At 39.0% G+C, this 288,358-nt stretch overlaps 3 protein-coding genes and 1 long non-coding RNA gene across 4 annotated transcripts in view; 1 reads left to right on the plus strand and 3 right to left on the minus strand.

Moving 5' to 3' along the window:
- SLC25A21 (solute carrier family 25 member 21) overlaps positions 1-7,675 on the minus strand; it is a gene marked incomplete at both ends in the record, with an annotated part of 266,466 nt that extends 258,791 nt beyond the window's left edge. Inside the window, one exon of the mRNA XM_080619849.1 lies at positions 7,609-7,675. Within this exon, the coding sequence (XP_080475975.1) occupies positions 7,609-7,675 (67 nt within the window). The remainder of the gene's footprint in view (positions 1-7,608) is intronic.
- Positions 7,676-8,892: 1,217 nt separating this feature from the next.
- LOC308222231 lies at positions 8,893-11,862 on the minus strand. Its single transcript, XR_013957096.1, has 3 exons — positions 11,531-11,862; positions 11,153-11,281; positions 8,893-9,389 (listed from the first exon to the last, which is right to left on the minus strand). It is a non-coding gene; the product is annotated as an uncharacterized lncRNA (long non-coding RNA).
- Positions 11,863-41,356: 29,494 nt separating this feature from the next.
- MIPOL1 (mirror-image polydactyly 1) lies at positions 41,357-204,838 on the plus strand (the record flags this gene model as incomplete). The annotated part of the gene is made up of 13 exons (XM_080618211.1): positions 41,357-41,375; positions 41,617-41,722; positions 43,046-43,125; positions 60,195-60,381; positions 62,963-63,098; positions 64,053-64,158; positions 76,456-76,585; positions 82,167-82,200; positions 82,460-82,630; positions 106,287-106,394; positions 150,364-150,458; positions 184,772-185,002; positions 204,772-204,838. 13 exons carry the CDS (start codon positions 41,357-41,359, stop codon positions 204,836-204,838), a joined length of 1,470 nt encoding a protein of 489 aa, XP_080474337.1.
- A 25,354-nt stretch (positions 204,839-230,192) lies between these two features.
- Positions 230,193-234,641, minus strand: FOXA1 (forkhead box A1; the record flags this gene model as incomplete). Its single annotated transcript, XM_080618849.1, has 3 exons — positions 230,193-230,233; positions 230,723-231,950; positions 234,570-234,641. The coding sequence occupies 3 exons, from the start codon at positions 234,639-234,641 to the stop codon at positions 230,193-230,195; spliced, it is 1,341 nt and encodes a 446-aa protein (XP_080474975.1).
- Between the last annotated feature and the right edge of the window lie 53,717 nt (positions 234,642-288,358).

The following is a 288,358-nucleotide window of genomic DNA, read 5'->3' on the forward strand; positions in this document are numbered from 1 at the left end:
GTACATATACGAAATCAGAATTCATTATCTGTTTTTATCTAAGATTTGCTTTCACATATTATCATCAAAAATTATATAAGCTAATCTCACCTGCAACAGCTTCAACATGCTTTTTCATTCATTCTCCAACCACATTTATCATCTTATTGTAGTACTACACTGCCATCTTGTGGGTAATACAGAAAATCAGGATAAGTAATTTTATTAGTCCTTAGTTTCTGAAGTTTGGGGTTGGTTGTTTAGTCAATTTTTATTTTATTTGGGGGCTTTTATGTTTGGCTTTTATGTTTGGTGTTTTTTTTGGCGTTTTCTTTTTTTGGGGGGGAAGTTTGATTTTGTTTGTTTGTTTGTTTTTGGGGTTTTGTTGTTTTTTTGTTTGTTTGTTTGTGGTTTTTTGGTTGTTTTTTTTGTTTGGGTTTTGTTGTTGGTTTTTTTTTTTTTAACCACAAACTTGTTACACTAAAAACAGAAAATGTATAACATTACTCAAGCCCCTTAGGTTTACCGTATACATAAAATCTTAAGGATAAGTGTCTTATTGCACGCCCATGAAATATTCTGTGCACCAGAAGTTTTGTCCCCGTTGGCTAACATGCCAGAATAAATAAAACTCAGCCAACTACTTGCTTTTCCCAGTGTTTCTCTTGGAACAAAGACATAATGGGACTGATGAGTTTGCTGCAGGATGCTCTAACCAACAGTGAGTATCAGAGCAGGACACCACCACAGAAAGTGGCAATTTCTGAGTTCAGACTGAAAAAATCTTGATGCCAAGGTCCCAGTTTCTACAGAAAGTACTAAGCGTAAACCAGGTGTCACGACATGTTATGAAAAGTCTTGGTTTTTTTTGGTTTTTGTCAATATTATATAAACACGTAAGAATTACTTCGCATCTTAACCCTCATATAAAAGCTACAACATTTTAAAAAAACACATAGCTTGAAACACATTTAAGAGTTCCAAATGGGTGTTCATAACTTTTTAGTATGCTGCAACGACCTGATCCAGTTCACCTTAAACACTGCATACAGAGGTTTTCAATTGTTTCATTTAAACTAAAACTTTATTGTAAAAATATCATTTCTTCAAATTACTAAACTGAAAATTTAGAGGAATTTTGCTAGTTGCCAGCTTTTCATATTCATCACAGCATCTGAAAACCTGTAAGGAATTCATTACTTTACACTAAAATTAAACAAGGTTTTCTTAGGCAACCTCGCAGTCCTTTTATTTAGGGAAGACATATAAGAAGCAAACAGTCCAATTTGTCTTTCAGATTAAGTGGTGAATTTTCACCATTATCAGCTGGTAGAAAAGGGGAGGCTCAGAGACTGGAAACTGTTATTTACAGAACTCAAGTTTGACGTGCTGTAGTAGGTGGGAAGATACTCTTAATTTCCACAGAGGAATGTTCACAAGGTAACTGCAACTGGTTAATTACATGGCATTCTGCATACCCCCAGCTAGCTGCTGGCTGCACTGGTCTGCAGCATGGAGGTACATTCTCATGGGATGAAAAATATCATTTTATCTTGTTTTTAAGTACCCAGGAGACCAAAGGCAGCAATTTGACCATGATGACCTCACACTAGCATCAGTTTTTGTTAGCTTCCTTAGTGACTGTTCCTTATCACAGTAACCCACTGAAGTCAAAGTGTCCCAAATACCGTACTCCCTTTCTGAACTGTTTAACAATGAAAGCAATAGTGGTTGCATAGACCTTGAAAAGGTATTTTACATTTTCTTTTTCGCACATTTCATTAAACACACCACAGAGGGGATGGCTGTCTGCGCAAAGACATTCAAATCTTTCCCAGTCTTAACTTCCTGACAGTTACTATGTCCTCCCCATCCCTGGGAACACACTTGAGAAGGTTCAGGATATCCAATGCCTCAGTTTACACACAATCTACTTTTGGTCTTCTTTGGTCTCTTTGGTCTCTCACCTAACGTTCTCCTGACCACACTGCCAACCAAGCAACTCCCCTCCAAAGCTCTAAGTACAACACCAGGTAGCACACTATCAATTTCTCAACCTAGCAGAGAAAATAGGCTTCACTGGCACAAACAAGTTCAAAGCCCTTGGAGTACCTGAACTTGTAGGATGTTTCCTTGAAACTAATACTATTTAACTGCTTCTCATCCTTCACTTTTTAATCTAAACAGTTTTTGTTGATCCAAAATGCCAAATACAGGCAGCGAAAGAGAGTGAGCATATACTGTTGTCTTAGGTAATATTTCAGCCTTAAGAGACTTCAGAAAGAGGAAGATTTAAGCACTTTAAAATATTATGGTTTCAAGTCAAGATAGCTGGCTATTTAGCTAGTTGAAATTACTTAGGAGCAGTAAGTGAGTAATTTAGTAACATGTCATGAAACAATAAACACTGTAATGTCAATTGCACGGCTTAAAAAGCAAGAAAAAAAAGCACTTAATATAGGACACTCATCCTAACTTAAATTCCCAGAAAAATGGCAGCAAAATAATCAAAACAAATCAGCTAAACACCTGGGGGAGGGAGAATGAATCAATTCTCCTTCTGTTTAAAGTGCTTCCGCTATATGGAGTATTGTGTACAGTTCTGGTGTTCTCAACATGAAAAGGACATGGAACTGTTGAAACAAGTCCAGAGGAGGGCCACAAGGATGATCAGGGGACTGGAGCACCTCCCGTATGGAGACAGGCTGAGAAAGTTGGGGCTGTTCAGCCTGGAGAAGAGAAGGCTGCGTGGAGACCTCATAGCAGCCTTCCAGTATCTGAAGGGGGGCTATAGGGATGCTGGGGAGGGACTATTCATCAGGGACTGTAGTGACAGGACAAGGGGTAACGGGTTCAAACTAAACGGGAAGTTTAGCTTGGGTATAAGGAAGAAATTCTTTACTGTAAGGGTGGTGAGGCACTGGAATGGGTTGCCCAGGGAGGCTGTGAATGCTCCATCCTTGGCGGTGTTCAAGGCCAGGTTGGATGAAGCCTTGGGTGTCATGGTTTAGTGTGAGGTGTCCCTGCCCATGGCAGGGGGGTTGGAACTAGATGATCTGAAGGTCCTTTCCAACCCTAACTATTCTATGATTCTATTCTATGTATCACACTCCTCTCATTCACAGGGACCAAATAACCTGAAGTGTTTCACAGAGTATACTGGCTACCATACACTGTAATGATATTTGTCTGCCTAATGCCTCTAGTGATGGCAATTCCAAACACTGTTTTTAATACTGTATTTGCATCTGACAGCCTTACTCTATTGGCTTACCTGCTTATCGATGTGGTTTAAAGGAGTTGCTGCTATGCAGGATATTGAACTTCGCTTATTCCTGAATTAAAACACCTTTCAAAAGAAAAGGTTTGGACTTTCAAAGGAGCTTAAGATAATTAGACTCTCAAATCCTATTAGATTTCAATGAAGCTGGAAACCTAACTCTTAAAAAAAAAAAAAAATTGAAGCCAAGAGGTCCAGAAAGGAGGTAGAAACCCTGCGTTTTCATGAAAACATGAAGAAAAAGAGGAAAAAGTCCACCTCTGGTTATCTTAATTTTTTTAAAGCTCTTTTTATTCTATCTCTCCCATATATGAGAGAGCCAATAGACCATGTTCATGTATTAAATGGAACTAGAAAAAAAGAAACGCTTAATTACAGTGGAAAAATACTTAAAGATGAGTTCAGTATTAAAGATTTGAAAAAGTCATATAGATATGTTAAATAAACTCTTCAAAATTTTAATCTCAAAATTAAAAATATTTATATATTTATTTTCACATGTATGGAAGAAAGAGGTGATCATACAAACTAAATAGAAATGAAATTATGTTACCTGTGATTTCAGCTAACTGTCGCCATCTGCAGCCTTTGTTTCCTACTTACAGAAAAACAAGAACACACTTATACCAAGCAGCAGCACCCTAGAAGTTTTCGGGTAGCTATATTCAGCTACTTCCCTTCACTCAGGCAGGGGTTATCCATGCAATTGTTTTGATTACATTTGCACTTCATCATTCAAACTGACTCAAGACTCTGTTGTAACACAAGGATGTCTCAGCAAATCAACCTGGGTATCACACAACGTACTTTGCAATATTCAGTTCCTCTCCATGAGGACAGAAATGTCCATTGCCTTTGTATGCAACAATTCCTGCCTTTTCCACACAGGCAGACAAACCAAGGTTTTTTTAAGTCCTTGGGAATTAGCGAAACAATTCTTCCTGTAACTTGAACCCTGCATTGACTGAACTTCTCAACTACCCTTTTAAAGAATTGCTGTAACTCTAAGGAAATCAATTAGAGATTCTCAAGTTGTTCTTTCCACAGTGATTCTTAGTTTAAATTTTATTTTCTGTTTACTTTCTCCTATAAATTCCACACATGCCTTGGTTTACTAATTAACCACTAGAGAAAAGGAGTATGCCTGCAATTCACTGTACTAGAAGGGATGAAACTTACTAACAAAGTGCCACAATTACATTTCAGTCTTGTTCTTCAGTATTGTCGCGCACCCAGGCAAGCAAAAAAAACCAAGTATTCTCAATCATGCTATTAACTTCCATTCAGAAATCTGAAAAATGCGAGCAAACTGAATGCCAGCAGAAAGAACATAAGCCAAGATCAAGTAAGACTTCGATGAGATTTAAGATTGAGTACATGTTCAGGAAGCAGAGCTTTCAATATGAAGTCAAATTATGCACCACGTGGAAGCAGATGGACCTCTTGCCGCAGACATGAAGTATGCACAAGGTCCTGTCATGCTTGAGATTTACCATTCAATTACAGCAGAGAGCCATTCAAGTTTATCTTTCCCTTAGAAATTGTATGTTTAAATGTTTTCCTTTGTTGTAAAGGAATACTTTAATTTCTCTTTCCTTCAGCACGCCAGTATCCTCCATTTTATCGGTCCTGTAGACTAGAGGTCATGCTTGATTTCTTTCTTTCTCCTTCCCCTGTCTTTATTAAGTCCATGAACAAGTCCTGTCATCTTCCATAAAGCTTAAAAAATCCCTTTCTTCCTGTTCTGACAGCTCTGGCTTATCTCTAATCATTTTGCACTTGACCTAGCAGAATCACTTATCAGATCCTTTTGCATCAGACATGCAGATGCTAAATAACCTCTCATTTTAGCTACACAGACAATATTTCTTACCTTTTAATAACACACATTCTGCTGTGCAGCTCATTCCTCTACTACCTTGCTACTTTCCTATCATTGTTTTGTCAGAGAAACCAACTTTCTGCATCTTCCTTACAAACGCCTTCATACATTCCTTGTGCTTAACTGTATGAGTTAAGATGATCAGAACTTCTTAAAAATCTAAATATTAGTTCACCACAATTTCTTATTTTTTTTATCTTCTAAATAATAGGCTCTGGTACAGGCAGCAAAGCCACTCAAGGATATCTGGGACATTCACATGACGCCAGTAAATATAACAAAGCACTATGTCCTTCTGCAGAGGCAGCCAAAAGCAATACAGGTTGTCTAAAGTGATACTGGGAAACTAAGGTCTGTCAATCAAAGCCCACACTAGGATGAAATACAACACTCAAGTACACTCTCAACAACTCATTTCTCCATCCTTTTCTTCATGTTTCCACCTTTTCTATGTTGGATCCACACTTGCCTGAGAAATTTAACCTTTAGACTGTAGATCTCAAAGCTACGGATTTCCTCTTCTATCTTCTCAACAAATCACCAAGAAAACCACCACTGAGGTTTCAGCATCTGCGAAGCAAGTTTTCAAGCTTGAGCCATTTCCCTTTAATCCCACTTTAAGTCAGACATTCACTAATCCATCTAGTACAGTGTTAGTGTTGTTCAGACTTAAAGAACAATCCTTCCTGGTTTATTTCAAAACCAATAAGTAGGAATTTCTGTACAGATTTAAGGTTGGTTAGTGATGGAGCTAAGGAACCTGCCTGAAACAAGACTACGCAAAAAGATGCAAGCATCTTATGCCTCTGCACCAGATTCAACAGACATCCCACATTATACCTTAAAAAAGTGCTAGGCACAGATCAGTTGTCTTCTTAAACTGAAAATTCTTTCACCTTAACATCTATGCCTACCAGATCAGCAAATAGTTTTCATGCTGTCTTTTCCCTACACCACCAAACACACTTTTCTCAATTCTAGCCCTTCTGTAAAACTTTGCCCTTTATCTAAGACAGTATTCTTTCCAGTGTGTTATCAAAACTGTCTGTCCTTCTAAGAAGAAAGCCTGTAAACAGTCTACTGCCAGAGAATGGAAAGATACTAAGTTAGATCAATCTGAATCATCAAGGCACAGGCCCACTGCTATGGGCAGATAAATATGTCATCTTGCAAAACATCTGGCAGCAAAACAACTCATTATCCCTTCATGTATGAAAGGCCTTCAACGGGCTAGTACAGATTAAAGCCTCCCTTTCTCTCCTAAGGGAAGGGGGTGGTACCAAGCATAATCTAAAAAAGCTTTAGAGTTTCCACAGCTGCAGGAGCTAAACATAGTCATACAATACACTGCAAGGGACAGGACAGCACATCTCTGCTTCTGCTGTGAAACCTCTGTATCAAAGCAGAATGCTGAAAACAAAGGACATGCAGTCATGAGCATGAAAGGGAAGCACTCAAATATATGTTGGTGGCAGGAATATATAAAAGTGGAATTAGGAGCAGCAGGGGAACTAGAGGGAACAGAACACGCAGCATTATGGCCATGCAGGACTCACCCACAGGAGAATTTTGCTTGCACACATTACACTGAAGCATTACATAAGACACAGCACATTACTGTGCAGCTTTCCTGTCATGTAAAACATGGCAAACAGCATTTGGACCCCAAAAGAGACACTAAAGAACACATAAGAACACATGGCATAGCTGAAATGCTCACAGGATTTACATACGTACACTGGAAGAGCAGGATATTTTGTAAATGTTGCCTGCACTGCAAGCTGACTTAAATGTTTCAGATACAGGAAGCAAACAAAAAATTGACTAGTAATACTTTCATTGCTAAACAGATGCATACCGTTTTGACACTTATAGTTCCAAATACAAATAACGTGATGAATCAGTAAAAAAGTTTTAAAACACAGAAACGCGTTTCCACTGTAGCCCTGCGTGGGTTCCTCCACAAGACAGCAGCGGGGAGCGCACAGGGGACACATCCGAAACAGAGAAGGCGCCAGAGGCTGCTGGGGCAGCTCCGAGCATGCTCCGAGTAAGGAAACTGGCACCCATCGAAGGGGACACCGCTCACTGTTACCGTTGGAGGGGGCCCGCCTGCCCCCATTATCATCCGAGGGGCTGTACCGTGTGTTTAACGGAGATACACCGCAGGCCCGGGAAGGGTCCCCTCACCCCCGCGGGGTGCCGAGCACCATCACACCAGCTACCGCCGCGTCGCACCCGCCCCCAGGACCCCCGGGGCACATCGGGGGTCCGCCCGCCCGCGCCGCTCGGCGGAGGAGGTGCTGCAACTGAACCAGGCCGTTTCACGCCGCTGCTCCTGAGCTTCAGGAGAGCGCGGGGGGGCGGGCGGCGGCGGGCGGCGGCGGGACCGCCTTCACCTCAGCTTGGCGGAGCGCCGGCTAGGGCCGGGCAGACCCTCCCCGCCCAGGGGGAACGCACCGCTTACCCGCCGAGCCTCCGGCGACGACTTGGTGAGAGGCCTCCTGCAGAAAGCTCCCGGGTTTCCGAGCCATCCCCGCTGGCTCGCTGGTGCCGCAGCGAGAAACAACCAGCGCCTGGAGAACGGCTGCAGAGCTGGGGCCGGCTCCGTGCTGGGCGGGTGGGAGAAGAGCAGGGGGGGAGGCGGGAGCCGCGGTTATCTGCGGGGAAAGGGGGGGCAGCGGCAATGCCGGGCGGGGCGGGAGCGCGGGTCAGGCCTCCACATGCGGTCGCGCAGCGGCCTTTAGCCGCCGGCGGGCATAGGGCAGCCCCGGGCTCGCAGCTTGCTGGTGATGACGGCAGAGATAGGGCTCTGGGATCGCTTCTAGCCGGGAAACCGATAGCCTGCCTCTCTCGGGCAGAGCTGGGACGGGAGACAGGCTCTGGCGGCCTCTCCGTGAGCTTATGGGGGAAGGCCTGTCACCTCCTCAGGTTTGTGCCGTGTACTTCTGGCTTTGCGGTTGGTGCCATACAGCGCACACTTGAAGTCCTACTCCCCACTGCTGCCTGGACCCAGCTAACACCCGCAGCTCCTCTGGCACTCTTTCTAGGAAGGGTCGGTGGTACCACTTTGTCTCAGTGGCTCTCTTTCTGTGCTTTTAAAACCTTCAGGCTTTGGTTCCAACTCTTTGGTGTTCAAAGGACACAGATATTTTGTCCTTTGGAGAGTGGCTGTTGCATGTGTTATGCAGATCTGTTGGCCCATTTTAGTAAACGAAACAGTGCCGGGGAATGGGCTTGAGTGCTGGCACACAGTCAGTGTCATTGCTAACAGTCTCCAGCATTGTTTCCACCAAGGCCACACCGTACTTTTCCACAAGGTTCGAGGGTTTAGTTGGGGACAGCATGGGCACATCCCCAGAGGCAGCATCATTAGAGGGGAAGACAGTTCAAGCCATATGAATACAGAACACACAAGGACATTTATTGTCAGAGCCAGAGAATGGGCACAGATCCTTTGTGTTTACTAGTACAGACAGTCTTTTTGACTTAGAGCCAGATTCAAAATGGCACTCAGGTTAATAAACTACAACTTAAGCACTTAATCAACAACTGAATACCTAAATGTTTATGTGGATTTGGAACCTGTAAAAGTTGGAAACAGATGCAGTGTTGTATGTGGTGTTTTATTTTCCCTGCTGTATCACTGACCTTGTTGTACTAGTCAAACTCCTGGGCTTGCTGTAAAGACTTTCCTTGTCTCCACTTCTCTTGCCCCTAACTTTGAATAGCACTGTGGTTTCTTGTACTCTTCTCTGTTTCCTCCTTTTGCATGTAGGCCACAGCCTCTGGCACTGCTGACTTTTCTTGCCTCAAGGGAAGGCTTGTCCACTCTGAGCTCAACCTTTGCTTCTTTGCTAGCAATCAGGGGTACAAGCTCAATTACATTGTTTTGAGGGAGAAAACAAAACTATGGTTGATCTCAAGGGCATGTTTATTAGAGTTAAGAAGATGGATTTAAGGAAATGCCTCTTGAATAAGGTGCTACAATGTCTGTTTAAGCAGTCACATGGATAATTTGGGTTTAATTTTTTTTCTTTCTTGTCAATGGCCCTACAGTGTTAACACAGACAAGAATATTCATTTTGAATGAGAAATCCTTCACAGTATTTTCAAAGCAATTCTGAATTCTGTGTGTGATCTTGAGCATCTTGAAGTGGAAATAGGGAGCTAGATTTACTGGCATCTCTTCAAATGAGCAGGAAAAGAAAGGTAGTTTTTACATCCTTATTTTTCAACTTCTTTCCCCTAAAAGAAGAGACAGACTGTTGTTACCTTACAAGGGCATCAGTTTATGCTAAGTACAAAGCATAAATTGTAACTAGGTGCATTTATGCATCCTGCAGCACAGCTACCAAAGGCAAATGTTGGTACCTAGTTCTTTCTCTATTCCTTAAGAAGCATATTGTTACATGTTTCATATGTCTGAACAGTGCATTTATGCTGCGTTTTCCATGTCTGAGATAGGTATTTAACTGCAGTCTGCTGTCTAGATACATTTTAGTTTAGTAAGATAGATGCTAATTTAAAACCTTTGTGATAGTGACTTTAAGATAAAATCTTAGGCACAGTGAATCCTAGGCACACCAGAGGCATTGTGCTAAAATCGGGATTTCATGAGTGTGTGTCTAGGAATAGACTCAAAGAGAATAGAGTCAAAGAGAATATGTGCTGGTTTTCCTTGCCCTCCGGTTGTGAAAAAGTACCTTTAAAGTACAAGAGAAATATGCATTTTGGTTTTTAATAATACCATGTTTTCCTCAAGGAGAAGAGTTGAGGAAGTAGTCCACTGGAAAGAAAGGCACATATTTACTATAAAAGTGAAAATGGACATGCCTAAAGTTCATAGACAGGGAAAAAATAGTTTTCCAGCATTTGGTGGATGGAGTTTGCATAACCAAAGAGATTAATTAGTAAATGAGAAAATATATGTAAATAAAAGGGGAAATATATTTTAGATTGGGATTAAAATGCCATTATTTATTTAATGGAGGCAGAAAGCAGTGCAGTTTGTTTGATAGTATTGTGAAAAACAGAGTTCTCAGATCACAGCTCCCTGGATTGGATATATGGAAATACAAAGGTTATTGTTTGACTGAGGGAAAGGATCTGGAAATACATTAAGCAAAATCATGAAAACCTATCAGAAACAAGAAGATTCAACTCATTTAACCATCCTCCTTATTAACTAGGAAAGAACTTTTTTTTTTTTCTACCAGCAAAATCCCAATGCTTTTCACATGAGGAACATTTTGAGCAGGAAAGATCCTTCAACAGGCTACAAGTGGGCTTTGTGTGCAAGGTTCTGAAACTGCAATGTTTTCATCCCCCTCACAGACTTGTCTGGGAATCATTTCTCAGACCTTTCCAAAACATGTTTTCCTGTTTTGAGAACAGATTGCAGGCGCCGTAGTATTTGGAAGCCAAAACTTTGTAAAAGTATCTTTAGGAAAGTATTTTCATGAAGTTGTAATACTGTTCTGATATGTTGGTTTATGGAGTGTCTGCAAGTATTTTGTGACAGTTCAGCAACAAATGTTGCTAACTGAATAAAGATTCCAAGCTTGAAAGAAAATGTAGCCTCTAGTAACTTAGAACAAAGATTAGAGAAAACCACCTTTATTTCTGCTTCACCAGAAATGTATGAGAACACAGGAAATATACAGAGAAGTGTTGATAAAGTGTTAAAAGACCAAGACCCAATTGCAGAAAGGTATAACATTCGGTTATGTAATTTGCATGCATCAGCAAATAAACAGTAACTTGAATTCTTTGATCTGTGCAAGAGCAAAGTGGGGATTGCTGTGGGAATACAGAGTAACTCCCTTAAATGAATAAATTTTAAGTGTGCTGACCTTTAATTAATTAAAATCTCAACTTCGGTGTTTCATTAACATTTGCCTTAGTTCCCCTGGTTTGGCTCTTTTAGACTACTGCTCAATAAATACAGCAGGATCATCAAGTCTCCAGTGTTCTGTATCATCAAAAAGCAGATGCTGAAACATCACTACCTTTTTGTTCCAGAGATGCAGGTCTCTCCATGCATCTAGTGTTGAAGTGTGCTTGCCTCAGTAGTTCAACAGTAAAGAGAATTTGGAATTGATCAGAAGGTGCAGAAACTGGTTGGTCAGATTTGTTTCCTGCAGAAGATGTCATTGCAACAAAAGGGAAGTTTATGTTAAAAAAAAAGATTGTTCAGAGTGCATAGAATTTACATAGAATTGTGTTTACACAACAGCAGAACACCTGCTCCTTAAAAAAGTAAACTCTGCTATTATTAGGAGACTATTAAGTTTGTCTCACAATACTGAAACCCCGAAGCTATTCACCTCAACACAAGTAATTCTCCTGCTGGAAGTCTTTCTTTTTATGTGACATACTTCCCTTACCCTCTGTCTGCTCCCCCGCGAAGGGCCCTCTTCCCGGTGTGCAGGTTTCCTAAAGCACTTCTAGGCTTAGTCTCATTTCCATATGGCCTCTTCCCAAACCACTGCATGTGCGCCACGACATACGCCTCCTTAACGGCCCTGGCAGGATTTGTGTCTCCCTTTGAGATTACTGTCTCCCCTCGTGGGGAATGCCGTTCCGTGCCAGCCTGGGCAGCACCCCAGTGCTAGCCCCCGAAAAGGAAACAACTTCTCCCGGTGCGAAGGAAGCGCGGCCGCAAACCAGCTCCGAGCTCCCGCACTCCGCACTCCCCGTTCCCCGGTGCCGCCCTCGCCGCCGCGGTCGGCCTCTCTCAGCTTCTCCCGCCCGCTGGGCGGTGCTACCCCACGCGCCACGCATACCGGCCGCGCCGCCCCGGAGCAGCGCCGCCCCGGAGCAGAGCCCCCCCGTCGCTGAGCGCTCCCGCCCATCCTCGCGCTCCGGCCGCAGGGTCCGCCCGCTCTTGGGCTTTGTTGTGGAGGCGGCGGCGCAGGGCCGCCCGCGCGCCGGCAGTGGGGGAGGAGCGCGCAGGTAACGGGGTGGCGGGGCCCTTCCCGCGGTGGCCGCGGCTGCTTCGGGGCGCTCGAGTTTGAATTTGCCCCGTCCCTTGCGGCGCGGTTTGGCGGCCGCGCTCGCAGGTGTCGCTGTGCCCTCACCGTTTCCCCGTAGGCAAGAGGCCCTGCCCGGTCTTCGCCGCCTGGGCCGGGCTGTGGCTCCACGTAGGGGCTGCCAGACCCTTGGTTGCGTTCCTGCTACAACCCCGTGCCCTGCGGCCGCCGGGCAACCCCAGCTTTCCCGACCTACGGGCCGCTGTGCAGCGGGAGAGGCGGGGAAGCACGTTTTCCGTGCGGGGATGAGCGTTTTGTAGTATCAGGGTCGGTCAGGTCAGCCGGGAGGGCAGGGGCAGACCGTCTGCCGCCTCCCCGGAGCGGGGGCAGCGCTGGAAAGGTTGCCTGGAAAACTCGAGGTGAAACCTGGCCCGAACAGAACTCAGGAGGTGGGTGCTGGGTCTTCTGTGTTGTGTGGTAGCTCTGGTTTTATTTTTAAGTAGACAAACTGTAGTCGTTCATGTCAAGGTCTTTCAGGTGTATGAGGTGTGTGAGACTGAGCTGCCTATAGTAGTGAGGTACCATCAGCATGATGGCTACAAGCTCTTCTGCCCATCAGCGATTCAGGGATCAGCACTGACTTCAGGCTCTTAAAAGTGATGATATTGTCTTGCCCCTCCAGCTAAGGAAAAGTTACTGCAGTTCTAGTTGCAGTAAGGAAAGTGAACGGAGGGACTGGAAGGTAAAGTTATGTAAAGGGTTTGAGAAAGTAGGGACAGCTGCTGGTGCAAGTGTTGGGGAAGGAGGTAGAGTTTTGAAACTATGCAGTCACTGTTGCATCTGATCACTGATGGGAGTGACACCATTATGAGAGAGATTATGGCCCTCCTAGGACTTGGTATATCTGCCTGTGGAGAGGACATATGGTAGCAGAATGTCTGTTTTTCCCTCCTGGCCATTTCTTCACTAGTCTTAGATGTTTTGTCTGTTTTCCTTCTAAATACTTCAACTGATGACTCTCAGGTCAAACTAGTAGATCTTGTAGTCAGGAAAATTACGTACTGTCTTAGATTTAGTAAATGATACCTTATTGTTGACGTTTGTATATACCCTTTGTTTGGAGCTATAACAGGTTTTCATATAGTGATACCGCAAGTTCTTTAGAACCTGATTGCTATTAGTTTGTAATTGTCAGGCTTCCTGTTTCTCTTGCAGTAAGACAAACCCAAGTGCATTGTGTTACTGGCAGAAATAGGAGTACAGTGCTCATGCCCACATATAGATTTTTTTGCAGTTTGTGATGGTTTTAGTTTTTGAGTGTGCCTAGGTTAATAAAAACATAAGGAAGTTTTCAGAGCTTGCAGGAAGGATTTGGGGGAGGAGAGAAAATATGGGTTTGGTAATTCTATGTGGAAGGAGTCATTAAATTATTCACTAGAATTGAAAGCAAGAAGATACACCTGAGCTGAGGGTGAAGGGGGAGAGAGTCCTGCCTATTTATCACAGTGTAAAATCAGTCATGAAAACCTGGGGCATATCCTAGGGGATTTTTTTTGCTACCTAATCTTTGTTTTGAAACTTAAAAATAAAAAACAACAAAACTTTTAAAACAACCAACCAAACCTTCTGGGCTGAAGTCTATTAACAGATTTAACTACAGGGTAATGTTGCAACTGGCAGATATTTCTGAAAGTACAATTGCTGGCTATTGTCTTTTCCTTTTAAAGGAAAATGGTTTTGAAGGGGTATAGAAACAGTACCAAACCTTTATTTGTAGAACAGATACAGCTATGGAAAGAACTGATGCGTATACTAATTTGTTAAAATGAATTCTGCTGCTTTGAGCCATTAGTTTTTTAAAGTGATACTAGGATGATCAGCCTGCTCCCTGCTAGCCTCATGATGCAGAAACTAACAGCAGGCTTCTGTTTTCTATGGTGGTTCTTGATGTGGCCTTTCATCTTTTAAGGACAGGTTAAAATGCAAACTGGCAGTTTCTGCAGAGTGGTGGCTTTTGTTATATTAAAGAATTTGAAATTAGTTTATATGTATATTGGATTTGTGTGTCAAAGTTTTAGTAGCTGGAAGGCTACCAGAGTGGCTTCTGTGAGAACCTGCTAGAAGCCTGCCCTGTATCTGATAGAATCAATGTCAGCCAGCTCCAAGACAGACCCTCTGCTGGCCAAGGCTGACCTCATCAATAAAAATGGTATTGCCTCAGTGATAATGTATTTAAGAAGGGGAAAATAAAACTACTGCACAACAACCTACAGCTGGAGAGAGCAGTGAGACAATGTGAGAGCCAACTCTGCAGACACCAAGGTCAGTGAAAAAGGAAGGAGAGAAGATGCACCAGAGCAGAAATTCCCCTGCAGCCTGTGGTGAAGACCAGAGTGTGTTCCCTTGCAGCCCATGGTGGTCCATGCTAGAGCAGATATCCGCCTGCAGCCCATGGAGGACCACGTACCAGAGCAGGTGAATGCCCAAAGGAGGCTGTGACCCTGTGGAAAGCTCATGCTGGAGCAGGCTCCTGGCAGGACCTGTGGCCCTATGAGGAGGAGCCCACACTGGAGCAGGTTTGCTGGCAGGGCTTGTGACCCCACAGGGACCCACACTGGAGCAGTCTCTTTCTGAAGGACTGCACCCATGGCAGGGACCCACAATGGAGCAGTTCATGAAGAACTGCAGCCCATGGGAAGGATCCATAGAATCATAGAATAGTTAAGGTTGGAAGGGACCTTAAGATCATCTAGTTCCAACCCCCCTGCCATGGGCAGGGACACCTCACACTAAACCATGCCACCCAAGGCCTCATCCAACCTGGCCTTGAACACTGCCAAGGATGGAGCATTCACAACCTCCCTGGGCAACCCATTCCAGTGCCTCATCACCCTAACAGTAAAGAATTTCTTCCTTAGATCCAATCTAAACTTCCGCTGTTTAAGTTTGAACCCATTACCCCTTGTCCTGTCACTACAGTCCCTGATGAATAGTCCATCCCCAGCATCCTTGGAGGCCCCCTTCGGAGAAGTTTGTAGAGGACTGTCTCCTGTGGGAGGGACCCTGTGCCAGAGCAAGGGAAGAGCATGAGGCATCCTCCCCTGAGGAGGAAGGAGCAGCAGAGACAACATGTGATGAGCTGACCCCAGCTTCCATTCCCTGTCCTGCACCACTGGAGGGGGGGAGGTAGAGAAAATTAGGAGTACAGTTAAGCCCAGAAAGAATGGAGGGGTGGGAGGAAAGGTGTTTTTAAGTTTTGGTTTTATTTCTCATTACCCTTCTCTGATTTGATTGGTAATATATTAAACTAATTTTCCCCAGTTGATGATGTTTTGCCCATGACAATAGTTGCTGAGTGATCTCTCCCTGTCCTTATCTGAACCTTTGCACCTTTTGTTATATTTTTGTTGCCTGTACAGTTGAGGAGGGGAGTTGATAGAGCAGAGTTGGGCACATGGCATTCAGCCAGGATCAATCCACCACATTATGAAATATTGCTTGGTTTGTTTTTTTGTTTTCATAGTATCAGTGAATCGGATTATAACTTTGTGTAATGTTTGTGGGTGTTAGTTACAATTCTCTCAAATGAAATTTCTTGAGTCTTTCTGTATGAAGTGTGAAACAGGCATTGCTCATCTGTCTCACATATCAGTAACAGAGGCATAACCTCTTAGACTGAATGCCATTGTAATGCAGTGTATGTGGTTTAGGGTTTTCCTTTGTATGTTATTGAACATCTACATGTAAAAGTGGCTTGTTGTATTATTCACTGTGCACCATTACACTTGTCAGCCTTGTCAAAGGTGATGTCAGATTTCATGCTTTTGAGAGGAATTAAAGCTCAGTGCTTCAGTTACTTGTTTTGAAAGCAGATCTTGTTTTTGAAAGCTAGAATTGTAGAACCTATGACCTGTGGTTAACTTTATGTTAGCTACCAGAATATGTGTAAAGCTTGTTTTCTTTTTCCAGGAGTTTTTTGGGTGAGGTATCTGTTGGGAGGCTATTTGTGCGTATGCTGTGAGTTTGCTGCGATATACGTATGCCAAATGATTTGCAGGGATGCTTCTGTGGATTATGGAGTAGAGAAGGCTATGGATAGCTGAGTAGGGTCCATGAGTGACTCTACAGGCTGTTTTCCATTATTGTTGCTGAAATGGAGGACTGTTTCCTCTGGGATATTCTGGAAAATTGTGTTGAAAAAGGTGTGCAAGTCTGTTGACAGCTATATGTGTAGCTAAAATTATCATCAATAGGTTACTCTCAGTTTTAGTAGGGAATGAAGTATACAAGACTGATTTATATAATCTTTTCTTTATAAGAAAGAAGACGAGACAGCATCTAGGGTATCATTTTGCTCAGTATCACTTGCTAGAGTAGCAAACGAAGGAACTGATCCAACTTCCATTTAAGTGAACAGCAGAACTTCCATCGATCACAGCAGCATGGGATTGTGCTGTGGGTTTAGAAGAAATAATTGGTAATGAGTTCAGCTTCTGGAGGGCATTAATTTTTGCACCATAAAATCCATAGTAAATTGAGTTAAGGAGATCCACATAACATGCTGGCAGACAAATGGTATCCTTTCTGTCCTTTAGTGTAAATCTGTTGAAGACAGAATTTGATCTTTAAGTTATATGCATATATAGTTATATGCATATATATATATTACAATAGTAATGTTCCAGCTAGCTATGCACTAATTTAAATGTTAAGTGTGAAATAAATTAGAAAAATCTAATCTGCTTCAGTAACATAGTATTGGGACAAAGAAGGATTAAAATGCTTCGTTAGTGATTAGCTCTTTGGAGGGAGGGGGTAGCAGTTCCCATCAGGATTTGTGGCATGAGAGCAGGGTTTTGTGTGAATCAGAACTGTTCTGAAAATACTGTATGATGCTTTACTGTGCGAGAACTTAACATGGAATCAAAGATTGCTGTACTTGAAGCAAACAGACTGATTTTTTTTTTTTTTAATGGTGTTTTTTAAATGTACAGATCTAGTAATTTAGGTTGTACTTGACCTTATAAATGAAAACATCCACTTGCAAAGAGAGTACTTAGTGCTCAAGAATTGCTTCCTCATTGTGTCTGTATATGTAGAGCACTTGGTGGGACCAGAACTAGAAATGGTCATTAGTTGCCAATTTAACAAATGAATGGTATTAAGCTTAGATTGGCATGGGGAAAGATAATAGGGCTTTCTAAGGCATGGCAGTTGATATGAAAAGTATTAAAATATTTCCTTTTTGCAGAGCATTTACACAATTAAAAATATTATTGTCCAGTTTTCAGTTTTTAATGCACAAAATTAAATATGTGTAAGTCTTTGTATTGGGAACATTGGGTTTGTATTGGGAACATTTGGGTTTTTTAGATGTCCTTGGGTTGTTTCCTTAGGGAGTAATCAGCTCTGCTTTAGCTTTCTTTCATTACACTGTTTTCAAATGTATGTATTTAACTTGCTCTCTTTGGTAATACTAATGTATCCAAAGGTGAGGAAGTAGAACCATTCTTAGTGCTTACGTATTACGTCTGAGAGTGCAAACTGATATTTTATTTCCTATGTATTTGTTGAGGTTTTTTCCTATGTATTATAGGTTTATCTTAATTTTACAAGCTTAACAGACTGCCAAAAAGACAAGCCTAGTTACAGAGAAAAATGGTAATTCGGCTTGCAGCTGAGTGTAGTTAGAGAACTGAGAATACTAACTGAGCATAATCAGAAAATTATTCTAAGACATTCCAGTGGCCACTGTGACTGAAAGAAATTATGCAAAAATAACTGTTTTCTGTTTTTAAGCAGTCATTTCTCTCAATAATGGTAAGATACATAATCATATATTTCTTTAAAACAGCTAGTCCTGTTTCAGAGAGATTGGATGGTAAAATGTGAAGAAGATAGATGTCTAATGCAGTGACTTGTCTGAATATTATCATTTCTGCTTGTTGTAGTTGCCTAAATAAATACCCATCCTCTAATAAAATTATTAGTATTTATATAATAAAGTTATTGGTATCAGTGTAATAGCTTAAAGCTATTAGTATTACTTTTAGAAAGGCACACTTTGGTTTTCTCAAACACAGTTCTTAATTTCAAGTTTCTTTGATTTACAGTTGGACTTGCTTTAAGATTCTGATTCTCAGTGTGTTGTACTTGTGGTTCACATTCAAGTACATAAAATTTCAGGTTTTATAGGATTTTGAAACAGGTGCTCTGCAGGTGAGAATATGTTAGCTTGGTTATGTAAATTTTTAGATACAAGCATGAGAAACAAAGCAGTGTTCTTCATATTTATTTTTTTTTTTAATAGTGCATTTGTATGTGTGTACATATACAGGCAGTTTTTCCGTTTTCTTTTATGGTAGAATATTAGGTAGTGGTTTTCTTTGTCTGAAGTTTGACATCAGCACCATATGACCAATTTGTTCCTTGGTGCCTTCCTTGTAATGAGGAAAAAAAAAAAAGAACAAAACTGTGGAACATCCACCACAATTTTAAGACTTGTTGAATGTTTTGTAGCTCCTCTTGTAGAGCTACAAAAATGTATTCAAGTTTTTAATTCCTTTATTACAAATATTACTAGGTGATACAGCTGGTAATCATAGACATTCTTAGTTGCTCAGGGTAATCGAAGTGGGACAATCAAATACTCAGAAACCAATGTAAATCTGTTTTTACAGATGCTAGTTGATTTTTTCCCCTTTTTCCTTCTTCCACCCCCCCACTAATTTTCAGGATGCCATAAGCTTGCTGGCAGTGTAAACAGCTTAAGATAGAATAAAAAAAGAGTCTTGAAGTAGTTAAATATCTCAGTTCCCATGATCTATATCTGAAGAAAAACAAACAGTATTTAATTAAGTCTGTATTCTTGGATCTGTTTGTAATGGTATTTATTTTCATTAGACCACAGGAATTTTGAAGTTAAACTTTTCTCTTTGCACCTGACTGTGTATGATGAAAAAGGATATAGTTCCACACCTATATCCTTCTCCAGTGTAGCCTGCATTGATGTCATTGTTCCTTAAAGAGACATCAGCAACACCATGGTCCCGCTCAGTTACGTTTTAAAATGCATTTTGATTAATATTTTAACAAGTGGAAAGTCACCCTCGAGGTTTTAATTTTGCTTTTTCTTCATATTAAAAGAAAGAAGGCAATATTCAGTTCTCATTCTGTGTGTTACACAACTTCATCATAGGAGATTTTGTCCATTAGTATCTTCAACTGCTGTTTTAGGGTACAAGCTAAAGTGGGAAAACTGAGCCCTAGGAGAAACTGCATGAATTCTGTGGTGTCCTTGTTCGCCATTTCTCCCTGACATATAAGATCTATGGTGCCTGAGCTTTATTACCTCTTGCTCCCTTGCTGCCTTCTTGCTGTGACCTTCTTGTTAGTTGTTTCCAGGTGTGGCTTAATTGTAAGATAATAATAATTATCTTATGTATAGGTACAGTGTGAGGGGTGTGGGTATTTCTGTGATTCTTTTACCCTCAACATATAGTTCTTTTGCCTCTTACAGTACTGAGCCCCTCTTAGCTGCCTTCAACATAGGGTTGAGTGTGGGCCAGGGTGTTTAAAGAAAACAGGTGAGGAGGATTTGTAGAGTTCGCTGTCCTTTTCCTAAACTGCCCTTTTTTTCCTTGCACCAGGTCTTAAGTTAGCTGTTGATCTTGCTTCACATGCCTTGGAGAACAGAATTGGAGTGACTGGTCAGCCATTTGTTGGCCCTTGCTAACTAGTTGTGATTGCTGCTTGGGCAGGCTCTATCCAATTTCTCAGCTGTTGCTCCATGAAACAGCTCTTACTCTGTTGTTTGCCATGGTAAGCTTGTTCAGAAGGAGCTCAGGTAACTACCTGAACTGCTGCTGAAATGCTGCTTTCTGTTCTGGGCTCAGCAGGCTTGGCTGGTGGGCACAAAGGGTCTTGGGCAGAAAAAGGTACTGCGCTTTTTCACTACTGAACATGAATTGGAGGGAGAGTGGGCTTACTAAAACAAGGATTAAGTGGCTCAATTTGAGAAATGCTGCATATGACTGACAACAGCAACCAAATTAGCCTTTAGACATACTGTATATGCTACATATATGTCTGTACTGCATGAGCTGCAGTTGGACAGTGCAGAAATACCCTTGATGAAAACTGATGTCAGTCTTCTACTGAAATGTTTTTTGCTTCTGTACGTTTGAGGTATCCCCTTTTTTTTTTTAAGGAAAAGACCACCTCTGATGCCTTAAATTATGCAAATATTATGCAAGTAATATTCAGTAATTTTTCTGTCTTATCTGGTTTTGATTATTTGCTTACTTTAAGACAGAACAATAAAGGTTTACATTGGGAGCATATAATCATGTTGCTTCTTGTAGAAAAATGGTGATTCTTTAGAACAGTTTTTGAGATACGTTTTACAAGTATTAAAGGATAATAAAGATTTCTTATACATACAGCTCTTTCCGTCTAGCATGTGTGAGTGCATGTGTTTGGTTGACTGTTTTCTTCTGAAACAATAGTGTTTTCTTAATATCCCAATCTCATTAACAGAGATGTGAAATAGCTGTTGAGATTTTAGTTTTTTGTGCACCAGTTCTTCCTGTGGCCGTGCAGGATCACAAGCCAGTAGATGGAGCCCTGTGCCAACAGCCAGCCTTGAACAGGCCGATGAGAGTCCGGTAGCGTCTCCATCCCGAGAGCCGGGCACCAGATGCTTCTTGAGCACAGATCTGCAATGTTATATGTAATAAATGAACATAGCTTTAAAGGTAAATGTCTATTAGCTGTGCAAGTCAAGGCAGCGACCGTGTCCTGAGATGCTTAGGGACAGTTTTGCAGTGTTTACGGGAGCAGGTGATCGAGTGAAATACCCTGAGCTGTTCTAGAGTGCTCTGAGTGCTCACCTGGGACACCACAGGTTTTCCTTTTTTAGTTAATTTCCAAGTCAACTGCTTGTCATTAGGCAAATCTTGGTTGAAAGCATTGAAAATGGAGCCTGTGGGAAAAGAAAGTTTCTTAAGAAACCTACAAAGCAGAAGAATTTACTTTTCAAAATTTAAATTTTAGGATTTTGTTTTGTGTTTTTGTCTCTCTCTAAGGCTAACTCCTGATCCTTTTAAAACTATAGTTTGGGTATTGAAATTTGTTGAATAGTGCAGTTCACAAATTTGAAAGTAGCAGCAGCTAATCTCACCTATTCCCTGTTTTGCATGGTGTGTGTCCACACCCTCAGCCTGGTGCTGTGTTACACAGTTCAAATAACTGATACAGTTGACTTGGTTTGTTGATGCCTGTGTTGGGCTGCTCATAAAACTGTGAAGACTGTGCAAGTTGCAAACAGCTTCCTTTAGAAATACGTTTACCTGATGCAGTTTTGTATGTAGACAAGTTACTCTAGTATAAGAACAGTTCCTAAATAGCCAGGTGCTAATTTATTTGAAAATGTGAGATGCAGTTCTTAATTTTAAGGGGAGAAAGGACGCTAATGTTTAGAGATAATAAAAGCAAGTTTTTATGTTTGTTGGGGGGTGGAGGGGGTGTTGTGTTTGTGCCAATAGTATGGACCTGAAAAATCTGACGGATTAGGATTATTCTGTGATTGTAACAGATGCACAGTTTGTGTAACATTTACCTTGCATTTATTATTTGAAATTCTAGATGACTTAATGTTTACATTTTAAAACAATGGGAAGGGTGTAGGTCCCTGGTGTTCTTGCTCTAACATTTCTTTGCAGTAACACTCCTATACAGTACCTTATATCCCAAAAGAAAAATGAAGTAATTGTCAAAGCCTGCAGATTTTTTGATGACTATATGAATACTGAGCTAAATTGCAATCTGAAATAATCCTTGGAAATGTGTTTCTGCCTGCTGTTTATTATGCATGTGAAACCAGCATTCAGATGGTAGGGAATTGGGTTAAAAGATTGTGAAAGCATTTGTCAAAAATAAATGGTTGAGTTAGAATTCTGCTGGAATGGTATAATTTGTTTTGCTTTGTGTGTTTTAATGGTTAGTAGTCACTTCTGCTTATGGTTTACGAAAATGAAACTAAGTGTTTTCTTTAACACAGCACATAGCAAACTGTAGTACGGCACTTCAGTCATTCAAACCCAAGTATTTGTTGGACTTTGGAAAGGAAGCTCTAGAAGCTATTCCAGTTTGTTGCTGTTTCAGTACATTTATAAAACCAAAACCAAACCACAACTACTAATATCCTTGCACTTTGGAGGGAGAAAAGGAAGAGTCATGTAGTGGGTTGACCTTGTCCTGCAACTAAGCGCCTGCACAGCTTCTCATTCACCACCACCCACAGCAGGACATGGGGAGAGAAGGATGAGCGGAAGTGAGAAAACTCATGGTTCAAGAGAAAGATTAATAAGCAAATGCAAAAAAACCCACAAAACTCCACAACACAAACCAACAAAAACAAACAAAACACAACAACAACAACAAAACCCAACCCAAAACCAGCAAAAAACACAAACTAAAAGCAATCAAGCAGATAGAACCACGGAACATCTCCCACCCGCAAACATATCAATGCCCAGCTGATCTCTAAGCAATAGCTGCTTCTGAAGACAAACCACATGCCTCCTTCTTGCTTTACCTCAGTTCCTATTGGTAAGCATAAAGTTACATGGTATGGAATAACCCTTTAGCCAATGTGTTTCAGCTTTATCCCCTCCCAACTTCTTGTCCACCCTGAGGCTATCCTCTGAAGTGACAAAGTTGGTGGGAAGCAAAAGCCTTGATGCTATGCAAGCACCGTTAGCAGTAATCAAAGCATGGGTGTATTATCACCACTGTTTTAGTCAAACGCCTAAAACACAGTACCATGTAGGCTGTTATGAATGAAGTTAACTATATCCAACCAGACCCACTACAAGTTGTAACATATTTTTCAATGGTAAAATACTCTGGAATGTGCTACGAAAAGCATTCTGTGAATTTATCAAAACATGTATTGATGTTAGAAGCTTAACTGCATGTACATCTTAAATTTTTGAGGAACATAAATTTATATAAATATCTATTACAGTGTCAATTTTTAATTTTTATTTTAATAATTTGGAAGAAATTTGGCTTCTATGCAGCAGTTGGTCACTACAGTGACTTTTGACATGCAAATGAAGTTTCAGCATGTGGGTTTGCCATTAAAATGTATCTTAAGCTATCCTTTTTTGAGAATGAACATACCTTTTTATTTTGAGGCATTGTTAGAGTAGTCATGTTTTTGTGTTCTTTGAATTTTTATTTAGCTACTAACAGAAGCAGTGATATTAGCACAGAAAGGAAGCTGTAGAGGAATATAAATATTTGATGTGTTTACAAAAATAGCTTTTTTTGCCCTTCAAGAGAATGGTTACAAAGTTTTAGCTCATGTTCTTAGAGGAACATTGTATTTGGAGAGGAGGAGGCTTTTTCAGGAAAAGTTTGATGGTAAAGCTTTCAGCTACAGGATAGAGCTGAAAAGACAAAATGTCCAGAAAATGACATTCCAATGAATGTTTGCCCTTAGAAGCAAAAGAGGAGCTTAATAATCTTGTATGAAGCATGAAATAACTGGCAGAGTCAACAGGGTGGGTTTATTGGTCATTAAAAAGCTGGGGTTAAAAAAACAAGCCTTCATTAAACTTGGCCTTAAAATGTTTTTAAAAAACAACATGCAGAAGCAGGAAGCCTTGCACCTGCCAGTCCATAGAGAACATCATGAAAAGATGACTGATAACAGATGTTTTTCTGTGCTTGATGCATCAGTTGAATTTGGCAGTTGCCCTGGAGAAAGTGGAGACCACCTCTGTGCATGTTCAGCATTCCTTATGTATCAGCACCTGATTCTTTTGATTTTATGTAGTGCCTGAAGCATTTAGCAGGGAAGCAGAATACAGGTTGAATAGCAGAGGTTGTAGTGAGGTCTGATGTTTTGACCCAGGGAAGGTGATAGAAGTGTAGAGCTAGGAATTTCGAAAAGCTTCGGGAATAATCAGGGATTCTAGGCTCTGGTTCCATTTCTCTTGATCCAAAAGATCTCAGGCAGTAACTGAAACAAATTTATTTATAATATTGATCAGCTATAACTGATTGAAAAAGATCTGTTGTCTTCTGAGGATTGTGTGGTTTCTGACTGCAAATGAAGAGGAGATGGGACACCTAGACAACTTCAGTCTTACAAGCAAAGCTATTTTGACTGAGGTCCTTGAACTTTTTATAGCTTAAATTTGCATCTTAGCAGCAGGCCTGTGCAAAGCTTTAATATTCTGAGTTTAACATTCGTTCAGACACATAAGCTCGCTAGCTCTAATGCAATGCATCTTTCAGAATGCTAATTCTCTGTTCTGGCAGTGCATGCTTGCAATCTGGCCCATGCCTAGATACAGGTTTCCTGCTGGGCTAATTACTAGTCGTGGTGGTACTCTTGTAAAGCAGTAAGGGAAATTAGCAAGGCAAATTGGTCTAATACTGACATTTATGAGCTAAACTATATGGACTGTTCTGTTTTTAGAAATGTGTAGTATGAAATTTTACTTGAACATAAATTAACCAACTAAGGGGGAAGTTCACCCAGTAGCTAAAATATCTTAAATGGTGTGCATCTGTGATACATAGCCTTTTCAGAGATTTGAGTTACTGTGGTGATGGTTTGATTTTCATTCCCTTTTAGAAGCGGATTGCACAAGCTGGGCAGTTGTGCTGGCTTCCCTGTTCAGGTTTGTAAATGCAGTGTGGTTCAAACTGATGTTATTGCTCTTTATCCACCTATGAGCAGTTTTGCCTGCTCCCTGTATCTAAGGCATACATTCCAGGTGGATGTCACTAAATCCCTTTTTCTTTATGATATGGTAAAGAACCTCACTAATTCCCACAGGAACTGTTTACAATCTGATAAAGGAAAGATACTCCGATTTGAGCCTAGACCTTCGCAAGGATTTTGATGCTTGTACGTTTTTTAAAATAGCACAAATTGCCTTCCAGAATTTTTTATCGGATTTTATGTTGTTTATACAAGTGTGTGTATGTGTGCATATATATTTAGATAAGATGTGAGAGAAATTCTTCACTGTGACAATGGTGAGTTACTGTAACAGGTTGCCCATCCCTGGCAGTGTTCAAGGCCAGGCTGGATGGCGATTGGAGCAAGCTGGTCTAGTGGAAGGTGTCCCTGCGCAAGGCAGCGGGGTTGGAACAAGATTCTCTTTAAGGTCTCTTCCAAACCAAACCATTCCTTGATGCTATCATGTATTTAAAATAATGTATTTGGATCTTTAAGGATTTTCCCAGATTAAAACTAGAGTTTGTGTCTTCTAATCTATTGCTACCTATCTGTTTCAGTACTGTTTCTCTGTAGGACTTCTGTTAATTTTTTCTTGATTTTTAAAAAGCTATTGAATAATGCCTGTACCTATTTTTTATAAAATCTGCTGGTAATATGAAAAAGATACTACTAATTTTTTTCCTGACTCAAGAATGTATTTAGTTGCTTTGATAACAGATAAATAATTTGGTATTTCTATATATGGAACTCTATATATGAACTGGGCTCAGTTAAGCTGCTTTAATCACTTATTGCTCATATCTTACAATTTTGTAGTTAATTTGGGAAGTAAAAGTAATAATTTTTGTTGTAGGCTTTTGTGGACTGGATGTCAATTAATCAGAAGTACAGTGTCAGCATGAATTAGTTAGGCAAGTAGACCAATTAGCTATTCCATTATTTTATTGAAATGGCAAGAGTTTGAGAAGATCTTGTGTTTTAATAGATTAGCTAGAATTCATTGGAAAAAGTCGTAGTATGTTTAAGGTAATGGAAAAAAAATTGCTTTCAGTACATCCTACAGAGATCCTGTTTAAAACAGATGACAGTCTGTCACATTCAGTAGCACATCAGTCATCAGATTTATTCTAATTCCTTAAGCTGAACATTTCATTCAAGCTTGTAGATTGTCTTGTCAAGCGACCAAAAACCTCATAGCTTTTCTGTCAAGCATAGCATTGCACCAGCAGTTCACAAATAAATGCTAAGCTGAAAAAAAAATGTTTATTTTCCTTAACCTTATTCAGTTAACTACAGTGTTCTTTCATCTTATTTTCTCCACATGCGTTTATCACAAGGTATTCAAGGGGCTGCTTCCTAAACATGCCTCATCCTGACCAGAGCCACTTCAGACCAAGGGCTACTCATTTTGGGATGTGTTGTTTTTACTTGTACTAGTCTACAAGACTACTACGTAGACCACCATGGTTATGAGATCACAAAGGCACCGTGATCAGCTTCATTTGCCGCAGACGTGAAGGAATCCTGCTGCCAGTGGACACATGGCACTGGTGTGGCCAGTCTGTCTTTGCGTGGAGCAGCCGATCTTGTGGACTTCTGCTTGCCCTGTATGAAAAGTGGCAATTTTGCTATCAGCCTATATAGTTTGCCATTCTTTGTATTTATTCATCAAAGACTCTTTGAGATATTTTTTCATGTGTTACTGTGTGTATTTGTGTACATGTAGCGTGGCTGTATTGGGCTCCTTGCTTTTGTTTCGTATCTGCATATCGGAAAAAAGAAATTTTTCTTGGGTTTTTTGTTGTTTTTTTTTTTTAATTTTTTTTCCCTGACCTTCTCTAATTCTGAGCCTTTTGTTTTCCTCAAAAGAAAGTTTCTGTGTTAACCATAGCACTTCCATACAAAGTATACTTGAGCCTGCGTGGTACTGAGGACTTGACACGCAGTTGACTTTCTTTGAAGTCAACGTACGTATGTCTGAGGTAGTAGAACATTGGGGATGTCAAAGTGATGTTAATTAATTGTGCTAAGAAAATAAAGTATTTTGTTAGGTTGGTGCATTTGCATAATTTATATTTAAGCCCCCAAAATTGCTTGGTAAAAGTGATTTTTTTTATGAACCACTGAAAAGCTTATGTTCAGGTTAGACTAATCTCTATATTAAACTGCTAAAGCTATGGCATTCAATGTAAAGTTGTGACTGCCCTTTAATAGAAAAGAGGCTTTCTGGGTTGTCTTCTACAGCTATTAAAAAAAAAAAAAAATAAGCTGTGTGTTATTAATTATCCAGAACCACCAATTTCTGAACTCTACTTTCTACTTCTAATTCTTCACTGTAACTTGTAGTTTCTTCTAATGTGTGTTTTTCTGTCATTTACATGCAGGACTACATTTTCCTTCCTAATCTGGTATTTTTCTTTGTTACGAAATATTTTTATTTCTTTATACTGGTTTTCTTTTGGTCTGCTAAATGGCCGATCTATTCTTTGAGCAGGCTTATTCCTTGAACAGATATTCTGTAAGACACATCGTACATGTCTAAAAAGGAGCTTGGGGTTGAAGCCCTAGATAAAATTAAAGCCTAGGTATATAAAAAAGAAAGATTTTTTAAATGTCAAGATAATGAAAAGTCAGAAAATAAATTATACCTATTATTAATTTTGAATTGTATTCAAACATAGAAATATGTAGCATAGACAAAAACTGGTTACAGAGAGATAAAATTCAATTTTACACTAGGATAATTGTTTTATGTATTTTACATTTATTTATAAGATCAGATAAAGGCTTGGAATTTTCAATGTAAATCACAGTATGGTCCTTATGAATGCCAAGGTCAGTAAATGGAAACCCCTTCACTTGCAAAACACATTGCCACTGTGTGAAGTACCAAGTGAATAAAATGAAACTGATAAGCACCTTCTTTACTTGCACTATATTATTAGAACTTTTTGAGTATTTTTGATTTTCAGTTGAGTGAATAGGTATTAACACTCTCAGCATCCTCCCATGTATTATCTGTAGCCAAATTAATATGTCATTGTTAAAAAGAGATTAATGCATGGAACTGTTGCTGCAATAACGTTGAGAAATTAGAATGTCCCCATTCAGATGGCCTTGGTTGTGCTGGAGATGTAGTTGATGGGATCCAAATGCTGTGTAGACAATTGATCCCTTGATTTGAGAAAACATTTCTTTAATAAATTGCTTCTATCAGGAGCATCTTCTTTCAGGAAGGCTTATTTTATCCAGAATTGGATTTCTGGTGAGTCTTGAAGGAAATTTAGCTGGTTTTCAGATTTGGCAGGACAATAAAATGGATTCTAGGTCCTCCCAGACAATTGATGCTGTTGATGATTTTACCCTGTAAGGAGGTGGATTAGTCTCAGGTACCTCAGGTGACTGTCTATGTCAGTCTGAACTAAAGAAAATTATCTAAGTAAACGAATTGCAAGGTGAAATTTGATACATGTAGTTATCAACTGAAATGACTGCTGCTCATTTTGCCATAAATAAACAAATAAGGTTTAGCATTCAGTGACAGGTTATTCCATGTGTAGTGTGTTGGAGCTTCTGAGTCCTAGGGTGATAAGAAATAGACTTCTTGACATAGCATCCACTTCACGAAAAATGCTGCTAAAACGAACAGGTATTCTGTCAAGCTGGGCAGTTTTCAAAAGTTCTGGGTTCCAAACATGTCTTAATCAGCTGCCTTTATTACTCAGAAACAGTTTTACATCTGTTGTTTCTTACAGACTTCAGGTTTTCTGGGGTTCTGTCAAAGTACCAGTGTCACTGAGGTCAGTAATTTGCTACAGTTACGTGAGTTAGATCCGAGAGTAGTGGCAATGAACAGCCCTAGGGTGCTGATCAGGTGTCACTGAACAGCTGTTCTAGATAAGCGCTGGGATTACAAATGGCCTTTTGCTTTCTTCAGAAGTTGTTGTTTCTAAGCTTGTAACTTGTTCCACTTCATCAGAGGAAGGGCCACTGTGACAGGGTAGAATCTGCTTTAGTTTGTCAGGTAGGCTTCAAGGTAAAAGGGTTTGCGTAACAAATGTGTTAACAAGCACGAAGTTCTAGTATAGCATTTGATAAGCTTCTGCATAGGCAGTAGCTCAGCAGCTTTCATTTGCTAGGCTGGTGATTGGATTGCTGAGGTCTGCCTCTCATTATCAGGCTTTCTTTCCAAATGGTAAATATTGATTAGACAGCAGAAGGGCAGGTATGGAAATGCAGCTCCCTGTGAAAATACATTCACCTTCCATTTTTTGATAAAATGAGATTTCTTACAATTTCATAATGAGGCCATTTCTGATGCAATACAACTGTGAAAGGGCACTACTAGTACACCCAGTCCACTAATTTGTTCATGGCACCCCAGCAATGTAAGATGGAGCACCCACTAAGGATTCCTTTGTCATAATTTTTATGGACTAGGGTTCAATGAATGCATCAAGAGACTCTCATATACCAGGATGTGTGGTCAACCAGTTAAGGATGTTTAAGTTAGTTTTTTTGCACTGCAGTAGCATGATATAAATATGCCTGGGGGCAAACTTCAGCTTCTTGCTTTATGGACTCAGAATTTGATCATAGCAAGAATAAACACAGATGTGGGGTGTAACACTTTCTCACACTGTACTGAAGGTGACTGCTGTGCAGGTGTACAAGGTAACTCTAATTAACAGTTTCCCCTTGAAATGTAATTTTGTTCCTCCTCTTCACTATCCAGTGGTAGACTAATATTTGTCTCCAGAATGTTTTTCTAGGATCTGAAATGGAATTACAGTGTCTGAAGGTTACTAAATATTAGGCAAAAATTATAATTCTCTTCATAGTTTAAAAGTATCTTTCATATTTCAAAAACCCTCCTGGATGTAAAATTCTTTTGGCAAACATTCAGTGTCTTGCATTTATGAGAGAAAACTTACTAATAATAGTGTATGCTGCTATGACACTGAAGTTCCCCTCGTTATATCTGCCCAGTAGCTTGTTTTCTACTTGGTGTAATATACTTCCTAATTTATCTTAAAAGTTAGTCCTCTTACAGAGCCCTCAGTCAAATCAGATACTTTATTGAGAACCCATTTAATATTAAATATTGCAATTTCTTTCCAGTAATAAAGCCACTCAGTTCATTAGAAAGATCAGCTCTTATGAGTCCCACGTGTAATACAAACAGCCCAGTGATGGATGGTTTTGTTTGTGGTTTTTTTTAACTGTAACCCTGTGTAATAAAATTCTATGTAAAATTGTCACTGTTTACTAATACAGGAATGTGATACTGTAAATGAAAGAAAAATTTTGTTCCAATTGCAATAGAAATTAATTCAGAGTAGTGTTAAACCCCAGTTATAAAGAAGTTCATAAAAATTAACTATTATCCAAAATGTTTGAAACAAAGCCATATCTCATCTGATTTAAAAAAATTGTGATTGGAGCATGAGTTTGCTATTTGTAGGGTCTCTGGACTTCTCAAATGTCTTGAGAAACAGGGTTTTAGGGACATGTCTATTAATGGATGTCTGAGAGTAGGTGTGTTTTTCAGCCCATCCTGAAAGCACTGGGGAAAAGACTTTTAAGTCTTATGTTAAGTTTTGGTTGGGGTTTTTGGGGTTTGTTTTTAATTTTTTTTTTGGTGGTGTTGGGTTTTTGGGTTTTGGGTTTTTTTGTATTTTCGATAAAAACACCAAATGACCTTACACCTCAGTGAAGTTCAGTGTGATGAGTAAAATAAACTCACTTAACCCTTTCCAGGCAGGAACAACATGTTATAATAAATGAAGTTATGGCAAAAACTGCAACCTTTTCCCAAACCAGTCTGCTCAGCAGATGCACAGTCCAGCTGAAGAGCTGAGTACAGTGAAATACTTTTGATAAGAAGTAAACAAAAGAGTGCTGTGACTTACTGGCATAAGACTTTTACAAACGGAAATAATTGATTAGATGTTGTGTCTTGAAAGTCTGGAAATTAAAAGAATATTGAAGACTACTTCAAAAGCAGTGTCAAAATAGCATTACTTTGCCAGGAAAATTATTCCATTTTTTACTTTGAAGATTTTTTTATGTTGAAGACATGATTTGCTTCTGACATCAAGGAGTCATAAACACACAACATTTAAAACATAGTTGCTTTTATTCATGTGTTTTAAGAAATATTATGAAAGACTGTCTCCTTTCCTCCCAGTATGACTGTGAAATAGGAAGCTATTTAGGACTTTTTCTAGTACTATGATAAGCACAGAAGCCATTGTAGTGCATGTATCTTAACTTTGTCAGGTGCTTCTTCAACATGAAATGGGATATGAAACTCTGGACTCTACAGTCTTGCAGCCTCACAATATCTGAGAATGTCTTCAGAGTTGTTCTGAGTATTTGAACTATTGGTCAGGATTTTCCATTTTTTAATTTTGTGTTTTATCTATACTTCTGTAACTATAAAGTCTTGACTTTTTATTTTTATTTTTTATGGATGCCAAGAAGTGCAACTCGAAATGCCCGGAATCTCTGACAAACAAGCCTCAAACTGTTCAGCACAATTATGTGCAAGAGAAAGCAGTTATCAGAATAAGCCTGGTTTTCAGAAGTGCTAAAGAAGGATTTTTCTTCCTTCATCTAGCAAGTGGATTTAGAGCTCCTTTGCTTCACCCAGGAATAACTGCTGTGGGGCCAAGATTTAGCTGCTGTCTCAGCTCTCTGCAACATTACATAGTTTCTTCTTTTCACCTCTGGTGTCAAATGTTTTGTCAATGAAAACAATAATGTAGCTTGATGAATCAAGGGATAATGAATGCAAGATACCTGAATTTATGATGAGGTTGTGAGAAAGAAGAGAATATCCATCTGTTCCTTTTCACAGAAAGGTGAAGAGAATAATCTTGCTGAAACTGGCTAGATAATCCTAGGTCTTGATTTATTCCAGGATTTTTTTTTTATTTGTTTGTGTGGAAAGAATCTTACTTTAAGGCTCAGAACCTCTAAGAAGAACTTTTTCTGTCAGTTGGGCAATCCTCAACTTGTATGACTCTCTTTGTAGCTTATGTTCTCGGTGGAATTCTTTAAGGCTTCTTCACTGTAAATTACTTTGATGGTTTTGCCTGAATAATGTGCTTACTGAGGGTTTAAAATGACCTTTTTTCAAAACCCAGTACAGAAATGTTTGTTATAAGCCTGTCCATCTTCTTTATTCCCTGTGATGTTTATCTCATTCCCTATAATGATGTGTATATTATTATAAATTATGACAAGATTGAGGCATGAGAATGATCTATGTGTTCAAATTCATATTTCAAAAAACAAGCTGGACTCTCATTGGTTGAACAAGAACAGAAATGGCAGCTTTTGTTATGGGTCATCTGACAGTTCTGCCTGTGCTTGTATTTGTCCTACACCTCTCTTCAGAAGGCATTTTTCTTTGACTTCTCCATTGTTTGTAATGTCAACATTTTAGAGGGAGATTCCCCCCTGCCCCCCAGTAGGCATTTCCTTCCTACTAGGTGAAGATTTTTTTTTTTTTTTTTTTAAGTTTCAGCTGAGAGAAGGTTTTGGATCTTTTCCAAACTAGGGTTAAAAGGAGACATGAATTGTTTTCCCTGATGTAAATAAAAATATTGCAGCAGTTTGGTTTGGAAGCTGGTATATGGTCATGTTTTGCATTGCTTTCATAAATTTGCCAGGGAGAATGATCCACCGTCAGAAATGTCCATGATAATGTGACTGATGATTTAAATGCCTTTAACTTCAGCTAGTGCTGAAGTTTTTTGTTGGGTTTTTTTTTGCTGGTTGGTAGTAGTTTCTCTAACCATCTGCCTGACACTGATTTGGAGTCAATGGCAACTCCCCTTTAATCTTGTACTTTCCTTTGTTGGTGCAAGAACAGGTAACAGTGCAATAACTTCACGGTGCTAAATGTTTGCAGGTTTAGCCTCTATGATTTTTAGCTCCCAGTTAAATTCTGGACACTGTCAACATACTTAAATTTTACTGACTCGTCTCCGATTCTCATTAGGTTCTGGCCCACCTCAGAATATATGGTTTTTCTCTGATGTTCCAAGACCATTTCTGGATGTGTAGCTTGCTATTTTTTATTGTTCCGGCCTTCAGGTTTCTTTGACGTTGCAGTAAATTTCAGGGAAGGATTAAGTTTTTAAAAACACTAGACTGCTAATCATACCTAAAAAAAGCAATAACACATGATAGGCCATGTCATATATCATACATTTTAAGCATGTTGTAAAGCACAGCCAATACATAGGTACTGAAAATCCTCTAAAATGTTGTTAGAGTATAACATGCATAGAATCGTAGAATTTTTTAGATTGGAAAAGACCTTTAAGATCATCGAGTCCAACCGTAAACCTAACACTGCCAGTTCCACTGCTTAACCATGTCTCTGTGTGCCACATCTGCGCATCTTTTAAGTACCTCCAAGGATGGTGACTCAACTACTTCCCTGGGCAGCCTGTTCCAATGTTTGATAACCCTTTTGGTGAAGAATTTTTTCCTAATAGCCAATCTAAACCTCCCCTGGAGCAACTTGAAGCCATTTTCTCCCATCCTATTGCTTGTTACTTGAGAGACGAGACTGACACTCACCTCACTGTAGCCTCCTTTCAGGTAGTTGTAGAAAGCAGTAAGGTCTCCCCTGAGCTTTCTCTTCTCCACACTAAACAACCCCAGTTCTCTCAGCCACTCCTCACAGGACTTGTACTCTAGACCCTTCACCAGCTTTGCTCTTGTTTGGACACATGTCCTGAGGTGTGCTGTTCTCTGGAACTCCCATTACTTCTCACTTGAAAGGATAAAGTTACTACTCATAGTGAAGGCCCTACATATTGGATCTAGTTGCTAGATTAAAAAAAATTAAATCAGAAGTTGTGGAGAAACTCTGTGTTTATTGAGTCACAATGTATGTCTGTGTTTGCAACTGAGCAACACTGTTCCAGTACTTTCATTGCTGTGCAAGTGTAGTTTAGGCAGCAATTATGCTTGTAGTTAAAGGATAGCTTTCTCTTCAACTAGTCATCTAAGAAAATTACAGCTTAGTTAATTCGCTTGTAAGGAACAAATGTGGCTGATGCGGAGTCAGTGTTTTATTTCTCTGCACTTTTTAGCTTGTAAAATTTCAGGTGATGTGAATCTCTTCAGCGGCTGAAGTGTACACTGTTGAATTTGAGTGAATAAATAATCTGGGGTAGAACCAGTGCACTGAATATGTTGGTTTATGACAGCAGCAGAGGTGCATTTGTGTTTTCATACCATTCAAAACAGTCTGACAGATGCATAGCTGGTGCAGCTGTATTTCCCTTGAGAGACTGACAGGCCCCTCTCAGTCCCCATGCAAAGGACTGGGTCTTGAAAGGTTGGCATGCTTCTGACAGGCCTCTGCGTGTTCAGTGCTCGTGATAGTTCTTGGTTGGGCTCCAATATCCACAATGTAGCCTTTATGCTTTTTATTTCTTGGTGCGTTTGCTGTCAGGAAAAATTGTGCTATTTGAATGTTCTTGAAGGAATGCAATTTGGCTGGATAAATGGAGTTCTCTGCTTTAGTGTGGTTTGTTGCCTCCTTTCCTTCACAAAGTCCCTGTTCAATCTTCTTTCTTTCTGTGAAGGCAGCTGAACAATTAAATTGTAATGCTTTTGACAAGAGAAATACAATTTCTGCTTAATACTATTACTTGTGCTAGTGGTTTATGAATCTGGCACTAAGTTATCACTTCTCATTTTTATGGGCCTTTAATGTTCTGTGACTTTTTTTGCTTTTATGCTAAAATCTAGGCTAGCAACTTATTTCTGTGATAAATTATTATTTGTGGATTTAGGAATTTCAGGATGTTGAATATACTATACAATGAATTTTGCAAGCATGAACACTGTAGACTCAAATGTTTCTTGAATAATTTCCATAGTTAGCTTTTTTCTTTAGTCACAGTGACTTTTTCTTAAATTTGAGAGGGGCATGGATGTTGTGCGGCTTGAGACAAATGCTTTCAGAAAGTCAGGTGAAATATCTGTATCACTGGTCCAGTTTTGGTTTACTGAAGGATGATGTGCAAACCAGCATTTGACATTTGGCCTCATGCCACATCATCCAGTCATGTAGTAAACTGGAACAAATGGGGTGCTCAGGACAAGTAGTGCTTAAAATGCTGCACAGATGCTGCTGTTGCAGTTTTCTCCCTGCTGGCATTCTGCCTGTCTGCCGCATTGGTCATCCTTGGTTGTGCCTCATTGCTGTTTCGTTCCTTTTTTTTTTTTTTTCCCTACTCTCCTACCCTCTAAAGCAGAAAGTAACCCAGAATTTAGTTTATTGTAGAAATACTAGTTCTAGTTTTTTTGTTTTATTTCGAACTTTAGTATACTAAAATAGGAGACAGGAACTGACCTCTCAATATCAACTAGTTCAGACCTCTGCTCAGTATGGGGCCATCTCCAAAGTTAGATCAGTTAGGTTGCTGTATCCGTATGAGTTTTGAGCTTCTTCAGAAATGGAGATTCTCTAACCTCTCTGAACAACTTGTTCCTTCTTCACTGTGAAAAATCTCTTATCCATAATTCTTAGAGTTTTCTGTGTTGCAACTTGTCTCCAAGAGAAGAATCTGTCTTCTCTGTATTTGCCTACAAGACATCTAAAACCCAATAAAATCCCTTTTTAGTCTTCTGTCATTAAAACCAACTAGCTCTTTCAAATTCTTCTTAAGTCATGTGCTGCAAATCTCTAATCTTCTTCATGGCACTCTGCTGGACATGCTTCAGGATATCCATGAGAAGGTCAGACTGTATACAGCACTTCAGATGTGGTCTCACAAGTGCCAGGTAAAGCAAATTAATCACTTCCCTTTTTCTGCTGGCTGTGAGCTTGTCAACAGAGGTAACATGCAGGTAGCCTTCACTGCCATGTAGTGCTGATTGTATTAAAATACTCTATTACCTATTCTTTTGACTCTAGATAAGACAACAGCTAGTTTAAAATATACATGTTTATCCTTAAAGGCTATGGAAATCATGATCTGGTTGTAAATTGTTTAGAAATGGACATCTGGCTGCCTATAATGATACATAACCTGGAATCAGCTAGATTGGAAAACACCATTAAGATCATCAAGTCCAACTATTAACCCAGGACTGCCAAGTCCACCACTAAACCGTGTCACTAAGGACCTCATCATTTGAACAATTCCAGGCACAGTGATTCCACTACTGTCCTGGGCAGCAGGTTCCAATATCTGATCACCCTTTCGCTGAAGAAATTTTTTGTAATATCCAGTCTAAACCTCCCCTGGCACAGCTTGAGGCCATTTCCTCTTGTCCTGTCGCTTGTTACCTGGGAGAAGAGACCGTCCACCTCTTTTCTCCATCCTCCTCTCAGATAGTTGTAGAGAACAATAGGGTCCCCCCTTGAGCCTTGTGTTCTCCAGACTAAACAACCCCAGTTCCCTCAGCCATTCCTCATAATGATATAACTGAGCTACAAGACTAGTGAAGTGTTTACAACAAACCTGAAAGATGGCTAGATGAATTGGCTGTTCCACACTTGAACAGAGCATATTATAGTTTTATTATTAGAGTGAAAATAATGTTAATGGAGGTGTTGCAGAAGAAAGCTGCTTCACAAAATGCACACCAAGGTGAGAAAAGCTGGGAAAAAAAGAGAACACAGTCTTTGACAAGATCCTCTGCAGTTTTCTTTACCTTTCAAAGAGGTGGTGGGCAAGGGGATAAGAAAAAGGAATGTATTGTCAAAATAGACAAAGGCAAAGCTAAGGAGAAAGGAAAGAAATGGAGAACAAATGGCAGCTAAAAGCTGAGAAAGAAGTGAACAGAGCAGGCTGAAGGTTGTTTAATAAATAAAATACAATGGTTAATGGGAGGGACAGAATATAATGGAGGGGAGAAGTGATACAGGGCTGTTAGTGATCTAATATGCACATAAAAAATTTCCTAGTACGTGTAAAGAGAAAATTGAAGACACTGAACTGGTAGCAGAACTAAGGGAGTAAAAAATAAGAGGAAAGTGCATGTCATTTATCCAATTAAATTTAATTCAGGAATAGGTAAAACCTATTGTAAGCCAGTTGAAACTGCATTTTTATGCCTTCTCTCTTGCCTTTTTCAAAAGCATGACATAGAATGAGCATTCTTTGACTTAGTGAATGCCATTGTTAAAAGCATCAGATGCAAATTCTGTAATGAGAGTGTGAAGAAGCTGCCAGAGTAAAAATACCTGAGCCCTGGTTCTCTGTGTCTTTTCTGATTTATGTTAGTTAGTTGAAATCAACTGCAAATGCCTCATCTCCTTTTGGGCCTAGAATCAGTAGGGGAGGGAAGTCAGGGATTATTAGATGTCTCTCCCTTTGGGAAGATGTTTTTGTCAAGCTTCTAGATAATGCAGTTACTTCCATAAACCAAAATCTTGAAGTCTTTGTAGCAGCAGTGCTGGAGTTTAAAATTTGAAGTACTACTCATGCTGCATTCATCCGCTTATTGGGTTAATCCACTTACCAATGTTTTATATTCTTTTGAAAAGAAACAATATATTTTGCATGAGCTATTTGTATTTAAAATCATATAAAAGTAGAAGAATACAATAAAATAAGTACCTCTGTAATCAAATATTAAAGTGTGTTTCATTTCACAACTTTCAAGAATCTAACAGATGGGTGTTATTCTATATTTGACAAATATGTGAAGTGGTTATTTCAGTTATTCTTTGATTGGTATTTTTATAACTGCCCAAAGCTAATTTTAACTTAGATCGTCTTAGATTTCTGATTTATCATAAAGTTTCTTAAAGAAGAAATGTGACTCTTTTGTGGAGGAGTGTATCATTGCATCAAAACTTGGCATCCATATGGGGTAAGACAATTGTCTGTTTGTTCCCTAGGGAAATACTTGTAGAAGATAACTGGTTTCTATGTGGTGTACCCTGCTAAATTAAGTTTTTTAGTTTAGCTTGCCCTGAGGAAAAACGTTTCAGGATATTTTAGGAGATCCTGGTAATCTAATTAATCTTAGGAAAATAATACTAAAATTTGTTATTTCCCTATCCGTAAAGTATATGGTGTTCCCTCCCTTACCTAGCTTCATCCGTGTGCTGTCAATGGTGACTGTCAACTGCACCATTAAAAGGGACAAAGTCTGGCTTGGTGGTGGGAGCTGGTTTCTTGTTCCAACAGAAGCAGGGAAGTTGGGGTAGCCATCCTTGTGGAAAAGGTCTCCCAAGACCTGAGGGCTTTGTGTGAAGAAGAGGTGAATTTGATTGATGCTGGCAAGTGTTTCCTTCTTGTTGCAGCGGCTAAAGCCATGATTCAGCAGTTGTCTTCAAAACCTGTCAAGGCAAGACAAAGCAACAGAGGTTTGCAGTTATTTGGGCTCTATATTGAAGGGTCTCAGCACCCTTTTGGATTCTGAACATCAACAGATGTTTGAAAGTTGGTGTTAATAGTGGAGTACTCCTTGTATAATATATATTCTCCTGACACTGTGGGGGAATTTTTGTCTGAAAGTGGAAATACCATGACAGCTGTAATAAAAGCAGTTCAGAACTGCACAAGTAAAGCACTGTATGCTTCCCACCTTGCAGATGTATGTTATTTTTGTATACCTCTTCTTTTTGTTGAATACTATTAGGTGTTTGTGTTGATGAGTAAGTGGAACTGGCACTGGAATGCAATTCTTTTCAATAAGCCATTATTTTGTTTAGTTTTGTTTTCTCCTAAAATCCATTCATATTTCAAGGTATTTGAAGGCAAAATACTTTGATATATTTGATATATACTTGTAGTATATATCCCTGAATGAGTGAGAAAGTTAGCACTATATGAAAAAGTGAAGGCAGTGCAGTGAGCTTAGTTTTCCATTTTTATCTGTCATAGATGTAAATAATTCAAATGTGCAAGCATGGAACGAAGTTGACAGTTTCAAACTGTGACTGCATGAATCTCATAGGATAAAGTTAAAATTTCTTGTGTACTTCAGTTTGACATTCTGTAGAAAAAGGTTGCTTTTGCTGAAGTATAAACCGATTAAAAGTTAATGCTGTTTTTCACTGGGCACCCATGCTAAACTAGAATGTTCATGTATTTTGTGTGTATGCTTATGTAATTCAGCATCCACTAATTTCTTTGGGAAATACTTCTGCAAATCAGCACTCCATATATGAAGAGTTAAGATCATATCATCTGTTGTTTAAGGTAGGGATAAGGACAGACATTATTATTATTTCATAATAGATTCTTAATCCTTTGTTCTGTGAAGTGTTGACATTTTCATTAGAGTTAAAATATGTTGCATGTTTACAGAAAGCCTGAAATCTCCATATGTGGTCCTATCTATTTTAATTGTTTGAATCATTAGAACATCTAAATTTTTGCTAAGGGTATGCGAATGTACCATTGAATATGTTTTTTAAGCTTTTTTCCAGTTTAATGTCTGAATCCAAATTCATAAAGAGTTGGAAAAATGAGATGTCTGAGCTATAGGATTCACAGGGATTTTATATGAAGCCTATTTAATCAGGATAACACTGTTATTAATATTCATAAAGTCAGCTGGAACACAAATGACAGGCAATGGAGCCTAAAATTTTTTACTTGTGAATTTATTAAAAGCAGCTTAAAAAATTAATGGAATTTAAGTAAAGTTGACAAAAATGAAAATCTTATGTTAGCAGAAAAAAATCTTTATTGGAACTTTCTCTAAGACCATCTTGCATTGATATCTTTGACAGATTTCTTTGGTACTTAAAGAAGAAAGATGCATGAATGGTCATTTAAAAGGATTTAAATACATTGGCACATTAATTTTTACATGAATAATAAGTAGTTTCCAAAAGCAATTAACTTGCAGTGTACAAGATTTGAATAGAAAAATAGGACTGTGACATGAAAGGGCAAAGCAAATGTGCTGTACATTTTAAACTTTAAATAATATGACTTCTTAAAATAATTTATTTCATTTCCACAGTAGGTAAAGAAACAGTGAAGGTATTTGTATACCACTTGGGTTTGTTTTGAAATACACAGAGATCTGGAAAAAAGAAATATTTTTATGTCAAAATGCTATTGGTAAAGAATATTTTCAGGTTTTTACAGTGATCAGGTGCTTTTGAATCAAGCTTTCTTACAGGCAGTTTATCAGTGTGGAAAATAGTCATATACTGACCACAGCATGTGATTTTCTCCCATGCTTCTATATGCAGCACTGGGAAGTGTTTGTTATTTCTGTAGAGGGTTAAATAGGTACATCTGGGGTTTCTTTCATTAGTAGGAACATACTGGATAATTTATATTCATATTTGTAGGTGGTTTGTGCTTTAATGTTTAGTGTGAACTTTATGTGATTATTGCGTATTCTACAGATAAGGGCAAATGTATTTTATTTTATTTTTAGCTTTGTGTGTAGTTCAAGCAGTAGTCTTAACACTAACACAGGTTGAATAAATAGTAAATAAGGAAATTAACTCCTCTAGATTTAAAATTAACTCTAAGGTTTGGGTTACAATTTCATTTTCTTCTTGTCAATTTTGTCTCAGTCTACCAGTGTATTTTATTTTAATCTCTAGCCTTAATTTCTTTTGATTACTAGATCGATTGATTATTGACATAGTTTTCAAATGAAGGTAGAGCTTTAAAATAATTGTATTTAATTTTTCTGATGATTCATCCTGGTAAAACCTTCATGGCCAGGCTCTGATTGTTGTTGATGAGGCAAAGTTTAAGTCTGTCTGAATAATTATGGTTCAATAAGTTTTGGTTCTAAAAATATCTTATGTTTAAATGTACCTACTGTAAAAGTACATTTTGAATGATATCTAAGTGTTGTGCATAAATTAGATACCTATTGCAGCATTTGTGGTCAAAAAATGCAATTTACATGCTTAGTATGTGGAATAGTTTGTTGTTCTGTTTACTGACTTTTTTTTTTTTTTTTTTTTTAAATACTATGGGAAGATTACTGCAAACCTAAGGGAGCCCCAGAAAGTTTCTCTTTTTGACTTTGATCGTTAGGTTGTTTTAATCTGATATCAACAATGTTTCTATTTTCTGTATATGTAAATCAGAAAATTCCATTAATTAGCAGAACATATTTCACCTATGAAGACAAAGTCTGTAAAATAAGCCTCTTGACAGAATTCTGTCTCCAATCATTCCTGTGCCATAGTCTATTACTGCCAGGAGAGGGCAGCATTTTCCCACGTGAGATACATGCCCTGCTTAGACTGTCAATGTTTCCTGTAATTACTCCCAGTATATTTGTTGCTTGCTTATGAATTAACTTGCATTTATGGAACTAAATCATTCCAATCATTTAATTACACCTGAGGAGCTGAACTATAATTGCTTGCTTCCAACTAGGATCTGATATGGCTTGAGCAGTATTAATTTGGTGTTTACTTTTCTGAGTGCTAAAAGCATTAAAATGATTGTGCAATGGGATTACATTTTACTAATTGCTGGCATTCATTAGCTGGGTAAATGGCGAGGAAGTATGACTGTATATTGTGGAGGGATAAAATTATGGTTTTAAATAGTATATTACTAGGCACATTAAGGCCCTAAGACATGTTTTAAAATACTCCAGAGGTTATTAAATACCATATTTTCTTCATGTCTTGCTATATGAATATCTTATTAAAATACTTCAATTATTATGAACCTTTTTGTGCAATATGTAGGGAAATGGCTTCATTGACAGAAACCTATTTCTTGATATTAATAACCTTCTATATTTTCAGCTAATCCAAAAGTAAATGAGGAACTTAGGAAAAGATTGCCAACTCCAAATCAACACAGTTACACAGAATTGAGAAAGAAACGTACAGCTTCATTTGAGGGATTCTTGTAAGGAACTCAGAGTTCTGCGATATGAGGTGAAGTTGTTATTTTTTTTTTGTTAAGACCTAAGGACGTCAAATCATACATATTTGGTTTTTATCGTGCACATTTATAGTTAACAGCCCATATGAGCTAAATATGTATTTCTTGAATGCTTAATATGTTAGGGTTGAATCTTAAGTGCTTGCACAATTATACTTTTGTTTTGTTTTGCTTTTTAGAGTCTCAAAGGTAAAAATGAAAACATGTGCCTTTTTGGTGTTGTATAGAACAAGAATTTCTTTTGCTTCATTATTCATTAGAACATATGTCTTGGTATAATATGCTTGAATGTTAAAGTGTGTACTTAATTCAATTATTTTTTTTTTTAACCTTTACATTTATCAGCACAACTCTAGGTATTTTCATGATCTAGCCACTGCCTCTTCAAGGCACATATTGTATCTTTTAAGTAAATGTAGAAAAAATACAGCAGTGAAAACATACAAAATAAGCATAACTATGTAGTTAAAGATGAAAAATTGTCCTTCATACAATACATTTTAAAACAGGTATTTGAGTAAATAATAAAATTTGTGGTAAACTTACTATATTAGTAATTACAAATTGACTTAGATTTCCTTGAGATATAGAATATAGTTCAATTTTTAATGTATAAGAGAGCATATGTTTTAAACTGAAAGTGCTACCTGATGAGCATAACATTTTACTGTACATCTTATTTTTGAGTATTGAGGGTTGTTTCTTGAACATCTTTGATTACATGAAATATTGCAGCTGTGTGATTAGCTGTATGGTCTGAAGCAATATGTATGCAAATATTAGGATTGATTATTTAGTGTTTAGAAAAACCTGCAAATTCAGAGTTGGAGTGGTCATGGACTGCTTTACCTGTATTTTATCTATGAAATTAAAGCAGGAGAAAGAATGCCATAATAGTGCATACAACCATCTGTAATAATTACCAAAGCAAGCAGTCTCGTTGCCCCTAGTGGGACCACTCAGTGTGATTTGGGCTGTGCTCAGTAGCATGCACTTCCAAGACCAGACTGTAGAACAAGAAGACAAACTAATAGATTTTTCAAGGAAGATGTTATATGCAACAGAAAGCTGAACCAAACCATTATAAAAATTGTATAGCTATGTGGACGAAAAATATTTTACTGAGAAATAAGATTTAGTACTGACTGTTAAAGTATACAGTTTATTGTCATGCTATATATATATTTTTAAATCATTTGTCTTGCAAATTTTCTGTCAAACAAAGGCAAAAGTATAGGTGTGTTATATTGTTTCAAGTTTATGTATCTAGAGTTTGCTTTATTTTAGCTCTGAAACCTTTAAGCAAAAACTGGACTCAGTGCCAGATCAAACAAGTTCAGAAGAACAAATGGAGAACTGGTCAAACGGTAAGGACTTCTAAGATATTAATAGGGAACCTCAGGTGTTCTACCAGTGCTAGGCAGTGACTGGAATGTATTTGTTCTTGCCGATACATGACTGACTTTGAAAGAAAAGAGAAAAAACTACCATACACTGCATCTTAAGTATTTGGGATAACAGGAGAGCAGCTACAGGAACGTAAATCATCAGCTTTATTTTTATTTTCTAGGTTGTTGAATTTTTTTATAACTTTGAGAAATCTTAAATTAATTTAAATTCTTATTCTGTACATTGCACTTTCCAATCTTTTTTTCTTTAACGGGTTAACAACAAATCCAAAGTCTGTTTTAAAGTAACTTTCTTGCTATTTACGCCTTGCTAGAATATGATTAAGCCATCTAATAATTTTAATGAGCTTCTCATTATTACTTCAGCTGAATATAGACAGTAAGGTAGGCTTGTTGGTAAAGGGGGCCTTGGTTAACTTGGAATTTCCGTGGTTCATGGAGTTTTCATCTCTATCAGGATGGAAGAGTCTATTTTGTATTTTGATGACCAAAATTTTGCTCTCGGATACATTTTTCTCTGTTTCATGGCAGAAACTTTAAAAAAAACCAAAAGCACTGACTTTGAGAGCACATTATGTGACTGACTGATTTTACAGAAGGGAAGATAGAAAGTAGCTTGTGGCTAGATAATAATATGTAGGCTGAAGGAGAACAACACCAGGAAGCAGACTTTCAGCAGTGGGTTTTTTTTTTCAGTAAGTGGCTATTTGTAGGTTTAAAAACAAACAAACAAAAAAAAGGAATAGGTGTGTCAATGTCAAATATGCCTCCCGTATTAGAGTCTGATAGCATCTTATATATTTCCTTGTTTCGAATTTTATACTGTGTTCTTTCTTAAAACATAATAAATGTTAATATTCTCATGAAAACTGTACTTGAGAAGAAAGAAAAACCACTCTGTCTTGGAGATGATGCATTTCCTACATATGTAAAGGAATTTCTGTCTATATTACCGTTTATAATGAAGTACTTGTAGACCCCTTTTCACGGAATTTTGAGCTATTACTCAGTGAAGTTAAAAATGTTTTTGAGTCTTATACTCTGAAAGTAAAAATAGTCATGGTGGAGTAACTTAGTGGAGAATTGTATTCTCTCAATTTATACTTTTAAAATGTGTAATGGCTTAATCATATTCAGTATTTTTAGACCTTTAGGGGTCAGCATACCCTCAGAATGGTTCAAAAGGTTAACTTTTCCAAAGTAGGATAGTGAATACCATAAACTGATTCTCTGTGAAATATTTTCTGTCTAATTGCAAGAAATGGCCTTCTGCTGCTGCTCACAGATATTTTAAAAAAGGGGTAGATACTGACTTTTGAGTGTATTATTTTTCTGATGCATGAGGTTAATATTGTGCTGTTTAGAAAGCTATTTCTTCCAAGCTAACACATATTTGTCTATCCAATAATAGTTGTTATATGGGCAAAATGAAGATTGATACACTTTTTTTAGATCAGTTATTGATGGGTCACAAAATTCTTTATGCTTTTATTCCTAGGGAAGTTAAAAAAGGGGATTATGGATAAATCTCATGTCATCATAGTGGTTTGGATGAGACTTCTTTTCCTTTTCCTTAGAATTTTATTTGGATATTAGCATTTAAATTGTATTTTCTTATCATAAAGATAATAGATAAATTGCTGCAACATAATATTCAGTATGTGCCCTTGGTAGACATTCTGGTGCATGTTCTCATTGAACTACATTGAACTAAATCAAAGTAACTTTTAGTCTTCCGTTTAAATGTCTATATTGAAGCATGTACCACTTTGTGTTCCACTTGCTTTGTCATCCATATTATCTTCCCTTTTTGCAGTTGGTACTGTACTGTATCTAGTTGTTCCTCACTTGGAAGTTTAAAAGCTGTTTTTAGAATAACTCTATAATGACTTATTGATTATTTTTTTTTGTAGCATACTGAATTATTGGAGATTAAATTATTTGTCAAAAAGTAAGCATGGTAAAGCATGTTTGAGATTAAGTTCAGCTGACTAGATGAAAATTCAGTCTAGCAATGAGAATTAAAAAACAAACAAACCAAACAAACCAACCAAAAAAGCCAGCAAAAAATGTTAGGTGCAGAGAAGTGGTACGTTTATGTCAGTTATGTGGGATAATATGTAACCTGTTAAAAGTTGTTATGAAAGAGTATAGTTGTCTAAAAAGAGTATATCTGAAGTGTTTGATACTTGAAATTTTCTTTTAACTTTCTGTGTTGTTTGGAATGTCATATGCCTGTGTGGGTTGAAGACATTTGTCTCTGGTCTGGTATTTTAGGAAGAGTTAAAGAACATTCTATTTGCAAGGCTAGTTATTTTGGGTTTGTACCTAATTTAAATGTGCTGTTTATCTCCACAGCACCTACTTTTTAATAGGAGGATAGAGACTTTTAATTTCTTTCTAAGAATGCCTGAGAGAATGTATCAGGAGCATGGGCAGCAGGCCAGTGAAGTTTCTGTAATTTCCAAATGAAAAATATTCAGGATCCAAGCTAGAAAGTCTAGGAAGGTAGTCCAATATAAAAATAAACTTGTATTGGCAAATGAGTGCATATCTTTGCATTGCAGTGGTGGTGTGGGGGAAGAACATTGTACCTGGGTGAAGTTGATACTTAAGCAGGGTTTACATGCATGATAAGAACTACACAGACATTAATACTGCAAAACCACAAGAGGGAATCTGAAATTAGGTGCCTTTCATACCTGTATATACATTCAGGACTCAATATGTCAATTTTCCAAAAGAGCTGGCAGGATAGGGAAGTGGTGAGTGTTGCAAATACTGGAGTTCAATTTGTGTATCATTTGACTCGTATCATGTACTGTGTTTGAATGGGTGCAGCGGTACTTCTGCATTGCATAGTCTTTCATTATTGTAATGTTTTTCCTTGTGTCATTTTTTTTGAGCATCTATTATATTCAAGGACAGGGCAGAAATTAGGTAAAGTCTTAGAATATCAATGACTGTTAGGTCTATTTTGACAACAAAATTATAATTTTACTGATTCCAAAATGAAAAGCATTGTATAATTATTATTTGGACTGTCCTAAAGCAAGATAATAGTTTATTTTTAATGGCAAAGTGGTTTGTTCCTTAGAAGGTGGTTATTACATTTTTTTCAAGTATAGAAATAAGGAAATACTTATTTCTAAAACATTAAAGCATGTATTAAAATGTAAGTCAATGAGCCAATCTTACCTGTAAGAACTTGATGTCAGATCTTAGTTACGATCTATAGAGACACTGTCACTGTAACTTGCCTTTGAAAGAATGTGCACCTTGTAAAAATACTTTTAAATTGCTTGTCTACAAGCAGAAGAGACTCGACTGAAACAGAACAGCAGAATCAGCTTGTGCAGGGAAATCTGAAAAGTGTTTTATCTTGTAGTGAGCTGTTGCTTTACAGTCTTGCTCGCATCAGGAAAAATAGAAAAGGAAACAGATATGAATGAACAAGTTATATACATAAAGCTGCTCAGGCACTTGTGCATGTGATAAGCTTATGTGTAGACAGTTGTCTTAATTGCATTGTGTCTTTCTGCATGCATTGGTCTTGCATGAATGCATGGTGCTTACTGTTGAGAATCTGGCCATAGCTTTCCTTGTATTGTCATGGTCATGACCATGTGGCAGCATATTGCTTACACAAATATTTTAGTTCTTATGTCATGTAGTCAATAATATTCAGGAACTAAAACCTCTCTAGAAATATTTTTACATTTACTTACTCCCTTATCAGCCATCCCTTCTGCTTTCATGGTAATTGAGGCAATGTGCAGGCAATGAGACATATGCACAGGTTAAGTAAAATGCATCATCTTCTCTTGCTAACTTCCTAGAAATGAAACTACTGTTCTTCACCATGTATTTTTACACTATCTTATTAAAAGCAGTGGTTTTTTGTAGTTCTGTGATGATTTTAATGTACTTTGCAGGTTTGGTTTTGTAGTAGTAATTACAAGGCTTTTTGTGTGGAATTACTGTTGTGTAACTTTAACACATGCAGTAACACACATACGTACAGAAAGATGAAAGGGTAAAGGAGGCTTTGAGAGTAATGCAGTGTTATAAATATTTTTCATCTGATGCTTTAGTTGGGTCGAAAAGCAACTGATTGTAAAGTTTCTGCTTCCCCTTTCACCAGAATTCATCAATTACAGGTGTAAACTCTCTAAATCTGAAGCCCTTCCTCCAAGGCTGCAGTAAAGGCAAAATGAACCATACTTGTCATATTGAAGTCTCTCTTCTTTTACATGCCTCAACAAGAGATACTGTGAGGCTGTTCGTTCTCTCTTTCCCTTTTCTGCAATACAGAGTGCTGTTTACCTGGAAAAGAAAGCAGATGTGGATGTTGCATGGATGTGTATGCAGAAGAATCATGATATGCAGAGAGGCAGAGTCCTCTCCATCCATGTGGCTCAATTCATTAGTGTCTCCCACGTATGCTGTGCTTGCAGCCTCAAACTCAGAGTGTCTTAGCTGTCAGACATACCCTTGCAAAGTGGCAAGGGTAGTTGCAGGTTTCTCTGCACAGTACAGGAGGCAGAAGAGAGGTTGAATGGTCTCACATGAGTCAAACATAAGAAGAATGGCTGTCTTCGTTTTCTCCATCCCATTTCTTTCCTTGTACATTTTGAATGGCTAAATACAGTGCATTTCTGGCTGGGCCACAGGCAGCCTCATCAGAAGCACAATTAGGTATCCAGTATCTGCGTGACATTGGAGTGTTGCGAATATGATTTTGTTAGACCCTTCATGGTATACTGAAAATGTGTAGTGCCTTATCTGCACTGAGTACTGCAAGCACTAACAATGGGGAGAATGTACACCTTGAAGTATTGCACGTTGAATTGCTGAAGCGTTTAAAGTATGAGTGCTGCTAACTTCAGTATGTCTTGAAATGTGCTTCAAGGAGAGCAACGCTTATTACCATGATAATTTTAATGTAGTGCTTCAGAAGACCTAGCACAAGTGCAAGAGGAATTTAGTTACTTTCTTCTTTAGAAACCTTCGTTGCTTCTGTTATAATAACAAATGGAATGAAGCTTAAGTTCAGAACAAAGACATAACAAAATTTATTAAGAAAATATTCTCCAGGAAGTGCATTGGAGTCTCTTATCTGAAAGTTCAGTAGCATCTTTAGTAGACCATTTACTCAGAGTAAAGGGTGTGTGGGCAAGGTGTCTTAGTGGCACTTTATGCAATGACCTTTATTTTATGTTGGACACTTAAAATTACAATATTTTTCTTCACTTCTAAAGCTGTATTTTCCTGGGATTTTGTTTAGAACTCTAATTCAGCAAAGGCTTAGTTGTTTGTTTTGGTAGAGGAGGTTGAATACATTTGGATAAGAGAATTTTCACTATAATTAATGGGCATCAGGAAACATCACCCTGCCTAGATAAAACGGAGTTCTGGATCATTAAGATTTAGATAATGGAAGGGGTTATATGTGAAAGCAATTGTCTGGTATGACAATAACAACAGAAAAATGGCGTGGGAGCGTTTACTTTGTTTTTAGCTGGTTTAGAAAACATAAACACAGCATGCTTGGTAAAACTCTAGCAGACACTATGTTTGGAAATTATGTAATGACTCCATATAGGCTGTAATGATATCCTGAAACCCTGTATTTAAACTAACCTGAATTACAATGAGAGATAAACAGAATATTTACCCATCCCTTATGAGCTGCTGCTGATATGTAAATTTATTCTTCTACTTTGCACAAATATACTTTTGAGCTACTGCTTAAACACTTCAAGGTCCTTAGCCAAACAGTTTTAATGATGCCTCCAGTATTATGAAAGTGTGACATTTGATGAATGCCTTGTATAGTTGTGATATCGGGGAAAGTGTAAACAAAAAACACACATCAAGTCATCGTGCAACACCTAGATAATTTATAATTTTACTGTTTATATCCATCTTGACATTTTTTATCTGCCAAAGGCAGGTTTCATTTGGAATCTTAATCTGAGATTTATTTGGTGGATCTGGAAATCATAGCTAGAGTTCCCACAGGAAATGGTCCATCTACCAACAGATTAAATGGCAGTCCTGCAGTTGTTAAGGGAGCTCTGCATTTAACACACATGCATACTCATTCAGTCAGCACTGTGGAGAAAAATTAAAGTAGTAACCCAGGTTTAGGAACAATGTAGCTAAAAAGTCCCATATTTGCTGAATGACAAAGGGTTATATAGCAGCATTTCATTTTATTATTCGTGCTTGAATTTCGTGTTTGCTTTGTTGAGTCTGCTGACGAATACTAATAAATGCCTGCAACAATCCAGACGAGAGATGCCTGGCAACAAAGCTATGCGGTGGACCTCCCTGATCTTCTCCAGTTCACAACCTGACCTTTTGAAAAATTGGCTGGGCTAAGCTGCAGAATTTGGGTGTAATGGTTATTGTTAACTCCAGCTTTAGGATTTATTAATTTGTGTGATCAAGACTTACCTATACTTCAAAGTTTCAAAAGACCAAACGCAATCATCCATCCATTAGAACGAACGTGTTTCAGTGAATCCCACTTAGTATCTGCCTAGAAATTTTGCTGTTTTGATTTATTCACAATATAAAAATATTTTTTCAAGTGTGAGACCAATCTAATGAAAATCTAGTATCTTCTCAGACACTAATATTTTAAAATAACAATATGTTAATGAATTGCAAATGGAGAGTGGAATGCCAAAGGAAATGTCTGATATTTACACATTAATAAATGCATCACGATTAACTGCAGTGAATTCCAAAATAATGATTGTCTGCATGTTTTAAAGACTTATTTTAAGACTATTTTAAATATTCACCATTTTGTACACATTTTGTTTAGATGCAAAATAGGAGGGCAAAAGACTTAGTGAGAGAGATAAGTGAGGGAAACATCATTACTAAAGTTGTCTGAATCCTTGGAGTAATGTAAAAAATTGCCTTTGCCAGAATAACTCCAACTGTTCTTAATCTCCTTCTAAATTTATTTCTTTATGAAGGGTGTTGCCAGGATTCCACACAAGTACAGGTGAATAAAGAAGCATTCAAAGTAACACAGATGTCCCCCGCTTGAATTGCTAACACAGAATGAATTCACTGTTCTATTTAGATTCCTTTAAGGAATAAAAAAAAAAACCCATTAGACTTCCGAGTTTCATCTGTATTTTAGCACACAAAATATTTTCAAGCCTCTTTTGTGTGTGTGTGTGTGTGTGTATGTGTCATGTGATGTAGAGCAAACTAAGACATTAATGCACAACATAGCTTAGGCTGTTCTTACTTCATTTGCAGAGAACTCTATCAATAAAATTCCAAAAAGAACACACTGTTCTCTTTGATCATGACTTTGGACAACTTAGATGCTTAGCTGTAGCCAGAGATCAAGCATTTGAATTGTATTATTCTGTTAACCTGACTTCTGCAACAGTTGTGATTGCTTTGAAGTTCTCTATATTAGAATGATAGTATGGGAAAAAAAAATAAAAAATAGCCATGTAATTTCTTCTGACCACTACTGAAATTGCAGGAAGTTTGTGTATACTGTACACTGCATGTCTGTCTCCTAATATAGAAATACTGTAGTCTGTCATGTGAATGAACATTATCATCAAGGAATGTAGAAGGATAACAATTTAGTTACTTGAAATTTCTCTTAATTTTTTGATTGTGTCAATGTTATTTTATCATTCGTAAGTAAAAATGGCAATTTTTTTTTTCTTGAAGTCCAATTAAAATGAGTTGCTAAAGCCACTCTCAATAGGAAAGAGAATTTGAGGCCTCTGAGACAGGAGCAGGGCCACCAGTAACGTAGCACAAGCTCCAAGATCCAGCATGGATGATACAGTGCTGTGGACTTCTGCAGTTTTACTTTTTCCATGGCTCAGTGACTTTGATCCAGTTATTTCATGCTGGTTTAAAATGACTGTCATAGTGCTTGTGCATCCCTTATAAAATATCTGAGAGAGTTTCCAGAAAATGTTTTCAAGGCTTATTTCAGTGAACCTCTCTCATTTGTTTCTTTAATAAGAGCAGATATTTGATCTCACTGTAAAATCCAGGACCTTTCTGAGTAAGAGTTACTTAAAAGTAAGTTGATAGTCCTTATTCCTCTGATTTGACCTATGGTGCTCTCAGCAGAGCCCACAGTTACGTATCATTGGGGCACTAAGTATACAATGCATCTACAATTCCTCCTCTTTACTGCCAAGGGCTTGGCCGGTTGTATGTGGCATTTTGGCTGGGCAGAGCACTGAGAAATAAAAGGAATTAGCTTTGTATTGCAAAACTACTCTAAGTTCAGTCTTCACTTGTTATCAGGTTGCTGTGACTGCCATTCTGCTGTGCTACAGAAATGATTCAGTGAAATCTTAGAACCTACTGAAAAATCATCTTAAGCTTTGCCCAGTTTTCTTTAAACATTAGAAAAAGTGTGTCATGAAGAGACAACCTTTTGCTGTTAGTTGCAGTTTACTGGTACTCAGTATACTATGCTGCCCTGAAGGGGCCTAAACAATTGCTAATGTAAATAAATCTGTAGTAAGTCCAAAGGTAAGTAAAACTGCACTTTTTCTTGTTTGTTTGTTTTGGAGAAAATGTATATTGATCTTGTACTTTTGTACTGAGCTTTTGTAATTGTTTTCCGGAAGCAGGAATTACATTTTTTCTTGAAAATTAAGTACAGCATCTTTTCTTGGGATTAACTCTGAAACTTACTTGCAGATTGTGAGAAAGATAAAATAGTGAGGAAAACTAAAAATGAAAAAGAAAGAAAAAGCACCACTTGACCCCTTGAGATATGGATGTAAATCATGTATGTTGCATCTGTATCAACTCAAATACAAATGAAAAGGGAATAACAGGCATTCTGAAAATGCCTAAAACCTAAACCAACTCTTTTCTTTCCACTTACGCCAGGCAATAGGATCATATTTCTTCCACCAGCCTCATTTTCTTTCTTAGCATATTCATGCTCAGGAAATCCTTTAATTTTGGTTTCCCATTCATTTTCAGGATTTGTGCTTTTTAATCATTCAGTAAGGAGTGAACTGTTGAGTAATCTGAGTCTTTCACAGTCATTCTGTTCGGTAGAAGTTCCAGTAGTTATACAGCCATGTGAATGAATGTTTGTCATTGACAAAAAGGCTGACTCATCATTTTCTGCTCATGAAGGAATATTCAGCTATAGTACTAATTTCATTTACATAGCTAGAAAGATTATTTGCTATCAAGTTCAAGTTTTGTTAGCTATATATAATAAATAGTAACTAAATAATTCTAAGAATTCAAATCCAGTGGCAGTAGATCTTATGAACTTTAAAGAATTCTATAATCCATATATAGGCTCTTATATAGGCAATGTAGCAGGTAGGGGCAAATTAAAGTATTTTTAGACTGTAGTAAGTATGCCCTTTTATTCTAGTGGGAATAAGTCTGGTGTAGGGGCAGGGTGGCTGTTTGTTTGCATAGTTTTGTTGGATAGTGAATATTCCCTCTTGGTATTTGAAATTAAAAGGTTTTGGTATTGTAAAACATGAAAAAAAAAACCACCATAGAAATTGAAGCTATATTGTTGTTTAGACTGAGAAGAAAAAATACATGATTAACAGTAAATTAGAGCTTGTCAATAACTGAATTTTGGGGGCTTTTAGTAATTGAGGTTGCAGTTAATTCCTCAAATGTAGCACAACGTTTTGTTCTACATTTTTCCAAATTTTCTTAATCTGACAATGTCACGTAGGAAGAGTAAGCTACTGAGTTTGCAGTCAGCTTTGCTCATGCTCCCAGAGTGGCTCGTTCTCTTCCTTCCTGGTTTTGCACTTTTTCCTATTCTGCCTCTTAATGCCATCCCTCTAGGGGTTCATTCGCGCAGTCTTTTGCAGACAGATGAAAACATGCTTTGTCTGTGCTATAGACCAGCTTAAAACTAATACTAGGAAGCTATAGGTAGCAAGTGGTAAGTACTATTACACTTTAAGCTGGTTTGGAGCACCAGCAGCTGCCAATGTCCCCATACTTAGCTGCAGGCAGATCAGCAGCCAACCATGTATTCTGCAGTGCTGCATGCATGTTCCATTGGATTTTTGTTTGTTTGTTTGTTTTCCTGTATTGTTATTCTGCAGAGATCCCCTACAAACCTCTGAGTTATCAGTGCAACTTGACTAGTGGGGTGCAGAAAGACTGCAAACAGGCGGATGGAGGTACCCACCCAGCTTCTGCTTGGATGATGGGACTGCTGAATATTCTGAGTGGTGTAACAAGGGAAGCTACTGCCTCCATAACCTCCCAGATGAATTTGCACCTTCTGTGCACTTACATCTTCAACCTTTCTTTCTATATTATCAGTGTCTGTACAGGATTATTTGGTGCTGCACTTCTAAGAAGCTATGAAAAATAGGGCTGCATGCAAAATGTGTTAGGTTCAATGTTTTTACTTGACTTTCTAACCACTCCCAGCTTAACAACATTGAACGCTGTTCCGCCTTTACAATTGCAAACTATGTCAGCATTATCTTCCCCTTATGTCCCTCACAATCAATTCCCAGCTTTAATTCTAGTGTCTTTATATTCCTTCTTCCTAACATTTGCTTTTCTTTCCCTCAATATGAACAAGCTATTCATTCAAGATAAATACATACAGAAGATCAGCTGTTCAGCTTCTCCTTATAGTGAAATATTAATCTGGGCTACTGAACTTGTTTTATTTTATATGGAAAATAAGTTGTTTAGTATATTCAAGAATCAGAATCAGTGGTGGGGATACCACTTAATGAAAACTACAGCATTTTTTCCCAAGCTTGCAAGGCTGTTTTAGACTTTCTCTGATGCTCCTTGTGCAGCCTGATTATTGCAAATGCTACTTACTCCCCGGTGTGTCTCTGCAGCATTGGTAATTAATGCACAATACAATTTGCAGGAGGCAGGAGGAAAAGCACTAAAGTACATTGATTAATATTGCCACTTATTTTAACAGCAAGACAAGTTACCATGTACCAAAGCCTAAATTATTTGAGTGGATGCTATATAAAGAATAAAGGGGTTTTAAAAATAAAAATGCCCATTGATCTAACCGTGTTCAAAATGTCTTCCCCAAATCATTCTACTGACAGATTTAGCATGTTGACAAAAAAAAAGTATGCATTATAGCTTCATTAAACGAGCACAAACCTCTAACCTTAATGCCCTTGGGCAGAGTGTTTCCAATTGTGAATGGAGGCTGCTGTCATCTTCTCTGTTACAAAGCCAGTAGGGGAAAAAACCAGATCCTCTGTGTTCCATCTAACATTTCTGGGAATGCTGCTTACAGGCTTGCTGTGATGCTGCTTGGTCTTACCTATGTGCTTGAGGGAATTGAATCTGATGAAAAGGTGTGCTGCAAATGTGAGTTGCTTAAAGAAGTAGTGTTAGCATTAGTAAATGCCAACACAGGTTTAGTCCCATTCTAAATTATTTCTTTTCCATCTGCTGTAATTTAAGCCAGGGGCATAAAAATCCGTATCTTGACATGGCCTAAGGATTTAGATCAGCTGCTAATGCAGATGGTTTCCTCATCATGCGAACATGTTTACTTCATTCTGGTAAAAAAATAAATAAATAGATATCTGTCTGCTGACTTAATCTGTCATCTAGAGAGCTTTGCTGCTTTTGGGAGCTCATGTTCAGGACGTTATACAAAGGCTGCTGTGGCTCATCTGAACCTCTGTAACCCTCTACTGCTCTTCTGCATAAGCACCATTGATACTGTTGGGATGACCTACGATTGATATTATTGGAATGAGCATATCTGTGAATATATGGCTCTGGAGGGATGATCAATGTCATGGGAACTCAGATGTTATATTTGATCTTGTCCGTAAGAGGGAAGGGCATGGAGGAGGATTGGGAGAAGCAGATGAGGCATTCTTCAGACAACTGGAAGAAACCTTGTGTTCCCTGGTCCTCCTTGGGACCTAAAACAATGCTGTAAATCTGCTGCAGGGACAACAGCAGGACACAAGTGATCTAGGAGATTGCTGGAGGCCACTGATGACAATTTCCTTACACAAATGATTGAGGTGCCAACACGGAAAGGTGCTCTTCTGGACCTGATGCTTAGAAACAAGGAAGAACTGGTTGTTGATATCAAGCTAGGGGGGCAGCCTTGGCTGGACTTAGCATGTGGTGGTAGAGTTCAGGATCCTGAGAGGAGGAAGCTGGACAAAAAGCAGGACCTCAGCTGTGGACTGCAGAAAAACAGATTTTGGCCTCCTCAGATATCTGCTTGGAAGAATCCCACAGGATACAGTACTGGAGAGAAGAGAGATCCAAGAGAGATGATTGATATTAAAAAATAGTCTATTCTGATAAGCAGGAAAGAAAATAGGATATTATTTTCCTTGTCTTTGGTAATGCTTTTGACTCTGTATCCCATGATATCCTAATGCAGAAGCAAAATATGGGTTAAATAACTAAACTGTGAGGTTGGTTGAAAACTAGCTGAATGTCATCAGGCCCAGATGGTGTTTATTGGTAGCACAAAGTCCAGTAGGAGGCAAGTGATGTACTCCTAGAGTTAAAAATGGATTTGGTGTCATTCAGTGTCTTCATTAATAATCTGGATGATGGAGCAGAGTATAACCTCAGCAAGTTTGCTGATGATACAAAACTGTGAGGAGTAGTTGATATACCAGAGATTATGCTGCCATTCAGAGGGACTTCAGCAGGCTGGAGAATTGAGCAGAGAAGAACCTCATGAATTTTAGCAAGAGGAAATGTGAAGCCCTGCATCTGGCCAGAAATAATCCCATGTAAGTGTACAAGCTGGACACCAACTGGTTAGCTCTGCAGGAAGGGATTGGGATCCTGGTGGACAGCAAGTTGAGTATAAACCAATGTGCCCTCATTGCAAGGATGACCAATAGCATCCTGGGCTGCATTAGGAAGAGAGTTGCCAGCACATCAAGAGAGGTGATCCATCCTCTATGCTCAGCACTGGTGAGGTCACATCTAAAGTGCCAAGTCCAATTCTGAGCTCTCTAGTACAAAAAAGAGATGGTCTTACTGGAGCAAGTCCAGCAGAGTCACAAAGGGACTGGAGCATCTTATGCATGAGGAGAGGCTGAGACTGAGCCTTGAGAAGGGAAGGCTCAAAGGAGTGCGTCTTATCAGTATGAATAATACCTGATGGAAGGGAATGAAGAAGTCAGACTCATTTTGATAATACGCATTAACAGGAGCAGAGTCAATAAGCACAAATTAAAATGCATGAAATTCAATCTGGTGTCCTGGGTTCAGCAGCAGCAGTCACTTTTTCTCCTTCTTCGTAGCTGGTGCAGTGCTGTGGTTTTGACTTTCGGGCTGGGAATTATACTGATAAAGCCGATGTTTTCAGTTGCTGGTCAGAATGTTTACCCTGACCAAGGACTTTGTGAGTCTCATGCTCTGCGTGGGAGGAGGGGAAGCCGGGAGGAAGCAGGGACAGGACACCTGACCCAAACTAGCCAAAGAGGTATTCCATACCACAGCACGTCATGCCTAGAGGATGTAACTGGGAACTTCCCGGAAGGGATGCTCTCTGCTCTGTCGGGCTTGTTTTTCAGCGGATGGTATTGTATTCTCTTCCCTTGTTATTTCCCTTATCATTATTATTATTGGTGGTAGCAGTAGTGATTTGTGTTATACCTTAGTTACTGGACTGTTCTTATCTCAGCCTGTGGGAGTTAGGTTCTTTCGATTCTCCTCCCCATCCCTCCAGGGGGGGTGTGGAGAGTAGAAACTGCGTGGCTGACTTGCTGACTGGCTTAAACCACTGCCCGGAACACTATCCTGGGCCTTGAGAAACAGATTTTGTGGCAACACGGCACCCCAGAGAGAATTGAGTCAGACAATGGGACTCATTTCCGGCATAACCTTGTAGACACTTGGGCCAAACAGCATGGCATTGAGTGGGTATATCACATCCCCTACCATGCACCAGCCTCTGGGAAAATCGAACGGTATAATGGGCTGTTAAAAACTACACTGAGAGCAATGGGTGGGGGAACTTTCAAGCATTGGGATACACACTTACCAAAGGCCACCTGGTTGGTCAACACCAGAGGATCTGCCAACAGGGCTGGCCCAGCCCAGTCAGAACTTTTAAATATTGTAGAGGGGGGCAAAGTTCCTGTGGTATAAATATGGGGAGGCCTGGCAGATTAATTATTTCACACTCTCACCAACCCGCCAAGGTGTTTTCCCAGTTACATCCCCTGGGCATGACGTGCTGTGGTATGGAATACCTCTTTGGCTAGTTTGGGTCAGGTGTCCTGTCCCTGCTTCCTCCCAGCTTCCCCTCCTCCCTGGCAGAGCATGAGACTCACAAAGTCCTTGGTCAGGGTAAACATTCTGACCAGCAACTGAAAACATCGGCTTTATCAGTATAATTCCCAGCCCGAAAGTCAAAACCACAGCGCTGCACCAGCTACTAAGAAGAACTGACTGCTGCTGCTGAACCCAGGACATCTGGATACAAGGAAACAGTTTTGTACTGTGAGAGTGATCAAACACTGGCCTAGTCTTCCTCTGTTTCAGAAGCCAGCTGGGCATAGTGCTGGGCAACCTTCTCTAAGTAACCTTGATTGAGATGCAAGGCTGGACTAGATGATCTCCAGTGGTTCCTTCAAACTGCAATGACTGTGAGAACTCTTTTTTTAAGTCCTGGCATTAAAAGCAGCAAATTCACAAAACAGTAACTGTGGAAAGGAGAAAAACTTACTGATTTGATTACTTGCATGCCCAAAGGATAGAATCCCTTTTGTGATTTGTCCCAGTGTAACCGTGGTAGCTAGTGTCATCTAATTTTTTTACCATTCTGGAGTGAGAAGGTTTTTGCTTCAGCTTTCATATAGTGTGGCCAACGGAGGGTATGGTAATGCTAAACAAGGAACAAAGGTTCGTGTCACTGATTACTGCAACAGATACGTTGTGCTTGAATTCTTCCACAGAATGCAACAGACTACCTGAGGCACTTCAAATGGCTCACAGAAAATGCTGATGCCCTAGAGAAAAAGGGAAGGAAAAGTTATTATGGCAAGCGAAGCATTACACTTCCCCTTCGGTGTGTGTGAGCATAATCTGCAACTAAATGTATACAGGTAACTGCAGCTGAAATAGGAGAAGTGGTCAAGATGAGGTGTGATAGGAAGTTTTTATAACTCAAATGGGAAATGCATCTCAACCAAGCGTATGCCTCCGTATAAAAAGTTTCTCAACTAATGAAATTCAGACTAAGTTTGTTTTCAGGTAGTAGTAACTGGAGAGGATTCTGAACTTTGTCCTGACATGTTACCACCCCCAAGCTGGGGCAGGTTCTACATATACTTTAGTATAAATAGTGAATTTTTTCATGCCTGTTACTTTAGAGATCCTTGCTATTTACTGTAAGGAGGAGCAAGAAACTGAATCCAGCTTTAAAATGTAGCAGCACTTAAAGGGAAATTTCTTCTCAAAAACCTGCAAGATTTTAAGTCAGTGAAAAGCAGACATTTGCTCAAAGAAGCCAGGTTGCTGTGGGCTGTTCAGTTTCTGCATTAACTGTGAAATGATCTGAGGAACACATTTCCATCACAGGAGTGAAAATAGTGTTAGGTTATACTTGTTAAGGAATGTTTTATTAAGTTATTGTTCCCACGTGTTTAATACTGCTCAGACATAAAATTTCTGGTACACTGTTCCTCTTTCAGAAAAATCAGTGGTTATGTGTGGTTATCAGTTAAAGGTATGGTGAGATTGGATTCAGGTGGATTTATGTGAAGTAGATAAGGAGAATACAGATGAGCAGCAGGTACAACTTTTTCTTCAAGGTAGTACACAGCTTTGTATGAGAACTTGTTCAACTGACTCCAGCCAATCCACAAGTCATCTCTCTGTACCCTCAGAATGTTTTCTTTGCCATTGGCTCTGTCTTTTCTTTTTCAAGGAAAGAGTAATCTATTGAACATATTTTAGAGACAGTCTTCAATATTTTTGACTTGGAATCTGTGCTTTTATATCTTAAATGCAGCATGATACCCTGATACTGACTGATTGATGTGTATTTTCAGGCTATTTGTAGATAATTGCAACTGTGTAGTCAGTTTCTTATTATTTCTGAGGAGGAAGTAATAAGTTGGATCAGAGGATGTATACCACATAATTTAAGCAAAATGTTTGGAAATACTAACTTTATTAAATGAGCAAAAGCTCCAGTGTTTGCTCTCTATTAATGAAAAAATGAAGAATATATGCACTTTTTCCCATTTGCAGCTTTTTTAGGCTTATTTCTCCTCATTTTTTAATATAGTTCTATAATTAATACTTACTTGTTCTTACTTTCTGAAAGAACATTCATGGTATGTAGACATTTCTTTCATTTAAATACCTTGATATCAGAAATATGTCCTAAAAATATCTAGTAGCCAAGCTCAAGAGAACTACCACACTCAACACTTTAATCAGATAATTTTCCCTTTGGCACAATTTGTGCTTTACATTCTTCAAGTTCTTTAGTTGTATGATCCTGTACCTTACACTCTGCAGGAGTGAATAATGAAGCCTTAAATTTGTTGTTGCTAATTACAGCTTGGTGATACTCCTTTTGTTGCCAAAATGGATTTGAAAAAGACCTCAATATAACTAAGAGTCTAGTTCACAACCTGCAAATTTGCCTGTCTACACCAGAAATTCATCATGTTTTATTAGGGTAGAGATTATTTTTGCAAAGGATAGGTAGATAATTTCCTAGGGTCAGCATTATTTTAAGCAGTCATTTAAGAAGAAGAGGAAAGGGTGATGAATTTTTGATGTTTCCAGGAGAAAAATCTAGTAAATAGGTCGTAACTCCTACATCCAGCTCTACAGTTGACACAAGGTAACACAGCTCTCGTTACTTAGTGTGATGAGGAAACTGTGATTCTGAAATTGGAGTACTTTCTTCTTTTTGCTGTTTTCAGATGAGAAATCTCAAGTTTGTACTTCTATGTCCAAACAAAAAAAAAATAATAAAAAAATAATTATTTGCTTCTATTTCCAATCAGAAACACACATCCTGGAAGAGAAAGAAGATGACTTATGCGCTGAGTTTCAGTTTCATCTGAATTCTCAAAAAAACTCAGAATTTTTCATCCAAGCAGAAGCTGAAGCCCTGAAAATTTCAGATCTGCCAGTAACCAGTCAAAGAGGAGGCACCCCATATGACTGTAATCCCAGTCTTGAAGAATCAAGGTAAACCCAAATATCATTAAATAGAGTTTTTCTAGATTCAAATTATAGATAATATACATACAGATTTTTTTTATAAAAATAGGGAAGCTTATTTCTCAACTAAGAATCAGTAAGTCAGCTTTTACTTGGACTTACCTTATTTACCCTTCTTTCCTTGTGTAATGCAGCAGTTCACCACTGTATTCTTTATCACTGTTTGAAAATATGATCATGGCAATGGCTTATGTGACACACTGTATTTCAGTGATTGTGATCTCTCCAGAGAATTTTGAAAATGGATATTGAAAAAAGAAAAAGAAAATATTATCTAAAAATCTAGTAGTATATGTGGTTTTACACAATAAGCACAGTGTACCCTAAGTATAATAAGGGACTAGGAAGTAGGAATGAGGCAGGGTAGGAAGCAGGAATAAAGCAAGGTGAAGTGCGATGAAGTTGAGGAGCTGTAATAGATTGTAGACAGCCTATAATAGGAATCTGAAGGACAAATATGGTTGAAAAGTGCAGTATAAACTAGATATTTGCTTCTATCATTAATTTGGTCATTTATTGTCATTAATTTCAATACTGAGCTACCGGCCCTCTACTACAGTCTTAAAAAATATATACACTCTTATGTGGCGTAATATATGAAGTTATACTCATCTGACTAGAGAACGTGCTACTAGTTTTGAGTGACTTAAGCATTCTGAAGCCCAAGTCTTAACTGAGAGTGACAGAGTTGCTTCTGAAAATGAGATCAAGGCTGCAAAGCCTGATAATGTACTTTTGAAATATATACTCTAATTCTTCACCTGTCACGTTCTACATGTGGTTTTGTTATCTTTAGTATGATCTAGTGGTGATCCATTGGGCCAAGGTCAGTCCATAGTACTTTTCCATCTGTCTTGTTGCCCTTTTTTGCATTAGGGCCTGAGATTTGCTGCTAGAGAAATGCATCCTGCACTAGAAGCCACATATAATCCTGAGTGCTTAAGTACAGCCCAGCACAGAGTCAGACAAAGGTTGTTGCTTCTACCCTTCACCAGTGTCACTCACACTGGCAATCAAGCTGGTCTTGAACACTGAGATTAACCCTCTACAGTTAGCATGTTGAACCATCCCATCTGTAAATATGTAGCATGTAGGATCCTAAAGCTATTGGCCAAAACTTCATTGTGGTAGATGCTATATATAAGTTGCACAAAATCTGTCCTCCAAATAGATGTCTATTAGTATACAAGGTAAGAAAATATCTTAGTGTAGAATGACCCAGGAAATGTTGAGTCAATGCTGATTTGCATTGTAGATGATGGTCTTAGTGTACCATCAATGTGACTTGTCAAGTTTTCTTTTAGAAGAAAACATTTGAGGAATTGGGGTAAGATTATGAGGTATATTCAAACTTGTTCACGGGAAGTACAACCTGAACATGGAAAATGCACAAAAAAAGTTTCAGGTTTGTAATGTCTGGGTAATAGTATCCCGACACATATATCACTTGCAGTCTGAAACAATACTAAATGAAATTTGCTAGGCAGAGCAAAAATGAAATAGGCTTTGAAGGGTCTTGAAAATGAAGACAAAGAGTTTAAGCACTCTTCTAACTCATATATAATGTAATACACTAAAGTAATGTTTTGATGCAGATCTCCATGCTGTCTGTATTTGATGTGCTTTAGGTTACGCCATAGTTTGCCTGCAGAGCACAGATCTTAACTTCTTTGAGCCATAGAGAAAATAAATCCAATGGAAGCAGTGAAGAAAGGGATGGCTGAGTACAAACAATTGTCTACCTGAGGGAATGGCTCTTTGGAGCACCAGATAGCATTAGTTTTCTTTCTAAGATGTGAATTATGCATAATGAAAGTAATGTATAAATAGTTCAGAAGATACAGCTTTTCTGTGGCAGCTTATGACTTATGACTCACTGGCTAGGAAGTATGTCAACAGAAAATGCTTAAGGGAAGCAAATGTTAAAAACATTTGCTAATCCTCTTTTCTAATCCTTTCACCTACTGATTTTACTGCCATTTTACAAGTGATATCTGAGTTAACTGTATCAATGGATAGCCAAGAAGTTTTATAGAATTCTTACCTTGAAATAGAATTTTTTAGCCATCACCATATTTTTACAGATTTCTTCAAGATAAACTCCTATACCTTGTATTTGGGATATTATCATTTCATTAAATGTGGAATTGGCCATCCTATTGAAGAATTTGTTTTGTTTTAACCAGAGCACTGGCTTGATCCCTAAACATTTTATTACTTTGTTGCTCTGTATTAAGCACAGGTTTTTAATATTTGCTTACATTTAGCATTTTCTGTTTATAGGCTTCATATCCAACATATTCGTCTATTTATGAATTTGTATGGTAATATATTTATTTACTATTCCAGATAAACAGATTTTTCTCAGAATTATGTATTTAAGAAGTGATAGAAGGACATCCCTTTTACTGTCTATTTATTATATTTGCAATGGTTAACAAGTTTTGATAATTTATTTATGTGTATTTTGTTTTGGAGGAGGGAGGAGCTGGTTTTGCATTATTTTTCTTTCTTTCTTTCTTTTTTTTTTTTCCCCTCCAAAACACAGCAGCGTAGAAAGAAGGGCTAACAGGATGCTCCCTGAATTTGTATCCTCATGGAATAATGCTGCTGATTTAGGTGGAAAAACAGAAACTGCATTCCTTTTGAAAGAATTGGACTCTCTGAGGGCAAAAAATAAAAAGGTACAATTGAGATATTCAGATCACAGTATTTGCTCTTTTATGGTTGTCTTACAAAACATACATTTTAAACTGTTCCTAATTTAGTTTTGTTATTTATTTTAGTGCACCAATCAATAGTTTTCCTGTCATTTTGGATGCTTAGTATGTGTTTAACAGATGCTTCCCTGGAAATAAGAAAATCTTTCATCCAACTCTTTGACCTTTTTAATCAGTGATATGGGTTCTTGCAGCAGCATAGATGAAAACCAAGGAGGACCAAAAACAAGGCCAGGATTTCATGAATAGAGTCTGGAGCTTGTGGTTCAGATGATGAATGTGCCCTGATAACCTCCTTTTTGTTGAGGAGAAGAAAATCCCATTCTACTTGCACACTGCATTGTTTTTAGCGTTAGTAGTGGTGGCATGTGCCTAAATAACAGAAACGTCTATAGTCTTTCCATGAAGTGTCATGGAATATTCAATGGCAAGCTCAGATATCTATCCAAGAACAGATTTAGCAAATTTGCAGTAAAAAGAAGAGCCTCAACATGTGAAATAACTGTTTTCTATCTAGTGAGGCACGTGAAAAATTGTGCTTTTACACCACAGTCTCTTCAGGCTGTGATGTCAGTACTCAGTATATTGATTGGAAATAGGCTATTTATGCAGATACCATCTGCATTATATTCCATTTAATTCTGAACTTCCTTAGCAAGCTGGTGATACCTGAAGAAGAGAACCCCAAGTAAAAATACTGGTACGTACATTGCTGCTTGTCTTGTGCAGCAAGATAGGGCAGATGATAAAAAATACTTTTAATATTTGTCCTTAAATAATTGATTTAACTTCTGTTGTATTGCTTAGTGTTTGTATTTCGGGGGCGAGAATCTATTATTTAAAAATTTGGTGTGGTTAAAAGAGCTAGTTGACTGTTTCAGCCAGGTAAGAATCTTACTGTCCATTTGTTGAATTCAGCTTGAAGATAAGCTTTCTGAAAAGGACAAGGAGCTGAAGACAATAAAACTGGACTTAGAACTGCAAGAGAGAGCTACAGAAGCTAAGATTGCAGAAAAGATTGCAGGTACAGTAGGCAAGCGTTTAACAGATGGCTGTATGGGTCATACAGTACCCATGGTTGTTATATGACGTGGCCTGGTGAATGTTGGCTTTATTTGCTAAGGGAGGGAAGATTTGACTTTTTTTTTTATGTATGGCTGTTTAGAGTTGCTTAGAAAATAGGTGGCTTTAACATCCTGGTACTGGTATTAGCAGGAGCTTTACCTGTATTCATACTGATTTGGGCATTAAATGCATTGTTAACACCATGTCAATCCAATCACAAAAAGGTTGTTTGTTTTGTTGGAAGGTCCTGAACAAACAAGGGGAAATAATGATTACCAGTGCCTCTACCTTTCAACCAGCAGTTCAAATACCACTTATTGTTTTAGCTCCTTCAGAGCAATACTACCCCCTCCCCATGCATGGAGATAGTCACACATTCACCTCAACTAGAGACCTGCACTTTTCTTGAAAAAATCTCTTCTTTTGGTAGTTATAATGAATTTTTGTCTGGTGATGGTATGTGTCCAGTGAGTGAAGTTTATATAAATTCTCAAAATTAATGGGGTTTTAAGTTTATACTCAAGAGTGAATGTATGCTTATATTTGTTGTTATTTGTTCTTTGGGTAGACATACAAGAATGGAGACAATTTGTATTCTGCAGTTTTGGAAATTTCTGAAGTAATGAAGCTGAGTATTTTTATTATTGAAAAGTGTGTGTACTACATACTCAGTGGAAGAAAATTATCTCTGAGTTTTTTCTCAAAGTGTTTCAAATAAATTATTGGGAGTGCTTTTAGAAATATATCGTATCATAATGTTCATAAAGTGTAAGCTAGGTAAAATTGTGTCGTTATAGACCATGCGCACTTCGCAGAATATTAATAGTCCTAATACCTGTCCCCAAAATACCGGTACTGAATGGAGGAGTAACTATCTTCAGGAATATGAAGCAGAAAATAAACTCTTCAGCTGAAAAAAACAGATGGCTGAATTTCTACTTAATGTCAAACCCTTGAGAATACAGTCTGGGTATATTATAGATGGAAGAGAGTTCCTAGATTTTCTGTGATGGAGAAATGGTAAATCTATGCATATTATGAAACAAATTGAAATACAGGCATAATCTTATTCCATTTTACATAAACTGTTTGCTTTATTTTCAAAAGGAAAAAAATCTGCACTGGTTATCAGTTATATCCAACAGCTGAAAGCTAATTCAAATTGTTTGTGTTGAATCCCAAGGTCTTTGTTTATTCCTGGATATTTAAACAGTGTTTTACCTTTGTACTTTATCAAAGAGAATATTTTTCCATTATTAGGTGTTTGTTGCTCATTAAAACCTGGGAAGAAATGTGTGTCAAAAGGTGTGTCAAAAACATGTTTAGTTTAATTTTTATGGATACAGTTGAAATATTTGTTAATAAATTGTTTTTTCCTACACTAGAGTATAAACTTTCTAATTATGTCCTAAGCAGAATATTCTCTTAAGATAGTATGGCATGAATATGGATATAATAATTAACATAGTTAAACCATTTTGACAGGAAGAATAAACCAAATTTTAATGAGAGCTACAATGTGCAATAATGATAAACTTTAAGAAATACCTTTTTTTTCCTCCTTTTATAAGTTCACGAAGTATGAAATCATTTAAATGCTGAGAGAGAGGGGAAGAGGCTCCTTACTACTTAAGCTGTTTGCTAAAAGGAAGCATTGTTAATATTTCATTGGGGTTTTGCTTCCTGTCTTACAGTTTTAAGAACATTACTAAGTTTGGATGAATGTTTTTAAATCAGTGATGATGTGAACCAAACTGAATTTGTGGAGGTCTGTGTGTGTGTCTCTCATAAAAGCCTTAGGAAGAGTTCCAGTGGACAAGTAGAACCTAATAAAGAAGACTCAGTGGGTTTAAGGAACATTTTCCCCTTGTGTTATGTCCTTTGACGAAAGGAGAACACATGCTGCTCTGATTTCATGCTGCTAGTTAATGTTTAATTACTGCAGTGTATAACACATGTTAGAGTGAAACTTGTAAATATGGGTGTTTGCATTTTTATTATTACTTAGTACTGACTTTATGACAAGAAAATGACTCCACAAATTATATTGTAAAAAAAAAAAATAAAATTTGAAAGGAGCACCATAAAAATGTTATCTACTTTGAGGAACATTACAATTCTATTTTAAAATGTAACCCTCTAATTGATGGGTTTTACTTAAACAAGTCTTAGGTAAAGAACAGAAAAGCTGAAAACAAAAGCCATTTTAAAATGAAGCTACAACAGTCTTCAGAAACAAATAACCCAAAGTTTGTCACTTTGCGATTTTTACTTTGCTCAAAGGAAGAAGTCAAGAGAAAAAGTGTAAGTTTGTGAAATGCTTCATGAGGGAATAAGAAAAAGTTATACATGATGAAAGAGAAAGTTTAATATCGTGTGCAGTAAATAGCCTATTTTCAAAAGGGGATTATTTTTAAATTTCGCTAGCCTGGAAAATCAATTTCCCAGAAAATAAAATTTCCTTGGATCCCTATCTGTGTCAGGTAGCTTATGGCTAAGGAAAATTAGAAAATTCATGGTATTGGTTGCAGGCCTTTAAGCGTTAGAGACTATTGTTTCTGGTGGCCATAGCTGCCACAGATTCCTGCTGTTTCTTTATTATTCTTCTGTTGGATTTCCTTTCATTATAAGCCAATATCAGAAGGTACCATTAATTTTCCTCCCCATCATGAAGAGAAGAAATACGGAGGTGGAGGCAACATCAGGAATATCAAGGGAAGAGCAAATGATAAAAGAACTGGGACTAGGATAATGTAAGGAAATAAGAGAACACCACATGAGAACTGCATGTGAAGAATAGACAAATCTTGAAATGTGGGACTGTGGACCTTTCTTACGTTGAACAGAAAAGGAAATGGACGCACTTTGTGGGAGAGGAACTAACAGAGAGAACAGATCTCATTTTGGATGGACATAATAAGTGAGTTCATTTTTTCCTAGCAGAAAAATTATACAGGGGCTTTATAGGAACTTTCAAAGGAAAGAGCTGGATGAATGCAAGTGAGAATTGCAGAGCATAGTGGTAGTTTTTCTAGACTGGAAAAAAATAATGTCTTCTCGCAGTAACTCGCACCATTACTGCAACAAGACAGACCATAGTTGGCATTAGAGCCTCAACTCTTGGAACGTTTTTACTGCTATTATAGTGGTATATATTAGGACTAAGAATAATTCTGAAGGAAAATATAATAAAAAATATTTCTCCTTAGAGCTTTCTGTAACAAGGGCTATTTTAATTTGAGTTTTGTTTGTTTGTTTGCTTGTGTTTTTTGTTTTGTTTGGGTTTTTGTTGAGGGGGGGATGTTTGGTTGGGGGTGTTTTTTTCAATACCTAATAGTAATGTTACCAAAATTTAATACATTTTAAATCTGAGTCAACTCGGCAGCAAGAAGTGAATTGAGTCCAGGCCTGCTGGTTCTGTTAGGTGTTGCACACCATCTTTAATGCCTGAAAGCTGTATTAGTGTTCTGCAGATGCTCTCTAAAAACCAGAGTAATTATAGGAAATACAGTGTGGAAAAAGGGGAAAGGAGACTTCTAATACTGTGTAAGTTATACAGCTTTCAGTCTCTTGGAAACTACAGCAATATACCTACAATTAAGTCCTTTTTTCAGGTCTGTTTTTACAAAAATGCTGAGAATTTAGATATATGGTAATTGGGAACTCTTGAATATGGCACAGAAATGTTCATGAATTTTATTTGAAGTTTCCTAAATGAACCTGAAAAATAATTACTGAATGCATATGCAATAGTTTTAATAGCACAAGTGAAAACAAATATCCAAGTGGCTATTAGCTTAGAGTTAGTTTGATTTAATATCCCATAAAGTAAGAGGAAGTAAGTAATCTTGCCAGTATGGGTGGCAATAACTTCCAGCACAGGGGAAAAAGTATTTTCCATTTCTTCAAAGCTCACTTTAGAGGCTCTTTTTAGATGTTATTTTTCTTTCTTGCATGTCATCCATTAAAGATTAGCTGTGGAAGGTTGGAGCATGGAGAGATTATGAATGACAGAACAACTCCTGCAGAATAATAATCAGTTTTTGGTATTTAATGCTGTTTGACTTTTGCAGACACATTTCTTATTAACCTTTGGTACAAACAGAAATCCAGGTTCCTGATATCTCATGGAGAAGGCAAATTCAAGATCCTCTTCCAATTAAACTGAAATAAGGCCAATATTGGGCTTTAGCCAAAAGAACTCAGTAGTTCCCAACCCTTGTGTTTATAAACCAAAATATGAATGATATTTTACAGTTTAAGTAGGTAATGCATATACTTCCTAACTCAGTTTTCTGTGCATAATTCATTTGTGCATATAGTCTATATAGTTCTGAGGGAGGGTGTTCTATTAATGCTTCATTGTGCAAAACTGTTTCCTGGGTATTTTTTGCAAAATATTTCCTGGTAAATAACAGAATTTTGAAAATAGCATTAGGATTTGAATCCTCTGTATTGAAAGGTAGACAATCCATCTAAAGGACAAAAACAACCCCCAAGATGGGGGTGCTGTGACTGAGAACATACTGGCTTAATTTTTAACGGTTTAGCTTGAACCAGTGCAATTTTGCCTTCAGATTGTCAGAATTGTTGATTGTCAAAAAGTTGTGTGAAGCGCTCTGAAGTAAAGTATACAATGAGCTTGTATAGGTTAAAATGTAAATTACTAAGCTATTTATGAGTGGAGCTTGTATGTAAAAAACAAGCCAGTATCTTCTACATATTTTTATGATTAGTCTGGCCCTTCTGTCTTCCCCACTACAGTGCTAGAGGAACATAAAGAATTGGGGTTTATTCAGGAATCGAAATGCCTGCAAATAACCTATTTCTTAACCTGTCGAACTGTAACTCACAAACTATAGTACAATATTTATATTTTTCCTCCTAAAGTAAATATTCAGGCATCAGTAATTATTCGCTAAAAAAAATTCTAACAGCATTATGGTTTGAATTTTGAAGTCAGCTGTGTTTAGTGTGTTAGAAACAGAGGCTTAAGTATTGTACAGGGATTGGTTTTCACAAGAACTGCTTTGAGGTCTATGTATAGTAGTCTCTCCTATTCTTTCCCACTTTGTGGGGTTTTTTTTAATTGAATTGGGATCTGAGTACACAAAGAAAACCCTATGCAGAGCTGCCACTAAGCAACTTTAGCCTTTTATTAAGAACACCCTGTTTATAGCATTGGAAATGTAGGAGCAGATGAATGCTATGCACTAAATAGATCCAACAAACACAAAGCAATAAAGAAGTCAGTGTGTTCTATCAGTGTTTGTTCAGATTGTTTTATCTATGAAGTCACATTTAGGTGTAAATGACTTGTAGTCTATAACTCCTTGTATAGACCGGTGAAAACTCTTAAGTAGTTTTCCTATGATCTTCTTATCACTATTTTGCTTTTATTTTTCAGTTATAGGTCATAACTGAAAGTAAATGAATGGTAGCTTTCAAATAAGGAGCTAGGAACTTAAGTTATCTGTTTTGTAATAGAACATTTCAGCACTATTTTTAAGCCAACAGTCAGCCCTGGAGCTCACAGTGGTTTGCCATTAACTTGAGTGAGAACTGCATAAGGGCCTTAGGCTTTGAACATTTCTAGGGATTATCTGCATTTTGTAACATGTATGCACAGAGACCAATTAATGACACATTTTAAAGGCTTTCATAGCAATGTACTAAATCTTTTTTTTTTGTTCATTTGACTAAGTTTGACTTCTTATTTAAGAATTGTGAGCATAGTCATTAAATCCAGGAGAAAGAAGTCTCAGAGGAATTTGATTTCTAATATGACTGGCTAACAAATACATACATGTATGTATTTCTGCAAGGAGAACAAGCATATATTCATATGATTAAATACAATTTAAAAATAATGAAAATCTGGAAATGGCAAGGATAGTTTCTAAGTACTACTGTGATTAGGCAGACACAGATCTAGCAATGGTGGACAGGAATGGGAGAACTGCTGAAAATCGAAAGGCAAGTAGCCATTGCACCTCTTTTCCCAATATACTTCCCTAATTCCTAACATCCATGTAGCTGCTACTCAGAAATCCAAAGTGAAAACACAGAATCCCTAAAAAGCTTCAGTTAAACCACTCTGTAGGATAAATTCCAGCTGACAGTTTTATCATGGAAACAACTGAGGAGGATAAACAAAAAGATCATTACAGGAATCTTGAATTCTAAGTATGACTTGGCCAAGCAAGTTCTTTCATGTTTCTACTTTTCCTTCAGAATAATACACACCTCCAAAAGGCAGAAAACAGAAAATATTCTTTGCCTCATTATTCTCATAAGGTCAAAATTCACTTCTATGTTAGAGCTAAATATCTGTATGAAACTGAAGTTAAATCACACATCAAAAGTATTTTTATTATTATTCAGTCAGTTCTCGAGTATATGAGATTTTTGTAAGAATGTATTATCTCATTTGTATTTCCTGTTGCTGTAATGGTGTAAGTAGTAAAATTACTTTGAATGTACCAGAATCAATGCCAAAGAAAATACCAAGTCATTCATTGTTCAGCAAACACTGATCTTAAATACTAAATTTTAAACTGCAAAACCTTGACCTTCTGCAGCAATACATTGTTATTAACTGAAAAACTTTCTCACCATGTCTTTTTCTTGGAAGCAACTGATGACTGCAACTAGTGGTTGTAACAAAAACAGTTAGCAAAATTTTAATCGTACAATTTCCTTACATGACTTTTTTCCACGTAGTCCAAAATCAAAAACAGTGTTTCATGACATTTATTAATTTCAAACACCTTGCAAAGTCCAAAATATTGTTATTATTTCAGTAAAACTGATTTATCTTGAAAGCTAATTATTAGTGTTACATATACTATATCTTCTGAGATAGCAGTGTGGGTAATGACCTCATCTTTTCCTTATAAGGTCTGGTCTGTATTCTGGATTTTACATTTTTTAATGAGTAACATGGAGTAATTTCAGCTGCCATAGTTGTTTTCAGTCATAACTATTACTTCTTTCTTGCCTCTGCTATTCAGTTTTTTTATGTGCACAGATGACCTCTAGGAAATCAGCAAACAGACTTTTTTCCTGGGAACTGTGCTTTCCTCCCTTCCCCCAAAGTTCTGTTTGGAAAATCATGAGCTGCTGTTTAAACTAGAATAATTTCCAATGCACCTTCTCACTACCTCTATATTTAAAGGTAGTTTAAAAAGTATAAAAGATAGGTTTGCCAAAAGAATCAGGTTCAACTAGGAAAATATGTACACTGCTTTGACTCAGTAAACTCATAGTCAGTATGGTTCATCTTCTTCATATTTACTTTTGCCCATATTAGAAAACAATTAGCTTACTAAACAAATTTGAGTATTTGGGAAGAAAGAATCTACTTTGAGTCTCTCTCATTTGACTAAGAATTACATGATATTTGATAAGCTTGTTTAAAAATGGACATATCCAAATATTATTGTAAACATCCATTGATTTGTTTTACCTGCAATATAAGTATTTTACTTAGTTGGCTTACATAGTAGCTAATAATATTTGTTAATGTAATTTAACTGCTGTGAACCTTTACTGAACAAATATTGAAATTTATACAAGTCAAAGAAAGAGAATCTCTAATGACTTTTGTAAAAGCTTCCATTTAATAGTTAAGGAGAAAAGTTTATATGACATACCAGATGCAATTAACAGTAGATTTTACATTTAATAAAAAGAAAGAAGCATATGTATTTGCTTTATTCATTCCATCATAATTTGCATTAGAGCTGTGGGTGTTTAATGAGCAAATTCCAGCTAAAATGCTATATTGATTTTCTAAGTGAACTTTGTAATAGCTATCTACCTTACAAAAGCTCTCTGTTTACAATTGTTTTCTTTACTAAAAACTAAAAATGTTTTAGAATTGATGAGTTTAGCGTAATGATTCTTTTAAAATAAAGAGCTGTTTTAGAGTATGCAGGGGTTTTAGAAGAAAGATGTTATCAAGTTATTCCAAAGCAAATAAAATTTATGCAACTAAATAGTAATGTCATATATTTTATATATTAGAATGTTTGCAAGCACTGGAAAATAATCTTTTTTTTTTCTTAATTTAGCACTATGAGATTTAAATATTGTAACTCTTGAATGTCATTATATGTATATTAGTAAATGAAACAATTCATTTTAGTTTAATACTTAACTATTCATTTTTCATTTTTATGTGTAATTTTCTTGCTTGAAACATGAGTTCTGTAAGAATTTATGTTTCTTGTTGGTCAGGTCTCAAGATAAACAGGATAGGGTTGTTTGGTGCACTATTGGAAGGTCTCCAAGAAAAACCTCATGGTGTCGACCAGAGCAGTTGGTGACTAAGTAGCTGGATCACTTTTTTAACTGCATCAGACATCAAGTCAGTGTGCCAGCATGGGGCTAGTATTTTGGTGGATATGCCATATCTTGAATGGGAATTAGCAGCCTGACTCTCAGTTTTTGCCTGGCATTTTTAAGGAGTATAAGAATGATAATCTGGATTAGTCTTTTTAGTATGGAAGATTTTTGTGTCACACTCTTCGATAGACTTTTCATTGGACAACTTACATTTCACATACTTTCCTAAATATGACACAAAATGTTTTGGTTTGCCACTCCATTGCAACCCAATGGTATATGTATTTCAGTGGCTTGTTTGAAGAATCCTGTGATCCTTACAGTCTAGAAGTTTTACTTGTGACTCATCCATAGCTTAATCTGACTGGTGAATGTTATTGTTAACAACATCATGCTTTGGCCTACCTGCAACTGTGTACCTATTATAATATTCCATATAATATTAAAAACCATAAAATTTGTAAAACATTAAATAGAGCCAGAAATGTGTAGGCATCGGCTAACAGAAGTGTCTAACCTACATTTAGCAGAAGATTTGGCTGTTAAAGGCATCAGGTGAGTTAGCTGTGTGTAAATCATTAAAATGAGTTATCTGAAGACATTAAGTATTTTTTAAAATAGTGATTTCTTGTGGTCATTGTCAGTATTGCTACATGGTATAAACCACCATGTAACTAAGTACATATATTTGTGAGGTTTTTTTCTGTTTAAAATCTTAGTTTGCTACACAGGCATCTTAAATGATTTTCTAACTCTCCTTGATCTGTGTTACTATGAAAAATTAAATTGCAGTCCTACTTTTAGGAAATAGAAGCAAAAGCCAAACACTTGTAATTGGCGTGGAACTACTATAATTTTTTTTTTTTATGTAGCTGGTGGATCTGGTCGTTGAATATTTACTCCAATGCCTTAATTTAGTTGAAGGGCAAGAAAATAACAGGAAAGAGTTGCTCAATTGAAGTTGCTTTTCCATAGCGAATAGTTAAAAGACAGTGTTTTGTAATAGACGTTTGGGTGGGGGAAGGGTTTACTGTTCAAGGCAATTAGCTTCTGGACTGCTATCAGGATGAGAAGATTTGAGATAAGCTGAATGTTTAAGTAACTTAAAAAATCTGGTTTCCTGTATATTCATACTGTTATATATACGTTAGTTTGGTTTAAGGACAAAGAAGCAATTATCTGGTTTTTAAAAACCTGTATGGTCATTATTACCACTGGTTATAGTTACACAGAGAGGCAATTAGATATGCTAAAACACAGTACCTCTAAGTGTACTTGTATGCTCAAGATGCATTGTAGCAGTCAGCAAGTTGTGGTTTTCCATGCTGAGGTAGGGATGTTACAAGGTCTGACAGAAGAAGGGATGCACTCAGAGACCAGAAAGAAGCTAACTAATCTGGAAACTAATTAACCCTAGAGGAGTAATAAGTGCCAAATCTTCAGTTATTTTAGACAGTTTTCTGTTCGTTCCAGCAGTTGTTTTCATTATGAAAATTGCATAATGTTTCCACTTGCAGCTTTATGGGAAGTGTTCTCTGTGCAGTGTCTCTGGCATGACGTTAGATAAATTGACATAACGTTAGATAAACTGACATAATTGACTGGAAAAACTGTGATAAAAAATATATATTAAGGCACAGGTAGGTAATAATTACTATACAGAATTAAACTGCTTGTGTATTCCAGATCCAAAACAGGGTATAGCAGTTGCATTGCAACTTACCTAGGCAGTCAACACTGAGGCACTGATTTCCCTGCCATCATAGATCTCAGCAACCTAAAGTGGAGGTCTGGTGAGCCCACCTCATACTATTTGTTCTTTTTCTTGCTGAGCCGCCTATCTTTGCAGATACTGGACTTGACCTCTGCAAGTGCTGCAAACTTATGCCTGTGCGCATGCAGCTTTGCAGCTGCTTTACTCATGCCTTAGTTTCTCCATTCTACATCAAGCAAAGATTTCTTGTTGCAAACAGGGTAAATGGATCTTCAAGAAAAGACACTATTCTTGTGGAACAAGTAAATACTCAAATAAGAGAGAATTAAATCAGTGTTTGTTAAATTTTGTGTATATTTCAAGATTTATGCTTCTTATAATGAATTTGTTTGTTTGTTGGGCTTTTTTTTTGTTGTTGTTGTTTTGATGGGTTATAACTGGTTACAGCTCTGGCCTGATGATTAGGTTTGCAGCTCTTCTGCAGATTTTTGTGAGAGGAGGGACTGAACTTCCAGAAGTAACATTCAGTCTTTTCCTATCTTCTTTTGTCTGTCTGCTGTTATCATGCAGTCTTTTGCTAGACCTGCAAAAAATGTTTCTTTACGCCTGAGGAACACTTTTCTCCCCAGCTTGAGGACAAGAGGATTGCTTTCCTACTTTGAACATCTTCCTAATTCATCTCTTCGGAGATGAATGTTCATCTCAGTCATCTTATGCCCCTGTGTTATCTGAGCTCCTTATGAACTGTACAGAAATTTATCACTTTGTGTGTTTCAGTTGGGAAGATTGGATTTTGGGTTGGTTTATTCTTCAGTCAGTACTGCTAAAATGTATTGTGTGCCAGCAATATAGCTGCTACCAAAATGTACTACTATGCTTCTATTATTCTGTTCTGTGAAGAACCATAAAGTGGTTTATATTATATCACTCTATTCAGTTTTCATACAATAATGTACAAAGGTGAAATAAGAATAAATTAACATATAAAGGCAACAAAGTTGATGTCAATTGAGGTAAGAATGGAGGGGTAAAAGCTTTAGGCTAATGTGAAGAGGGAGGAAGCCTTTCTTTGTGCTCTTAATGACTTAAGGAATGGTTCAGAGAGGGGCAGAGAGCTCTGAAGCAGTTAAGGAAGCCCAAAAGCAATGACTTAATACAGAAAGTGCTTGAGAAACAAATGCCAACATTCAAAAGAGACTGTAGTATGGTCTTAGGAGACTGTGAATAAACATCAGCTTGGCATACTCGAAGAGGAGCATGGAGAATTCTGGAAGCTACAGATCTCAGTTAAGTTTTTTGGAGGTGCCTGTGACAATTGGTCTTCGAGTGACAGCAGTCTTACTATGGCGTCCTGAAAGTCCCTAGCTATTTTGATTGCAGAGTTTGATGATGACTGAGAGGAGAGATTTGCAGTATTGCAGAGGGAAATTATGAAAGTATGAATAAAGATTTTAGTGTAGTCAGGGTAGAGGTAAAGATTCTGGCAATGTGCCAGAGATGGTGTTAGACATATTGACAGGGGAAAGGCAGGGAGAATACGTAAGCTCGGGATGAGGAATGACTTGAAAGTGTTAGTTTGCTCCCAAGGATAGACAGTAAATCTTAGTTTATTGGCACCTAATACTCCAAGGTCCATGTATACCGTAACAGATAATATAACAGTATATTACACAATAAAGAAAAGACTTGCCAGAGAAGGAGAGATGCCAGCTGTGCCACTGTTGTGATACCAGAGACAGAGTGTGAAAATATTAGAATTTTTCATATTTAATATCAGTATGCCACACTGATAGGAAGCAGTGTGATGGTAGAAGTAGTTTTAATGGATCATTACTTTTAACTCTGTGTCCTAGAAGAAACCTACTAGTGTCTCATAATTCTGAGCTTTAACAATTACTGTTCCATTAAGCAAGTATTCAGAATGCAAAGCAAATCTCTTCATTGCCCTGTTTAATTATACAGGGGTGAATGTGAAAACACATAACTTTATTTCATTCCTGAAAGTATTCATTTTAGCAATCAAAAGCAATTTAATGTTGTGTCTGAAGAGTAATCTAGACCTTATCCAGAGTAATCCAAGGTCAGTGGAGAAATGTTGATTTTAGGAGATGCTGGCAAAGGCCCATGTAAGTGCATCTAATAGTGTCTTTCCCTGTCAAACTTGTTTGTTAAACATACTGGTTACTTCTGCAGCTCTAGTGGAAGAAGTTTATTCCGCTCAACGGGAACGTGACAAGGCTGTCATGGCAAGGCTTAGGTTAGCCAATGAAGAGAGAGATGAAGCATTTCTACGAGTCCAGCATTTAGAAGAGTGTCTCAAAGAGTAAGTATACATTTCCTGCCCTGTGCAAAAAGTTATTGTGCCAGTCTGTGACTGTCATAAATTGTTTGACAGTGATTATATGGGAAAATTTTGCACAAACTAGCATATGAGGCTAGTGCTAGTCATACTGTCTACAGATTAATTTGTTAGTCATGCTATGAGACCATATTTTTCTCTGGAGACTGAGAGATAAGTGAATAATTTTCGTCACAAAAATTAAAAATATAATTGAAAACTTTGGCATTGATTTATTCAGGCATAAATAAGACAAATGCGACATTTCATAGGGATCTTTTGACAGAATACCAGAATGTCAGTCAGAAGTTGCAATGTATAGGAAATCAATAAAGCCTTTAAGCCCACTAGACATTTCCTTCAGTAAAATTTCTACTAATGAAGGGGGTGATGTAGTAAAAATGTATGGATTTTTTTCCTTCAGTTTAAGGGAAGTTTGTAAGGCAATAAGGATATAATTAATACTTCACAGAGTTTTATGTATGCCATGTTAACACAGCAACAATAGTCAATTTCATGTTAAACAAAACTGTTAAGTCAGGAAAAGATCAAGAACAATGTTTCTTACTTTAGGATATAGGCAGCTTTGAAACTACAGTTTGCCTCTCCATGTAATTTTTCTCCATCCAAGTTGTGGTCATCTTGGTTACCATCTATGGTAGTCCTTCAAAGTCTAAAGTGGCTGAGAAATTCCTCCTATCTTTCTGCCAAAAGATATACAAAGCAGATAGAGAAGTTTTTCATGGTAGGAGACTGTATAGGTGCAGTTGTTAGTTAACTAATTGGCAGGCAATTATGTTTTAAATAATTGATTCTGCTAAGAACACTCTTTCCTCTTTATGGCAGAAAACCAGTCATCATCTTTGGACTACTTTAGTAGGTAAGGCCAGAGAATGTTATCTAAATAAATTTCAATAATCTGCGCATAGTTTGTGCGCTATTACTCTGTGAAAATTACAAGTTGCTAGAGTTTGTCACAGCCTGTAAATATGACTCAACGGCAGGATTAGAAGATTCCATTCCCTCATTAATTAGTGCAGTTTGTTAGAGTAAATGTCTCTACAGAGCCCATTATGGGCGTATGTGCATCTGAAATCTTGCTCTGTACAGCAATATCTGAGGAAATTACAAACGTGCTTGAAATTCCTGTAAGAGGCATCATAACTGTGAGCCTTACTCCAGTCTTCCCAATTTCTTCTGTCACTCTTCTAATTCTGTGTGCTCCAAGAGTAAAGAAAGCAAGAAAGTTTTGTATGGCCCCAAACATCAAATGAAGCTGTGTGGAAGCTGTTAGCATAAGTTCAAGATCTTAATTATTAATTAATTATTCTGATTTACGGACCTAGCCAATGACTTTTGGTTTTCTGGAAGAAATCACAGGTTATTCAGTGTGTGAGAGGTGCATTGTTGCCTGTTCTGCTGTGGAATCTATAGACATACATGTGGCGAGTCTTGACACACAAATCACTTGTTTACCCCTCAATCGCTTCTGTCTGCTCTACTCCTGTACTGGAAGACCAACTCAGTTCTAAGCAGAAGGATGAGAAAAGAGAAGAAACTCAGTTTCTCTGAGGACATGCATTCTACCTTCCCCAAAGGAGCATCATTGCAGAAGGCACTGAGTACCCTGGCAATGACAAAGAAAGTACTTGCTCCAAGGATAGGGTCAACAATTCCCCTGGCAGGCATGATAGCTATTATATTTTATTGCTGTCATCTACAGAATAGCAATTGTTGCTGTCATCCACTTGGGTGCTCTTTCCAATGCTTTAGAGAGAGGACTTAGGTTGGGGAACGACCTGTTAGAGAGCAGTGTAGGGGAGAGGGAACTGGGGGTCCTAGTGGACGGCAGGATGACCATGAGCCAACACTGTGCCCTTGTGGCCAAGAAGGCCAATGGCATCCTGGGGTGTATTAGAAGGGGGGTGGTCAGTAGGTCGAGAGAGGTCCTCCTTCCCCTCTACTCTGCCCTGGTGAGACCGCATCTGGAATATTGTGTCCAGTTCTGGGCCCCTCAGTTCAAGAAGGACAGGGACCTGCTGGAGAGAGTCCAGCGCAGGGCAACTAAGATGATTAAGGGAGTGGAGCATCTCCCTTTATGAAGAAAGGCTGAGGGAGCTGGGTCTCCATAGTTTGGAGGAGACTGAGGGGTGACCTTATTAGTGTATATAAATATATAAAGGGGGAGTGTCACGAGGATGGAGCCAGGCTCTTCTCAGTGGCAAACAGTGATAGGACAAGGGGTAATGGATACAAACTGGAACACAAGAGGTTCCACTTAAACTTGAGAAGAAACTTCTTCTCAGTGAGGATGATGGAACACTGGAACAGGCTGCCCAGGGGGGTTGTGGAGTCTCCTTCTCTGGAGACATTCAAAACCCGCCTGAACACATTCCTGTGTAACCTTATCTAGGTGTTCCTGCTCTGGCAGGGATATTGGACTAGGTGATCTTTTGAGGTCCCTTCCAATCTCTAGCATACTGTGATACTGTGATACTTGCCAATTCACAATCTCAGAATTGGCATAGGTGATTTCCCTGTGGAGAACACAAACACAGCAGGTAAAAAATACAATGGACTAGCCAGGACACTACACCTGGGACAAAAACAATTTAATTCAAAGGTTGTCCCTGCCAGACTGCATGCATACTATTCCAGTATTTTCCAGGGTTTCCCATTCTGTATTACAAAGACCGACTGTGGCAATGGCAGGTCATTGGGAAGAGTCATGCCCAGGAAATGACATTTCTTGTTGTCATTACTGGTTTGTGGGGCAGATGGGAGGGATTTATTCTTTTTTTTTATATTATTTATCTTTTTTTTTCAGAAAGTTCTTTGCTGTTTTTGAAATTTTGGGGCATTATAGAGCCAAGAAGGCAGGATTGCCTCCATCATGGTCAGCTGCTTTTCTTCTTGTCTACTTGTTCCAAGTTTACAGGATGCTTATTCATGTAGCTGTATACCTTGCTAACAAGAAATGGTTGAGTGAAGCCAAGATTTCTGCTAGAACACCAGCCTGGCTCCAGCACTCAGGCTTTTCTGAACATTGGGCATCTTTAGTAACTGCAGTAATATCTCAGCTGAGGTGACAAGACATGCATTTCTGTATCTGCCTGGATGTCTGCCATTTTGCACTGGGAGGAGAAAGCCAAGACTGTGACAAAGAGTCAAATTGAGGTGCTACATTCTCGGAAGCGGTCAATCCCATGAGGAGATTACTTTTCTCAGCCTCTTTGTTCTAAATAGTTTATTACTGTGGCTGAATGGAATTTTCTTTGAGTTCACCTTACCACTCCACTAATCCTCTGGAAGGAATAAAGGTGGTGGGTTTATTTTATTTAATTTTGGAGTTTCTTCTGGAATCTTGAAACTTTTCCAACTACCACCCTTAATACTTTCTGCTGGTGGTTAAAAAGATCAGGTTCTCTGTCTCGGATGTGAAGCACATAGAGTTGGGGTTTTTTAAAAACATTGGCTACTTATGCTTCACTCATCAAGTTCTAGAGCACAGGTCACTCCTTCCATCTGCTTTGCACTTATTCTAATCAGAGATCTTTACAAGAAGGCAGTATTGAACAGCCTGCCAACCTTTATCAAATGCTTTAGTGCTTTCTTTAAATTAGCAGCTGGAGCAATTCTGTTCTCTTTAACAGTAACAATCAAAATTCTTTCAGTTCTGTTGGCCCTAGGTGTTATGTTAGCAGAATACGTGTAGAAATGGGGGGCAAAGGAATTCTTGTTTACTACTGTTTAACATCATGAGATCTAAGGGTTGCTTTTTGCACAGGGAGAGGCAGCAGGGCAAACATAGTTCTGGATGCTGCTGCTTAAAAAATATCATCAGCTAACGAGGTGTATGTATACCAACAGACAGACCCCTTCTGGCAGTAATATGCTGAAGGGCTATACGTACGGTAAAAGTTCCTGTTCTTTTTCCCAACCCCAATCTCCCTAGGGCGTTTTGCTTATGCAGCCTGCTGGTCAGCTGGGTGATTTTGTTGACCCACACTTTTAGAAGGGTAGAAGTCCTCCGGAGAGGCCAGGTCAGTCCTGCCAATTTAGTTTGACAAATACCATTCCTTTCATTGTGAATACAAACTAGCTGGAGATCCATTTTTAAGTCCCACATGAAGTGGCACTTAGAGCAATGTAAAAACCTAAAGCAGGAACAAACTCTATCAAGGAGCCAAGTCAAGGAGCCAGTTCTGAGAATTTGGTCTTATATTTTTTATTTTATGATTTGTGTTGTTTTATGAATACAAGTCAACCCCAGCAAAGGTTAGCTTTTATTTTGTTTAATTCTGCTTCTACTGTATATGTTGGAGTACTTACTGCTTATGAATTCCATATAAATATACCAGCTGTTGTACACTGGTAGTACATTCTGAACTATTTATTTTTTATTTAAAGAATTAATTCCTGTACTGGTTGATTTACTATGCCTTATGTTGTATTATCTGAAAACTAATGCTTTAAAGTAAAAGGTGCTAGTGTGCTGTCAAGTCCTCTACGATGTTTGCTAGCGAAAATCTTGGCTTCAGAGCAGCACCTGTCATAGCACTGTTGAAAAAGTGTGTGTTGCTGTTTAGTAGATATTTAGTGGTACTACATCTGTCTTTTAAAATATCGCATGCTAGTGACAGAACTAATTTTAGTAGGAATCACCATTAAGTAACTAGCAGTGGAGCAGTAAGGTAATTTTAATATGCTCATTTTTCCAGTAAAGAGATCTCTTCCATTTTAAAATATGCATAAGTGTTTTAAATAACGTGCTGTCCATATAACTAACGTTGGGTAAAATAAAATGCATACTATCTCATTTGTTAGATTTTTGTGCTATTACTCACTGCTTTTACATAGCCAGTGTTCAGTGCTGTATGACTGAATTCATATCATCTTTGTATTTGACAGGTCAATATATGTTCTGTTGAAATAGAAAGAGAGGAAAGTGCAGAGGGAAGGGGGTTGTTCTAGAATTAAATAAGGACCTTGCAGAGAATTGGCTTAGCTTGCTATTTTATGCAAGATATAAAATAAAAATACATCTAAGGAAACTTCAACTCGGTTTTTTTCTGCATTTTGGAAGAGAAGGGTGGAAAAAAGAATTACTCTAAAATGAAACAAACAAACAAAAAAAAAAAAACCACACCTCACCACAGAACTCTCCACAAAAGTCCTGTCCTGTTTTATTTGGGGTGCAGTAAAAACAACAAAAATACAAAGTGAGGTAAAAGTTGTAAGCCCAGAAATAAATACAATAAAAGCATCAGTCATTTCTATCACTGGGGAACTTTCTTCATCTAAGCACATATGAACAATTGATCCTTGTAGTCATATATAGCAGTAAACATTAATAACTTAACAGTCTGAAGTCAGTGCTGAAGATACGGAGCATTATTGAAAGATGGAGTCGAGCAGGTGGCACTTTAATATGTTCAGTGTCATGGTTGACTCTAAAGACTAGTAGAATGAAATTACTTGAGGTTCTAAAGATTTAAAAAGCGAACTCATTTTGCTGCACTAAGGAAATGCTACTGATCAGGCTTTCTGTGTCCCTTTTTTCTAGGCTAGAAAATATTAACCCTGAAGAAAATGACATGGTAAGCCATTCTCTGAGGAGATTTCTTGATGTCAGTCTTATATCTTAGAGGCTTAAGTTCAATTGAGTGGGTTTCAAGAACTAAGATGTGGGAAAAAGAAGAATTGACACACTAATAATGTACATCTTTGCTGCAATATGAAAATTCAATAACTTCACTCAGTCAATTTACAATTCACATGTGCCTATTAATTAAAACCCTATATTAAATAAAATATATTAAAACTTCATGTCTGACTAACATATAATGCTGTTGGTAGACATTACAGGAATTACTGAACAGAATAAACAATGCAGACACAGGAATAGATATACTGAAGAATGGAGCTATAATTCTGAATCGAATACACAGGACCAAAGAACGTAAAAAGAAAATAATAGCTGAGGAAATGAATGCAGTAATAGAACAACGGGATGCTGCTTTGTATCAAGTAAGTCTCTACAAGTATATAATCACTCAATACCACTTTTTTTTTTTTTTTTTTTTGACTTTTCTCTATTGAAAATCTCAAAGAGAGCCCTTGTGGTAAAGGGCTTATTAATGATTCACCTGAGCACTAGCTGTCTCCTGTTTTTTAAAGCAAAATTATTTTCAGTGTATTGACCAACCTAAAAAGCTATTAAAGGCTTAGTTTTGCTGTATGCTGTGTTGGTATAATGCACTGGATAACAGTTAGCTTGGTCTCAAGGATCTGTAAAGAGTTAAAAGTGGCAGAAATATACATTAAAGGAAGATAATTAGTAAAGCATGTAACAATGCAAGCAATTCATCTATCTGTTGCTTTACATTCAGAGATAAAAACTGCATGTGGTGCTTGACTCTCACAGTCTTTACACTTCTGCTACGTGACTTAAAAGAACCTGAGGTCCTTTTTCTGCTCAGATGAATCATTCCCTGCCATTTCCTATTTTCACAGAACAATATTGTCTTCATTCTCTTCACCATGCAGTCTCCTTGCTTTTACCGTATCATGGAAAAGTTTTTCTGCTGTGTTTCCCCACACACATGCAAAGTTTTTATTCTTGGATTTTAACCTAGACGTAACTCAATAGACCAGGCTGTAGGGAGGAGCAGTGCAACTAGGGGAGATGTCTCCTGGGGAAATGCAAGGATTTAGACTGGATGAAACTCCTGATGTATTAATCCCAGGCAAGAAATGTCATCTGACTCTTCCAATATTGAAAATTTAGATTTTTTATGTGAGTTACTAAAGTTCACTCACATGTAACTAATTTCTGTTAGATTTAAAGTCAGGTTTGTGATCTTGGATGCTATTGATAATGTAGATTAAATTCATATTGTATTGGAAAGTCTCCTATTGTATTGGAAAGTCTCTTCTACACACCCTGTGATTTTCACGTTATTGCAGTTGTTGTTCTTGCATTCTGCCTTACTTTAACCTTGAAAGCCCCAACTGCCTGGTGCTTAAAATATGTTGTGTCTCTATCCAGTATGTACTACAAAGGCTGTTAATGTTGGAAGATGTTAATGGTGGGACTTCACTTTTTCAGTCTACTTTCTTTTGCTTTTGTAATAATGATGAGCAGCATAACTACTGGGGAACATCCAACAGTCCTGCCAAGAGTTTATGTTCTTTCTTCTTTACACAGGGCGTTTGAAAATTAAGCAGTTTATAATAGAAAAACTTTCAGCAAGAGAGAAGGATCTTTTAGTACTTGTATTTTTATTTTGTCAGGTTTTGCTTGTTTGCAGAGTGGACTTTCAGGCACACTTGGATGATAAAACTTTTGTGAATGTCAGAAGAATGTTGTTGTAGGGCATTTTAATATGCATTTTCATTGAATTGATTTTTAAGCAGCCTGTTTAAGGAGGTATTTTTCCCAAGTAATCAGCTTGGGAATTATTAAAGATAATTATTTTATATAGTAATGGCTCAAGTGCTGCAACTAGCAAAGTCATCTTTAGGCCTGTCAGCAAAAAGCACAGGTAATGTTAAGTAGATAGTGCAGCTAAAAAAATAAATGAATAAAATAATAAATCCTCACTGAATGAAAGTTTAAATATTTTGTGTTAAGCTGTACTACTGTGATACTGTTTGCAATTAATATCATTGGTCATGTTTTTTGTTTTCGCATCTTTGATGCTTTTATGGCTGTAACTCTTGAATCTAGAAAATAGGTCCTTGTAATTGAAGCTACCATTTCAACCTGCATTTCTCACTTGATGATTCCTTGGGAATTCATACCGTACTTGAATTATTAGTAGTCTTTTGTTAACATTGCAATATTACAGTTCTAACAGCAAGAACAATAGGAGAGGGATTCCTACATTAGACCACAAAGGGACTAGATATAATTTAGGGGATGTATATGCTTAGCATAACAAATGCAAATTATTGGAATTTAGATCTGAGGTTGCCTCAGACATTCATAACATCTGCAGGTTAAAATCTTTCTTTTTGGTGGAGGTGACTTCAGGTATGAGGGAGGGATTGATGAGAACAGGCTAAGACAAAGCAGAAATAGAGTAAACCATTAGCATGCTGTGGCTATCTGGAAAAGGTAAGTAAGAAACAATAGTAAGAATTTGCCGAGTAAGAAACAATAACACAAAAGCCCCTCACTACTTGAACACATTTCTTCAATTTTATTCAAGGAATAGGTTACATTCCTAGAGAACAGACACTATAAACTGTACATTTCCTATAACCAGGTAAACCCAAATGACTTCCAGCTAGTCTTTGAAAGTGTTTTGGTTTGGAGGCTTTTGGTTGGTTTTTCTGTTGGGTTTTTTTTTTGGGGTTTTTTTTTTTTTTTTGGTTTTGGAATACTTTTTCTGGTAGTTATACTGTTGAATTATATTTAATGGGGCTGCTTTGCAGCATACTTGACAATAGCTACTTGTGATTCTTCTGTTTGAATTTTACTTGAATAATTTTTTTTATTCTTCAAAAAATTAAGAACACTGTCCATTTCAGGGAAAGGTCATGAAAATGTTGGGGTTTTTTTTAAGCTGTAACACCAAAGAGCCTCTGCATATGTTTTTGAGATTTCAAATGTGAAAGTTACTTCTTACTGGGAAGCAGATAGAGGCACTTCTATAACTGTACTGAGCTGTGCATGTGTATGTAATCTTAGATCATTCACTAGATTGCTTAGCAAATATGCAAACTACTTTTTGTATGTGTGAAAACAAATAAAATGGTATAAACTCAAATATTTGATACTACTTTTAGTATGTATTTTCAAGTGAATAAAAACCAAACAACTAAAGCGTGGCTAAACATTGACATCCATCTTCTCCTGTACCAACCCCCTTAAAAAAACAAACTCAACTGTTTGGTTGTATTTGCTAAGATATGTTTGTTAGTTAACAGATACTGTGTTATACTGGGGAGCTTGAGCCTGTTTTATGACTGATCCTCTGAAAGGAAAATGGAAAAAGATGCTGGCTGTCATGAGAACTAAAACATCAGTCTGTAATATTCAATTTTGTCTTAACCCATTCAAGGATAAAATCAGTTGTTCCGTTTGTTGTACTACAGTTCTGCCTTTCTTAAATTTTTTTTCTTGTAGTGACAGACATTTAATGAAGATTACATGTGGCATAGTTACATTGTGTGATCTTCAGAAAATACTTTTAAAGAAGCAGTTTCCAGCAGGAGGCAATACAGTGCAATGTCTCAACCACCTATTAACCACATCACACCTTCTGGACAGGAATGTTAATATGATTACAGCGTTGGCAGCTGAAACTGAGGTCTTGAATAAGTCATTACAATTGCTTTTCTTTTGTTTTAGAGAAGGGGACCTATTAATTGGTACAGCTTGACGGAAGTAATTTTTTTGAAGCTAAATAAGAGATGGCTTATACTCCAGGAGACTGTGTTTGATATGTTTTCAGTCCTAACTTTAATACTGTAAATGGTTTGTGTTTGGGGGAGGAAGAGTGGTTTTATTTTCTCTTGGGGGGGGGGGATATTTTTGCTTGTTTGTTGTGGCTCTGTTTTGGTGGGGTTGGTTTTTTGGGTTTTTTTGGGTTTTTTTTTTTGGTTGTTAATTTTTTTTTTATTTTAATTGGGAACAGTCAGTTTTATACAGAGTTTTATATGTTAATAGTGTAAAATTTGTTGTTAAGGAAAAACAGTGGTTTCATGGCTGGCAAAGTACCATCTGTAATGCACTGATCTTGAAGCAATAACATAACTGGCAAGCAAACCTGGTTTTACAGCTTTGAATAGTTTGATCACATCCTGCTGTGCAGGAACATGCTTATGACTGTTCATGTAAAAAGTTGGCATGCACCCAGCTGCTCATCTGAAGCAAGTTTTAAGTACCTTTCTCCATTTTGAGGCACTGTTTGGCAGCAGGCAGTGCTTTATCATCATTAAAAACCCATCATTATCAGTTTCGACTAATGACTAATAACTGATAAATGTCTGTGCTTACAACAAGCCAGCTTCTGGCTAACTTTTTTTTTTTATGCTTTGCTCCAGCAGTTTTCCTCCTTTTACACCAAATAAGGTGTAAAGCTCTGTGTTATCGGTGATTCACAGAGCATTAAGGCATTCTCAGCACACGAGTGAACAGGTCTTACTGAACTAATAAACCCAAGAGCCGTATGAAGCGTAAAAACAACAAAAGCACATGTAAATAGAAAAAAGTTACTTACAGATCTTGAGCCCTGAACTGGGGAATACTCAGGTGATGGGTTACAGTGTCTCATGACTCTCTTATCTTAGGATAGACGTGATCCCTTCACAACCCAAACCACAGTTTGGGATGTTATTTTTCATAATTTGAATTAGCAGTTCAGTTTTAAACTCTGTGTTTTGGTACTCCTTGACCTTCCTGATTAAGGTTACCAATCGAGTTTTTGGTTGGCAGGAGCACATTTGGTAGTATTCTCCTAGGTGTTCTGCCAGCATGCTTCCCCTACTACCTTTTCCATTTTGTCACTGATATTTGGGAACGGAGAAGAAAAGATAGGACACTCTATTTGCAGTTGTTTGTAAACCACACAGCTGCTATAGGGTACTGATTGTTTTGGTCATGGGATTATTTGAAGAAAGAAGTGCAGGTAAAGGGGATGTTTATTATAGTCTGAGGATCCAAGGACCATGCTGCTTCACTTTTATGGTGGGTTTCATTTGGGCAGGCAAGAGCAAGTTCCTGATACCCTCATTTGCAGTGCTTTTCTCTGGGAGGTAGCAGATGAATGGGTATGGGGAAATTACTTGCCAGCAGGATTGTTAAAGAGAGAGAGGTGAGCTTTCTGCAAGATGCTCCTTTTGTCCAGTAAATTTAGTGCAAGCCTTGAGAGAAAGCAACAGGGATAAGGAATAAAATATAGAATAGATTAAAAGTATAAATAAATTGTGATTTAAAATTTAAAGTCACACTAAGACTGCAGGGAGAAAAGAAACATGAATCAAAAAAATGGCTGTTGGTTTTATTGGTATTCACATCTGTGACCTCAGGTAAACCTCATAGGCATCTCTTCTTTGGAGGTAATGCTAAGTAAAAGGTATCCTGGAGAAAGATCACAAAAAAACAAGTTATACAAGCAATTGCGATTAGCAGTATTGGTTTTCCATTTGATTTTTTTGCACTGGAATGGCGCTTTATAATGCCACATTTCATTTCCTGTGTACCTAAATAAAGGTAATCCTTTGAAAGTTTTAATAAATCAGTGGTTTAGGAAGTCCGTGTTGTACTGAACATAATTAAATCCATGTTTTCTTCACTGCTTCTCAGAATAACCCAAGTGAATCTCACTGTTTACAGAATTTTCAAAGCTCCAGACCCAGTGACTGCTGTAGTTGGGAGGCATGGAATAAAACTGTTGGGAATGATGCTGAAGAGCATCGAGAATCTTTTGCATCTCACAGAAGGGCAGGTTCTTCCCTACTTGCCTCCTTACTTATTTTAAAAGCAAACCCAGCTTGAAAAATTATAATTCTTTAGTGTCTGGGATGATTAGGTATGCTCTGACTTTCTACCTTGGATATATCGGAGCATGAATATTTTCTAGTGGAATAGTTAAGTATTTGGCTACTTTCAGATGTGTGAAGTAATTTTTTCTCCTGAGGTAGAAATTTTAGTCCACTGGAGACTAAAATAGAGAGGAAACTGGCCAAACAAAATCCTCTTGATGTCTTGTGTTGAGTTTTATGGTTTGTGTAGGATGTTCCCTAGAAGAGTAACACCTGTTTAACCATATGGTGCCATGTTATCCTTGATTACTGTATGTAACTCAGTTCTCAAGACACTGAGAAAGCTGAGGACAGGCGAGATGTTCAAACAGGCTGATAGGAGAAGATTTGGGGACATTATAAATATGTATCTGCAGTGTCAGATCATCTTTTGATGTAGCAGAGGTGGTGATTTCTTTGTGGCAAGTATCGGTTAGTAGGGCATGAAACTCCCTTTGATTTCATTCGAGTCAGAATTTCACTAGCGAAACTAAGAACTTTGAAACTTATTCCTCAATTTGACTTCAGGTTTTGGATGCACAAGGTCTTGTAGGTTTTGAGTTAATGCTTCTCACAGCTGGGAGTGCAGGTCAGCTGATAGGTCATTAGTGGAAGCGAGAGGAGGATCTGAAGGGAATTACCCCAAGGAGCTCTTATACTGAACTTCTGTACTTAGTCCATGAATGCTAAGTATGAATAAATATGTACATGTTATTGCAATGTTTCCTTGAAGAGAGGGATTACGGTTGGTCTTTTTGAACTTCTGAAGCAAATTTTTAATTGCGACCACATTTCTTCGTTTTACTGTTATAACGTTTTGGCTGAATGATGCCCTGAGACACATCATTGTTTGCATTGTTAAATCACCTGTTGTTCCTCTGCAAACAATGTGTTGTGCAGAATTCAGGAAATACATGTCTGCATAGTATTTGAGGGCATAATCCAGCTTTGTGTCTTTAATTGTAAACTTTAATGAATTTCCAGTCAAATATGCATCTTCTCTTCAGTACCTAGAAACTCCTCACCTCTTCAAAAATGATAGTAAATTTGCATGCCAGCTTGTTTGATTAATTGCTATTTGACTCATCTATCATGGTGCTAAGCTCTAGGTTCACACAGCTTAGACTTCCAAACCAATTTCTAGAATTAATTTAAATATTTAATGTCAAAACCCTAGGATGAAAGAGAGGAAAAATGCTTTGTATGCTTATTGATCGCCTGTTTTAGTAGCAACAACTGTAGAGGAAATTTCCAATATGACACAAGCAGAATTTAAATAGTATTCCCTCTGAAGAGGAGACTGGATCACTGTGCATGAAATAAGTTCTATAGGTACCAGAACTATTGTAGAGGTACCTGAAGTAAGTTTTCTGTGGTACTTAACACTTCACAGTTTCAAGTTAGGTATTGAGTGTTAAACTGGATTTCAGTTTGTTTACCTGTTGGATGAAATGTTTCTGATTTTCTTTAATTTGACAAAAAAAAGAAAAAGAATTTCCAAGAAATCTTTTTTGCAAACATTCACTGTTATTTTGCATAGCTGGATGATTTGGCACAAAAATTCATTAGATAGGTGACAAGATTTTTGTTGTTTCATATTTAATGTAGTGTCTGACAGGGTTAATATGTCTAACTTGAGGGTTCATTCTACTTGCTTTTACCTACTTACTGCTTCTTGAATGTTCAGAGTTGCAACTTTGTGGTCGATTATATCTGTATTAGCAAGAAGTGTGAACAAATAGGAATTGATCTGAGGTATGAAATAGTTCTCAGCATCTGACACCCAAACTAAGATGTTTCAGGGGTCTGTGAGTGTTGCATTTTGTGGGATTTTGTTTGTTTCTTACATTGGAATATGGTAGTCGAGTCCTGTAAACTGAATACTCATTTGTGTCAATATGCACCAGGTGCATTCCTGGAGTGTATCTCTGAGTTTGCTTTCATCAAAAAAGAATCCAATTCGTGCTCTCAGATAGCACTCCAAAGTGCAACAAAGCATAAGAGACAGGTGAGATAAATTACAAAGTGCTCCCCAAGCCCCCAGTGCAAAATAGTGTGCAAATTGTTTCTTCAGTGAAAATTTCTGAGTAATTGAGAATTTTAGATAAAAGTTCAAAGCTTCATTATGTGTAAGTATAGAAATAATAATAAAAAAAAATTAATCCAATAATAATTTAAAAATTAGTTATGTTATAGCTCTGCAAGTGTATTAGATGAAATTAAGGATAAAAATGAGATGGTGGCTTAAAGAAGTAGAATCAGATTTATTAGAAAAAAAAAAAAAAAGAAACAGCTAAGGGGAAGTGCAAGCTATCAGTGATTTTGGAGAAAGCATTCCAGTACATTTGTATTCAACCTTTTTTACTTTGAAAATTATTAAACTACTTTATATGCAGACTTTTCAGGTGAAGATTTTGGACCTGTCCACAAGAAGTAGATAAACTTGGTTCCCCCAAGGAAAAAAATGTTTCAATCTAGTAGCACAGATAACAAAAAATGTTACACAGTATGTAAAGTTTAGATTTAATTGGGCAGTGGAGATATGTTAAAAGAATAGTAGCCAAACTATATTGCTGATGGTGCCACTACCATAACATTAGTAGTTGACTAAGAATATTGTGGGACATGGAGCTAAAATGAATTAATAGAACTGCTTTTTGTTGACTTCCCCCATGCCCCTTTCCCACATCCCCCAGAGTCCCTAAAGTGAAATATTGACCTCTCTTCTAGCCTTGCAGTACCCTTCACAGTCATTTGATTCAACATGTGTGTTAAGTGGTGAAGAGAGGTGGCAAGTAAAGAAGTTTAGGTCTGGCAGTAACAGGATATAAGGGAAAAGTAATGATGATAAGCTGATTACTTATATTCAGCAGAGCGGTAGATGGTTGTAACTGAAGTGTAGGACGTAATAAATATTTTTATTACTTCAATTTCTTTCTAGCTTTGAATTGGTTTCAAATGAACTGGTAACAGTTACAACGGCAGCAATTTTCTCTTTTGCTTTGGTCTGGACATTGTGAATTTGTTTTTTTTCACCTATGAAGCCATTATTCAATATGAAGTCATCAGGCTTGATGAAGCTATTTTCATATTGTAGTCTAAAGTGCTGCTCTGGCAAAAAAAGAATTGGAATAAGAAAATCTATCAATATTCTCCTTAGGAAAGATTTCACAGTAGCATTAACTTATTCTATGTCTCACTCACCAAGTATGCCTACATTTGTTTGTTGTTTGGCTTTACTGTTCCATGCTTTAGATGGTGAGTATCTAGGATTTACCGTCTTTTCCATGTTCTGTTTATTCGCTGCTAATTATTTTTCAAGCTGAGTTGCTTGAGAACAAAAAAAATTTAGCTTCCATTACCCTCTATTCCAAATGAAGGGCAGGCTTTCCTATTGAGTGTGGTCTGCATATGATAGTAAGATGCTCTTGTCAGGAAACTTGTTAATGCTTTCTGGTGTTCATGTTTTGTTGTCAGTCTTTTAGTAGTGTTTTTAATGTGTTGTTGAGTATGCTTTGGGTATACACAAAATCAGCACAAAATATCATATTCTGATTTATAGTTTACTATTGTATTGAAAATACTTTATAAAATGACACAATTCAAATATGTGGAAATACTTAAAGACCCTTAAGTAGCTGTGATGGTGTAAAAGGTATCATACTTTTAGGTGTAACAAAAAAAAATAACCGTGGATGAAGAACAGTTTTAAATCATAAAAGTATGACAACTTGTTTCAGTTCTGGAGTTATCAGAAATACAGAACAAGTGACTAACTATAGGATATTTCATTGGTGTAATGTACTGATGCTTTTGATGTATACTTTGTATTGTTGATAACTCAGAAGTGATAACTATCTTTTGAGAGTAAGGGGATTTTTAACATTACCTCTAGTTAATAAGTTAGTAGCTATAAACATGTAAATCTAAGTATATTAGTCATAGTTCTGCTGCAGTTACTGGTCATCTTTCAGTTATGCTAAGTTTCTTATTTCTTAATTAGCTGTAACATGTTTCCCTGCTATCTGCAGAAGTATTACCAATGTTTAGATAATGTTGTAAAAAGAGAGTAAAGCTTTCTGTATCAGAAGAATGACTATGAACACTTCGCTTCTAGTTGTCCCATGAGATGACTTGTCACCAATAGGTAAGATTTCCTTTCAAGTCATATTAGTAATCATGTTGTAATCATGATGAGGAATTTCATACCTCTGTGAAATTGTTTTACAGATCACAGCAATGTTAGAAAATAATAGATTTCACTTGGTTTTGACTGAAAGGTCTCTGCTGGGTTGTGTTCAGGACAGGAGTGAGCACCAGCTGTCTCTATGAGTTTACCCTCCATCTTCTGTAACTTTGAGACAGAGTATTCTTTCTCAATTTGCAAGCATTTTTTCAGTCTCATTACTTGGCGGGGGGGGGGGGGGGGGCTCCTGTTCACAATCCAAATGTTAGGTCTTTAAAGAAATCTCAGTCTGCAAAACTAGTCTTGAAAATCTTACTGTGAAAATGAAAGCATCCAGCGCCAGCCTCCCAGAAGAAACAGCAAAATCTGTGTTAATCCCTTGTGCTGAATAGTCATATCAGCATGCTTTCTACTGTAGGGCTAGCCAGCAGCTGTGTGTCTCATTACATGTTCTCTTTATGTCGTATGTGTTGTCTACTATGGTATCCAAACACTTCTCAGCAGTAGTCATGCATTTTACCCATTTTGTTTATTTTGGCAGGAAGGCCCATCACTCTGCTTTTAGAAGTTGTCACAGCATTCTTTTTCTTTGTGTTTTTCTTAATTTTTTTCTGCTTAGGGTGTCCTAGCCTTTGCAGATGAGGGATGGAATTGCCAGGAAGCTTTGAGTTGGATGAAGACAATGTTGGTAATATGTTCCAATATGCTTTTTGGTAGCATATTGGAAAGCTTTTATGTGGCTGTTAAATAAAAAGCTGTATGGTCAATTCTCTTGAAAAGTGTGCATATATTTTGGTAGCTAGTCACATTCATCCTTGTAAAATGCTTCAGTGAAGCTAAAATTAAGTTCTGTTACAGAGGTAAAATCTTCAGATTCAACCACTGCTTAATATTTGAAAAGTCTTATTCATATACTAAAATCATACAGTCGGTTGTCAGTATTACTGAAGCCGAGCAGCACGTGATTTCTAAATGTGTGCATTTGCTTTAGTCTTTTGCAGAGCTTTTGTTTACTTTCTTGAACATTTCTTTATGGGATGTCTTTGTCTTCTATGTGTGATTCATTTTAAACATGTGCAAAGCTGATTAATATCTTGAATTTAAAAAAAATTTCTTAATCACTTTTCAGTGCTTAAGAGCAAATTCAAAAAGGAGTCTGAAATATAAATTTATAATTCAGAATATAAAACCTTTTACCTAGATCTCTGTATTGGGGAGAACAAAATTGATTCTACAGTAACATTTGAAGTTTTATAATTACTTAGTCCATTTTTACACTTATTCACAGCCTGTTAAAGCACTGATGTTAATACTGCTTTCAAATAGTTGTGATTTTAGTATTGAAGTTTCCTGAAAAAGTTTGTTGCTTCCATAGGGAAAGACAAATACTACTGATTCAGGTCACTTTTTCAAAAAGTGTTTCTCATCCTGACATACCTGCAGAGTTCTCACCTACCTTGTTAGCTGTTTTGGGGGGAGTGGGGGGAGGGTGTTTGATTTTTTTGTTTGGTTGGTTTATTTTGGTTTGATCTCTAGTTTCAAGTAGCTTTTATCACACATTAAAGAAGCCTGGGAGAGCACATTCCACAGCAAGAAATTGAAGAACTGCCTCTTAAGCAAATGATGACTCAATTGAGGGTACAGTATTTATCAGGGCAAACAGATAGTGAGTACTACTAGGAACACTTACGATCCTGTGATATCTGAAAAAGAGGTTTAAAACTGTGACATCTATACAGTGATCCATGATACTGTTTTCTTGAATAATGTGATGATATTTAAAAATGGACCAGAAATATTCCTGTCCTTTTGTGCAGTAAATGCCAACTTAAAGTTTAGGCAATACTCTTGTTTGTATATGGATTTTAAGAAAATCCGTTGAAGATTATTTGAAAACCGGCTCATTAGTACAGCTCAGACTGTACCGTTTACCAGATTTTGTTTTCTTGTCAACTGATATTGGTTGTGTTCAATTAAACAAGGTTACACTTCCTAAAAACATAACCTCTGTCACCAGCTGAGTGCCTTGCATATCTGAGAATCAATTCCTAATTTCTAGGTCTAGTTGGAAGATCATGCTGTGAATGTTTCTCTAAAATTTCTCCTTTTCATACACCTTTCACAACTTCACTACCTCCATTCTACTGTATCTATTTTTTGAGTACCAACACTGTGGATTATTAACAAGGGATGGGGGAAAAGCTTTAAACAAAAGCAATTGTCAGCTATCTGTCATGGTGTGTTATGTCAGATGTTTGACAAGCTGCTTCTTGGCCACAGGCCATCTAGTTCTAATGGAACTGACTGCTCTTCTGAGGAGCCAACAAAACATGACCATGGGAAGCAATAGCTCTGTATCATTTGGACAAGTCAATAAAGCAAAGGTTTAGAGTGTAGTAATCCCAGTTCTGACATGATCTCGTCACTTGATTAAGCTTCTTAAACTTTCTGTGCTAATTTCCCATCCCATAAAACAAGACATTCCTATTTACTAACTTCATTTAAGTGTTGGAAAAAGTAATTAGCCAATGTTTATCAAGAGTTATAACATCCCCGAACCTAAGTAAAAAGAGTTATTGAGAAGAATCACATAATAAAGAGAATATTCATTGGAATTAGATGAATCAAAAATGTAGACAAAAATGAGACAGTGTAGTGGAATGGACCTCAAAGGTTAAGATGAGGATTGAGATAGTATGTATACATTCTGACATGCAAAAGAAAAGAAGAAAGATGTTGTATTTGGAGGAGAGCCACTAAAGAAACTGGAGAGGGAAGACGTGTTTACTCCTTTCAGGAATGAAGGAGGAGAAGTAAAAGAGTAAAATCACTAATAAAAAATAAAGTTTGTGACTTTCTGAAATTTGTATTTGTTCCTTTTATTAGGAATTCATAGTCCTTTCACAGTCTTCCTCATTAGAGATATTCAAAAATCATCTAAACGTGGTTCTAGGCACCTGGATTTTTGTAGCCCTCCTTGAGGAAGAGGACTGGGAAAGACAACCTCCAGAGATCCCTTCCAATCTCAAACATTCTGTGATTATATTTCCATGTTAGAATGTGCATAGGATCTACAAATCTTGAGGAAGAAATGTGATTGGTTTTTGAGCCCATGTGATAAAGACGCGGCTGGCTGCTGAGGAATCTGTCCCTATCTTACTGAAGACAAAAACTCAGTGGTATATTAGGTTATCTGGACTTGCTAAGTATTGCGACTACAGTAGCCCATTTCAAAATATTACAGCTTGGTGTGCCAACAAATCACACAGTAGTTAGAGCTGGAGTTTAGAATGACCAAAGCTGCCTTGCAATATTGTGTGTAAATGACTATGTGGGAGTTGCATTGATTTGGAAAATGAATACTAAGACCATAAGTAAAAGAAGATCAGAATAATATCTTAATATTCAGCTGCCCTGACTGGGTTCTTTCGGAACTTTTTTGCAGTACTTACTACTCAAACAGGATGGAAATTGTTTCAGGCAGTCAGTAGGGTATTTCAGTTCTGGTTCCCTTGTAAGTAGTTTACTAAAACATGCCCTGCCTAAATGGCAGATTTATTCTAAGACAACTTTGCTGTTGTGTAATTTTATTCTTTAAATGTTTTTAAAGTTATTGACGTTACTTATTCTGAATTATTTTTTCCTATGCAGAAATCTCTACTCTGAAATCATCTCTTGAATCTGTATGGTGGTATTGTTGCCATGCACTAAAAGTAAAACTGATCCTATTTTAAAGTTATTATTGTACTTACAGACCCTTAGAATTTAGCTTATGAAGATATACTTTTTTTTTTTTGCTTTGCTTTTAAAAGAGAGTTTTGACTCTTGAATGATCATTTCCTCTTATGATAAAATTTTAATTAGTATTCTCCATTTGCTGAATTACTTGAGAGTAATTTCCATCGCTTTTGAATATAGCACACTGACATGCAAGCTATATGAAGTTCATTGTAGTGTGCCAATTTCTAGTGTTTCAACAAGTCTGCGGGGGGGTGTGTGTGTGTGTAAGCAGGCATACTAACCTTGCATACTACTCATCAGCTTACATGCTTAGTTTATACATTATTTATTAGACTTATAGGCATGAAATTAAAAAATTTAATTAATAATGTGACTTGCATGTAAAACAGAAGTCACTTATATTTGTCAGGCAATTAGGAAAAGAGCCACCAACACTCTTAGGTTAGTTGAATGCATTTTTGCTTAATTTGAGACCTAGTACAGCCTCATGAATAAATGTTTGACTCCAGGTTACTGGGTTTGTATTCTGATTAGAAATTACTGTAAAGAATGGATCAGAGGTGAGGTAAGATTTGTAACTTATATGCTATGGATGCAGGAAACTGAAGGCAACCCAGTTTTGTGGGTTCAGCAGCTCCTGCTGTTAAGTTTCCCCTGCAGATCACGAGTCTGTCAGCAGCCCCTGTTAGCAGAGCCGTGGTAGCCTAGTGGCACAGCCAGTACAGGAACCTTGCCAAATGACCTGTGAATCACATATAGCTCAAGAGCATCATGTTTTCCTTTCTCTTTTTCTCCTTGCGCATTTTTTATAGTGAGTGTCATTGATTAGGAAGGTCTGTGTGAGCCTGAGTTCTTTGAGAAGTAGCTCAAGCTCATCTTGATCTTTGAAATGTTTGAAATCTCTTGATCTTTGAAATGATCTTTGAAATGGTCTTTGAAATCACTGGAAGGAAGTGTAAGAATATATAGAGAATGGAGTTGGGTGAGAGTGTGTCAGAGGGCTACTCAGTGCTGTTGAATAGCTGAATATGTAAGGATGATTAACATGAAGAGTGGAAATAGTTAAACTTTTAATCTGAATTTTCTGAATGTCTTTCTGTGCACTTGCATTCCTTTAAGTGTTCAAATGAAAATAAATGAAAGCCTGTTTTGCTGCATTTTGAAGTGCTCAGAAGTAGAAAGGGAAAGGAATGGTAGGAGGAAACCGAGTCATGTATACAGCATATTATCTGCCTTAATACTGCAGGCTGTAACTGGCTCATAGTGACAAGGAAGACAAAAATGTTTCATTTTTACTTTGTAACATTTCTTTTTGTGGCTTCAGATGAAGTAAGATGCCGTTGCACTGCTGCTGTGAGGAAAAAGGTGTTTACATTTAAGTGCTTCTCTTACTAATAGAATATAACATTTTAAAGATGCATATGTTTCTGAGGCCTGAGCTCTGCAAAAACACTTCTCTTTCTTAAAATCCCAGTAGTTGTAAGCTGCTGGGCATTGTATAAATAATCATTTAAACACATTTGTTGATGATTTGCCAAAACTTTAAAGAGAAGCATTTTCTTTCAGAGGTTAGAAAACCTTAATTCAAAATTATAATTTAATGGAAAAATCTTTCTAGTTATTATTATGTAGAAACTCATTTATTTTATTATTTCTTTTAAAATCATTATTTTAGAAGAAAAAGGATAAAATGTATTTATATAAATGTAAGTGCTTCCAAACATCTGCAGTTCAAAGTACATAATTCACAGTGACACCAAAGGTTGATTTGTGTTTTGACTGGATGACTTTGGTATTATTTTTGTCTGCAAAGGAAAGAGTGGTGCAGCATCCAAGTGGCGCAAGATGTTTGCCTCTCCAGAAATCGTGATGAATTTGGGACAAGGGGCAGATTGTTCAAAAAAAAAAAATATATATATATATATTGAGGGGAGGAGGAGAGACGAGCTGTTGAACTGAGAACACTTGCATTCCATTTCAGCTGGGAGCTGCTCTGAGGTTCAGATCATTATAAATAAAGTAAGAAAAAGTGAACAAAATAATAAACTCAGAAAAGAATCAGCTAAATTGTTTTTGTTTGCTTCACATGATTGTTTATTATATTTATATTTTTAGGTCATCACCTGTAGAAACATAACAGGTGAAAAAGTATCCATGTTTCTTTGCCCTTTTCATGTTTGGTGTCCAGAATAATAATTTGTACTTCCATTGTTCATTGCAGCTGAATATATGTTAACTAATTTCAGAATGTCTCTGCAATTTATAACTTCTGAAAGTATTATGCTGTGCAGTAGTAGGATCATGGTATCCAATAAGGTCATCTTTTAGTGGTATTGTGCATTTTGTGTTAAGATATGGTGTGTCATTTACTTCACTGATGAGCATTTTGTTTAAAATGCATAAAAAGGCAAAAATACATTCTGGAAAACAGTACATCTGCCATTCAGATCAACTTCTACTCTTCCAGAATTTGGATGACATAAACCATTTTCCCAAGTTATTCAGTAGGAGCTAGGTTATCTTTATTTTTCACTATTCAGTAGTTGAGATACTAGTTTTGTAAAAATGAATGATTTGAGGTTACTCAAAGAATGACTATGAAAGGTGTTGGCAAAAGCAGTTTTAATATTAATTTATAAAAGTGTGACTTAACAGAATTTGGTGGCAAGCTTCACTCTTTATTACATGGATGAAGCATACAAAGGAAAGTCAAGGTAAAATCAAGGTAAAGATGATTGATTCAAAGATTGAAGACACATAGGGAAAGGGGGACCCTCCTGTTGAGTCACACGGTTCAGAATAAACCCCTTTGATTTCTAAACTCCTACTGGAGCCTATGTGTGGCTAGGTCTCAGTCTCTCTCAGCTCTTAGTCTCAGACTCGGTCAATGGATTAGGGCTAAATGATTACAAGTGTACCAATTCAGCACAAGACCAGCAAGGTCTTCATGCATAGAAGTACACAGAATGTGATAGAGTACTTGCTTTTTGAAGTAAAGTTTCTGATAAAGAATCAAGTAATTAGTCACTGTTTGACCCATGGTAAGTGACTAAGCACTCACTTTATACTTTTGTCTGACTTGGGGAAAAATACGTTACCTTAAATTTAATGACAGAATGAAGCTATCTGTGAGAGGCTTTGGGTATGAACAAGATCTGTTATTAAACTACAGAGACTTTACAAGACTGACTGGGTGAGATCACATTAGACCAAAGATCCACCTGCCTCACCACCCTGACCCCACTCAGCCAATAGTCTAGGCTCCAGGAAGTGTATGAGAACAGGGCAAGCATGTTGCAGTACTTCCATCTACATATTGTCCCTTTTTTCAAGCAATATCATCTTGTGCGTTTACGCCAGTGCTGGTTCTTAAGATTATAAGCATTGCAGATTTTGACAATGACTTCAGATGAACATTTTCATAAAGTGTGCACTATTTGGATGAGACAATTAAATGTAATTCAGAATTCAGGAAAGAATTTTGTGCAGAATTTTAATATAATCATAGAATCATAGAGTAGTTAGGGTTGGAAAGGACCTCAAGATCATCTGGTTCCAACCCCCCTGCCATGGGCAGGGACGCCTCACACTAAACCATGACACCTAAGGCTCTGTCCAGCCTGACCTTGAACACCACCAAGGATGGAGCATTCACAACTTCCCTGGGCAACCCATTCCAGTGCCTCACCACCCTAACAGTAAAGAACTTCTTCGTTCTATCCAATCTAAACTGCCCTTGTTAAGTTTTAACTCATTATCTCTTGTTCTGTCACTACAGTCCCTAATGAATAGTCCATCCTCAGCATCCCTATAGCCCCCCTTCAGATACTGGAAGGCTGCTATGAGGTCTTCATGCAGCCTTCTCTTCTCCAGGCTGAACAGCCCCAACTTTCTCAGCCTGTCTTCATACAGGAGGTGCTCCAGTCCCCTGATCATCCTTGTGGCCCTCCTCCGGACTTGTTCCAACAGTTCCATGTCCTTTTTATGTTGAGGACACCAGAACTGCACACAATACTGCAAGTGAGGTCTCACGAGAGCAGAGTAGAGGGGCAGAATCACCTCCTTCCACCTGCTGGTCACGCTGCTTTTGATGCAGCCCAGGATACGGTTGGCTTTCTGGGCTGCAAGCGCACACTGAAGCCGGCTCATGTTCATTTTCTCATCGACCAACACCCCCAAGTCCTTCTCCGCAGGGCTGCTCTGAATCTCTTCTCTGCCCAACCTGTAGCTGTGCCTGGGATTGCTCCGACCCAGGTGTAGGACCTTGCACTTGGCATGGTTAAACTTCATGAGGTTGGCATCAGTCCACCTCACAAGCATGTCGAGGTCCCTCTGGATGGCATTCCTTCCCTTCAGCATATCAACTGAACCACACAGCTTGGTGTCATTGGCAAACTTGCTGAGGGCGCACTCAATCCCGCTGTCCATGTCACTGACAAAGATGTTGAACAAGACCGGTCCCAACACCGATCCTTGAGGGACACCACTTGTTACTGATCTCCAGCTGAACATTGAGCCATTGACCACAACTCTTTGCGTGCAGCCATCCAGCCAGTTCTTTATCCACCAAATGGTCCATCTATCAAATTGATGTCTCCCCAATTTAGAGACAAGGACGTCAGGTGGGACAGTGTCGAATGCTTTGCACAAGTCCAGGTAGATGATGTCAACTGCTCTACCCCTGTCCATCAGTTCCGTAGCCCCATCATAGAAGGCCACCAAATTGGTCAGGCAGGATTTCCCCTTAGTGAAGCCATGCTGGCTGTCACCAACCGTCTCCTTGTTTTTCATGTGCCTTAGCATGCCTTCCAGGAGAATCTGCTCCACGATTTTGCCAGGCACAGAGGTGGGACTGACTGGTCTGTAATTCCCTGGGTCATCCATTTTCCCCTTCTTGAAAATGAGGATTATGTTACCCTTTTTCCAGTGGTGGGGAACTTCACCTGACTGCCATGGATTTTGCCTCATCTTAGTCCTAGTACATTTATTTCATTAGACTTTGACCCTCATACCTCTATTAACAGAGACAAGTCAATTCCTCTTTTTTACCCTAGCATGTAAGTTGCATGATGCATTGATCCCTCCCACGCCTTCTCTCCCCCCCAACCCCCAGCATATTGCTATAAGTTCAGAAGGGGTTAGTTTGTATTCCTCTTAATGAAAGATGATAAAAAACTTAGTACTCTGTATAGTAAATTTAAAAGCAAATATAGATGTATCAGGATTAAATAGCCACCCAGACTACATATGTAGTGAGGTTTACTTTTTTTGTTGTACTCAGCTTTAGCTGTTGCTTCCTTAGGCAAGGAGTGTCACAGCACCCTTTTTTTGAGTCTAATATGCACTGAAATGCAAAATGCACCTGACATTACTATCTTTTCAGTGAAATGAGAGCAAGGGACCCCAGTGTAGCAAAATATTTATGTCTCTTTGAAAGCATGTGAACATTCTGATTGACATAAGTAGCACAGAGTTACATATGCTTCTGCATGAGGGCTCTGGGAATGGGTGTTTTCTTCATATAAACAACCTGCACAGGGACCAAATGGGTGTTGCTCTGCTCAATGTTAATGCTTTGCTGTATTCCATCTTTGTCTCTGCTAATGTTATTTCTCCAGTGGCTTGTACTCTGGTGTGATGTTTGTACCTTTTACCTTCAGAACACCTCACTGAAGAATCATGTCAGTAACGGTCAAAAAATAACAATTGATCCGTGTAGGCATGGCAGGCACTGTAACGCCATATTCGCATGTTATAGGTACAAGATGAAGAAGATAATGATGAAAAGCTGGCAGCATGTTAAAGATGATTTGTTTATACAAGTGCTGAAGTTATGTTTGATATGTTAATGCAACCTCATTTTCTAGTAAAGGCCAAACACTATTAAGTGGTTATCTGCATTGATTTTTCTATCTTCTGAAATACTCAATTCATTGTAAATCATCTTTACTCTTTTTGAGTACCTGGAACTAGGACCATCTTTTAACAATCTCTTTCTGGGTGAGCCTCGAGGACTTTGCTCATGTTGTTCTCCTTATCCACTTCTTGACCTCTCTGTCAGTATCCCGTTTAGCAGGTTTTTGCAATTTTTTGAGATTTCCCTCAACAATCTCGCCTGAATAGTTACTGAAAGGGGTCAGCAGCCACTGCAGGTTGAACCCATGCCTCTCACAAATATCCTCATTCTGCTGAATCATGTTAGCCATTGCTTGTTGGTAGCATAATGATCTAAATTAGAAGATGGGAGAGAAGAACAGGTGTACTTGCTGTCCATCTTTTCTTTCCTGATTCTCTTAGCCTTTTGGTATGTGCCCTGCTTTGCTTTTCATTTTATGTCTTAGCTGCTAGTGATGTGTCCTGTGCTGCATACAAGGGTATTTGTTTTGAAAGACTGAGTGCATTTAGAAAAGCATAGCCATGTGGAAATATGGTTAAAGAGAAGATTTGAGTGCCCATTGCTGGGAATGGATAACGTTGAGGTGAAAACTGTACAGCTGGGCACTGATGGTTGCTCAAGGAACAGTTGGCGTAGGCTTAAAGAGGTTCACCTTGTGATATGAGGGTTTGAAAAAAGAGAGGAAACCTTTTTCTGATTGGGTTTGGGGGTTTTTGTATTTTCTGTATTGCCTCTTCTGGCTGCAGAACTCTGCACAAAGTATGAATGTGATGAAGCTAATTCTTGGTGAATTGTTTGTGTCATCATAAAATGACATATTACTATTTGTGAGGCTTTAATATCTTTTGCTCAGCAAAGTCTTTAGCGTTCTGATCAAGGCATATTCTCTGACATCCATCTATGTTGCTCTTATACTCCTTGATGTATACAAAATATCTGAGGTAAAGAAGTAGTTTTCTCAGTTAACAGCCTCTGTTTAACTAACTAACTAAGTAACTAACTGTCTTTCAGAATGTTTTAAATTCACGGGAACTTCCATTTAAGTGGACAGTTACACCTCAGATCAGATGTGTAGACAACCTATGTTGCACAAAATATTTTGTCTCTAAATTTAAGAGGACTCTGAAGGTTTCCCAAGTATGAGTTTACACAAGTTTGGAATAACAGGATTTAGACATTCTCATTTAGAATGTTTAAAATTAAACACTTCCTTTAGCTTTTAGCTTTCTTAAAAGGATACAGCCAACATTTCCTTTCTGCCAGTGCTGAATTGGACGATGCCTTCTCTTCACTGTGCTCCAAAAAGTATTTTTATATATGTTTTTAGAAGGAAATCCAGTTTCTTACTTGCAGCTGTTGGTATTTTAGAGTCCTGGAGTGAACCAGTAAAAACACATGTTCTTTTAAAGAACATCTATTTTTACTGGACCTTTCTAACAACCAATGACACAGAATTCAAAAAATGTTGGCTCAGATGCATAGAAGGGATGCATTGTTTTAAACTCTATTTTTAAAACTTTTCTTTACAGCATTACACAGAAATTTCCTATGCTCTTTTTCTTGTGAAAAAGAGTGCATGCTTTTAGAATGCTATTTTAATGTTTTAAAAGTAGTTCAGGTATCAAAGTGTTGTAGAGTATAAAATTTTCTGGACAGCTAGGAATAAATACATTCTGATTGATAACTCAGAACATCTTCTGTTAATACATTATTTCCAAAATGTTAAGACACTTAGGTTCAGAGGTCAAATTAGATCACCATTTTTGTCAATGATACCCTCAAAATGGATTCAAGTTGTATGCTGACTGAATATGCCTAGTTGTTGGGTTGGGTTGGGTTGATTTTGATTGGGTCGGGTTGTTTGGTTTTTTTTTTCAAGTATCAACATTCTTGTGGTAATGAAATTAAAGATTGCTTACAAAATGGTATAAAAGTAATCTTGTCAAGGTTGACTTGATAGGAAGGTCCATCTCTTTTCTGTTACTTGTGCTGCATCTTTATCATACATGCTCTATATATGCTGCATGATACTAGAGTCCCACTGCTAGTCGTGTAGCTAGGTTTTGTTCTTAGCGTATTTTCACTTCCTTTTTGGAATCAAGAGAATAGCATGAATATAAATTAATATTTTAAAAATAGATTGAGGTTTTTGCCTATTTAGTAATATTTACTGTAAGAAACCTGTGTTGTTATCAAGTTGGGAATTCCAAAGCACTGTTTTGAAGAGTGTTGGCGAAGCAGAAAAATGGGAGGCGTACTGATCTTACATGACGTAATCTGTAAAGTATCGAAATAACACCTGAAGTAACAATTTAATTTTTTAATGGTGTTTAGATCATGTATGCTACAGAAAAAACAAAAGCTGTTAGAAAAAAAAATGCATAATCTGGGTTTAGTTCTTCAACAGTTTTATTAGAACCTTCATGTCTGCAGACATAATTTGCATACTTGACATGGAAAAAGAATTACAGCTGTCATTCTGTGATTTGTGATTTTTTGGTGTGTGTGAGTTAAACATAGACATTACATGTCTCAAGTCTGTAAAAATATTTGCAATCAAATGTATCTTAACATTTTTTCTGTGTTTTGCTATTTTAATGGAAAGTGTGTTTTTCTCTTTTTCTTGCAATAAAAATGAAACTCTGCATCAAGAAACTTTATAACAGACTCTGAAAGAATGCGCTAGGCCAGAGAGATTTGCTGCCTTTAATATAAGTAATCCTATTAGAAATGAGCCCAGACTTCTAACAGAAGTAATGAAATACAACAATAGATATGTGAATTGAGGTTTTTTTAATGGTGCTGTTGAACACCTACACTTATTTAAAACTTATTCAAATATAGGATTGAATCATTCTGGTTTATATACAGTGCTGTATACCTGATATGCAGTACATGGCTAAGGACTTATTTTGTGTCTAAGAAGTATATGTATTGGTATGTCTTTAAGGTTTCTGTTTTGAGATCCTGTAGTACTCCATATTTTACTTAGACCTCAGTTATAATTTTTGCAGTCCCACAGCTCTCTATTTCACAGTTTTCCATTTTTGGGGTTTTTTTTGTTTGGTTTTTGGTTTTGCTTGACATGAGCCATGCTTTGTTATCCCACGTACTGAATTGCTCAGTAATAGGTTGTATACACATGTATGGGAAGCTTAGTTCTGTGTTATCCAGTCACCAAAATAGCACAAGAGAATGATGGTTTCACAGCAATGCTTTTGAGACAGCAATGCTTACATGGGCATTACATGATGATTCTCATTCCTTTTTTGCTAGTGTTTTCAGAAAGTATTTATTAAAATCCTTTTTATGAATTTATTTTCTTTTATTCTAACAGTCTATCAGCTTTGGGTTTTGGTAGTGATATCCAAACTACTTGCTTGTATTATACCATTGTAAAGAGTGTTCCTGCTAATATTCTGGCTCTCCCTATTTCTAACAGTTGTTCCTTTGCACCTTCCTGGTACTTTCCTTGGTTTGTTTTGGTTTGTTTGGGGTTTTTTTCCCAGTTTTCTTCTCTTTTTTTTTTTTTTTTTTTTTTTTTTTTGTGAATAGTGGGATTTTAATAAGATAATGATCTGTCTGCTGACAACTAATTACTCTTTCAAACCAAGATAACTGGGCAAGACCTCTTACACTTACCATAAAAAATGCTGAAGTACACTTTAGCTCACAATTTGCAGATCTTTAATCTTTAAAATAGATGTTCAGCGGACAACAGTAAGTATCCGTGTGTATGCATACAGCAGCAAATGTTGAATTTTTTATTCTTTGTCATTAAATTAAATATTTAAACAAAACAATCTTAAAACTTGTTTTCTTTCAAGATGTGGTGTGTGCTTGGAAATTAGAGTAATCTGTTAGCATGAAAAATACAAGTATAAAAATTACATGTATATTTTCTAATAAAAGGCTGGGTCTTGGATTTTGGAAGAAGTTCTTTGCTTTTCTAAACATATGTATTGCTTCCTTTATATCTAACTACTTAATATATAAAAGCCAAAATCTAGCCTTACATTGGCATAACTAGGAGCAGAAATTCAACCTCACATTTTTAAGACCTTTTAAAATATTCCGCAAAATGTCTTTATTTGATACTAAACTTAGGGGAGTTTTTTTGGCATACAGTTTGACCAGGAAGAAACTGAATAATGATGCACATTTAAAAAAACTTACCTGTAGTACTGGTCTGGAACTGTGACTTACTTTTGTCTAATGCTTTCACTACTGCAGAAATGGTGATGTGGTTATTTGCATTAATTCATTTGGGTTGTTGAAAAAAATATGCCCACACTCCTCTACTTAATGGGATTCTTTCCTCGTTGCAGTGCAAACGGCTGGAGCAGGAGCTTCATCATCTGAAAGAGCAGAACCAGACTTCAGCAAACAACACGAGACATCTGACTGCTGAAAACAATCAAGAACGTGCTCTGAAGGTAAATCTCCATTTCTTCTTGCAGGCAAATTAAGGTTGTAAGCCCCTGGTGCCAGCTTTCTGGGCTGCATATATCAGTTGTGTACATTTCGGCAGAAGTGAGCTATGGTGTTTGCCAACAACCCCTTCTTTAAACACAGATACAGCACCCTTCTGCTATGGTTTTATTTTATTTTGTGTATGAAAACAATAAGGAAAAATAACATATCCTCCAAGTTATTGGGCCAGTAATTAATGCTAAATTCTTGAGGGTCTGTCCTTGCAATATTGCATTTTATAATGTGAAGAAAACTGCAACTATCTGCCTCACGGTACCTTTAAAACTAATATTTTAAAGCATGGCTGTTTGATCTGCTCCCAGCAGTGTGTGCTATATTAATAACATTGTTGACCAATACTACTAGTGACCACATAGTTGATACTACTATTTGCAAAAGGGTAGCTGCTTGGAATTGGGAGGAGGAATAATAAGTCTTGTCAATAAGAATAAAAATGAGCAGAGAGGCGGGAGAGGGACAGTAGAAAGTGGCGAGTTATTGCTGCTTTGAGTAGGGGAAATTGCAATGTCAGTGGAATGGATAGCTACATAACCAGCAATCTTTACCGCTAGCCAGAATAAGAGACTCTGCCAGGTAAGATGTACAAGCATCACGCACACATATTCAACCACTGTATTCTTTAAAATCTCTTTTATGGGTAGTGGAGAGACTACAAATACAGAAGTTACTCTGTTGATACTGTGTCATTGTTTTAAAACTGTATTTGACTTAGGCAGTAAGATTCAAACCTATCTCATTTATAAGCAGATCTTCCTCTGCTTCCTTTTTCTTTTTTTTTTTTTTTTATATTCTGGAAACACCATTATTCATGTAACAGCTTTACCAATGCAAAGTTAGGAATAAAGGTAAATCCTTGTGTAGTTTGAAATTTCTTCAGTTCGAAAAAAAAGAAAAAAGTAAAATGAGTAAATGGAGAGAGGCTGTGTGCCATACAAATGCTGTATATTCCATGGGTTTATAATTGCCATCAGGATCTACGGTAAATACTACAAAATCAGGTGTGCAACACTGAAAGCGTTCCATCCTCAGATTACTACAAATAGAGATGTAAACATTCCATCCTCAGATTACTAGAAATAGAGATTGTAAACATTCAGGGCTGTTTCTGACCACAATAACAGCATTGTCTTGAATCTGGTGTCACTAAAATTTAGTGCTTGCTGAGCATGCTGCTTATTGAACATAGTATTGTTTTTCATTAATTGTATGCTGATTTTTTTTTCTGTCATTGAAAATATTATGCACAGAGTCCTTCTGTTACAAAACAGAAATGTCTTACTGAAACTACAGTTTTTACATTTAATATTGCCTGACATAATGCTTACAGAATAATTATATTTTCAGAGCAAGTAGTGACTTAACAGTTCAGAGTGTTACTAGGATTTCCTTCTAAGCCTGATATTGCTCTCCCAGCACCTAATCTTTAAAGAATTTAATTTCTAGCTGTTACAGGCATTTTTTGACTTTTCAAAGTTAGAGGTTAATTGGTTGTAGTCTTTTAGAGATGAGAGTCAGGGGAGGAAAAAGGAATTCTTTTCCATTTTTGATATAGTTGAACTTTTTTTTATACTATTCGTCTGTAGAGTTTGTCTCAATTCATGTTACCATTGCCTACAGTGAGGACAGGTCCATCAGAGTCCTTTTAAAAGGCTGATGGGTCAGGTTGAATTCTTGACCTTGAAAAATTTAAAATTCCCCTGTGAAATATTGGCAACAGTAGTTAGCTTTGATATACAAGGCATGAGCACTCATCCTGACCTAAGCACTCATGTAAATGAAAAGCTTATCACTCCTTTTTAGTGTAGCTACAGCCTAGAAAATATGGGGAGGCTGGTAGGGATGAAAGTTGTGTCAGCAGCTCCCTTAGAAATGAGTTTGACTGGTGCTCTGGGCCTGGCTGCAGCTGGCTGGGATGGCTCCTGCTGTTCAACAGTGGAAGAGCTCCCTGCCAGAGAAATATCCATCTGGAGCCCCCTGACAGGTAACACCATGTAGGATCTTGGCACACACCTCCCTTGTGAAACCCTCTTGTTATTAGCTTCCACCTCCTGCCTCTTGTATGCACTTAGTACCTACTGTAAGCACTACATGCAGAGTGCCCGTACAGACCCAAGAATCCCTTTCTGTCTCCTCTCCACTGTGCATCACCCTCTGGACTTCCAACTGCTTTTAGAGAAATAGGACAGGCCATTTGCCTCTCTGATGTAGGGTTAAATACCAACACAACTGTTTTTATTTTCATCATGAGCTAGAGAACTACATTTACTTTACCCTCCTCCATGTGCAAACTGAGAGCTGCGTTGTCAACTACAACTCAGATGTAAACACTGTCCTGCAGAAGGATTACAGGTATCCCTTCTGTACCTGTCCAGGACAGTTTCAATTAAGAAAGTTGAGGGGTTACAATTTTTATTTTTCCTTACTATCTTAAATTTATTTAATATTGTCTGATTTAGTTTGGCAAAATATGTATTCTGGTGATAGGTGGCAAATGAGGAATTTGATCTGCTTTAGAGTAACAGAAGTGTAAACATCAGATATAGCACAAGGATGCTTGCAATCTTAACTGGATAAAAGAGCAGTCATCAGGATTAGCTAGATTAAGGATGGCATAAAATTTTGTGATAAAAATGAAATCAGTACCTCTATAGGGTCTTGAAATACTTAACAACAAAATGGGTATTTCTAAAATCATCTTACAGTAGGCAATTGCTCAGAAGGACAAAAGCGTAAAACCAGTCCACAAGAAACTTATTTCCTTCCACTGATGGTGTAGAAAAACTGCAAGATTTCAGCCTTATTTTAGTTATATTAGCTCACAGGGCTGCTGCCACCCTTGAGGTAGCAGCCGCTCGTAGAGTGAGACAAAGCAGCAGAAGGACAGATTGTAGCTGTGGGAGAGGTGTATTGGCAGCAAACTGGTCAGGTCCAGGATATAGAAATCACAAAGATGATGTAAGCACTCTTTCATACTTTTGATTTTACACTTTTAGATGCCATGTCACACCTGAGGGTCATATGACAAATAAAATGTATGACACGTAAGACATGCTGTATAGACCTGTACTGTGCCATTGCATCTTGTTGTGCAATGTAACATCTGCATGTCTGTTGTAAAATAGCTCTTCTTAACTAATCTGTCATACATATTAGTAGTAAGTGACTTAAAATTTCCATTTTTTTTTCCCATATTTAATATATTTATTGCATAGAACATTCTTCATAGCGATATGGGCCACTCAGTCCCACAATGCCAAACTGGTACACCTAATTTTTATAATATTCTTATTGGTCATAGGGGATTGTATTAATTGAACAGAAAGGCCAATTTCAAATCTCCCCTCCAGGCAATGCCCACAACTGCACAGAGGTCATTCAGAGAAGCATGTGGGCCCCTATTTCCATAGTTAAAGTAAAATAATCCTCTTCTTTGTGAAACCATTTAAAAAAAATCTCTTATAATATTTCAGATTGAATTATAGCTAAATCTTTTAGGGATAATTGCTTCCTAAGGGCCTATACATCTGCGCTCTTAGTACATTTTCATAAAGTAAGATCTGCAAAGTGCTCTGCAGTTCTAATGTGTCAGAGTCTATATGTAAGATTATTCATTTGTGCTTGGCCTTCATAATTAACATTTGGTCTCTGCTGATTCTGATAAATGTATTCCCACAATACATTGAAATAGCTGATTCAATTAAACATAGAAAAGTTGAAGAACTGCTATTTTTACATTAGTATTCAAATATTGTCGTGGTTCATTTTACTGTTGTTAGCTTTGTACTGTCTAGTTTTGAAATGCGGATTTTAATATATTTTCCTAAAGAAAAAGAAAGATTTTTGCCAGGCGTGTCCTCTTTACTCAGTTGGAGAAGTATAGGAAGTGTCTTGTGAAACAAATAATGTTAAAATTCATGAAAAATTCTTAACTGGATTTGAATGAAACAAGGAGAGATGTCTTTTTCTTGATAGGCGTGATATTTTTAATTAGGTGGCACGTTCTTCATAATGCAGCTATTAATCTGCTGTAAAGACCAGAGAGACTCACTAATTTTACTTCCCAGCCAAACACTCCAAATGGAGAAGAGGGCTTTTTCATGGTGAGACACAAATCAGTTGCCCTTTATTGACGAAATGAGTTTACGCCATCCAAGTATGATGTCATTAGAACTTGTAAAGGTTATTAATCTCCTTCAGAGCTGTTAAGATGTTAATCTTTGGTTATGATTGGCTTGTCTTGTTATGGTTTTCTGTCTAATCAATCTTTTTAGTTGTGATTTTCTGTAGAAATAATCCTACATACTTCTATGGTTTTATGAAGAAAATCATAAATTTAGAATCAGAAGCAAGAAAGTGATCTGAAGGAGCTGTAAGAAATTCATCAACAGTAGTGTTGTAAAGCAATTGTAGGTGATGTCATCTGCTTCCTGCTGACGCGTAACAGTTGCGTCAAGGGCAAGGAGTCCACCATGCATAGCAGTTTGTTAGTTGTTCCAGTGATCATACCTGTGAAAAAGCCACTCTAAAAGACTTAAGTATTCCTTGATGCCTGTCCTAAATTGTGTTAAGCTTTGTTTTGATTCCCAGAGTTTCCCAGATTCTTAAAGTAGCAACCATTTGTTATTTGATAAAAGATGCTTTAAAATGTTATGCTTACTTCGGAGTTGTTGGTTGGGGTTTTTTTCAGTGGAGCAACTCAGCAATATTCATATGTTGGACAATCATGCCACAATGTTTTCATTTCACTCTCCAGTAGTAACCCTAAAGCATTATGTGCCCTCATTTAAATGCCTGGGCAATGTTAGACACAAATTTGCTACCCTGTCAGTAAAACTTGTTATAAAACACAAGAGATCACTGTTAATTTTTAAAGTGGAAGTTTGCTGCAATTTGAATACTTGAACTGCTTTTAAGTACATAGTGGAAATGGAAATAAAAGACCTGTTAAAGCTTGGAACATGCTGCTGAAAATCTGGATGTGGATAAGAATGCACAAACATTTTTCTTCAGTTGCTACTTCCTAGACACTATCGGGCACAGTAGATGCAGTTGCAATCTTAATTGCATTGAACAGAGCCTTTGCTTGTGCTGCGCCCAAAAACACTTAATCACAAGGTCTTAAAAGGTGTCACTACAGTTAGACCCAAGTCTGTTCAGGTCTTATCCATGCTAGAAACATGATTAGTCGCTTTATGGCTGGTGTTATTAAATAGTATCATACACCTCAGAGGATATCAGTGTAAGCCTGTGTGTTGTGCCATAAATGAACAGTAAAATGAGGCCATGTGCAAATCCAGACATAATTCTGTCCATGTTCCACTTCAATCTTAATTTTCTGCATGCATTTCTGTTTTAAGTTGTAGTGTCTCCAAAAGCCTTTGCTACAGACTTCTGACAGCCTGCCCAGTTATCTCTATGTGTGGAGAGGGAGAGTGACCAATATTTACCCTTAGTTCCAGTGGAAAAAATGTGAGCACTGGTCAAGTGGTCTTTAAAGCAGTCATTTGAAGTTTCTTTGAACCCAGTTATTCCTTTGAGCCAGATGTCATAACCTGGTCCTCTGGTCAGTTCAGGTCCAGGGATCCTCAGCCAGGGATTTCTCTTTCATTTGCTGTCTTACATATAGGAGTGTAATGGTTCGCTTACATGTATCCTGTATAGGCAATAAGTGTCTAATTTAGCACAGGTATTTGGCCATGAGTCAAAAAGCTGAGTTCAGCAAGTTGATCTGTTAGTATTACTTTCAGTAGCCAGTTTTGTTAATTGTTTTTGGGTTTGCTTTTTTTTGTTTTTTGTAGCCATCCAGGCTGGTAGGCTTTATTTAGTTATGCAGGTTTTGACAAAGTAGTTGTTCACAAGTGATGGCTACGTTCTTAATGATGGTCTCCTCCTATCTGGTAATTAATGTTTTAGCACTGATAGATATTTAGTATTCATTGACCAAAAATATCTTAATTTGTATAGGGAGTTAAAAGTTAAAATAATTGCTTAAATGTGCCATAATCAAATAATAAAATGTTTTCACCTGAAAGAAAACACAGGCAATAGTTTATGAGATGAAACTTTCGCCCTTCACTGAGAGTGAAGTTGGCCAGAGTCCCTTGAGAAACACAGGTGTCCAGAGAGTGATAAATCTGATTTACAAGTAAGGAGTTGAAGAGAAATGATGTTTGGTAACATTAGTACTTGTGTGATTTTCAGTGGTCAGCTTGTGGTGTCATTAAGGGTGGTTTGTACTACTCTTGGTTCACTAAAGCACTACTGCAAGCCAGAATTTTTCAGAACTCATTCAAGCCTCTCATTGTTTTCAAATTGAAGGAAACAAACAGATGTACCCAAGTTCTTGTCTTTGCTTCCTTGGTTACATTAGCTATGCCACCTTCCTGTATCGGTAAGGCTGTCCTTTCACTGACAGCGCTGTCTGTCGTGGCAGCCCTGTGTGTATAGTGTTCTAGACATAGTAGCTGCTCAGGATTTCTGGGACTGTTCAAAAGAAAGAAGACCAAGTAGTGGTGTGTGTTACTTAATTCTGAAAGACTTGAGGTTACAGTGTTTCAAAGTAAAGTAATATGTAGATGAGAATGGACATTTATTGGCAGAACAACATTTGTCCTGAAAATGATCCTGAGAAGAGTTTTATCTGTCTAATCAATTATGAGTGTCTAGAGAACTGTATCTCTTCAGGAATTTTAGCATGCTTCATGTTACCTGTAAACAGCTGCACAAGAATGGCACTGAATGTGTCTTGGTAGACTGAACAAACAGAATCTTGGCTTAAAGAGGTTGTTCACCTTGCCTGAGGAGTGTTAAGTCTTCCTTCTCTCCTATTAACAGATGCTGAACATCTCTTAACAAAAGCAGATATATTTATTGAACTTTGATTCAGTTCTAAGCTTTAAGGAATTTATTACTCATTCACGCTTTGTGTTTGATGTCAGCTTTCATCTGCTTTGCTAGAAATTCCTTGGAGGTCTGTTGCTTTTTATTTACAGCCTTCAAATTTCTCTTGGCACCAGATTACTCTTGACAATCTTAAACATCAACAAAGTGTGTATACTGTAAACGTCCCCTTGTCTTTGGGGATGATGTGGTCATTCAAACTTTGGCTGAGTCTTTTAGTTTTGGTTTGCATTTTATAGGTGGAAACTGTCTTCCCATGAGGTCAGTCGGTGTTACTACTTCTGACTAGCAGAAGTATTTTTTTTGATGAATGCAGCAGGTTTCAAGTTATTCTTAATCTGGATTGTCGTTCTCCCAGTCATCTAGGCTGCTTCCTCATCCTCACTTTTGGTATGTAAAGAATCATCTCTTTCATAGTAGTAGGCTTCTGTGACTATGAACTTCCTCTTGATAAGGCTCTCTCATGCACTTTCATGCACCTGGTTTTCCTTCTAACAGAATAGATTCCACTGTATGGTTGATTCATTTGATAGCCGTCTGGGTGACTTCCTGGAAGTTCCTTTCTTGCCAAGTGATGCAGCTGCTTGGCCTTCCATTTTCAAGGATGCTTTGTTTCAATTGTAAATGTTCTGCAGCATTTTTAGGTTTTTGTCTATACTCACTCAAAGGACCTCAAAACTGGAATAGTTTATGGCCCTGAGGCAGATCTGATATTTGTATTCTAGAAATAGATATCTGGAAATAAACAAATGTTCTGAAGTTTTAGAAAACAGAACTAACTATGCAAAACTATATAACCTATTCTAAAATACACTGAAATTCATCAATATCTTGTAAATTAGAATCACAGAATCTGATACGTAAGCCAAACATGCTATAGAAACCACAGTCATGTTAGGAAAGCTACTTATATGGAAAGGTGTGTTCTTATAAAAACAAAAAACTCTATTTAACTGTAATCGTAAGCTTTGTTGTCACCTCCAATAGTATAGTTTATCACCCCAGTCATGGGTTCATTTTTCCTTCCTTCTGCCCAATAACACGTCTATAGTACTACTATGAACCTTTGTAAAGTCTGAGGAGGTGTCGTATTGCTGCACTTCTAACAGCTATTAAAAAAAAAAAAAAAACCAAACTACAAACAAAGCAACAATCTTTACTTTCCCACTGGTATGGACCTTCATTTCAGGATTACATGAATGAGGAGCGAAGGGCATATGTTAACCTAATTGTAAAACAATCATGAAACCTAATGTATCAGACTTACTGTAAGAAAAGTAGACTCTCTCCTTCACTTGCCACTTTCTGGTACTGTAAAACATATTTCCAAGATTAAGAGATTAATCTTCAAGAGATTCTAAATCTGAAGCAATTTTGTACATAAAGTACTGTTTCCTGCAGTGTTCAAAGAAGCTCTTACCCTTAGTTTCTCTTAATATAGTCCCTAATCTTCACTGGCGTATTTTTCAAAATATCTATCAGCATCATATGATAATAAAACAAAGGAAGTACTAAAATATTTAGCCAAGCTAATTTTTAACTTTCTCAGAGGTACCAAGTATTTAATGATGCTGGAGACAAGATATCAGATTTAATAAATAAAGAGGAGGAATGACATTGTTATATATTGTTTTTGTTTCAGATTTATTGTTTCTTTCTCCATATGAAATCTGTTGTTCATACATGCAGAAAGTGTGGTAAATCTTAATTTTCAAACATTTCTTCAGTGTTGAACTGTACACCATTCACATTTTATGCTGCACAGGAAATGATCCTCTTTTATTTGAGCAGCAACTGTAAAGAAAATCTTGAGTCTGAGTGCACGATGACATGTCAGTTACTTGTCCTACAATAAAATGTATAAAAGGTAGTAACCTAAGCTTTTGTGCAAAAGGCAAGCTTACAGGGTCATTAAATAGCAAAGGTCTTGCTCTGACCCATCCATGACCTCCTTATCTGAAACGCCTCTCAGAATTGATAGAATCTACTTTAGACCTTGGGTACAGGAAACGAGGGTTAGGATAAAGGATCAATATAAATATTTCAGAATTTTAGGTATCTACTAAAAAGGAATCTTTGGTCTTTGTATGTTTAAGTTTGTACAAATTTCTCTTTAAAAATGGAGAACCCTTTCCTGATATTTTGCGTGCAAGTGATCAGCTGAAGTAGTAGAAAGGGGACAAATGGCAAAGACACTGAAATATTAGATCTTAGTATGCTTGTAAGGCTGCAGGTTAGCTTTGATTCAAAAGCCTCAAGATGCTACATGTTTGCTCTTACTTATCTTTTTACTGTAATCTGAAAGTCTCTCCTGTTCTGTTCACAGATGAGAAACTTTGAGGTATAGAATGAGATGAAGTCAAAAGAGCCCATGACCAGGAACTGCAGCTTGGTGCTTAGCCATCATTTACTGACTCATTTTGCCTGTCCTTTTTATTTTCTATCTATTTATTTGACCTGGTGCAGAGGTGCATTTTTGTTGTTAGGACACTTTTATATCACTGAGAGGCTTTGAAAATCCCTTTCTTGTCCCCATATATAAAAGCAAATTCCTGATTTGAATTCCATGTGTGTGGCCACACAGAGATGTAAGGGAAACGTGGACTTTGCTGTTCACCTACTCAGGTTGCTAAGGGGAAGAGATGTGCTCGTTGTGTGCAGCAGGTCTGTATTTCTGCTCTAGCAGTATACAGATCATTAGGAGAATGCTTGAAGAGCAGAAGGAACAAATGGACTTGGATTTATTTTGATATTTTTATTTTTCTTATATAAAAGTGGATTTATGAAGTAAAATATTCCCCACCTGTCTTCCAGTAGATCTTCCTAGCTTTTCTTATGAGATTATGGACTGGCAGCTGGACTTTGGCTTTTCCCTCAAGTAAGCTTTAGAGAAGTTGTATGTTAAGGGGTCATGCAGTAAATTTGAGATTCACTAATTCTGAGTTTCCAGACCTTAACCATAAAAACATCTGTGTGGGCACACTATTCAGAAAGTATATTATCTTTACTGATTAACACAAGCACATGTAGACGTATAAAATTCATTTGCCTTGTTTTTTATTACTTGAAGACCTGAAACGTATAAAGTAAGCTTCACATCAGCAGAAGTATCTCAATGCATTAGGATTTCAACTGGACATATATTAGGTTTATCTTCATATTTAGAAACACTGCATGCATAGCTTTCTCATGTAGCTGAATCAAAATTACTTATTACACTTGCACAAAAAATGAATTATTCACTGAAAACACCCAAAGAAGGTCTGATTTCTGCCATGAAATATGTTTGCAATTAAAACTTCAATATCTTATGCCTCCAAAATTCAGTCAACTCTTCTGTTACTTCCAAAATTCAGCCTGCCTTAGTTTTAAGGTAAATATATCCTACAAAGAAAAAGCAATAAAAAGGTGAAATTAGAAAAGAGTTGTCTTTAAGCTTTGGATAGGAAGCTGAAGTAATAAATACTATTGTATAACAGTAAATGAGTGTATATCACATTGCCTGAATGTGTTATTAATGTGTATTGGTGATTGTGTTAGGCTGCTAAGCAGCCAACTTTGCAATTTAAAATTAGACTCAAATACCCAAATGTCATTTTGTAGTTCGATTCAATATATAAATAAACCTTTTGAGGCTTCATTTTCTGATTTGTGTTGGTTAATAGTGGATTTTTCATCTCCAGAACTGATTTTCCACTGAAGAGCAGGTGTCATCTTTCACAGTTTTACTAGGCATATTCAGATTTCACACAGTTTCATAAATTTGTTGTTTCTTTCTGGATCACAGTCAAGATGATTATTTCAATGTTTGTTTCTTTCCTAAAGAAATACCTGCTATGCTGGAGGGGTTGTTAAGATGGTGGTGGTGTGACTTGCACATAGAGTTCCTTCTTTACAAATACACTGGCCACACATTTTGAAAATTTGAGAGAACTTATTTCTATTTAAAGTTGTTTTGTTTTGTTGTTGTTGGTTGGTTGGGGTTTTTGTGTTGGTTTTGGTTTGGTGAGGGTTTTTTTAGACCTGTTTCTGTGCACATATGTAGCATTCACTGCTGGAGAGCAGTCCAGACAACGTTACTAGTTATAGGATCTAAATTTTGAGAAGAAATGAAACCTTTCTTACTTTGATCTTGAAGCTTTTGAGTTGCACATGCACTTAAATTCTAATGAGACTAGGTCCCACATCTGTGAGGCCTTAGGCTGTTAAACACACATTTTGGCTGTTTTGACACTATTCTGTGATCAGAGAGAATTCTGATCAAATTTGTTTTTACAAATATCTTATAGATCTTACATAATACAATGAGAAGTACATTGATGGTTTGCTGGCTCTTTCAGAAGAGCTTAGGCTGGAAGACATTTTAACAGGAAAAGATGTTTGATGTCCACATTAAAACAATCTATTTTCCTTTTCAGTGAAAACATTGTACCCCTTCAAAAACCTCTCCACCCAAAATCTCAGAGCACCTCTACTTTAACCATGCTTCTTACTGAGTTCTTTGGGGGGGAAAAATTAAAAATCATAAAATACCTCATTGCTCTGATACTTTAATTCTTCATCCCATCTTCTGGAAGGATGAAACTATTTAGTAGTAGTTTCTAGTTTAAAAATAGAACTGTTTTCTCCACTGTTAGTAACTGAGTAAATGTTTTGAATACACTGCTCAGTGTCAACTAGCTGCATTTTGAAGAGACACAGATTTCAAACTTTTTCCTTGCATGTAGCTACAGGAGTGACATAGTATATCAACACTGAACATTATTTTTCCTTATTGTGTTAGACATTTAATCATTTAAGACTATCACATAAAATGAATTGGTTTAAGTTAGTATCTGCTCCTATTTCGTACAGTTGAGCAGTAATTGTCTTAGATGTTGGAGGAGAGACTGGGAAGAGAGTGACTGAAACCTTGGAAATGCTGCTGATAGCTTCTTCCGTTTGGAATTGCTATACAACAGTAGCAACAAAAAAACTCATTTTCCAAACTAGATAAAATAAAATCTGTTTATCTGGCCTATTAAATCTGTGTGCCAAGTTTCAAGCAGATGCAGTTTTAAGCTCTGTAGATGCTAAATCCTGAAACATTTGGTCTATAAACAAAATGCTGACATCAAATACAGCTTTGCTGCTAGACACAGTAATGGTGTGTATATGCTGCATTCACACAAAATAGGGAGATGATTGCTTTTTTGTATGTTGCTTAGGGGTTTTTTTCTTATGTTAGAGTATTAAAACAGATATTAAATTTTATCATTAATGCAGTGCATGGTCTCTCTTCAAATCCCCTTAATTACAGATTGACTCCAAGGATTACACAGCATGGATTTTAATTTTAACTGAAACAAAAAGAAAAGCTGCTTAAAAAATATTCTTGCTGAGTGACTTGTTGGACCACAAAACAATTTTTAACATCTTTTGGCAAGTGTTGTCAAATTTAAAATACTAGAACAGAGCTAAGTGCACCTTGAAACCCAATTGTATCATGTCTACTTCCCAAATAAAATGTTTTATTAACTTTGTCCTCACAAAAGAATGTCTGCTTCTTGTATTTTTGTTTTTTCAGTTATTCTTTTGGAGAAAAAGACCCACAGTCTTGCTGTGATGTATTTATGTTTGAAGAAAGTGACATCAGATTTCATATTGCCTTTCTTTGGTAATTTGAGAAAAATTACCAAGCAGAGTTGATGCTGTAGCAGCAACGGCATATTTCACACCCTTGCATTGTTTCCCTTCTGACCCCTATCTTTAGGACTTTAGAGCTCCACACTGAAAACTTTATTCCAGCCTGAAACTTAGAATAGCAGGTCTGGGTCCAGAAACAACATTTTCACAAAGTGGGGCCTAATCCAGTAAGCCTCACTCAGGAAGCTACTTCTGTGAGTACCTATTATTCATCCGAGTAAAACTTTATGGATCAGTTTATAGTCTGTTTCTTAGGGGGTTGGGGGGAATCCCCATTTCTTAAAATATAAAATCAATTTCCCAATTCATTTCATTAAGTAAAAATAAATTTTCAGAGTTAAAGCTTTATTAGTATTTTTTTTACAGTTTTACTGTGTATCTCCTGCCAGTTCTTTAGGACACACAGGAGGAAGAGGGGGAGGAAAGTTGCCCTCCACAGCTGCATCAAATAGTAAATGCCCACAGCTGAGTGTCTGCAACTTCTGTTGAAGTTAGATGCAGCTGAAAGTGCCCCTTATGTCTCAAAATGTGGATACAAGTTTCTTGCTTCGAAAATCAGCTCCTTTTGTGGCTAAGTAATAACTTCAAATACAAAAGGCTGGAGGAATGAGAAATTAGCTTTTGGCCGGGAGGTCACTGTAGTGCTGAGGGATAAATCTATCATTGCTGTTTAATGGTAGGTAGTGGTTTAATAAAGTTCCCCTAACTCTGTTAGCTTAAAACATACTTTCTGAGACTTCTTAGATCTGCAGGTAAATAACATCATTATTGCTGCATATTTGTATGGGGTGAAATTTTTGCATTTAAAAAGGGTTATTTCAACAAGCATTTCTCTACTCTTTTTTTAAGCTGTCTCTGGATTGTTGCTGTTAGAATGTTCGATGGTTTTATCTGCTAGTGTGCTAGTGCACTTTTTTTAATTGATCAGATAAACCTTATTGCTCTATATTATAGCCAATCATAAACCCCTCCTATTTTAAAAGAAAACTATTTCTAATGCAAGTCAATGAACAAGCTAATTTATACATAGTATTGTGCAGACTAATTTGTCTATTATAGTTTTAACTGCATATGATTTTCTAGTTGTGTGCTTAATGCAGAGGCCAGGAATAATAACAAATGAGGCAAAATAGTGACTGCGGTTGCTCCTTACAGATTTCTTGCTGTCTTAAGATATGTAGGTTAATAAGAGTGCTTGTGTGTTATTTCTTTTAAGTATGTGGTAGGTAATGCACAGCACCCTCAGTAACACTGGCTGGTGATAGGAGTTTGATGCTTTATATTCATTGCAGTTGTGTTCTCTTGGCTATATTCAGTAAAGCTTTAGATGTATTACTGGTTCAATTTTTTAAAGTATAAAAAAAAAATGGTTCATCATTTTTGTCAAATACAAGATAAATGGCCTAAAGGAAATTACAATGACTGATTTTTAATGTAAAGTTCAATTTTGTAAGTCATCTCTTGAGGCCAGTTTTGTCAGATTGTAAACTGTTTTGAATGCCCACTGAAGTTAACAGGGATGAGGAGGCTCGAGGCTGTTCAGATGGATCCTTTGATGAATAATACTGTCCCTTTACCACACCTGACAAAATCTGGAAAAAAGAAAAATCCTGCTTGTGTCTTAACACAAATAAATGAGTGCATGAGCGCTATCTATCTTCTGAATAAAATATAGATTTGTGTTTGTGTTTGTTTATGTTGGAGTACAGGACACACTGTAAGTCTGGTGTCTGGTTTTTGAAACCGGGGTGTGTAAGTGTCTACATCAAAAAGAAAATCTTTCTGGAATCTAAAGGCTGAGGCTGACAGGAAAAAAATCATCCTTTACAATAAGTAAGACTTGATTTTGACATATGTTACCTTTTCAGCAATGTTGTATATTTGCAATACGTCTGTTCTTGGTATAGGTGTGAGGGTCATGCTGCTTTGAATATAAAATTTCATGATCTTTTGCTAGATTTTGAACCAGTTTTGCACTTTGGGAAGAAGAGTGTTGCTGGGGCTGTTAGTTTCAGTTCTGGTGTAACCATATCTGTTCAGTTTACTACTTTATCAGAATTAAATCATAGCTTTATTTCATTTTTGTTAATATGTTAATTTCTCACCCCCCTGCTCCGCACACATCACCTGCAAAAGTGAAAAGTGACTATGTAATTTCTGGGGATTTATTCTGCTTTTGCTTTCCATACTTTTTTTCTCTAGCTAGTCAGTACTTCATGGCTGTTAAACAGGATGTACTCTTTCCTGGAACAGCTAATTTACAAGTGAGTACTTTTTCAGTTTTGTACGTATTCTTGCACAATAATTAAAACCCCAAGGTTTACTCTTTTGGTTTGGGGGATTTGTGGTTTTTCTTTTTTTCTTTCTTTTTTTAATGTTTTGGGGGTTTTGGTTTTGTTTTTTATCTTTTTTTTTTTTTGGGGTGGGGGTTGTTTTTTTGGTTTGGGTTTTTTTTTAACTTATCCTCTTATCCACTGGATTAAATCTCTTGTTTAGTTATTGCAAAATCCCCTCGCTGTCTTTTTAGTTGAACCTGAATCACGAAAACAGGGTGTCTGCATTACATTTGAGGAAGGAAACGTTCAACTAGAAACATGGTGCTCTCAGGTAAATCAGGGGAAACTGAAAATAAAATAATTAGAAATAGAATGGCTTTTTATTTTATGTGCCTGATTTGGAGTTGGCTACATCTAAAAAGGAATGAAAAAATGATCTCTTTGCTTGAGATTTGCCAAACAATGCTATAAGCTCCAAGTTATTTTGAGGTGGTGAAAGGTGAAACATTTGACATGTTCTTTTTGGGCAATGCTTTAAAAAAGGAGAGGGCGGGAAAGAGGCGTTGCCACATCAGAGTTAAGGGTGTTTGTGGTTGTCCATGACAGCGGCTGCAGTTTTAAAACACCTGTGTTTACTTTCCAGCTTTTCTCAATTGGCCTGAAAGTGGCCTAAGAATGGCACAGGCGGACCTGCAGTATGGCTGTGCTGCCTTTGCAACTCACACACACACAAAAAAAAAAAAGAAAAAAAAAAAAGAAAAAAAAAAAAAAACAGAAAAAGAAAAAAAAATAAAGTAAAAAAAGAGCTAAATCTCTTGTTATGCAGCTAATCATTAACAGCACTTTTGTGCCTAGCTGAAAACATTTTGAACTTTTCTAAATTTCATAGTCTATCAAATAGCACCTGTATTTTTTTTCCTAACCTATTAAGCTAAATTTTTATCTTTGCTATTTCATTTTCTAAGAAAAATAAAATCAACTTGGTGTTGGGTTTGAAGAAAAAGTGGTATTTTTGTTGCAAAGTGAAATTTCATTCCAACATTTGGAAATAAGTGCACCAATGCTACAGTTAAAAAGCAAAACAAATTAAGAAAAAAAGAAAACTAGGCACAGCCCTCCCTCTGCCACCCTCCCAGAAAAAAGGCAAAAAAAGAGAAACCCATAACTCTTTTCTGTGTAGAGTTTTGCTTCATAAACTCCTAGTATTTGATGTGTACTTTCTGTAACATGATAGCTTATGTTTTATTATGTAAATATCTTGTCCTGCAGTCGGTTTTAGAGTTAAGTTAGGTGTAAAACAGACATCTCTTGAAAAATGAGTAATGGAGATAGATAGAACGGGGGGGGGGGGGGGGGGGAGGTTGTTGGGGTTTTTTTTGTTGTTTTTTTTAAAAAGACAGGCTGAGAGATCACATTTTTTCAGTGCTTGGTTAGAAATTGTAAGGTAATTTGTGGGCCAGTATTTAAGATAGTCATCTGATGAGGCATATTTTGTTACTACCGCTGCAAATTTATTTATTATTAGCTTTAGAATTTGTTAACATCTTACAAACTTTTTAGCTTTTTAAGAAAACCTCAGCTGCTTTTTCTAGTATTTTTTTAATTGATGTAACATCTCTTCTACCTTCTGCTCCAGATAATATGGATGACATTCCTGTTTATAAAAGTATGTCTGCTTCATAATTATGTTTGTTTTTTCTTTATGGATCACTCAGTATTTCAGGTTTTGTTTTCTGGAAGGAGGAGAACAAGCAAAAGAAAATATAGCAGTGATACAAGAGCACAGGTGATTTCTCCCTTAGACTGATCTGCTTTTAGAACTGTGAGTTTAATAGGCAGATTTATGGTCAGTATATGGGAATGAACTACATGAAACCCCTTAACCAAGATGCATAGTCTAACTGGAGCACAATTATTTTAATACTAATGGGCTAACATAATGACTCAACAGAGCAAACTGAGACATGCCAATCCCCTCCATACTGGGCACCTCTTAATAAACTGAGAAACTGTACCAGAATAATCTGCCTTTGTGATACACAGCAGAGCAGCCCCCTTTTCACAACATTTGCAAGGGGTAGGAAAAGCAGCACGGGTTCATGCTGTGATGAAGCTGCCTTCTGCAGAACACAGCGCACTCTCAACCGACTGTAAAGGAAAGGTGCTCAGAAAATACAGGGGGTTTTAACATTCCCCTTTTTCAGTGATTCAGCTAGAAAACCTGAAGGTTATTCATCAAATAATCTTTGAACACAGAGAAGAGCTTGTGAACTAGATCCTCACCTGCGTATCAATGCAGTAGTGTCACTGAAATCCACATAGAAATACTCTTTCCTATCAGTAAAAGACATAAGCCAGTACCTCAGATAAGAAATGGAGGGCACAAGAGATCTAAAGAGTTCGCAGAATTTATTCCAGGGGCCTGTAAAGGTAATTAAATGATATATCTGAAAGACAGGGAAGTTGTCACATTTATTAAATTACCAGGTGTAGATGTGTTTTAAGAGCAAGCTGGATAATGTCAGTATATGAAAGGCGAAGAAAAAGCTTTGTGAATGTAACTTGCTGAAGGCAACACTGAGCTTGTGGTAAGAAAGAGGTAAACCAGTAGCTAACATTCAAAATATGTCTAAGTGATTTGGATGCCTGCCTCTCAAGAGTTTTAATCATTTTTAGGTATCTAAACCACTGAAAGTTTTTTTGAATCCCGCTAAGTACCTGCTTTAAGCTGCTTCAGCACCTCCAAAAATCTGACCATCTGTTCACTTTTTGACCACTATTGAAATTTCTCCCTGCTCCCTGTAAAATCTGATGGTTACATAAGAGCAAAAGTAGAGATGGCAGTTTCCTAAGAGTTAAAACTTGTGACCTTAAAAGTGGAATTGCCTCTGTGAAATATGTTTATTCAGTTTGTGCTTGTGACCATCTTGTAAGTCAGTCTAGCTGTCCACTTGGGGATTTTTAGCATTAAAATATCTGTGAAATACCAGTGAGTCTTTTCAAATTCTTTACAGATGTAAGACACAATCAGCCAACTATCGAAGAAAAAGCATAATTATGTGAGCTGTAGACTAGTTGTCCTGTTAGAGATGTGTATACAAATAGGTACAGTTGTTCATGTGGTTGCTTAGACCAGCCATGGTTTGGCTGTTTCTGGTCTAGGCTGTGTAGCAGTGTTAGGGTGGTACTGAATCCAACACATGATACCTAGCATCTCATCTGGGAATAGTTTTGTACGCAGACTCTCAAGAAAAGCTCATGAGGCCGTTTGTAGTGAGTGTGCAAAGCAGCTTTTGGGGATCCCTCCTAAATTTACCAGATTCTGCACTTTTCCTGTTCCTGCAGTGGAATCACAAAAATATTGAAGGAATTTTTCTCTCTTAAGAAAATACAGTCAAAAGAAGACAAATACAGACCTTGCTATGATTTAAATATCATGGATTTTCCTCTCTTCAGATTAGTCAAAGACTGTGTGCTAGCAAGACTGCTTGTACCATCTTGCTTTTAGTCCCTTTACTCCTTTCTAATCCAGGGATAAGGAAACATCTTAAAGGTAGGATACATTTTTGTGAGCCTCAGCACCACCTCTGTGTTTCTAGGGGATATCGCATCCTCAGAAGAGTGTACACGTCAGGCAGTAGTGCATCTAGTTCTGTATGGACCACATGGTGTTGTCTCACCTGGTCGTATTCAAGGTGTCATCCAAGGGAAGCCAGACAGTTTATTTAGCTTGTTTCTAAACTATGTCAATATCTGAGATTGCAAAACAATTCTTATTTATAAGCATCATGCAGTGGGGTGAATTTGGTTTCTCCATTCAGTATTTGATTTGGGAAAGTTTCATTCTTGACCACATGATATCAGTACTGTCAAAATGATGAACCAAAAACAGTCAGTAGAGTGAGCTGGAGGTATTGTAGTAGAAAGTTATAATAGATATAGGTAGAATCCATTCATTTCATGAGGTCATTGAAAGGAATATGAGGTTGTTATTATGAGGAAAGGTGGTAGGAAGAAAGTAAGAAAGAGAGGGTGAAGATCAGTATCGAACTAATACACTAATGATACTACTTCATTATTGGTACAGATCTTACTTGATTTTCATACTGTTTTTTAAAGAGATCCTTTTGCCAAAGGAATTACAAACGTTTTAATGTTTTTGCTTCTTTTTCTTTTTTTTTTTTAATAAATCAAAATACTGCATATAGTAGCAGACCTACAAATTCAAAATCTGTCAAGAGTAGTACAGCCATGATGAAGAGCTTCAATCAGTTCTCTCTTTTGCTCTTTTTGTGCTACATTTAAAGTGATGACATTAAGCCTTGAAGGGGTTTTAACTTATCAAATTAAAGTCTATGCCTTTCATTAGTTTTTAATGGCATGAACACTAACTGATCTCTGGCAGTTTTGGGGAGAATAATGAAGATTAAAAGAGATGGTGCTTGAATTAAGTTGTTGATGAAAAGATATTGGCACAAAAAATGCGTCTCATAGTTTTAAACTTATTCACCTTTGTGGTCAAAGATTCCTTCAGTGGCATTTATGACTTGGAAAAAAAAAAGAATTATTTTATTTTTAACAGTGTCAGTGAGTCTTATTTTCAGATAGAATCATTTCACTTATTTCTCTTTAGAAGAATTATCTGTTTAATATATCAATATTAAAACTTTTTTACATATATGTCATTTTTACAAGTGCTTCGAAACAGAAATATTTAAAAAATCCTAAAAATTAAAAAAAAAAAAAAAACAAAACCACAAAAAAAAACCACCACAGAAATTTGACACATAAAAGAAAATGAAAAAAAAAAAAAAAATATTTTCATATTTTGTTCTGGTCCTTCCACCTTTTGACCTACCACTGAAAAGTACATCAAGCTTTGCATTTTTCTCTTCCATGTTTCCATACAAGTTATTACTTCTCTGTTCTCACATTTTAAAGTGTACCTTCAATATTGCACATCTTTCTTCTGTTCTCCATTCTCAAATATGTTTTCTTTTGTCTTCCCTCATTGTTTTCCTAACTTATCCTTCCTTTTTTCCAGCCTGGATGTTTGTTTCTTTCTCATCTGTCTCAGCCACTCAGTAGGCCAACAAGAGCCTGAATACCCCCCAAGACCTTTGTCCTGTGCTAAGAGCTGTACCTAAGATACTGGTATTTTCGCGTATGTTGGCTTTAGTTGTTCTGTGAAGCAGAAAGATTACTTCAGGTCCCCACTAATCAAATGGAAAATGGATGACATGAGCAAGATGTGAAAAGCTCATTGGTAGCCCCTGGAGAAGTATTGCATTCAAAGTTGACAAATTGCAGGGGATTTAAAGAGTGCATGATAGGGCAAGCAAATGATCTTGCTTTCAGCAAAGTTATTCATCAGAACATTTGCCCTGTCAGGAAGGCAGGTTATTTAGACAATAATTATGAGTATTGTATATGTGCACAGTTGTACAGTGTTATCTGCTATACACGCAAAAAGCTGAGTAGCCGGTTAATCAAGAGTTAACCTCAGTTCCAGCATTTCTGAAGTGAGCATCTTCATTTGCTTCCCTTTCCCCTGAAACAGTATGTTAACATTTTTCATTACAGGATCATGTGTGCTTTATTTCACAGCATTCCTGCTCCACACAGTATCCAGAGAACAGCCAATCAATATATCTTTTTATCTTCTTTGTTCATTATATGTGCCAATCCCTTGTTTACTGGATACTGTTCAAACCTTCCTCTGAAAACAGAATTTTGAGTAACCATCATGGGGATTTTCTATAGTATTCAATGTTATAAGAACAACAGGTTTAATAAACAATGATTATGTGTATTCTTGCAGGAGTGTTTATGCTTTATGAGGAAAACAAGGCATGAAGAAAATAGAGTCAAAAGTACCCATAAAATTTTACTGCCTATTTGAGACATACAAGACTTTACATTTTAGAATATCTGTCATTCATAAATTCCTAGCATTTAAGGCCAAGACCAGAAGATAGTTTATGTAATTTAATTGCTCTTTGAAATATCGCAGATCATTGACTTCATCAATTGTCCCTGTATTGAGCCCAAAAATTTGTTTAAATGTGCTTTCTAGAAGGGTAATCAGGTCTGATGTAAAAATTTCAAGAGGTGGAGTTCCCTTTCATATTTTGTTCTAGTGATTCAAATTACCCTTACTCAACTAGATAAAAAATTGTTTCACATCCTGTATTTTCTGTCCATTTATTGAAGGACAATGAGAATCAGGAGCAAAACAAAACTATTCCATTCCTGATACTTGATTTACCTTGTTCAGAGTTAGCACGTGTATCTCTGTAGACCTTTTCCAAGTAACTATATCCTCAGGGGTTTTTATAATCTGAACAGAATAAGCTGTTTGACTAAATGCATTTTTTTCTAGTGCTTCCATTACCAGTATGGCTCTTTTCTGCATCTTCTCTGGGTTTTTAACATCCTTCTGTTTCAGAATGTGGACAGCAATGCATATGCATTTTTATACCTTTGTTTCTCGGTGTCATATGTAAAATAATGCCATAATTGCTTTGTGGAGATACTATTTTACTGTGCAATACAAAAATTACACCAAAAAAATGCATTTTCACAGTTCTTCCACAGCATTATACTGTTACCTTGTACTGAAGTCCCAAGTCAGTGCTTTTCAGAATATGGTTACTCTTTCTGTAAGTGTAGCCTGTGTTCGCTGTTCTTAGGCAGAGTTTTGCATTTGGTCTTGTTAAAATAAACACAATTTGAATACACCTAGATGCCAAGTGGCCCAGAACATTGTTTCACCATTGTTATTTACTTAGTGTGTGTTCATGAACATTACTAGCCATGTCTACCTGGTTCCGAGTGATTGAAGGAACCATTTAGTAAGAATATGCCTAGTACTGATACCTGTGCGATTTTACTAGTATTCTGGTATTACTCAGTAACAATTGTCTCTTGGAACATGGAGTTTTGGTGAGTTTTTTAACTGTTAGCCCATTCTGAATCTATTTAAAGTTTTTGGTGTGTAGTGATATTTTATCAGATTGTTGTGTCTGACAAGTCAAAACCTAACAAATCTGTACAACATCCACTTCTAATCTCATCAAAGAAGGAAATCAGATTTGTTTGGCAAGACCTTTTTACACAAAAACATGTTGACTGGGAGTAATTATATTCTTTCATTAAAATCTGAATTAATTGAATCCAGTCTTTCACTTATTTGGCCTAGATTTTTAATATTGGCACATTATTAGTGCTTCTCCAGTCTTTGGGAATGTCCTAGTATTTTAAGATTGATTAACAGGTTTCTTCTCTAACAACCCTGCAACACCTAAAGTGAAAATTGTCTGAATCTGCTAAAGTAAAACTTATCTGTCCTTGATTTCTAATAAACTTATTAATTCTACATAAACTAAGGATATCATCCTGGTTTTTCCAAAGGCAGACCAACTTATATACTGAACAATCCTGGGGCTTTTTTGTGTTACAGTTTATGGTATAGCTACTCCAGATTTGGAATGGGCTTACACATTCACTGTTCATCTCATAGTGATAAATCCTTATTATCTGTAGTCCTGCCACTGATGCGTTTCTTAACATGATGCCTTTAGCTACTGTTATCAATTGGCATTGCTTCAGAACGTCTACCTTTTAGGATGTGTTTGTACTTGTTTCCTCTGTAGTTTTGTGGCTTTTTATCATATGTTTGCTTTATTTACTTTCTACCCTGAAAAAAGTGTTCTGCTTTTGCTTGGTTGTGAGGTCAGATATGTTTTTATAGCCAACCTTAAAGGACTCCCTTATTTTCTACCAGTGTGTCTTCTATCCTTTTTTTCTCCCAGTTTTGGAAGGAGTTTGTATACTTGAGTGTTCCTGTGCATGTAAAGATGCTGGTTTTTCTTCCCTATGAGGAATTCAGTTGGTTTCTTATCACTTATCTCCAAGTACTTGTTAACCTCCAGTACTGTGATTGACATCTCTTGTGTTATAATGAGATTGTTTACTTCATGCTTGTAAATAATATATGGTTTTTGAAAGTGTATAAGAGTAGTTTAAAATTATCCACAAGACTCCTAGCATATGTCCTAAAATGAAGTTCCCTATAGCATCATTTTCCTTTCCAGAGATTAAAGATACATGCTGAAAAAAAGCTTTTCCTGTGCCCTTGTTAATTTGCTGACCAGCAAGTCTTTCTTAGGTTATGTTAGTTACCATATTGACCTCTGCATATTCAAGAGCTGTGGTCCTGTGTTACTGGTCTCTCTAAAAGGAATAAGTGCATGGATTTGGATTTTTTTAAGGTATCCTGTTCTCTTACTGCCTCTTTTATCCTTCCTGTTAATCGGAGATTTTAATATGCCAGTTGTCCACCAGGTTTTAGTAGTGTTGGTTACATAAAATAAACAATTGAAGAGATTCTTTTCATTATATTCTGTGCCACATTTGTTCAACTTGCTCGTTAGGTGCTGAATTTGAGCATGTACCTCATTTGCCTTCCAAATAACCTCCCCTTGTGTTGCTGATTTAATATCCTGGCTGCTCCAGCTAGTTTCCAACTGAGAAGATTAGCCTCCTACTTGTGTGGTGTAGGCCATCCTGTTCATACAGTCCCTTCTTTCACTGATATGCTGTTTCACAGATCAAAATCTGCTTCTTTTCGGTCAGTTATGGACAACAGGCAGAAAATGCAGTAAAGAAACTTTCTCACTTCTGATAACTAGCTACTTACATTTGCATTTTTCTCTTAGCTGTTTTTAGTGCAGTTGAAGCCTTCAGTAATTTCATCTGAGGTCTGATATGGAGGCATTATATAGCATTTATGTTCTGTCTCCCATTGACTTCAGTTGCAGTTGTGAGTGCACGGTACTTCTGCAGATTAGACATGAGGGATTTATCTTGCACAGTCAGAAAAAGGATAATATACTATGAATCCTTCTGAAAACTTTCATGATAAAGTGCCTTGACCAAAGGACAGATAGATTCCACTACTGCTGAGCAGCATTCAGCTCTGTTAAATATGAAGTGTATCTGCTTTCTTACTGCAGTCCCATTCCAACAACTGCAACAAAAGAAACAGGAATAAACAGGTAACAGGCTCTATCACTGGACAGGGATGATTCATGACCAGGTGTGGTCCACCCCGAGCAACAGTTAGAAAGAAGTTTGGGAAAAAAATCATCATGCAGTTAAAAGTAGCATCATGATGCATGTGTACTTGTAACCTTACCTGTGGTGTTTCCTAATATCTCTGTACTTGACTTCCTGATATTATGAATGTCCTGCCAAGGAAGGGGTTTACTCACCCTGCTTTAGCTGCCACCTGTCAGGGCTCCATTTATAGTCAATACAAGGCAGCTGTTCTTCCCTAAAGATAAATGCAGAAGATAGGTGAAAAGTACTTTGGAAGTGCCTACTTTACTTAAACTTTAGATGGCTCAAGGTAGGGGAGAGAAATGGCATCGTTTCTCTGAGTGTATAATTATTCACATAGGTCTGTGTGGAAAAGGTGCACTTACAGATGGGTTTAGGTGTGTTTTAGCCGTATACATCCATATATGTGTATATATACACAGTGTTAACATGTAGCTGTACATAGTACTGTGTCTCTTTTCTACTTATAGTACTTCAAAATAAATCTTAGATTAAGCCTCACGTGTGTTAAAGTTGCATTTTTGAACTGAACTAGTGAATTTGGACCAAGTCTTAATTTGCTTTATTAGTCACTGATGAGAGTTAGTAGTCCTGTCCCCAAGATCATCTCAGTAAAAGTGTGCTATATGTATGGCAATGATATGGAGGTGACTTATCCTCTTGGTAAAGAGCAGCTCCCTCCACTTCCAATGAGCTAAGAACTTCTCAAGATGTGGTGTGTTTAATAGGCTTCTGACGAAAGCTTGGTAATGCATTGAACAGTGAGAGGTTGTCCAACTTCCGTCCTTCATTGTTTATAATGAAAAAGAGTAAAGATGTGTTCCCTGCAAATCCAGGGGTATGTTTATTTTTTCCCTTAATCAGTTGCTAATGATACCTACTTTTCTAAGATACATGTTTAGGAGATTAGGCTAACCTTGAAACAGATCCCTTGGCATTGTCCTCCCCTTTTTTGTATGCAAAACTACGAAGTGTAAAGCCATTACATACTTTCTTAACAAAATTTTCTTCATAAATTTAAATTCCTAAAATGCGTGTTGGCTTAGGAAATTTTTCTAGCCAATATTGCTGATTTAATCTTTGGTCCTTAGTAGTGTAACTTATTTTCTTCTTGTGGAATAATGACTGCAAAGTGTGTATGCTACGATTATGCTGTAGGAAAGATTATTAATGGTTAGTTTAAATTATTGTGGAGATTTTTACAAACTTTTGGAAAGTTACATTTTTTTATAGTAGTATTGTTCAGTGTAGTAATAGTGAAATAGCAACATATTTTATTAACAAATATACTTTGGATTTCTCAATCAATATTTACTTACTGTGTTTCTATACTGAGCTGTGAAGTTTTTTATAGATGCCAGCAGTTGGATTCATTGTTTGTAGCAAGAAATACTTCAACCTAAATGCTAAATTACAATAATTATTATTATATTTGTAGCTACTAGGAAGCAACTATTCCTGACCATAGTTTTCAAAAATATAGTATAAGGAGAGTTACAAAAAAAATCCTTAAAAATAATATGTCTGTAAAATAAAGATTTTTGAAGAGAGTAGGATAAGCTAGTAACTCAGTCAAAGGTTACCCACAGTTGAAGGAACATTGCTGATTACAGATCTCTGAGGTAGCAGTTGATCTAGGAGAGATAGAAAATTTGTTTTATTTAAAGCAGAGAAACCGGCAATGCAACTGCACTCTGGTTGATGTAAAAAGTATGACTTTTGTGGAAGGTTGTATACCACATAAATGCTGGATAAAATTCTCAGTCTTCTTCAGAATACCACAGTGCAGTAAATTAAAAAGAAATCTAAGTTTTATAATATGTTGTATTTTAAATCTGCTTCACACCGTGAAGCCTCAGCAGACAGTCTAGTATTAAATAATACTGCTTTGACTGTAGAAGTATCATTTTCTTGAAGCCTGAAAGCTTAATTAATCTTTGTAGGAAATAAGTTCATTAATTCTTGCCAACAGTGACAAGTTGTTACTGACTAGGACAGAAAGAAGCCCCTTACCCCTACAGAACTTATAATGACAACTCCAGTGAACTGTACATATTCTTATGACATAATTTTGACAGTTGCAGTTCATGCTTAATTATTTACATTTCATAAATTATTAATGACTCTTTGCTAGATGATTTTATTTGATGTTTTGAAAAAACATGGCCTATTGATGGCATCTCCATTCAGCTGCTGTTAATTTATCCCTAAGAGCTGGTATGAATTAGAACTTTCTTTCCCCTCAAGAGGTGCAGCATACCAGGATTTCCATCTTTAAGAAATGGTGGGGCTTCAGTGTATCATCACAAACCATGAACTGGCTGCCAACTTCACTGAAAAACAGTGGGGTTTGGGGCTAAACTTGCACATTCTTTAATTTTGGGAATATGCTGTTTTGGAGTATTTGATTTTAGCATATGAGTTATTCATTTTATTAACTCTGACAATTGAATTAAATTTAGAGAATATGTTTTGTAGAAAACAGGTTCATTTTACCAGCTGCCAGAGTTCTGGGCAAAGGGCAAACCAATGTTGTTATAAATAAAACAGTGATAATTTATAGACTTTAATATAAAAATCAAAAGTCAGTCATATTATGAAATACAGAAAAAACATGATTTGAGGAAACAAATCTTGATTTCTCAATATTTAACGTTCCTTCTCAAAAGTTTTTCCTGCTGCTTTGACTTCTAGCAGTAGTAGTGGTGGATATTAAAATAGTAGCCCATTTCACCTAAGGCTGTTGATCATTTAGTCATTCGAAACACCTTTTTCTAAACAGTGTCTCTAGGATGTAGTTCCTCCCTCCAAGGGGAGTGGTCTTTAGTTAGATTATGTAAATAAAGAAATTCATTCATTATCACTGCATTGCTAATTCCCTGCCTTAACCTGGAGAACCAGGAATCACACTGTGGTTTTCCTACATGCAGCAAACATGAGAAGCCACTGTTCCTGTGTTTGCTGGAGTTTCTTGGGGGAATTGAATGAATGTAGATTCAAATCAGTGGGGGATTTGTTTGTCAAATTTTGCAAATCAGGCTGCAGAAAATGGAGTTTTACAAGCCCTGGTCAGCAGTCTAAGATATCAAACTTGCTTCAGTTTTCAATATAATGTTCATACCGACTCTTTCAATCTTAATTTTGATTGATTACTTACCAGCAGAATTTTAGACTGAAATCTTTCCTTTGTCCTCTTTATCCCTTGCTCACCTTTTCATTCTTTCCATGTCAATTATTAACATTGTGACGTTACTTGTTGCTGCAGTAACTTTGTTTCAATGCAGCTGTTGCCAGGCGAATTTTCTTCAGCGCTTGATTGTTATATACACAAAGATTTTATTAGATATCAGAAAAGTTTTGCTTCGGGCAGCAGTCCTCAACTTTATATTCTTATGAAACTGGCCTGTGCTTTCTCTAGATGTTTTATATGAAAACAAAATACAAGGGAAAATGCACTCTTTTTTTTCCAGGTTATGTATGGTAGGTTTTGTTAGGAAGATAGATACCAGGATATTGAAACATATTGGATTAAATCCCCAGGGACAGATTTGCTGTGGCCCTGGTGCAGTAAAGGTTCACAAGGGGCTCAGCAGACAGAATGTGTCCGATTCATTTGTTAATTCAGGGTTTTTTTAGGTCTGCTTTTTTGGCTGGGAAGTGTTGCTGTAATTAGATGGTAAGTCTGGTGAAGCCACGTGTTACTAGACTGTGACTGTTGCAAGACACAAGACCAAAGTCCAGGTGCTTTCAGCTCTCTGACAGCATGCCAGTGGCCACACAGTACACACCCTAGGGTGCTTTTCTGCACTTAAGAGTAGGGGCTGGTGGTTAATTCTGCAGAGACACACTTTGAGTTGTGACTAATTCACAGGTTTGAACTGGTCATCCTAACTGCAGGATTTAGGCAGCAGAGGCCCTTGCCACATATACGCAGTTTGAAAGTTTCTTCAAGTATGCCTTGGCTGAGGTGAAACAACCTTTACTGTCATTTTCTGTTTGAGGCTTCAAGTTCCTGCTTGATTTGTGGTAGTTTCTGCCATGGAAACCCATGCAGAACATTGGCTCTGAAGAATTTCCTGATTTCTATCCCAAATTTAGTTAGTATCTTTCCACATTAGATACAAACCTTTCTTCAGATCTCTTCCTAACGCAGAGGAGCTCTGTACTGCTCCTTGCTCAAATTAGTTCCTCGTTGGCACAGTATAAATGTTAACTCCCCAATGGTAGTCCAAGGCAGAGTGAGACCAAAACTAAATCACTTTCCTCTCTCCCCAAGTCCCCCTTCTACCCCCTCCCCCCAACTCAGTCATGGATGAAAAAAAGGCAAAAAGCCAAGTTTCACCTTTCGGGGAAAAACCCAGTGTGACAGCCTGAAAACACTGCAAGGGTAGAGAGGAGCAGCTGGAGAAATTAAGAAAGAATGAAAAGCAAATGAAAAGTGGTTGCTTAAAACCATTCATTCTCCTTCCTTTTTCCCGTCGTTTTTAGCACTCTTCTGAAAGCAGAAAACTGACATCTAGGTGCGAGTTCTCTGTGTTTTTTAATAGCATGCTGCAGATTCCTGTTAATAGATATGAGGATGTGTATACAAGGATCCGTGTGATTTTTCCTGCTATAATGGGTGGGTTTTTGTTTTGTTTGGGTTTTTTTGAGTCTGAAGTGGGAACAGAGAAGTACATTCTTTTGCTTTATTATGAAACATAAAATGATAAATCCTGCTGTGTACCTTTCTTAAAACATAGGATGCCATGAGATTATGATACATTCTTACCCATCCCTGTTGTTGAAACTTTGGCTAGTTGATTTTTTTGCATGTCCCTTAAAATGTTGGTAGTTCCTGTTAATTGCCTCAGTACCTACTGATGAGCCCAGAACTGATTGTCAAGCTTCCCTACTTAAAGCTCAGAGAACAAGCTGCTTATGATGACCCAACAGAGATATAAAGGAGGTCTGTGAAAGGGAGAGTATTCAACCAGCTTTAATCCTTGTTTTCAGTAAGGCAGTGTCTTTAAGTGCAGACTAATTAGCGAATAGACATGGTTGTAGATTCTTGTAGACATGTCTTTTGTTGGCTTGAAATGAACTGAGCAGCTAATAAAAATAGTTTAAAATCTCTGCTTTCTTTACTTTTAATGCACTCTAATAGGTATGGAGATGAGAAAACATAAATCAGAGCAGGTGCAAAAGTAAATATAAGTCATCCGACTACCTATTTTGGTATATTCCATTTAGATATTAGCAGTTACACTTGTGGTTCCTATTCATGGAAGTCTGGCCCTGTGCTTTTCAAACAACTATTCATTTTATAACCTCTGACATATGTCAGTACTAAAAAAGCATGCCTTTTTTTTTTCCTGTTACAGTAACGTATTATGCAAGCATTACTTTGCATTTAAATAGTATGTTAAAGTCATCAATCACAAAGTGATCGATCAAGATAAACAGTTGTCCCATTTTAGCACCAGGGAAACTGAATTCTAAGAAGTGAAGTGAATTTCCTTAAGAATTGATGGCATGCCTGAGACTAGAACCTAACTTTCTAGAGGGATGGTTCCCATCTTTAATCGTTTGTTTACAATATTTTCTTATATGTTGTGTAATAAAATTTCAAGCAATTAGGAATAACCATCTGTACATCCTGAAAAGTCATTTATGGTAAAGTTGAATGCAAGGAAACGCATATGGGGAAACTGAGTTAACGATGAAAGACAGGTAGTCATAGTTACCTGAAAGAGAAAGCATTCCTTAAAGATCAGCAAGATATTTGAAATGTAGTAAGAAGGTAAAAAAAATTAATAAAAAAAAAAAATAAAATTGTGGGGTTTTTTTCTGGTTGTATTTCCTCTATTATTTGCATATGACTTGACCTTGACACAATGAAGATGGGAAGCAGACAACTTACTTTTATACTATTTTCTAAATTAACCATAAATTCCAGTGATATTCAATAACAGTACCTTAGTTATTGAAGTACATAACCTTTTTGCTGCCTTTATCACCTGTATTATCGATAGGAGATAATTACTGCAAAGCAGCTGGCTGTTGGTTTTAGAGAGCATCAATTGTTCTCCTGTCCCAGCTGTTGGCTAATAAGGACAGTCAACACATCTGTTTCAACAGCTGGTAATTAACAAAAGCCTAATTGCTGCAACTCTTTTAACAACAAATCTATGAAAGAGTAGGGATGTGGAGGAATATTATTTACTCTGTGCTCTGCACTTTCTGTGACCAGTTTCTTTTTTCTCTTTCTTTTTCTACTTTGAACACCACTGCCTTTGTCTGGCACATTGAATGGCAGGAGAACACAATATGGTAATCCAGAGCTTAAGTTTTTCAGATCTTTGTTGGTGTTTCTTATTGCAACATTTCTTTGCTAAGTTGCAAGATAAAATGGATCAAAAGCATTTTGTGAAGTTTCATACAACAGCTACAATCCACAGCAGTATGCCAATGCAATAGGGCTGCCAATCCAGCAGCCTCCAAAAGAAAGTAATGGGTTTCCCTATTTGTGTATGAGTTTAGCTGCCCTGCATCCTTTCCCAAAAAAATGGTGTCATCATTCTGAAAGTGGTGGGGTTTTAAAGAATTTTATTACTGCTGTTCGTATCCTTTGCAAAATTTGTTGCACAGTGTTTTTTCTTTCTCTGATGAAACCTGCATACATTGGTCAGTTTAAAGTAAATGCCAGGTGACACCTTGAGCTGCACAAATATCTCACCATTTTATCATTACAGAATTGGCAAGGGTTCTGCACAATGCTTGGCTAAATAGCTGCATTTATAATATCAGTCAGCAAACACAGAGTCAAAGACATTTCTCTTAATTAGACTTATTTTATGTGTTATCCTTGTGTACGGCGCACATATAATTGGAATACTCATCATTAAAGAGAGAGAATGCAGAGAATATACAAATATGAGGAAATGTTAATCCCATTGAAGTCAACAGTGAACTTCTGTTGGCTTTAATAGGTCAGGATTTTCCCTGCAAAACCAAATTTTCTTAAAAACTGGAGACGAATTTGGCATTCATTATGTTACGCATGAAAAGAAAGTGTTCAAGTATTAATGGAACTATTGCCTGAAGTATTATGCAAGTCAGGCATGTATTGCGGATTGTGTGAATGACTGAGTCAATAAAAATTTCTAAGAAATAGCATTTAAAGGTGGCGATAAACTGATCATGAAAAAAATGTGATTCTTTGCTAAGTCAAGATCACTTGATTAAACTTGTCTTACTAATATTTCAGCTGGCAAATATTTCTGTACACCGAGTTCTTAATTGTCTGCTGGGTATGTTGAAAGGTATATAAGAAATTCTACCCAAGTGCTTGCCATCGACAGAATACAGATTGCATAATTAAAAATATTCTGGCAAGACAAGTTTGGTTCAGCAGGTGTTCAAGTGAAGAAACGTGCAGTGAAAAAGTATAAGATATGCTTTGAACTAATGAAAACAAAAGTATTGACTAAATTTCTAACTGTAAGGTAGTAACGTAGAGACATGTTTGGTGTCTGGGTTTATCAGGGCATGATTTTTGTACACAACAGTCTTTGGTGATTGAAATGGTTTCTTTTGTCTTGCTCAAAAAAGAGAAAAGAAATACACCTGCGTTCGATTATACTGTGGAAAATTGCTGGAGCATTTGGTAGTTGACAAAAATATTTGTCTTTCCAGTGGGTTATTTTGTTTTATTTTGCAAGTTATGATGTTAAAGTAAATGACTGTGGATAACATATCACTCTGCTCATTCACTTCCCTTCCTCTTCCTTCCTCTGAAGATTACAAGAATTATCAGATATGCATGCAAATACCTTTTTTTCCAGTTGAAATGTAGTTGAGTCTGAGTTGCAACAGAAATTTAGACATGTTCTGCAACTGCGCACCAAAACTTAGATAGGAAGTGAAAAGAATGTTTTTGCCTACAATGAAGAATCTAATCAAACAGGTCTGGGGAAATGTGATTACCTACCTCATATAAAATATAGTGAATAGACTTTTGCAGAAAGGACCAGAAATCTTTTAGTATCAGAACGTCCTTTTGGGACCTGAGTGAAGATAACTCATATCAATAGATCTCATCAAAAAGTATAGCCTCCATAACAACCCATGGAGGTATCCATCAGCTGCTGATTCTATAGGAAGGTGCCATCTATTGAATCTTCTGTACTTTTTCCATCAGATAAGATGGTTCTTATAAATACTTAAATGTATCTTCTCATAAACATGTCTATTTGCTTTTCTTTAATTTTAAATTCTCTGTCTGAGTTCTACTTGTATGGAAAACATTGCAATAAGATTGTGGAGAAACCAAGATTCAGAGTTGCTCTGGTCAAAGTCAGCACAAGCTATTCAGACTCAGTATGATTGATCCCTTTTACACATCAAGAATTACACAGATTGAAAGTGAAACTGTTTAAAATTGCCTGTTGAGGATCCTCTCATCACAGGAGACATGATAGTAGCTGGTTCACAGTGTCTTTGAAATTCACAGTCACCCCAGCTGCATAAGTGGCTCAAGGTAGTGAAGCTTGTAGCCCAGCCTCAGGAGCAGGCACTTTTTCCTAAGGAAAAAAGTGCTACATACAACATTAATCCAACTGGAGAAAGAACCTAAATTTTCTTGCTATGTTGTCTGATCAGAACTTCAGATATCAAAAGAAAAGTAATACTAACAGACTTGCCAGATTCAAAGTTGTTTTGAGCATTTCTTGATAGTTAAGGTCTGCACATGTCAGTGTGGGGCATATACTCATGGATTTATTCTTCTTCCTATTTTTCTTGCTAGCAGATACATTTATTCAGTAATGATTTATTCTTTTCTGAAGTGCAACAGTTGCTGTTGAACTCAGCACTTTGATTCTGAATTCCTGTGTGTACAAACATATCAGATAAATTTGAGTGTGTATACCTATCAGTAATTCATTTTACATAAGGTGAAGACCACAACGTGAAATACCAAATATTAACTCCAGCTCTTCCCTGCCTTTGCTTCCAAACCCTGGAAGAGTTATGGACTGAAGCCATTCCACTGAAGTCACTGGGACAATTAATTTTTATAATCCTATGGCTTTTATAAAAGGTTTGTAGTTTAATCCTGATAGTGGGATTAGACATTGCTGCCTTCTGCAGAAGTACTGTCTGTCAAGAGGTAACAGTCATTCTGTTTCTTTGCATGAAAGGTTATAATTTGGAGTGTATTATCACTTAGCATCAATTATAAGCTTTGAAGCGTAAATTGTTAACTCCTTTTTGCTCAAATTACTGCCTTGCATGTTTTTTTTTCTGCATGAAAGATCTCATATTTTCTTCTGAAAAAGAGACTTATGAAATGTTGCAGTGTCTCAGCTGGAGTGGTGTTACACTGAAATCAGGGGTGAGGAACTGTAATAGCGTCTCATAACAGAGAAGCCAAAGGGTAAACAAGTCCAAACATCAGTGGAAGGGCATGGCCAATGGCTGGTCAGAGATTAAAGCAAAGGACTTGACTGTAAGGGGGAGCCTGTAATAGAGCTTGAGTAGTAAAGTAAGGTTAGAAAGATTTACCCAGGCAAGAATTGCTTCTGCATCACTGGAGTGGAGCTGTGGGTGACACCTGTTGAGCAGTCAAGAGTGTGTCCACAGCCTACTGGGAGTGAGAGAAGAAAATTTTCAGTGAAACTCATATACGTTCGGTTTGTCAATCTTGGTCAAGTTTATTAAGCTTTTGTTAGTTAACAAGACCAATTATCTGTATCTACTATAGTAACTAAAATAGGATCAGGGCATGGGCTTGCACATTGACATGAGACTATCTATGCTTTTTGTTAGAAAGCTTCCTGGCAGGGTTTTGACCCACTTTCCTGAGCAATGCCTTTGAACAATACTGTGAACCAGGGCCTGTTCCCCTTTGACGATCCAGTATTAGTAGCTGTTCCTTTTAGGGGTGGACAGAAAAGAGCTTTGGAGATGGTAACACAAGGCAGGTCATGCCAGTAGATCTCAAGACCAAACCATGGTTTCTGGATGGTTCTTTTTAGCAATAGAGGTGATTGCTGTGGTCAGTTTGGGGTCTGTTAGTGGAGTCTGAAAATGTACCAGCCGGAGAGTCCTGAAAGCACACACAGTTTCTGGCTGCAGCACAGATAAAACATATCTGGCTGTAACATGAACTTTCTTCTGTTCTTCTGCCAATTCAGTTCCACCCCAAACTGGATAGGACACTTTTGGGGCTGAGGGGAACGTTGCTTTTATTGAATAGGGTCTTTGTTATCGCAAAGCTTCTGAGACAACATTACAACACTACCTTTTGGATCCTGTGCTGACGACTTGCTGTTTGTGGCAGATACTGACTCGATATCCTAAGTGTCCAAAGTCGGTTGCATGGACAACAGGTTTACCGTGGGTGCTGACATTTGAATCTTTCCCAGACTAATCTGCCACTAGGTCTCAGGTACTACCTGGAAGGCTTCGTCAGCTAACTCCAGCCTACACAGTTGTTTCCTTCTTGATTCGCTCGAAGAAGATTGCCAGTAAAGTTTGTTATATAGTGTAATAGTCTTCGTGGTGCGTGTGAAGCAATTCACGTCTCTGAGTTTAGGGAAACATGTTACTAAAGCAGACCAGAGAGGGTTTTTCTTCCTTGTTTTAAGATTGTATTTGATAATCTGGTCTGCCTTTGAAGGGAGAAAATCCCTTTTTAGTCTAGTTACCTATGCAGCTGTAAAAGGGGACATAAGAAGGCTTCCTCAGATAAATAGTATACACACCATGCATAAAACAATGTGCTTTATTTTCCCTTCAAATAAGACAGATTTCTCTGTATTGCTGATGTCTTCCCATTGTTTATTTGAACTTGCATCTTTCCAACTGATTTTTAGATCAGAAACAAAATGTCTGATGTTACCAAGGCCAAACCTGAATTACAGAACATGGAGAAATGTGACCTTTCCATATGCCCACAACTCTAAGCAGCCTTTAATCTGAGACATGAAGGGATTAACTTACTTTTGTTGTTTTCATATAGTTTCTAGAGCCATAGGTACTATACAGAAATAACTGTTCTGAATGGCTTTTTGCTCCTCTGTTAAAACAATGTCTTCTTGATTGTTTTATTTTTATTTTCTTTTCACAGTGTGCATCATGGTTTCGTAGAGAGACAAATATCTACCTGTCTGTATATGGAGACCTAAATACTTGCTACTTAAAATTGCACTTCCAGCTTGTGTTCTTGATAAAATACCTCCTACAAAAAGGTCACCGTCTCTACACATGACATTTGGTTATGTGCAAAGCTCAATCCAGCTATGAATGTCTTTTGGAGATGTCATCCTTGAAAGTTTTCTGGAGTCTTTTTGTTGTCACTAAGGTTATACCTTACCTGAAATAAGCTTTGTGGTATCTTCAGGTAGTTATCCATATGCACATTGTAGGCATGTACTATGGTATCTCTAGGGTTTTTAGCAAACAAATGAAAATCATAAATAAAACCTTGACCCTGGGAAGTCAGTTAGTTTTGGGTCAACCTCACAGGGGCAGAATTCCAAATTAATCTTTCTCACTCCATGAATCATTCTTTATAATAAAATGATTCCATGTATTAGTCTCACACAATCATCACATGCCTTGCATTGTCCTTTGAATAGCTAATTTTTTCTGCAATTTCAATATAGTGTATATTCCTTGGAAGAAGTATAGGATGTTACAAAATAGTACTGCAGATGATGAACAAACTTTGATCAACATCATATTTATGGTTAGATGAGCAAATTCTTAATTCTCACTGAAAGATATCGTGAGCGTTTCATACAGACACTTTCTTGCATATTGTGATAATGGACTGAATCTGCCTGTAATATGTGTTCATTTGGGCACATCATTAGGTGAAGGAGTGACCTGCTTGTCAAATACTGCTGGTACAGCGCATGCTTCCCAGTGTGATGTGACCATGCAGTACAAGAATGAGACTTTCACATCTTGGACATAGTGGTTCAACCAGTATTGCTTTAAGTTAATTAGTTGATATTAGGTTTGTTCTTATTGTAATAAAATGAACCAGGTCTGGGCAAAAATACTATTGGAACCTTTCATTTTTTTTTTTTAACAGAGCAATAAAAAGTTATTTGTTGATTTTCTTTTTTCCCTGATTGTACAATTTGCATAATATTTGTTGTGGCCAGTTGCTGTCATCCCAGTCACAACAGAACCTCTCAGAAATGAGGGATCATACAAGCAATATTCATATGTTATGATCATGTATTCTTAATGGGGAATTTGTGTTGTGATGAAGACAAGAATCTGGATCCCAGATAGCAGGTTCATTGAGAAGCTCCCTAAAAATATTAAATTAGGAATAGTGTAAAGATTGAGTTGGGAAAGGGGGCATCAGGTAGACTTGCAGTACAACATTTCTTAAAAATGACAGTTCCATTTTGGAATAGAAGGGAGATTATGGGGTTACTATTTGTAATTCCAGTAAGAGAAAATATTAAAATATTAGTTGTAAAGTAACTGAAAAAGATGCACTTATACATACTGAAAAGCCAGTGTTGATGCACTCACATCATAGGTGAAAAACCTGATTTCAGCTCCATGATCCAAGTTGGGCACCCTCAAACATTTTGATGGCTGAGTTGTGGAGTTAGTCTCCTTTCCCATGATGCATCCTCTGTCTGGATTTGCTTTTCACATACTAGCAGTTTGATAAAAAATTATTTGTGCCAGTTTTCATAAACCAATGGAAATCACCAGAAACTTGGGTAATTCACAAGACTTCAGAGCAGAGAAGTATTCTTGCTGGTGGGATTCTGCTGTTTCCAGATTGAGTTAACACAAAGACTGGAACTCAACATCAGGTTTATGCATCAAAAAAAAATATAACTAATTACGTGGCTGGAGAGGAGTTCTCTCTCCTGTCAGAAATTCTGCCTGACATTCCTCAGAAATATTTCCATCTAAACCAATGCATCTTCGCAAGGCGTTATTGTCCTAGTGAAACAATGCTTTTTATTAAAAAAAAAAAAAAGAAAGTTTCAGAAAAATTTCATTAACTGATATTTATTCTGACCAACAATAGTATTAGATTGTATAGTAAAATCTTATTATGGTTAATTGTTTGATCCTGATGCAAACTTATAAAGGTCATGTTTGCTGTTGAGATCCCATTCCTTTGTGCTCAGAGGGAATGTCAAAATGGGTGTGGTTGTGGTGTGTTGGGGGAAGCTGTGGCTTAAAAGCTGTTAGCATTCCCACCACCTTCAGTTACCCTGAAATTCACACCCACAAACAACCCATAGCCGGTTCTGCAGGGTAGTTTTTCTAGCTATACTGATCTTCTACAGCAGCTTAGGTCCATCAGGAATAAGTAATATAGTTCCTTGATTTACTCTAAGTTAAGATAGGCTTACTAAAAACTATTTCTGTTAGAAAACTATGTGAAAATTGAGAAACAATTTTTCATGAATTTCTAATGATTTCAGTTAGTATTCCAAACTTTTCAATTTAAGTTTATCTCCCAGAGGTGTTATTTGGTCAATATTAGAAACTACTTTTCAAATTTCAAAAATTCAACATGAAGCTTTAATTTTACAGTTTAAATTTGGATTTATTATTGTTAATGATGTCTTTCATAATTTGTTGATAATTTGTAACATCTACTATAGTATAGTTCTAATTTTCACTTTTCATTTTTAAAATCATCAAGAGTAGCTGGCACTTAAATGTAAGTTGAAACACTTTATCTAATTTTCTAGGTCAACGTGTCCCCTGTTTGCATTGTCATGAAAGTTTGACACGTTAGCACTGTGATTTACAAAACAAGGAGATCACTTAGTGTGTTTAATATTACCGTGCTGGGCATTTTCAGTCCCCTCGTGTTAGCTGGTGTCTTTTTCTTGACCCTGAAAACCTCTGATCCCCTAATTAATAAGACAAGGGCTTATGTTCTTTTCTAGATCAAAGCATCACCTGCTTTTATTGGTGGTGGAACAGTTTGATATGTTGACACTCTGATACAGAAAATAAGATGAGCTGTTGTAATCTACACTAAGTAGCAGCTGCTAATGTAAAAATAACAGAATGGTTAGAAGCTGGATGTCATAATGTGTCACAACATGACCCACTCCATCATGTGGTACATGCTTCTCTTAGTGACATGATGTGTAAAATGTAAAAGCAGTAAAAATAGTGTAAGATAAAAATATTTCTTCAATAGTTTTAAAACATTTTTTCCAAAGGGTTTTCTGTTTGGGTTTGGTTTTTCTTTTGGTTTTGGTTTTGGTTTTGGTTTTTTTTTTTTCGGTTTTTTTTTTGTTTTGGTTTGGTTTGGTTTGGTTTGGTTTTGGTTGGTTTTTTTTCTTGCTTATTCATTCTAATTCAGCATGAAAGACACCTTTGTTTCACCCTACTAGTCTCCTGCTGCCTTGGAAAGACACCTGACCTCTTGCTGTCCACCTGACCTGCTAATATCAACAGAAACATACTTCTGCCCCATAAGAAATGGGGCAATTCCCAGTTGTACATTTGCGGCTAGATTCCATTTCAGACTCCAGATAAAATAGAACCGAAGGAGCAGAAAGACATCTTACTGCCATCTCTGCACATTATACAGCTCTAATGAGTATAAATGAGTTCATAAACTGCAGAAATTACCTTTGAGGCTCTCCGGAATTGCCATCCAGCTCTTTTCTAATCCATAGGAATATCCTGGATCAGTAGCAGAAAAAGCTGTTGATAGCAACTACGACTGAGTTAAGGGATACTTGCATGTTTACAAGCATCTCAGTCAAGGTGGTGGAAAATAGTTTGGGTGGAAAGGATATCAGTTCTAATTGGATGGGTTATAATTGCAGTAAGATTAAAGTAAGAATAACTCTTATTAACTCTTAGAGTTTACTTATAAAGCAAGAAAGTTACATCTTAGAAAACAGATACAAAGACAAATGAAAATTGCCAGAGGTTAAGCTAAATTGGCCTTTGGAAAGGAAATTAAGACAAGCAATAGTGTAACGACTGAAATGAGAACAAGGAAAGAGGAAATTTGCCATCTCTCTGAGAATGGCATGGAGATCAAGGATAATCCGGATCTGTGTGACTTTTTTTTTTTTCTCTCAGCACTGGGCCATATTGATGTCAACTACAAGGACAGGGGTTAAGAAAAGTGAATGTATGGAAATGGAGTACATCCTAGCTGTTCAACACATTACTGTGTTCAGATTGGGATGATGGAAGGTTTCTATACCCAGTTCTGAAAGAGCTTATACCTGAAATTACAAGAATGACAGTGAAGTTCTTTAATAAATCCTGTGAGGCTGTGTACAGTGTAATATGACAGGGAATTAGCAGAGGCAGCATCTATATTTAGAAGGGCAAAGAAACAGAATTCTGACAATTGTAGACCAGTTAGTCTTTATTGTGAGGCTTTGGAGTAAATCTGGGAGAAAAATGATTTTGAAGCTTGGCTCCATCAACAGTGGATTGAAGTACAACTTTCACCCAAGTAAGATCATGCAAGAATTCTTCTTTAGTATGATAACTGGTTATTTAGACAAGGAAACTTGTTAAATATAAGTTAACACATAAGCTTCATGTGGTGCCATATGGAAAATTATTCATTACAGGGGAGAATGTATATATTGTTATTTTACAAGCATGCACAAGCTTAATGTGGGAAATTCTGCTTGCTGCTGACTGGGTTTACCTAGCATCTCTTGTTTGGAAGGATGGGCATGTTGAGCTCATGTCTGTCTGCAAAATTTCATGTACCCATGAAGGAGATGAGGGATTAGTCAAAGGCAATAAGGAACTAGTTAGCAGGAAGGCAACAGCAAACAGCTTTGAAAGGAGAAACGTTAAGGTCCAAGGATTTCACTAGTGGAATTTCACTCCAATTTCTCACCAGTTGGTGCTGAACCAGTTTTCTTTAATGCTGTCATTGAGAACCTTTGGCATAAAGAGCAGCAGTGTACCAACAAAATTGTTTGATGATGCAGAGCTGGGAGATAGTATTAATACAAAGTGGAGACATTATTCAAATAAAGTAAGTTCAAGCTATCTTGTAGAAAGATTGAAATGGCCTCAAGTACTGGAAAAATAAAAGCAGTGGGGTGGAATTCAGTGGTACCAAGTGTAAGGTATCATTGTTCCAGTATGAATAAGAATTTCCACTGTTAGCTGGGTAATACCAGTGGGCAGGAGAACAAACATGTGTCAGAGGGTGACCATGAGCAAAAGGGATGCAAGAATGTATCACATAATACATTTCCACCAGAGTTAGGGCATACTGCTAGCAGAGTACTGATGAGAGATGCATTTGAATTGATCAGGAGAATACAGAGCTTGCTTACTGAGAGGTAACACAAAAGGTTGTTTGTTTAGCCTATGTAAGGAGGGAAAAATATATGCTTTCTATAAGTATATGCAGGTAGAAATATATACGCTTTCTATAAATGCATGAGAGAAAAAGTCAGTAAAAAGATAGATATGAAGATTTATTATTCAAGTTCATTATTTTTTTTTTCCTTCTGTTGGATGTTGAAGAGCATTATAAAAGCCATCTGCCACCCACAGGGAACCTGGCAGCACAGGATGATGTGTGTTCTTACCTTTCAATTTAGATTAGAGTTGAGGATGCTCATGTTTGCCCTAGAGGAATCAGAAAAAGATAAAAATTAGGTTTACTCTCTGTTTTCCTTTGCCCAAGTCTTGTATTTTTCCATTCTTTGGCTTCAGAAAGCATACAGCATTGTTCATTTAGATATTTTGAAACAAAAGCAATAACAAAAGGATCAGTAATGATATTTTCTTAGTCAAGATCAGGCTGGTTTAGGTTTGATAGATAGCAATTGGCAAAATTTAAATTTTTGGCAAGTTTGCTCAAATGCAAAATGGGATAGGTGTAGGAACAAGAATTCTCTTTTTTGGGGGGGGGAGGGGGGAAGGAAAGCAGAGGATCTTGTGGGCAAAATAAAATTGGAAGAAAGACCATATCCCAGGGATCAGTGATCAGTTTAACCTTTTCTGGGTTAAACAGGAACTTCACTGAGGGTGACCCCAATACCAAAGTGATGACCAACCTCACCTTTACATTGACATTTTTAGGGAAAACTACCAGAGGCACCTGAGTGTAATTCTTTCTTCTCTTGTTGCACCTTCCTTACTCTACCTTCCAAAAAAAATTCAATCAAAACTTACCCATTTCTGTGAAGAGTTTTGATTTCCAGAGCTTGACGCTTTCCAAAGGAATAATATTTTATTACAAAGGTCCCAAGCAGCTATTATTATTACTAGAGGTGAGCTCATGTAGGATTTTTGCCATTTGCGTTATGGATAGATTTCAATGTACGTTAGAGGAGTCTTCCAAATGTTTTATAGTGGTGAAGGCATCATTATTTTAGTTAGCAATTTAACTTTGTGTGAGGCACTATTTTGCTTTCCCTCTTCTAGTGATAGAAGACATCTCTCTTTTGAGAGGATATTTGAGTCATTCCTTTGTATTTACTTCTCTTCAGGTCTGTGAATGATGGGGTGTTCCGTTGCGTGGCTGCACTCTGTGCACAAAAAAATCTTGTGCTTGAATTTTTATTGGTCTCATGCAGCTCCCTAGAATCAACCCCACTACATGCTACTGAGGAGGTTAGCAAATGCCTTCTTTTCTTCCCTTCACTTTTTGTAGCTATTTTGAGGGTTTGTTTGCTTGCTTTATCCAAAGCACCTGATTCAGCTGTTATTTTTACTGGTGCAAACCCAGTCAAATCAGTGCCGTTTTCTCTGAAAAACTGAGATAAATAAGAGTCTTCAGACTCTAGTGACTTTTGTCCTGAAAAGCAAGTGGAACATTAGTTCTATATTTTATGATAGTTCTCCAAAGAGACTAGCTGTTAATCTCTCCATGAGTAGGTGTGTCAGCTGCAAACATTTCCTTCCAGTCTACCATTTCAATCACACTTCACAGTACACTGAAAATTGGCAAGGATGTTAATTATTGGCCTCTAGAACAAACCACCTACTTTGATTCAAGCCTGTTTTCCAGTTTTTAAGAATGTTGTTTCACCTACAGAACAGTATAATTACAGAAAATAGCTTGGTTTGGCTAACATCCTTGTGTTCTGTGAGTTCTGCTTGCAAGGCAGCAAGCAGCACCAGACAAGAGGCTCACCTGCAGAGGATTTTAACCTCTTGTTGGCAGGAGTTAGGGCTTGCCAGCATCCAGTACATTGTTTTCAGTATCAGAAGCTCTAAACTACTGTCACTCAGAGGTTAAACATTAACACTTTCTGCTTTTGAAGCTGAAGGAACTCTCCATACAGTAAGAAAGTTTGGTTTATTCTCTAGTGAACTTCCTATAAAAATTTTATGAATGTCCTTTGCAGGAGCAGTTACAGTGGTAGGTTCTGTACGCAGGGCAATGCAAAACCCTGCGTGCAACATGACACACTGAACGGCACAGTGCAGAGATTGGTTGTGTATCTGCATTTGTGCAATGTGGTGTTTAATAAAATTTGCCAGGAGTCAGCCATGTATCCAGAACATGATTAATCAACCAGCAGAATAAATTGCCCATAGATGGCTGGGAGTTGACAGTAAACAGTAAAGCACCTGCCTTGAAGACTTAAAGTCTTAGTAGACAAACAGGAAACAGAAGCAAGTGGGAGCCCTGTTTTAGGAGGGAGATTTTGAGGCATACAGACAGGGTTGTTCATGATTATACAGGGAATTTGGCAGAACTAGAGGCTGAACTCTCTGCATTTCCCTTCATGCATTCATAGCTCATGTAACAAGCCTTTAATTTACCAAGAAACTTTTCCACAGCGCTATCCTGAAGAGTTGGCAGAATCTGCAGTCAGCATTTCTCACACATGTACCTTTTGGTTTGGAGCTCTCAAATTTGTACAATTAATAGCTTACACCATGAATTAAAAACATTGGAAGCAGCCCAATGCTCAGGCTCATGTGTCAAAGAATTGCTGTGCAAGCCCGGTCTTATTTGTTGTTACAACAATTAATCATCCACTGATTTCAAAATAATTTATATGGTACCTGGGCCCTCAAGGGATTCCTGCAGTGCTACTGAAACTGGACTTTGAAAATTACTGGTGATTAACCTATAGGGGCCTATTAAATATACATGAGTACTTACTTCTCCTACCTCCTTTTTAACCATAAGGTCCTGTTGGGGCTGGCTACCTTCCTGACTTACAAGCCACATGCTGCAATCTCCATAATGGCTGTAAGTCACAAGCCCTTCACAGCGTGATGTGAATAAACAACGGGAGTGGAAATATCCGGGAGGGTTCGCAGGTGGGAGATGACAGTGGTTGCTCACAGATTCCCTCACTGCACTATAATCCAGATGCTGGGTAAGAATGCACCCAGATCCCAAAATGAGCCAATGGTGCCAGTCTTGTCAGCCCCCTTTGCCTCATTGCCTACCACCACTCAGTGTGCCGGTTATCCAGCAGCTGTCCTGCTGGTAACATCAGCCAGTGGCTCTCACCAAAAGAGCCATGCTGAATAGCTGGAAAGCCATGTGCAGACCAAGAGTCACACACTGGTTGTTTGGGGCCAAGTGTCTTGCTTCACTCGCTACATGTTGCTCAATAGTTTTGCACTATAGGAACATATCAGTATAAAATATGTTTGTTGATAAACACTTGGCTGAACAGAAGTCTAACCTTAGCCATTTAAAAAGTTTACCATACACATGGGGGAAACCATTCAAAGCATCGTTCTGCTGAGAGGAAAAAAAAACCCAACAAACTAGAAAAAATTGCAGTGCTAGAACAAGAAAGGTTTTTTCATAAGAGTTAAATAGGCAGTGTTGTAAAACAGTATAGCTTTAATAACTTTATAATAGAGCATGGCTCAAATGAATGCATAAAAGATTGTTAAGTTTTCAAAGCAATATGGATATTCTGACTAAATTGTTTATAATTTTTTTACCACTTAACAGGCAGAATTGATAGCCCTGCAACAAGAAAAAGAGGCTGCTCTTCAACAGTGCAAAAAATTAGAAGAAGAAATCCAGACATTGCGTGTTTATTACAGGTAAAATAATTAATACTAATATAAATCAGTGACTCATAGGGGAAATTTTCTGTACTGTGTCTGACTCTGAGTGAGGAAATGGCCTTATCAAATAGGTATTTGTTGGAAATGTGAATACATCAATGAATCAAGGCTTGCATTTCTGCTTTACTGCTCACCAACCGTTTCTTTGAAATAGAAGTCCCTTTCTTACAGCCTAAAGTTTCTATTAGTTTCTGCTAAGGGAAGGGGAATGTTGCTGGCAGTCAATTCTCACAAAAATGAAAGACCTGTGTTATAGCAATGTTTTTTGCTTAAAAACATGAGGACGAAAGAACCAGTTGACGGCAGTTTTTGTTTCTTCCCTCTTTGCTGCACTTACATAACTTAGTCAACATATATTTTAAAATAATAAAATCTGTAATTCTAGAAGACTGATTTCTTTTTCAACACCAATATAATATATGTGTTTCAATTCCTTATGTTCTGTAGCGGTATGGAGAATGAGAGAAATTGCCCTTCTCTCATTAATTTAGGTGGGCTGCAGTGAACATTTGCATGGATCAGTGGGTTTTAGTCCCTAAGGAAAAGCCCTGTGTGGTCCAGTGAAGGAGTTAGGTTGTTTTCTGGAGTGATGTTGGGTTACAGCTCTCATTTCATGCTGACCTCCTGTGTGAGAGGGGATACAGAGCTGCCAGCAGGTTAAAGGCAGGAGAATTGGCATCAGCACAGCAGAAACTTGTGAATCTGAAGTCTGAATGTCTGTGATGAGGGATGTGGGCTGCAGAGGTAAATAATAAATGTAGTGTGAATATTATGTTCATTGGAAATAAAGAGGACTAGTTAGTTATGACTAAAAAGCATCTACAGCAGCAGAACTGTATGTTTTCAGTGTTTCAGCATTTACAAGTGAAAAAATAGTCAGGTTTCTAGAGGTTTTTCGAGTTTCCCCTTCTCATTAAGTTTATTAAAACCTTGGAGGGAAGTTTCAAAAACAACTTTTGTTCCTAAATCTCATAGGCATTTATTTAAGGCCTGTTAATAGTGAATAGAAACCCCAAGCAATTTGTGATTATTGCTTTTAATAAACTTGGTCAGCATTTAGTGTGTACACAAATTATGGTATGATTTACCAAGCTAGAAAAAAAATTATTATAGTGCCCATATTACTCATTTAAATGGGTTTTGTAGAATCATTTAAAAACTGAAATGCAATTTTGTATTGGTATTTCAGAAATTAAGAGTTTGCTTGTGTTGTCTCTGCACATTGCAGGAGATTCTTCATTGACTTAAGAGTCATATTTTTGACACAGCGTATCAAGTTTTCACTAATACATAACATTTAACAACTGGAGTAGGCAGCAGTTGCAGTTTGCTCATGTAAATGCTTTAGATCTCAAAAATGTTAGCAATCATGACTTGCAGGAACCATCATTAGAATGTACCATGTTATTAACTTAAGGCCTTTAATTTGAAAAGGCTAAATTTCACTGTAAGCTTGATGATGGCATTTGCAAGATTTAGCCATAATGTGTGGAAATGTTCACTTGAGTATCCGCTGGGGCAAGAACTGTTGTATCACTGCTAAGTTATACAAGTTACATACTAATTCAGAACATCGCAACTGAAAGACTTTTATCTCCTGCTTCACTGTCCTTAGAGAATTTTTTTTTTTCTAATGCATTCTGAAGTGGACGCAGAGAGTCACAGATCAACTGAGGTTGGCAGGGACCTCTGGAGGTCATTTTGTCCAATCCCCCACTCAAGGAGTGCCACCTAGTTGCCCCAGACCACATCCAGTTGAGTTTTCAATATCTCCATGGACAGAGACTCCACAGCCTCCCTGTATAGAGACACTGAGCATACAGAGACATGGCTAGGAAAGCCAAAGGCCACCTGGAGTTGAACTTGGTGAAGGATTTTAGGGGCGACAAAAACGACTCCTAGTAGCACTAGTAGCCTAGTAGCTATTTTAGAAGCACTAAGTGCCTAGTAGCAATGTTTGCGGTTTCAAGCATATCTTTTGCCTTGGTTAGAAATTAATTAGACCATTATGAGGACTATTATGAACTTCTTAACATTTTGATCACGGTTTTCCTTATGCTACATGAGCATCTGCAGTGTCTGACATCCGATAGTGTGGCAGTACTTTGAACACATGCCAAATGAGACAGATAAAGAAAAGAATATACATCATTTTTTCATAAAGCTTTGGGGGCTGTATCAGACCAAGGGTGCGATGGGCACAATAATCATGAATGACAAAGCAGAGAGTGCATTTCCCAGGCCATCCCAAATAAGTGAAAATTTACTCTGTTTTGTATGTTCAAGCTAGTTAAGGAATGCTTGCGTAGATGTCTATTGGGTCTTTTTATTTCTGTTTAGTGTTTCCCATGCCATAGTAATCTAGAGTAAGCACTGAGAATGTTTTTCTGGCAGCCTAGTTTGGAGCGAGGTGAAAGTTTGGTGCTTTGATCCATATGAGATAGCTAGATGATTTGCTGTTCAAGACTACATTTCCCTGGACTTATTTCTCTTTTGGACCTTAGGGCTCCCCAGTGAGCAAAATGTAGGCTTCCACACATGCTCCACTCCTCATCTGTAGAACTGCAGTGAGACACCTTACTATGCAGGGTGCACACTTCCTTCAGCTACTGTTCTCTTATGTTTGCCAGCTTCTCACAGCTTCTGTCATCTCTGTGGTGCCAGCATAACAGCAGGTTGGGAATTTTGGCTTCATTTGGTGCCTTCCCCTCCTTCTGCTCTTAGGTCTTCCTTGGCCTTAGAAAAAGCATTTTCTCATATTTTTCTTCTTTGTTTCCTTGTTTTAACTAAGATTTGTACATCATCGTTTAACTTGGGAGAAACAAATTTAAGGAAAAAAAAACACAACACAAAACCAAATGCTAGAGGCCAATGTTGAAGTGTGCAAGGGATACCTAAAGCCAAGCCTTTTTACACAGCCACTTTTTAGGGGTTTGGTTATAAAAGTAACGAATGTGTGCATATATTCACAATTTTTGAATGCATATGTGTATATAACATTGAAATGTACATTTTTATACTGATATGTCTTTCAGTAACACTAGTATAATCCAGAATAAGCCAAATAGCGTTTTAGTATGCAAAATCAGGGAAGGGATGTTTAGGTCCAGAATATCTGTATGTGTGAACATGCAAATGTATGTATGCACAGGCATGCTCAAAGGAGAGAAACAAGTGGAGACCTTTAGGAAAAAAAAACAAATCTCTTTTTTTTTTCTCTAGGAGAAAAATTCCTGGTATGTGTGTAGAATACTGCATCCAGTTTTGGGTCCCCAGTAAAAGTAATCTATAGATGGGAGTGAGTTTGACACCAGTATGGTCAGGAAGTTTAAGCATTTGCACTGTAAAGACAAATTGAGGGTACTGTTTTTGTTCAGCCTGGGAAAAGGAAAAATATCTTTATTTGGTGGCTTCAGGGAGACCTAACAGCAGCCTGACAAGGTCTATGAGGAGGTTATCAAGGACAGGTTCTTCACAGTGTTGCATGACAAGGGGGTGAGAGACAACAGGCTTCCATTTAACGGTTCCATTAAACAGTTTCAGGCTGGTTAGAAGAGGAAATTTTTTCACCATGAGAGATGCCCATCACTGGAACAGGTTGCCCAGAGGGTTTTGCCATCTCCATCTTTGGAGATTTCCAGTGCATGACTTGATAAAGTCATAAGTAACCTGGGCTGATCTTATAGTTGATATCCCTTTGAGAGGGAGCTTGATTGGACTAGAGACCTCCAGTGATCACTTCCAACCTATACAAATCACTTCCAGCTCTATAGTTCTGTGATATGGTAGCTTCTGCTGTTTGAAGCTCTTCAATTTTTTTTCTCCAACTGTGAAAGAAGGTTGTGTTGTAAACCATATTTCTTTGCAGATGAAGTAGAAAGTGAATCCTAGATGAAACTGGAGTTTCATGGAAGGCCTGAAATACCCAAACCAAAATTAAAAAGAGCTTTTTGGGAATAAATGACGGAACATTGGTTCCCATCTGGATATTGACTTTCTGGAAAGAAAGCACGTCCCAGAACATTTCTAGCCTTCTTTAGAAGGAAAGAGAAGTGAAAAGGAGGAAAAAGAAAAGGAGGAAGAATCTAGTTCAGATACAGAAGGGGAGGAAATTGGCTCCAAATACAGTTGGCCAAGTTCTCTGCTTCTGTTTGTTCTTTTTATGTTGTTTCTGTCTCATGCCTCAACAGGAAAATGGTATTTTCTAGATCGTAACCCCAAAATACACATCAGAAATGAAAATTTGCATAACAGTTAAGAACAGTATAGAGTTTCTAGCTTACTAATATATTTGTTTCATTATAGTACTCTTTAAGCTAGGGATTAATGCAAATCATAGATCCTTGGTGACAAAAGAAGGCTATATCCAAATAATCACTTTTCATAGAATCATAGAATAGTTAGGGTTGGAAAGGACCTTAAGATCATCCAGTTCCAACTCCCCTGCCATGGGCAAGGACACCTCACACTAAACTATGCCACCCAAGGCCTCATCCAACCTGGCCTTGAACACCGCCAAGGATGGAGCATTCACAACCTCCCTGGGCAACCCATTCCAGTGCCTCACCACCCTTACATTAAAGAACTTCCTCCTTATATCCAATCTAAACTTCCGCTGTTTAAGTTTTAACCCATTACCCCTTGTCCTGTCACTACAGTCCCTGATGAAGAGTCCCTCCCCAGCATCCCTGTAGGCCCCCTTCAGATACTGGAAGGCTGCTATGAGGTCTCCACGCAGCCTTCTCTTCTCCAGGCTGAACAGCCCCAACTTTCTCAGCCTGTCTTCATACGGGAGGTGCTCCAGTCCCCTGATCCTCCTCGTGGCCCTCCTCTGGACTTGTTCCAACAGTTCCATGTCCTTTTTATGTTGAGGACACCAGAACTGCACACAATACTCCAAGTGAGGTCTCACGAGAGCAGAGTAGAGGGGCAGGATCACCTCCTTTGACCTGCTGGTCACACTTCTTTTGATGCAGCCCAGGATACGGTTGGCTTTCTGGGCTGCGAGCACATACTGCTGGCTCATGTTCATTTTGTCATCTTCATAGTTCACTTTTGAACTATGTGGAAGTGTTAATCCCACTACCTCTTTCTCATACAGCTCTTTTGTTTGAACATCATCACAAGTTTTTTATTTGTATATTTTTTTATATGGGCTGATTTTTATAATCAGTTTCCTTCTATTTCAGTAATGCTTCAGAAGTGTACTTCTACATGTTTAAATGCTGACACAGAGATATGCTATTGCATGCTCCTTTTTTTTCACGTATTAGCTAAAACATCACCGCTGTGTATAAGTATTTATCTATATAGGGTAATATATACATTTTTTTCCAAATTACTTTTTTTTTCATGTCTGCAGTATTTCAGTGAAGGGGCACCAGGAGTTTTCACAGGAAAATAATTTGAACAAATTTTAAGTAGTACAGTAAAAGGCACACCTCTTAACATATCAATCTCATTACAAAGAAAGATAAGACAGCAAAATAAAAATGCAGGACTATCCCTATTTAAAAGTATGGTTTTGGTAGGTTTCATGTTGGAGTCAGATGCAGCGATGCTCGATTCAGTAAAATTGTTTACTCTCCAGCTGTATAAGATATGTACATCTGCATTAGTTCACACACCTTTGAATGAAGCTGCTGAGGATAAGACTTGGTTTGTCCAGGTTTCGCATGCTTTTCATAAGTTTTAGTAGTTATTTCACTGACAATTTCAGAGGCTCCTCTGCTATTTAATCAAGTGCTCTAAAAGCCATCTATTTGCTAAGTCTGATGTTCGTGGCAGAGGAGGAACAGTGAAAACTTGTTGCAATGCTCCATAGTCTCTGTACATGGATATGTAATGGTGTAATTCTTGCTGTTTCTTTCCTCTCATTCCAGTTTCAAGGGCTATTACATTAAAAACTATAAATTATTTCTACCTAACATGTCAGTATTCATCCTCTTGTATTCTATTCGATTTGCAGCCACTGCAGTAGCAAGTCAGAATACAACTGGCTAAATACTCAGTCTTTTGTTCTCTGATTGACCCCTGCTCAACCATTTCAGCCTGTTTCTTCTCCGGTCTGTCAGTCTTTTTCAAAGATTTCTTCAGTCCAGATTTCTCACAGGGGGACATGATGTGTAGCAGAAGATTGGTCTGCTCTAACATCCAGCCTCCCAGTCTAAATGAACTGGAACCCATTTACAGTGCCAGCCTCACTAGCACAGACCACTAGAACAACTGCTAGCACAGAGTGGTGAGCTCAGCACTTCATCTAAGGCAACAGCAGAACACCCTGAGCACCTGTCCCAGCAGTTTACCTCAGAGAACTGGTCTTTTCATGGCAGTTTTTTTATTTCACTTTTTCCGTTATGGCCATAGACTCATTTTCCTGCTCTTACCATCCTGTCTGCTCACTACTATTCTGGCAGTTGCTGCCGTTGTTCCAGTATTAGTTGCTTTAGATGTAACTTGGTATAATTACAGTCATTAAGAATGACCGGATAATGATATCACTGTAAACCTACTGTCGTTTTTGCAGAACAATTTTAGGGAGATCGGGGAGGAGATAGCAGTTTGGGGAGATGGCAGTTGTGTTTGAAGTATTCTCTGCCCTTGCAGCAGTGAATTCTATTTAATCTTTGACTTTCAGACACCTGACATCAAACATAAATCTTGAGCTATTAATTTTCCCCCTTCCAAGAACAGGAGAGATTCTATTACACCAAAGAGATGAGGTGCTTGAATCCATAATACAGTGGCAGACTGTATGCTATACCTTCTTGTGAAGGAACCTAAGCTACTCCAATTTGGTATGGCCAAACATACAGAAAACAATGGCTCTGTAAGGAAACACTAACTTTTTTTGTCTTTCATTACTATAAAAACCTCAGGTACTATCCAAGCTGTATTTCTTAGCTTCTCTATATATAAAGTCCCACTGATTTTTGTGAGAGACTTGGCCATGCAATGAACAGATTTAGCTATTGTTCGTGGTTTGGTTTGGTTTTTTTAATGTGTATGCTTTCATCTTGTTTATTGAACTGAGTGCTGAAACTGGTCAAAAATGAGGGGGTATGTTGTCTAAATCAGATTGGTCAAAACGACACCTTCTCTGAGCAACCCATGGAGGTTTCGGTGAATTTCAGTCAATTTCTGAGGGCAAGGAGAGCCAACATCCTGGTAATTTGAACCTGGGATTTAGAATCTGCAAGTTCAAGCTTCTCCTCTGTTATCATGCCACTTTCCAGTGAGGTGCTGCAGCCCTGAAAGAACTGGGATCTTAGGCTGGTATGTCTTTCTCTCTTTGCTGTTCTATAAGCAGTTTCCCACCAGTAAGCCCCTCTGTCTTCTTTCTCTTTGTCTCCTTATTGCTTGTGCAATTGCAGATCTTGTTAGCATTACAGGAGATAGAAGTCCAGGGTTTGGAGGTTGTTTCATGAATGGGATCAGACATCTGAAGGGGGACGACAGATCAGTAAGCTGCTCTGCTTTGGCAAAGCAGCTGCATGAAGTTTTACTGGCACTACTGAGACAGCTGTATTTTGCAGTGTCTTGGTGCAGGTGAGTGGTTGAGGCAGAGCCCTACCTTGTTATCCCTGTTATCCTTATATATTTCACACTTTATTGGATTTATTATCCTCTTCCACCTGCCCTGTTCCCAGACTTTTTCTCTAGCCTGGAACTGATTATTTGTCTCTCCTGCATTTGCTCTGCTTTCTAGCAATAATAAAGTCAGAGAGACTGTCTTTATAAATCAGTGGATAGGGAACTTCCTTGGGAGTCTGGCAGACTAGACTTGTATCTGTACTCCAATTAGTATTTGACCATTTGCACAGAAGAGGGATGATAGGGGCAGACCCCAGTATATACCATAGTCATAGTGTTTACAGTGCCCGTTTGGCAGGCAGTGAAAAGGCAAAGCAGTATCTGAACCTGCTGGGGCTGTGTAGGCTATCTCTTTTTTCCCTCTCAGTGGAATATCTTAGCCATCAGAGTGTTCTCTGGGCTTCGTCTGTCTCTCATTCATTTAAAGACACACACAAAAATTGCTTTGAATGTTTCTCTTTTTGCTCTGACATGATTTTGAAAATTTTACCCATCTCACTGGGAAAAAAAAAAAAAAGTAGCATGGAAAAATAATTTCCTACTTGGCTTATGATTTATAAAAGCTTTGAGGAAGAGGAAGCGCTGAACTGTCAGAAATCCCAGACACCTGATGGAATAACAACCCACCCCATGCCATCCCTGCAACCAGCACAGAGGTGAATGTGGTACACTCAGATTGCCTTGTGCTGCTGTTGACTCAGGCATGGATTGGTCTGACCTACGTTTTATGAAATCTTTGTGCTTAATGATTCCAAGGGCTGGCTCTTGGCCTTCAGAGGTGCCTTGCCAATAGGAAATGCTAAGCAGCAGATCTGAGGAAGAACCTGGAGAGCATGAATATGGGCCGAAGTGTTTAAGATGCTCTGTGATGCAGTTTTAATTTGTACCATGTACTATGCTAACTCTGCTACTGTTTCCATTACTCGGTATGTTATACTGGCAAAATTTCTCAAGTTTTTAAGATTAGTTGAGAACCAACCAGTCGCTTGTGCTAAGCACATTAAAGCTAGAAGCCCTCTGCAACTCCTTATACTGTATTTCATCAGATTGAGCAGATGTCTCTTCTACGTATTTGCTATCATGGGGTAACTTGAACTAAAGCAATGCTTACCATGTCGGTTTTGCTGTGATGGACCTTTTCAAATGAGTTTCTGCTCTTCTCTAAGAGCAGGAATTTGCTTGACAGAAAGGAATTTGTTGCCATCGGATGCTGATATGGTCTCACGACTCTCTGTACACGGCTGTGCTAGTCTTCTGTTAGCAGCTCTCCTTCGCCTGGCTGATTCTTTCCCCTTCTCTTTTACCTCTGTTCTCTGTGGTTTTCCTTTATGACTTCCTTCATTTCTCAGTGAGCTGAAAAGTCTAGGAAGTGTGATTCTGTTTTGTGCTTTTTGGAACAAGTATGTAGCTAGAGGTTTCTAGGAAATTTGTTAAATCCTAATAAAATGGAGGTATTGGAAGGAAGGTTTAAGTCTCTGGAAGAACTACCAGCAAGCAACTGACTGACTGCTACTGATAGGTTGAAGTAATGCAAAGTATTCTACTCCTGTAGAAATACTTGTAAAAATTAGGACATTGAGATCAGTAGAGTTAATATCTATTCTGTATAATGTAAGGATACTCAAAAGAAACATTGGAAGAATCTATGAGGAGGATATATAAGATTATGAAATCTATGATCTGGAAAAAAAGGGTATATGGCCAGAGCCTACATAATCTGTTCTGCCATTGAAATGCTGGATGAATATAGATGAACCACATCACTAAACTCTGCTTCAGCTACGTTATTGATATAAACTGAATAAGATGTTTTACTATTTTGCCTAGAACCTTTAGAGATCTATGACTATGAAAATTATGTACTCCTACTTTGAAGTGAGGGAAGGAAAACAGATACAGGATAAGCAGCAGCCCTCTTTAAAGCAAGTTAAGAAAATACAGGAAAACTGTGTGTGAAATAAGCTGCTTGAAAGAAAAATTTTTGCATGAGAAGTTTGAAAGAAAATCTAGAACTGCAAAAAAAAAAAAAAAAAAACTTTGGCCTGCCCTATAAATATTGTATAAAAGAGAAATTCTTTTGTTATGGACATGGTATTTAGAAATAAAGTAGTGATTGCCAGGAGGATTTAAAATGCCTTTTTTTTGTTGTGGTGGTTTTTTTCACAAGACATTTTTATGTTAAAATGTCAGTTCAGTAATTTTAAAAAATGTTCATTTTGCTGTGTTTGAGTTCATTTCTTTTCAGCTGAGGAACTGAAACAAAACAGCATTTCAAGTTGAAATGCCAAGGTGAACGGAAAATTTTCACTTAGAAATTTGCCACAGGAAGCCAACATATTTGTTTTGCGTTGGAACCTACATCTCCCAAATAAAAAAAAATAATAATTGTTTGGTGAGAAGACTTTCCACATGAGCAATTTTCAGCCAGTCCTAGAGAAAACATTATTTTTCTTACTCTGAACTTAACCCTGCTCACAGTGGAGTCAATGGAAAACTTCAGTTAGGAAGCATATAGGAATTCATGTGGCAGCAGAAGGCCTCTGCCTGTCACGGAACACAAGCCAGAAGACTATCTACCTGTTGTGTTTGCAAAGAGAGAAGCTGAGAGGAAGGTATTTTCTTTATTTAGTTGCTTTTTTAAGTTGCAGCTTGTAGTAAATTGCTACATGTATGTCATGCTGGTGCCTTTTGCTGGAAAAAATTCTGGTTTTATATTCTGTCCACAAGCTGCTTTTCTAACTAATGTGGTAGAGGTCTTGTGTTTTGGAAGCTGAAGGGTTTTAACGTTGTGTCCAGCATTGCATAACTAGGTGTTATTCATCTGGTATAGGTAATTCTTCCAGGATAGGTGTGAAGGCTGTCATTTCTAGAGGGACTAGGGACCAACTTGGAAGCTTTAGCCACAGTTTTCCAGTGAAAAAATGGACCTCCTGGGATTTGCACTATTCTGAGTCTTTCAAATATTTGAGTAAAATGTAACATATTAGTAATGGTTTGCTTTTATAAGCTGCAACTCTTATGGTCATGATAGGAAGAAGTAGCACAGAGCAACTTGGTTTTTTTTCCTACCACCACAAAGAAAGCATGTAAGCAGTGGTACAGAGCTCCTGTCTCACCAGCAGAGCTTTTCTGGCTGAGAGTTTGGAAGGAAAAGCCACAGAAGGAGAGGGAAGGAGTTACAGTGATTGAATAATCAGTTGTAGATGTTCTTTGACAGCCAAGTGAGTTTAGAACAGCTCTTTCCCTACCTCAGCCACTTCATGATTTGGTTTTGTCTTTTTTCTTTTCTTAATCTGTGCTGCATAGTGATACAGATTAGAGCATGGCCACCCATTAATGTTTTCCTGAGCAACACAGAAGTGCTGTGTTTATTTCTTTCTTTTACCTTCTTCACACTGCTAGCTAGCCACACTTTGTATGAAGGCTATGGTATGAAGAGAATTGAAAAATACAGTATTGCTGTGTGTGACAGTGGAACCTTTTTCTGGCAACTGGTGACTAGTGTCCTAAGTGAGTAAAAGGGCCAAGAATCAGATCTCAGAAGGAAGAGAACCCTGCAAGTCCTGTAATCTCAGGGTTGAACCCACTGAGATTGCTTACGATTGGACCAAATAATGTCATGGTCTGCCATACAGAATCCACCACTGTGTCTCTCCTGTCATCAAAAAAGCTATTTTTAATGCAGGTTTTGCCACTTTCTTGAGACTGCTGGTTTCATTTTTGAAATAAAGGTCTTAGCTCTGACAATTTAAATATTTTTTCTTCCTGCTTGGTATAGTTGTTGCTTCCAAGCTTTCAGGGTTAATAGCATGTGTCTGTGTCATCTGTAGACATCAGGATGAAAACAGTGATGACCACACAGTAAGCTTTGAGATGCCCAAATTATTGCAAGAGTTAGAGTAGGAAACAAGGCAATTATGTAAAATTTGTTCATAAACATTAATATTATAAAAACTGCAACTGCAAGGGATTTGTATAAGTGCTGGCCAAACTACACTAGTACACGCAAACAGTATCTGCCCAACAGTCAATAGCCTAAACTATAAATACAGTAGATGATTTGGGATTTGTTTGCTTGTCTTCTGCATCTGGGAAAAAAAAAAAAAAGTAGGAAAATAGTGGAGAAAAAAGAGATTTCTCATTTGTCTTTTATGTTATTTTGTGGGTTTCATTTATTATATATTTATTTCCTGCTTGCAGCAGGAAAAAAAGACCTTTTTTTTATCTGTTCTAAAATAACATAGTAAGTAAAAAGTAGAAACAAAGTGAAGTCATAGTTGGATATTACTGTTACAAGATAAGAGATGACAATGGTATCTTTTTAGGGTATCTGTTATCTGTGGTGTCATTAAATCTAATGATGTGCTAAATAATAAAAACAGCCTTATCGCATCACAAGGCCTTGAATTGTCTCAAAGTTGCCATGCCTGTGGGTTCCCTTTGGCTTTCAAAAAGGGTTTAGAGTCAGAAGAAGCTACAGTTCAGAGTGCATTTATGCAATCAAAGCTCTTTAGACAGATGGCTGCTAGCACTCAAAAATGATTAAAATATGTTCCAAGCAACATCAGTCTGTGGGCTTGGGGACCCAACCTTTCATTAGTCAATAAAGGGTCTTGAGTTCTTGAAAATGAAATCTTTAAAAGCTAATAAGGCTGCTGGTTTGCTCTGAGCTATTTCTTCGGATTTGCAGTTGTGGATTGGACTTGGGCCAGTATCTGCCCAATAATACGAGGCTTTAAGAAAAAAAAAATCTGGTTACAAGAGGCCTCCCAGCAGATCTGCCTGTTCAACAGTGTGGCCAAAATTTTTAGTCTCAGATAAGTTTAGGCACCTAAGTCTTTACTTAAGGAGCTGGGAAGGGATCTGCAAGTGCCGCTTTGAAAAAACCAGTCACTTGGTGCAGCATAGTTTAACTATAGGCACCAAACTTGATCATTTTGACCTGTACTGTTTTATTTTTAAATCCTTATGTGTTGACCAAGGAGCATCTATAGAATACTTGCAGGATACCATAACCAAGATTATTAAGCAAGCTTTCCAGAGCTTCTAGAAGTCAGTAATATTACTTACAGTGTTCCTGAGTGTTGTCAGTGCTTGCCAAGCCATAGTATATATTGATGCTGCAGTGTAGTTTGATTTATTCTCATCTGCACCCGGCTTGCAACTGAGGGCTTGTGCTGATGTGGAGTGTAACCTCTGCATCCGTATGTGAGGGCAGCAGTAATAAAGGTCTGTTTAATAAGATATTAACAAGTTCAAGCCTTCTGTTTCTTTTTCTTTCTCTCACAGAGGAAATACTGGTCTCACAAGTTGTAAAAATATGAACATGACATGTTCTTGCCCCATAGATTCTTCCACACAAGTCTCAAAATCTGAAGTTAGGTAATTTGTCTCCAAAATGCCTCAAGATTTAGCCTGCTGCTATAGAATGTGTTTTAAAATACATCAGACTTGTGACCAACAGAAACAAAGCAAGTCCTGGTGATCCCATTAGCTCAATGTGATCCCATTAGCCAAATTGTTCAGGCTGTCTTCTTTCACCTTGGGAACAGCTCTCAGATTCCTTTTGTCAGGACTTGATGGGGCCAGCGATTGAAGTTCTTCCCCCACACACACCATAGCTACTTGGAGAATGTCATACTCCATTTCTTTTTCCTGGAGTTTCCTTATGAATACTTGCCTGTGCTTCAGCTTAAACAGCTAGTGAGTTTCAATCATCATAAACATAGGCAAGATGTTACCTTGTTTTGATAATATAAATCAGATTCTAATTTCTGATTATTTTGGTGAGCTATTTCCCTTTTTTTTTTTTTTTTTGCTGTAAAATATGTGGTTTGTGTGTCCCAAAGTTTTTTGTCCACCATCAGTCCTCTAATCTACTCTGCTCTTGCAAATGACTTCTGAACATAGGTTTTTAACCTCTGTTCAGATTCCTGTGAACTAATTTTTTTCCTCAGACAAAATGAAGAACTTGTTTTCCCCAGAGTAGCATTACAACACAAAAGTTTACATTAAAAGCTCAGAATGTAGTAAGAATGCCTGTTTCTCTTAGTGTCTCCATTTCTGACATTCCTTATGAACAGATATATTTACCTTGGTCTCAACAGTTCTCCCAGTGATTTAAGTGTGCTCTGAAGTGGTCCTATTACTTTATCTCTATTACTGTTCTGCCTTCCAAAGTTTGAGGAGTTGACCTAATCATCTAAATGAGTCAGAACTTCAGAGTAAGGAGATCCACAAAGCCTTCATCAAAGTGTTATGACTTTAAGGCTTGATAGATCATGAAGAACTAGCACTAGGAAAGGAAAATATAACGAGCAGATTCACAGTGTCTTGAGAGCAGACAAATTTCTCTCCTTGGAAATTATGCTTGCTTTATATCTCCAGAGGGACCAGACTTCATATTAATCACCTTTCCCTCTATTCCAGGGAATCACATAAACCCTTTTATTAAGCAAGCCTGCATCCTACATAACCTGTATCACTTCTTTTTTGGATTATTTTCCTGAGCTCTACAGACGCTCCATTTCCAACAGTGCCGTGTAACAACAAAGTGCTGCTGAATGGTCCATCCATACACTCAGGCCTGAGGTTTCCAGAATGCTGAGCAGGACTTCAGGAGTGACATGATTCTGGAGATGTGGTTGATTTTATATATGCTGCTAAAGTACTTGAGGGGCTCCTCCTTTGAGTATTCTGATTTGCCATTGTTTTCATTTGGAGTTCCAAGTCCCACAAACTTGTAAACACCAAGTCCTATAGGTCTTTGCTGAGGAATGGAAATGGACTCTTTTGGAATATTTGGGGGGTTTTTGCCTCTTGATTCCCCTAGCTGTAAGATGTGAATAGTGCTACTCATGCAATTTTTGGAAGATACATTCATTTAGGTTTTCATTATTGGATTCTGCTAAATGTTAAGTGGAGTAAACCTAAATTTACCACAGTAGCTATTGTACTGCAGCTGTCCTTCTGAATGCAAGTACAGAACTGCCTTTTCCAGATGAACCATACCCTGTGAGTGCCCCGTTAATATATTTAATGTTTAATGACCAACTGTTTCTGCTGCTTCCTCTAAATTACTGTGAAGTTACTATTCCAAGGAGAGAAAGTAGCTTTTTATTCTGGAGAAGACTGTGGCATTCATCACTATAAGTGAGAATGTAATCTCAAACAGTTCATAATATTTCCTCTGCTAAAAGGCAGCAAGAATTTGGAAGCCTTTAAAATAAGGGTGAGGCTGGAAGAGAGAAAAAAAACTATCCGCTTTCCAGGTAGGCGAGTCCAGTTGTTGTGTTAATTCAGGTTTGTGGGTGGTCGGTTGGGTTTTTTTTTTCTCTGGTCAAGTCAATGAAAATATATATAACTTTAGTGTAGAATTGGTGCAGAGTTCCTTTTTTTCTGTTTGTAACAGTACAGCTCTTTGTGATTGGAGGGAAAAACACAAACTGGTTTAGCAAAGGAGGTTTTGAGCCTGCCAAAGTTGGTAGAGGTGAATTTGGATAGCCATTTAGTGTGGGACAGCTAGACGGGAACAGAGAAGAATGTAAAATGAGTAGATTGCTACAGATGTATGCTTGCCAGGGCAAAGCAGGTAAACTGGTTGTGAGTTTAAAGACCCTGAGTTTGGTGACTTATGTAAAGACATGCCTTTAAAAAAAAATCCAAGGTGCTGGTGTAATGATCCTTCTTTTGAACATTAAGCTGGAGGAAGGTTACAAGAATGTCGAACACTTAAAAATTATTTTTACTCAGCTAATGCTTCCATAATGGACGTTAATACTGTTGACATTACTCGTGAATTGAATGCAAGCAATTTAGACAATAGATAGTATCAGGTGCTAATAGATCAAATGTAATTACTCTTGATGAAATAATTTTACACAGTTTAGCAAAATTGTTTCAATTATTCACTGTAAAATAAAACATTGAGTAAAAGTGAAAATACTAAGCTTTCTCCTCTAGGGGCATTATATGCATTTCTGAGTCATATTTTTTTCTTCATAGCAACCTTTCCTCTACAACAGCTTCCAGTGCAAGTTATTACAATTCTTTTTGCATAAGATAGGTCATGTCAAGTTCAGCTGTAGGTGGGGCCACTGTGGTAGATTGGGGGACAGTCTTAATAGATCCGTTTCATTAATTAAGTCATGCATTTTTTTATTAACAAAACCTGTATGTCAGGTTCAGCCAGCTGGGAGCCATTCTTATGGTTGTTATCTTTGTCAGGAGGAATATTGTGAAAATAAGGAATTCCTGTACACGCTTTAACTCCTGATTAAACAGAGGAATGACATCCGCTCACCTGCTGTCCATGAAAAAATAACTTAGGGGCATATCATAGGCTAGATTCGTAGGTTCTGATCTTACATATCTCATGAAGGTAAAAACTGTATATTGCATTCAAAATTTTCTCTGAAGGATTTGTCTTGTACCTGTCCCATGGTCACTGAGGTAAGCAACGTTAAGGCCAAAATTTCAAACATCTAGATTATTTATTGCTTCTTTTTACTCTTGAAGGAACATTTTCTTCTTGTCTCTTTTTGGGGGGTGTATAAAGCAATATTTTCTTGCATTCTGTCTCTTCTGGTAGTCCATTTCCAGAGATCAGAAGGAAGCAGTAAGATTTCTGGGAAGTATTTAGTTGTACTAAACTCACAAAATATCTACCTGATGACCACAGCCTTTAGCTTCTTGATACAATTCAAGGCATTCTTTACTAGGCTTTCTCCTGGTCCTCAGCAGGAAATGCCTCTGCTGTCATTCAAGAAGACTGAACTGGGAGAAGGAAGAAGTACTGAGAATTTGTCCTTCACCCAAAGAAGTGGGCAGGATGGGCAACAAGGTTCATATTATCTGGTTTATCTTTCCTTTGCTTCTGAGCTAGGCAGGACCTTAATGTTGTCCAGGCTTATATAACATCACATTCTGTTTGTTTGGACTTCCATCCTAAGATCTTAAGTGGAGATACAGAAATACTTATTCTTCCGTTTAGCAATTCTTTCCAACTGTGGTTACCAAAAGACTCATATATTGTTGCACTACTACAGTTGTTAGAGTAGAACAAGGACTATTGTGATGCAAGAATTTAGTTCTACCTCTTGAGCAATGTTACTGCTCCTATCAGAGGAGAGTATAATATCTGTTGAATGTGTATAAGCACAGTAGGCAGTATTCACACTATAATAATTATCTTGTCCTGTTCAGAAAATAAATAACGAATTTAACAGCATTGAATTCGGTGTTGCTAGGTTTCACAAGAGCTTTCACACTCATCAGTTTCCTTGTCAGGTCCTGAGAAAGTAATTCATTCTGTGGTTCAGTGTAACCAATACATTTCCTGCTACAGTATTTCACTTTTACCTGCTGGTTATGGAGAAATGATATGCTGGGAAAAAGAAAAAGCTGCAGTTTTCTTGTGAAATTAAGTTTAAAATGTTGGTATCCTCTTCACCCAGACTAAATTAAAGTGCACAGCTATATTGTTCTTTTACAGGTGTTCTTTCAGTAGCCCAATGGTCAAAACTCATGAGGACAAAGGAAGAGAGAGGTGAGGGAAGTTGATTTAAAAGTTTTAGGATACAGAAATCAATTCAGTGTCTGTTTGCAGCCTCTTTTCAATCTCTGTCCTTTAGAGCTCTCTCTTCACCGATTTTTCTCCAGCCTCCACCAGTCTAATCTCTCACTTTACAAGATGGTATGCAAGTTGTGTGATTCAGCTTCCAGCTGATGGCCCCTTTTGTCTGGGAGGAAGCCAAGAACATCATTTCAGGTAGCAAGGATCTTGGTGCTCACAGCATCTTGATGAAGCACAGCAGGCTGCTGTTACTGCTCACATCCCATGGTGGCAATGGTGGCTGAACCTGCAATGGGGAGGCAGAAACTGCCTCTCTGTGAGAAACTGTTGTGTTTTTTTTCCTACGATTCCCAAGCCTGTATCTGTCTGCTGAGGCTAACCAAGCTGGTGTGCATTGCCAACACATGCACACTGTTAATTAGCTTTTTTGTGTCGTTCCATGAATAATAATTTGCACTGAGACCTGAACCAAGATCAGGGCCTCAGGTTTCCATATGTGGCACATGTACATAATAAGAATCAATCCTGGGCCCTCAAAGCTTAGAATTTAAAGATGACAAAAAGTGAGGGAAAGGCACTTCACTCCCGGTTTCAGCATGGCAGGCTAAGGTTTGCACGTTGTGACTTGCTCGGTACCACACAGAATACATGAAATAGAAGAGGGAATTCAAGACAGATCCCCAATCCACTAAATCATTCCCCCAGCATGCGTCCTTGTTTCACGTTAAGGAGAATGGCCCAGACAAGTCTGCCCAGTTGCTTCAGTAAGCATGGGTACAATAGGGAAGCAGACTTCCCCTATATTAAATTTCCCAGGCGCTCCCTTTATCATTTAAGCCATCATTTTAACTGCCTGGTTTCATAGTGCTTAACTGTCCAAGGAGCTGTATGATTTATATGAATAAGGGTTTGGCAGCAGCAGCTAAGTAAGACATGGCTTACTGAGTAGCAATACATTGCCATCGTGTCATTTACGTGGCTTTCAGGAGGTGACTTTCTAAGTGTGTATCTGCATAGCAATCCCCAACCCAACTGCATTTTTGCATGGGAGAAGCCATGATAGCTTTAAAGTAGACACTGCGGGTCTGTACTGGTCTGGAGGAAGGTTTTCAGACTGCGGCACATCCAATCCTCCTAGTGACTCACCAGCCATTGCAAAGTGGCACGTGGGCACGTGTTGCTGTGCGCAGTACTAAGAAAGTGAGGAAACCATGTGCTAGGCGCACTCACCTGGAGTTCATCAGTGTACCTCACTTCTTGGCACATTAGTGACCAGAGCTGGGCATGTGCTGAAGCACAGGACACCTTGTTTGCTTTTGGTCAGAGTTGCTTAATATTTTTCAGCAATGCGTTTGAGAAAGATCAGGCAAAACTGTTCAAATATTCTCTGTTTTATTTTCCTGGGGCACTGGGGGAAGTATCCTCAAATTAAATTAAAAAAAAAAAAAAAAAAAAGGTATATTTTAATTTCTAAAAAAAAAAGTAATTTGAATATTTTTAACCAGCTGAATCATTCAGCAGGAAAGTAATGACAAGAGGGCAGAGTCCCCATGTGATTCTCCTTCCCAGGTCAGTCACACTTGAGGGTTTCTAGCTTTAGGGCTACTCAGCTCATCCATGAGATCATCCCTCTCTCAAATTCCATATGTATTTGGTTATTCTGTCTTTGAAACACGTTTCCATTCTTTGTATTTCTTCTAATTGCCTTCTCCTGGAAAGACTCTTCTCTTCCATCTACTCAGCTGGATGTTCCTGGCCATGTTGGAAGGCAGGGCTGGCTTCCAGCCCTGGGTCCAAGATAGCTTCATCTCTTGCTTTTCTGGTTCAGTGGGGGAGTTAAGCCAAGTGACCACAATAGCGAATCAGGACAGCCATAAAATTCACGATCATGTCTGATTTATAAAGATAACATTGTATTAAGTACAAGATACTTTCTGAGGTTATTAGTAACAGGCTTTCTTCAGCCGGTCATTCCTGAATGATGCCATGCGCTTTACTGCTTGATTGATTTATATGCCTTTATGATTTTAATTAATACTGTTTTCATCAGAGCCAATTACTAGTAATTGGAAAACTCCAGGCTGTTCAGCTTATCTGTTCCAGTGTTTGGGAATTATTCCCGTGATCTTTATTTTTGAAATCTATTAAATGGCATCAAGAGCACTAAAAAGGCCATTTAAACACTGGGGGGGGAAAAATAATGCTTATACTTCTGGGAAAACATTTATGGTGATTCACATTTTGGAAACTGAAACACTATCAATGTTTTATTCCTAGATTATCTTCCAAGAAAAAGCTTGGATCCACTGCTCAATCAGTTTCTTCAAAATACTTAGGCTCATACTGACGTTGGATCATGCAGAGAAGGCTGGAAGACTGTGCTGGGAGAGGGGGTCTGGAGACTCCACTGTCTTCCGTCCTGTGACATTAGTACAGGGGCATGGAGTAAGCCTAAATCTCTAAGAAGACGTTCAGAGCCAACCTGGCTGTAGCAGAGGGATACACACAGTAGGTTTTAAGGGGTCAGGATAAAAATGTTTCTCTATTTAGTGATCTAGACAGACTGCTTTGCACAAAAAAATAGAAAGTGGAAAAACTCATTAGCTGACAATATACCCAGTTGAAGATGGGAATATTCACTGTATGGGAACAAAAAGTCTCTGGATCTCAGCTAACTATTTTAGAGTTGTGTTTTACCCCTGGTGAAGAGAGGCTAAAAAATCCTATACACCACCTTGATGTGAGAGCTAAGAATTTTACAGAAACTGAAGCCTTGTAAGCAAATCTCAAATGTGCACTTGTATAACAGGTTTTGACTGAGTCTGGCACAGTATTTACTACAGCATAAAGGGCTGGGTTCCTTGATGTGTATTTCTAGTTGGCATTTTATCAAGGAAATAAACTTTGATTTTTCTTTATTTTGTGACACGTGGATTGAAGTTACATTTTCTCTGTTCAAAGCCTTGATTTAAGAGCATTATATCATTAAATTAAGTGCTTTTGCATAAGACTAAAATTGTAACTGAACGAATTATTTATGCGGAGAGAAGCAAGATAAAGTTTCTTTCAAGAGTTCTTTAACATATCAGATTGATAAGAGTCAAAACACCTTTACTGCCATTAAATATTTACCAAGACTTGGCTTTTGGAAGAGGGGCAGTTCAGTGCAGTGTGTTTGGCTCCATGCAATGCTATTGATTAGCTATCAGAAGGACATAGTTAATGGGTAACCAGAGGTATTACAGAGTGCTCCACATTCTTGTCAAGTCTTTTCTCTGAAGATGACCTAAAATAAAGTCAGTTACAACTGGTGTTCACCCTGCGACAGATTGCACAAGCACACCTACGGTATGAACAAAAGGTTCACAAGAATCAGTTGACCAGGGCTTAAGCAATCCTTTCTAGTAGTTGTTGTCGTCGCTGTTGGACTTTAGAACTGCACATGTTTACATTTAATTAGAAAGAACACACAGTCTACATCACACAGTAGCTATCAGTATCGAATCAGAATTGATTTCCGCTCTCTTTCTCAAATGACTGTTTCCTTCAGACTAATTAAAAAAAGGCATATAACAAAATGACTCATATAAATTTTAAGGCAAAGTAAACACTATTCCCTGGAGACAAAAATAAAAGTCAATAGCACATAGTCATTACATTGAGTTTGTTTTCAGATGATTCTGATGCCTGCATTATGATATGTATGAGTACTATCAGATTTATTTTCTATAGATGTATATATGGACATAAATATGAAATACCCCTTTGCTCTGGATGGGCACTTCACTGATTGTTTCAGTTTTCAGGGTCAGGGTTTTTATTTGTTTCGTCTGAGTTGTTGAAGTTATCTAATACAAGAGGTGATTCATTAGTATTACCACTTTTTGAAGAAAGATTTTGCTCGTTTCAAATAAAATTGGCGATGTGTAGGTCATTCATGCAAAATGGAAGTCAGAAGCCATTATTCTTACCAGTTAGAAGCTGCAAACTAAAGGCACAGACCAAATTGGCGTTAACTGCGTGCATAATTTCTAACAAAGAAATCTCTATTAGATTTTGTTAGTTTTGCAGGCAAATCTAAATTCAAACCATGGTGACAAGAGGCTTCATTTAAGACTCATAGCAGAAATGCCTGACTCTTGAATGTGTGCATTTTTTGTCAAGAAAGATTTCCATGATTGGCATTTCGGAGAGTAAAGGTACAAGCCAGCAATTTACTGTGTACTGTCAAGTCTGTGCGAGCTGAAGAGGTGGCAGTCCAGCCCAGTTTGGTATGTAGGTGTGTGGAGCTGTAGGAGCTGATCCTGAAATGCCTGCTCAGAAGGCCTGATGTTCATGTATGCCACAATACCATGGTTTCCAAGTAAGAGATGGTGTTCACAATTGGCAAGGATCATCAAAAAGAGGAAAAAAAGTAACACATACTGCATCTCTTTGCTACCTGGTTTAGTTGATATACTAGCTCTCTATTATTTTAGCATGCAACCGGAATTTAGCTTTGAGGAAAAAGACGCGCTGTTCTTAAAACTGATGTTGCCAAAACCATACCCAAAGTATAAAAAATAAACCGCTTGTGACCTTTAGGACAGGATCCTCTGTCTTTTTTCCACCAAGCTGTGTTTCTGCAAATCCCTGACATAGGCAGTTTCCCTGCTGGCCTGAAGCCAGTCATTGGCTCTACACCACCCACGTACACACCCCTTCAGTGATCCATGTCAGCTGGGTGCCCTCCAGCAGCCAGGGGAGAGGCACAGGGGCCACTCGTTCAGCCTGGGGACTGGGAAGGTGAAAATACCTCTTGTCTTTGAGCCAGCTGTGCCCCTTCTCCCTGTGTGCTGCCCACAGCTGGGCCGGGATCTGTTCTGCTGCTACTATGATGCTTGCGCTTCCCAGGGAAAGTGACCGGAGTTTTGTGATACACAGTGGAATGTGGAATTGCTAGCACCATTTTAAACATCCTTTATATTCAAATACTGAGGTCACCCTTGATGACTTGATGCCAGTTTTGTCTTCTATTAATAGATAAGGTTCCTCCCGTATTTACAGTGTTACCTAAAAAATCTATTACTGTAGGGAATAACTACAGTATTACAAATACAAAGTTGTTTTGTTAACTAAAGCCATTGGCAAATATATAAGAATGGCCGAAGCATATGAATTGACAATAAGGAACAGATACAAGATAGCAAAATTCTTTCTTCTAACTTCTATAAAGTAAAAACTATACAAAATAAAATTATTTTTTGAATTTCATCCTTCAAGGCTGGAAAGTTGCACTCTGTGAATGCTTAAGGTAGAATATGCTAATACACCTAATTCACTGCCAAAACGTGACACGAGCATTTTATGGCAATCTTGGCTCTAGGAATAATGTAGTATAGTAAAACTGTGAAGTGTATCCACAATAGCTGCTACTGTATTGAAAACACAGTTCCCTAATTTGTGGAAGAAATTTGGAAGCCAGTGAATCTGTCTTGCAATTAACAGGGTACATTGTGGAACCGTGAAAATGTGTAATTAATGTTAACCTGTATCAAGTGTACAATTTACATAGTCTCTTCTGTAAACTCAGATGCACTATATCTGAGAGATAATGTATGTGTGAAAAAAAGATAATGCTGTCATCTTCTAGACTCTAATTAATCAGAAATGACAGAGACCCCAGCTCTAGGTGCATCATGTGCTCAGGAAATTCAGGCGCATTTCTTAGCTACAAGCTATTAACCATGGGTCTGTGGATCTAGCTGCGGAGGACAGTACCACACTGCAAAAGTCTCAAAACCACTTTCTTCTACTCATCAGTTTCACGTATGTTTTGCTCTGTTTCAACCAAACATTATTAATCCAGCAGCTATCTTTGTGGTGGTCATGGATCTTTTGATGGTGTAGTGAATGTGAAGAATGACAGGTAGTGCTCAATGTCGTGTGTGTATCACCATCACATGAGGCTGTGCTATCTGAGCAATTTGCCCAGTGGCTGCATGAAGTGAACTGGAGACATTTGATTACTGTGCAACTCCTTAAATGAAGGGCTTGTAACAGAGGTATCATTTCTAATAATTTCTTGTTGAGAGCATGTCTCAGCAGTCCTTCAACTTCAAGGAAGGCTGAGGTGATTAAATCACATGTCCCATGCCCTTACTACCTCACCCAAGCTAGTCACAGGGAAATGGTGTGGGCACTGCAGTGGTCCTGGAGAATGAAAGTGAGGCCCAAAAAGAAATGTTTGCTGCTTGGCATCATCAGAAAACCATCTGGGTTTAGTTTTATGCTAACTTCAGACTGTGCTGCATCTAATTTAGCTCTTTCAAAAGTGATGATTCTCTTTTTAGTAGTGAAGCTCAGAGCACCTTGCAAAGGCAGTATTGTGATTGCTGTTTTTTAAAGATCATAGAATCATAGAATAGTTTGGGTTGGAAGGGATCTTCGAAGGTCATCTAGTCCAACCTGCGTGCAATGAGCAGGGACATCTTCAACTAGATCAGATTGTCCGGAACCACATCCAGCCTAGCCTTGAATGTCTCAAGGGGTGGCACATACACCACTTCTCTGGGTAACCTGTTCCAGTATTTTACCACCCTTACTGTAAAAAATTACTTCTTCATGTCCAGCCTGAATCTCCCCTCATTTAGTTTAAAACCATCACCCTTCATAAGATGAGGAGACTGAGGCCCAAGGAGGAAAAAATGTGTTTGCTAGTGGTCTTGTCCTGGGTTCAGCAGTAGCAGTCAGTTTTTCTCCTTTTTAGTAGCTGTTGCAGCACTGTGTTTTTGACTTTCAGCCTCGGAACAAAGCTGATAACAGTGATGTTTAGACTGACCAAAGACTTTGTGAGTCTCATGCTCTGCCAGGGAGGAGGAGGGGCCGGGAGGAAGCAGGGACAGGACGCCTGACCCAAACTAGCCAAAGAGGTATTCCATACCACAGCACGTCATGCCCAGGGATGTAACTGGGAGCTACCCGGAAGGGCACGTCCTCTTTTCGGTCGGGCTCTTTTCCGGCGAGCGGTATCATATTTTCTTCCCTTGTTATTTCTCTTATCATTATTATTATTGGTGGCAGCAGTAGTGATTTGTGTTATACCTGAGTTACTGGACTGTTCTTATCTCAACCCGTGGGAGTTACATTCTTTCGATTCTCCTCCCCATCCCTCTGGGGAGTGGGGGGGGGGAAGTAGACTGCGTGGTTCTAATTTACAGCCGGGGCTTAAACCACGACAGTTCTTTTTGGCGCCCAACGTGGGGCCCGAAGGGTTGAGATAACGACAGATCTGACCGGAGTGTGTCTAATCGTATTTGTGATAAGCATTCAGTGTTTTAGATTAATAGTCACTCGTCACAATGCTGATTTATTGGCTCTCAAAGTTGTTGTTTTTGATCTCACAGTCTCAATATGCCGTAGGTTACTTAGAGCCGGTATTTGCTGTGTTGGTGTTTTTCAAGTGTGGGGCTTGGGCTAAGGTTGTTGTCTCGTTGTATTTTGTAGCAATGACTTGTAATACAATAGAAGGATTGATCATGAAACTGATCTGGCTTGTGTTCCCAGTGTGGTCACCACCTTTATACTTTGGGAGGTATATAATACAAATGCTTAGCAACTATACAGCTTTTTTCTCCTTCCTGGGTGGTCAACCTATGAAGGAGACATTCTTTTACCCTCCCAGTGCCCCTCCCAGACCGTTTACAGCATCGTTTGAGAGTTTTGAAATTTTTGAGTGGCCTTTTAATATTGTTGAGACCTGTTTGCTGATTGTGATGGGGGTCACCATGTTGGCACGCATACAGAGTGTGTTTTGTCCACAACCATTACGTCTGATCTCAAGAGTTAAGCAGAGTCGGGTTTGGGTCTTGTCTGGGGTTAGACGACAAAATAGGGGGACCGAGAGATTTTCCCCAAGGCTGGACAGCCATGAGTGGCAAGGTGTGTGGGATAGTATGGGCAAGTACCTAGGTCAGTGGGCCCCTCCAGTGTTTTGGAATTTCACCACCGAACAACTGCAAAATCCAGAAGAATTAGTAAAACACTTAAATGAGGTGTGCTGTCATCCTGGTCATACCAGAGAGGGACAAATCATGTCAACGTGCTGGGGCTTGGCCTATGCTTACCGGGCCTTGTTCAACGCTATCCAGCACCTTCAAAAGGGAAAAAATGTCCCTGGATCTGAGAGCGAAGCAACAGACAGCGCAGCTTCTCCAGCTCCGAGCACAGCAGCTACACCACCCCCAGCGACAAGTACAGCCGCTACTCAAACTTCAACTGCAACAGACAGCGAAGCTACCCCAGCTCCAACCACAGCAGCTACACCACCCCCAGCAACAAGTACTGTTGCTACTCAAACCACAGTGATGACTGCAGCTAAACCAGAGGACCAATTCGTACCAATATCGATTGCCCCTCTACGCAAGAGAAAAAGCAAAAAAGAGGCAAGAAGGGTGAAGCGAGATGAAGAAACAATGTATTCACCACTCAGGACAGCATCTGGTCAGGAGTCATCATCACATGACGAAGAAGAAGAAGAGGTGACTTCTCGACCTCGGACCTCAACCGAGCTACGGAATATGCGAAAAGATTTTACCCGTCAACCAGGGGAGCACATCATCACCTGGTTGCTGCGATGCTGGGACAATGGGGCCGATGGTCACGAACTAGGAGGTACGGAAGCCAAGCAGCTGGGATCACTTGCTAGAGAAGGGGGAATTGACAAAGCAATTGCAAGAGAGAAAAAGTCCCTCAGTCTTTGGAGGCGGCTCTTGGCAGCTGTGAAAGAAAGGTTTCCATACAAGGACGATGTTACGAGTCGTTCGGCCAAGTGGACTACTTTAGACAAAGGCATCCAGTCTCTGAGGGAATCAGCCATCGTAGAGATGATTTATCACATCAAACCGAATAACGGAGATATACCCATAGACCCAGATGAAGTCGAATGTACACGACCCATGTGGCGAAAACTTACACGGAATGCACCGTCATCATATGCCCATTCATTGGCAACAGTAACCTGGGGTGACATAGTAACACCAACAGTGGATGAAATGATTCATAAACTCCGAGAGTTCGAAGACAATCTCACCCCTTCCATCATCTCAGCTGTGGAAAAACTGTCCCAGGATGTCAAACAATTGAGGGACGATCTATCTGATTTATCCAGCTCCTCACGTGTACCAACACAGGTCTCAGCTGTTAACAAAAGACGTCCTATTGTTCGAGACAGAAGATATAGAAGGCAAACACCACGGGCCACCCTATGGTTTTACCTGCGGGATCATGGAGAAGACATGACGAAGTGGGATGGAAAACCTACTTCAGCTTTGGAGGAACGGGTGCATGAATTGAAAATAGGAACAAGGGTCAAGACTAATCATCCCATGAGAGCTGCGGCTTCAGTCTCTGGTGAGCAGGTTCCCAGATGGAGCGGAAGAGCTGATTTTACTCCAGCTCCTATGATAACGAAGAATAATCCCTTTCAATACGACTTAGGTGTCCAACGTTGTGATGACTGTTAGAGGGACCCTGCCTCCAGCCAGGTGGAGGTAGGGGATAATCGGATTTACTGGACTGTGTGGGTCAGATGGCCTGGCACATCAGTCCCACAGAAGTATAAAGCTCTCGTAGATACCGGTGCACAGTGTACCCTGATGCCGTCAAGCTGTCAAGGGGTGGAACCCATCTATATCTCTGGAGTGACAGGAGGTTCCCAAGAGTTGACTGTACTGGAGGCTGAGATCAGCCTGACTGGAAGGAAATGGCAAAAGCACCCCATTGTGACTGGTCCAGAGGCTCCATGCATCCTCGGCATAGATTACCTCAGGAGAGGGTACTTCAAAGACCCAAAAGGGTACCGATGGGCTTTTGGTATTGCTGCTTTGGAGACTGAGGAAAATGAGCAGCTGTCCACCTTGCCTGGTCTCTCAGAGGATCCTTCTGTTGTGGGGTTGCTGAAGGTCGAAGAACAACAAGTGCCAATCGCGACCGCAACAGTGCACCGGCAGCAATATCGCACCAATCGAGACTCCCTGATTCCCATCCATAAGCTGATCCGTAGTCTGGAGAGTCAGGGAGTGATCAGCAGGACCCGCTCACCCTTTAATAGCCCCATATGGCCAGTGCGAAAGTCTAACGGAGAGTGGAGACTAACAGTAGACTATCGTGGCCTGAATGAAGTCACACCACCATTGAGTGCTGCCGTACCGGACATGCTAGACCTTCAGTATGAACTGGAGTCAAAGGCAGCCAAGTGGTATGCCACGATTGATATTGCCAATGCATTCTTCTAAATTCCTTTGGCAGCAGAGTGTAGGCCACAGTTTGCTTTTACTTGGAGGGGCGTCCAGTACACTTGGAACCGACTGCCCCAGGGGTGGAAACACAGCCCTACCATTTGCCATGGGCTGATCCAGAATGCACTGGAACAGGGGCAAGCTCCAGAACACCTGCAGTACATTGATGACATTATTGTGTGGGGTGATACAGCGGAAGAAGTCTTTGAGAAAGGGAGGGAAATAATCCAAATCCTGCTGAAAGCTGGTTTTGCCATAAAACGGAGTAAGGTCAAGGGACCTGCACAGGAGATTCAGTTTTTGGGAATAAAATGGCAAGATGAACGATTTTAAATGGGGCCCTGAGCAACAACAAGCCTTTGAGCAAATTAAACGTGAGATAGTTCATGCAGTAGCCCTTGGACCAGTCCGGAACGGGCCAGATGTAAAAAATGTACTGTACACCGCAGCCGGGGAGAATGGTCCTACCTGGAGCCTCTGGCAGAAAGCTCCAGGGGAGACTCGAGGTCGACCCCTCGGCTTTTGGAGTCGGGGATACAAAGGATCTGAGGCCAGCTATACCCCAACTGAGAAAGAGATACTGGCAGCCTATGAAGGGGTTCGAGCTGCTTCGGAGGTGATTGGCACTGAAGCACAGCTCCTCCTGGCACCCCGGTTGCCCGTTCTGGGCTGGATGTTCAAAGGCAGGGTCTCCTCTACACATCATGCAACCGATGCGACATGGAGTAAATGGGCTGCACTAATTACACAACGAGCTCGAATAGGAAATCCCAGTCGTCCAGGCATTCTAGAAGTCATCATGGACTGGCCAGAGGGCAAAGATTTTGGAATGTCACCAGAGGAGGAGGTGATGCGTGCTGAAGAGGCCCCACCATATAATAAACTGTCAGAAAGTGAAAGGCAGTATGCCTTGTTTACTGATGGGTCCTGTCGTATTGTGGGAAAGCATCGGAGATGGAAGGCAGCTGTATGGAGTCCTCAAAGACAAGTTGCAGAAACTGCTGAAGGGGAGGGTGAATCGAGTCAGTTTGCCGAGGTGAAAGCCATCCAGCTGGCCTTGGACATTGCTGAACGAGAAAAGTGGCCAGTACTTTATCTCTATACTGACTCATGGATGGTGGCAAATGCCCTGTGGGGGTGGTTGCAGCAATGGAAGCAGAGCAACTGGCAACGCAGAGGTAAACCCATCTGGGCTGCTGCACTGTGGCAAGATATCGCTGCCCGGGTGCAGAACCTGGTGGTGAAGGTACGCCATGTAGACGCCCATGTACCCAAGAGTCGGGCCACTGAGGAACACCAGAACAACCAACAAGTGGATAAAGCTGCTAAGATTGAAGTGGCTCAGATGGACTTAGATTGGCAACATAAAGGTGAATTATTTTTGGCTCGGTGGGCCCATGACACTTCAGGCCATCAGGGCAGAGATGCAACATACAGATGGGCCCGTGATCGAGGGGTGGACTTAACAATGGACACTATTGCCCAGGTTATTCATGAGTGTGAAACATGTGCTGCAATTAAACAAGCCAAACGGTTAAAGCCTCTTTGGTATGGAGGACGATGGCTGAAGTACAAATATGGGGAGGCCTGGCAGATTGATTATATCACACTCCCACCAACCCGCCACGGCAAGCGCCATGTGCTTACCATGGTGGAAGCAACCACCAGATGGCTGGAAACATACGCTGTGCCCCATGCCACTGCCCGGAACACTATCCTGGGCCTTGAGAACCAGATTTTGTGGCGACATGGCACCCCAGAAAGAATTGAATCAGACAATGGGACTCATTTCCGGAATAACCTTATAGACACTTGGGCCAAAGAGCATGGCATTGAGTGGGTATATCACATCCCCTACCATGCACCAGCCTCTGGGAAAATCGAACGGTACAATGGGCTGTTAAAAACTACACTGAGAGCAATGGGCGGGGGAACTTTCAAGCATTGGGGTACACACTTACCAAAGGCCACCTGGTTGGTCAACACCAGAGGATCTGCCAACAGGGCTGGCCCAGCCCAGTCGGAACTTTTACATATTGTAGAGGGGGACAAAGTTCCTGTGGTGCACATGAAGAATTTGCTGGGGAAGACAGTCTGGGTTATTCCTGCTTCAGGTAAAGGCAAACCCACTCGTGGGATTGCTTTTGCTCAGGGACCTGGATATACTTGGTGGGTAATGCGGGAAGATGGGGAAGTCCGATGCGTACCTCAAGGGGATTTGATTTTAGGGGAAAACAGACAATGAACTCAATTGTACGCTGTTGCCTGCTATAGCCATCAACTAGAAGTCTGCAGGGCACCAGCGACTGGCCCTGACTTCCCTCCGACCATCATCCCAACAGAGAATGAACTTTGATAGAACCGGATGAGTTCTACAGTGAAGGAACGATCAGCATCAGCAGACAACGATCCAACACTGCACACAGCCTCTCCTGCCCTGAAAGACTGTTACAAGAGATGGAGCCCAACATCATGAACCGAACGGACTCAGTAGCTTTATAGGAATTGGTCCGTGCACTAAGATAACAGTGCACTGAAATGAGAGTGAGGGTATATGGAAAATGTGGGATCTGAGCATGACGTGAATGGTATGGAATAAGGGGTGGATACTGTCCTGGGTTCAGCAGTAGCAGTCAGTTTTTCTCCTTTTTAGTAGCTGTTGCAGCACTGTGTTTTTGACTTTCAGCCTCGGAACAAAGCTGATAACAGTGATGTTTAGACTGACCAAAGACTTTGTGAGTCTCATGCTCTGCCAGGGAGGAGGAGGGGCCGGGAGGAAGCAGGGACAGGACGCCTGACCCAAACTAGCCAAAGAGGTATTCCATACCACAGCACGTCATGCCCAGGGATGTAACTGGGAGCTACCCGGAAGGGCACGTCCTCTTTTCGGTCGGGCTCTTTTCCGGCGAGCGGTATCATATTTTCTTCCCTTGTTATTTCTCTTATCATTATTATTATTGGTGGCAGCAGTAGTGATTTGTGTTATACCTGAGTTACTGGACTGTTCTTATCTCAACCCGTGGGAGTTACATTCTTTCGATTCTCCTCCCCATCCCTCTGGGGAGTGGGGGTGGGGGAAGTAGACTGCGTGGTTCTAATTTACAGCCGGGGCTTAAACCACGACAGTTCTTTAAATTGTCCTTGAAAAATTGAAGTTCTAAGATGGATGATAGTCAGTTCAGTCTTTTACTGTAGATAATGAGCCTGTGCTTGAATCATCTTGTGTCCAAACTGTACAGGTTGCAGGTTTCTTTACATCGTTTCAGGAGAGAGGGCTGAAATTCAACTTGCTGCTCACTGTGGATCCATATTCACAGATAATTAAGTTTGAACAGTATGGGCATGCATGATCAGTGCTAATCTGTCAAGATGTTATCCTGTAAAATCTTGATGTTATATCACCAACCACCACAGAGAAGAAAGTCTGTGGTGAGCTCCGTTCATCAAGTTTGATTGGATCTGGTGAGAAAATATAAAATAAAGAGAATGCCTGAGCTCATCCTAGACTAAGAATGTGTGGGTACACCAGACACAAGAAAGTGACACTGATGGACTGTACAGTGCAAAGAACATACTCTGAATTATGTGCAACCTGCATTACTGTTATAGCATAGTCTGTGGCCTGTGCACCACAGAGTCTAACACAGCTACTGCCTTCGGTTACATTAGTGAGAGATGTTTAGGTGGTTGTATTGAAGAGAAAGCACAGTCCTCTTAACTTGTGTAATTGCAGACAAAGGAAGGCTAGTAAAATATTTGTCTATGGTAGGGCAATGCCATCTAGTTACCAGTCTACCAGCTGTCAGGCTCCTGACTCACATATAATGCAAACTTGACCATTTTATATCCTCCACTTTACAGCAAAATGTCAAAGTCCTTCTAGGTCTTGTGGGCTTTTTTTATATCATCTTATTGCATTGTTTCCCAAGAGGACCGTTGAGGTAGTATTTTCAAGGTATCAGTGGTGCCTGGCCCTTGAGTGCATTCAGTGGTATGAAGGGACCCTCTTCAAAGCCATCCTGAGTGCAGGCTGAGGTCTAAGAGGTCTTCAGAACTTGAGTGTCAGAAACATTTGCGGTGAAAGCCAAGGTCAGACCTACATGCCTTTGGGAACATTGGATATGTTTATCACTGGGGTGGCGGAGGAGGGAGGGGATGGATAAGGAATGTTTGGTTTTTGCTGGGTGATTGGTTTTTTTTTCTGCCTTTAGGTGGAAGTTTTCTCTATTTTGTTCAGAATTGCTTCAGGTGTAAAGTAAGTTCCTACCCTAGAGCAAAAATATGCCTGGCAAGAGAGAAGTGTTATAAGAGTAGCACTTCATGCAGTTGGTTTTCAGCCAAAGTCAAGTCCCTCTGGGAACAGTTACAACTGGTAAAATTTTTTAGCAGGCTTGAAGCTACTCTGAATTTAGGGTCTGAGGAAACCTCTTGGTATCTGCAGGATAGCAGGAGTTACATGAGTGTCATCATCACATGTAATTTTTCCTTCTGCCTGGATAAAGTTAAGGTGGGCCCTTGAATGTCTTAGACCCAAGCTGGAGCAAGAAAGGGGCCATGCTGCCATAGTAAAGCAAAGGCTTACTATAAAGAACATATGAATTATTTAAATCAAGGAAATGTTTAAATGCTTCTGTGACCCATTCTTCAAGCCTAGAAGCCCCATTTATTTTTTATTTATAGCATCAATAGAATCATAGAAAGGAGTCTTTGACAAAATAATTTTGGGAATTAATGAGGGAATTTCAAATAAGTATCAAAAGGGACTAAATAAAAGTGTTTTAGCAAAGCACATATTGATGGAAATCTGGTGATTGCATGCTCTTTTTAAAAAAAAAAAGAAAAAGAAAAAGCTTTAAAGATCTATCAGCCACAGTACCTTTATCTGGAGGAATCACACTGCCTCAAAATATATGTGTCAGAATCTATTGATCATTCAGATGCAATCATAATTGGTTAAAACATGTAATAGTGTATTTTGTACTGTATTGTTCATGGCCAGACTTTGGGAAGGAGCCTATTTGTAGCCACACAGAGCCAGTGTTTTAGAATCTGAATAAACTGCTATATTTTTCATATGTTCTGGGGGAAAAAAAAAAAAAAAACCACAACAACAACAACAACAACAACAACAAAAAAAAAAAAAAAAAAAAAAAAAAAAAAAAACACCAAAAAACAAACTCTCAACCGGTGCAAACAACTTAGAATATTTAGGCTTTCCTCTTTTTTTCTTTATTTTTAACCAGGGACCCACACTGAACACTGGACAGTTTAGCTTCTCAAATGTCTTTTTTTTTTCCCTTTTAATCGTGTGCCAGGTGGTTAAGAAGCGGGCAGCAGTGGTATTTTGGTAGCCTGCTTTCTGCATTATTTGCATACCTTTGTATTTCTCCATGGTGATCAATGCTGAGCCATAGCGGAACTTCAGTCAGTAAAATTTATGTGCAACTGTTAAAGTAATTTTATTTTTAATGAGCCTGTTCCAGGGGTGTTAATATCCCTTTATAAATATTTATGTTTTCAATACGTCTTCATTTAATTGAAAAGGTTCTTCACAATATTTTCAGACAACCACAGGTAGTAGGCATAATGACACATCAACACTCTGACCTTTTAGCTTCTGGATTTCTATTAGTTAATCCACATTTTGCTTGTCCATGTATATTACATTTTAGTTTGTATATGATTTTCCTATATGGGCTGTTGGAATAAAGGGTGTTTTCCATACAAACACCTTAATAAACTGGAAAGGAAGAAAAAAATGCTATTGCATACTAGGAGCTGTCATATAGACTGTCTTGAGTATAGTAATCAGTGTGCACTGCTATTAGAAGTCCACATTGAAATGTTTGATATTTGCATGGTCATCAGTCGGAAGGATGATCTTAAGGCATATTCATCAATACAGCAACAGCTTTTGATATTCATAAAGTTGATTTGAAATTACTTTGACTATTTATCTAAGAACACTGCTCATTATGATTTCCTGTTGACATCACTTTTGTTATCTCTTAATGAATTTCTTCTAGTACCCATGTCATTTTCCATTGTGTGAAATGCACCAAAGAATTATGGCTATGAAGAGGTGGGAAGCAATTGTTGCTGATTCCATGGAAAGCTTGCTAGTGCAGGCTTCTTCCCTAGTAATCAGTTGTTAACGTGATTTCTACCATTGCGCCATAATAACTCAAGCAGTTGCCTACCTACTGATTCCTGGAGAAATAACCCCACAGTCAACAGGCATTGTTGAGACTATTTTTACGTAATGGACCATCTACTTTATTCTTTTTTCAGCTTCTTCTCAGTATTTATAGGTAACCTGTCAATATCCTTCTTTATGTTTATTTTCCATAGCATTATTAGCAGATCCAGGCATTTTTGCATTTTAGCATTTTTATTCATTATATTGAAAAATCTGCAATTTTGCAAATAAACCCCCTGTAGCTGCTGAGTCTGCTTGCTAAAAGAGAGTTCTGTGTAACAGGAGTTAATAACACGTCAATGATTTACACAGATTAATTCAACTTCATGTAAATCACACAAGCAACTTTTGCTGTAGCTCAAAGGTGATGAAGAAGATGCCACAGCTAAAAAATACTGCCTTTTAAGTTTTTGTTGAATAGGCTTTTGACCTTTTAAAATTCTGATGGTTGTTACATACTTCTAGAAGAGCCTTGTGGAAACTTGATGTTCTTTTTGTTCTCTGTCACTTTTGAAATGAAACTTGGTATTAGTGAATGTGGGTCCATAGATGATAATACTAAAAATATCAGTTAAACTGAGTGTAGTATTCTTGCAGCTCGGCCTTAGATAGAAACTTAATAACATGTATGGCTTCTTTTTCCCAGCTTATCCAAATCTTTGCCTGAAGGAATGAGTCTGCAGGACCAGCTTAACTGCACTTTCAGTACTTCTGAAGGTGGACTGCAAGGCAGAGCCGATGTTGTGACCCTCACCTATTGCCAGATTGAAGATCTGGCAACTCAGCTGCAGCAAGCTCGGTCAGAGCAAAAGGACACAGAGCTGAAGCTCCAGAAGGCGCTGGAGTCTTCACAGGAGGCTAATGAAAAAGTTCAGAAGTAAGTCACTTGACTTCTTTCAGGGAAAAATTGCAGTTGTAAACCAATGAAACATTTCTTCTGGTATTTTTTCTATGACTGAAAGTGTGTTGGTACTCTGAAAAGATCCCTTAAAATGATTCCTTATTTGACAGCCATTCAGCTCATTACTTATTCATTGTGAAGCCAGTCATTTTAACAGTTTTAAAGCATTACACAAGTCAGTGTGCCTGTCATTACTGTTATGGAAACTGCTTTCTACATGTGCAAGGCACAGACAAAGTGCTTCTGTCTCCTATGAGTGGTTTTTACTGTCTTTTACCCTATGCCAATCCTATGGCAACAGTATTTGCCTTTATAATTGCATGGTAGGATATTAAGGTTCTCATTTTCACTCTGTTACACATCTGGCAGGTTTCATGCCACCGTAAATACTGATAGGGTTGTTTAGGGGTGGATTGAAAATCTCACTGAAACCAACAGGAAGTCTCTGAGTCAGTGAACAGAGATTGTATTCTTTACCATCATAAGATTTCCTGTTAAAAGGTTACTGAACTCCAAAACCTGAAGTTCATCTCTACTGAAGTCCTTATTGTCATGTTTGTTATTACTAGCATATTAGCCTTTGGAATTCTGATTGCTGGGACAGACAAATGTGTAACCAGAGCCTCTTTACAGTCTGGCACTTCTCATCTTTGCATCACATTGATCAGTTGCAAAATACCTCTCTCTCACACCCTTCCATGGTGGTTGATGCTGAAGTGATGCAAATTATCCTATCTGTCCATATTTGTCTTCAACTTTAATGTCTACATCATATTTCCAGAGTAGCCAGAAACTGGCTTATAATATATTGCAAAGACTTAACATGAGTTCTGTTTAAAAAAATGCATTCAGAGTTCACCTATTAAACTAACAAATTAGATTTTTATATTTTCATTTTTTTGTAACTACATAAAATATAGTTCAGATATATATATGAAAACACATATTTTCAGTTATCTCTTTAAAACCTCCAGTGTTTGTTTGAGAATCATTCAAATCTCTCTCCTAAACACTTAGATATATTTGAAATTTCAGCAGGTGCATGCTTGATAAAAATTAACCTATAAAAATAATTACAGCATGTTAATTTTGGCTGAACCTTTCTGTACGTTGTTTAGTGTTGTTATTTAATTTCATTTTATTTATAAACATTTACTAACCATAGATGTTTAAGTAAAGGTTGATTTGGTTTTGTGTTTTCTTAGTGAAACAGTCTTGTTTAATCCTGTGTAACCAGGGTGGCCAGAGTAGAAGTGCAGCCACAACCTGAATTAAAGTGGTGGTGATGCACTGCTATACTGAAAAGAATTTATACAATTTAACATGCTCAACTACTGGGAGAATTTTGGTCAGGTTAGTTCTCATTATTGCTGAGATCAGACCACTGAGCCTACAGCGAAATTAAACAATTGGGTGAAGTCTTTTGATGACAATAGCATGCCCTTTTTACCAAGAAACTGTGGAAATGCTCTGTGCGTCTTCCCAGCACCCGGAGTCATCCACCCCCATCTTATAATTCAACCTGCAAACAGATTAAGCAGCTGAGTTTGTGGAAAGTGTGTTTACTTTGAGCTAAGAACCCTTGTGTGACACTATAGAGATTCCTCTGACACCTCTGGGAGAGCTACACAGACAGTTCGTACTCATCAGCAGGGAAACCAGGCTGAGAATTCCCCATTTCTTTGTAACCTCAACTGCTTCATACAAATCAGTGTTTGGCAATTAGGCAGGAACTCATTTGTTAGCTTTGCTTTTTATTTCAAAGATGTAGGATGTTCTACATTTCAAAAAGGAACTGACAATGTATAAACCTGTCAACAGAAAACTTTCTTGGTATTAATTACAGTAGTATTAATTATTAGAACTGTCTTAAGAAGATGCTTATTGTAATTTAAAATATGACATTACAATTCAATCCTAAATAGGGTTCTGAAACATCTGTTTTCTTGACTTCCTCTACATGCTCACCTAAAATTGAATTCTGACATATGAGAGAAGTATTTTAACAGCTATATAAAGTAGTCTCTTGATATTATTCAGTAAAATATCTGAATAATGTAATAGTTTTTAACTGTAGCAACAGTTAAAAATCAGAACAGAAAAAAATAATTCTAAGCTTCATTAAGAAACAACATAATTAGAACAATTAGTGTTGGAAAAGGATGTACTATATATCTCCATACCATGTGATTTACTGGTGTTCACTATGCCTTTGCTAATCTGTTCTCTGGCAACACTAAAGAATTTTTTTTGCACTCTTAAAAACTTCATTGTTTGCATTCAGCATCATATGCTGAGCTTGAAATACGGATGCATTGCCCTTGTGTCAGCCATTTGTGTACCCACCTCCAATTGTTGCTTTCTAAACATGAGATCCAAGTCAGAATAGCAATCCTGTGTTTTGCATCAAGACACAAAACATCTAAAAAATTTCTGGATCCTATCCCACATGAAACAGCAGCTGTGAACCAGAAGGGGGATATATTGGAATCCGCTTATAGTGAACTTGGATATAGTAAAAGTCTGTTTATTCTGAAGAAGGGTGAACATCTCAAATCAGCTCACTGCAGTGTGAGATATAAATTGCAACTATGTGCTCTTGCCTGTGAAGGTGCTTCACCACCCTAGCAGGGGTGGTGATATGAAACACAAAATATTGGTGCTCAGAGAGCGACCACACAGATTTAGCAGCATTTGTTTGAATCTGTTTTGATTTTGAAACATTATCAAGATGTACATTAGACTTTTAAGAGAGCCCGATTGCTTTATAAAGCAAATACCCATTTTAACTGTGTGGTATATGTAAATAAATACATGTATGTGCACAAATAACACAGTATATATTTATTCAATAGGAAATGTTGATGACCAGCATGATAATATTTTAACCTATACTCTGTAGAATGGCTATAACTACAATTTTTTATGTTTAATCAATGTTTTTAATTCATAGTTACAAACAAAGAATTAGGACAGTGGCACAGAATTCACCAGGAGTGTTGGCACAGTGCCACAGGCCCCGTGCAAATTTGTCCTGCTGGAGAAGCCAGGAACCAGCTGGTGCAGCCCCAGCAGGGAAATGGGACTGACCTGGAGAAGGTGGCTGGAAAAGCCTCTGAATTAATTAATGCCTCTGCCAGCAGAGGAAGCAAGACATTTTAAAACTGTCCTTCCTGCTGGAACCTCTGGGATTGAGAAGTGGCTACTGATGTCAGCAAGATCAGAGGAGGTTATAATGTAATACCAAATCAATATTAGCCAATTATCAGTAAAGGTTGAGGCCACTTTTGATGTGTTTTTTTTTTCCAGAAAATGTTCTATTTTTCTGCAACACCTTTGCAGTTGGAGTGAAATTTAATGAAATTTGTCTGTTGAGGGCTTCTATTTTTTTCTCACAATTTAATGATTCTAGCTCAGTAAAGCATAGCTGTCTGTGTGTGAGCACAGTCACACTTGCATGCTCACATAGCTGTGTAAGGTGGCAGGAGAGGGTGTACATGTAGAATTTCTATGTAATCTTCTACAAGTAAATACAAATCCACAAAGTAATAGTGCAATGCTAAAATATACAGGTATGGAAACAAGCATAAATGTTGAGAAACATGCTGCTTGGGCACTTTGTTGAGGTAGTTCTGACTATGAATAAAGCTAATATTAAAATGATGTGTAACAGACATTATTACGTCATTTATCCGTAACTGTTTATTAGAGAGACCTTTTGATTTGGGATTTTTCTTTTAAGGAGGAGGTTAGCAGAGTTACAGATTTGGATAAAATATTTCGATGGATTGAATACATAAGAAAACTAAGCAATCTTCTGAATAAACAGATAGTTTTATCAAAGGAAATTACTATCTGTCATAAAAGAAATACTACCCTTAATGACATTTGCTTTACCTCTTCAGGTATGATTTTTTTGGCCATGTAACGTTCATTGTTACTGGAACACACCCTTTTTTTGAGTAGTCCTGGATTTCCCTCAAGCATTTCTGAACATGCTTTCTCTCCTTGTGTAGTTGTTCATTTAGTTTCTTATCTGATGCTGATAAAAAAGTCAATCGATAACATAACAAAAATAAACAGTTCTTCCCAGCATTTGACACAGTTGCAAATAATACAAAAAACTGAAATAAAGAAGAAGCAAGCATTTATTGAGTGGTTAGAGTCCCCCTCTTCTGCAAGTAAAAACTAATCTGCCTTCCAACTACAGGAGCTGCATGCATTTCACATCAATGTCCAAGACGTTCTCCAGTGCTGGCTGGAGGGTCTAATCTTTCCCAGAGTGATCTGAGCAGTGCAGTTCAAGAACAAGAATGAATATTTGAATAATCACACCACAATGTGAGGTGACCCTCCGACAGGGTACTGACCAGGGACACATATGGATTTTGGGAAGACGCTCTGATGCTCTTTTTTAACACAGCTGTGAGAAGAATGTGACTAAGACCCAGTAGTCTTTCTGGAGTATAGCTGGCACAGGAAACCATGAGGAGAAGAGAATTTAACACATGGGTGTAAGAGAGTCCGCTTCATTGATGGGATCTGAGGAGAATGTCTAATGACTGGAAGAATCGAACTTGGCAATGGAAACACAAAGCTCTTTTCATCAATTCAAACGCAGACTCTAAAGCTGCAGATGGTTACCTCCAGCCTTGCCTATTCAGTGCGGGGTTGTATAAAATGGCACTTTGGTGAATACTAATAGATCAAAACAAAGATTTAATAACATAAAGATGTGGTGTTCATTTTTAAATAAGGATACAGGTCAGTGTCTCAGAAAAGAGTGAAATAAGTGTCTTTATGTATGGGTCTAAAGTCTCTGGAGATTTTAAACTGCAGACATGATATCTTTAGTGAGCAGATTGTACTCAGTACAGTGCAGCTATGCAGGGAACCTGCTAAAACCAGGATTTCTGAATTATTATACTAATTGAGACCATTTGCAACATGCAAATGTTGTTAACTAGTTATTTCCCTCTTAAAATCATATCTCCATATATTTAGTTGAAGTATACATTGTAGCTTGTATGCGTTCAGTCAGTCATTGTAGATAAGAATGGAGCTAGTTAATTAGAAATTGGAGGCAGAAGCACTGCACAAAAGAAACAAGCTGTACATTCACCAGGACTTAAAGCTATTTGTTTTGGAGGAACCACCACATGTTAGAGAAATCAGTTGGCTTTATTTTAAATTTTAGAGATACATTTCTTGAATTTTAATCTTTCAAAACAATAAATGGCATTTGATTTCTTACTTTATTAAAATGTTATGTTTAGAATTTCAGACTTCCCTAATAAAACCAGATTGCTTTTTTTTTTTTTTTTTACACTTACAAATCTGTATTCTGCTGAATGTCAGATCAACACTTTAACTGCTGCAGGCTAGAAATACAGCTTCATAGGTATTAATAGTTTCACTGATTTCTGTCATTAAATAATTTAGCAGATACCAAAAGTGATTTTGCTATTAATGAAAACCACTATGTGCCTGCTGCTGTGAAATTGAATAGTTGGTAATCTTTTAATATCAAATGGGGAATAATTTAATAGATGCTAGCATTTTGAAATGTAAAATAAGTTCTGGTGACTTGTTGACGAATGTAGATGGAGAGCTAGTTTCTTAGTTACAGCAAATTGGCTTAGCTCTATCACACTGAGTTGCACTCATTTGTCCCAGTTTAGGATATGACCTATAGTTTACTGAGAAACATATGCTGGTGGGTACATTCAAAAGATGGGCGAGTGAGGGCAAAGTGCTAAAAATCTTTTACTTACTACAGCAAGCTGCAGAAGTCAATAGTTACAACAGTTTGTATGGAAGGAAATGGGGAGCTGAGGAAGACAACTCTTGTAGCAGTCTAAGATACTGATGAAAATTAGCAATAGTTCTGGACTTTCAGAATTGGATCAAAAGTTATTAAAGAAGATTCAACATGGAAAAAACTGCTTGATGAGGACTGATACGTTGGCTGTCTCGTGCAATGATTAAAAGCAGATTATAAACTCCATGGGGCCCATAAGAGATACACAGTCTCCACAGGCAGGGTTTTATGGTGTTTAGGAAACCCACACTAGCCAGATGGAAGATTCCCAGACACGCAAAACTACCACATACCCCAAAGAATTCTGCAGAGTGCAGCAGAGCTGATGCAAAATTTCTTTGGCATGCAAGACATGAATAGGAACATGAGAAAGCCTGAAACATAAAATCTAGTAACAAGCACATCATATTAGATACAAAAATATTACCATTAACTAGAGCAGCAATAACAGGCAGTGTGAATTTATTGGATTTAGGAGCAGGAGGCTTGGAAGTAGTCTGCTTTAGGAATTCAATGAGGAATTAAGACTAATTGAAATGAGTGAAGAAAGTCATGTGTGATCTAACTGAAAGCAGTACATAGTAGGGTCAGAATTTATTTAAATACTTGGAATTCTGCACTAACGCCAGTGACTCCTCTCAGAAAAATTCCCCTCAGACTGCAGTAATATGCATTATGAAATGACGAATTAAAAAGTCTTGTAGAGATTCCTGTTTGTTGTAATAAAAGAATTGAGTAAGCCAGTGAGGTTATGTGGAGTCTCAGAGAAATTCAACATGTAGAGTGAAATCAATTTTCTGGGTCTGGAGGAAATAAAATATTGAACTAGTATTCAAGTCTAAGGTGAGCTGAACTAATTCGGTCACTGGTGGCATATTCTCTGGACTATTGTAGATATACCATGTTTCTGTATCACTAGACAGATCTTGTGTTCCTTGGTAAGACTAACGTATTATTCATGCCATATAAAAGGAAATATTTCACTTTTGCAAAGCTGTAATGAAATGTATTTTCTGCATTGGATGATGCTTCACTTACCAATTTTTGAATTACATTACATGCAGTCCAGGTAAAATTTGCAGGTTGTGATGGAGGGAGTACCTGATGACTTAGTACCACTAATGCTGATAATTTCTCAGTCCTAAGCAGACTTGGTCTTGGGTTAGCATGAGCAGAAAAATTCTGACAGAAAAAATATGAAACAATTGACATTTTGTCTTTTCTGCCTGGGCTCCTTGGAGACCCAAATGGAGAAGCACGTGCTGAACCAGAGTGACGTACACTGGTTGCGCCAAGATCTGCACAGAGCAGTATGACCTCAGATGTTTTCTCTCAAAGCTCCCTTGGCATCTGTCCCACATCCCTCCGGCCCCCCAGTTTTCTAAGTGGTTGTTTGGGAGCAGGGATACTCCTCCAGGGTGTGACAGAATGGAGCTGAGTTTCCTTCTCCATCTGAGGAGATCCTGTCCAGATCTCCTGTATATCAGGGATCAGATTTGATCTAGATGCTCTCTTTCTTGCCTTGAAGTAGTACCACATAGAAGAAAATAATGCAGACTTCTTGGATCGGAGAGCAGTGAGTAGGCTGCTCACCTCTGAGATGCAAGACCTGGTTCTGACACTTTCCTTAAGGACTTTTTCTCAGTTTTATCCAGTGCCTGTTGAACATAAATGCGGAGCCAGTATCAGAACACTTATCTCCTCTTTTCCAGGAGAGTATCCTTGATAACCACCTACAGAATCACACATTGAGGCCTAATAACATTTCAGATGTTTCTTCTGTAGAGATTTGTAGCTTTGGAAAGAGAAGTAAAGAAGACTTTTCAGCCCTGGAGTGTATTATTCTCCTGAGAAGTGGCAGGTGTGGGCTAAAACCAACCTTTCCTTAGCTCTAGCTGATAGTCAGTATAATTTTTATACTTCTTTTAAAAAGGAGGAGTGGTAGCACTACTGTTATCTTTGTCACCTTAAAAGAGACAAGTGGCCTCAGGTTATTTTTAGAGAAGGGCAGCTTGAGAACCTCTGAACACCTTGGAGCAAAACACTTTAAACAAGGGCCTGAGATTAAAAAAAAAAAAAAAAAAAAAGTAAAAATAAATCAACAACATGAAACTCCCTATTTGGTGACTTTAGGAGCACATTTCTTAATCTAGTTGTTGTAGATCCCATCCCAAGGTGCTGCCATCCTCTCTGTACAGACTGGAGGAGGATTGTGCTGGTCCAGACCACATGTGAAGCTGCAGATCCTGTTCTCAATGTTAAGAGTCCTGAAAGACAGATTCGGTGATGTTCAGAATAGCAACAGCTGATACCCTTTGTAGTACTGATGATTCACACTATCTTTTGATGTCTTCTTTTCATATGAAGATGGCCTTTAATAGGGCAGTTTGTGGTATCAGTGCCAGAAGTCTCATACAGTTGTGTGATTTGTCAGAGCAGATATGGGATATTCTTCTCATAGATGTTTTGGGTGTCATAATTTATAATGAGATCTTTAGCATCTGATGGTTTATGATCAATGCCAAGATTATATTCAGTGGTGTACTTATCAGAATGAGGACAAAAAATGCCAGCCAAAAGGAATGACAGATAAGCCTTTCCAGTATTCCTTGCACAGCTAAGATATCCATTGACTGCAGGCAGTTTCACATGGAGGAAGAATGCAAAACTGAGCATACAATCTAAGTCAAGTATTTATTTTCTTTGTGCAGCTATGGTTTACATTTACTTAACCTCTGTAAATTGTGGATTGCAGTGCAGATATTGTTTTCTTAAAGTATGGGTAGTTACAATATAAACACAAATATTTATCATCATTTGAATATTTATCATCTCAGCCTTTCACGAAAATATAAGCAATGCTGAAACTTAGTTCTCTCAAACACTAAAATGTATTCTATGAAAGTCAAATGTTTTCAGAGTCAACATAATCACAACATCCCAGTTTTTGACCTGTGTGTTCATTTACAGTTTGCTTATAGCTGCTTCACAGAGATGGAAGTTTGTAGATTACAACATGGTTTTATTGATTTATCAGTAGCAAAATACACTAAGTATACTCAGTAAACTGGATTGGCTAGCTCTTGGGCTTGTATTGTATAATATCAGCTTGTCGTGGAATACTTCAGAACAAAATCAGAATGTTGGCATAGTTAACATCAATGGTGTAAACCAGACTTGCAAAGACTAATATTTAGTAAGACCAATAACACAAACAAATCAGATTTTGAAGTTGTTTGCCCAATAGGAAGAAGCATGCTGACACAGTATTTGTAAGCTTATAGTTAACCATTCTATGACAAATTATTAAATAACTTTGAACAGCAGATTGAGTGCTCCTTGAAGAACAGCAAGAAAACTTTTTCTCAGACTTGTTTTTTTTTCTGAGATGATAAAATGTGTGTCACAGCAAATAATCATTTACTTTAATATTTTATATCCAAATAAAATAAGTCCATGGCATTTATGTTGCCGTTACTAAATAGTATTTGGTTTGTTTGCAGGAGTCATTTATTTGTGGCTTGGCTGAAGGAATAAAAATAAAGTTGCGGTTCTTTCTGTTAATACTCACACTGTTTCTTAACATATGCAAAAGATTGAATACTGTAAATGTATGTGCAGATGCTCAAAAAGAAATCCCAGACATTCTGAAGCTTCTGAATTACGTATAATCTTTTAGAGAACTGCTGGAACAGTTCTTTACAGCAACAAATTGAAATAACTGCCTGGACCAGCAAGGTATTTAATTCTAAGCAAACTTGAAATCATTTAAATTTTTCCATTGTTTAAAATTAAGTGTACCTTTACTGAAGCAGGGGATAGTTCTCCAAGGAAAAAATTACAGTTCATGTTTCTGATCTAGTACTGGGTCATTAACTAATAGCCACATATTTTCCATAAGGCTTTTCATTTTTTTTAACAAGATTTTGTAGAAAGGCAGCATCAGTTGTATGAGAGCCAACAATAGCTTTAACCCCAACATTGCCACTGCTGTTTATTGGCAAGTTGCTCAGCTTTCCTCTTCTACATTTTTGCTGTATGTGATATGGGTATAAGTAAACACTAAGCTGTTGGAAACACTGAGTTGTTAGAAGGCATGAATCTTTAGGATTAAATTTTATCATTTCAGCTTCACATTATGGAATTTTTGCCCATAGAAAGTGTCAGAATTCAGCTTTTAAATGGAAGACACTACAACTATTAGAGATGTGTATAATGAAATTATTGTATTTAGCATTTAATTCTGTGCCTCATAATATATCTACTTCTATCAACTCAATGTTTGATAAGATACTCATAAATTATTTGAAGGTTGTAACAAATGCACATCTACATGTGGTAAAAGGGATCCTAAGTGGTGAACTCAAAACACAAAAGACATTTCACACATTTCCAATTTTAAACACTGGGATATTTTACTCCATGCTATTGAGGAATTTTGTGAATCTTGATGTAAAGCCAAATTTTTATACTGTCATCAGCAGAAATTAAGAAGGTTTTTTTCCCACAATCAGTTCCATTCATATCACCACCTGACAGATTTGCCACCAAGGCCCAAGTCTGCAAGCTCACCAGTTCAGAAGAATTAAAGCTGTCCTCAAAATGAGCTGAAGGTCCTCCAGAGTCGGTCTTGTTCAGGAATTTACTCACCTCCCAGAAGAAGGAGAAGTTTGTTCCCAGTTGGATGTCAGGAACATTGAGCAAAATAGGCCTAGAAGTCCAGTGAAAAAAAAAATATGTGACCTGTCTAACAATGTGAATTGTCTTGCTAGAATGGTGCAGAAGGCAGTTGGAGACAGTCTGTCTGGAGGTACTGGAGAGAGGTTACTGAAGCTTAAAAGTGGGAAGACTTGTTTTCATCTTAATGGCCTTAAATGGCTGATAACTGAGTAAAAAGCCTATGAAGTATTTTAAGGAGCATTATGCATGTGTAGGAAACACTTTGGTCTGTGATGCTGTCTCAACTGGTATTTTAAAACCCCTTTTTTGTGTGTAAAAAGGCAGTTAGGCATCTTTTCTGTTTTTATCCCTGCATAGGGGACCATGTTGCAACATCAATAATAATAGACCAGCTTCATGTTGATAGCATCTATATATAATGTATTACAGACATTAAAAGGAGAAAAGGATATTTTGTCCATGAACTTTTGTTAATCTATTACTGAGAGAAGACTGCTCTTAGATTTTCTAGAAATATTTTTCAGAAGTATGGTTGAGTTGCCCTGAAACGAGAAGTCTGTGGGCACCACTGGATTACACCGAAAGGGTGGGGAGTTCACTTACCAGTCTGAGACCGTTATGAAGGACTTATCACAAGTGGGATCTTAATTAAATGCTTTTCTCTTACATCCAAACCCATTTCCATTGTTACTTGATCTCTCAGTGATGTAGAAGTCACTCCAGGTTGGGCAGTATCACATCAGTTATGCCAGGAAGGCAAATCTATCTAAATACATCAAACCTATGTAGAAACCATTATTTTTAATGTAAAGCGGAGGAAATTGATGATGGTTTATCAGAAGGAATTTTCTCTCCACAAGCTCCAGATTACTCTTGGTCATGAAGGTGGAACCACCTCAGGGAGGTGGAACATAACTGAGAGCTGCCTTGAGCCGCCAAGTCTGCATCAGATTTCACAAAATATTTGTGGAATCAAGAAAAAAGTTCTTTTTATCTTTATTGTTTATAATATCAAGAGGAGTATGCCAGAGTTGTGCTTTAATGCGATATATACTTGGCAATCAGCCTGAGTAATATATCAGCCTGTGGAAAAGGACCTGAGGGTCCTGGTAGACAATGAGTGAACAGTGATGCTGAGTTACATCAATAAAGGCGTCACCAGCAGAGATAAAGATGACATTATTCCACTCTACTCAGCGCTTGTCAGGCCACATCAGGAATACTGTGTTCAGTTTCAGTCCCTACTATTCAAAAAAGATGTGGTCAGGCTGGAGAGGGCCCAGAGAAGAGCCACAAAGGTGATCAAAGGACTGGGAAGCCTGTCATGTGATGAAAGGCTGAGAGAGGTGGGTTTGTTCAGTCTTGAGAAAAGAAGGCTGAGGGGAGTCCTTATCACCATGTTCCAGTATTTAAAGGGTGGCTACAAAGAAGATGGAGACTCCCTTTCCACAAGGAGTCACATGGAAAAGACAAGGGGTAACAGGTACTAGTTGCTCCCAGGGAGATTCTGATTGGACACTAGAGGAAAATTTTTCACAATGAGAACAATCAGCCATTTGAATAATCTCCCCAGGGAAGCAGTGGATTCCCAAGTGTTCGATATTTCCAGTATTCAGCTGGATGGGGTGCTGGGACATCTTGTCTAGACTGTACTGTTGCCAAGAAAGGTTGGCCTAGATGATCTTTGATGTTCCTTCCAACTTTCTGTGATCCTATGAGTCTATAATTTGCAACTTTACAAACACATTATAAACAGGACTTCACCAGAGCATGCCCAGAAGAGGTGAGACTAGCTTGAAATAGGCATCTGAGAGGTTCAGACCTGGTCTTACGAGGAAAGTTTTTTGAAACATGCAGAAGGGGGTAATGTGGTGGTTTCAGGCTGATCACAGAATCACAGATCTATAGGATCACAGGTTCTACAGGATGGCAAAATACTTTCTGTAAGGAAGATATATTAGCATAAGATAAAACTGCTAGCTTTACCTGAACAGATGACAGAGACTTCCAGGAAGTATTTGTCAAAAAAAAATCCAGGATGCCCTTGCCTATTCATATCTGCATGAACTTTGTAGAAATGCTGTCACTGCAAGAAGTAGAATAGAGTAGGCTTCAATGTCAAGATTTCTCCTAAAAGATACCAGCTGTGATGCCAAATGCATGAAAACAGTAATTGTCAGTGAGAAAAGTAATTGAAGGTTATGGAAGGAGGTACAGGAAAGGTTTTTCTTGCACAAATAGAAATAGTAAACTTTGCATAAAATTGGCATATAAACTGTCAGACTCAAGCTGGAGTAATTAGGTGGAATTCTGTGATCTGATTAAATAATCTGATGTGTATACTTTGACCTTAAATATACCAATATATCCTTTATTTCAGTTCTTGTTAATTTTTTAAATCTGATATCAGCCACATGCTCAGATGTGAATGGTCCATCCAATTGTAAGAGCCTGATCTGTATCATAAGCATGTTGTAGATCTCAATGTACTGAAATACAGATGAGGTTACAGCATAGTTGCTTAAGGGTTTATTTTTCTTGTTCATAAGCTCATTTATTTTAGGCGATCTGTGTATGCTGTCCTGAGAAAGCATTTGAAAACAAAGGAATGCTACCTTTCACAAGGTAGCATTAAATCCAGCATAGATGCAGAGTCCTGATCTTGTATTGTCCTGTGCTGTGCAACAATCTACATCAATAAAGTAGGGTGAACTGCCGTCAAAATAGCCCAACTGTGTTTACCACTCACTTTTCCTGCTGCTAGTGATGGCACAAGGTGAATAGTAATGGTGAGCTAGCTCATAATCTTCCAAACAGAAGGTAGAGAGCAAACAATTTGACAAGATTAGTTATTGTGGACCACAGATAAAGGCTTAATATTTTAGCCAAGGCCTGCGTGAGCCAGGTTTATTTTGAAATATGTCTGCTGTCAGGAGCCCAACTGGCTGTATTTACTTCTAAGTTTAATCATATACAGAATTACTCTTTTGGGCTGAGAAGATGCTGAAAGGGATTTAATAGGAATGATTGTTTTGTGACAGTGCTTTTCAGAGACAGAATAGTATGCTCTGCCAAATATAAGGCCTGTAAGTTTAATGAAACATACTTTTTGGAGTGACATTACAAACAGTGTTGGGCAGGCAGGAATTGACGGCAGTGGCTGGAGTGACTAGATTCAACACTGTGGTCTACCGCAGTTTAGAGCTCACTGATGCTGCTAAATCAGTCTCTAAGACTTGTGTTTTAAGACCAGAAAGGACTATTATTACCAGTCAGTCCAGCCACCTGTCTAACCAAATTTTACTCTGCAATTCCTGCATCAGGCTCCAAGCCACTGCTGAACTCCACCATGCCATTTAGAAAGACACCCAGTCTCCCATCCAAAAGATGCAGAGGGAACTCTGTTCAGCAGAGAGAGGCAGCCTAGTGCACCTGAACCCCATGTAGCCTTTACCACTATTGTGATTTATGAAGGAATTGTCACAGATTGGTGCATGACCATTAAATACAACTGGTAATGCTTTTTAGTGAGTAGATTGAAAATCATTATTGTTCAAAAGACAGACTTTTGAGATGGTAAAAATACCTGAACTGAGGAATAATTAAAGATTCACTGAGCCACCCAGAGGTAATAGGGTGATGCCTCTGTAGAGTGGTAGATAGGCCACGCACTGCAAGGTCATACTTTTACATTCCAGGCTTCAATCCAGTGAATATTTAAGCATTTTATTCAGTCAGAACAGCTTCAACATTTGAAACTCAGAACAAGCCACCCCAGCACCATTGTTAGCACAGTGTTACTCCCTTGAGAGGGAAGCAGCTGGGATCCAGTTCCCTCCTGCAGATAATAAAGCTGAACCAGTTTCCTCCAGCCTATTGACTCAGTGATCCTACCCAAATGACTGGTTTGTGAATGAGACTAGTATCACAGCAGCCTCTCATCTCTGTGTCATTTATTTTCTCGACTTTTACAGAAAATACCTGAAAATGAGTACTCCATTTAGGATTTGATATTATATATGAAAGAGGAAGACTGAAGGAGAGGAGAAGGAAAGCAAAGAAATTTTTTATTCTTAGATTAATTTAAGGGGATTTGTTTGCATGACCACTCACCAGTCATTCACTGAGTTCTACTGCTAAACTGCTTGTAATGCTTTTGTCCAATGCATTTTGTTTACCTAATATATTTTCACATGTGTGGTTTTTAAAGGGAATTAGTGTTAGCAAAACACATTCCACAAAAAGTCAGGAATCATGCAAGTAAGGCCATCTTCATAGCCTGAGCCTAATCTTATCTACTGGAAAGATAACCAAGAGTTATAGTTTAGGTTCATAAGCCTTTATATAGCATTTCAAAATCCAGGAGGGTTTTGTTTTTATCACTTAATTCCTTCGTCTGCAGGTGGAAGCTATTGTTTTCTGCTAGTCTATATATTGCTTTGCAGATTAGAACATAGGCTACTTGAAGTATGCCCTTTTCTTTCAGCTTGGTATCCATTTTGGCTATTTCTAGGGCATGATGCCCTGGAAGAGCACTCTGTGGCTGTTTAACTCTGTCATATTCAGAATTGTGGATAAAGGCTACTGCTTTCCTTCTGGGGTGAGTTCCTTTGGCCAGAGATGGAGCAGTATGGAGGATGTACTGATCTTTGTGGATTTACGGAGTTGCATAGTTTTTACTGATCCCAAACTACAAGTTTGTCTAGTTTCAAGCTAGACTTCTTCAGCAGAATACATGAAAGGGGAGAGCAAGCCTATAATGCACTTAAGAGTCAGCAGTTGAGATCCATAGATAATGTTTTTGCAACTATATGGCCAGCTTCTGGGCTCCCAGAACACAGTAAGATTTTTAAGTCTGCTTTATGGAAACTGGTCCTAAAAACAAAATTCTTTATTCTCAGGGGAATAAAGCTCTGTAAGACTTTGCTAAAAATCAAAACAGGTTGTCTAACAGTTCAGGAGCTGTGTAAGAACACTCCATATAACATCATCCACTCCACACAGGCACTTTTTCAGATGTGCATAGGTGATAAGAGAACACAGTTTGAAATTAACTGGAAGAGGAGTTGAGAATGGTTGGGAGTTTGTCCTGGGGAAGACACACCTAACAATGTCCTTGTTTAGGGAGTCTTCCTCTAAACATGAGGACCTTCTTAAAACTTAGTAACACTTTTAAAAGTACATATTCAAACTTGTAATATAATAGCAAGCTCCTCAATAAAATCTTTTTATTTCTGTATTAAAACACATTCACCTGCTTAATTCCAAGTTTGCATTGAGCAAGCAGTAAGACACTGCAATTCAAAACTCTTCAGAATGATGCATCTTGTGCTAATTTAAAAGTAATGATGGACCAGATGTCTCTTTCCGACTTTGTAGTTGGGGTTTTTTTTATTATTTTTCCATTTCATGGAAGCACTGAGATGACCATTACAGAAGAAAGGAATGTAGATAAAGAATATTTCTAGCTCTCATCTTTTTGCTTTCCATGGATGCAACTTCCATCTATCCTGAAAAACACAGGGCTTTTTGACCTCAGGTATGTTCAAGTCAGTATAAATAAAACTGAAGTTGTACCTATCTATCTGAATACATAGTTCCTGTATTTCATATGTCATTTTGCACTCATTTTGCATGCAGACATACAGTAATTGTGCAGAGAATGCTGCAGGGGTGTTTGCTAAGAGAATTTACTTATTAAGGGACAGATTTTCTAGAACTATTTAAGTACCAAGAAATAGTGATGGTCACTTACTGGAGTCTTCCAAAATCTCCGAGCAAGTAATTGAAATCTGTGAGAATGAGGAATGAGACCTTAAGAGGCTTTGTTGAACATTCCCGAAGGTGCCTCTCTGTCCCTGCACATTTGGACCTCCAGCACTGAAGCAGAGATGCCCACCATATCATTCTTCTCTCTGACCTAAAATACAAACCCAAATACTTTCTTCTTGAATTACTTGTTTGGTTGCTTCATAAGATCAAATTCAGTGATTGTCCATGCTTACATCTCAGGAGATGATACTGCCATATTGCACATTTAATTTATATTATTAGGACTGTTCCCTTCACAAGCAAAAAGACAAATGTAATTTGTCAAATTTGTGTCTTAGGATAGAGTCAAACATAGTCAGCACTGCTTTCAGTTAAGTAAAGTATGGTGAGATTATGCTGGCAAATATATCATGATTGCACAAAGTAATAAAAGTTGCTTTCTTCAGATCAGTGTCTTCTGTATTTTGAATAGAACTCTGAGAACACTAAGACTTTTAGAGTAGTTCCCAGCACCTCCCATTTGTCTATTTAGATATTGAAGTTCCCTTTGATCTTGAGGTATAAGACTATTCCTTCAGTTTACCAGAGATTAAAATGCCTAGCCTCCAAAGGGTCTGCCTTAACATCTCACCATGCTGGATAGAGCCTTATCAACAAGGGGCACCCCTGGCAGGTAGTACCTCTTTGACACAAATGGCCTTGTTAGCTGCCTTTTATTACTCACAAACTAAAATGTAGCTTAGTGTGAGTCAGGATGGCAAAATTGGGCCACTGGTGAACAGTCTTGGATTATCATTCCAAAAAGGCCCTTGAGGCCCGTAAGCAGAGTTATTAACCACTGATACAGCACATAGCATTATTTTGTAGGCTTAAGTGGGATATCAGAGGCATATTGGGTCTTGTGTCTATGTAGGGGTGAATTTTGCCCTCTGTTATTTTATCTTATAAATAACTGATACAGTCTCTCTTTTGCATTATTGTTTAAATCTGTTTCAAAAGTATAGTTTCTTAATCCCCTGCTGCTTTTTTTCTTTCTTTCTTCTAATAAAGAATAAATAAATTTGCAAATCCACACATGGCTGAAACAAAAGGTAAATAATCCTTGCACGGTTTGTATTTGGTGTGGAATACCTCATTTTGATGATTTCAGTCATCATTCATTTGAAAAGCAGAAGCTATGATTGTTAAGCCTCATTACTTTCAATGAAGCCTGGCAGTTTCAAGGTTAAACAGAAGACAGCTACTTTCATCCCAGTGGTATTTCTCTTCAAACATGGGCAGCTCTTTGCTAACTTGTTTTGCTCTGGCATGCAGTGTCATTGCTTGGTCACAGAGTGGTGCACATCTAAGCCAAATTGCTGGACAGTGTAAGCAGTGACCTCCAACCTATTGTCTCCCCAAAAGAAACCTAAATTATTGAAGTAATTTTCCCCCCACTTGTATAAGCCACACAGTACTTGTTTTGAACTGAACAATGGTTTAAATAAGCCATGATCTCAGATTTTACTATTTTTCTGCTATCTTCCAGAAAACAATTTGCAGCCCAAACCTTTTGTTTGGCCAGACAGTTTGAAATGTTTCTCCTGTGCTTTATGTCTCTGAAGCACATTACAGGGGGTGCTAGTGTGAGAGAGACCTCCAGTGATAGTTAAAGTAGCAGAGGAAGCTGCAATGCTTCAGAAGATACATGCTGTTAAAAGTGAGGATTGATCTGCCATTGCTATCTGAAATCTCACATGAACTAACCGATTTAACAGGGAAACTTCTCAGTAAGAGAGGCTGAGGAAGCTATGACCTATCAGTAAACACTGATTTAAAAACAACAATTTATCCACTGTGAGAAAACTTTCAGGAGCAAATAACTTGTGAAAGCCCTAACTTTCTACCTGTGTAGACTGACTGTACTGAGTTATGACTGGATGCTGCCTCCATAAAGATAAAGAAGCGCAGTAGAGGTACATTACAAAATCAGGAAAAATGCACTAGTTGGTTAAAAAGGGAAAGCAGTACTCAGAAAACTGAAGGGAGAGGAGTAACCAAGCAGTACTTTTTCACCTGTGCTTTCACTCCTTTAGAGTCCCTGTGGACAGCTTGAACCAGATGAACTTTTCACATACATTTCCTGGTGTCTGATAATTACATTAGGGTGGTGAATTCTTAATCTCATTTCAGGAATTAAGTCACCTGGTGAGTACAATGAAAGGTGTAGCTTCGTGGTGCTTGGTGGTTCCTGGAAAACAAGTGTTTCAATACGTACCATGCGCGTTAGTCATGACTTGTGGCAATAAATCCAAGACATGTTAACTAGTTTTCCTACACTGAACTTACTAATGCATCCATGAGATAAAATGAATTTTTCAGGTTTGATAAAGCTGTTACTTTTATTTCCTATCTGCATTCCGCATGTTGTGTAATGTATTAGGGAGAAAAAGAAAATAAAGACTGTCTTTTCAGATAAAAAAAAAAGGTCAACTTTGCAACAGTGCATACAACTATTTGAACCTGCACCTCTTTTTATCCATTATGGAAGTTGTGTATATAATATGCTGGACACGGTTCTCGACTTGTTCTGCTACACACAGTGTCTGCTTTTATATCATTAGTTTATTTGTAGGACAGCTTTCACTGAAGGATTCCATGAAATACCGATTAATTGAAGGAATACCTTGAATGCATGATTATTGGAGTGCTGAAGATAAATGTGTGCAAATGGAGAACTCTGCACAAATTTAGCCCACTGCATTCACCTACATATTTTAACAAAAGAAAAGAATTAATTAAGCCAGTGAGATGCTGGACATGCTTATAATCTCTGCCTTAAAACTGAGAGGATTAGGCAGCTCTCTGTTCTAGTTACTTAGACATTTTTTCTGTAGTTGTGTTGACATAATAATCATATTGGCCACCTTCAAAATGTCATCCTCCACATCCTCAGAAACTTGGCTCGTTGAGTATTTTGAAAAGTTTTTTACATAAAACACATAGGGGTTTAGGCATAAATTTATAAACTGGACAATAAAAGTATCTGCTGGATAATGGGCAAGGTACTTTTTAAGGGAAAACAACAGCTAAGTGTTACATTTAATGAGAGCCATGGACCACTCATATTTTAAAAATTGCAAGAATTGAATGTCCTGCTTACACCAAAGTGTATAGGTGCCACAGGATTGCTGCACAGGGTTTTGCATTGATGCCTTAAAGGGACCTCAGATACTACATATACCACAAAAGAAGAGTGAATTGATATATATCACTGCCTGCAAATGGGCTGGGTTGTAGTTTAAAAAGTTTTCCGTAAGTTGTCTGCATTTTCCCTTAATGTCTGTCTTTTACAGTAGTGCTTTGTTTCTGAGCATGACCACCACCAGGACAGCTTGGTTCAGTGCAAACACTGTCTCTTTCAGCCAGAACATTCCTAACGTTAGCTTCCTTTTTTTTTTCTCTCCTCTCCCTCTCCCCTGCCCCCTCTCAGGTTGGAAAGGCTGGTGGACGTCCTGAGGAAGAAGGTTGGAGCAGGGACCATTAGGACCGTGATCTGATTGAAAGCTCTAGTCTAAGGAAGCATTCACATCTGGTGACCAGGCTGCTTCATTCAGCACTGTGTAAACACTAAAGCCTTAACTTAGCAAACAGTTGTTAGAAGTGGGACACTCCAGCGACATTCCAAGCTGAGATAAAATCAAATCATAAATGTTTAACTACTTTGCTGCTGAGTTCTGTGATTTGTTGAAATGTTTCACTGCAAACATGTATTTGTTTTTAAGCAGATGCATTGTGGCACTGTGTACTGTGAAAAATGATGTAGATGCTTGTTTTAAGAGTCTGTCCTCTCGGTGTTACTAGACTATAGTCTGCTGCAAGGCACAGCTTGATCACGTTTTCAAATACTGCAGGCTTCAGGTGCAAAATCTTGCAAAACAGTTTCAAAATTTAAATCTCATGTCATCTGTGGGACTGCAAACAGTCCAGTATTTGTATGTTAAATATATTAATTCATAAAGTAGGTTCACATTCGAGAACTATCTGTGACTAGTGTATTGGAGATTTTTTCCATCTTAGTCAGCCCACTGAATTGCAGGTAGTGACTGTGGCTGCAACTAATGGAAGGATACATGTATAGCTTTATACAGTAGTTGTATAGCTACTGTTAGTACATGGCATTTTCAGTGTACATTAGAAAGAAATGTGCAGTTAGGTTTCACTAGAGGTACAGCTTCGTAAATCCCAACAGGAAAGACTTGTGACATTGTAAAGTATCTTAGACAGTGGAGGAGGTTTCCCGTATTGTTAATAGCCAATCGTCTGTCCTTTCCTTTGAGGTAAAAGCTCTCAGATGTTCAGAAACCACCTTATAGAGTTAAAATTTGCCTTTTCAGTGTAAGTGGGTGGGTTCATCACCCCCTTCCTACAAGACTTTTTGTCTGCTGCTTCTAGACCTCTGATTGTTCTGTAGTGCAGCAATACCATCCAGGCTGGGTTTGAGGCCAGCTTGCCAATCCTCTGCTGTATGTACTCCTGAAGTGTCCTAGGACTGAACTCAAAGGTGGAAGGATAGACTCCTACGGCAAGGGGCAAAGTTGTGAAGAGGAAAAATTGGGGTACACAGATGTTATATTCCTCTTGCCTACTCTGCTTTGTGTTTAATGTTATGCTGTCTTCCCTCTTAGTGTTTCCTTGTACAGGTGTCATGATAGCGCAGTCTAGCTGAAGAAAATTAAATTTTAATTTTAGACAGGGGAAGACATTTCAATGACTGTTTTTCCTTTCAAGCACTTCCATGTTAAACCTTCATCGTCTGCAGACCTAAACTCCTCCTAGTTTCATTCAACCAAACCTAATCACTTGCGGGGAGATAAGTAGCATTCCTACAAGCCAAATTTACCCATGTCACCTCCACAAACTTCTGAAGTGCTCCTTTTTGACCTGTGGTCAATCCTAAGATAGCCAGGGAGTCTGGAGTCTCTCCCCTCCACCTATTGAGTGGGAAGAAAGTTTAATGCTTCCATAGCAGAGGACTGTCACTGCTCAGCTCCCAGCCCCTTCACCATCTCCTATGTGCTGCTCTCCAGCGCTTGGGCCACTTAATTGCTTTTTCCTGCTATCCTCATTGAGCTTTAGTACACCAAGTAAAAGACATGATCTCCTGAGCTGTCACTGCTGTTGTACCATTTCTGCTCTAGGGAAGTGGTGAAGAAAGAATAAAGATAGAGATATAAGGACTACCATACTGTGCTAGACCAAAGTTCCAACTAGCCTAAAGACTGCCTTTGGCAATAAGCAGTAGAAGATGCCTAGGAAAGGCTATAAAGTCAGGCCAGCACTAGTGACCTTTCTCCCAGATGGTGTCCCAGCAGTTTGTTATTTAGGAGATTTCTGAACCAAAAGTGGTATCTTTGTATTTAGCAGCATTTTTTCATGACCTGTTTTTGAATCCATTTAAACTTTTAGTATCTTCTTGTTCCTGTCACAAGGACTTATGCAGTTAATGATGCATTGAGTGAATAATTATTTCCTTTTCTGTGTTATGAACCAGCTTTATTCATTTGTTATCACCTAGTTTTTGTAGTAAACAGTAAGCAACCATTTGTTAATATTGTTTTCATGTCCCTTGTGATTTTGCATAGTTGGCATAGTTGGCATCCTCCTCCCAGCATATCTTTTCCAGAGAGATTCCCTAGTCTCCTGTAAAGGATGCGTGTCATGTTTCTAATTGGCCTCGTCATGCTAATCTATTTCTTTTCCAGTTCTGCAGTGTTTTTACTGAGACAACCAGATTTGTGCCTGATATTCAAGATACAGACAAGTCATGACTTGAACAGTTATCACAATGATGTTGTCTGTTTTATTCTCTATGCTACTTGTAATAATTTGTAGCATTGGATTTCCTTTATGACGGATGGTTTCTTGGGATTAATATTTCTGTAATAATAAAAACAATTCTAGATCTCATTCTCAGTTGTAATATTCAGTTCAGTGTTCATCATAGGGTGTATGAAGACAGAAGTGTTTTCTGAATGCATAACTTTGCATTTATGGGTGCTGAATGTCATCTATTGTTTTATCATGCATTCCCTGGTGACCATGAACTCCTACTCCGTACCTTTTCACACCTTATTTTTATTACTTACAGTAACATAGTATCATCAGCATTTCCATGCTGAATATGGTGACATAAAATACCACCATATCCAAATTAACTCCCTTTTCAAGGTGATTTCTTAGTTAAGTTGAACAACATGGGCTCTGGGACAAAAACCCTATAGGACAATAAGGTAACTTTCCTTCACTGTGAAAATGATACATTTATTCTTACCCATTCTTTTAATCTAACTTAGAACTACTTATTTTTCAATATAAAGATCTTCCTTCTTACTCCATGGCAGCTTTGATGAGGAAGCTTTTTTGGTACTTTGGAAATGCAAGTTTACTAAATCAGGGCTTGTTATCCATGCACGAATGTGCTAAGTTCCTCCCTCTGCTATGAGTATCAAGAGCTCCTCACCTTCCCCCAAGTCTTTCCACCTCTGAGCAAATCATTTTGTGAGTGCAGGCTTCATACAGCAAGACTGTTTGACCTCCAGCTTCTTGTGCCCACTGGCTTTGTTTGGAAAAGTAGGATTGGACAGGCAAAAGCCATCTAGCAGACTTGATGTCAGATGCATCTGGCTGTGGGTAATACATGATTCTGTAAAATTGGGCAGTAATCTTGCCTCATCATTTTCCTTTTGTTACATTGTACCTAAGGTGAAAAAATGTTTCCTAACTCTGTCTTGTATAAAGTAGCCTCAGTGGGCTTTTAGTTAGGGGTTTTTATCATCCTGTAGGTAAATTACTTTGAATCAATTATATTAGGTGTAAATTTTAAAATTCAGCAAGAAATGTTTGTCTTATTTGAAAAGGACCTTGGGAATTTTACTGTGCTGAGAGGCAAAGATTCAGAAACAGTTGCGTTATCACTCTTTCTTGCTAACAACCTGGTGTGTGGTCTTTGGCAAATCCCTTAGTGACAGTCATAAAAGGTATGCAGCCCCTAAAGAGGTGCCTAGGCTCCTCGAGGGAGTTTGCAAAAGCATCTGTGTGGCCAATGTCAAAACACTTTTGCTTCTTCACCAGCTGAAGTGAACACAGGTCTGGTAATGCAGGCCCAGACTTTAGTGCCCTCAGGTGAATTTCTGGCACTGCTGAACCCAGTCTGAGTTCTGTCTTTCAGTGTAACAAGAGCACGAATCTGGTCTGGCGAGTAGAAATAAGTGGTAATGATAACACAGGTTAATTGGCTTTTATTATATTGTTTATTAATTATGAACTGATTGATGTCTGCATAGTGCTCTGAAAGTGAAAAGAAGCCTACCCCTATACAGCAGACAAATGCAATTGTCACTTCTGTCCTAATTTATGAGAGAAAGGTGAGATTGCATCTGATTAGTTACTAGGAGTAGCAGTTCATTTGCCTCCTGATGGAATAACAGTTCATGATGAAAGGTGGCTTACCATAGGCAATGCTTATGGTGATGGTAGTAATTACTGGTCAGATTAGTGTTCCTGCTGTCTTGAAGAGCACTGAGATACTCAGAAACATCTTTTCCCTGTGAGATATTGTGTGCTTCTCTTGATGATCCTGCAGCACGTTATGCATTGGAAGCCATTTCTGGTATATGCCAGGGTAAAATATGTAAATAGCATCATGTTGGCTCGGGATAAGAGTGTTATTAATGCTTTTCAGCACTGTAATTATATTCATAGTAAGCCTTCCCTAAGCCCTCACTAATTAACAATATTGTGACAAATCAACTTTAACAGAAAAGAACTGTGGACCTGTAGTCTTTTATTACTGCTTTTCATTCGGCCTACAGCCCAAAATTGGTGGCATGGTTTTCTGTACTGGTGCTGGGAAAACTGCTGATATTTGAAAAGTTCAGAGCCAGCTCAGTCTTGTCAGTGGAATCCTGTAGATGAAGTTGTTTTGATTCCTTTTTAAAGATATTCACAAGAACGTAAGAATTCATTATTTAATTGTTAATGTAGGGGAATATTAGAACTGCTTAAATTAGAACTTATAAATAAACCATCATATTGAAATATTTTACTAATGTCAATATTTTGTCATAGGTGCATTTATTTATTCCAAATAACAGGACATTTTACAAGATACCTTAATTTTCAAATTGAATGGCTTTATAAATATTCTTATCAGATGATCAAGAGTTGTAACATCTTTAATCCATGTACACAAATAAACTTCTTACCTAAATGTCCGGATTTCTCTGTGCCTCTATTTTCTTCATTTAGACAGTTAGGAAGACAGTAAGGTTTGTTGGGTTTTTTTGTTGTTGGGGTCTTTTTTTTTCTTTCTTTTTAATTTGTGCTCCAGAATATTTTTCTCCCATGCAAAAATAAACTATGAGGCACATGAAATCACTGACTGGCAGTTTCTCTGATACTGTGCTTGCTGTGATTGCAGCGTTACATATACTAACTCTTATTGCTGTACCGTTTCACATCAGGTCTGCAGAACTGGACTTTTCTCTGTTTGTTCTTCTCATGCATTGGTAAATAAAATGTATTCAGAAGTCCAAAAAACCAAAGTAGTGTTCTCATATTAGGTTGATTATAAGTCAGCTGTTGAGCTTCAGCGGTCTAAACATTTCATTCTTCAGTTTTGTTGGGAGCACACGTGTTCTGGGAGGCTTTTAAACAAATACTTGAAATGGTTGAAAGATTTACATTGCTAGTGCCTAGCTAAATATGTAGTCTTTAGAAAAGACATGGTTTATCTTGGCACCATTTGAAAAACTCAGATATTTTAAACATTTGTTAAGTTCAAGCTTGCACATTTGAACTAAAAGTTTGCATTCCAAAATTGCATCTCAGGTTACCTGACTCTCTCTTTTGTATTTTTTAATCCCTTTATTAAAATAGTCTGCAAAAGGAGTTGGGTTTGGAGTGTGGGGTTTTATTGTTAATTGTAAAATATTGTCATTAATTTAATCAATTTTGAGGTAACATTTACTTGGTAACTATATTCAACTGAACATCTCAAATGCAAAGCCAGAAGTGTTTTCAGAATTTAGGACTTCTCTAAATTCTGGTAGCCAAGACTTTGTTGTAAAATCAATCAAATACAGAAAGAGTGGCCAAATCCTGCAGTACTTCACTCTTAGTCATACTATGTACTGTGATGAGTAAGCACTAACCCTGATGGCTAGTGCAGAGCCAGGCAATAAAGAAAACAGGTTGAAAATATGTATGAGCTGTTAAAATAGAATAGCTGTAGGTAAAGGAAAAGCTGTCTTTGACCTTTAGTTGGTTTTCTTTTCCTTCCCTTGGCAGAAGGGAGGGGCAGGGGCAATCTTTAATCAAATTAAAAAAAAAAAAACAAAAAACCAGCAAACAAAAACAAACAAAATTAAAAAAAAAAGAAGAAAAGAAAAAGAAAAAAAAAGAAAAACTTATCTTTTCATAAGCTTTTACCTGCAACTCAAAACTTGAAAAGTTTTGAGTTGCAGGTTACTAAAGTTGCAAGTACTGAAACTTGAAAAGTTGAGAATGTATAAATTGAAACCACCATACTTTGTTTAAAACCTGCAAGAACCCATTAGAATTCTATACCTGATAGAATTGGTTACAACTGCTTCCCAGTGGCCCTGTTAAGGCAAGGTTATGAGAACCCTTGCTGAATATATTACATGCATTTGCACTGTATTTCACATAAAAATGAAAAAGGTAATGGTTTCCAAAAAAATTCAAAGTATCAAAACCGTAGTATATTTGTTCATGAACTAAGTATTAGCAAAACTCATTTCAGAACCAAATATAAAAAAGAAAAAAAAATCAAAATATTAAGGTTCAAAAATGAAAAACTACTTTGGTACTACTATAGTTCACTATCTGAAGTCTCAGAACTTTGTTCATAGTATTTGACTTTCACTGATGTAATGTTTTGTGATCAAAGAGATAGATAAACTCTTTTCAAAAATCAGTCTATGAGAAATGAGGCTACTGGCGTCTAAGTTGATACAGGTATCAATTTAGAAGTAATATATGTAAGTGAGAATCAGCTTTTCAAAAAGTTAATTTCTTCACTTGGATATTTACCTTATTCAGAGAGCGAACACAACTTAGACGCAGCCTCTGTGAAACTGTTCTATACTAGAAATACAATAATACAGTAGGAAGTCTTCATCAACACATGCTCATAGCACTAATATCACCCCTTTTGGTGCTTCAACAGGCTATATAAAATTATCAGCTTTGTTTCTTCCACTTTATATAGGGAAAATTTTCTCTCTCACCCTTAACATTCTACCAGTGCATGAAGAATATCAATATTACAGATACGGCTACTAAGCATTAATAACCGTTTGTTACTAATGGTTACTAAGCATTAGTGGTAGAATTAAGCAAGAGAGGGAGATACACAAATGGATAAAGATCAGGAATGTGATCAGCTGTGGCATTTGTTATAACAGTTAGTTTTAAAAAGACAGTGCAGAAAATAAAACGCTTCAAGCTATGACTGTGGTATGGCAGACAACTCTGCCACTCAACCATATTATCACTGTTGTAATACACTGGTAGTGCCCTACTGCTCTCACCCATAGTCCAAAAATGAGGGCTCCGTATCCACAGTATAAGGTACAGATATGGAGCTATGAGGCTCAGAAAAAAACATATCAAATATTTTTAGCCTAGGGTTACAAGATCAAATCAGAAAAATGAGAAAGACTCATAACTTTGAACAGTTACGTCTTCATAACTTTATTGAACTTCATAACTGTTCATTGAACATAGTCTTCATCCCATTAGACAAGGAAGGCACAAATCAGGACACCTGGACTGCCCTGTTGTTGCTGAAGCAGTATAACAGAAAAAGTGCAAGATAGAAAAAGGATTTGGGTGAAATCCAAAAACGCATGAGTGTAGAAGCTTTGCCTGCTTCAGACGTAGAAAAGGAGGAAAAGTTGTTGCAATGACTGACAGAAATACTTTGCTTTGCTTACACTTACACATCTCGAAAACTTCATAGAAGTCAAAGCAAGATGCAGGTGTTGTAATATTTGAAAGGAGGTGTCTCACTAAGGTTAAAGTTGGTTTGTGAGCATAAGGCTAGGAAATCTGTTGAAATTTGGTTTCGTTCAGTTTTTTCAATAAACTCTTTTTTGATAGGGCAAGCTACCTTGGTTCTAACTTTCAAATAAAACAAAATTTTTAATTAACATTTATCTGGTTTGGTCACTGTATAGTAAGTATGAAAATAGGCAGTGCCCCCTCTACTTCTCACAGGTTAAGCAACAGAAATGGCAGTTGTCCTATCACTGAGGATTTCTTTCATAAATATGACACAAAAAGTTTTATCAAAATAGTAAATATTGAATTCTATTTATAGGATCTCATCCCTTCTATGATTTTCATCAATAAAATCTCAGCACATGTTTAAAAGAAAATTAATAATAATAGTACTTTATCCCTGAATAGGCAAAAAAAAAAAGATTCCTAAAATGAACTTTTGACTGTATGTTGTATTTCTTCATTCTGTGCCTGATTAGACTTGACTAAAGCAGACTGAGGATTTTCCAGGCAGATCTTACCACCTTAGCTGGTGCAGTCAGCACTCCCAGGTGTCAAAGCACTATTCTGACTCAGGTATATTCAAGAAATGCCACCTGTAGCCATCCACAGCTCGTTATCACGTTTCTAATGGTTCCCACCCTCTGTCTTAGAAAGTCATTTTTCTTCTGTTCAAGTGAGTAAGGAATGAGCAGGGCAAACCCAGCTGATTTGGGTTTAGCACAGAGAAAAACACAAATATAGATGCATCCTAAGTGAAATCTGTCTCTGGAATTCGCTTGTGTAAGACATTTGTCTGCCTGGTCTTTTGCACAGAGCAGGGCTTGCTGCTGAGCTGCGATTCCCCTTTCTGATGCAAAAGCATTGTATATGGGACTAATTACACCCACTTACAGTGCTTTTGGACTAGAGTTTGCTCACCTCCTCAGAGCCTGAAATACAGGAGAAGCGAGGACAAAGATGTGCAGGCATAACCTGCACCCTGTGTTAAGCAGAGGCTTGACTGAGAGTTTTGCTGCTGGTGTGGAGGGATATCTGTGAAGAGCGAAAGGAACTGCTCAGATCTGCACAACCACAGCATCAAACGGTTGAATACAGCAACAACTGCCGTGGCATGTGCTGGAACAATGGCCAGAAAGCTTCACAGTTTTGCTCTTCTTTGATCACATAATGGAGAAACTCAACTCAATTACTTTTCAAGTAGCTAAATGCCCTGCTTCCTCCACATTTTGCTTGTCTGCTCATGATAACTTTATTTCCCCAGAGCTCTAACATACACTAGAGTAAGACTCTTACAGATCTGAACTGCCTATGCCTAGAGAAAATATGCTTTCATCTATGTGTGTTTTCATTAAATCCCACGGGACTGTTCTCAATAGTCCTGTATAGCAAATCCACAACTGCCTGCTGTAACTATCCACCGTGATTTTCAGTAATGGCATTATCCTTGTACCCTTGTAATTTTCCAGTCATTCAAATCTGGTCTGCGGATGACTAACATTACATGTTACGAGGTGTTTCATCCAGAACTTCACCCTCACACAGCCTCATTTCCTGTAGAGCTGATCAGTGTTATCAAGTGACCTGCTACCTACTATTTCATTAAAAATCTTTCTGGTTTTTTTTTTGCCCAGTACTCTTGACATTTTGTCTTTTTAGGGCTTTTCTAAGACCATCGGCTGCAGGTGTCTAACTAGGTGCTGTGACTATTGCTTTCCACTAGTAGTAAAAAGCTGAGGTCTGGCAGGCTGAACCACATATTACCCTCTTGACCCAGGATGTGTAGGAGATATACCACCAGCTGTCACAAACATGCCCTGTTCCCTCCTTCTGCCCCACCACCGCTCCCCCCCCCCCGCTTGAAAAACCTGTAAATTATGTCCCTGTTTCCTATTCAGTTACTCTTTTACCTAAGTGATTCATATGCAACATATGTATCTAGCTAGCTACCACATCGATTTATGGTGATTATAATGTATGCATATAGTATAGTTCAACACAAAGAAAAATATTTCCTTGACTTGAAAAACTATTGTGCATTGTATATGTAAGAAACCCCATAGAGTCGTTCAACGTATAAAAACCACATGGCATGCTCCTCCTCCTCCTTGATTTACTGTTGCATTTCGAGAGCACTCACCCTAGGAAAGCTGGATACCACCCAGACCTGCATTAATTCCAGCACCTCTTTGGCTATTGCACCTAAAGCAGGCCACAGGTCTTCCAGGTGGAACTACAGATACGTGAGGAGTTACAGATCCATGACTAAGAACTCCACAGAGAATCTATTGCTGTTATTGAACTTGTTTTCTAGTCTGTCTTCTTTCAAATTCAGGCTAATAGGTCTCATTACAATTATTTTTCCTGAGTATTTAAAAAGCAATTTGCTACCCGAAATCCTTCCCCATTTTGATAACTGGGGACCATGAACAGATCACCATTAATCTTCTCTTGGATAAACTGAACAGGGTGAGTTTCTGATACCACTTATTGGGTATTGCTCAGACATTTCTAATTCTTGGGCACACAGACACTTGACTTGGACACAAGATTCCTTTCTTGTTCTCAGACATGGCTTATACGAAGCCGATCTCTCTCTGCCCTTACTGTGTATTTTCCTGATTCCAAGGACTGTGCTAAATCTCTGAGGCACAGCATCACCCCAGGATCTCATGCTCAGTGTTAGTCTTAGACAGCCCTTCAAAGTATGTGTATTTGTGGTCCATTCCTCCCTAAATTTTCTGGATGTGGAAGAGACTAGGCAGAAAATTCTCTGAGGCAGAAAATGATAATGAAAGTAAGCTGAAAGAAAAATAGTAGAATAGAGTTAGGAAGTTCATTCCAGTGAACTCTGCTTTATTAATGCTGATGCTCGTGTCCTCTCTTTTTGTTGCTGGACCATGAATCCTGCCCAGTATGGAAAGAAATACATCCCTGACATAACCACCTGAAAGTCAAAATTGCTCAAGCCAGGTAGATGTCTCATAGGTTCCTAAAAAATAATAAAATAAAAAAAAAATTAAAAAAAACAAACCCCGAAGTGATTGTGTAGTTAATCTTGTTGGTTTAGTTGTGTTCCATAGTGATTTTAAATTACACTGTAATTTGAGCTAAGTCAAAGGAGGTTAAGAATAGCAGCTGGGTAGAGGTTAGTGGAATGTGAATGGAAAGGAGTGATTTGGGGGCAGATCTGCGGGTCAGGAATATTGCTTTGCTTCCAGGGAGGGGGCAAGGCTGTTCTTGGCATGAGTATGACATGGAGGAGGGCCAAGAGGTGGGCAGGGCTGGCGGTGGGGCATGACAGACGCTGAGTAAGAAGAGTGATACTGAACTGATCATGAAAAGGGGGTGAGAAGCACTGCACCAATGCTTGTTAGGAGGAAGAGGGTCAAAAGCAGGACTCAAAGATATAAGGAAGGATATCACAAGAATAGAACTGCAGAGCTGAATGCCAGCACCAAGCATTTGCTCTCCCTAGCAGGCATTTCAAAACAGCTATGAGGCTGAACTTCAAATTCACTTGAGTTTTGCCCTACCTAACAGCAGTGTCTGCCCTTGCAACTAGAAGGAATATCCAGCTAATAACTTTGCTTTCAGGTCCATCAATAACAGCTGCATTCAATCATCAGCTGTGGCAGTGATGGACCCTAAATTACTATTGTTTGATTAAGCAATGCTGTCGGAAATGTGTTTTCTGCAACTCTTGAATGTTATTTAGCTGGACTGGCATGGAGTAGCAGTAGTTTCTGACCAAAGTATTCCTGGGAATGTTAACACTTCAGTTGAAATATACCTAGTGCAGCTACCTTGGACTGTAAAGCTAACATGCATCAAGCAATCATGCTTAAGTCCATGCTGCAGTCTTCTTATGGTAATAAGGAGCTACTAAGAACCAATATTAAAGTACACTCCTTTTCCTGATGGGGCAAAACATTTTATTTTGATGGGAAAAAAGAGACAGAGTTATGGAAAGAAAGGGACTGGGGTTTGTGTTTCTGTGGTAGCTACTGTGTACGTGGCAAATAAGTTTTGTTACCGAGGGGGAAATGATAATTCATGCTGGCATATAACATATTTTGACATCACATATATCTTAAAAGACAAAAGCAGTCACAGGGATGACAAATGGCCCTGAGCATGGCAGAGCTGACTGCACCCCTTTAGTTAGAGATCAGTGTGCTGGCGGCAGTCCTGTGGTCTCCTTTGAAAGCCAAGAACTCCCCTATAGCAAACTCGTACTATCTCATGGGATCAAGACCACAGATTTCCCCTTTGATTTTCGAGAGCTCTTGTCATACCAAAGAAAAGCCAGCATTAAATGTGTGCCACCTTTGCCTCTGCACTTTGAGGAGCTCTTATCACAGCAGACTGCATTTCTGCTTTCAGATTTTGGAAGGGCAGAGAATCTATTGAGTTTTCTTGCAGTGCCCTAGCCCATTGGCTCTAAAGCATAAAACTAATGATGAACAGGTTGCAAAACAAATTATTTGAAGTTTGCTTTGTAAAGAAGCTGATCCAACCTTTTTCCACCCCAATAAAAGCAGGTCTCAGAGTAGCTAGCTGGAAGCCTTGTTGCTTTTTTCCTTTAGATACAGCACCAAATTTTGCAGATTTAATAGCAAAATTTATATTCTGTTTCCTTCTGTTATATGCTCACATAGATGAGATTTTAACTTGCTTTTTTTCCAAGGGTAAAGGTGTGGATTTCCAAGCCATACAAAGTAAGAACTGTGCCATTTTGATAAAAATTACTTGAATTCTATGTATTATTTTCATAATCCCATTTTCCACTCCTGTATATCACCTTCTTTTCTTTTTTCAGTCGGTATAGACTCTGTGGCTTGCATGTGGTCTTGCTTTTGCTATTCCAGTTTCTTGACAGCAGGATCAATCCTGCTCCTGCCAGGTGCTGAAACTGCTGAACTCACTTTGACTGAATAAAAGCTGTGGGTGCGACACCAGCAGCTCTTAGCTCCCCTCCGTGGAATGCTACATTTGTATTAACATGTATCTTTCTTTGTGATTTTTTTTTTTCCCCTGAAACTGAAAATGATGCCCTTTAAAATCTCTTCCTGGAGAGAGAGAGAGAGAGAGGTTGAGAGAGAGACTAAAAAAAATACACTCCCCTTGGAATTTAACCTTAATTTGAACCAAGATCAGTGAAAGAAAAGCACTTTCGTGCATTGTTCACCAGCTCCACCCAGCCAGCCCCTTATCTAACCCGAGTCTCTATTGCCTATAGCTCTGTAACTTTTGCAGTAGTACACTCCACATGCTCTTACATGCATTAAAACCAACCTGGAGACACTGTGATATTATAATACCAAGAAACGCCTCATGATCCTATCTCGCAAGTCTTGAAGACAGCACAGGGCAGCAGCAGGGACTGTCCTTCCACAGGTTTACAAAGGGCCTAGTGCTTACTGCAAATAAACAGCCGTGGTTATTCCTGACCCCTGGCAAAGGTGATAGCAGCAGCTGAAACCCCTGAGTCAGCCTCTCTCTACACCCCAAACCAGGAGATACTTAAACATTAGTAACTCTCCATTTTAACCTGGTCCCTTGGATTTCTTTTGTCTTGAGAGGGAAGGAGCCAACCCTTGATTTGCATGACGTCAGCTCGGGGTCAAAATTCAACCTTAAACACTCACATATAAAAGCAGGCTTCCTTGTTTGTTCTTCAGAGGCGGACTTCCACTGTATGTCTCCTATCATCTGTGCTGGGGAGGAACAGCCAGTAGATTGCTTTCTTATTACTTTTCACTTCCTAGAAAAGGCAAACAGCTGCCCCAGGTGTGGTCCACCTTCATGCCATCCCCTATCAGCCATCTGCTCCCTGCAGTCATCTCCCTTTCCCAGCATCCCTCACTTTCTCCTGACTTGTGACGACTTGGCCCACCTTCACCCGCTTATTGTCTGCTTTATATCCCTTTCTTCCACATCCTCAATCTTTTTTCCAACTCCTCATTGCTGCTTATTCCCACCCCAGCTGCTCTCGTGCTCCACACCCCCAGGTTTTCTCCCTGGTTCCCCAAGCTTCCCCAGCCCCATGGCCCTTTTTGCTAAGTGCTGTCTTCCTTCACCTTCAAGCAGACGTGGTAGACCCCTGGCAGAGGGCAGCAGGAGGTGCCAGCCACGCTAGTTAAAATGATGCCCATCATTTGGGGAGCAAATTTCTTAAAACTGAAGGTAGGAGTCAGGCATTCACAACAACTGCTCAAAATAAAGACCAAATATTGTGCAGCCCAAAAGGAAAGAGAAGATACTATTAGATGTACCAGTGGCTTGCCATGTAACCTCCCCTTTTTTAGCAACTGCCGGCTGCTTTTCTTTTAAAGAGCTGGTTTGCGAAATGCCATTTGTTTTCATTCTATATAGCCTAGTAATAAAACCCTTCAAGGAAAACTGCATATAGCATTGTTCTTACACTCCTTGAGTGTTTGAAGGACCCCTTGGAATGAGTGTGCACCAGGAGACTGGAGGGAGGAAGCAGGAAAATCGAAATAAGAAATATCAAGGAGACACGGTCAAGCATGATTCATTTCGGTCTTTCAGTTGAACCCGAAGCAGGATCAGATTTCACATCCACCCTCGACGGGGCTGGCATTTTCACACACACTGCAAACCCGTTGGCATGGAGGTGGCTTGATTTGAGGGTTATTACAGGTGCCGTTGGCATGGGGGGGTGTTCTTCTTTTTAAGAAAACCGCAGATGAGAAGAACGGTTACTCTTGCTAAAAAAACAAACAAACAAAAAAAAAAACCACAAAAAACCCCACACCTTTCTTAACCTTTCTGACAGGTAGGCAGTTTTAGTAGATACCCACCCCCCGGGGAGCTTGCCGCCCGGACGCTTCAGCGGTGGCTGGAAGCGCGGTTGACACACACACACACCCCTCCCCCCCCCCTCCCCCGGAGAGGGGAAGGCGGCTGCAGCCCGCGGAGCACCTCTGAAGGCTCGGTTCTGCGCCCTGGGACCTGCTGCCCCGGGTGCCTCCGCCTCAGCTCCCTCCGAGGCTTGGCCGACAGCAAGGAAGATGACGAGAAAATCCCCCGGCATGCGGGAGTGCTCCGACCGCTGACCCCCCGCGGGGATTCCCCTGCCGGCCGCTGCTAGCAGCGATGGGCCAGAGATGGCTCAGCAGCCAGGTCCCGTGGGGAGGGGAGCACTCCCTTGCTTTTGGGACCTGGGAGGGGTGTGATTCAGAACAGTCCTAGGCTGACAAACAGTGTCAGATCCCCGGTGCTTTACAGCAGGCAGGCTGACCGGGCAGAGGCATGGCTGGGCCACGCTGTGCGGGCATAGTCTCTCCCTGCCCACGGGCCCCGGCACCAGCGTGTACACCCTACCGCTCCAGGACCGACAGCCCCCCTGTCGTCGGGGTAGCCCATACCGCCGGGTTGGCGTGTGCCGGCGGGACGGGAGTTGTGGGGGGAATGCGGTGGGATCCCCGCGCGGGGCTGAGGGTGGGGGGAGTGTCGGCCTCCCCCGGTCGGCGCCCCGCGGCCGCGCCAGTGACTGCCCATGGCGAGGGGAGCCCTCCGTCCCTCAGGAGAAGGCGAAGCCCCTCGAACCGCTCTGGAACCGGAGGTAGGAGGAGAGAGCGAGACGAACCAGCCTGTTACACGCCGTGATGGCAAACGCCTTTCGGTGGCCCGAGCTTTAATTCCTCTTTTGATCATTCTGTCGAGGGAAGAGGAAGCATTTGGAGGTTGCTTTCATTCATCAGAGCATTGCTATATATCTCTTGGCTGTCTCTCCTATCGATCCTGGTTTCATGCTGGTTCTCAAGTGGGTTTGACCTAGTTACTTGCTCTCTACAGGCACGCAAAAGGTTTTCACTGCATCAAATTCTATGTCCATCATTTGTACTTATTTAACTTTTGAGCACATCTGAGCGAGCCATGTCCACTTTTCGTTGTTATCAAAAGACACGAACAGCTGAGAATGACCAGGAAAAATTCAGAGGCTCCTGGGGGTGAAGCTGGCGGGCTCTGCAAAACTCCCTCTATAACCCACTCCACCGAGGGTGCCCATGAGAGCACCTGCTACATACAGCCTGATTTGAGGCTGCTTGTCACATAGATGGCCCAGCTGGTTTCAGGACAAGCTGAAGCTGGTGGGTCGGAGCTCAGGATCTGTTTGTCACTGGGTTTGTTTCCAAAGCCGAAAATGTTCTCATTGGCTTCGCCCTCCGCGTGTGCACAGGTTGTCCCTTCCAGTGAAGTACCCACAGAAACTGAGAAACAAGGCGTGTGTTCCCCAGCCTTTCGCTGCCCCGCAGAGGTGAAGGGGGAGGGTCCGCCCACTGTGAAGTTCTGCCAGTGCACAGCTGCTGGAAGAGAAAGAGAGTCTTCATCCTTAACCTAGCTGTTTTTTACAAGTTCTACCATCAGGCCAAATGAAAGTGATACTTCTAAAACCTTTGTACTGGTTTCACTAGAAATAAAGAACGCTAAAAATTAAACCCACAGAGCTGCCTTCCACCTCTGCCTGTTAAATCAAGATATTTAAAAAAAAGAAAGAAAAAAAGTCTGTTTAATTTGGCGAATCTCTTATGTGTATCTTTACTTAGCACTGCATAGCATTACATGCAACTTTTGGCCCTGGAAGTGATGAAGGGCGGGAAACCCTGGACAGATTTAAACCAGAAAGAAATGCAGGCTAACTAGTGTTTGATTGGTCCAGTGAGCTGGAGATGGTGCCGTGTCCTCCTTTTTGCTAGAAAGACATCCGGCGTGAAAGCAGAACCTTTGTTGCCTAGGAATTAAGTTGTTGCTGCTGCTTATTCCTTACCTGAACTCCTAATCCTCTGTTTGTGCTACAGCACAAAACAAATTATTTCTCTTAGACCAAAGGGCTCCTTTGTAACAATTAAAGTCTATTGTGTTAAAGTATAAATGGCACGTTGATCGTTAAGGTAAGCTGACTTGTAAAAAGTAATTCTTGGACATGAAGTATGTGGTCTTTTAATATATACTTTGGAGAAGTCATTATGCACGGGGAGGTAAACTACAAACAGTAAAATGCTTAGCTAACCAGTTAGCATGTATGCTTGGTCTAAACAGACCTCAGAAGGGGCAACGTGAGATTTGTTCCTACTTCTGCGGAAGACAAGGGTATTTTGCTACTGCTGTCCCTGGGAACAGCCACCTTATTCTAGATTTTTTAAATTTCTTAAATAAATAAGCAGCCCTCCTCCCCTCAAATAAAAATAAACCCCTAAGAAACTTTGGAAAGTAGGAAATATCCTGAAATCCTTGAACCTCGGACTCTGCTGAGGTCAGTGCAATCTCGGTCCATACTCATTAGGAAAAGAAAAAAGAAAAAACCTACCCCTGCTCAGGGAGTGTTTAAAAGGAGGAGCGTGGACCCACAGAAACCAGTCCTGTCATGGTCAGCTTTTTCTTATGAGAGGCAAGGCGACGGGGTCAGCGTTATTGCACATAAGGAAACCCCACGGGTGCTGGGGCAGGCCGTGGCTCTCACCTTCTGTTTCCCTCTTTGGCCAATGTGTCCCTGTTGAGCCAAACCTCCCACCGAAGGCGATGCGATATTTTTACTCCCAGAGAGAGTTCCTCATCTGACTAATTTAGTGTTCCCAGCTCCCAATTTAGAGTGGAGCGGGAGGGCAATTTGAGATTTTCTGGAAGCGAGGTGCTCCCTGCCCCCCTGAGCAGCCAGGAGGTCCCTGGGTGACCGATGTATGCTTTACTGGGCCCCTTCTCTATAACTACCAACCCCTAAGGGCATTTCCTTGAAAAAACCGTTGTGAAGACATCATTTGCATCATTTGTGGCGGGCACCCAGGGTGTGAGGCCGGGGCTCAGCGTCTTCCCCCGGCGCCCCGGAACGCATCTGCGGAGTCCCGGCAACTTACTTCCCCCACTCTCCCGGTCCTCCACCCTGGTGTAAGCGCGCTGAAGGGCTCTGCCGTGGGCTCGGGGAAGTTTGGAAACAGGATGGGGTTCTGCTTTGGGATGGATAGTGTGTGCCGGTGTTTAGAGGCAGGTGATACTCGAAGATTTCCATCCCCATCCTGTCTTTTTGCCGCTCAGTTTGCCTGCGGACACGCGCGGAACACGCACCCACACACCACCCACACAGGGTCCCCTACTCCCCGTAATACGTGCAATACCTTTAACCAGTTATTGCTATATTTTGCTTGGCTTTGAAAATTAGCCTGTTTGGATAACACCTGATAGAAAACATTTACGCTGGAAGCCAAGCAGGCAAATATTTCAATCTCTCATTTTAACACAACGGTTTTCCAATCGGTTGATTTTTGTGCTCGATTATTTATTTATTTGTGTTTTATTCATTCATTCGCTCCGCTCATTCATTCATTCATTCATTCGCTCTGTCATTCATTCATTACTTCATCTCTTGCCCTCCATCGACGAGACCGAACTCATGGTGATCCGGGCCTTGCCCCGGTGGAGGCAGCACACCTGTTGCCCGGGATGGTATCGAGGTGTGACGGTGCTGAGAGACCTCCACCCCGATCCCTGCTAGGACAGGCGTCGGGGAGCCTCCGAGGTCCCTGGAGGTTGCGGGGGCCGAGGGGGCTGTTTGCCTGCTGGGCTGCTCTTGCTTTGCGGCCCTTCCCCACCGCTGCCGAGCCGCCACGAAGCCGACGTGGGCAGGCGGGGAACACAGGTGCTCCGGAAGCACCCGGGCAAGGGAAGTGTCCCCTCCCGAAGCTCAGATGACACGGGGACGGGAGCTGGGGTCCGCCGGGGCAGGTAGCAGAGCGGTGGGGCCCGTCAGCCTCGGGGCCATCCCGAGGAGGGAAACGTCAAGAACCTCCAGCCCAGTCGGTGCCGGCGCGCAGGCTGAGGGAGGAATGAGCCCTCAGACCACCAACGCGCCTTGAGCCGTACAATGCGCCACTTAATACACTTCTGTAATTTAAACTTCTTGGGACCCCCTCCTTCCAAGCCGATTTTCGATATAGGTGTTTCTCACCCCCCCCCCCTTTTCCTTTGAAATGCCCCCACCCCCCTCATCCTCCCGCTCCTTTTCTTCTGAGTCCTGCTCTCTAATTCTAGATGAGTATTACTTTGCTCTTTTCGTTGGCCAAGCACAATTGTGTTATTGGAGATAATGAATTCAATCCCCATCAAAGAGTATTAGGAGCGCCTTGGCCCTGTAGTGCCTTTTTTCAAACGGGGAATGAAAGGCAGAGAGAAAATTCTCTGGGTAGCCTCCGCGATGGCAGCTTTTGAAGTGAAGGGAGGCGGGCATTGTTGTTCACATTTTTGTCCATACGGCTGAAGAAAGACAGGCGGCTTTTGATGAGAAGATGAGAACCGCCTCGTCAGTTGAGCAACAAGTTAGATGGCGAAGTCTTACCGCTGCTTACGGCCTGTGGATAACATATGTCCCGCATTAATAGGGGCTCTCGGGAACAATTGCCCAGAGGGGGGAGGGAAGCTCTGCTCTGCACCGGCCAGAGTCTCTCCCCCCTCCTCCTCTGGACACCGATGCTCGAGGGGGGTGGTTTTAAGGGAGACCCGAGAAGATGCCCCATGGGTTGCTGAGGTGTCAGCGGGGCCGAGCGACAGGGAGGTGGTGGGCGCCGGCCCCGGGAAAGCGGGAGGGGGGGAAGGGGGACCCCGGCCGACAGTGGGTATGTGCTGGGTCTCCTAGATCACAGATTCTGGTGATTCTGCCAGAGCTCCTAGTGGCCTGGGCGTGATCTTAGGTCTGCTGCCACGTATTTGAAGGCGAGAGCATCCCCCCTTTCTAAACTGGAGTCTTTATTTCGACACACACACACACACACTAAATGTGGGGTCGGGCCTTGGTTTTGTCACCTTTTCTTTTTTGTTGTTCCCTTTCAATTTCATATAGCGTCATGACATACCAGAAGTTTGTAAAGTGCTTCTTTAGATGAAGGGACCAGGTAAGGAAAAACAAAAAATAGAAGAGGGAAAACGTCTCTTGGTCACGTCAGATAACCTTAGAACTAGAAAACTTGTTGCATACATTTGAATAAGTTCAGACATGCTCTTATTCCAATCTGCTGCCTCGCAGTTCAAAGATTCCCCGCCCCCGGGGCTTTCTTATGCTAAAGAGGTCATTACTGAGAGTCACTATGGAGAGATCCCGGGTTGCAGAATGAGGCCCACCTCCTAGTTACCAACATGTTTACATTTTCCGCCGGTCATAAGTGGAGGAAATGTGTGTTAGCAACCCGCCGGGCAGGCTCGGGGAAAAGAAGGAATAAAGGGGAAAATAAATTTCAGCTGCTGCGCAGTAGATTGCAAATCTGGGTGATTCATTAGGGAGCACTTAGGGGTATCGGGCACAAAGGCGGTGTTTGCCGTAGAAATGGTTGCTGCTCCCTGGGTGGGCGGCTCTGCCGTGGTGCCCGGAATGGCTGGGAGCAGGTGAGAGTCCGCTGCGGGCCCCCAGCGGCCCAAGAGTGCGTCTGCCCCGCAGTGCCCCGCTTAGCGTGGCGTGGGGTGGTATTACGTGGGTCCCACTCTCAGTGGCATGAGGTAGCTCCCAGTGTCCTCCCGAAGCGGGTGCAGCCCTTTGGGGGGCCCACAGCACTTCCATCCGACTGCTCAAGGCCAAGAGGTGCTTTGTCCGTGAAAGGGATGCCCTCGCCCCAGCCGATGGGGATGGCTTTTCCCCCGGACGACGACGGACTCGGCACCCTTTCATTGCCAAGTGGAGTGCGAACGGGCCCCACTTCGGAAGCAGAAATGTCACCCGAAACACGTCCACCCGAGGGCTCCCGCCCCCCGCTATTCCCTCCTGGGACTCAGTGAAGGAGAAGGAAGGGGGTCGCAAACCCAAAGCTGGGCTGGACCACCGGTGGGCAACGCCGCCAGCTGGGGAAGGTTCAGGCTGGCGGGGAGGGCAGCGGCACCGCACCTCGCTCCCGTGTCGCCTCCGCGGGGGCACCTCGGGGAAGCTCCCACGGCAGCGGGGGCACGGCGGTGCCCAGCTCCAGCTCGAGTCCCGCCTGCGGGCTGTAATAATAATAATAATAATAATAATAATAATGATGTCTACTATGCCGGTAGCTCCCCCTTGGAATAACGAGCAGGTGTATGAGCATTTAATGGGAAAAAATGTAAAACAGTAGTAGCAAAATAACGACAAGTTTCCCTTAAAATAACCCGCCTGGGCAAAGCCCATTCGAGCAATGTTCCCGCAGCAGAGGCGCCATTCCGGGAAATGATCGTTTCAATGAATCCACCTAAATGTATGTGTTTTGGGGTGGCGGCAAGAGCGGATACTGCCATTTTTTTCCCCTCGTAAGGGCAAATGGATTCTGCCATGAGGCTACATATATATTTTAAATCCTAATGACTGCAGACAAAGGTGAGCGCTGGCAGTTTGATCTGTCCAAAGTTCAAAGATCTGAAGTCTCAATGAGTTTCTGTTTGAGGTGAAGGGGGGAAACACAAACACCATGGCACTGCTTGAGCCAGAAAGTTGCACGACTGGGGAGTGAAATGCAAGGTTATTTACACTAATCTATCCTTAACTGCTACTTTGTCACAATGGGCAGAATAATTAGCAGAAAATAACCAGAGGGAACAAAGGCAGGTTTTCTTCTTATCACCTCCCGTTTTGCACTCTTCTCCTCCATCGCTTATTTTCTCCTGCTGCAAAAGACCTTTCGACACTCCAAATAGCAGAAAATGTACAATCTATTTTCTTTTAGTTCTTACTCTGTCATTGCTATTGTAGCTGAGAAGCCTCATACTGCACTGAGAGAAAAAAAATTACCAATTTTGCAGCACCGCCCTTGACATTTAAATGATCAAACTAATTGCATTTTTATTTTAGCTATTAACCATTCCTCTATATTTCCTAACGCAATATTGCAGCGTGGGAGTTTTGCGAGGACTTACGTGTACATTTCGTGCCCCGGTCGCCCTCTGTGGTGTGATTTTCGCCTGGTCATTGTGTGCTGTGTATATTTCCACTTGTCTCCGCTGGAAAAAAAGTACATACTAATTATATATGTGTTAATATATACAGTATATGAGCATATATACCTCCCGAGAGAACTTTCTATCCCATGTTTGTACGACAGTATTTGATTTTTCACGAATCAAAATTATCGCGAAAATGCACACAAAAAAAGCATACGTTTATTTAGTTTGTTCTTTATTTTTTTTTTCAGCGCTATGACTCACATACACTCACACATATATGTCTAGATCCCATTTTATCATAACAGAAAAGAGATAACACTGGGCGCGTTGTTATCGCAATCAAGCTTTTTATCTACAACATCGCTGTAAAATTAAAACCATGTCGATTGCTCTTAGAAGGGCTAGCTGGCGTTGCAGCAAGGGAATTCATTAATTTCGGTTTTACGCTGACGGACCAATAACCACTCAAATATTCAATATCTACTCAACATTTGAAAACAATTTTTGAAGCTGTGCCAATGGCTGAAGTGTTTTCTCGCGCCGCTTTTTTACGATTTACTTGTATTTTATTAACAAGACTACATTTCAGAGGCAACAATTGACCCGGCAGTATTTTTTCTCATCTTTCAGTCCCGAACATTTAAATTTAATTTCTTCCAATAAATGTACATCCTCCTATTGTTTGCCGATGTAGACGTCAGTGTTGTCCATTCGCAGCTGGGAAGCAACCCAGGAGGTATTATTTGTGATTTTATTTCTGCCCCCTTATGTGAGCAGCCGAAGTTGATTTTATTCCACCGGCTTTTCCCTTCTCCGCAAAGAAAGCTCTGCTGGCAGGTGCTCCGAGGAGGTGCCATGGGCGAGGGCCCCATCCTGCACCCCTTGCCAAGGAAAGCGGGGTCGCCGCTCCCCGCGGCAGACGGGAGCCTTCCGTGCCAGGGCAGGACCGGACCGGCCGTGGCTGCTCGGCCCCGGCATCGGGGCTGCCCCTGCCCAGCCCCGCGGTGTCGCGCCCCGCCCGCCCCGTCCCCTACAGGCTCCTGCTCCTCCGGCGCGCCCTGCAAGAGCGTCAGGCACCCCCCATCCGCCCCGCTCCAGGCCGGGACCTCCCCACCTCCCAAACTCAGTGTAAATCTTTACAGAACTCCCCCGCCACCCTGAATTACTCCCCGCGTGTATTTAATGAGCTGTTTTCTCTCCCTCGCACGTGGCCAGTGGGAGATAATTGCCGTGAAGAAAAAGGCGAAGTTCCCCTATAAATTGCGGTGAGGGCCGGATCCTGCAGACCAGCGACCCCCAGTTTTGCCTGTGTTCCAGTCGCGAGGCTGATACCATCTGTGACATGAACAAACCCCTCACCCTCCAGCTCCTTCCCTCCTGACACAGGGTGAGCTGTCCTGCTGAAGGAGGTGCTCGTAAGCTCCTCTCTACACACTGCGGGCGGAGATGCACCCTCTTCCTAGGGAGCTTACATTTAATTTATTTTTGCAATGTATCTGGGGTCTTTTTGAGTACAGGATTAAAACAGTAGCAGCAGAGCAGCTAGGAGCGCTACAGAAAACCGGGGATTCTTCTTCCCTCTGTTGATTTTCAAGTTGTAAACTGATGACAGAAAGCTGCCCTCCCTGAGCTGGGGATCCGGGTTTTTAACATGAGCCTCATCCTTATGTCAGTGTATCATTGCCCATCGCAGCCACCCTTTGCCTGTGGGAAGGAATATAATCTCAATGGCGAGTGGCGAAAGGGGGCACGCTGCATCCGTGACAGGCTCCAATCCTTATCTCTGAGAGGTTTGAAGCCGCGTCGGTCAGCTTAGAGCTTTTTATTACCCACGCCCCGAATATTTCCATTACACACTGTCTGTGTTCCTCAGCTGTTGTGCGAAACCTGCTGCCTTATCGCTGTCGGTCGATTGATATTTTCTGTGTACAATCTCAACGTATTAAATCAATGTCTCCACTCTGCAGTGGGCATATTCTCTACAGACTGGTCCGTGGGAGACAAGGGAAGTCCTGCTGAATATGGGTTTCACTCTGTCTCGAGGCTCGCGAAGCTCCTTTTGGCGGAAGAGGGACTTTAAATAGGATTCACTGCCCGGGCTTGGGGCCGAGCAACCCCGAGCTGCGGGGGATCTCCTGGTGCTTGCCGGTTCAGGAAATACAGAGGGCGAAGGGGCGCACAGCCGGGTCATGGGATGCCCGCTAAACCCGGCATCCTGGGCACAAAACCCCTCTCACTGCCGCTGCGGGGTCCTCAGCAAACCTCCGCCCGCCCGAGCGCACCCGCGTAGAGCAGCCCTGGAGCCGGCTCCGCTTGGGCGGGAGCGCGTGCCCACGGCTCGCCCCCCGCCGCCGGGCTGCCAGCGGAGCTCTCCGGTGGCCTTTTCACTGAGTAGTAGTGCTGGAGGAATTTGGTGAGATTTTTGGGACGCTCGCTTGGCTTTTCTGTTCTAAATCGACCCTTAAATTTAGATTGTTGCCGCCGTACCTAACTCGTCAGGGGGCAATTATGTGATAATTACGAGAATTGCACAGTTCTTTCATCTGGCGGCCGTGCACGGAGGGGGCTCAATACAGCGAAATCTGTTCACATGTAAATTCCCCTCCCCTGGCGATGCTGCCTGCCGGGGCCAGCACTGCCGCTGTTATCACCGGGGTCGATCCGAGCCAGGGCTACGGAGCGGGAGCTGGTCCGGGAGCTCGGCACGGCCCTTCCCAGAGCGAGGTGGAGCCGCGCTAGAGATGCTCTATCCGGGGTCGCCTCGTCCGGCGGAGAAACGCCGGGTCTTGCTGCCGCCGCCCCTGCCGCTAAGCACCCAGGAGGTGACACCGCCTCGGGTGGCTTTGTCCCTCCCTCCCTCAACCTATTCCGGCACCGTGAATCAAAAAAAAGACCTCCCCCCGTCCCGTCCACGCCCGCAGAGGCCGGTGGCATCGCAGAGCCCGCAAACCCTCTTTGCGGGCGCGTCTCCTTCCTAAGCGACGCGCAGACCACTCCTCGTCACATCCATGCGTTTGTTTTCCTGGTACATGGCTCCGTCCGCCGTAACCCGTCCCAGAAATTTTGAAAGAAAATAACAGAAGTCTTTCATTGTTAACATTTGATTTATTTAAAGTCCTTAACTGCAAATGATCAAAAACATACTTCACGCATTAAATTCTCAGTTATCGTTTTAAATCAAAATATTTTTCAATTACAATCACATTTATAAAATTGACAAAATTTCTTAAATTCACGTGTAATTCTTTTTTTAAAATGTCATTTAAAGCAATTTCCAGCTGTAAAGAAAGAAAAAAAATATAAACCATGCAATAAATTAAGAACATTGAAACAGCGAACAGGAATAATAATAAAACCCGTCTGGCTATGCTAACACCGTGTAAAACTGGGGAAAGTGCATTAACACTGGATGAAACAAGCTAACGATGGCGATAATTAAAAGGCCACAAAAAATAAAAAATAAACAAGTTAGAAAAGGGGAGAGAGACAGAGCTCTCCTCTCTTCGTGATGTCGGTGTAATAGTCAAAGTTTCCTGGGGAAAAGCGAAAATAACCTTGTTATGGACACACAGTTCTAGCTGGTACACAATGAAGACACTTAACTTAAATAAGCATGTCATCCACATGTTGATGAGATTTCCTGATGAGCGAGAATCTTCAGTAACAGATGTGGGGTAAAAAAAAATCCAACTGGCTGTGACCTCTTTTAACTTTATGTTACACCCCAAGACAGGTAACACTTGGGAAAAGAATAAGGGTCGCATCCTGCACTCCAAAGCTCTAGTTGGTCCCCTCAGGAGTGCAGGAACCGACCCGCAGCATCTGGGTGTATGCGGGTTGTAGTAGCCGAAGGTTTATTTTGCAAGTATCAAAAGGATGATCTTAGAAAGTAAATAGTCCTCTTGTTGCTTAGAGATTCTCTTAGTGTTTTGCTACTTCACAGCAGTATTGTCCTTCAAAGCCTTTTTAATTAAAAAAAAAGTTTTAAATGTCTACTCGCTTCTTCATCTCCGTACTGTTAAAGTATTGCCACGTACCTGTAAACTTACATGAGATTATAGAGCACAGAAGGGGGGAGACAAGTGGGCGGAAAGCACAAACAAGTAGTTTACAAGCTCAACAATTTTTTCTTCTTTTTAATAACACCCTGTAAAGGCTGGGGGGGCCTCCGGGGAGAGGGGCTGGGCGGCAGGAGGGGGGGTATGTACAAGCAGGACGCAGCCGGCTCCGCAGGAGGTCGTGGAGGATCGTAACAATACACTACGAGTTGCGAGAGAATTGAAAAGTAACAGTCCTTTGCACGCAGAGTGCGGGAACATCTCAGTTGGCGCAGGGAGAAGAAAAGAAGGGATAGAAGCCAAGAAAAAGAGGGGTGAGGGAGAAGAGGGACTCGCCCCGGCGGCGGCGGATGCAGAGCTAGGAGGTGTTTAACACAGGTCTGGAATACACACCTTGGTAGTAGGAAGGCTCTAGGGCCGAGGGCTCAATGCTGCTCCGGCCCGCCATGGAGGCGCTGCCCAGGGGCAGCCCGCTTGGGATGCTGGCCCCGTAGGAGGAATATTGCAGCGCCTGCTCGTAGGCTTTGAAGTCCAGCTTGTGTTGCTGTTCCGAGGAGGACATGAGGTTGTTGATGGAAAACGGGTGGTTGAAGGAATAGTGGGGATCGCCCTTGAGGTGGAGCTGGGGTTCGTGGGCTAAGGAGTGAGGGGGGTGCGGGACGGAGGCCAAGGCAGGGACGGAGCTGATGGTGGAGGAGGCGGCGGAGGCTGAGGTCTTTAGTTCCGTGCTCGATCCGCTGTGGTCCATAGACTGGGGACTGGTGGACGGGTTGGAGCCAGAGAGGGAGGTGGCGGTGTCCAGCTGTGCGGGTTTATTGTGGCCTCTGTGCAGTGGGGAGTTGGAGCTGGAACTGGAGGCCCCGGCCTGATCTTTCCTGCCTTCCTGAGGAGCTTTGCTGTTCGCCGGCTTCTCGCACTTGAAGCGTTTTTGCCGGCGGAGATAGCAGCCGTTTTCAAACATATTGCCGGAGTCGGGATGCAGGGTCCAGTAGGAGCCCTTGCCGGGCTTGTCGGGGGAGCGGGCCACCTTTACGAAGCAGTCGTTGAAAGAGAGCGAGTGGCGGATGCTGTTTTGCCAGCGCTGCTGGTTCTGCCGGTAGTAGGGGAAAAGGTCCATGATCCACTGGTAAATCTCGCTCAGCGTCAGCATCTTGCTGGGCGCCTGCTGAATGGCCATGGTGATGAGGGAAATGTAGGAGTAGGGCGGCTTGGCGTGGGGGTAGCTCCTTTTGAAGGTCTTGGCGTCCCGCGTCCTGCCGAGGTTGGACTGGGTGTAGGCCATGGGGCTCATGCAGGGGTTCATGCCGCCGTAGGGGCTCAGCCCGTTCATGGGGGCCGGCTGGGCAGACATGGCATTGATGCCGCCGGGGCTTAGGGCAGTGCCCATGGCGGCCACGCCGGCCGGCATGCCGTTCACCGGCCCCGCCGAGCCCGCCTGTATGCCGGCCACAGCGCCGGGACTCAGCCCGGCCCCTAGTCCCGTATTGGCGTAGGACATGTTGAAGGAACTGGAGGTCATGTTGCCACTCGTCGTCATGGTGTTCATGGTCATATAGGTGTTCATGGTGTTCATGGAGCCCAGCCCCGAGTTCATGTTGCTCACGGGCACCGAGGAATAGGCCTAGGGCAGGAAGACGGAGAGAGCGGGTTAGGGGGGCAAAGAGGGGTGGGCAAAAAAGACCCCGGCGGGCCCGGGCCCGAACCCTCCCGCGCTGCCCGCCCTGGCCAGCAAGCTGTGTACATGTCCTGCCACGGGACGCCTTCCACTCCCTCACCACCCGGGAGAGCGCTTCTCAGAAGCAGCACGGGAAGGCCGGTGGCGCGATGAAAAGGGCTAATTCATATTTATATGTGTTTATAAATAGACACAATGCAGAGGTGCTCGGTACCGACGCACTTCTCTTTTACCGGCGTGCCGAGGCTTGCGCCGGGATCACCGAGGCGCACGGACCGACGACCTCCTCAGGGCAGCTCCTCTCCGCACCCCTGCATGGACGGGCTGCGGGCTCTGTCTGTCTCAGGAGGATGTTTACTCCCAGACTATTCCCGCGGTTTTGCCGATTTTGTGTTCCGTCTCGCAGGTTAAATATTTAAAATCGTCAGATTACTGAAATTTCTGGGCGTACACTGCCTGCGCAAAGGAGAAGCTCAGCTGCCTCCACTTCGTTAGAATAATCTCATTCATCTCTTCTCCCACCCTGCACTGATTTAAATTTCTATTCTTACACAAGATGTGACAATTTCTTGCCAGAAAGAAAAAAACCCAAACCAAACCAAACCAAAACCAAAACCACACCAACCAACCCAAAAAAACCCAAACCAAACAATCAAAACAACAACAATAACAAAAAAAAGCCTCCCAAAACTCAACAGCAACAGCTGAAGTCCACGCATTTTTATCTGTGGAAAGGTTTCCCCTAGTCCGCTTTTTCTATTAAGTCAGTCTTTAAATTCAAGTTAAAAAAAGAAAAAAAGAAGAAAAAAAAAAAAAAAAAAGCAAACTAGCAACCCACACCAAAACACCATAAACTTCCCCAAAGTACGAAAAGACTGAACTTGCCCTGCCTGAAATTTTCTAAGATTGCCCGATATGCAAAAATTGTAGCAGCCTACCACCTAACACAACTCTAAAGAAAAGCAAAACCGGAAAGCCTGAAACTGTGCTTTCCAGTATGGCATCTGATTTAATAGAAAGGAGAAAGATGTTCCCAGTTTACCTCGAACAAAGGCAATACGGCTCAGAAAAGGATGTTTAAGAGACTATTAAATGTACAAAATTCATTACTGTTTACTACAAATGCCACGAGCTTATAAATGCGCTTTCAATTTAGAGGATCATATTAATTATTTGGGATGGTAGAACACGGATAGGTTTCCCACCTTGCATCCATGCAGTGATTCAAATTAAATATCAGAAAAGACTGACGAAAAAACAGCAAAAGCGAAGGTAGCTTAACTTTATGTTTGTGGACAATGAGCATGGCGAGGATAAATGAGTCTGGAAACGGCACATAATTAGGATGACCCTTATTTGCCCTTAGCCGACTTTCCTCTATTAAATAAGATGCCGGCAGGATGACACGTATCTGCCCGTGCCCGCGTGGCCCCACGGGCGCTAGGTGCCAGCTCCGGGGTGCAGGGCCGAGGCGTGGGGACTGTAGAGCCGTGTGTCCGGGTGTGCTGATGCAATGCCCGGGTGCGCACACCTAGGTGCTTGTCTCGTCACCACGCTTCCTTAAAACGGCTCCTTCCCGGGCGGGAATCCGGGGGGCTGCTGGCAGGGCTGCTAGGTGCTGCCTTCTCCTAGCGACTCCCCTCCTGCAGAGCCGCAGCGGCATGGTGCCAACCCCAGGCCCCACAGGGCAGAGGCGCGCCGCTGGGAGGACTCTGGCCGCTTCCGCGGCCCTCTCCTCTGCCGTAGTTGTTGGCGCTCTGGCCGGTTCTCCCCCTTCTCTTGCACAGCGTTGTCAAAGAGCCGCTGGGGGTGGATAGGGAGGTGGGAAGCGCCTCCCGGGGTGCTGCTGGCCGCGCCGAGCCTGGTCCGGGGCAGTGGGTCCGGATCCGGGCCCCTCTCCCGATCTGGCTCCCGGGTCCTCTCTCGGCAGCGCCGCCAGCCGGCCCCCGGCAGCAGCGCTAGCCAGGGACAGCCCGTCTTGCAAAGTACGAACAAACGGCTGTTTCACCACTTCTCCTTGCTTTTCGCCAGGCTTTAACAGGTGAGGCCCCCGGCGATGGCGACAGAGATTCCTGTGGCTCCGCCGCCGGGCCACGGAAAGGCGCTGCCCCGGTCCCGGGACGCGCTTGCGACAGGGTCCCTCGCCCCACCCCCCCTGCCGCCGTTGCCATCTGCGGGGAAGGAGCCGGGGGCCGGCAGCGCGGCGAGTCCCCTGCCCCAAGCCAAGAGTTTACGGGACGCTTTTGTGAGCCCCGCAAGAGGAGATTACGCCTTTCAGATGAGATCAAGAGCTGCCCCCGGCCCCCCAGAGGGGACGCAGCCGCCCCGGGTCTCCCTCAAACGCCTCCCGGGGCTCTCGGAAGCCGTGTTTTCCTCGAGGAAGTCTGACCAGCTTCAGCGCCAGAGGGAGGGGGAGGCACGTTTGCGCTGGCAGGATCTGGAGCGCTAACCAACTCCTCCGATTGTTGCCCCCCCCCCCCTCCAGCCCCCCAGCCCTCCCCCAGGCCTTCTACTCCCCTCCTTGCAGAGGGGCAGCAGCGTAGCCAGACCCTGGGATTTACTCACCTCCTGAGTGTCGGCGTAGTAGCTGTTCCAGTCGCTGGTTTCATGCCCCTCCATTTTCACAGTCCCTAACATTATGGAGTCAACCTGCCCGGTGTAACCATCCAGCCCTCTTGCAAGCGAGTGACGGGCAGCAGGAGAAAAACCCGAAACCCCCACCTAGTAGGAAGCCAGCTCTCAGGAGGGGCGGGAGGAGTGCTGAATTTTCCTCTATAATCAACCAAAAAGGAGGCAGCGAGCGGAGTGGGGCGAGACAGTTGAGAAAGTGAGGAAGTGCCGGCTGGGATGTGAGTGGAGTTGAGCTGATGTGGATCTTACGTCGCAGAAGTACCCACCTCCTCCTCCTCTCCCCATTTGTCCGCCGCACAAAGGCGTTCGCACCTACAAAGCCGAAGATGCACCTGCAAACAAGGCAGTTCCCCTCGCCTGCAACTCCCCCCGGGGCGGCACTTTGTTTGCAAAGCGGCGTAATTGGTTTAAGCTTGTGGGGAAAGAAGGAGAGACAGAGGTGGGAGAAGGGGAGAGTAGGAAAAGGGGTGGTGGGGGGGAACACAACACGACACGACACACCCTCCCTTCCAGATGGACAGGACAAATGCTAGGAGGGATCGGTGGAAATGAAATGAGGTAGATAAGGGAAGGGCAGCCCCCTCTGAAAAGAATGCAAAAGGCCATGCAGCCTTAAACGCCTGAGATTAGGGGCAATATTTACTAAAGTCCAGTAGATACTCCTTTAAGTCGATGGCCGGGACGTGCTCCAAAGTTCTGAGTCCTGCAGTTCACAGGCTACCCCCTGCACTCGCCCCTCATTTCAAAGCTGAGTACCACGCAGGTACCTCCGCACCAACTCCGCTACTGCCACGGCACCCCCCGCCCACAGCACCCCCGGGGACAGGACCGGGCGCTCCGGGTTGCGATCAGAAGGGGCTCGGCTCTGCGCTCCCCAAAGCCCTCCGACCTCCGGCATGGGCTAAACCTAGCCCTTCAAGAGGGGCTGCCATCCTGTGTAGAGTGATGGTGATTTTTCTTTTCCAATGCCTTACGTTTAGAAACCATGTGAGTCACCGCTCTGAGACATAACACTACAGGCACCCGATAAACGAGGACAGAAACTTGAATGCGGATCCGCCGATATTAACCTCCACTTGGCAAACATCAGGTGAGTCACTGGAACCATTTTATATCTTTACTGTGGAAAGCCTCCAGCCCAAAGGGCTTCCTTTGAAAGCCGTCTCTGGTGCCAGGCACTCAGGAGCAGTAATAACAAGTAGCGGATATCTCAATACCAACTTCTTGCTCATTAACATGATTTCTCTCAAGAAAGAAAGGCTGGTAAAAGGTAAAAAGGCGCAACACCGGTAAGCGAAATTGACATTGAACAACGTTTATTATTATGGAGAGAACATCTCAGTCTTTGCAGACAAATCAAACATTTCCTGTTTCTGCTGCTGCCCTGTCCGGCTCGTCGAGCTCATGTCAAGACCACAGCCTTTTCTTGGCTTGTCTGCCCTATCCTTTATGAGTTTGTTCCTACCTAGCAACTAGAATTCCTATCACCTGATAGTAAAAAAAAAAAAAAAAGAAAAAAAAAGGAAAAAATAAATATATATATAAAGGCAGAACCAAAATACCCAGCCATACACCACCCAAACAAACAAAATCCCCCCAAACCCAGATAACTTTCCAGGCAATGGGAATTTGAAAGGGAAATAAAGTTTATTGGGATTTTGAAAAAGGCTTTCCTATCATACCACACAAACCAAAATTTGAACTTCTGCTTGGCATGTCTGTCGTTCAGCACGATCACGGTTGCTTCCAGAGTGATTTGCCCTCGAGGGGTCTGCGAAAACGCCACTTTCACAAACAATTTTAAAATTTCTTACACAGAAATCCAGGATTCAAATGCCGAGATAAAGCATATCTCCGCCTTGACAAATCTGTTTTAACTTGTCCTCTAAATGCGTTTTCGGTTACCCCTTTCTTTGTTCTTTCCCCCCTCGTCCTTCTTCCTTTAAATCTGGCTACAGAATAAAAGTCAAATCCTCGACAGAATCAAAACTCTGGAATCAGCAGACGAGAAGAAGGGATGAAAATGTGTCTTGAAGGAAATAAAATAAAAGCACTGGGTTAAACCCCTACTTTCTCAAATGGTCAAACTACACTCGTGGAAATTGGAACAAAACCCAGTGGAAAATCCAATAAATATTAAAATTGCAGTATTCATGCATGCACCATCCCTCTTTTCCTAATGGGAGCGGTCTGTACATCTGAAAATATAGACCCTTGGGCTGCGGCTTATTCATTTCAGTACTCAGGTCTGTGTGGTCCAGCCCCCTCAGCAGTACAGCCGCACGCGGCGAGGCTGCGAGGGATGCGGCGGCCTCAGCGACCCCGCTGGCGGCAACTCCTTCCTGAGTGTCCGACCCCGGGGAGGTGCTGCCCCGCTTCCCAAAGCCCACCCCGCGGGAGCAGCACCCGCCAGGACGCCGGGCATTCCTCGCAGGGCTCCCTCTGTACCAGGGAAGAAAGCGCAGGCAAGAAGCCGGCCGCGCTTCTCGGGTTCTGCTAACCGTGGAGGTGCTTCCCCGGGCGGAGCAGACGTGGTGCCCGATAAAGCCTCTCTCCGCGCCGGCCGGTTCCACGGGACGCCCCGGCTGGAGTGCCCGCCGGGCCGGGTGGAGAGTGGAGGGAGTCCGGGGTTGTGCAAAGCCGCAGCGCCTCCTGTTGTCCAGTTGCGGTCCCGGGCTCAGCTCCTTCTGCCTGAGGGTGCTGCCGTAGGTGAGGGCCCAGGCGAGCTCCTAGCTGTTATCATCTCAGAAAGCCGTTCGGCTCGGTGAGCAGACCAGCCAGGCCGAGGCAGAGCCAGCCGCTGCTGGGAATTCCCTTCAGACCCGGCTGCTGTGTCGCAGTTCCAGAGGAGAAAAGCCTTCCGTGTGTGAAGAGGTGAAAAGGGTCATGGTGGCTCTGCCCGCGGCCACGGAAAAAAAAGGGTATTTCGGTATTTGCCCTTGCCCTGCACTTGATCCTCTGTGAAACCCTATGTGGAATCCTCTGAGAGTCCAGCTCGATTTGTCCGTGCCCTTTGCAGCAGGCTTTGCGGGAGGGAAGGGCTTTGCTGGGATGGAGAATGTGTGACAGCAGCAAGGAGCACTCCAGATGCGGTTACGAGCTTTCTAGACTTCGCGATGGTAACCTTGGCCCAATTTACACAGAGCCTTTCCCCAACTCTGGTTACTGTAGCACCAGTTTCTGATTAAGCTGTACACTGTGGGTTTTTTAAATTTTATTTATTTATTCCTTTTTCTCAGGGGTTGCTGTCTGTGCAGTCTGGAGAAGAGCACAGGCCGACGTGAGCAGTGTTTTTGCTTCTAAACAGGATCAGAGTCTCAGTTCCCAGCTCCACCGGTGAGCACTGCCAAGGAGGGAAACACAACAACTGACCTGAGAAAGGAAAGCACTCGCATGTGTGGAGGGGGCGGATGCCCAGGGGACCCCGTGTTACCAGCACCGGTGGTTAGAGCTGGGCCCAGCAAAGGCCACTCAGCAAGTGGTCGCTTTTTGGGAAGTGCTGTTGGGCTGGGTTGAGGGGTCTCGCCCGTGGGAAGTGGCCTCCGGTAGTGCCGCAGGGACAGGAGCTCAGGAGCGCCGTCCGCAGGTACCGCCCCACACGTGGGACTGCAATCGGTGGAATCAACGGGGGCTTTGATTTTAACTGCAGAGGGCTGTTTCAGATCGCTCAGCTTTACCTTTCCCCTGGCAGGGGCAGAGCCTGCCGCCACCCCATCGGTTTAACTTGGAAGGTCTTGATTTTACCCCAATGCCATCGTTTCCTGGCCGGGAATTTCTCGGCAGCTCTTGTGCGGGATAGACGTCTAGCTGGAGAAAGAGCTGCAAGATTATTTTTGTTTCAGGATGCCTTCCCTGATGCTCACAGTACAGCCACCTTTTCTTCCCCCCCAGACCCTCTTAATGCCTGCTGTTCAGGCAGGCCCAACCCAGGCAGGTCTCCTCCGAGGCAGTGGGTCCCCTCAGACTCTCCGTCCTTTCCCGTGTCCTTACCCACCCATCCCGAAGGTGGGAAATCCCTCTTCCCATCTTTTCCAATCCGAATTCCTCTCCCATCCAAGCGAGCAAACAGTAACCAGGTGGGAACGTGCCGCTGCCCCGAGCCGGGTGCTTTGGTTGGGAGCCGGGAGGTGCTAGGGCGCTCCAGGAGCAGGGGTCGGTATCCGCCGGGAGCGCCTCTCGCTCCCGAAAAAGCTCATCAAGACGGCTGTAGAGTCGAGTGGCTTGTTTCCCTCCCCTACACAGGCAGAGCCGCCCCGGCTCTGTGCTCCTGCTCTGAGCCCTCGCTGAGAAGAGCCGGCGGGGGTGCCCTTGGCACCACCAGGCTCCCGCTGCCCCCAGCATTCCCCGTCTGCCATGTCAAGAGACAGTGCGATGCGATAAAGTGGCGTTTACCTTCCTCTCTCTCGGGAGCAGCGCCCGGGCAGGTGAGGGCACTGCATGGGGTCAGCACTTGCTTTGGAGCCTTTGCTGCATGAACTTTTCTTATTTCCGATCGTGACGACTGAGCGACCCTCTTTTCCCGGCCGACATGCACCGCCGCTGACCCGTCCCTTGCAGGGAGAGCCGGGAGGATGCACCCCAGCCGCTGGGTTCGGCTTTCCCGCTGCCTGCTTCTCGGTCGCTGTTCTCCCTCCCCGTAAGCCACCGCAGGGCGCAGGAGGCCCCGGGGTGGCCGGGACCCCGGGCAGTGCCGCCCTGCTGCCGGCGGGAGCGCCGAGGAGCGTTGCCGCTTCCGGAGGCCCAGTCCTGCGGAACCGCGCCCTTGGGGCACCGGGCAGCAGGTACTTGCCGGGCTCTCAAGGGCCAGACTCTGCGGGCGCCTTCCTGGGTGCTGGAGCACATTGTGTGGCTCGTTGTAGTAGCCACTTTCCGTTGCCAGATTTTAGTTTAGTTTAGTTTAGTTTTTAATTTGTATTTTACTTTTTTTTTTTTTTTTTTTTTTCAGTGCAATTGATTACATTTCATTTTTCTAAGCATCATTCAGAGTTGACATCATGAAACTGAGCGGTACTCCTGACATATATTATAATAAACCACCCGCCTGACAATAGTCTTTTATCAGGCCAGTTAAAGGAGAAGTAAGCATAGATAGCGAAATGAAAAATTATGAATACGTTAATATCTGATGGTTGCAGCGATGACGGTAAGGAAGCCTCTGAGATTTTTTGTTTATTTTTTCTTTAGTGTAACAAAAGAGTTCTTAACTAGGTAAATCATGATCCACTGTATACAATCACTTTAATTTTGCTAATGGGGTTAGATGTATGTATGCTGTTTGCAGAACTCCAGCTGGCAGAATGCCCACACTGCAGTGTGTGATTGGCCAACTGTGTTTTACTTAGTTTGTGTAAAAATAAATGCATTTGATATTTCTCGTTTGATTCAGAGCAGCCATGTCGGTATTTATTTCAGTTATTGGGCATTTTTTTTATGTTATGATTTACTGAAAAATAAATGGAAATGCTTCTGTTGTGTATTTCAATCAGTGTGCCAGTTCTTGTGTAATTGCTCAATATATTTTTGAAAGTTTTGTTTTGTTTCAAGGAGTGTTTTAAAGTAGCTGCAGTACTATAGCATGGAAGAAACAGTATCAGAGGGGATGGGAATTCAATTATGCACAGAGATAAGCACATGCATATCAATGGCACTCACTTTGTAGAATCTCACTGAAATTGCAAAAATAGTATTTCAGGACATACACAGATTTTTTTTTCAGGAAGCAAGAAAGCAAACGAGAACAGTGAGTGCAGTTAATATAAATAAACTGATATAAAAAGCAGAGCTTGGTAGGAGAGACACTTTTGCATGAGTCTTAGAATTACTTCTTTGTTAAAGTTGCCCAAGCGACTTAATGGACTAAAGTCTGCATTTTTTCCCCTCCCAACAATATCTGCTGCTTGCAAAAATGGTATTTCCATAGAAAAGATTCTCTATTTGGAATCTTTTTTTTTCCAAAACTTGCGGTGTGTTTTCTGTGAGAACGTATGTTTTACTGGTATAACCCACATATTGCTGTATTGGAGAAGAGATGCAGAGCTGATCAACTCTTTGCAATATTCTTGTCAAAATAATACTTCATGTCTTTTTCAAACTGATCTTCCTGTGCAGATGGGTTTGATTTGGTACCTTAGATTTTGGGCAATGGAGACTGGAGGAATGTTACTCTTCTTTCACTGCATAACATTATATTTTCAATTTGTTTGCTCTGTTTTCCTGTACTTGCAAAGAATTATTAGTTTCCCACTCTCTATCTCTACAGCAGTTTTGCGCAAAAGCATGGGGAGAGACTAGTATCCATCATAAATGGCTTTCTTGGCTGGCTTCAGCTCTGAAGAATCAAATGTACAAAATCAAGGCTGGCTTATTTAAACTCCTCCCCAGGGAGCAGTTCCACAGCTTTACCCAGCTTGCAGTTCCTAGAGCATAAATTGTTTCAGGCTGCATTAACTGCACATTTTCTTGAGCTGTATTATAAAGGACAGTAAGCAATTGTGGGATGTGTGGCAGCGTTATCACGCATACACAAAAACACTTCGGCCATTAACTCTATCAGGGAACATACATAACCTGCATATAGCAAAAATGATGTTTGCCCTGGAGAAGGATGCCCAGAGGCCCTCTGTAATATGTCCTGTAGTTTTGCACTGAAATGTGAGAATGTGAGAATCAACTGGTAACACCCTCAAATCATGAGTGAGACCCATAAAATAAGGAGAGTCAACTAGTATCTATGGGAAAGTATAGGAAGGTCTGGATTTTGTAACATTTTAGGACTCCTCAGGGGCAGCAGCTGTTCAGCATTTTGGAAAGTGGTTGGTCCTCCCAGCAGTTAGCCTAAGCTTCTGCTGTTGCTTGAAGCATTTCAAGGGTGAATCTCCCTGCTGAGCAGTTTTAAGGGAATGATATCAGAAAGGCCACTCAGCTCACCATGTGCCTTTCCTTCTGCCATCACATGAACTCAGTTCCCTGTGCAGACAAGGAAGAATGAGATTAAATTAATTCCTCCTCCACTCCTCACCAGCCAACAAGGCAGCTGCCTAAGTGTTTCTACAGTGCACGTAGTTTGAAGTTTACATCTTTTTAGGTAGTGACTTAAGGTGGGAGGAAGTCCAACACTTGACCTTTCCTTCAGTTCCTCCAAAAGAGAGAGATTCTCTGTTCCATCCCAGCAATTTCATAGATCATCAGGTGGCTTTCCTACTACCCATCAAACAAACAATCTTTTTCCCTTTTCAGAATCAATATCTAGGAATATTTGCTTCAACATCCATCCCATGCTACAAACACTTTAAGTCTTTTTTAACATTATCCTTAGAGGCAGCTGGAACTTCAGCCTCTGCAGACATCTCCTCACCCTTTGCAGGGCATTTCTTTTGCTGAAGACACTGATGAGATATGAAGGCTTTTCTTGTGATTAAATGGGATTTCTATGGCCCCCAACATTGAGTCTTCAGCTGTGAAACCTATGAGATCTACAAACACACACACACACATATATATCGACATCTATATATCCACAGTCAAGCAGTCGTCCTAAGAGAACAGAAGAGTTGGACTGGAATAGTCAACTGAAAAATCTGGTGTATTAACAGAAAGGCAACAGAGAGCAGAGACAATATGATCAGATTTTAAACCAAAATCAAGTATATAGGTGTGAGTCCAGCAAATACTTTGGCAGGTGTTTAGCTGTAATTTCTCCATTTATTGCTTACAGCTTTCTTCAAAGCCAAGAGCATCTCTGACCTTGTGTCTATAATAACGGCTATGTGTGATGGGCTTCTAAAAGTAACTCATGTAATCTCTCTTGAGTTATATAATAAAATGGCACACATCTGTTATTATTACAGTCATATCATACTAAAAAATAAATCTGGGATTCATGACCACTTAAAATGACCAAATGATTTTCTTATTGTAATGATTTTCTCATTATAAATATGGTTTTAACTAAAACGGCTTGATCTTCTTTCCAATGTCATATTTATTGTTATTTTGAATTATAAAGGAAATGCCATTACGCAAATAATGTGTTTCAATCAGGAAAAAAAAAAAAAAAGCAAAGCCCAAAATCATAGGATGAAGACAAATTTTAACTATTTCTGTTGGCATAGAACTGGCAAATACAGATATCTCACAATCATAATGGAGATTAGTAGAGCTGGGTGTGCATATTTGTTATGGATCAAAGATAGGATATAGTGATTAGAAGAATGACAATGCTTTCAACACTCACAAAGGGATTGCATGTGTGATTTATAATACTAATTCCACAAAACCTTTCTATGGCTGCTTACTGCACAAGGGATTCAATACGGATTGATCACTGAAAAAAGGAAAGTATTTCCTTCAGCTCCACTGGATCAAACCCTTGCAACTAGCCAAAAAGCTTTTCAGTATTGACACTCTCTGATTTAAGAGATCATTTCCCCCCCCCTCCCCGTTTACTCCACTCTTCTGCTACAGATTACTTTCCCCACAGTGTAACTGTCAGAGAAATTTGTGTGCTGCATTCCCAGCAGCCATACTTCACAGTTCAGTATTTTAGTTTATAACGAATTGACTTTGTCTGAGTATTTTGGGACATTTTATATGGCAGAAATATTAAAACAAATCAGCTGATGCCCTTACAGTAGTCTGTAACCTGAAGATACCTACCTCTGATTTTTTATTTACTCACAGTCAGAAGCACAGACTCAGTTACGAATCTGCCACTGGTTCTACTAGAGGACTTTGGAAAGTCATTCAAACTCTCTTTCTTCTAGCTCCTGTTCTCAAAAATGGAATAATGCTACCTGGGCATTGTGGTGAAACTGTATTTGAAAATACACTATTATTGTTGCTGGAACTATTGCATTGGTGATAACTTTGAGCAAGCATATTGCCATTTTAAGGCAGAATGGATTAGTGCTCTGACTGTAGTAGCACACTGAAAAGGAAAGAGCAGAATTCTTGCTCAGAGCTGGGGGTGCTTTGGACTATTTAGTGTAAAAACAGTTTCTCAGACAGCTGGAAAAGTATACCAAGGCAAGGCTTGGTATCCACTGACTAGTAAATAACTAGCATCAACTCACTAGTACTAACTAGATGTAAGCCAAAGTAAGCAAAGTGGTTTTGCTCCTACTTTCTTTTTTCCTTTAGGTAACTGCTATTCAGCTTTCCAATGACTCTTTCTGGCATCTTCTGGAGAGCCCATACCGGGCTGTACATACTTCCTATGCACCATGCTGTCCTGATTTCTGATTGCCCAGGTAAAGGTGACTATTTGGAAACACCATTAACTCCTCCTGACTGTGCTCCAGTTTCCTCCCAAATCCTGTAGGGCACTATGTGCATCTCAGACTCACTCCAGTGTGAACTTGGATAATGGCAATGATGTGCACTGGGTATGGGACTTATTACATGGCATGGACTCAGCTAGTTTAGGAGAAAAGAAACTGCATTTTTTCTACTTTCTCTAGCCAACTGATCAATGTTTTAATGTTCCCTTTTCTTTTTAAAAATAAAAAAAAATCCCAGTAACATTAACATATTAATAACATAGACAATACTATTTGTATGATATTAGAAACGTAGTGATCTGGTGAGGCCTAATTAAATAAAATAATGATGTGTACCCAGGAACTGAGATTGCACAAGGTTTTCCAAAACTAGATACATTTGCTAAGTATAAGCATTCATCTACTGATTAAATTTTGGACTTTGTAAGCTGCAGAGATAGGGCTTAACCTGTTTAACAAAATAACTAATGTTAATAAAAAACATCTTCAGGCTTTGAGCACCATTGTGTTCATTAAAGGAGGGGTACACACTAATAATAGATACATGGAGAAAGGGGAAAAAGCTTTCCCTGATTCCCTGTATATCAGAGACAAGAATCTCTGTAGCTGTCATCTCTGGAGCTCAAGCTGAGGATCTATAGGATACAATGGCAGCAGTTCTGGAATGACTACTAAGCAATGTGTGTGGCTTGGTAGGGAAAAAAAATATAGTGCTTGGGATTTCACTTGACATCTGCCCTCTTGTGTGCTTACTCACTTTGCTTACACGACCTGGAGTCTAAATGCTGTAAACCAGGAAACATTTATGAACCAAGGTTTCAACCTTTCTTGCAACCTAACTACATTCTCCAGGAGCTAGCCCCTGGTCTTCTGCAAGCAAAGCGGACACACAAGAGATACAGTAAAATAACACAACATACTCATTTTCAATTTTACCATAACTATTAACCTAAAGAGGAAACCCATGTCTAAGGATTTTTTCTTCTTCCTAAGATTATTATCATTTTTTTTTTTTTTTTTTTTTTATAAATCATTCTTGTCTCCAGCAGCTTCTTACTAGCACTTCCTGATGCAAATACCTCTTCACATGCAGAGGCTTTTCTTCCACATCCCACTGTGACTCTCAGAGAAAGGAACTGTTCTAGATAAATGAAATTGTTCAGGCTTTACTTACCATGTAACTAGTTTGAAATGAATCTGTTCTCTAGGCTTACAGCTGCATTAAACTGCTAATAGGATTCACCTTCAATGAGACAATCGAACACTTCATTCCTGTTCTGAACTGCTCTAATGGCCTTGGACAGCTAACTAGAATCCTTTAACGTGGATCAACTGCTTGATATTCCACCTTCTGGTACTCCAGCTACTCTGGAATTCCTTCTAGAGAGAGGGAGAAGCAAACTAGAAATCAAACACATACGCTTCCTAGAGCGTATTACAGGGCTTCAATCAATTATCTTGCTATCAGAAGAAAACCTGCTATTAATTGGGATGTAATATGACTGGCTAATGTGTTTTTAATCTTCAACAAGTTTTTAGTTGCATTAGCAAGATAAAAGTTGGTCATCTTGCCCAGTGTAAGAAGTATTGTTTGTTTGCAAGGAGTACACTGGCTACCCCTTTGAACTCCAGGAATACAATTAGGTGGGGAAAAAAAAAGCTACAAAGCTGCAGCTGAAATCTACAAAGAAAGGAGAGAATAATAGAAGACATTTGCCTGTTAGATCAGTGCATCCTTTCAATCAGGTGAGTGCTATATTTGAATCGAATATATGCAGCTAGTGCCTACAGTTCCTTGTTACATGGAAGTTTGGGACCCAAATGAAGAAAAAGACAAAAAAAAAAAAAAACAAACCAAAAAAAAACCCCCCAAAAATGCCCCAAAAACCCCCAACTTCATTTTTACCAACAATAACATAAATACAAATACGTAACAGGCTTAAGTGGATTACAAGTGTAGTTTTGTGAACTGTTGCAGTCCACAGATTCATGGAAATTCCAGTGCTTTGAGTTCAGATTATATACAGGAAACTATATTTGTGGGGTATTTTGTCCCTTACTGTTATAAGCTGCTTCATTCTGTCTATGTTCTAGATAGCCAGCTTTTCTTTCCTGATCAATGTGATCCTGTAGGATTGTGCCATGGTTATGACTGTCTTGATAGACTCACTTTGACTTTTCACATTTTCTTTTAACTTAGATGCCTTTTTTAATATTTATTTATTTATTTATTTCCTGAAGTTTGATTATTTTTGGCACATTTTATCTTCCTGATATTTGTTGGATAGTGGAATGGTCATATATCATCATAGTCCACTTATACTTCATACTTTGTGTGTGAAAAGAACTACTGTTAAAATTTAACTTTCACTAGACAGCTGTCAAATGTGCTTGATACCTCCGTTTTTTGAAGGACAGGCTAGTAAAACTGGAAGACATGAGGTCAGGATTCCTCTCAGAGCTGGTTTCAGACTTTTTGCTCACATTAATACTGCAAAGCTGGTTGGTTTATGGAGTCTGAGTCAGAGTTTATCCTGTTGAGACGGGTCTATCCTGTTGCAGGCAGTCCCTAGTATTGTAAATAAAATCCTGATGACAGAAAGTTTATTGATGATGATAAACAAGTCACAGACAGCGGAACTGGCTTTTCATCTCCAAGCTGACTCTTTGAGAATTAGGGAAATTAGTTTTATGGGGGAAAAAAATGTGTCTGTAATTATGTCTAGGAAGTGGTTGCGTTGCATGGTGCACAAATTCCCATTCAGGATATTTGTACATTTCGTTTCCAGGGCAAAACTGACTGTCAGCCGAATAGGGTTGCCATCCGCAGGAGGCAAAGGGGGCTGAAAAGGGACAGATCCGCTCGCCCGCACTGCCCCCGCCAGATCCCGGGGCTCAGCTTGCGGGTCTCTAACTCTGCCTCCGGATGACGCTGACACTTGTGGGCCTTAAGATATAAGCTCACTCAAGGGAGCAAATTCTGGCCAATGCTCCCCACACAAAGGCCTTCACGTCCCGTCCCTGGGGGTCGGAGGTCGCGCGTGTCTCCTGAGTCCGAGTGATGCTGTGGAAACCTTGCGTGCCATGGCCCTCCCCACCGACAGGGGGCGTTTGCTAGAGGTGGCAGCCGGCACCGCTCTCTCTCTCCCAGCGGGGGCCTCGTTGCTTGGATATGGAGCGCGTCCTTCCCCTACCGTCCCGCTTGATAGGTAGCGGCGACAGTTCTTATGGGGTCTACGGGCCTGGCTCCTTGTCGTCCTCGGGGCCGCCGGCGTCTTGTGGGGCGGGGGAAGACGAGCAGCCTTCCTGTGCGGGGCTGTGTCGGTGCGTGGCGGGGGTGCCGTCCGGTCGCGGGGACTGTGAGGTAGGCAGGCCCTTTGCCTGATCAATGAGGAGAAGCGGGGCTTGGGGAGGAGGGAAGGTCACTGTTTTTTGTAGGTGGAAAGCTTTTTGTGGTTACTTTGAGAAAGTGTTGCACTTTATCCTTTTTCAGTTTTTTTACTCTCGTGAGTTTCTGTCCAAGTCCCAATTTAAGCTCCCAAAAATAGAAACAGTTCTATTGTTTCTTCGGGTAAAATGCTAATATCTATTGCTGGTGCTTAATTGTACACGTTCAGAGCAGTCTTATTAAAGTCAATGGGGCCCTTAGCAAAATGAAATAGTCTTTGCAAGATTGGGTTCTGTGTTGGTGTATAAAATACAAAACCTCATTTCTGTTTGAATTTACAGGCTGCATACAGTGGGAGAAAATTGCTAGAAAACATGAACACTTTGGACTGAGTTATGTGAAAGAGCTGAATATGATTAAGGAACATGAGACTATATGCAGGGAATCTCAGTGGGATAGTCTGAAGATCAAATAAGCAATAGTTACTGTTCCTAGGAACGTGAGCATTTATCCCTTATTGGAAGATTTAACACCAGATCAATCTCATCAGTTAAGATCATTATCCTCTCCAGAGGTCAAAGAGTCCACATAAGCCTGTCATGAATATAAATAAAAATATTCCTAATTAATTCATCGGGCATTCTGAAGTTCACAGAAAGGATCTCTTCTGAAGTAAGAGACATGAAAAAACAAACTCCTCATCTCAGGGTGATGACTCAGAGAAATAAATCTGTGGCAAAAGACAGTGCTGACAAAAACTGGGGAACTTGCTCTGAAAAAGTTAACAGAGAAAGTGCCACTTGTAGTCATGAAAGTATAGTTGTAAAACTGCCAGTAATAACATCATTTGCAAGTACCACTAAGAAAATCCTAATGGTCAAGCACCCAGCACTGTCTCAGAAGCCAAGTTACTGCAGGTCTAATGTTCATGTTAATAGCTCCCCTATCTCATTAAAAAAGGCAAAAACTATTAATAAAGGATAGAGTGCATATGCTACAGATGGATCTCCAGAATTTGAAAAGGAATAAAACTGGAGAAATAGATAACTGTAATTATAGATAGTTATTAATTTAGCTCTACAGATTCTGATACAAGTAAAAGCTCTTCAAGAAAGGGAAAAGCAATCTGGTAAAGCTGTAAGAAGCGAAGCAGAGTAATTTCAAAAGCAAAGCATCAAGATTTAGATGTTGGATTGGGAAGGGTGCTGAGAAAAGGAAGCAAGCAGCCAAGTGTGAGGTCTACTCAAGAGCAGTTGAAAGAGGCAAGAGATGTGACTAGACCAGACACTTCAAAAATATATGAGAACTTCCAGCAGAGCAAACCTGAAGAGCCTACTTCCACACCAGCATTGCCTGTGAAAGTGGTTGCAAGGTCTATTGATGAAATAATTGCTTCCCTGCAGTCTACTTCTCCATCTCCCTCAGACCAGACGATCAAAGAACTCCTGGAGAGTGTTCTTGGCCAGAACTACAATATAAAAATGGAAGTAGGTGAACCAGAACAAGAGCAATATTTTTCTCTTGGGTAAATATTACTTTTACAAGAGTTGTATATTTTTTTTCCAGCTCCTACAATGTGTTACAGCACAGAAGCCAGACAAAACAAATCAATAAAGATGCTAATGTATCATAGAATATCCTTCACTGTTTCTTCTGCCATTTTTTTTCATGTCCTTTAAAAACGAAAATGAGCCTATATTAAAATATAAGTTATTTTTGGGTATTATTTTTATTATACTGCTTATAGTTTAATACATATTTAACTTTAATCTCCTTTCCCTTTTTTTAAGATGATACATTGCAGTCTGACAGATGAAAAAATGCATTAAACGCATTTGGGATCTTGTTGGAAGTATTGCTTCCTTTAGTTATTGTTTAGCTTGTAAAGTCTTGATAAGGCAAATTCTTTATTGTTACGGTTAAGTAGATTGTGTAAGCAGCTGTAAGAGAGTCCCTCCCTCCAATTAGTTGCAGCAAAAAGTAATACTGGATGCCAGGTAGATGCTACAGAAAACTTTTTTAGATTTTCACTATAGGATTGCTGATTAATTTGTTGACTAGTAACTTACTATCAGGTGTCTTTTTGTCCTCTGTTAGCTAGACTGGTAGTTTTGTTCTGGTTCCAAGAGGACTGAAACTTATGTCACAAAAATCACTATCACACTTGGTATTTGTGCTAGCACTTGTAAGGGATGCTGTAGAATGAATAGATCCATGGACAGTGAGCCACTCTTTTTTCCAGCAGCAACTGACTCTGCAAGGAAGTGTAGAAGACTGATGAAAAGTATATGAACCTGTGTTTTAGGAGATGATAAAGAACATTGTGTCCCAAAACTATCAAACTGCTACTTTTTATGATAAAAAAGTATTGCTTGTAGAATGTATGTATAGTACCTTACATTACGTTAATGGGAGATTTTCTGTCTTTTGATTAAACAAAAAAAAAAAAAAGGGGGGAGGAAAAAGAAATCCTGAACTTAGTTAATTTAAATGTGTAAGTCCATGCAATAGTCTGAAGCTGCATTTCCAGTAGATTTATGTCCTATGATTTGATTTTCCACTGACAGCTCTTTGTGTCGTTGAGACATTCATACTGTCTTCCACTCCGTGTATATTTTCTAGCGTATTTCAATTAGGATTGAAGACAGAGAAGACTCCTCAGTGTGGCAGCATTGAGATGATCCCTCTACATTGCTTGACTTGTATTTTAGGAGTCTAACAATTTGTGACTGTTCTTTTTGGTTGAAATTTGTCAGCTGGTTACAGGAATATTTCAGGCAGATGTGAGAAAGGCTAAAGAAGATCCTGGACCTGGAAAACCATTTCTTGTTCAACTTACTAGAAATAATTATTAGTGGTTGGTAACATGTGCTGAGTTGCATGGTTTTTCTTACGCTTTTATAAATGTGTCTTACGTTCTAAGTAAGATTTCCAACGTTTGGCCTCTAGCAAGTCCTGAGACTCTAAAATTGGAGAGAACAGGTATTTTCGGTTGTTTGAAGTGAGAGCTGCTGGGCTCTGAGCTTTGAAAATCTAACCTCTGGCGTACTGTGATGTTTAATTCTTTATTTCTAAAACTTACATCAATCAGGTTGAAAGTAAAATAAAATTTTGAAATTGGTGATGACTTTGTGGACCAGTTGTTTGTTGTTTATTTTTTTTTTTTTTTTAATGTATGGAGATACGGATATTAGTGAGGGTAAATGACACCCTTGCTGATTACACTTTTTCTTTTTTTCTTTTTTGTTTTTTTTTTAATCAAAGGCATTTGCAGCAGGTGTCTTTTGAACTTAAGTGACCTTATAAATAAGATGCAGACTCTAGCATTTCTTTATTATTATTATGCATGGTTTATTTACTTTACAGTGAGCTTCAAATCTTGCCTTCTGTAATGAAGTAAGACATGTATTAGAATCATAGAATAGTTAGGGTTCTTTGAAATAGAAATACTAGGAAAAGAACTACTAAAATAAAAACAAGCTCTCAGAATTAAATGTGTTTTTCTTTTGCTGCTAAAAGAAAATTCTGCTCTCTTTATCTTTTTCTTGATCTTGCGTTAATGACTGGCTGGCATTGATAGCTTATGATACTGCTGTGGGGGCTGAGTGCTGGTTTTGGTCCTGCATTGAAAAGAGTATTATCTGGGGAATAGAATGCCAGCTCGGTGGGACATTAGTACTTAGTCCTGTTTCCTTTGAGGGAAATCAGCTGTGAATAATGATTCCTACAACAATTTCTGCTAAAAAGTAGAATTTTTATTATAAGAATAATGCAGTTGCCAATGCCTGGAGTAATTTTGTTGTTTTGAGGCTTGTTGCTGCCCCTAAAGTATATTGAGTTTTTAAGTTATATGTCGGATTTAGTATCCATAGGAGGGTGTTTATATTCATTTCAAAAATGCATTTTCTTGGTCTTCAGCTTTCTTGAACCTTCAGCTCATTTTTAGTTAGTTACTGTTTTCAGCAGATCTGTTCTTTGATACCTGAGATGAGCTTGTGAGAGTGGTAACTGAATGAACTTTTTTGTTCTTTGAAAAGTAATGTAAAATTTGAATGCTTCTATTAAACAACGACTGTACAGTGCACCATACTAGCAGCAAGTCAGCATAAAATATACTTTAGTTTTAAAAAAACGTCTAGCTCTCAATAGTGAGGCCTTGAGAAGTTTTTCTCTGTAACGCATTAATACTCTCAAAAGTGCTTTGATGGAGGCTAATTACTGTTAAAATTCAAGAAGAGATAGACTTCTTGAATTTGCATTATATCTATAAGCAAATACAAGCATTTCCCCGTAACTTTACACTATCTCAATTCTTTACTCTGTGTGTTCATTATACTTCAGCTGACGTGACAATTGCACAAGAGATCATATGCTACTCTCTTTAGGTGTTATAAGGTGTATTCTAAGTATCATGGATATGAGCAAGAGACTTCAATTTATTTCATTTAGTTATCTTTAAGTGGTGAAATCCCTAACTCTTCGTATTGGTTTTCTTATTTTCTGCTTACATGTGGCTCATGGAATGATCTAATGGTCTTAACATCTTGTGAAAATGTGGCTAAATCAAGACCACGACGCTTGTTTTTCCCTGAGTTTGCTATTGCATCTTTAATTCAGGTGGCACATATTATTGACTATGCTCGATAGGCTTAATCATGGCAAAGGCTATGGCACTTAATGCCACTTGCTGAAGAGAGCTGCCCAGTCTTCAGGGGTGGACACTACTACTCTGGGATACATGATTTTTTTTTTTTGTTTGTTTCCTAAAACAGTTAACTCATATTATTTAGTTTTTTGTTTTTTTTTTTTTTTTTTTTTTTTTTTTTAAAAGATGTTTTCTACCCATAACCTTGCAAGAAACTGCCTAGGGAGAGATGTTGGATAGATGATTTAGCTGTAACTTCTGAAGAATCTGTTTATTTCTTCAAAGTTACCAATGTAAGTATCTAATTAAAACCAATCAAATTGTGCAGTTTGTTACATTTCCTTATGATCATTAGGCACATATAATTTATGCTTGCCCTAAAAATGCTACATGCTTTATGGGGCAAGAACTATCTTTTTATGCTGAAGTCTAACAAAATGGGAGACTAAACCTTATTAGGTCAGTAAGCTGTTGTTATGAGAATGTTTTGGATTTTTTTTTAAAATCAGATAGATTGTAATCTCCCAGAGTTTCAAGCTTTGTCAAAGGGGCACAGGTGATTAGCTGTTTGTGTATAGTTTGTATAAATTCACCATGTTAAAAGAAAGTTTTAAAATATTTGTACATTCACACACTTAGATTGACTTTTTTTGTCTTTTCTGCACTGGTCATACAGAATTTTCTTGACAAAACAGAGAGGAAAGTAAGTTATTTTAATACCATGAGGAATCAAAGACACACCAGATGAAACTAAGATAAATTGAGAGGTATTTAAAACCCCCCACAAACCCAAATAAAAACAAAAATCAATTTTGTGTGTGTCAGGACTCACAATGAATCTTTTCAGCTACAAAGGATGCCACAGACAAAACAAAGTGACTGAAAATGTTAAAATGGTTTGTAATGAATTACCAAGGTGTTTGGATACCTAAATATTTTCTATATCTGTAGGAGAAAGGCTGTGGCTAATAAAACTGTTTTTTTAAAGGCACAGCAGAAGATTCTATCACAAGGTTAAAATATCGGTGCAGCTTCCTCAAGAATAGACAGAACGCTCAAGAACAGACTCCCACAGGAATTAAGAGTTGTCACAGATCTGAACACTCTTATTTCCCAAAGTTAGATCACACCTCTTGGGCCTTGGTTTTGTTAATGCAAACACAGAGCCCATAGTACATATATAGGCAGTATACATAATTTTATTAAAATAACACAATAGCACTGTGCCTGCAATTCACCCATGGGGAGTGGACAAAAGAGAAAACACCGCACCCAACAAAGGAAAGCAAACACATAACGTACAGGTGTCTCAAATGAAATTAAGACAATATTTGCTCATATAATCTGTTGGTTTTGAGAGATCAGGAAGATTAATATGTAAAATTGTAATTTACATATTATGCAATCGTTTAGAAACATAAGTTGATCCAGTCTGGTTAAATGGAAAGCTTTGTGAAAATTTCTCTTTGATTTTATAAATTAAATGATAAATTGCATGGAGAAAGAATTACAGTTGGCTAAGATGGACTGTAATAATTACTTTTCCGTAGTAATCACCATGTCTGAAAACATGCATTTGTTGCAAAGAAAAGGAAAGTTGTGTGATATAGCTTGAGAAGATAATGCTGAATCTCTTCCTTTTAGTCTTGAGTTGTACTACCTTCCTCTACTTTAGTTCCTTGCTTTCATGGTGATGAAAAAGTAGAAAGAATTTTTTTTTTCTTAACCTGTCTTTTCTATTAAAGGTAGATTAAATTATTAAGGCTTTAGCTGAAAGCAAAACACCAATGTGCAACTTCGTAGCTTTTTATTGCTTTATAGTTTACATTCTTGGGGTAATATATGCATCTATTGCTTTGTGTTGGCCTGGAGACTACTCCTTTTTTCCTTTTCCTTTTCTAATATGCAAGGAAAAATGTTACAGCTCAGAATATATTTCTTGCATGGTATTAGAGTTAGATGCAAAAAATCCAAGGCATTAAAAACCCCTATATTTTTAGATTGCTACATGGACAATACATTCAATGAAGTAAAAATTCTACTGTGTGGGAGATTCTTACATGAAAACAGCAAATGGAAGGTTGTAGTGCCAGCAGAGGATTTTTTTTCACGATGTTGCAGACCATTTCTAACACATATTCAACTGTTAGCTTTAATGCATTTTTGCATCAACTTGTGGCTCTGAAATACTTTCCCTAGAAATATTTAACATTTCTGTAGCAGTTTTAAAGAACTGTATTCTAAAATGAAATGTAGTTTAGATGTGATATTTCTGTTTGTTACTGTTATCTTTAAAACCTGGTTCCTCAAGCCAGTGTATGGCACAAAGGGTAAAGTACGTGTGTGCTGAGTTACGTATATGTATGCTAACCAGGTGCTTAGAAAGTGCACTGTCCTGAAAACTACCATCTGTTTTGAGACTTCTTGCTGCATTTTATTTCTGTTTGGTAGTTTGGTTGTGTGTTTTGTTGTTGGTTTTAGTTTCGTTTTTTTGTTTGTTTGTTTGTTTTTGTTTTGTTTGTTTGCTTTTCTTCTTCTTTTTTTTTTTTTTTTCTGTGTGTGTGTGCACATACTGTAACCAAAAGGGGACTTGCTGAACTGTCCCTTTGATGAGAAATAATAGTATGTATGGGAACTAAGAGCAACTTCAAATTTTATAGTAGCTTTTCTGCTAGCGGAGCAATTATAGTTCTCTTTGTGGAGAAAATGATTAACTGAAAATTGCACTCATCTTTTAAACTTCTTTACTACAAACAATTCCATAGAGAATTTACTTACAGTAAAGAGTTAAGTATGTGTGTAAATGTTTGCAAAAGATGAGCCTAATATAATTTGTTTTTCAATGTACTTTTTGTTTTTAAACTAATTTGTGGCGCAAACTTTAATTTATGCATATATATTGTTTTGTTGTTGTTATGTTCTGTAAGGTGGTGTGAATAATATATCTTTTTTTTTTTTTTAGCATTCTTGTTTGACACTAGTTTTCTGCTCTTGCTTATACAACAGGCTCCTGAACATGAGGAAATGAAAACTGAATATCAAGTCCTGCCAAGTTTTCACCAAGCAAGCCTGGTAACATTCTGCATTATCTAGGAATGTTAAAATATAATAAGCTCATAATGCTTCTGTTTGCTTGCAGAGTTGTTAAGATAGGTAGTTCATATAGTTCATATTTTAAACTGATAAAACTGGGAAGGAAATGAAATAGTACTTGAAAACATTTTTCTAATTCAGAAATCAGAAGTATAACTTTATTTTTGTCTCTTTCTCTTTTGTGTCTCTTGTTCAATCCTTTTCTTATGGGGTTTGATTCTCCAACTGCTGTATATAAAGAATTTTGCTTTTATTGAGTAGCATGCCAATTAGGGAAATGGAATCATATGACATTAACCTATATTCATTATAGATTAATGCCCATCATTCTATGCCTTTCATTCAAAGAGTTTAAAAAATTTAAATTTAAACTTAATATGTTTTATGGGTTGCTTACTGTTTAGAGGCATCAATGATTTATTTGCTTTAAAGTATCCTAGATCTCATTATAATTTTCTGATGTATGTTTCCTCCTACATTGTGCAATTTCTTCTTACAAGTGCAATGTAGAAGAAATAGACCCGATCTTTGATAAGAAACTTCTATAAATATTATTATTTAGTGTTAGCCATTGTAGGTCCTTTGCCTATTACTATATTTATTTCTGGAAATCTAGTTAGCTGTTAAGGAAGTATTTGGCTAAAGATAAAATTGATACAATATTCTGGGTGCTTCATAATATGCATGGATGATGAAAGAATAATTGCATATAATAAATATTGTTCTGAGTTAGTAGTCAGGGAGCACAGAAGTGTTTCTAAAAAAAGATTGTATGCTCACTGCTTACATAATATTTTTCCCATTTCCCTCAGAAGACACCAGTAGTTCAGAAAGAATTTCAAGCAGCAGAAAATGAATCTCTACCTGAAGATGACCTCTTAACATATAATAAGCAAGTAAGCATGTGTTTAGTACTGTTGTGACATGGTATTAATTTTCCCATGCTTAAGGTTTGATTCTTTAGAGCGTATAGCGGTCTACAGGCTGTTGCCTTACCACCTGCCCTTTAAAAGAAGGTTTTCTATAAAACAGGTCTTCATACTGGTCTTGCAGCTTAAGGTTAGAGGAGAAAACAAATTAAGGTTCATTCGGTCAGATGTTGGGTTAGGCTTTTCTTTATGAGATTGGAAAGAAGATTACAAATGAAACAATGTATAAATAGAATCCTAATCTACATTTAACAAGTGGATGTCTTCCTGGAAAATGGCATAATGCTCAATATCCTTTTGTGATATTTCACACACACATGACAAAAACTGTCATTCTGATATCAGCTCTGTAAAACTTAGCTTTTTAGTAGAGAAAACGTATGAGGTTTATGGAGACAGTAACACAGAAGACAAATTTGCTGCTGAGACCAAATTATGTCTTTTCCCACATGTTGTCAGTTTCTAGTGTATTTCAAGCCTATAGCCAGATACTAAAATAAAATCTTAGCCTGATTCCTTCTGTAGCTTCAATGTAAAGAATTACTTTGCCTTAAGATTATTAGATATGCTTATTGTAAAGCAGAATAACACTATTTATTATGTTTACATTGGTATAATAAGAAGGACAACCAAGAATGAGATGTTTCTATTAGGCAGTATTACATGCAGAGATATAGGATAGCAGTGGCCTAAACTTAAATAAGATGAACACAAGGCTGATTAAACTACATGAGAAGACAGATACAGGTGTTGAAAAGGAGATAAAGGGATGAAAATGAAAAGATAAAGAAAGACGCACATGTAGGATGCTTGGGGACGGCCCAGTATCTGCGAATACGTTGTTTTAAGGTCTAGTTATTGTAAGGCAGAGGTCTAGTTAAAATGAGAAACCTCCTGAATGGAGGTATTATGTGCCTTGCTTCAGCTGTTTCTTCAGCTCCTCCTACTGATAATAGTTTGGCCCTGAGTGTGTCTCTTCAAGCTGCAAGAAGAAAAGGATAGCGGTATTCGCACACCTAGAATTCTAGAGCACTAGCAACCAGATTTTCTGATCAATTTTAGGAAAATGCAGAAGCGAAGATGCCCATAGCTTACCCTGAAGAGCTAAGGGACAGGGGAGCTCTAAGAATGGCTCACAGAGAGATGGCAGAAACTTTGTATCGGTCCTGGCACTTTGTTCTGCAATGAGGCTGCAGTAGACGTGAAGTAGAGTCCAAAGTGACCTGGTGATGCTGCCCTTGAGCAGTTCCAGTTGGCAGGCATTCTTCTACATCTAAGGATTCATAATTTCCTAGCAAATTTAGAGTAGCAAAATTATTTCTGTTAGGTGTATTAGAGTTCTTCTGTTGCAGAAGATGGATGAAAATGAAATTCTATTACTTTTTAAAAATTCTGCTGAATTTGTATTTCTATAGAACATTATTCATTGGCATGTGTTTGTGACATCTTATTTTTGAAATTATTTTGCTTTGCTTAGTGGGATGCAGGGCCCATACAATTTCAAGATTAACTGGTTAATTGTGCAGGTGAACTTGCAGATTTGGTTATACAGAAAATCAGATGAAAAAGTGCAGCTGTTTGCTTTAGGTGTTATAGTTTTGTTACATCCGTAACTGAATTACATAAATATTTTGATTAAAATTTTGTGTGTTAGTACACTGGTATTTTTACAAATAAAATGAAATAAAATATGACATTATACACATTTAAAATGTCCACCTAATAGTGTGGTGCCTCATGTTCTCTGGTTTTAGGCTTAAAGAAACTTCCCTCTACTTAGTATAATCTCTGTAATTCACTAGCAAGAGAGTGTTGAACTTCCCCTTCATGATGTTTCATGAAAAAGACAATGTGACAGAATTTTGGTGTATGATTTTATAGTAGTAGCTGCTGTAATTTTAGTTTCGGAGGTTTTCATTCGCCATATTGGTATTTAAGACATACACAAATATTGTTGAGTATCTTCAGTTACTTTAGATATCGCTTATGTGGTTTTTTTTTTTTTTTTTTTTTCCCTAAATTATTTCAGTACCTGGGCATTCCGAAAGCTGGTAATGGCACTGCATCCTATCAGGTTACCTTTTTTTCTTGAGACTGAACAAGAGATCATAAAAGAAACATTTACTTGACATTCAAAAGCAAAGTCATAGTCTTACAGTTCACTCGTTTTAATGATACGTTTTCAGGTAGATATAATACTTCTAATTTTTTCTTTTTTTTGTTAGCCTATTTTCACTACATAAAATTTTGGTTGACTTCCAGTTTCTGTGGTAAACAAAATATCTGACTTTGGTTCTTCATGGTTTTTTCATATATGTGCTGGTATAAACAGTGGTGTTGATTTCAAAAATAACAATACGTTAAACCATTTTAATTTTGAATAAGCAGTTTCAGAAGGTAGTGACTCATATATCTATTATGGTTATCAGCATCTTTTACTTGGTGATTAGTATTCTTATTCATGAACTATAAACTTCCCTTTTCCAGAGGGACCTTGACATGCTTATGAGGTGGGCTGATGCCAACCTTATGAAGCTTAATAATGCCAAGTGCAAGGTCCTACACCTGGGTCGGAGCAGTCCCAGGCACATCTACAGGTTGGGCAGAGAACAGATTCAGAGTAGCCCTGCGGAGAAGGACTTGGGGGTGTTGGTAGATGAGAAAATGAACATGAGCGAGCAGTGTGTGCTCGCAGCCCAGAAAGCCAACTGTATCCTGGGCTGCATCAAAAGAAGCATGACCAGCAGGTCAAAGGAGGTGATCCTGCCCCTCTACTCTGCTCTCATGAGGCCTCACTTGGAGTATTGTGTGCAGTTCTGGTGTCCTCAACATAAAAAGGACATGGAACTGTTGGAACAGGTCCAGAGGAGGGCCACGAGGATGATCAGGGGACTGGAGCACCTCCCGTATGGAGACAGGCTGAGAAAGTTGGGGCTGTTCAGCCTGGAGAAGAGAAGGCTGCGTGGACACCTCATAGCAGCCTTCCAGTATCTGAAGGGGGCCTACAAGGATGCTGGAAAGGGACCATTTGTTAGGTACTACAGTGATAGGACAAGGGGTAATGGGTTAAAACTTAAACAGGGGAAGTTTAGATTGGATATAAGGAGGAAGTTCTTTAATGTAAGGGTGGTGAGGCACTGGAATGGGCTGCCCAGGAAGGTTGTGAATGCTTCATCCCTGGCAGTGTTCAAGGCCAGGTTGGACAGAGCCTTGAGTGACATGGTCTAGTGGGAGGTGTCCCTTCCCATGGCATGAGGGTTGGAACTGGATGATCTTAAGGTCCTTTCCAACCCTAACTATTCTATAATTTTCTCATGGCAGTGATTTTTAATAAGTACTTAAATACTGCTGAAGTTATCAGTAGACATAGACATTGTACCCCGTTATATTTTGGGATAAATAAAGCATGTAAGTGGACAAGCAAGAGTGAAATCCTATGTTTTTGTGATTCAATTAGCCAGGTATGTGACTGCAAGTCTTCATTAGAAAAGCATTTGGTCACAGCTGTTGTAATTTTTTGGTCCCTATAAACTAAGCCAGCCTTATGAAAGTAATTACTTTGGTGTATCAGGTCATTACTAATAAAGTGGACTTTTATACTGAGAGAAATGTTTTTCAAGACAAAGCACTTTAAAATTTGTGTTCTCCACTGTTTTGCTGTTTGTTTCTTTGTTATGCCATGATTATACTGTATTTTCTTGAGCCTGCTTTGTTGTGTTACGTATGCAAGCTTTTAAGTCGAATTCAGAAGAATCCTTTTCATTGATGGTGCTGCAAATCTCTTTCAGGAAGATATTTAACAGTTTGCAGGAAACAGAATAGTGGAATGGTTGAGGTTGGAAATGACCTCTGGGGGTCATCACAATAGAGAAAAAGTAGCACAAGGATTTAGATTCTGAAGCTGAGTTTTATGAAACAGATGCAGACATTTTGGCAGCAATGATGACTTCAGTAGTTCCTTCTCCTTGCTGTTTGCTCTTGCTCCTGGATTACAATGTGGGGACACTCTACAATGGAAATGAGAGATCTATATTAATTTCTGCCTTTTCTCCACCCTGGTTTTTTTTTTTTTTTAACATGGATCAGTTATCTGATCTATTTCGCAGTACAAAAAAGCAATTTTTGGCACAACGAAGCAGGTGGTGCTCTTATAAATAAGAATGAGCCACTATGGGTGGAAATAGCAGGAATTTTTTACATCTGTATTCCTGCTGAAGTTCATGAATTTAATAAACATAACCTTGCTGTAACTTTTCTAAAAAGTCATCCTTTAAGCTATGTGTATCTGTTTGAATTTGTTTAAAAATATAATACAAATTTTAGATGTGTTCATTCTCATCTAAATTTAATAGTTCTGAATAGTAAAATTACGATTTGATGTTCTTTTGATTATTCTTTTTGCAATATAGTGAAATACACTCATCTTATACACTATTCAGAAATGCAATTTAGGTAGGGCACATTGGAAATTCTGTTTTGTCACACTTCTGCTTATTCTGTATCCTGAGTAGCTGTGGGCGCTGCTGTGATCTGTGTAGTGACAGCAGTTCTAAACTGTTTGATTTTAATTGAATTGTGACCATTCACAATGGTCAGAGTTGCGTGTGTTCTCCTTGTTCTGCGCCAGAGGTGGGCGTGAAAATCCATAGAGCTTATCAGCTTATCACTCTTTATCTTCTGTTCATGAACATTTTAGGTTCCATCCTTGGATGTGCTACAGGTGGAAGGAAAAGCAATATCAAAAATTAAACCAGATGAAGTTCAGAAAGAGCTACAAAAGGAAAATGACTTGCAACAATCTTTGCCTCCTCAGGCTTCACATGTCAAGTAATTTTAAAATCTTATTATTATAAAAAAAATACTGAAAATATCTTATGTGATTAGGGCTTAGCATGATAGATAAGTTTGTAGAAGAAGTAATATCATCCCTGCAAACTTGGATCCAAACTTTTGCAATTTCTGATCTCGGTTATCAAATTTAGCTTGGTATCTCTAGTTTTAATTTGTTGTTTGTCTCCTTTAAATAGTTCTGATTTACATTTTTTAAAAATCCAGAGGGCCTATTCAGACCTGCTGTATGCAGATGAAACTTCTCTTGACTGCAGCAGAAGCTGAAGTTGCTTATGTGGGGGTTGAATATATCCATACAATTCCAAGCATAATCTAATCAAAATAATTAAAAACAAACAATGGAAAATACCACAAATTTAATATAAGCAATGCCAGCTGTAAGTCATCATCTTTAAATAGAGAAGATGTATTAAAAATTCATTAACTTGAATTTGTATTACAGTCGGTGCTTGTCTGAAATTCAGGAGATTTTACTGGAGAGCTGTAATTTAAGGACTGTAAGCTGTAATTTATGGACAGCTGTAATTTAAGGACAACTGCTTATTACCTTGCTCTTGTCATAGGTTGTACCTGTCATTCTGTAGTAGAAGTGCAGATTACAAAAGTAGTACAGACGGTGTTCTAATTTAAATGATCCTGTCTATCCCATGTCAAGTGGGACTCTTAAGTTTTATGGTCTTCACTGCTAATAAGATCTTTATAGATAGCTTTGTTTGGATCTACCATAGGTTACTTCACTTCTCTATTGAGGAGGGGTGAGGTGGGGATGGGGAGGGTGGGGAAAAAGCAGCTTTAATTATTAGATTTTGTTGTTCCTAGGGTCCTGAATGGATGCAGAAGAGAGCCTTTTTATGGCAGGCCTAAAGTTTGTAAATGGATAATACTTTCAATTAAGTAGCTGGGAATAGTCATGGGAAAAGAATGCTTAAGTTTATGAAACAGTCAAATTGGCATTTAAGTGACCCTTTGCATGCCATTGCTTATCTGCATTGCTTAAAGATCATTTGGTTAGCAAGATTATATATTAAAACAAATAGTGTCAACAGACAATGAGTGTTTTACCTTCAATAAATACTTACTGTCAGATTATCAATGGTGCAGAAACTGCACGATTTTCTAAAAAACCTGTATTTAGTGCATTAAGTGAAGGTAATGTAGGCCACACACATAGTATTGTTTTTTCATGTCCCCTTTTTTCAAAGAATGATAAATAGTCTGGTTTAGGAGAGTGCGTGCTGTAAAAACATTCATCTTTACCTGCAGCATGCTCCAAATATTTCGGTTTACATTAATAAAGCTTTCAGTTAGTTCAGTCAACGAAATTACAAACTTGTATACAAAAGCAGTAATGATAATGCAATAAAATAACCACTTATTTTTATTTATTTAAATTAAATGACAAAACTTAGACAAAAAGTCCCTTGATAATTTTATTTTCCCTTCATCATTTACAGAAATCACTTGAAATATTGTAAATTCAAAGTTAAACTGTTTGCCATCTGTTTTTTTATTTTTTAATTGTGTGGTAATTGCATTGAAGAGAAAGCGAACTGTTTTAGAGCATCCTGAGGTAAACTACTATAAATATTTATGAAGATTATATACTCTATTGAGTTAAAGCACTGAGGAATATTTCTTTCCAGTTTTAAGTTAATGTGATCTACTTATTAAAATATTAATCTCTGATTTCACACTGCAAACCAGTTACCTACTTAAAAAAACCCAAACAACATATCTTTTGTGTTAGTGGGGTTGTTGTAAGCATGCCTTAAATCGTAATCCCTCTCCTGCATTGTGTAATTTGCCACTTGTCAAACTGGATATTTCATTTTTATATTTAACTGTCACAATTTATTTCATAAGCTAGACCCTGTTCTCATTCAGGCAAAAATGCTACTGATCTCAGTAAAGACTTTGGGTTGTAAGAGTTGGTGAAATTGTCTTGTTAGAGTATAAAGTAATTAGGCTCTTTTGTGTATATTAAAGTTGTATGGCTTGAAAAATATTTGAGCCATTTTAATGAAAATACAAAGACTCACTGACCATTTTTCCTCTTGGATTCTCATGTGCCCGTAAGCTTAAGGTCTCAAACTATATTAATGTAAATTAGATATAACTGGTATATACTTGATGTGATAATTTCTGGATTGTGAGTCAAATTTCTGTTGTTAAATTGATTTTTTGTCTTTTTTTTTTACATGTAATTTCTATCTTTTACTTTTTTTTTTAGAAAATGTAAGCAAATATAAAATATCATTTTGTAAATTGAATACGTATTGCATGATAAATCAATCTTGTGGTTTTCCTCCATTTTGTAATTTTCTGATTTCCTCTTTAAAATATATGTTTATAGCATAAGGCTAGTAGTACTCAATAAAACAACCCCCAAGTATTAAAGTGTCATTGTCTCAGGAGAACCCCAGAAAAGTAATTAAACCTGAAAACTCTTCTCTGTAATTTTTAAGTGGAATTTTAACCATTTTCATTTATGATTTTATCTTAAAATATGAAGGCAATTATGAACCTTAATTAAAAGCAGCATATATTTGTTCAGCCATTCCTGTTTTTTTTACATTTCAGACATTTTCCATATACTGCTCTTCACTTTGTCTGCACTTTAGACATTTATTAACTTTGTAGAGTTCATACAGTAGCTGGACACTGGTTTTAGAATTTGATCCATGGCCTGTGGAAATCAATAGACTTTCATCACCTTCAGTACAACTTAGATTGGAGGGTTAAATGGTAGAATTTTTTAGTCATTAACTTTCAAAGATAGTCAAAGACCAGGTGTTTTCTCTAAAATCAACAGCTGAATTGAAAAGCTAGGAAGAAATTCAAGTGATAGCATGTTATAAAACTAATTCAAAGTTTTAAGGGTATTGACAAGGTAGTCTGTCATGGGAGCGAATTTGCAGATGAATGTGTATGTACCATTTTAGCATAACATTTACTCACATACCCAATTTAAGCTGTAAATCTACATTACTTGATTTAAGTTTTCAATGCAACAAGCAAAAGTTCTACTGAAGTTGGGAGAGTAAAATTGTGACTACTGCATTTACTTTTTACTTTAAAATTATTACCAACATTTTAGTTTTTACCTTTTTTTTCTTTCCTAAATAATATGATCTCTACATTTAGCAGAAATTTCCAGACACTTTATGCCAAGTGTTTACATTAGCATTTTATATCCTGTGGTCTGATATATGCCATAATGTAGTATTTGATAAACTATGTACTTCAGAGAGAATGGATATTAAGATTCTTGATTTTGTTTTTCTTTCTAGAGGTCAACGTTATTAAGGCATTCATCAACTATGTACTGCTTTTTCTAGTTTTATATTGCCTCCTTATTTACAACTGTTTTCTAGAGTTTATCATACTTCAGACAGAAGAGATCACAATATCTTATTTACAGCAGAGGACACAAGACAGTAAGGAGGAAGAACCAGTGTGTTCCAAATATATTTATTTGAATGAGGAAGCTGAAAGGAAAAGGTATGAACTAATGCATCTTCAGACTAACTATGATTTACTTAATTTTGTAAGTTAAAGGTTATGTGTTGAGAAATAACCTTCATGGTATTTCAGTATTTAGTAGCTTCAAAGAAGTGGCAGAGAAAAAGATATGAAAAAAAGTCACCTTAGTTTGTAGATGTGTTTTAAAAGACTTAGAACAAGAGTACTAAGAGACATTCTATCTTGCTTAGAATGTAAAAGGTATTGTTTGTTTTTTAAGATTGCATTTCGTAAATATATCTTGTTATATTTATTATATTGTATTATATATATAATTTAGGCTATAAGTATATGAACTTTAGTAGTTCATCCTACTCATGTGAGAGGTCCCACTGAATTAACAAGAAATACTGAGCAAATAGAGTAGGCTTTCTGCAAATGTAAAATTCTGCAATAGTAAAAGGTTTAAAGTGCATACCCACTAGCCCTTTATCACAGAGACAATCTTACCTCAGTCCTGATTCTGCAAGCACTTAGGAGCAAGCTTAACTAAGTAGTTGAGTGTAGTCCTGTTGAGCATAACACATGCACAAAGTTGAGCATAGACAGAACTGGGACAAACTTGTAGTCAAAAGTATTAATTGCATATGTAAAAGGTAGTTGTGATAGATGCAGGATCCTGCCGTTTAAATGAATGAGGAGCTGATGTAGAACAAAATGCATAATAGTTAATTTTTTGCGTTGATGCAGCATGTAAAGGGAGATCTGTCAAAAAATTTGTCCTATAAGAAGTAGTGAGGAAACGTAAATGGATTTTGGAATAAGCCTACTCAGTTTTATCATGTTCTATATTACCAATTTTTATAATTGAATATAGGGAGTTTCTAAATCTTTGGGTTTTTTTCTTTTATTTTACTTGTCCTGCACTAAACTAATGTGCATATGAATGAATATGCATTGGTTTTCATTGCTTATTAATTTACATTTTTGTATTTTTGTGCCTTTGTAGTTGACATAGTAATGTCAAAAACCTCAGAATTGGAGACTAAATACTCTCAAGTTTTTCCTGATGATTTTTCAGACTGGCAGTTTGCTAGTTATACTTTCTATGTATCACTAGCTCCAGAAATAAAAACTTGTTGCTCATAAAGTCTGTAGTGATCTAAGGAATGGTAGAGTGGTAAATAAGGATAAAGCTAGGTCAGTTTTACAGGGCAATTTGTATAGCTTGTTAACTTGAGCTTACTTGAAAAACATGTGTTTTAGTGCAGCCGAAAGTCAAGTCATAAGGATAAGAATAGGGAATTAGGATCATCCTTTGTAAGAGGGGAAATTGTATCCTGAAAAGCAGTAACCCTGAAAGGAGCTTTACAGTCTTGAAAGACAAGCAACAGAAGATGGCATCTAATACTCTCTGAACTTTAAATTAAACACATTTATCTTAAAATAAAGTAGGTGAGACATTAGCAATAATATAGAGAAAAAGTTCTGGGGTTAGAAATATTATACAGAGCTTTTTTGTTCCAGGTAGGTGCTCTAACTGAGATAGTCATGTCAGCACTTGCTTTTTCTCTTGGCTGCATGAGTTTTGCATTCTTTTCTGCTCAATAGCACAACTTCCTGTACCCAAAATGGTCAAATAATCTAATGGTAGGTGAGGTTTGAATCCTCAGATTCAAATGAGTGCTCATGAATCAATGCTCATTTCCTGGCTGTGTGCTTCAATAATGAATTACCATAAAGAGGTAGAAATCACCACTCTTTTTTCTGTCTTGTAAAAGAAAAAAACCAAAATCGCCTTGCCCTTACTTGAAAGAATAGATCCTTAGAAGTGTGCTCAATGTTCTGGATTTGAAATTGAGGGAAATTTTTTCCTGCAGCCCCTGAAAATCTAAGTTCCATAGAGGGGCAGCAGATTTCCTGTTGGTTAAATCTGTGATTCTTCTTCCATATGAAGGTTTGTAAGAATGTTGTGCACTTAACAGAGTGTTCCAAGTACTATTCTAGGGGAGCAAGCATAAGTGTTGATTCCTGTATGCGATCTCGTTTTCTTGATAGAGTTTTGTATTAAGACATCTTAAAAGATCATTATATTGCTTTTACACAAGAGTTGCAGAGTTGGTTTGAATATGTTACCTGCATGGTATAGTATCTGATGCAAGAGTTTGCTAAATGAGAACATAACGGACCCAGTAATTGAGGTTTCAGTCAAGACAAATTGAGAGTAGCTATAAGATTTCAATGTACAGCAATTAAAGTAGCAGCTTCTGAAATTACCCAATACTTACAGTCTTTAAATCAAAACTGGATTTCTTTCAGAGTTATATCCCAAGTTTCATTCAGCAAATTGTGAGCTTGATGCAGGAATACCGATGAAGTTTTATTATCTGTATTATTTAGAAGGTCAGATTGGGTAATCATCAGCCTTTTCTTTGACCTTAAAAACATTAATCCATAAATAGCTTTACGGAAGTTTTTAGTCACTGAATTCCTTTGATATAGTCAAGATGACCCTAACCATCAAGGATGGTATTATTTAAGGGTACAGGATTAGGCTCTGATGATTCCCTTTGGTTTTTGTGAGCTTCTTTTTTTTTGTTTTTTTTTTGTGAGCTCCCAGATTTTGGGAGGCATATGAATATAATTCATGGTCATAATTGGAGTGTTTGCTTTTGGTTCAGGAGCATTTTCTGTCCATGAACAGATTAGGACTCCATGAGAATAAGGACACTGATGAGCATTGTAAGCAAGGGTTTCAGTGTACAAGTAACCCAGCTGTTAACTCGTTAACTTTTTTGCAGGTCATGGTGGAAAAGAATTTAAGGAAATTCGAAGAGAATTAATCTATGACTGTAGTGAGCTTTTCTCAGGTGTAAGAGGCAGCACGAAGGTGGGCAAAAAGATGTTCAAGAAGGAAAAATAATCTTAGAAAGCCAGTGATAGAGTCAGTAGTCACAAAAATAGAGGTTGCTATTGCTTCACTGATCTAGAGATGACAAAAAAAGGAAAGGCTGTGAAGGCTTTGAAAGCAGGGGAACATCTTTTATTTGAATTAAATTTTTTCTGTTACTTCGAAGAGGGGTATAATGTTCAAAGCAAGCAAGTGTGCAGTGATGCTTGGACTGAATGTGAAAAGAACAAGGTGATGCTTGTCTAGGCTAAAGAAACAGATGCTGCAACAAGCAAGATATGAAGTTAGATACCAGACTTTAGTTTTGTAGAGAGATTAGAAAAAAACTTTAATTTTGGAATGTTGCCAATGTTAGTTGTATCTGTGTGAATGATGAGATACTAGCCATAGTGTCTGTGTGTGTGTGAATAAGGAGATGCTAGCCATAGTGATGAAGAAAGTAAGTAATGGGGAGGCCATGAAGGTTGAAAAGGGAAAAGCTCATAAGATCCTTGTCTTCTAACCTAAGTAGCAGTGGCAGCTTGACATCCCTAGGAGGAAGATCATCTGGCATTTTTTTTTGGGTGCGGAATAGAGTCATGAATTGCTCTTTCGTTCTTCACCATGGAGAGGGAACCTATATGTGGTCTTACACCAGATCATAAAATCATAGAATAGTTAGGGTTGGAGAGGACCTTAAGATCATCTAGTTCCAACCCCCCTGCTATGGGCAGGGATGCCTCACACTAGACCATGTTGCCCAGGACTCTGTCCAACCTGGCCTTGAACACTGCCATTTCTTCGAACAACCTGTTCCAGTGCCTCACCACCCTTACAGTAAAGAGCTTCTTTGTTATATCCAACCTGAACTTCCCCTGTTTAAGTTCAAAGCCATTACCTCTTGTCCTATTGCTACAATCCCTGATGAAGACTCCAGCATCCTTGTAGGACCCCTTAAGATATTGAAAGGCTGCTATGAGGTCACCAAGCAGCCTTCTCTTCTCCAGGTTGAACAACCCCAAATTGTTCAGCCTGTATTCATTACTAGAAGTAGAGGAAGAAGAGGAGAGAGTAGAGGACAGAATCCCTTTAAATACTCAGGAAACTGAAGGAGTTAGATGGGAGTGAAAATAGGAGAGATGAATTGTAGAAGCTATAGGAGAATGGGATTTAAAGAAGAGAATGATTTGGTTTTCAAGTAGACAACAGGTTGAGAAAATTGAGGGTGAGTCTGAGCTTTATGAATCAGTAGAATTTTGTGAGAAGAAATTTCTACATTCCCTGGAGATGAAGATAATTACAGTTTAAAAAGAAGACCATATGAAAATTCCTTGCTGAATTCGTTTAATCCTCAAAATCTAGAAAACTAAATTCTTTGGAGCACTGCCATCTAGTGGCACCATCTACTAGCATTTTCTGTTTCTAATTTTTAAAACCAGTTGCCTTATGCGAACCTTGAAGATCATTTACCTGCCTCTAATTTAGGTCCATTTAAGCTGTTCACATTTTATTACTGATCAATTCTCTGCATTTAGCTAATTTCACAAATGAAAATGCTCTGCATGGAGGTAAGCGTGATTTCTGTGTAGTGGGTAGTAAAATTCAAATGACTTTCTCAACTGTTTAAATAGCAACAGATCTATCACAGAACTCAGTACCAAAAAAGCAAAGAAAGAATTTTGTTTGACTGTAACAAAATCCAAAGAAGTCTACAGTGTAGGATTTTATGGTAGATCAGATCTAGAAAGCAATAATTTTGTTGTTTTGTAGCATTCACTATGAAAAATGTCTACAGGCTTAAACACATACATAGAAGTTACTATGTCTGCAAAAACATTTTGTGGAACAGGGTATAACGATTTATCAAGATTCAAGATGTAAACTTCCCAAGGTCATCTGCAACTCTGTCCTGCGATTGACTGTATTAAGTTTATTTCATCAGGTAGCACAGGTGCCTTGCCTTTGCTTTCCTGTTTTATCTTGCATACTCTGCAGGCGTTGGTTGTCTGAGAGTTGAAAATCTAGGGTTTTTTAGCCTTGAAGACAAGTGTTAAACATGTTACTATGAAGGTTACATATAGGTAGTCAAACCTGTTCCTGATGGTTATCCTACAACAATTTGGAATTTGTAGCTTCATGTTATGTTTGTTAAGATTCCTTCATGCAAGAGTGCCTGCATCTCCCTGAGACATTCAGATTTTAGTTTTTTACCAGCAGATAGAAACAGAATATTATTAGATCAGTGTAATTATTTCTTGGAGTTTTCTTCCATCTTGCTTCTCTTTTCCAGAAATAAAAAGTCTGAATATTGTTTCACATTAACTCACAGTTAATTACTTAGTTTTCAATTCAGGGAGTTTATACTATTTGATGACAGAAGTGCCCTTAGAGAGGGACAGCTGTTTTCCATGGTTCACTTAAAACACTTCTAACCATCAAATGCTATGAAATATTTTGATTGTTTTATACCTTTTTGTATCTTGTATAACTTCACTTGACATTTCTTTTATGCAGACACCCACCTTGAAGAGTCAGCATCACCTGTGGTGGCTTGACAGTGGCTGTCTGCCAGGTACCCACCAATGGGGTTCTGTCACTCCCCTCCTAACTGTACGGGGAGAGAAATACAATAAAAGGCTTGTGGTTCAAGATCAGGACAGGGAGAGATCGGTCGCTAATTACTGTCACAGGCAAAACAAACTTGGGGGAAAAAAAATCAAATCAGAGAAGTGTAATCAGAACTAAATCCAAATCTAAAAAATGCCTCCCCTGACCCTCCGTTCTTCCCAGATTTAGCTTTACTTCCAAGTTCTCTAACTCCTCTCCCTGCGTTGGCAGAGGGGAACAGTGAATGACACAGGGGGATGGGAAATATGTGGTCAGTTATCACATTATTTCTGCTGCTCCTTCCTCCTCAGGGGGAGAACCCCTCACACCCTTCCTCTGCTTCTAGTGTGCAGTCCCTAAAGTTCTCTGTGAACTTCTCCCAACAGTAGTCCTTCACAAACTGTTCCACTGTGGGTCCCTGCCATGGGTGCTTTCCTTCCGGAGCAGACTGCTCCAGTGTGGGTCCCTGTGGGGTCATGAGTCCTGCCAGCAAACCTGCTCCAGTGCGGGCTTCCCATGGGGTCAAACTTTTTTGGGCATCCCCCTGCTCTGGTTTGGGGTCCTCTATGGGCTGCAGGGGAATCTGTGCTTGGACACCTTGGATCACCTTCTCTCCCTCCTTCTTCACTGACCTTGGTGCCTGCAGGGTTGGCTTTCTCACATAGTCTCACTCCTCTCCAGCTGCAGTAGCACAGTTCTACTTCTCCCCATGCTTAAATATGCTATCCCAGAGGAGTTATCACCTTGCTGATGGGCTCAGCCTTGGCCAGCAGGGAGTCTGTCTTGAGGCTGGCTGGCACTGGCCTTGTTGGACACAGGATAACCTTCCGGCAGCTTCTTGCAGAAGCCACCCCTGTAGCCCTGCCAGGTACCAAAACCTTGCCATGCAAACCTAATACACCACCAAATAGCTAGATTTAAATAAAAACTAAGCAACCCAAACACTTTTCAGGACTTAAGTTTTCAGTTCCTGTTTTTCTTCAAGACATAAGTTTTTTATCAGAGCTTTGACTTAAAACATGGAACATTCCAGAAAGAGTTCAAGAACTATTCTTAGATTTGTAGTCTTTCTCTCTGAAATACAGCTTCTTGGGCTAGTGCTACGTTTTAAGGATTCTTTTTTAATGTGCAAATGTACTTCAGAAGGCATTTTGTTTGCTGAATAAAATGGCTGGTTTTCAACTATGTTGAGACACCACCACCCCCCCCCCCCCCGTTTACACAGTTTTCTGATAAATTGAATAATTGAATTCTTAAAACGGAAATACATTTCAGTCAGCAAAATGGCAATCAGATCCAATATACAGATATGTGTTTGACAGTGAAATTGCAAGCAACAGGAGTTAGACACTTTAGTTCCGCTAATGCACAAAGGAACTTTATTAATTTAGTGTTTGCAGAAAAACTACCCCAAACTTGAGTAACGCCAGTAGATGTCAGTGTTGGCCTATGGCAGTGTGCTGAGAAAAGTCAAGTGTTTTAATTTACATACATATATGGATACCTGAACGTATGAAATTGTTTTTTCTTGTTCTTTTGTATATATATTACATATTTCACTCCTTATTGCCTTCTGTACTTGTAACTACTAGTACAGTAAGAACTAAGGGAGAACTTAAGTAATTATTGTTTTATAAAACAAGCTACAAGTATAACAAAAATACAAAGGTAACATGCTGTCTGTTAAAATATTCATTATAATTTTCTGTATAAATCCTGTAAAATATCTGTTTAAGTGGTAAAAGTTAGTAGTTGTTGCTACTAACCTCTAAAATAATTTTACCAGCTTGGTGGCAGTAGTAATAGGTCCTTTAAATCTGAGTTTCCTTGTAGAGATGCTGGGAACTAAAGGAAATAGACGTAGAACAGTTATTACAGATTTTTAGATATATATATAAAAATATATGTAAAAATATATGTGTGTGTGTGTGTATATATATATATACAAGTTCAGATATATATCTGCATATATAAGCACACTTATGAATTACTGTTAGGTGTGTTTACTGTTTTTGGAAATTAAAACTGTAAATAGGAAATTGGGATCTATAATTAACTCAAGCTGCAGCTTTCTAAAGTGGAAATATTCCTTTCACGAGATGTATGCAATAGGTAGATTTATTTAAAAAAAGGCAAACAAAAACTAATCAGAATCCAATCCCCAAGTAATCACATAAGGTGCTGTTGAAAGCCAGCCAGACATTCCTGCTGAAAATAGTTCTTTTTGGTATTTAGGTATATCTGACTGTAGTCACAGCACTTGACTGGTGTATTTGCCATGCATGAAGTTATGCATGTAAAGCATTTCATACTAATTTAGAGCTTAGTGTTATGTTTTTCTTGTGACTTCTGTAATCTACACCATGGACCTGATCATGAAAGTCATTTTAAGATTATTTGGTGTGTGTGTCTACAAACACTACAAGATTTTCATTTTGGCACCAGGTTTCCATTGTATGCTGAGTCATTTCAATCTTTAGAAAAAGTGTTTTATTTAGAATTTATTTCTAATTTAATTTAAATTTTACCTAGTTTCCTTTGTCTTTAACAACCAGGCTATTTCTGTGCTGTTAATACCTGACATCATCAGAGTAATTTATTCATCTTTTATGTTGCTGCAGAATTTGTTATGAAGGAATTCCTATTTCAGAGCAATTCCAGAATAATCGGACAGATGGGATTCATGTTCTTGCCCCTCATACATCAAAAAGCCTAACTGAACGCCAAAAAGTAGCTGAATATTGTCTTAAAAAGCCACAACCTCAACTGTTAGGGGAGAAAGTAAGAAATAATTTTAATACATGTGTGCTGTACATGCTAAATCCTTCAAATTAAGACACAATCTGGAGGTGATGATGATTGTTATTTAATTGCTAATATGGTGTCATGCAACAAAAGAACAGAATACATGGGAAATAAAGTCTTGCTGATTTTTCAACATTTGAGAATATGCAATATAAAAATGTATATGTAGTTTTTCATCAATGGGGAGCAGTGTTCTAAAACCTCATGTCTTAGTTCCTAATTTCTTCTCTAAAGTAGTAAAATATGCTAATGTGGTAATTACTAACAAACAAAAACACTAAGAGAACAAACCAGGTAGTTCATTCAGGCTGTGGAGTCCTACACCTATCAGGATTTCATTGTATTTGGTGGGGTTGTTTTTGACAAAATCAAGTTTAGCAGAAAACAGTATTTTATTAATAGTTAAGATTCAGTACAGACATTTGTAAACTGGGTTTATACTAGCTGATAGCTGAAATGTGTTGGTTTTGAAGGTTTCAATTTATCCAGAAGCTTTAAAAATGTTTTGGGCTCCAGCTCCATCAAAATTCTCTGCTCCAATTGGTTTATTAAAGAAAATTTTATTTCCTACATATGAGGTAAATATTTTAACTGTATTTTTAGTGTTATCTTTTGCAGAAATATACATCTTTTTCTATCATTATATCTGGTAACTGTAATAGTTTTATGCTGCTATCCTATTACCACTTCTCTATATTGTAAGTATGGTATATAAGTCATTGCACAACTTGCAATAATACTTATTGAATAGTAATGTTTAATTTAATTTTCTACAATAAAGTTTCTGGTAGTAATTATTTTTAATTACTGCTTGCTATTATCTTGCTTAATGTCTTTACATTTATGCTAACATAGTTTGGCTTAATTTTGCTTCTGTTATGATGTGCTGACAGTGATTTGTATTAAAATCTAACAATATTTCTTATATTTAACAAAGTTGTTTTTAGAAAATGTGTAATGTAAAATCTCCACTGTGATTATATTGAGAGATGAGCTGCTGATATAAAATTACATGCCTATTGTATGACCATATTTGTAGGACTCTGCACCTTCATATGTCAAAGGTTACAGAGCAACTAGCATTTCATGACCAGTTCACACTCCCGTGCAAGAGATAAAGCATGCTTATGCATGGATCAATGGATAGCAGGCATAACCTGACATAGTTCCCCATCTTCTAGCTTTACTGTGACCAAATTGATAGCTGTGTTCTTTCTTACTATATGGAGTACTGCAATCTCACATAAATTACCAAAGTAAAGATAACTTTAGAGAATCAGGTAGCAACAATCAGTTTCCTCAGGTCTCCGCCCCTTTGGCACCATGCGATTCTTGATCACGCTGAAGAACATGCTTCATCAGAAGCCTAAATGGCTTCTGCAGTGTTGGTCTTGATCATCATAAATCTTTAGCTAAATTAAGTTATAGGCTTTATTTGTTACTGTTTTCTATAGCTCACTAAATAGTATTGAATGTATTCTAATGTGCAAATATATTAATATTTCAGAGCAATGTTATTAAAGATGTATTTGAAGACTTTTTCACTGATCATGAAGAAGAGTTAGAAGCTGAGCAAGATGATAATGTTTTCTATGATCATGGACTGGAATGTATTATGGTACAACTTTTTTTTTAATGTAACACTGAAGATTAACAAAACAATTCATAGTTGGAAGATCTAGTCATAAGAAAATATTTCCATATAGTTGGCTTCTTGAAGCAATTTTATGTTAGATATTAGTTCATTTTTTAATAGTTAGGAAATGCTAAATCTCACTTTTTGAAACTTGAGACTGCTTGGAAAGAGTCATTACATGCTTTAAAGATGCTTTTAATTTTGTTTTATTGTAGCACTAGGTGATAGTTTAGGTGAGGGTGTGTGATATAAATAATAGGTTTTGAGTAATATGACATATCTCAGTGGAGTGGCTTACTGGGTGTTCCACCATGCCCACTTATTTTGTGTTTTGCTAAAAACTATTTGGAATTTTTTATCATGTTTGACTTCAGACACAAATAGGTTATGGCCGTATATGTAGCTATAAACAGATTTGGAATTGTCCACCAGGCAGAAAAAGTGCTGATAGCCCTTTGTCTACAGGTTGACTGGGCCATTAGATACAATAATTGGAAGCAAGATAGTCTGCAGTTAATAAACCATAATATTTTATTCCGTGTTTACTGTGGACCTATTGGGAATGTCTCTTTTACTCAAAAAGAAAACTGTTACTGTGGTACAAGAATGTCTATTAACAGCAACAAATAACAGATGAAGCAGATACAGGTTCCCAAGAAGAAGTAGTATTCTCATTGGAAATTCTGGTTGTGATATTGTGTGGTCACTTTTTTGTCTGGGATTCCCAACATTATAACATGTTAATTGGAAAGACATCTCTATACATGCAGTAAATTCACTAGGTGATCAACAGTATGGCATATTCACAGTGTGTTCTGAGATCGAAGCATGTACAATATAGAGTGTGTCCACTGACTGCTTGCTCTTTAGCATTAATCTGTATGAGTAGATTGAATGTGTCTTGGATTTTTGGACATCTGACAGTGGAATTGGCTCAAGACATCCAGAAATCCAGATAAATGCAGTCCTCACTTCACTCTGGCAAAGGTGGAGTTGTTTGGGTTTTTTTGCTTTTGTTTTTTTGTGGGTATTTTTTCTTTTTTTAAATGAAAATACAGATTTGCAGATTTTTATTTAATTTTTTTTCTTTTCCCCCAGATATTAGCTCTATTACTTTTGACAGTCTCTACTTTTAAAAGCAGAATGTATCTGAAAGCTGTATTCATATTTGGCTTAGACTAATTCAGACTTATTTTGGTTTTTGTTCATCTATAGACAAAAAGTTTACTGAGAATATGCCAGTCCTCACCTTATTTTTCTGAAAGTGGGAACTCAAAGATATTATTATTTTGCATTTACTTATATTTGTTCCTGAACTGTGATTTTTGTGGAAGACATTCTTCAACTGAATTGAACTTAATATTTTCCTATTAGATGCAAAAGTGAGGGTCTCAAAGGTTGTTTTTTTTTTCAGGTGGATTGGTTACATTAAATAGGAGAACATAGTTCTGCAATGAGAACCCCTGTTAACTTAATGAGCATTTGAGTAGAGATAAGTGTGAGTGGTCTCTACTCACTACTACTCTAGCTAATCTGAAGTGAGTGCAAGAACGTAATGGGGTAAAGACTTGTGGTATCGGGTCCTTGGATTTCAGATATATCAGGGCATCAGTGTTGTCAAATTTCCAATCTGTAAAGTGCTGTGTAATTGTCGTGGTTTAAACCCAGCCACACAGCTCATTCACTCACTCCCCCCCTTTCTTCCCCCACTCCCGGAGGGATGGGGAGGAGAATCAAAAGAATGTAACTCCCACGGGTTGAGATAAGAACAGTTTAATAACTAAGGTATAACAAACCACTACTGCTACCACCAATAATAATAATGATAAGGGAAATAACAAGGGAAGAGAATACAACACCTCACCACCTGCCGACCGATAAGTAGCCTGACCCAGCAGTGAACTCGCCCTTCTCGGTAACTGCCCCCACTTCTACATCCTGGGCATGACGTGCTGTGGTATCGAATACCTCTTTGGTTAGTTTGGGTCAGGTGTCCTGTCTCTGCTTCCTCCTGGCTTCCACTCCTCCGTGGCAGAGCATGAGGCTCAGAAAGTCCTTGGTCAGACTAAACATTTGAGCAGTAACTAAAAACATCAGTGTTACCAGTGCTGTTCCCAAGCCGAAAGTCAAAACCACAGCACTGCACCAGCTACTAAGAAGAAGAAAAATGACTGCTACTGCTGAACCCAGGACAGTAGTTTTATGGCTATTGAAGTTATTAGTTTCACAAAATACATAAAGCAGCAATAAACTGCACAAATTTTACACTTGTGCAAAGATGACCTTGATAGCATTATACAAGTAAATTTACTTGCATTTTTTTAAATTAAAAAAATATTTTGACTAAGAATTTGAGGACTCTGTATTTATTTAAAACTTATATATAGCCCATAAAGATCTGATTAAAATGTTGTGACATGTTATTTTGAAGATGGACATGAAACATGGCAGCAGTTTGTATGCAATTAGAAATAAAATAATTTACACACCAGATCTGAAATTTGAACTAAGCATTTGAACTTTCCCACAAGGATTTGGGGTATTTAATTCAAATTTTTTAGAGAAGATTGATTTTAGCCCTTTAGGAACTTCAAATAACTGCAAATTAATGTTTCAGATCTCTTTGCTTTGACACATATCCTGAGGTACATAATCTGTTTTTCCAACTAAATGCTACTATTTTTTTTTTTTTTTTCTGGTGGTGTAGTCCCTGTTTCACACTTATTTTTCTTTCCAATTTTGTATAAAATAAAAACCAGTCTATAAATTGTATTTCAAATAAACAACAAAATAAATTGTTTCTTTTGTTTAACAGACAAGTTTGACTAAAAGATCAGTATCAGCTCTGGAGATGACTGCTTTCAAAGCTGAAACTGAATTAAATATGTGAGCTAATTTCAAAACCAGCATGAAGGAGTTGAAGGTTATGAAGCAACGGATAGCTGAACCAGAGGTTGAGACAATGCTCAGGAAAAGCTCCCCTACCAAGCATCTATTGAATCAAATCTATGATGTTCCTCAGTCAATGCACAGGGACATACCAGTAGAAAAAACGCCTACTTTGACTGGACAAGAGGATAGTGAAAATGACATTGTTCTTGTGGAGCAACCTCAAAAGGCTGGGATTAAATACACTGCTGTCCCAGGAAGAAAGGAAAAAAAACCCAAAGAAATCAAAGAAAAGAATAAGCCCTAGAAAATTAGAAGCTGTGATTAACAAATTAAGTCAACCCCAAAGATTCTTAAAAGGTTTTCTTTATTTAATGTGTATTGCCTCTTCAAGGAATGTATTTTAATTTGTAACTGTATTATCTAATTATAGGTGTTACCTTTTTTAATATTAAATATTGTTCAGAAATTAAGTAATAATAATTTGGTTATTTAGGAATAATATATCTTTTTAATGCAAATCAAAAATACATACTGCTCAGGTATCTTTAGGATTTAGTATACACTGCAGTTTGATTGGAAATACTGTTGCTTCATGCAACAGAAAAAAAGCTTTATCCATGTATAAATGCATAATTAAAACAGGCAAACTTCTTTCTTCTGGAAAACAAGGGGGAAACAGATATGCTAGGCTGGACTAACTTTTGCACCATGAACTTTGTAGATCACATCAAACAAGTAGTTTGCTAATCTTTTGGTCTTGTGTGTCACTCAAAATGTTTTTCTAGTGAATGTTTATTATTTATGGATTTTCAGATATAGGGTACCTTAGGAATTATTCAAGTATTAAAAAAAAAAGATAAATGAATGTTCTTGCTCTTATTTTGATATTTCTTAAATACCTATGCTTGAAGTGTGATCTGCAAAAAAACCCAAACCCCAAATGTTGTGTATTTTTGTGTACAGTCATATGTAGCCACCTCGGACTTACACTGATGCTCAGGCCTGCTCATTCAGAGCAATTTTCTATTCAGCTTCGCATTTTTTTTCTGCTTTTAGACACCTTTCAGTAGGTTTATTCTTAGGAACATCAAAGAACACTTAAATAACGTGATATGCTGGTATAGTGAGGGGTGACTAAGGGAAAAGGTGGCCTTTTTCCAAAATCTTGTTTTAGACAGGGATATTGTATTGTTCTTTGCTGTCTAAGGCTTTCTTAGCAGTTTTGCTAAACTAAAGGAATTTAATCTTTGTACTATATTTACGCCATTTATGCATGGGCCTGCTACACTTTAATTTCCTTTTTTTTCTTAGTAGGATTGTTATGTTTGAAATATAAATATTAGGTTCATAGTTTTATAAATATATACATGTATACAGTATTTTCCTGTATTGCCTTCTAGTATTCCCTTCTGCTTTAGCAAGAGTAGTTTTGTTTGTGATAAAGATTGCTTCTGTTAAAGACTTCCATTTCTTTCACTTTCATGTCTCAAAGCAGATGTTGATGTTGAACATCTGTGAAGAGTTTTATCTTGAAAGCTATGAATTTTCCCAGTTTATAATTCTGGAAATGTTGTTGTAAATTCAAGTACATTTTTCATCTCTGGGTTATGCTTCTGCTTTCATTCTCACAGCCTCTTCCTAATATTGGGATCTATCATTAATATATTCAATCCATCTAAGATTATCATTTTTAGCCAGGCTGGTAATTGTCCACTCTGAAAGATTGTCTTTTCTTAGGTTTAGCAATGTCCTTGCAAATCTAAGTTAAAAGCTTTTGGAGGAAATAAGAATCCAGCTCCAAATAAATGCTGAAAGTTCTGCTGACACAAATAATTCAGAACAATTCTGCTTACCTGTGGCTTCAGTTATGGTTTTTGATAAATGGTTGATAAATCTAAAAATTATCATTAACAAAAAAGCTAACAATAGGTTTTTGAGTAGTTGTTGGGTGGCAGATTGCGATTTGATATCTTTAATAGAGGTGTGAACTTTTAGTTAATTTTAGTATATTTTTCCTTAGGTCTGTGTCTCTGAGAAGTCTCCCTGTTAATGATAAATTCAATATCAAGGTGTCTCCAGCAATCAGACAATATCAGAGCTGCAGCATCCCTTGTTTGTTAGATTTTGAAAAGTTTGCAAAACTGGGGGGTGGAATTCCAAAAGAAACTTCTGTTTGCACGTGGGTCAGTGGAATATGGAACTGCTGGTTTGATGAAATTTTTCCTTCTAGCAGGACTGCTTCTGAGGACAAGGATACTGAATTATTAAAAGGAACTGAGACAGTGGATTCTCAAGATACAAATCTATAAATAGAACTAGTTGACTCAATAAAGCCTGTTCTTGAAGATGCAACAGTTAGTACTGAAGATTTAGAAAAAGAAGACAACTGACTGAGCTAATAGAAAAGGAGGAGCATCTTTCAGTTTTTCACTACTGCAGGCATGGAACAATACACATGAAGTTAGGCAAGTTAAAGTCAGCTATGGATGACTTGGAAAAAGTAAGTTTAATGTCAAGTTTTACTTCTATCAAGCACATTGGTAGTGTGTGATTGTCTCAGTTCTGCAACAAGTGAAGAATAGAAGCAGGAGAGCTGATAACTAGTTGACCACTGCCACCTTTTACCTTTGTATGACAGCATGACCCACAAGAATGAAGATACATGCTCTTAATAAACTGTTTATTTACTTACTCTAGTGTTCTCCAAGCACTATAATTTTTCTCTAGAGATCCTTATTCAAGATACAACACTCCTAAATGGAGTTGGAGACAGAAAAGACAAAAAGGACAGAAAGTCTTTTGCTTCAAGTTTTGCTACTGACAGAGCTGATAGATTTTTAATTTCTGCAAAAGCATAGCAAGAAAATTAATTGAAAAGTAATGTGGTTGTTTTGGCACAACAATTCACAAAAGTTTCCTCTTTATAATGAAACCATCATTGGACACTAAGCTTTTACACAATAATACTACTGATTTTCTATACGTTAATTTTTTCAACACTTTTAATTTCCCTTTATAGTGATACAAACTCTGCCATTACTTCTGCCCAACACCCTGCACAACTGGAAAGAAATAGCCAAAATGGAATAAAAATGGCTGAAAAAAACATATTAAAAGAGCACTTTTGAAGTTTTTATAATTTAAATGTGGAAGCTGTAAAAGCTTTCAAAAGTATTCTTTAAGCAATGGTATAGTTCTGTATGTTTGTGAAACCTGGATAAAGAAGTAATGTGCTATACTATCGGTATAGTATTTTTATTGTCATTTACCATCTATATTGCACATATTTATTCATAGCCAGGTTGGGATCCCAAAGTGCTTCATCCTATATATAACATTGTACAGCAGAAGATGTCCTTCTTTCCTTAGCTGTTAACACAGCATTTGGTATTTGGAGTAACAATCCTCCTCAGCTGCTTTGGGGTTTATGACCCTTGTACTGGAGTGCTTAATAATGCAAGATTGAACCAGATCTTTTCTGTTGATAATGCTCTGTGGAAGTAGAACACCATTAATTTGCCAATGTCCCTGAAAATAATCCTAACAGGCATGTTTAAATAATATAAATAGCATTTCTTTTGGTAAAGAAAGCTCAATTGGTTGGAATACTTGGAAATGTGCAGAGGAATGAAACAATGAAGAGCAAAACAACTTCAGTTCATGTTGGTTTCTGCATTCCTTTCAGCTGACAGCCACAATGAATTTTAAAGAGTCTTACAGTGTGTCCTGAAGTGAGATCCACCCTTCACATTTTGCTCTATTTCTAGATTTTGCCTTTCCCCAAATATATACTGTCCTAGGGTGAAATTTCCTTTTATAACATCATTTCTGTATATGCTTCTCTTGGGAAAAATTTTTTTTAGTGGGACATAAGTACCTACTTTTTGGACCTGCAACCTGTACATATTGCCTTCCAAACTTCAAAAATCATCTGACCAGAAAGTTGACTTCAGCAATTATCTTCTGTCTTTTTTTATTCACCCCAAAATTTAGAAACAGATAGCCTTTCAGATTCTTGACAATGTCACGGTTTAAGTGCAGTCAGTAACTCAGACCCAGGCAGCCCACTCGCTCACCCCCTCCCTTTCCCCCCCCCCCCCCCCGCTCTCATAGGGATGGGGAGGAGAATCGAAAGAATGTAACTCCCATGGGTTGAAACAAGAACAGCCCAGTAACTAAGGTATAACACAAACCACTACTGCTACCACCAATAATAATAATGATAAAGGAAATAACAAGGGAAGAGAATACAATACCACCTGCTGATATCCAGCCTGACCCAGCAGTGAACTAGCCCTTCTGAGTAACTCTCAGTTTACATCCTGGGCATGGCGTGCTGTGGTATGGAATACCTCTTTGGCTAGTTTGGGTCTGGTGTCCTGTCTCTGCTTCCTCCTTGGCTTTCCCTCCTCCCTGGCAGAGCATGAGGCTCAGAAAGTCCTTGGTCAGACTAAACGTTTGAGCAGTAACTAAATACGTCAGTGTTTTCAGCACTGTTCCCAAGCCGAAAGTCAAAACCACAGCACTGCACCAGCTACTAAGAAGGAGAAAAAATGACTGCTACTGCTGAACCCAAGACAGGCTAAAAACTCTATACCCTGGCAAGGTGCTTCATTGACCAATGGACCAATATCAAATGTCTAAATTGCTTGCCATTGCCATCACATATTTTAATGAAAACATTATTAACTTTGAAAGAAACAGTTTACAGACCGAAATTTGAGAATTACTCTTGTAGCAGAACAGTCTCAGATTTGTATCAGTGTCTATATTTTTTCCATATGGCCATTAAGTGTGTTATATGCATAATGAACTTATGTGAAATAGCCTATTTCATTGATACCATATGTCTGTCAAGTGACTTTTGTTAGGAATTGTATTTTATATCAGAAATATAACAGCATGGTTTGAAAATCTGATCCCTTTTTCACAGGGACAGGTTAATGATTTCTTACTTTGAAATAGAAGAATTCTGACTTCTAGAAATAGGTCAGGTAACTATTTTGAAGAAATCATGAAACATGGTATTATCCCACCTGATTAATCTTTTGTGTTGAATATTCTGGTAGTGTGGATGATGATTCTTCCTATGTGTAAGTACATGATGCTTTTAAATAAACAAGTGACATTAGTAAAATTTTTCAGATTTTTAGGTTAAAAAAAGTTTGTCAGCCTAGGAATTTTCTTAAAAAATAATAATTTCTGTGCAAAAATTTTCTCATTTCCTATGTACTATTGTTAGCACATTTGAGAAGTTCCTTCTTTAATATAAATAAGTTATTTACTTATTTTATTTATAGGCTATAAGTTTAGAACGACTACTGCTTAATGCTTACTGGCATGGGCATTTGATTTACCTATCCCAAGGCACAATTTCTGCTGCTTTGGATGACATGAATTTTATAAACAAATGGAGCAAAAATAAGGCAGGTAAGCATCTACAGAAGTGTGACTTAATAGTTATTTTTTCATAATGTTCTTTCTCTAGTTGCCTTTGTATGTAGTTAGTTTTACATCAGTTGTTTTATCCATATCATAGAAAGATTACAAAGAAGGCATGAATCTTCAAATGCTTGGGTCAGTTGGATTTCTTAAGCAAAAATAAGTACTTTAGTGTATTTTTCAAAAATGCAAACAAAAAAAAATGATGGATGGATGGAAATTATATTAATTAATTTAATGGGGAAAGCTGACAATGCTCCTGTAATAGAGACAGTTTGCTATTGTGCTTCAGTTATCACTGTTCTGCCATACTCTTTAAACTTGGAAGGAGGAGCTTAGGAAGGAAGGATACCACCTGGTTGACAGACCAGACCTTACAGGTAAGGGAAAGTGATATCCCTTTGCCAGGTTGTGATGCTGCATCTCCAATACTTTGTCTAGTTTTGGAACCTCTTGTATGAAAGAGACAAACTGGAGAGAGTCCATTAGAATGCCATTAAGATTGTCAGGGGTCTGTAGGCTAAGTTGTGCAAAGAAAGGCTGGGGGAGATGAATTACTTAACCTGGAGTAGGTGATGCTAAGAGGGGAATCTGTTCTCAGCTACTTAATGGGTGGTGATAGAGAAGACAGTCTCTTCTGAGAGATGCACAGCAAAAGAGGAGGCAGTGCTCAAGAGTCACAACAAAGGAAACTTTAATTGTACATGGACTTGGAAGACACCCTCCCTCCCCTTCTTCCTCTACCCCTATTATTTTTTTTGTTGCTGAGCATATGTAATATCCCTTTGCCCTACTAATGTCAGCTTCCCCGACTGTATCCCATCCCAACTTAGAATCATAGAATCATAGAATAGTTAGGGTTGGAAAGGACCTTGAGATCATCTAGTTCCAACCCCCCTGCCATGGGCAGGGACACCCCACACTAAACCATGCCACCCAGGGCCTCATCCAACCTGGCCTTGAACACCGCCAAGGATGGAGCATTCACAACCTCCCTGGGCAACCCATTCCAGTGCCTCATCACCCTCTCAGTAAAGAATTTCTTCCTTATATCCAATCTAAACTTCCCCTGTTTAAGTTTGAAGCCGTTACCCCTTGTCCTGTCACTACAGTCCCTGATGAAGAGTCCCTCCCCAGCGTCCTTGTAGGCCCCTTCAGATACTGGAAGGCTGCTATGAGGTCTCCACGCAGCCTTCTCTTCTCCAGGCTGAACAGCCCCAACTTTCTCAGCCTGTCTCCATACGGGAGGTGCTCCAGTCCCCTGATCATCCTTGTGGCCCTCCTCTGGACTTGTTCCAACAGTTCTATGTCCTTTTTATGTTGAGGACACCAGAACTGCACACAATACTCCAAGTGAGATCTCACGAGAGCAGAGCAGAGGGGCAGGATCACCTCTTTCAACCTGCTGGTCACGCTTCTTTTGATGCAGCCCAGGATACGGTTGGCTTTCTGGGCTGTGAGCACACACTGCTCGCTCATGTTCATTATCTCATCGACCAACACCCCCAAGTCCTTCTCTGCAGGGCTGCTCTGAATCTGTTCTCTGCCCAACCTGTAGCTGTGCCTGGGATTGCTCCGACCCAGGTGTAGGACCTTGCACTTGTCATGGTGAAACTTCATAAAGTTGGCATCAGCCCACCTCACAAGGGTGTCGAGGTCCCTCTGGATGGCATCCCTTCCCTCCGGCGTTATCAACCGAACCACACAGCTTGGTGTCATCGGCAAACTTGCCGAGGGTGCACTCAATCCCACTGTCCATGTCACCGACAAAGATGTTGAACAAGACCGGTCGCAACACCTATCCCTGAGGGACACCACTCGTTACGGGTCTCCAGCTGGACATTGAGCCATTGACCACAACTCTTTGCATGCAGCCATCCAGCCAGTTCTTTATCCACTGAGCGGTCCACCCATCAAATTGATGTCTCTCCAATTTAGAGACAAGGATGTCGTGTGGGACAATGTCAAATGCTTTGCACAAGTCCAGGTAGATGATGTCAACTGCTCTACCCCTGTCCATCAGTTTCTTAGCCCCATCATAGAAGGCCACCAAATTGGTCAGGCAGGATTTCCCCTTAGTGAAGCCATGCTGGCTGTCACCAACCACCTCCTTGTTTTTCATGTGCCTTAGCATGCCTTCCAGGAGAATCTGCTCCAAGATTTTGCCAGGCACAGAGGTGAGACTGACTGGTCTGTAATTCCCCGGGTCATCCATTTTCCCCTTCTTGAAAATGCAGTTATATTTCCCTTTTTCCAGTCGTCGGGAACTTCACCTGACTGCCATGATTTTTCAAATATGATGGCCAGTGGCTTAGCAACTTCATTCTCCAGCTCCTTCAGGACCCGCGGATGGATGTTGTCAGGTCCTGTGGACTTGTGTACCTTTAGGCTTTTAAGATGGTCTCTAACCAGATCCTCTCCTACAGTGGGCCTAGGGTCCTCATTCTCACAGTCCCTGAGTCTGCTTTCCATGACTTGGGTGGTGCGGTCAGAGACTTTGCCAGTGAAGACTGAGGCAAAGAAGTCATTAAGAACCTCAACCTTCTCCAAATCCTGGGTAGGCAGTTCTCCCGATATCTTCCAAAGGGGGACTACGTTGTCCCTAGTCTGTCTTTTACTTGCTACGTACCTATAGAATCCCTTCCTATTATCCTTAACATCCCTAGCCAAGTTCAATTCTAACTGGGCCTTAGCCTTCCTCACCTGGTCCCTAGCTTCCCAGACAGCATCCCTGTATTCTTCCCAGGCCACCTGTCCCCGCTTCCACCTTCTATAAGCCTCTTTTTTCCTTTGAATTTTCCTGAGCAGCTCCTTATCCATCCAAGGAGGTCTCCTGGCCCTCATGCTGCACTTCCTTCTAGTTGGGATGCAACACTCCTGAGCTTGGAGCAGGTGATCCTTGAATAACAACCAACAGTCTTGGGCCCCCCTGCCCTCTAGGGCTGTGTCCCATGGAACCTTAATAAGCAGGTTCCTGAAGAGGCCAAAGTCTGCTCTCTTGAAGTCCAGGGCAATGAGCTTGCTGCACACTGTTCTCACTGTCCCGAGGATCTCGAATTCGACCATCTCGTGGTCACTGCAACCAAGGCTGCCCTGGAGCATCACATTTCTAACCAGCCCTTCCCTGTTGGTGAGCACGAGGTCAAGCATGGCACCTCTCCTTGTCGGCTCCTCTATTAGTTGCAGAAGAAAGTTGTCTTCCACACAATCGAGGAACCTCTTGGATTGCTTGTGCAGGGCCGTACCTTCACTCCAACAGATGTCAGGGTGGTTGAAGTCTCCCATGAGAACAAGGGCCTGTGAGCGTGAGGCTGTTCCTATCTGCCTATAGAGCACTTCATCCACAGATTCCTCTTGATCAGGCGGTCCTGAACAGATCCCCACAATAGTGTCCCCCATCGCTGCTCTCCCTTTAACCTTGACCCACAAACTCTCTGTCGACTGCTCACCCGTCCCCAGACAGAGTTCCATACTCTCCAGCCTATCCCTAACATAAATAGCAACTCCCCCTCCCCGCCTGCCAGGCCTGTCTTTTCTATAGAGCCTGTAACCTTCCATTCCAACACTCCAGTCGTAGGAGCCATCCCACCATGTTTCCGTGATGCCTATTATATCATACTCCCGTAGTCGTGCACACATCTCTAATTCCTCTTGTTTGTTTCCCATGGTACGGGCGTTTGTATAGAGGCATCTGAGCCGAGCTCCAAATGAAGCCGGCTCATTGGCTCGAGCGGCTGGAATATCTCTGCATCTCTCCGAGCATTTATTGTAGGTGCTGGCAACTGACTGGGTGTGTTGGGATGAAACAGTGCCCCCCTCCCCCAACACATCTACTTTAAAGAAACCTTGACCAGCCTGGCAAGCCTCCTACCAAAACCACTCTTCCTCTTCTTCGTCAGATCAGCTCTACCAGCCCCCAGTAGACCTGGCCTACTAACTTGGGTCCCGTATTCAAAACACCCAAACCCCTGACTATGGCACCATCCTTTTAACCATTTATTAACTTGGCCAATCCTCCTAGCTTTTTTAAGGTCTTCCCCTGTATCCTGGAGAATTGATGAAAAGACAATCTGAGCTCCAGAGCCCCTAACCACCTCTCCCGGGGCTCTGTAGTCCTTCTTTATGTTCTCCAGCCTACTGCTATCAACATCACTAGCACCACATGGATCACCAGAAGTGGGTAATAGTCCGTGGGTCTCACTAGAGCAGGCAGCCTCTCTGCAACATCCCTGATCCGTGCCTCAGGTAGGCAACACACCTTCCTCGAGACTGGGTCAGGTTGACAGAGGAGTGCCTCTGTCCCTTTCAAAGTAGAAACTTCTTGCCTGCTCACCTGGGAGATGGCAGAGTGGAGGGGAGAGGAAGCCTTGATACTGTGCAAGCATTGTTCAGCGACTGCTAAAACAGTGCTGTGTAATAAAAACTGGTTTAGCTGTAAATCCAAAATACAGCACCATGTATAGACAGTTGTAAAGAAAATTACCTTTTTCCTGACCAAACCCAATACAGTGGGATAAATACTGTTTGGGCCCATTTAACTACATCTCCTTATATTTGTTTGCAATCAACAAGTCTACACTGAATAGCTTGATGGGCCATTTCTGCAGAACTCTACATAGAACAAAGATTTCTAGTACCTGTGAATCCAGCAAGAGCTATCAATTTACAGCTGTGTGGGCTCCGTGATTGAGCACATACCTATAGCGCTAAACTTCTGAGTTGTTGCTCACACTAAAACAGACTTCCTAACCTTTTGTTTAATCTATGGTTCTATTTCTACAGCCTGTGTTAATTACAGGAGATGACTTTTTGTTTTGGGCTGCTAAATAGTGTTTTTTATGTTTTAGGTTGTTGTTTCAGATACATACCTGTCAATGGCTGAAATTTGCAGAAAACAAGGTAATAATACATTTGCAATCATCAGTTACAGCTCTGCAATAAAATGCAGCCCTACAGATGATGATGTTTATTTTAGAAGAGCTGAGTTGTACTTTGAGGAAAATCAATTCTTGTTGGCCATGGATGATTATACGAAAGTAAGTTTACTTTTCCATATTGTTAAAATAGTGTAATAACTTTGTGCAACTTTAGTAAAAGTAAACTGTATTTGTATATATCTGGTAAGTAGCTTGGAGAACAGGTATCTTTTCAAATAAATGATGTTTTAAAAAAATCAGTGCTAAATAAATAAATAAATAAATAATTTCTGTTATTCCTGCCAGCTAATTCCATAAATTATTGAATGTCTGCAAATTATCAGCCACAAATAATCTTGGATCACTACTTTTTTATTTCACATTAGTTAATGGAAATTACAATAGACATTAAAGGACAAACGAATAAAAAAGAATATCTGAGAATAAAAGAATATATTATTTTTATGCTTGGTTAGGAATTTTAATCGATAGAAATAATAAAAGTAAGGAATAACATAATGTACTTTTTTTGTTTTTTATTATAGTGTTTTCAGTATAACCCGAAAAGAACAGATGCACTTATGAAACATGGAATACATTTCTTTGACTATTCTGTTTTGACTGCAGCTATTCGAGATTTTACAGCTGTGATCAATGAAGACCCCAGCAATGCTCAGGCAAGGTAGAATATATAGTTTGATAAAAGTATGTGAATTTTAAGTGGATTATTAAAATAATATGTAACAGACTGAATATGCATTAAACAATAATAAAGCAATTGCATCCCGAAGGGTGTCTAATAGAAATAGAATAAGAATTCTTGCCCATGATATTTATTGGGGAATTGTTATGTTGCTTTAATGATTTTGGATTAGTCCCTAGACCTTAA

This window comes from Psittacula echo (genome assembly GCF_963264785.1).
Source record: "Psittacula echo genome assembly, chromosome: 5".
NCBI classification, from domain to species: domain Eukaryota; kingdom Metazoa; phylum Chordata; class Aves; order Psittaciformes; family Psittacidae; genus Psittacula; species Psittacula echo.